Source organism: Saccopteryx bilineata, chromosome 3 (assembly GCF_036850765.1).
Source record: "Saccopteryx bilineata isolate mSacBil1 chromosome 3, mSacBil1_pri_phased_curated, whole genome shotgun sequence".
NCBI lineage: Eukaryota > Metazoa > Chordata > Mammalia > Chiroptera > Emballonuridae > Saccopteryx > Saccopteryx bilineata.
This window is the reverse complement of record NC_089492.1, coordinates 248,489,063-248,774,531: the sequence shown is the minus strand read 5'-3', so window position 1 is coordinate 248,774,531 and position 285,469 is coordinate 248,489,063. Positions and strand designations below refer to the sequence as shown.

The window sequence follows — 285,469 nt, the reverse complement described above, 5'->3', positions numbered from 1 at the left end:
AGAGATGACACCAAACCCAGATTTTAAAGCATTCCAAGGGGAGTGGGAAGTGCAAATCCCAGAAAAGGAACCAAAAGTGGTTTCTGGCTTGAGTGTGGGGAGAACGATCTGTCACTAGTGGGATATGCAGGGGAGATGACACTGTCCGTGGACCCATGTATGAGCTCCCAGAATATGGGACACACACATGCCTCTACCACCCAGATCCTGGCGTGGCCCAGAGCCAGCACCCAGGGTCTGTGTACCATGGGGGAGAATCCCGACGGAGGTGCCACACAGAGGGACTGGCTCCTGAGCCTGGGGCTGAGGATGGGTTTGGGCCTCCCTCTCAGTCTGCCTTCTCACTCTCCCCAACTCCCCAGAACAACCAGCTGGAGAAGATCTACCCCGAGGAGCTCTCCCGGCTGCATCAGCTGGAGACTCTGAACCTTCAGAACAACCGCCTGACTTCCCGAGGTGAGGGATCGCCCATGGCCTGGGGCAGGGTCACCAGGCAGGGGATTGAGTGTCTTCAGGGAAAAGGCCCCTCCTGCAGACCCTGGGATGTGGAGAAGAGCAGTCTGGGCTGGGCTGGCGATGGGTCCTGGATATTGCCTAAAAGCCACCCCTGGTGTCCCTGAGACCTGGGAGTTGACTCAGGGAAGAGGCTCCAAAGGCCTTCGTCATAGACTCTTCAGGTCACCTAAGGTCTTTAGAATCAAAGAGTTGTAGAGTCTGCAAATCTTAAAAAGTGATTTTTTTTTTCTGATGATGAAAACAATTTTGATTATAGTAGAAAACTTTAAAATACAGAAAATAAAGAACCCAGTCATAATTCTACCACTTGGAGTTCATCACTATGGACCTTTTGGTATAAATCTTTCCATTTTTAAAAAGCAGCTTTATTGAAGTAAAGCTTGTATGCCATAAGATTTACCCAATTAAAAGGTATAATTTGATGAGTTTTAGTAATTTATACAGTTGTATAACCATCCTCAGAACCCAGTGTAGTCTTTTCCTTTGTGCTTCTCCACCCCTAGCCGACTCTATAGAACAGGCACCACAGCCATGCCCAGTGCACTGCTCCGCTCAGCAGTTAGCGCAGCAGCATTTCTCCTGTTGCTAAGACTCTCCACGGCCAGCATTTGCATGGCAGCAGCAGAGGGTTCCGTAGAGGGACGCTGCACAGTTTATGTAACTGTTCCCTCTCATTAGATAACTGGGTGAGTCCCAGCATCTGGGGTCTGGGAGCCTGGAACTGAGTGTCATGGGCTGACCACAAGACTAGAGAAGGGCTAGGCTGGCTGGGATCTCCCAGGGACAGCTGAGTTCTGACACTAGATGGAGCAAGGGGCAGGCCAGGTGGTGGGGAGGCTCAAAGGTTGACAAGTGCCATGGGGCTGGGTGTGGAGAAGGTCTTTGATCCTCTGGGGCTGCCCCAGGCAAGCACTCCTTCCTTGCAGAGAAAATGTCAGCCTGGGTCCTCTATCATATGGCTGTCCTTAGGGGGACCCGTTCCCACCCAGATGGCCCTGAGCAGGTGAAGGATTAGCCATTCCCTAGTGAGTATTTCCCACCTGGTCGTCTGAGCTTGGGCCTCTGTGAGCAAGGACCTGGGAAGGCCTGTCGGGACTGGCTGGGAAGAGAGCAGAGCCTCACCTGCCTCGGAGAATCCTCCCCAGTTCTGGCGAATGGGGTGGGCTTGGGGAGGGAGGGGGTCGGTGCTGGCGTGCTCCCTGTAGCGTCTCCTTCATCCAGGGCTCTGACCGATGCCTGTCCTTTGAAGGGCTCCCGGAGGAGGCATTTGAGCATCTGACCAACCTCAATTACCTGTACCTGGCCAATAACAAGGTGAGGGTCCGCAGCGGGGAGGAAGTGAGGAAGTGTGCTGCCCACGCCCCTGGTGTCAGTAGCTGCTTTCAGGGAATTTTCACCAGGGCCTCTTCTGGGCTGGCCACCGGGTCCCCAATGCTGCTCAGACATGGCCCAGACCTCATACCTTCAGCCGAGGCATCAGAGTGGTCAGTTAATGAAGACAGATCAAGGCTTACAAGAGTGTAGGGGGCTGAAAGCTCGTCTTCATGGGGTGCGGGCACTTTCTAGGCTTCGTGGAGGAGATAGCATTTAAAAGTCCATAAAGGGTAATAGGATTTCACGCAGGGGTACTGAGGCAGAGGACACTGCAGTAGAAGGGACAGTATGAGAAAAGGCACAACCACATTCAACCTCAAAATATGTGGTGTGCCCCCGAGCTCTGTCCCGGCCCTTCCCCCTGAGCTCTCGCCCTAATGGCCTGGCTCAGTGGCAGTCTCCTGTCCCCCCACTCCTCCCGCTGGAGACTCAAAGACCCTTCCACCTCCTGGGCATCTCCCCTAGATGGCTAATGGAAGTAGGACTGCTCCCTGCCTACAGCCCCGTCCTCTGGCTGTCTTGCCATCTCTGTAAAGGGCATCTCCGACCACATGCAGTATGCTGGTCTGCGCGAAGCTGGAGTGCTTCTCTCACCGCGTCCAGCAGCAATGCAAGCCCCCGCCTCCCGTGCCACTCCCACAGCTGGGCAGTCCTGCCTCCTTGTTTGCTGCCCCTTCTCAGAGCAGCCAGAGTGACCTTTAAAAATCATGCTCTGCTTTCCCCCCACATCTACCATCCCTGCTTACAACCCTCCAGCGGCTTTGCCTTCCCCCCAGAGTGAAAGCCGCACTTCCCCTCCTTCTCTTAACTCATGGCCCCACTCCCTCCCTCTTGCTCCTCTCCATTCCCGAACCTGGCCACCTCACCCTCCTGTGCTGGCTTTGCACCCTTCTGCCCTGGATGCTCTCCTCTCAGTGGTGCTGTCCTTCCATAAATGTCTGTCACCTGTTCCCTGAGCACCCAACCCAGTCTGTCTTCAGCCTGTTTGAATTCCCTGCATAGCAGTGATCATTATCAGATACTTTTATTCCTTGCTTGTGGTCTTCTCCACTAGGACGTAAGCTTGTGTGTGTGTGTTGGGGTGGAGCAGAGGTACTTCTGTCTTGTTGTCCAGTACATGGCCAGTGAGCTCCTGGAACCGTGCCCGGGCTGAACTATTGAATAAATGAAGGGCGGACACTGTGGGCCGTGTCTGGGAGAGTGTGAGTGCTCACTGTGACTGGACAGAGAGCCGGTGTTGGGGACCAGTGAGGGAGAGAACAGAATAGGCAGGGCAGGGGACAGGCCTGGTGGGCTTCGAATGCCAAGTTCAGGGCTGTGGGAGCTGTAGAGGTTCTGATTTTGTGTTAGCAGAGGGAGGAGATGGGTATCTATTTTAGAAAGATGACTGTCGCTGCTGGGAGGAGACAAATGAAGGGGCCTAGGTGAGCAGCAGGCAGTGGGACCCAGAGCCGACCTCATCCCCTCCATTGGTCTTTCTGCTCCAACTCTTCCCTTTCCAGCTGACCTTGGCACCCCGATTCCTGCCAAACACCCTGATCAGTGTGGACTTCGCTGCCAACTATCTCACCAAGATCTATGGGCTGACCTTTGGCCAGAAGCCAAACTTGAGGTCAGAGGTCAGAGGGGGGCCCTGGGCTCAGGCTGGGGAAGGGGGAGGAGCTGAGCAGAGGCTGCTACCCTGAGTGAGGCAGAAAGAACTCAGACAGACCCTGGAGGAGGACCATGTTTGCCGTGCAAGCATGTTGCCCCATGCTCAGGGCCCATGCTCCAAAAGTTGAGACCTAAAGGATGAGGAGGAATCGGTCCAGGAGGCAAGAAGGAGGGTGATATCAGTGGAATTGTGGGAGCTGGGTGAGGGTGCTTTCCTCCTTCCTCAGCCGGGCCTGGGAGAAAAGCATCTTCCAACAGGCAGAGCCGGGCCTCGCTGAGAGCTGCTTTGGGAGGAGTGAGCAGGGCGGGTGGTACTGGTGGGGCTGGCCACTCCTGGTGCTGCTTCTGAACCTGAATCTATCCCCTCGCTCGATTCTCTCCACCCCCTGAGGAGCCAGGGTCGTGGTGCATGGTTCCATCCCACAGAGAGAAGGCTGAGGCCCAAGAGAGGCACACAGCAAGAATGAACTATATCTTCTATGTATTTCTTTTGTTCCTGGTCTTCTGGTCCTCTAGTATGTTAGTTCCATGAGGGCAGGTCTTGTTGGTTGTTTCCACTGGTACATCTTCAGAGTCTAGAATATTCCTGGCATGTAGGGGCATTCACTGTATACTTGTTGAATGAATGAGGCATCACCTCTTCTGAGCCAGGCCCTGTGCTGGGCATCAGGGACAAAGGTGTCAGGAACACTTCCATCTTTAGAAGGCCCCATGGAACTCAGAGCCAGCTGTGAGGGATTGACAGGCAGGGGCTCCAGGGCTGTGACAGTTGGAGAACAATGGAGAACCTTGAAGGGTATGGAGCAGCATGGTCTGGGGGTCAGGAAATCCTATTTCTGCCTCTAACGTGTTGGGTAAGCTTTGGTGGGTCCTTGGTTCCCTCAGCTGTATAGGGAGACTACATTAGGTAGAGTCTGAGGTTCCTCAGATGGGAAGAGGGTGCCCTAGGCCCCAGGCCCAACCTGAGCATGGTTGGGAGGCTCACCAGGTGAGCAAGCACTGGGAGCCAGGATGAGCCCAGCAGGGTGAGGACCTGCACCTTGCCCCCCAGGTCTGTGTACCTGCACAACAACAAGCTGGCGGATGCCGGGCTGCCGGACAACATGTTCAACGGCTCCAGCAATGTCGAGATCCTTATTCTGTCCAGCAACTTTCTGCGCCACGTGCCCAAACACCTGCCGCCCGCCCTCTACAAACTGCACCTTAAGGTAGGAGGGAGAGGGCTGATGGGGCACCCCCGCAGCAAGGACGCACAGCAGGGGAAGAGCCCAGGCCCACATAGTCACAATGGCAAGGCTTAGCCACATGCCAGAGTCTTGGGGACATGCCAGAGGGCACGGCATCCACTACAGAGAAGCAGGCGGAAGCCTGGGCACCTGGCTGTCAGCCTCGCATCCAGAGTGCTCCAGGCCCAGGCCTGCTTCTCATGGCTCATGGCTCCTTCACACCCCTCTCCATAGCCCTCTCCAGGGCTCTGCCCTTACCCCTTGGCTGTCTCTCATGCTCCCCTTCCCACTGCCCCCCCTCCCCCAGAGCAACAAGCTGGAGAAGATCCCACCAGGTGCCTTCAGTGAACTGACTAACCTGCGGGAACTGTACCTGCAGAACAACTACCTGACAGATGAGGGCCTGGACAACGAGACCTTCTGGTAAGCCCCTGCCTGGGCCCTCAGGAGGGCCAGGCACCGGGGAGACTCCTCCCAGGGCCCACTCGGCCAGGCCTGCACACACATCTCTCACCCACGTGCTCTGGCCAGCTTCCCTGGAGAAGGAACTTTGAGGCCTGTGCCTCTGCCGACATTTCTGTCCCCAAGAACAAGTGATATGTATGGGTAAGGCCCGCCAAAACTCCAGTGAGGCAGGGAAGTGGTTGCAGAGGCTGGCTTCTTGGTACAAAATAGAAACTCATACATTCTTGTTGAAGACAAATATATTTTCATTTTTTTAGGGCACAGAGTAGCCAAAAAAGGTCTTAAACAATTGGTCTTCAAATAAACCCCCATGACCTGACTAGGCGGTGGCGCAGTGGATACAGCATTGGACTGGGATGCGGAGGACCCAGGTTCAAGACCCCAAAGTCACCAGCTTCAGCGCGGGCTCATCTGGTTTGAGCAAGGCTCACCAGCTTGAGCCCAAGGTTGCTGGCTTGAGCAAGGGGTCACTCAGTCCGCTGTAGCCCCCCAGTCAAGGCACATATGAGAAAGCAATCAATGAACAACTAAAGTGCCGCAACAAAGAATTGATGCTTCTCATCTCTCCCTTCCTATCTGTCTATCCCCATCTCTGGATCTCTCCGTCTCTGTCACAAAAAAAGCCCCACAAAACAAACAAAAAACCCTATGTGTCAGAAACCATGCTAGAGCCTTTCTACACCAATGTCATTGACTAACCCAATGAGAGGCTTGGAGAGGATTGAGGTCCCCCAGCAAGTGGCAGAGCTGGGATGAATTAGAGGCAGTTTCCCTGCCTCCTCCCTTGGGAAAATGGTGGAAACAAGAGAGTGGGCTCCTGCTATGTGGCTCCTGCCAATTTTCCTAATTACCCCCTTCCCAGGAAGCTCTCCAGCCTGGAGTACTTGGATCTGTCCAGCAACAACCTGTCGAGGGTCCCCGCAGGGCTGCCACGCAGCCTGGTGCTGCTGCATCTGGAGAAAAACGCCATCCGGAGTGTGGACGCGGATGTGCTGACCCCCATCCGCAGCCTTGAGTACCTGCTGCTGCACAGCAACCAGCTGCGCGCGCATGGCATCCACCCGCGGGCCTTCCAGGGCCTCAAGCGGCTGCACACCGTGCACCTGTACAACAACGCGCTGGAGCGCGTGCCCAGCGGCCTGCCCCGCCGTGTGCGCACCCTCATGATCCTGCACAACCAGATCACGGGCATCGGGCGCGACGACTTTGCCACCACCTACTTCCTGGAGGAGCTGAACCTCAGCTACAACCGCATCACCAGCCCGCAGGTGCACCGCGACGCCTTCCGCAAGCTGCGCCTGCTGCGCTCACTGGACCTATCTGGCAACCGGCTGCACACACTGCCGCCTGGGCTGCCCCGCAACGTGCACGTGTTGAAGGTCAAGCGCAATGAGCTGGCCGCCCTGGCACGCGGGGCGCTGGCCGGCATGGCTCAGCTGCGTGAGCTCTACCTCACCGGCAACCGGCTGCGCAGCCGGGCCCTGGGCCCCCGCGCCTGGGCTGATCTCGCTCATCTGCAGGTAAAGGAGAGGACAGGAGGCTGAACCATGAGGGAGATACCCACTGGGGAGGTCAGACCTTAGGGTAAGGGGGCTGAGCCATGCAGAGGGTATGGCTGGCGTGCCGGTACTGAGTGAAGGGCAGAGTACAGCTGGTATGGCCTGGCAGAACTCACTACTTGCAGGTACAGGCTTGAGAAGGGCTGTGGGGTAAGGTGAGGTTGTGGCTACAGCTCATGGTTCAAGAGGACTGGGGCAGGGGCAGTTGAGGTGGCAGGGGAGTCAAACTCATCCACCCACGGGCACAGGAATATGTGCCTAGAGAAGGCTGGGCATGGGGAAGGGTGGCAGCAAGACCTGTGAGGTGGTCTGTAGAGGGTTAGGGGAGTCTGCTTGAGGTGTTCTGGGCGGTGGATATGGCTGCTGTGGCCATGATCAGAGTCAGGCAGAATGTCTGGCTATAGAATTGAGCTTCTTATAATGAAACCTTCTAATGCAATGAAGGGTGGAAGGGGAGCTTCATTTGAGAAACCGGGGAGGCAGGACCAAGGTGCTGCCAGGCCCACCAAGGAGTTTGGGGGCTTGTGCCATGCTGTCTTCTGTGCCCCAGATGTCCTCAGGGCTTCCTCCTCTGTCTTTCTTAAGGATCTGCTTAAATGTCACCTCCTTGAGAGGTCTTCCCTAACCGCCTACCACCTTCCTCCCCTTTGTTTTTCTTCATAATCCTCATCTCTCTCTGGTATTAGGTCAGCTATTTGCTTGTTTGTTGCCTACTCTTTCCTCTAGAATAAGGGCAGGCATTTTTTATTTTTATTTTTTAATTTTTTTGTATTTTTCTGGAGTTAGAAGCTGGGATACAATCAGGCAGACTCCCACATGTATCTACCTGGCATGCCCACCAGGGTGCAATGCTCTGTCCATCCTGGGCGTTGCTTCATTGCTGCTGGAGTCATTCTAGTGCCTGAGGCGGAGACCATGGAGCTGTCCTCAGTGCCCGGGCCAACTTTGCTCCAATGGATCCTTGGCTGCAGGAGGGGAAGAGAGAGATAGAGAGGAAGGAGAGGGGAAAGGGTGGAGAAGCAGATGGGAACTTCTCCTGTGTGTCCTGGCTGGGAATCAAACCCTGGACTTCCACACACCAGGCCGACACTCTACTGCTGAGCCAACCAGCCAGGCCAGGGCAGGCATTTTAATCTGTTTTGTTCACTGCTGGACCCAGAGCTCTGGCCTGGTAGGCTCATAGTCAGAGGCAGATTCCATGGCGGGCATACCGGGTGTGCGCCCTGGGCCCTGACTTCTGAAGGGTCCCGCAAAACCTGAACTTTACACTTTTTTCTAATGACAAGGGGCTCAATATTTTCTTCTGCAGGGCCCAGGGCTTCAACTGACCTTAATCTGCCTCTGCTCATCGTCCATGCTTGTTGGGGGAGCTGTCAGGATAGGGATGTCTGAGTGGGGGGCAAGGAGGTGAGGCAGAGCCTTGCAAATGGAGCAGGCTGGGAATTAGAGGAGGCAGCTGGTTCTGCTGGAGCAGCATTAGCCAGATCTCTCCTCACCCAGACTGCCATGCTGATTACCAGCCACCAGGATCCAGCCATCTGTGCCAATCAATTCCTCTTAGGAACCCTGATCTTAAGGATCCCAAACCCCGTTGCCTCCTCCTTCACACCTGCTCCTCCTGCTGCATTTTCTAACTCACTGAAGGAGGCCACATCCTCCCTGGTGCCCCTGGCGGAACCTGGAAGCTGCCCTTGACATCCCCTGTTCACACCGTCTGCCTGCAATGCCCCTGTTACTGTCCTCTGCCAGTTCTGCCATCACTTCTCAGTCTGTCCACTTCTCTCCATCCGGCTGCCCACATCCCTAGCCAATTTGCTCTCATTTTTTGCCTATATTCAACCTTCCTAGGAACTTTCTACTCCTGTATTCCATATGTAATCAGGGTATCTTGGTAAACGTAAGGTCAGCTAACACTCCTGCCCAGAACCCTTCTGTGGGTCCCCACTGCCCTTAGAAACTAGATCAGAATCCTTGCCATGGCCTTCAAAGCCTGCTCTGCCCCTGTTCTCAGCCGAGTAGCTTCTCTTCCCAGGTGCTCTGGGCTTGGCTCGTACAGGGGAAGAGAGTTCTCTTGGCTCTGCTGAGAGCACCATTTCCGCCCTGCTGACACCTACTCACTCATTCATTCCACAAGCTGGTTTCGAGCCCCCACCATGTGCAGACACAGTTCCAGAGCTGAGGATCCAGCAGGGAATAAGACAGATGGAGGATCACTACCCTCCTGGAGTCCTTGATATACCTAGGACACAGATTTCACTTCCTCAGGAAGCCACCAATGATGGGCAGGTTAAATACCTCGCTGGGCCTGGATGAATTCAGTCAGGGATGGAGTGTCTGTTGAGGGGATTCTTCCCCTCACTGTTGGATCTTCCTACGAGCAGCAGCTGTTCCCACTACCTCAGGGCACCTACCTGTGCTAGCTGCTGTCAGTGCCCCCAACCTGAGGCTGAGTCAGCCTCCTCCCCCAGCCCCCCTTATCATGGCCCCCTTCTCCTGCTGTCATTGTCAGAGTCCGCATCCTCCTGCCAGTCTAGCTTCCTGAGGCTGGAGGCAGTGTCTCGGTAGATTCCATGTCCCCAGCACCCGTGGGCACAGAGGATATATATGGAATGAATGAGAAAGTGCTGGAGCTGTGTGAAGGGAACAGTGGGGAGCAGGGAGCCCTGTGCATAGTGGAAGTGTCAGGGAGGCTCCCTATGGTGCATGAAGCTCGTGCTCCTCTTGAATGTTGACTCTTTTCTTTTTTCCTGGGTTCCTGCTTTCTGGACTATAGGCATGTGGTGACCGTGAGACTGACCAGCCTAAAGACATTGTCAGCCTTGCATTCTCGCTCCTGATCCCTGCCCATATGGCCCCCAAGGTCCACAGTGAGCAGCCCCACTCATGTGGCCCCCAACACCACCGTTCTCTGAGATTCAAGACTGGAGGATTCCTGGCCCCTGCCTTCTGGGGCCTTCAGTTTGATGAGGGTGTCTTGTGTTAATGTGGAAGGACTGTGATGTCCTGGCTCTGAATCCATGTGGGAAGGCAGAAGGAGCTGTATGAACAAGGGTTTGGAGTCAGGTGCACTACTCAATAGCCTTGTATAGGCTATTTGGCTTTGGACAGATCTTTTAACCTCTTTGAGCCTCTGTTTCCCCATCTGGAAAATGTTAATATTGATAGTTATAGATCCCACCTCATAAGGTTATGGTGAGATTTGGGTATGCTGTGGGGGATTATTGGGGGGCCTTTGCAAGTTGTTAAGTGCTTTTACTTCTCTGGTCACCCTGCAGCTGCTGGACATCGCCGGGAACCAGTTGACGGAGATCCCTGAGGGGCTTCCTGAGTCGCTGGAGTATCTGTACCTGCAGAACAACAAGATTAGCACCGTGCCCGCCAATGCCTTTGACTCAACACCCAACCTCAAGGGAATCTTTCTCAGGTAGGAGGTCCCCTGGGGCCCACCCTGGCTCTAGCAGGATAGCCAAGGCACATGGGCACAGCCTGCAGGTAGAGGTCACTGCTCAGAGCCAAGTGGTGCACATGGGCATTATTGATGTTCCTGTGGCAAGAAAGGATCTTGAGAGCATCTTCCCAATCTAAAGCTGGGAAAACTGAGGTCCAGAGAACATAGGTGAAGCTGCATCCACAGCTGGCCAGGCTGTGCCTGGGCCTTAGACCCAGGACAGCGGGTGTTCAGGTTCTCACTGCACTCTGGGGGTTCAGCATGATACTGGGGACCCAGCTCCCCAAGGATATGAGGAGTTTTTATACAGCAGAGCCAGGACGGTTCTTCCCAACATCCCCACCTTTGACCCCCTCCAATCAGAGAGAAGGAGATGCATTAGACAATGGCGTTCCCAGGGGCTTTGTGGCTCAGATGAGTGACGTTGGGGTGGAGTGTGACTACTGCTCTGGCTCCTACGGGAGACTGAGGCAGGGGGAGATCAGAGCCCACCTTCTTACCTTCCCACAGCCTGTGTGTCCCTGGTCCAGCATGGCTCTGGCCTTGCCTGTGTGCCACCTCACACCAGGCACTGGGTGACCCAGGCTGGCAGCCCAGGAGTCTCAGGCCTCAGGGTTAATTCCAGAGGGCAGGAGAGAGGAGCTTCCCATGTCTGCCACTCCCAAATCGTAGTGAGACCTTATCCACAAGCCTTTCCCTCACTTTGTGGATGAGTGGCCCGGGTCAGCCCCTGTCCCTCCAAGCTGTAGCCACACTGGACAGCTTGGACTCCCCTTGATACATAGTACATCCCAGTCCCCAGCCTTTTGTGTTTGCTTTGCCATCTTCCTAAAGGGTCAGCTCCTTGCCCTTTACCTTCTGAGGTGGGGGTAAGTGTGGGGACTCCGCAGGTGGGGCTCCTAGCACTGACCCCACGCGGGTGGCCGGACAGGTTTAACAAGCTGGCCGTGGGCTCTGTGGTGGAAAGCGCCTTCCGGAGGCTGAAGCACCTGCAGGTCCTGGACATAGAAGGCAACTTTGAGTTTGGTGACGTTTCCAAGGACCGGGGCCAGTTGGAGGAGGAAGAGGAAGAAGATGAGGAGGACGAAGAGGACGAGGAGGAAGAGGAAAGGCGATAGTGACTAGGTGGAACAGATCTGACATAGGTGGGTGGACTGTGTGGGGGCACACTCACCTCTCCTTGCCAGTTTCCCGCCCCTAACCCAATCTAGGGTCTTTGTGTCCATTCTCCACCCTCTGCCCCCTGCTTCAGCATTCATTTTGTAAACCTATAAGAGCATTTGGTGTGCGTCAGGCCCTGGGTGGAGGCTGGATACAATAGCAAGCCCATGGGAGGCTGGCTTGTGCCGGGGGATTCTCTGCAGGGTGATGGGTGCCCTGACAGGTCACAGGGCCTGGGGCAGTGGAAGCAGGGAGTGGATGTGGGGGCACAGGCAGAGGCCACTGCTGTAACCCAAGCCAGAGATACGGGGCAGGAGGTGAGGATGCAGACAAGCGGATGGGCCTGAAAGGAATCAGGGGAGGCAGACTGGAGTAGTCCTTCTGACACGGGGTGAGGGAGAGACAAGGCGCAGGTTCGAGCTTGGAATTCAGGGTGAATGAGAGGAAAAACAGGTTTGTTTAGGGGAATTCTGAATTTGGGGGCCCCAAAGGCACTAGGGGAGTTGCCCAGGGACCGGTTGGATATATGGGTCTGGGGTTCAGCAGTGAGGTCTGCGATGGAGGTGGGGCTGCAGGCATCCTGGCCGGAAGCAGTCACTGAGGCTGCGGGAGGCTGCGGGAGGCTGCAGGAGGCTGCAGGAGCTCACCCAGGGGGGTGAGGACCGCCAGGGGAGGGGAACCTGCAGAGGGGCCGGAAGGAGCAGCTAGGGAAGGAGGTAGGAAAGCTACAGACAGCCCAGACAGAGGGTGCTTACACATACATGTAACACAAGCACCCAGATGTGTACACAGTGCACCGACACACGTACTCATGCTCACACACACATTTCAAAACATGCATACTCACCCACAAAGCACACATTTGTGGGACACACACGGCACATATGTATACACATTTATAGAAGTAGAACATGTGCACACATGTGTCCCCGTGCACACTGGCCCTTATGTGCATGCATGTGTACACATATTTATATACACGCACGCTACGTTTACATACATGTTATGCATATGTGCGCAGTGGGGAGAATCAGCTGTGTCAGTGCTGCTGGGGCTGGTGGAGCCGAGCACCGCCAAGGGCCCACTGCGTTTATCCACAAGACAGTTACCCATGACCTTGTGGGGAGCACCCTCAGGGCAATGGGATGGAAAGGAGTGGATCCAGGGAGTGTAGACAACTCTGTCAAGAAGTGTGGCTGTGACGAGATGCGAGAGGGTGGTAGTGGGCAGGTGTGAGAAAGTCAGGCAGGGCCCAGTTCATGTTGGGTGTTTTTAAGAAATGGAGCTGATCTGAATGCTGATGGCACGGCCCGTATGGAGGGAGGAGTTGAAGATATAAGAGCAGAGAGCAGGGTGGTGTGGTGATTCCTGTGGAAACAGTAGGAGGGACTGGCTCTTGTAGGAGGGTCAGTGCCTCTTCCACTGTGGCAGGAGGGACAGAAGACTGAGTAGCTGCAGTCATAAATTAGTGACTTGGTGGCTGGACATAAAGTCACATCAGCCAGATGCCTTCAGTGCTGTGGTTTCTCTGTGCAGCTGGAGGTGCTCAACAGAAGGGAGAGGGGTGGGGAGGTGGGGGGGTGAAGATGGATCATTGGATCCATCCATGGCTGGGTTTTTGGCCTGGTGCATGAGACAGGAGGGCAAGGAACAAGGAAATTGAGTGTATTGGCAAGAGACTGTTGGCAGTGGTGGATCCGGGGGTTAGGCTGGGAGAGGAAGGAGGCGCAGACAGAAGGGATCGGTAGGCAGGGCTGCTGGAGAGGGATGCTGGAGAGCGGCATGGTGATGTGGGCGAGCAGCCAGGTAGGCAGGTTTGGTAAGAGGGATATCAGGGTGAGCCAAGCTGGGGGTCACAGGGTCAGGGGGCAGTGGTGGGAGGCCACTGGGGTGTTAGGAAGTTGAGTTGAAGTAGGGCGGGGTGAGCCTGAGAGGTGTGAGGACCCTGTGGGTGGGTGGCAGAGTGGGGAGAGGAACGCCTCAGGGCAGCTGTGTGAGTGGGAGGGCAGGCCCAGGGGCAGCGCCCAGGAATCATTACCCTTTACAGCAGGGGTCCAGGGCTGTGAAGGCGAGCCACCTCTCTCCATGGAGGCAGGGGTCAGCAACAGGGCGCGACTGGCCATTCAGTGAGGATGCCAGGGACCTCACAAGGGGGGCTGTGGAGTCCTGGGATGGGAGTCCAAGGGGATGTCCTTCTGGAGGACATTGGCCATGGTCAGGTCAGTTGAGTGGAGCCCTGGGTGAGGCCCCAAGAGTGTACAGTGGGACCCAAAGTCCCTCTAGCCCATACACCAAGCCTGGCCACGGCAACAGGATCACCTCCCAGCAGGTGCCCACTGGCTCTGGGCTCCTGGGGGCAATGCCCCTCCTGCCTGCAGTAACCTGGTCCTCCCACACCATCAAGTGGGATCTGCAGCTCCGATCTACCTCCACCGGCACGTTGTGGATGGTGGGTCTGCTCTGGCCTCCCTGACTCTCCCACATGTTCTGCAGGATGATGGACATCTGGACTCCGTTCTGCAGCACGTGTCCGCGCCTTGTGAGGCCCAACTCTGCCACTCCAGACACACCCAGCACTGCGCCCCCTCCCCAACACAAGCTGAGCACTGTCTTCCTATCCCCACCACTTTCTGTAGTTTGGTCCACAGCCAGACACACAGGTGCCATGAGACACCGCCACACAGACACCTGCACATCGCCTTCCAGAGGCTCCCACTCTGCCCCACACCCACCACCGCCATCGCTCCCTCGGAACCATGCAGACCCCGGGAAGGGTCTGACCCCACCCTGGCATGCATGGGCTCCCACTTCTCCCACTTCGTCCTCCATGCACACACACACACACACACACACACGCACGCACATGAGTGAGCGCGTGCATACACACACACACACACACACACGAGTCATGTGCAAACAGCCCTCTTTGGCCTGTGCCACCAAGAACTCTTGCCCCAGCCAGAAGTGGCCAGAATGGCTTGCTGTCTGCCTATTCATCTGTCCGTCCATCCTCTGGAGAAGACACAGAGTTATCTCCGAACTCTCTGCGGCCAGGTGCCTGCTGCCCTCTGGGACTCACAAAAGCTGGCTTTTGTTCCTTTTCCTTTCCTGTGGGGACAGGAACCTCAGGACTGCTGCCCTGGGCCCACCTGCCCTGTGTCCCCGCTGCTGGGGAAGTCACTCCCTGCCATGTCCTGGCTGGCTACAGGCACGTCTTGAATGGGCAAGGTCAGAGGGAAATTCTCCTGGGAGGACTTCCAGGGGCCTTGGGCAGGGGTGAGATGGAGGGTGTGGGGCTGGGCTGATCAGGAGGAAGGGCCCGGCCCCAATGATGAGACCCCATTTTTTTCTTTGGGCCTACAGGGAGTTCTGGATGCCTTTTTAATTTGTTTTCTTTTTCTTTTTTTTAAAGAAAAGAATGATAAAAACTTCAAAGCTGATTTTTCTTATTATAGAAAAACTAATATAAAAGCATTAGCCCTGTCTGGCAGCCCGTGGCCGTGTCTGTGTGCGCTTCCTGCCATGTGCTGAGCTGGCACAAGCATCTCAGCACCTGTCGAGACCAGCAGGGTTCAGCGCAAAGTTCAGTTTTGGGGGTCTGTGAAGCAGCGCCACAGGCAGAGGTGGAGGGACACAGGGTGTAGTCACAGGTAAGGAGCCTGAAGGCAGGCGCTGTCGATCAACAGCACGGTAGGTAGGCGTCAGCAGGCTGGGTAGGGCCACACACTGGGCTTCTGAGCACACTGTGTACTCCCAGAGGCTGCACATCCAAGCGAAGGACCTGCCGGCTTTGGGATGCTCAGGGCTCAGCCGGAGGGCTGCTTGAGCACTGAGCGGGCATTAACGATGGGGTCTGTTCCATAGAAAATGATTGACGTGGAAAGGGGACAGGAGGCAGGCCTGGGAGCTGGCACAGAGTCTTGGGAAGAGCTGCAGAAATGCCCGATGTACCCATCACTCCCAACAGAGTCAGATCTGGGAGAGAGGTGTGGTGAGGACAGCACCTTGCTCAGAGCAAAGAGGAGCCTCTGACAGGCAGAGCTGCCCCTGGGTGAGATGCCCAGGAAGCAGTTACCCCGCTACTGGAGGTGTGTAAGCACGTTTCTGCTGAGCCCAATCAAGGGCAGATGCTTGCCTTGTGGTAGGGCAGGCTCCACTGCTCAAAGGGCCTTCCAGATGTGACACAGAGAAGGGGCAAAGAAACCCTCATGGGATGATGGGAGTGACAGTAGCTTGACATTTTACCTCCCCAGCTGCTTAGGCTGCAGCCCCAGCCCCACAGTGGGAGCAGGACTCCTGGGATTGGAGACAGGACTCCTCAGACCATGGCTCTGGGAGCAGGAGGAGAAGTAGTTCAGGAACTGGTGACTGGGAGGCAGGTGCCCTCCCGATTCTCTGAGTGACCTTGGGAGGCCTGTTCCCTGCCCCAGCTTCAATGTCTTTATGGCTCCACTCCTCAAAGTGCATCCAGAGCAGGCTGTGTGGCCAGGCTTCACCTCTGCCCCCTGTGAGCCCTTTTGAGTCCCAGCACTCAGGAGAATAAAGGAGACAGTCTGGAACTGTTCCTGGGTGCGTCCCTTCCTTAAATCAAAGCATGTGCCCAAGGGAGCCTGACTGGCTGAGGAAATTTGTTCCTTTTGTGGGGTCTGACCTCAGGGCCTTGCCTGCACACCCCAGGCTAGGGGCAGAGTGGCCTGTCCACACTGTGGCTGTCGAGACAGGCTCCTGGGCAGGCCGGTTTGCACTCTGCCTCCTGCATCTGACAGCTCAGACGGACCCGTGCTCACTTTGGCCAGCCAGGCAGGGTCAGCTGCACTCCGGCTGCTCAGGCAAGCCCAGCCACACAGTCACAGCCCAGCAGACCTGTCTGTGGTCTGGCTCCATGAACAAGCCTGATCATTTTCTGGCCACCTGGACAGGCCTGTCCATACTCTGGCTGTCCAGGTTGGCTAGTCTGCGTTGTGACGGCCTATATTAGCTCAATAAAGAGATGCTGACCAGAGTATGCTAAGCCCACAAGACTTGAAAAACAAAACACCTTTATTTAGTTAGCACTGAATTTGCAAACACAGAAAGGAATATAAAAACTAACTTGACTTTATCCCACAGGCTTTTGGGGCATCCTGACCCCAGTACTACTTGGGCAGCTTGATCAAAGCACCCCAGGTGAGCCTGCTTCTGGCAACCCCCCCCCCCATGGGGAGGCTGGCCAGGATGTTGCTAAGGGCCCCTGCAGCTCCAGTAAAGACACCTCCCTCTCCGTGTCAGATGATCTTTGTGGGAGATAACTGGTGGGATGTGAGATGAGACAGACTGCGTGCGGCACAGGGAAGGCAGGAGGCCTTGGTCTTGGGCTGCCTCCCCCCCACTTGGGGAGAGCTGTGTTGAGGCCACGTGTTATGGGGTGGGTGGAGGGCTGGCCTGGGCCAGGACACAGAGGGGCAGAACCAGGGCACTGTTGTTATGTCTTCAGAAGTGGAAAGCAGTGGTGGCTGCAGGCTGGGACAGGGGCCGAGCCTGGAGCCTCCCTCGGCATCTGGCTCTGGATGGCTCTGTCATCCAGGAGAGAGTGGCCAGGGCTTGAAAGACCTGAGTCGGAGTCCTGGCCCTGACTTGCTCTGAGACCTGGGATACACGATTCCAGCCTTAATGCTGTCATCCAGAAAGTGCGGACTATAACCCTTGCCTGCTGTCCCTATGGGCCATAACAGTGCAAAGTCACAGCCGAGGCTGGGCTATGCCAGCTCATCAACTCTCCTGCTGGGATTTCCTCTCTGAGACTCCATTTTCTGTCAAGTGGAGCTAATTCCGACCCCCGAGGGTGGAAGATGTGTGAGACTGGCCTCTATGGGCTGCTCAGGAAGGTAGTAAGTTGAGACCCAACCCTTTGCCCTGACCTTTGCCTTGCCCTTGGAGGCCTCCCCTGGCCTCTACAACGGCGCAGGCTCAGACATTGGTCTCAAGCTCGCTGATTTCAATGGTGCAGTGGTCCAGGCTGGCAGCAGCCGGCTCCTCGTCCTGCTCCACCTGGACGGGGACGTGGTGGGGACAGGCAGGGCCCAGGGTCAGCTCTGAAGCCTCAGCCACACTTTTAACGCAGCCGTTCTGCTGTATCGCCACGATCTCCTGCAGGCTTACTGGCTTGGTCTCGCAGGGCAGCAACTTCTGGGGAGGGGAGACAGGTAGAAGCAGGAGGGCTGAAGGTAGGCACCAGGGAGGACTGAACAAGCAAGGGCTGGGAACCACGTGATTGGTTTTCCTATAGATGCACTGTGGGACCTCGGTAGGTCACAGGGCGTCTCTTGGCTGTCCTGCCTCCTCCTGGGTCTGTCTTAGTAGAGGAGAGGACCTGACACACAGTGTCCAGTGAGGGAACTGGGTCCCCGCTTGGGCCTCAGCATCCTTCCCGTGGAGTGAGGCAGCCTGCTACTTGTGGTTATGGAAGGAGCCCGAAAACTATGAAGCCCGTGCAGATGTACAAGCACTCATCTTGCTGTTGGCAGGACCAGCACCACCCCTTCACTAGGGCACAGTACCCCGAGGGCAGGGCTCTGGCTTCCTTTGCTCCTCCTGTGTCTGGAGCAATGCTGGCCATGGTGGGTGCTCAACAAGTAGCTGCAAGAGGAGTTAGTCACCTCCAGTACCAGATGAGAAGGGATTGGCTGAAGGCTCTCCAGCTGATGAGTGGAAGATTAGTGCCCAGCCCAGCTCCCCCCACCGGGGGCCTCTGTGTGGCCAGGCTGGGAGGGGGCACTGCTCTCACCTCAGCACCCTGAGCAAAGTCCTTCCGGCAGATGTGGGCCATGATCCCTGCAGCCAGTGCGTCACCCAGCACATTAATCATGGTGCGGAAGCGGTCCCTGGTGAGCCAAGGTGGGTGGTGAGCAGTGGGCACTTGTCAGGAGAGCTGGGGGAGGACAATGCTCACCCCAGCAGCCCCTGTGGGCACCAGCTGCCAGGCCAGAGCCCAAAGCAAGGCACTTTCCCGCCCTCTCCAGCCCCCTACTCCCTCAGTGACGTTGACGTGGGTCGATGCAGGGTCAGCTTCATGGTGTGTGACTGTATAGTCACACAGGGCCTGTGCTTAGAAGAGTCCATGCTGGGATTAATGGTTTGCTCTCATCCTCTTGAAATTCTATAGAATTTGTAACAAGGGACCCCATATTTTCATTTTTGAAAACTGGGCTCCACAGCCAGGCCAGGGTCCATGCGTAAGGCACCCCCACTGTGCCAGACCAAAGTATGTCCGTTCCCACCCCAAATCCTGCTGCCTGAGGGCAGGGGGCAGGTAGTGGCAAGTCCTACTCACAAGGCCCAGTCCACAGCAATGATGAGGGTGATGTCATCAGTGGGTAGTCCCACGGAGGTAAGCACGATGACCATGGTGACGAGTCCTGCCTGGGGAATGCCAGCTGCCCCAATGCTGGCTGCGGTGGCTGTGATGCTGCAGAAGGGGGCAGGGGGGAGGGAGCGGAGAGGCAGGAGGGGCAGGGTGCTTTGTTGGGGCCCTGGCTCCAAGGAAGAGGCCAGGATGCCAGAGCCTCTGGAGACAGCCATACGGGGCAGGGGTTGTAGGAAGGACAAATCAAGGAGTTTGGGGGAGGGGGCATGTTCCTGCTTGAGGTCCTATAGCCCCATGGGCTCCCATCCCTGGCTCAGCAGAACCTCTTGAGTAGTTTGTGAAAAACCCTGCATCTGGAGCCATTGCCCCTAGCTTTATAGGAGCTTCCCAGAGATTCTGATCGTCCACCTGCTCGGCTCTGGCCAGCCTCCCTCCGGGGCCTGGTCCCCAGGGTCAGACTTGTGTTCTTGGGCTGGCATATGAGGACTTCCCCTCAGCCTCTGCCTGTCACCTCAGCACCCTTCCCTCAGCTCCAGCCACACTGCACCCCCTAGTTATCCCCCAATCCTGCCGCTGGCCCCTGCTCCCTCTGTGTCCGCCTTCGGTGCCCTCCCTGCCCTGCGTGTCCAGACTGCAGGCCCTCCTCTGGGTCTCAGCTTCCCAGCCACTTGGAGCTCCCCACGCTGCAGGGCAGTGCTGGGGAAGGAGCCCTCTGTCGCCAGTCAGAGTCAGGCCAAGTCCCCACCCTAGCATTGAATTGCTGTGTGGCCTAGAATGAGCCCCTCACCTTCTCTGGGCCTCAGAGACCCTGTCAGATCTGGGGGCTTGAGAATCCTAAAGGCCCTTCTTACAGCCACCCTTCTACCTCAACCCACCCTGGTGTGGGGTGTCAGGAGTCCACCTGATGGTGATGATCTGGCCAAAGTCCAGCTCATAGTTGTTGACCTGGGCAATGAAGATGGCGGCCACAGCCTCATAGAGCGCAGTGCCATCCATGTTGATGGTGGCGCCCACGGGCAGCACAAAGCGGGCAATGCGCCGGTCGATGTGGTTGTTCTCCAGCAGGCACTTGAAGGTGATGGGCAGTGTGGCTGAGCTGTGGGTGGAAGGGTCCGTGTCTGCCCACCATCCTCCTCCAGGATGCTCAGGGCCTCTGGGTCGCCCCCTGCCAGTGACAGGGAGCTCGCTTCACCCAGGCAGCAGCCCCGTCGTGGGAGAGAGCAGGCTGAAGGGGCTTTGAAAATTGTCAAGAGTGACACCCTTTGGGAGTGTGCAACAGCAGCCAAGCCAGGCCTGCCCAGGCTGCCATAACACAGGTCAGGAGGGGACTTAGCGCCAGTAGGATGCTTACTATGCACCAGGCACCGTGCTTTACACAGTCTCGGTTGATCCTCACAGCTTCCTGTGAGGAAGGGAAATGAATCCATTTTACAGATGAACAGACTGAAGCCCAGAGGGGAGGAAGGGCTGACCCAAAGTCTCACTGCTGTGCTAAGCGTAGACGAAGGGGTTTACAGGACTCTGGGGCCGGACTCGCTGGGTTCAGATTCCAGCCTCCTCCTAGGCAAGTGGCCCTAGCAGTTTCCATAACCGGTGTAGGCCTTTGTTTCCTTGTCCCAGGAAGGGAAAATACCTGGATTACAGAGCTAGTAGGATGATTTCATGAGTAAGCACTGAGAATAGTGTCTGCCTCATCACAAGTACTCAGGCAAGGGGAGCCGCTATTAGTCCTGTTACTGTTTTGTAACTAGAGCTCCTGGTGGCAGTGCTGGGGCCAACACTCAGGTTGGCATGGCCCCAGGTTGCTGCCTGGGTACCCCGCTTCTACTTGCCAGAACCTCAAATGAGCCCGACATGCTCGGCCCAAAGTTGTGGTTCCTGTCAAGCAGGAAGTGGCCAGGAGCACAGGGCAGCCGCTTGGGACTTCATCTTTCCTTTTCACCTTGGCCTCTGCGCTGGGGGGAGGTTCCTGGGTACAGAGCATCTGGGGTTCTCCTCCAGGGGCTCTGCTCCCCCTGAGTCCTGTGTGAGGTGCTCTGCTGCCAAGGGTGGGTCATGTGGCCTCCAGGAAGGGGGTTGGTCACCTCCTGTCCGTCCTACGGACTGGGAAGCTGAGGCCCAGAGAAGGGATGACACTAGGGCTGGAGGGGAGAGTCAGGCTGTGGTGCCTGAGAAATGTGGGCCCGAGCTCGGACACTTCTTCCATGTGGGAGACACTCGCTGCGGGGAGAACCATCATTTCTTTACCAGGTTAGAGCATCTAACCCCATGAAAATGACCATTTCCTCCTCGTTGATCCACAGCTGGGTTCGCCTGACTCTTCACTCCCTGGCTCTTTACACTGTGCTGTAACAGTCCCTGAGGGCAGGTGCTGCTTCCTCCAGCCCAGACTGGCCTTGCCCCGTGGGTAATCTCCATTAACCCCCAGCAGCCCTCTGGGGAGGCTACAGTGATCCACAGCCTGTAGATGAGGAACTTGATGCCCAGGAGGTCAGGTGACTTGCCCCGAGACACACAGCTAGGGGGTGAGGGAACCATGATTGAAGTCCCCATGAGCTAGTAACACTGCCACAGTTGTGAAAGGGTATCTAACCAGGATGTCCTCGTGACAGTAGACAGGAAAGTCCCTAAACAACACTGGGCCTGACTCCACAGAAGTAACCCAGGGCAGCAAAAGGCAACAGCAATCATAGATTCATCACTCCTTAGCTCTCCCTGCCCCCTGGTGCACGGAAGCCGACCCCATGTGGACTGAGTGAGCCCTGCGGGTGTGGGCAGGAGGAGGAGAGGAAGGTCTCAGAAGGCCATAAAGTCTTTCTGCCATTTGGGCAGGTGGGGACTCAAGCATTACATTTCCAAAGTTGGTCTTGTTACCATAGCAATCCTCAGATTTGTACAGCAGGCCTTACACGTTTTATCAGTCTATGGCTATGGAGAATGGCTGAACAGATGGACAGAGTTGAGCCCCCACCACCTCCCCTGTTCTGCCGGGCTGCCCAGGGCTACCTGGAGGAGGTGGCCAGTGCGATGAGCAGGGCCTGGAGGACACCACGGATGAAGACGATGGGGTTCTTTCTGGTGATGAAGAAGTAGAGCAGGGGCAGGATGAAGAGGCCATGGACCACCAGCCCGCACACTATGGTGACTGCGTAGAAGCCTAGCTTTTTCCCAACAGCTGTGGGGTCATCCATCTCCAGGATCTTGCCGGCGATGAGGAACACAATACCAAAGGGGAAGTACCTGTTGTGGGGACAGGGCAGTCAGCTCAGTGCCAGGCAAGTGAGGTCCCAGGCAGCCCCGACACTGTACCGCTGCCTAGCCTGGTCCCCCTGCGCCTCCTGGGGCTCCTGTGAGGACTGAACAAGACTGAGTGCCAAGGTGCCCGGCACATGGCATTGTTGATTCCACCACCCTCAACCAGCCGAGCCCTGCACAGCCTCTCCCCCTCCGCTCTCTTGTCCAGGCCCCTGTGGGTATGCCGACCCTCTGCACACCCAGCAATGCAACACTCTTCGTGTTTGACCTTGGGCAGACCACTGCATGTCCCCATCTAAACTGCAAGGTTGGACTAGAAGATTTCTAAGGTCTGAACCCTGAATCAAGGAGTGGCAGCTAGTTCTCACTTCCAGAATTTCCTTCTTCCAAAAGCTGGGCTGATGAGCTCCATGTGATGGAGAAACTGGTCAGGAGAGCAGTGCCAGGCTTGGCTCTTAGCTCCCCTCCAGTGGGTCAGACTGGGCCAGACGTGGCAGGCCCAGGGCTGGAGTAGGCCCGATCAAGGCTGGGGATCCAGGACAGCACGTGTGACTCTGGAGGCCCCAGGCCAGGGCTCAGCCTCTGGGGTTGCTCACTCCTACGAACAGGGGACAGGGCCACGGGTTCTCTCTGTCTGCCCAAGGCAGGAGTGGAAGGGGTTGGGGTAAGAGAGGCACCCCCATCCCAAAGAGGCTTACCACACAGCCACTGCCACGATCTTCATGACAGACTCATTGAGGCACTGGCAGAAGCTGACCAGGGGGGCCCCGCTGTCCCCCATGCGGCCCAGCATGATGCCTGTAGGGGCAGGGATACACAGCTTATCACAGATTTCACAGACCAAGATGAAGACATGTACAGGCAAGGCAGGGACAGACCCCCACGCACACATGGATTGCACTGTGGGCTGACTTCCCAGCAGCCTCCATGAGCCAGTGTCCCCTTCTACTCTCTCCTCTCCTCCTTGGCCTCCACCCCTGGACCAACACAGTGATCTTGCAACAGGGCTATCATCTCTTCCTACTCTCTAATCCATTTTCTACACAACAACAAGTGTCATCTTCTTAAGATAAAAATGCTCCCTGCCAAATACCCCTGCCACGAGCTTCCTTGATGACCTAGACCATAGTAACCAAGCCCCCCACTGCTCCAGGCTCCACTTGATCTGACCCCTGTCTACCTTCCACCGCCATCTGGCCCTGCTCTTGCCTTCCTCACTCTGCTGGCATCACTGGCCTTCTTTCCATTTCTAGAATACATCAAGCTCTTCACTGCCTCATGGCCTTTGCCCATATAGTTCCCAATGCCTGAAACATGGCTGCCCAGCACTCCACATGCCTTGGACATCCATGCCCTCTCCTTTTTGAATCTCCCAATTTGTTTTCATCTGCCTCATCTCTTTCTGATCCCTTCATATCATTTATCACAACTTTTAACTGTTATTTTTTAGTATTCTGTTGTTTTTCTGTCTCTTCCAATAGAACGTTAGCTCCATAAGAGCAAGAACTGTATCTCAGCTGGCACATAGTAGACACTAAACAGTGACGAATGAATGAATGAATGAATGAATGGTGAAGCCTTTCACAAAGGCCTTGTTATTCTCCCGTTGGGGTTCTGGACTCTTCTCCACTTGGGAAGCACTCATATGTATACTAGTCCATGGGTGAGTACCATGCAAGTGAGCACTGAGATCGCTCTTGCAACAGTGACAAATGACTGCTTTTCCTTCTGTTGACATAAAAATGAAGAGCAAAACACACTCTGTGGCTGCCCTCATGAAGCTTACTGTCACTGTGCTCAGAGAGGCTCATGGGATGACTCAGCCAGGGAGGGACAGGGCAGGGATGTGACCCTGGCCTATGGGACTCCAGAGCGGGCTCTTTCCCTTCCCCAGGAAACCCTGAACCCACACCAGCCTTGGAACAGCTACCACTGGGACGAGGTGGGGGCACTGCTGGGTGGGAGAGGCTCGAGCTGGAGGTGGCACTGGCCTAGCCCTGCCCATCTGGCCTGTGGAAGCCTAAGTAAGCTCAGAGCCAGGTCTCCCCAAAGTACTCCTGTGTCTCATCAGTCTCCACATAGATTTCCCTGGGGGTACCCAAGGGCTCTGGCTGGCTGGGTGCTAGTGTGCATAGGGTCCAGGGTGGGCATGGCTCCCTCCAACAATGAAGGCCAATGAGACCTTAGCATCAGCCACATCCTAACAGCTGGGGGAAGCTGGGAGGGAGGCCGGGTTGAGGAGAGAAAGTGAGCCCCATTTGGAGCAGCTAAGTGTGCTCGCTCACACTCAGACTTGGGCCCACGTTGATGTAAACACTAGAGATGTAGGCACACACAGGCACGGGTATACACAGACTCAGGCACACGTGACTTGGGTACACATACACAAATATACACTTATCCACAGACAGTTACACACGGTCAGTAAACACTTTGTGAATTGAGTCAAAAGGGTCCCAAGGGTTTCTTTTGCCTTGCCAATAGATGTCCTTTTTATATCTTTCCACCGCTAAGAGAGGTGGTGGCTGAGAGGAGGAAGAATGTTCAGGAACTAATTGCCGGATATGCTGAGGGCACTTCCAAACACCATCTTGTCACATGCTTGGGTCACTAGCTCCTGGCCCCTCTGCATGCCTGGCATTTTGGCCAAGATGATAAGAGCTCCATTATCCATCATTGCCCGTACATTCATCCACCCATCTCTCCACCTCTCCAACAGGCTGTACTGAGTGCCTCTCCTGCTGGTCACTGTGGTGGGCTGTGGGGGTAAGTGGGGAACGAGTCAGGCCCATTCCTGCCTGCGTGGCGCTTACATCAGCTGCTGTGCAGACAGTGGACAATTACACCAGTGTGCAAGAGGGTCACTCCCACACTCAGGATGGGAAGTGAAAGTGGGAAGGTCCTCAGGGAGGTGTCTTTCAGGAGCTGAAAGGCAGTGGAGCTGGGGGAGGGGAGCGGGGATGGAGGGGCCCGGAGTTAGGCTGGGCTGGACCCTCAGAGCTCCTCAGGCCCTGTCCGCTGCTGGTGCCCCTATCCAGGTGGAGCAGAGAGCCACTGAGGCCTGAATTAGGGACTTGTGACCCTGTGAGGAGGACACATCAGGACAGAGGGCTCTTTAGACAATTTTTGCTGAAACCAGGTGAGAGATGATAATGGCCTCGGACCAGGGTGGTGGCAGTGGCAGAGGGAAACACAGGGACAAGAGACAGGTTTTGGGAGGCTGACCGGACAGGACTTGGATGTGGGCTAAGGCAGAGGGCCAGGTGCAAAATGACCCCTGGATTCTTGCTGTGAGCAACCAGAGGATGGTTGAAGCTCTTTACTTGAAAAGAAAACCCTGTGGAGAATTCACAGAAGCGGGAGAGAACCTCCCAGGGCCATGGCTGAGGTGATGGGGAAGGTTGTTAGAAAAAGACCCATGATGCCCCCTGGCATGGTCTGGGAGAGCTAGATTGTTCTAGACAGGTTAGGAGGTGTCACCCAAAAGGAAAAGTGTGTATGTTTGTGTGTCAGTGGTGGGGGGTGGGGGGACACTGCAGGCAGAGACATATTCATGGGTTTAGGGCAGGGGTTCCCAAACTACGGCCCCCTGAGGCCATTTATCCGGCCCCCGCTGCATGTCCGGAAGGGGCACCTCTTTCATTGGTGGTCAGACGCAAAGCGCGGCATCAGTCACGTACAGTACTACTTCCGGTGACACTGGACGCACGCATCACGGCTCCGGAAGCACGTCATATCACTTGTTACGGCTAGCAGTGACAAATATGGAACTGGACATTGACCATCTCATTAGCCAAAAGCAGGCCCATAGTTCCCATTGAAATACTGGTCAGTTTGTTGATTTAAATTTACTTGTTCTTTACTTTAAATATTGTATTTGTTCCTGTTTTGTTTTTTTACTTTAAAATAAGATATGTGCAGTGTGCATAGGGATTTGTTTATAGTTTTTTTTATAGTCCGGCCCTCCAACAGTCTGAGGGACAGTGAAGTGGCCCCCTGTGTAAAAAGTTTGGGGACCCCTGGTTTAGGGGATCTGAAGCTTATACAGTTTGGGTCCTCTTTAAGAGAAAGAATACGAAAAAGAAAAAGAATAAAAGGTACAGGCCTCAAAAGGGGTCTGCACAAGGTATACTTCGCCAAGTTTCAAGGTAAGTCGCCTGTGGTTGGGGCCCTTGGAGACTCGGAGAGGAGAAGCAAAGGGAAGGAAGTGTTTGGTAGGCCAACTGTGGACCCTGAGAAAAGGCACAGATGTGTCTCAGGAGAGAGGCCACCAGGGAGAAGCCCTGTGGTTGGGGCTGGCGGGAAGAATAATAGCTTTGAAAAAACAATGATGGCTTAGTTTTTAGACTTTTCTTGTTTCGTACTGTAACTCCACTTCTCCCTCCCCCCAGTGTTACCAGACCTTAGTATAAAGTTCAGGAATAGGAGGGATCTTCCTTGAGGAAGGGCCCACACCTCTGGCGGCAAACTAGCACCCAGGGATGAGGGGCTCCAGGTGAGAAACACTGACTCTGCCGGGGATTCCTGGGGCCATTCCACTGACTGGGAGACCGAGGAACCGCCTGGAAGATGGGAAACTCCAGGCCATTCGGGTTGTGGGATGCAGGGTTTTGGGATGCAGGGCTGCAGGGATACAGGGAGAGGTGCAGGGAGGAGTAGGTGTGAGGAAGGACCGGCTCCCCGAGGTTGCGAGGTGAGGTGGGCAGCACGTACCCATGGTGGCAGAGAACATGACGATGCCCAGCACATTCATGCCTTCGCTGGTGCCAGGCTCTGACTTGTAAAAGACTTCGGGTGGCGGGGTCAGGTCCAGGGCGAAGTTCTGAATGTGAGAACCATTCTCTTCCTGGACCCCGTAGATGAGAATCTGCCGAGATGGCGCCTCCTCCGATGCCACTTTGGGGGACTTGACAATGGGCGTGGTCTTGGTGCGGTACTGGTGGGTGACACCCCAACCAGGAAGGAGTCAGGGTCAATGTTGTTATTAATACCAACAACAACAACAATAATAACATCTTGGAAGTGCATTTGCATCCACTCATGAACTATTTGATTGACAATTACCCTGTGAGGTAGGCAGGACAGGGATTATTATCAATATTTTACCAAAAAGAAAACCAATTCCTTCATCTATACACTACCTAGGCATGCGTCTCTCTGCCCTTCTTCCTTCTTCTTCCTTCTAAGCATTATTACACCCTTCTGGGCCCCTCTCTAACCAGCTGTTTCTCTCTTTCTTCATCTACCCAGGTAATTCTCCATTCACCTGCTATACCTTCCAACCAATTCATTATTCATCTAACAGCCAGCCAGCCCTGCCTTCACTGACGGACACTTGGACCTTCCATAAGCACAATTTGCTTTATTGCGCTTCGCTGACGTTGTTGTTATAAACTGAAAACAAGACCCTCCACCAATCAAAAGATTACTACTTGTTTTATTGCTATATTCATTTTATTGTGGTAGCCTGGGACAAAACCTGCAGTAGCTCTATGTAAGCCTGGATTTGGAAAGCTCAGCTTGTCCCAAGCCTTCTTGGGGAGATAAGCTCCCAGCTGGGAAGAATTCAGTCGCTGAGCTGCCTACCTTTCCCCCTCTACCCCAGGGCATTTCTGGGTCTTCCCCTCTCATTCCTCAGGCACTGGGACCCCAAACAAGAGAGTCTCCTGTCCTCCCAACACCACGGTATCAACAAGATAAGCCTTGAGCAAGGGGGAGGAGCCACTCGGGAAATACATGGGATATTAAGTTTTTGTGCTTCAGTTTCCTTAACTGTAAAATGCAGGTCATAAGTGAGATAATGCAGGGTGGGCAAAAGTAAGTTTAGGGTTGTTCGTATGGAAAAATATGTAACACAAGAATGAATAACAATACAAGAATAAACTTTGTTCCATGTTCTCAAAACTGTAAACCTACGTTTGCCCAGCCCTTTCTATGTCAAGTGCTTACAACAGTGCCTGGCATATGGTAAGCCTTAAGTAACCATTATTGCTATCATCACCATTATCATCTTCATTCCACTATTGAACACTCTGTGCCAGGTTCTGGGGATACAAAAATGATCCAAAAATGATCTCAAGGAATTCTTCCTTGAGAACCTTGGAGAAGGAGGGATTTACTCTACCTGAAAGAGTCACTTAGCTTCACAAAGAAGGTGACATTTGATTTGGGTCTTGAAGAATAGGTAGGAGTTTGCCAAAAGAAGAAAGGGCATTCTGGGTAGGTATGAAGTATAGAAACAAATATTCCTCCTCCTCTCCCACACCATCAGTGATTCCCCATCACCGCTGGAATAAATTCCAGACCACATAGTCTAGCATTTAGAGTCCTGCCCTATCTTGCTCATTTCATAGTTGAAGACACAAGAATTTAGCTCAAAGTTTCACAATTCCGTATTCGGGAGCCTCCTCTACCAACCCTCAGCCACCTCCTTTATGTCCTCAGACCTAAGGCAGGGCCCAGCATAGGGAAGGGGTCAGGAAATGCCTGTGGAATTACGTCAACCAACCACTCAACATCTTAGAAACTATTAGCAGTGCAGACAATGATTGGTACACAAAGATGTTTACCAAAAATTTTAGAAAGGCAAAACTTTGAAAATCACCTGCAGGACCACCAAAAGGGGGATGGGTAAATTATCACCACAAATATTGTATTAAAAAAAGAAACAATCACTGGGAAAATGCTAACGATATAAAGGGAGCGGGGAAATAAGAAAGCAAGATGCACAGTGTGCATGCACTACGAGCCTAATTTCAGTCTAAGAAACATTTGTTTAGAGGAAAACAGACTAAAAGCATACCAACTACTACCACCATGGCTAGGGGCTGAAACTAACGATAATTTCTATTTTCTGTTTTATATTTTTTAGCATTTTTCTCATATTTTATAGTGAACATTACTACTATTCTTATTGAGGGGAAATGATTGTTTTAAAGAGAGAAAACAAGCTTAGAAGCTGATAGGCCTAGTTTACCTACTAACTAGGCTATCATTTACTAGAGGTATAACCTTGGGCAAATCCTTTAATCCTCCGAGCTTCAGTTTCCTCATCAGGAAAGGGGTTGACCTGACCTAAGGGCAGGTTATTTTGAGGATAGGAGCGAGGGCAATGTCAGCCCTGCTGTGGACCTAGAGTGAGCAGCGAGCTGTACTGTGGAGCTTCACCTGCATAGCTTTTCTTCCTGCAGAGCTGGAGCCCAGAGCAGGGCTATGGCCTCAGGAAGCTCTGAGGATCTCTGTGCCCCCTCTTCCCTCCCCTCTAGCTAGCATCCTGCCCCCAGAAGATGGGAGACTTGCTGGTAAACCTGTCAGTTTTCAGTTAGGCCCAGGCTGGCCCTGCCTGACACCCCTCCATCCCTTAGGGACCTACTCACCTGTTTGAATGTGGCTTCTACCAGGTTGGCTGGAAACATATTCCTGGAAAGAGAGTCAGGATTTATGGGTTTCCAGAGCCTGGGACAGGAGGGCCCTTGGGATCATTTGAACATCTCCCTTGGCAGTAGGGCCCTCCATTACCCAGCACCACCTCCCTTTGCAGCCTCACCTCCTCCCACCAAAGCCATCCCCAGTCCTTAAAGCTCCAACACCAATTGCATACACTCTCCTAAACATGCTGCATACTTTTCTGCTCCAGTCTTCTGTTCACACTGTTCCTTCTACCTGAAATGCCCTTCCTGCTTCTCTAACTCCCACTCCAATCAGAGGGCAAGCCTTTTCTGACTGTTCTAGGTCGACACTGTGGTCCCTTCTCGAATCACCTACTCTCTGGCGTGCAGCGTGGCACTGGCTCACACGTCTGCCTCCCCCCAGACTGGCTTCCTTGAAGGTGGCACGTGGTTGTTCATATCTTATCTGTGGCGCCAAACCCAGGACCTGGCACATCAGTGGGATCATTCTTACTGTTATTTTCATAAAGCTAATGGAGGAGGGTTTCCAGTTCTACCAGATATAAAAACATAGCATAAAGACATAAATCAAAACAGTGAAAAACTGCCTGACCAGTGGTGGCGCAGTGGATAGAGCATCGAACTGGGATGGGGAAGACCCAGGTTCGAGACCCCGAGGTTGCCAGCTTGAGCGTGGGCTTCTCTGGTTTGAGCCAAAGCTCACCAGCTTGAGTCCAAGGTCGCTGGCTCGAGCAAAGGGTCACTCGGTCTGCTGTAGCCCCCTGGTCAAGGCACATATGAAAAATCAATCAATGAACAACTAAGATGCTGCAATGAAGAATTGATGCTTCGCATCTCTCTCCCTTCCTGTTTGTTTGTCCTGTCCCTCTCTCTGACTCTTTCTCTCTGTCAAAAACAAAACAAAACAAAACAAAAAAACAGAAACTGACCCAACCATCAATAGAAAAATAAATGTAGTGGAACCTGTAGCTTGGAACAGAACCTACACCACCTAAATATTTTATTTTATTTTTGAGGAAAGAGAGAGAGAGAAGAAAGGAGAGAGACGAGAAGCATCAACTCATGCGTGTGACACATTAGTTGTTCATTGATTTCTTCTCATGCGTGCCTTGACCGGATGGGGAGTGGAAGGGGCAGCTCAAGCCAAGCTAGTGACCCCTTGCCCAAGCCAATGACCTTGGGCTCAAGCCAGTGACCTTGGGATATATTGATGAGACTGTGCTCAAGCTGGTGACTTCAAGGTTTCAAACCTGGGGCCTCAGTATCCCAGGTCAACACTCTAGCCACTGCACCACAACTGATCAGGCCCACCTAAGTACAGTACAGTATCTTATAGTTGACAAAAGTTGCTTCACAAAGCAGTGAAGAAAAGAAGAATTCATCATACAGAACTGTACAGCTGACCAACTATTCAGAAAAATCAAAATCAGATCCTCATTTACACTGTGTACCCAAATAAATCCCAGGTGGTTTAAAGGAATAAATAATTTTTAAAATGCAACCAAAAAAAGCTAAAACAAAATATAGATTAATATTTTATCAGATCTCAGGATATGGAAGGACTTTCTAAGAACAAAATGAGCAATAAAAATTAACAAATGTTGCCCTGGCCAGATAGCTTGATTGGTTAGAACAGGGATTGGGAAACTTTTTGGCTGAGAGAGCCATGAAAGCCACATATTTTAAAATGTAATTCCGTGAGAGCCATACAACGACCCGTGTACGTTAAGCATTATCCAATAAAAATTTGGTGTTGTCCCGGAGGACAGCTGTGTTTGGCTCCAGCCACCCACAACCATGAACATGAACGGTAGGAAATGAATGGGTTGTAATACATGAGAATGTTTTATATTTTTAACGTTATTATTTTTTTATTAAAGATTTGTCTGCAAGCCAGATGCAGCCATCAAAAGAGCCACATCTGGCTTATGAGCCATAGGTTCCCGACCCCTGGTAGAACATTGTCCCAAAGTGCAGAAGTTGCCGGTTCAATCCCCAGTCAGGGCACATACAGGAACAGATCGATGTTCCTGTCTCTCTCTCACTCTTTCCCTCCCTTTCTCTAAAATCAATAAAATTAACATTTAAAGAGTTAACAAATATTTCTACATTAAAATTAAGAATTTTGTAAGTGCACTATGGTATCCTGGATTGGGTTCTGGGATGGAAAAAAGAACATTAGAGGAAAAACTGGTGAAATCCAAATAAGGCCTGACCAGGTGATAGCACAGTGGATAGAGCTTCGACCTGGGACACTGAGGACCCAGGTTCAAAACCCCAAGGGATCGTCAACATATCCCAAGGTCGCTGGCTTGAGCCGAAGGTCACTGGCTTGAGCAAGGGGTCATTGATTTGGCTTGAGCCACCCCTCCTTGCCCCCCATCAAGGCACGCATGAGAAGCAATCAATGAACAACTATAGTGCTGCAACTACAAGTTGATGCATCTCATCTCTCTCCCTTTCTGTTTTTCTCTCTCTCTTGCAAAAAAAAAAAAAAAAGAAAGAAAAAAAAATCCAAATAAGTTTTGTAGTTCAGTTAATAATTCTACTAATTTAATTTTAGTTTTAACAAATGTGCCACTTTTGTAAATGGCTAACCTCAGGAAGATGGGTGAACGGTACGTGAGAACTCTGTACTATCTTCACAACTTTTCTGTAAACCAAAATTATGTCACAATAAAAAGCTAATAAACTAAGAAACTCTGTAGGACACATTACAATACAAATAAAATTCTAATGCAAACTGCAAACTGGGGGAACTGTATGACAAAGTGTTATCATGCTACATCTATAAAGAGTTTTACAAATCTTGTCCTTGTCTCCGGGCTCACTGTCTGTCTGCTCTCACCAGAACATCAGCTTCCCGGAGGGCAGGGATCTGTGTTTTGTTCATTGCAGGTTCCTAGATCCTGGAAGGGTATACCCGACATGTAACAGGCACTCGTTAAATATTTGCTGCTGCATAAATAAATGACCACAGAGACATTAATATCCCAATAGAAAAGCAATTGAAAATCATAACCAGGCAATTCACTTTACCAAAGAAGAAACATAAGTAGCTCCAAAAGCTTTTTAAAAATGTTTGGCTTCATCAGTAAATTAAAGGCATTCCTACCCTCAAACTGGTAAAGGGTGTTTCCAATGATAGTACAGCCCTGGTCAGGTAGCTCAGTTGTTTAGAGTATCATCCCGACACACCAAGATTGCTGGTCCAGTCTCCAGTCAGCGTGATGTCTCTCTCACACACATAAATGGAGTTATATATGTGTATGTGAGTGAGCATTATTTCTTAACTTTGCACCCCAGCAGCCACTGTTGGGAAGCAGCAACTATCACTTTTTTCAGTGGTGCTAAAATAAGGTTCAGTGTAAGCATGTGGTCAGAAGAAAAGGGCTTAGAATGAGCTACCAAGGCAGAAAGCTGGGGAAGGATTGGCCCTGCTTTTCCCACTAATTTTGGCTTTGTTACAAAGGAGAAAAGAAGCGGAATGAAGAACTGAGCTTCCAGAGGCTCAAGTGAGGCTTTAAATCTGCAAGTTATGAGCAGATTTCTGCCACAAGACTAGCAGCTGCCTGCAAGGGTTTTTGACATCAAGCGGACCCCACAGCACACGCCAGGCGCACAGCCTGCCAGAGTGCATGGCCCACCAGCCCAGTGCTCACAACCAGAGTGGAGGATGCCCGCGCTGAACTGACTGATCATGGTCTGAAAACATCTCCTGGGTACATCTCCAGGACGTTCCAGAGACTTATAAGGAAGTTTTCTTATGTAACTTAGTGGAAAGGTTGCTTCAGCCTGAGGAGAAACTAAGAACATTCAAAAGCTCGTAAGAAACCTAATGGAACATACCTAGTATGTACAACTTCCTTTAAAAGTTTATACTGTGTGTGTTGGCAGGGATGGCTAGCTGCCTAACCAGTCTCCAGTCCCTCTCCTTCTGTACTAGCAAAGCCCTGGGACATTATGGAGACCAACAGGGCCATGCCATCAAATCCTGTTTCCCAGCCTCTCTTGCCAAGGAGTGGTCAATTAGATGTAGGTGGGATTCACTGGGTGGTTTTCTGGAAAACTCTTGAAAAGGTGTCACTCAGCCAAGACTCTTTGGTCATTTCCTCCAACTTTCCTCTCTCTGCCTGGAACACAGACATAAACCAGAGCTTCAGGAGTCTTGTTGGACCATGGGACACACAGCCCAGTACTAAGCACAGTAAAGCACACAGGCGGAGGAAGCACCTGATGACCACGAGCAGCCCACCTCTGGACTGCTTATTTGGGAAGAAACACAAGGCTTTACCTTACTTAAGCCTCTGCTGGTTCAAGTTTTTCTTAACTAGCAGCCAAAAGCATTTTTTTTTTTTTTTGTGACAGAGACAGACAGAGAGAGGGACAGACAGGGATCAACAGGCAGTAATGGAGAGAGAAGGGAAGCATCAATTCTTCATTGTGGTTCCTTTAGTTGTTCATTGACTGCTTTCTCATATGTGCCTTGATGGGGGGGGGGGCCTACAGCAGAGCGAGTGATCCCTTGCTCAAGCCAGTGACCGTGGGCTTCAAGCCAGTGACCTTTGGGCTCAAACCAGCAACCATGGGATCATGTCTATGATCTCACTCTCAAGCTGGAGACCTCGCACTCAAGCCAGATGAGCCCACACTCAAGCTGGCGACCTCAGAGTTTCAAACCTGGGTCCACAACGTCCTAGTATGATGCTCTATCCACTGTACCACTGCCTGGTCAGGCCAAAAACAATTCTTCCTTTTTGTGTATTTTTTCTGAAGTTAGAAGCAGGGAGGCAGACAAACTACTGCATGTGCCCTACCGAGATCCACCCGGCATGCCCACCAGGGGGTGATGTTCTGCTCATCTGGGGCGTTGCTGTGTTGGGGCCAGAGCCATTCTAGCGCCTGAGGCAGAGGCCATGGAGCCATCCTCAGTGCCGGGGGCTAACTTTGCTCCAATGGAGCCTTGGTTGCAGGAGGGTAAGAGAGAGATAGAGAGGAAGGGGAGTAGGAAGGGTGGAGAAGCAGATGGGCGCTTCTCCTATGTGCCCTGAACAGAAATTGAATACATAACTTCCACATGCTGGGCCAACGCTCTACTGCTGAGCCAATCGGCCAGGGCCCAAAAGCAATTCTTAACTAATGCACATGCTAATACTAATTATGGATGGACTTATTCTGCAAATTTTAATAAAGAATTTACTTTTTATTATTAAATGGGAAAATGTATATTGGGTAAACAAGTGTGTTTAGGTTTGCTCGCTTGTATTTTGCATTGGCTCAGGGCAGCCTCTGTGTGTGGCCTGTGAAAGGCAGCAGGTGCTTGCCCTCAGCATCGCATATTACAAATTGCGGATTCCCTTCCTGCTTGGGTGGAGCCATTGTTTGCTATTGTTTGCTAGAGAAGGGGTTATTTCCCCCAGCCTGTTTTGCTGGTGAGTCCAGAGAGAGAGAGAGGGAGAGAGAGAGAGAGAGAGAGAGAGAAAGAGAAAGAGAGAGAGAGCTGAGGGGCTTGGTAGAGCCCTGCTGAGGCTGGTGGGGGTCTGTGAGTCCGGAGGGAGTTCAGAGAATGAGTTGTGGCTTGGGAGCCATGAGAGAAAAGGAAGCAGTTTTTCCTGTTTGTTTGTTTGTTCACCATTACGACACTTCAGTAAACTAAATGGCTCACCATTTTCTGGCTCCACAATTCTTTTACTGTCTACCTGAATCCAACGAGAACCTGCATCTGAATGGCCACGGCTATGGCCACTGGCCTTATAATGTACTTTTTTTTTTTGCCCTTAGGAAACCTTCCTGCTGCCCTATGAGGCCCGTGCTCCTGAAGGCAGTTACAGAATGCAGACCTCATGGGCCTTAGAGATGTTAATAGCTGAGGCCACTTAATACAGACCTACTCTGTCCTGGCACTGCCTGCTGGTCTCAGGGCAAGGCTTCCTCTCCTCACTTACTGTTTATAAGCTCCCACTGTGTGAGCTCCAAACTCACCCAACCCCATGTCCCCAACCTAGGCCCCGAAGGTGGAAATCGTTCCTTTCTAAGCACAGCTCCCAGGGGCTTCTTCCAATCCCTGAGAGCTCTAAACAGAGCCAAACCATTACTCAGTGTCTCTGGTGTTTTGATAAGATAAGATGAAGAAGAAGAAGAAGAAGAAGAAGAAGAAGAAGAAGAAGGAGGAGGAGGAGGAGGAGGAGGAGGAGGAGGAGGAGGAGGAGAAGGGAAGAGAGGGGAGGGGGAGGGGGAGGGGAGGAGGAGGAGGAAGAGGAAGAGGAAGAGGAGGAAGAAAAAAAAGAAGCTTTGATTAGTGTTTTGCTTGGTTTTTTTCTGTGAGGCTGCTCTGTCAACAGACATCAGTTTTCTGGAGCCCTGGGAAATGAATTCACGTTATGCGAGTCACCCAGGGGCACAGGCTGTTGTGTTCTTCCAGAATAATCTTTGAGAGACAGATGCATCTTCCCACCGCCAATGTGTGCTATGGACCTTATTTCTCTGTTTAGTTGGCCCCCTTATCTTCTTGACTTTTCACTTGTCACATCTGCCCCAGTTCCCAGTTCCCTGCCCTGGTCATTGTGTTCTTGTTCAGTTTCAACACATGGTGGGCATCTGCTCTGGACCAGACCAAGAGTGAGGGGGCCTCAGTGCTGTCACTGTTGGTGTCCATTGTAGGCACAGCCTCTCAGAATGTCAGAGCTAGAAGGGTCTCAGAGAATGGTTGTCCAGTCACTGTTCTCATCTGTCTGTCCCAAGATGGTGGACAGCCTGATGCATGGACTTGTATTTGCCTACCCTACCTGGTAGCTTTCAGCACAGTGTCTTCCCCCAGGGCAGGTACTTAATAAAAGTGGGCTGAGCCTGACCAGGCGGTGGCGCAGTGGATAGAGCGTTGGACTGGGATGCCAAAGACCCAGGTTCGAGACCTCGAGGTCGCCAGCTTGAGCACGGGCTCATCTGGTTTGAGCAAAAGCTCACCAGCTTGGACCCAAGGTCACTGGCTCAAGCAAGGGGTTACTCGGTCTGCTGAAGGCCCCCAATCAAGGCACATATGAGAAAGCAATCAATGAACAACTAAGGTGTCACAACACGCAATGAAAAACTAATGATTGATGCTTCTCATCTCTCTGTTCCTGTCTGTCTGTCCCTGTCTATCTCTCTCTCTGACTCTCTCTCTGTCTCTGTAAAAAAAAAAAAAATGTGGGCTGAGTGGAATGGCTTGACTGCACCCTCTCCCAGGGCAACCCCTGCCTCCAGTCACATCCTGTCCCCTCAACCCTGCTCCAATCCATTCTTCCCAAACCCAACCAGCTTCTTGTTTCTAAAGCCTAACAGCCAACCCCTTGGCCTGGAGTCAGGTTCTTCAAGGCTGAATTCTGCACTGTGCTAACCTCATCTCCCAGAATGTGCTTCCAGAAACTTCTGCTCATACTCTGCAGCCCCCTACTCACTGGATTCCTCTGTTTCAGAACCAGAGAGCTAGAAGGCTCCTTGAAAACTACTGGGGAAACTGAGACCCAGAGAGTTGGACTGGACTGCCCAGAACCACACAGAGAATTATTGGCAGAGCTGAGACAAGATCTCACATCTCCAAGGATCTGGTTCCTCGCCCCAGGAAGCATGCATCTCCCCCTGCAGCCCATTCTCTGCCTAAGAAACAATGACAATCACCCAGCTTTGCAAAAACAACTTGCCAGGGGCTGAGAGCAACTGGGGAAAATGCCTCAAACCAGAAGATCAACTTTCAGCATGTGAAAAGGCACCAAGGGCAGGAACGGCTCCTGGAACATTTGACTCTGACACGTGCACCCCATCCAGAGCCCTCAGCCTCTGAGCAGGGGAGGCAGTGGTGGGAGGGTGGGGCTCCCTGAGCAACAACAACTCCTTCCACCATGAGGGAAGGCTGTTTCGAATCATAGAATCCAAGAAATGATGAATCATAGTCACCAAATCTTAGAAATAACAGCTCTTAGAAACGAAACTTCTCAAAAATTCTCTTCCTTTGGCTCCCAGGACATCTGTCTGCTCTTGTGGTTCTCCTGGCCCTCAGCACACTCCTACCATCAGCCCTGCAGCCCTCCAGTGTGGCCAGGGACCACGGCTTGCCCGGCTTCAGTCCCACGAGCTCAGCACCGTTCCCCCAGCTCCGGGCTGGTCCCTCTTCTCCCGTGGATTCAAACCCCAACTCCATTGATGACCCCACAGACCAGTGTGCATTCATTCCACAAACACTTCACTCCACTGTGTTAGCTGCTGTTCTAGGCTCCAGGAAACTGCAGCCTAGCCCTCCTGGAGCCAGAGAAATAAAGAAGTACCTAGGCATGACAATGTCAGGGAATAGTAAAGGCTATGAGGAGAAAGTGCCAGGGGCTGGTGGCCCCTCTGAAGAGGTGACACAGAGCAGAAGTGTACATGGAGTGAGAGAAGGAGCCACGTGCCTTCTGCAGGAAAGGCCACCCGGGCAGAGGCCGCGGTGAGGACAAGGCATGCCCATGGAGCCCTGACGCCACCTGGAGGGATGGCACGATTGCAGCGTGGCCGGAGCAAGGGGAGGGAGAGTTGGAGCAGAGGTCAGAGGCCGACCTGTGTGTGGCGGGAGGATCACGAAGGGCCTGTAGGTCAGAGAGAACAATGGATTTTGTTGACATGTGATGAGTTGGGAACAGGTTTTTTAAATGGTCCCTCTGGCTGCTGTGCCAACAGACTCAGGAAGTAGAGAGAAAGCAGGGTAACGTTGGTGGACACTGGAGTGAGAGGTGCTGGAGGTCTGGGTGATGGTGAAGTGGTAGAGAGGGACAGAAGGGACAAAGCTTGAGGTATTATATTGAAGGTAGAGCTGACAGAATTTGCAGACAAATTGGATACAAGACATGAGAGACTCAGAGACATCAGGCTAAGATGGGCAGGACTGAACAAAGGGCAGATGTATGGGGAAAATCAAGAGTTTAGCTTTGTTGATGTGTTAATTTTGAGATGCCTTTAGACATTCATATGTAAAAATCTGAAGTATAGGGGACAGGTGTCCAGGCTGGAAAAAAAATTTGTCAGCATCGGTGTACAGAAGGTATCCATTGCCAGGGTCCCGGGTGAAATCACCCGGCAAGTGCATGTGAATACAACACACCTGCCCGGGGCTCTGCCTGGCTCCGGACCCTGCGGCTGAGAGCCGCACAACAGGAACAAAATTGCAAGTACCTTTGTGATCCTTAGTTCATCACACACCTCGTAGGATAAAAGAGAACCCAAAGAACAGAGAAGTGGAGGGAGTTCGGTAGATTGCATTGATGGCCCCCGTTAATGACGCCCTGTGCCTCGTAACGTTGTGGTCCCCTCCCACCCTGAGTCTGGGCATGCCCACATGACTGGCTTTGGTCAATAAGATGTTAATCAACTTGACAGAAGCAGAGACTAGGAAAAACACTTGCATGTTTCTATTTCCTCTCCCATTCCTCTACCTTCATCGTAAGAATATGCCCAGGCTAGCTCTCTCTTGGAGACCTGTCACCACCATGAAATAAATCCAGGCTGGCTGCTGGAGGATGTGAGACCACGGGAGCACAGTTGAGTTATCTCCGCCAAGGTCATCCTAGATGAGTGGCTCTCCGGTTGAGTGACCAGCTGCCTGTGGACACACACCCTTCCAGCTGCCTTACAGACTCAAAGTTGTTGTTTTAAGCCACTAAGTCTTGGGTTGGTTTGTTACCCAGGAATCAATAGTTGATAGAGAGGGTGACGAGGGAGTAAAGGGGGTGGGAGGGATGGAGGAAGGAAGAAAGAATTGTGTGCTGGGCATCTATCCCCATAGGGGAGGAGAGGAGTGTCCCTTAGGATTTGAGGAGCATCCGGCTGGTGCCTGACTCATGTCCCAAGGCCCTGGGAAAGGCCTGAACTTCCAACAAAGACATGTATGTTTCCCATGGGCCAGATGTGGACCTTGCAGAAGAGATCCTGCCTAAGATGATCACCCAGGTGACCTCAACAGAGGAGTGGACCAGAGGTCAGGCCTGAGGAAGGCGTTAGAATCAGCCAGATGGAGCAGGGATCACCCAAGTCAAGGGAATAAGAGAGACACCTCTGCAAGAGAGGCTCCAAAGAACCCACAAAAGCACCCCTGAAGAAAAACAACTTGAGAGTGCCTATCCTAGCTCACTCTACCATCAGTGGAGGAGGACCTTCTAGCCTACTTTCTCTCCTCTCTCCACTGGCCCAGCCCCAGTGCTAGCAACAGGGGGTAGGTGGAGCAAGAAGGAGAAGAACCTACTATGATCTTTCCACTCCAAGTTTCCAAGTTTGAATCAGTTGGAAGGGGCTTAGATAGGATTCATTTTAAATTGGATGAGTCTGAACTTTTCATTTTCTCTGGACTGGATTTTTTTTTTTTTTTTGTGGCAGAGACAGAGAGAGTCAGAGAGAAGGACAGATAGGGACAAACAGACAGGAAGGGAGAGAGATGAGAAACATCAATTCTTCATTGTGGTTCCTTAGTTGTTCATTGATTGATTTTTCATGTGTGCCTTGACTGTGGGGCTACAGCAGACCAAGTGACCCCTTGCTCGAGCCAGCAACCTTGGGCTCAAGCCTTGCTCAAAGCAGATGAGCCCGCGCTCAAGCTGGCAACCTCGGGGGTCTCAAACCTGGGTCCTCGGCATCCCAGTCTGATGCTCTATCCACTGCGCCACCGCCTGGTCAGGCTTGACTGGATTTCTTATATCTGAGATTGGCAAGAAAATAAAAGGGATTGGAAGGAGTCCACAGAGCAATTTGATGGGGCTTCCTCTTGAGCCCAATAAACTACTTCCAATGTGTTGCTTCCTCGGGCTCTGTCCCGGTCCTGCCTTCCTCACTCACACTGTGCCAGGAGACAGCTGCAGCACCAGGGTCTACCCGACACCCTTACTCTGCTGATTTTCCAACCACCTTCTCCAGGACAGACTCTCCCATGAGATTTGGATGCACTAGCCAACCATCAGCTGACACCTCCTCCAGATGTCCTGCTCTGGCAGGACACCTCTGGCATGATGACCACGCTGCCATCCACTCAGGTGCTCCCACCAGAAGCCTTCATGCCATCAGCACCGCCCTCTCCTCTACTCTCCCCTCCATTTCCCCGGCTCCTGCTGACTTTCCCTCCTGAGCAGGCTGGCAGTCTGCCCTCTTCCCTGTGCCTGCGCCACCACCCTGGCCTGTCCTTGCCTCTGTCTTCCCTTCCTAGCCTGCCCCGCCCCTCGGTCAGGCAGAGTGAGCCTTCTGAATTGGATCATGCCACTCCTGTGTTTGAAACCCATTTCAGGACAAAACACAATTTTTGGCCTGGTTCACATGCTCTCTATGGTCCAGCCCCACCGACTTCCCCAGCGATTGTTTACTCCCCCCCCCCCCCCACCTCATGCCAGTCATGTTGAATGGGCTGTGAGTTCTCCCCACAACACTGCTTCTCCACTCAGGACCTGTACACAGCTGTTGCTGTGCCCCTCTCCCCACTCCTCCCATCCTTCACAGCAGCAGCTTTGCCTCCTCTGACCCTGCTCTCCACCCAACCCCCACGTCCTCTGTGTCTATTCATGGGCTTTTTTTCTCCTCCCAAGGTAGGGCCAACATTGGTGAGGGAGCCAGAGAGGGGAGAGACGGTCTGTAGGGAGTCCGGGAAAGGGGAGCCAGACGTGGATATATTGCAGGATCTGCGGCACTTTCCTGGGAGGGGAGTGTGTGAAATAAATGATTAGCAGAGCCCATGTGGCTCAAGCAGGGGTGGCGCAGGGAGGAGAGCATTGCTCCTGGCATCAGAAGCCTGGGTTGAGTCCTGGCTCCACGATCTACCTGCTGGATGACCCTGGAACAGTCACCTCATCTCTTTGAGTCTCGCTCTCATCTGTAAAAAGCAAACCAAAAAGGAAAAGGGCCGTGGAGCGGGGAGGGGAACATGACTGCTGGCCTTCCACCTGGGAGGCTAGGTGTGCACAAGCAAGCTCAGTCAGTCAGCAAGCGCACACTGGTGACTGCTCTGTGCCAGGCCGTGTCCTGGGGCTGGGCTCCGGGAGGAGGCCCCCGTCCTGCCCTGGAGGTGCTCTCAGCCAGATTGGGACAGACAGCGCAGTGTGAGCCCAGAGGCTGAAGGAGCACAGAGTGGCCTCTGTGGCTGCCTTTCTGTTACCGTGAGTAATCAAGAGCAGACACTGAGCATCCTCTCCCCACACCCGATCCTGCCCTCTAGTAGGCATGGGGCTGGGCCTGTGGAGCCAGCTGCCCCAGCCCGGGCCTGGCATTCCCAAGCAAGCTGCTGGTGGCAAGGGTTACCGGATGAGGTCCAGTAGGGCGTCGGCTGAGCTCATGATGGGCTTCCCACTCTGCTCCGTTGTCTCTTTCTGCGCCGCCCCACCTGGGTGGATGATGGAGACCATCACGATGCCCACGATGACTGCCATGAAGGTGGTCCACAGATAGTATGCCACAGTGAGGATGCCCAGGCGGCTGGAGGTCTTGGCATCCAGGGAGGCGAGGCCAGATATCAAGCTGAGAGGGTGATGTGGGTCAGGGTCTGTGAGTGGGGCAGGCCCTGGGCGTACCCACTCTTGCTCCCCTTCTGGCTCTTCCCAGGACCCTCACAGTGCCTAACTCCTACCTACTCGGTAAGACCAAGTTCAGTGGCACCTCTTTGGTAAAATCTTTTTGGACTACCTGCATTTCCCCCAAAGTGAGGAGCCCATTGGGTTTCCCATAGCCTCTAGCGTCCTCTGTCATGACCTAGTTGTCACTGTCTGTTTACCTGTCTGTCTCTCTTATCAGATTGAAGACATGTGAGAAGAGGGATACATCTGACTTCTCTGTGGGTCCCCAGTGCCCAGCATGATCTCTTGATGCAGTAGGTATTTACTCAGGCTCGCTGAGTAAACTAATGAATGAGTGAGTGAATGAATGAGTTAGAGCAGTGGTCCCCAAACCCCGGGCCGCGGACCAGTACCGGTCCATGGGCCATTTGGTACCGGTCCACAGAGAAAGAATAAATAACTTACATTGTTTCCATTTTATTTATATTTAAGTCTGAACAATGTTTCTTTTAAAAAAAAATGACCAGATTCCCCCTGTTACATCTGTCGAAGCCTCACTCTTGACACTTGTCTTGGTCACATGATACATTTATCCGTCCCACCCTACAGGCCGGTCCGTGAAAATATTTTCTGACATTAAACCGGTCCGTGGCCCAAAAAAAGTTGGAGACCAATGAGTTAGAGCCCTGGTCTGGGAGTTGGTACTTAGTCCTAGCTCTGTCCATTGGCTATATGGCCTAAGGCAAGCAAGTCACTCCCTCATCCTTGGGCTTCAGGATCCCTGTCTATAAAATGGGACCATGGTTAAATTTTCCCTGAAAGGTGCCACCCTGTGGCCATCTTGGGTTAATGCCCAGGCACAGAGAGCCCTCATGACTGTGTTGAGGGGGATTATTGGTCTCTCTCTTCTTGGGTCCTTCTCACCCCTGCCCTCCCTGACCTGGTCTCTGGCCCTAGTGCAGGTCAGCCGGGAGCTACTCTCCTCATGGCTGTGGGTGGGGCAGGAAGTGAGAGATTAGTTAAGGAGATGCTCGCACTTTGCTTTGCTGCCAAAAGGATTTTTCCCCAAAGCCCTTTCATTCTTTCATATAAAGGAAGTATTTGTCTGGTTTTAATAATATAAACAAGAATGGATAATCCTTCCTGTTCCACGCTCCTCTTATCATTAGGCTACATGCAGGCAGCATCCAACATCAGGATGAGCATAGCTAGCCTTCCCCCTACCCCCCAGCTGTAACTGCTGTCGTGAGCAACCTGCTTGCTCTTCCCTGCTCACTTTAGCAAAGGCTCACTCTTTGTGAAGACACAGTTTTAGAGTCTCGTATTCCGGGAAGCCTTTCCTGATTACCAGGCAGGGTGAAGGCCCCTTCTCTGGGCTCCCACAGCCCCTGAGTTGTCCTCTGTCCCAGGCCCACCTTGCTAAGTTGCTGATTGTTTCCTGGGCCTAGGTCTGATTCAATGCTGGGTCTGCAAAACTGGGCACAGGACCCTGCTAGTGTACAGCTTGGCAGCAGTTTGCTGAAGCAAGGAGTGAGTGAATAACTGAATGAATGAACGAGTCAATGTTTACAATCTCTGTTCATCCCTGTTTGCCAAGATGGCATATGCTAGTGATGGGCTTAGGGTGGGTCTCAGACATAAATCCTGAAGGGCTTATAATGAGATTGCGTGGCCAAGGGAAATGGGGGGCCACCCTGCAATCATTATCCATAAGAGATTATCCCCAGACCAGGGCCAGCACACCAGCCCAGGGCCAAACTGTCCCCTGACCACAACAGAATCCCTCACAGCAATGTCTAACTACTTCAGGCCACAGGGAAGCCATGGCCCATGTCACACAGAACATTAGTGGCCAGCTGGACCAGAACTCAGGCCCCAGCTCCAGGTCTATCCTCCTTCATTCATGCCCACTGTTTGCTGTGCCCTGTGCCCACAGAAAGGAATCAGAATCAATCCCTGACCTCAAGTAGCTCCTGGTCTGACAAGTGCAGGGGTCCCTACACTAGGGACCCCTGCTGCACTTCTGGACGGGCACCTCTTTCACTGGTGGTCAGTGAGAGGAGCATAGTTCCTATTGAAATACTGGTCAGTTTGTTGCTTTAAATTTAGTTGTTCTTTATTTCAAATATTGTATTTGTTCCCGTTTTGTTTTTTTACTTTAAAATATGTGCAGTGTGCATAGGGATTTGTTCATAGTTTTTTTTATAGTCCGGCCCTCCAACGGTCTGAGGGACAGGGAACTGGCCCCCTGTGTAAAAGTTTGGGGATCCCTGGACAAGTGGATAGGGAAGGAGACAGACATAGGCACTAGGAACACAAGTGGACTCAAGTAACCAGTGGACAAGGTTAACAGATGCATCGGTGCCATAAGGGAGAGGACCAGGATGTGCTATCTTTATGCAGAGGAGGGAGGGATCACTTCTAGCTTGGAGGGTCAGGAAGGGCTTCCTGGAGGAGGGGTCATTTGGGTTAGTTCTTGGAGGATGAGAATTTGTAGATGTGGCAGTTGGCCAGCAGGAGCCAACAGGGAGGCTGAGAGGATGGCAAATACGGGAACACTGTAATGATTAATGTGGTCAGAGCTCGGGTCGTATTTGAGGCCTGGTGATACGTGAGGCAGAGAAGATAGACTAAACTCAGACATGTGGCGGCCTGGTGTGCCGGCAAAGGGAGACACGGGGAGGGTGGGATCTGGCACAACTCGTCTAACAGAATTGGCTGGATGTCTGAGAACGGAGAACTGAGAATTCCCTGGATTTGAGAATATCAGAGTAAACCAAAGTGTGCAGGTATTTCTAAGAGCAAAAGCTTGGGACCAACTTAAGAAATCATCAATGTAGATGAGATGAAAAGTTACAGGTATTCCTGCAGTGGAGATCTAAGCAGCCATTAGAGGTGGTGTCATCAGAAAGACTTTCGTACTTGAAGTGGCGAGAGCAGGGTACAGGACAGCTCCCAGTTCTGCAGGGAGCCCTGTGGCTCCTGGGACGGATCCCTCTCCAGGCTGGCGCTCCAGACACCCATACAGATGTGCCCGAAGGGCTGCTCAGGAGACGGATGCAGGTGAAAGTCAGGTTTTAGACAGGGGCCAAGGGTCACCCTGAGGAAGCAGAGGTCTAACACGGGGATGGTGCAACTCTGGGACAGACCTGGAGGGGGAATGGGAGGGAGTGTGGGCTCCAGATATAGTAAGAGGGGACCCCTGACTCAGGGGCTCTGGAAAGCAGGGGGCTGATGAATGAAATGGAAAGAATTCCACCACCTGGGACCCAAGCAGTTCCACCTGGAACTTCTCTCTGTCCCCATGGAATAGAAAGGGTTTCCGCACTGGCTGGAGAGAGGTTATCGACAGAGATAGGAGCAGATAGAGAGGGAATTTCTGGCCACAGCCAACAGAGCAGCCCCTGCCCTCCCCAGACTGGTGCCCACTCCAGAACCCAGCGATAAGGAAGAAAATTCAAAATCCTGCCCTTAGCTGATGGCGCTTCCTTGAGGTCCCAGACTTTTGGGCCAAGCTGTTAAAGGGATCTTTCTGAGAACCTAAAGCTGGCTAGGATAGTTTGCAAGGAGTATTAGGTCACTTGGACATGCATAGAAAAAAGCTCTAGAAAGAAAGTTTAATAATAGCTATTTTGAGGTGGTGGAATTATGGGTATTTTTTGTTTTTAATGTTTTCCCACATTCTCTATTACTAGAATGAGCATGTCTTGCTTGTATAATGGAAAACACACTCCTTGAGTACTCGGCAACCATAATTTGTCAGGGGCTTAACTGACTCTGAACACTTGAACACCCACCTAATATGATCTTCAATATCCTGAGTCAGCACTGCCCTGTCCAGTTACAACGTGAGTCACATTTGCAACTTTAAATGTTCTAGTAGTCAAATTAAAAAGAAATGGGTGAAATTCCTTTTTGCTGAAATTAATTTTAATAATACTTTAACCCAGTATATCCAAAATATTATTTCAATGTGAAATCAATATAAAAATGTCTATTAAAATGTTTATAAAACTGCTTCAGGCTTTTAAACTTAAATTTAAATTAATTTTTTTAAAGGTTCAGCTCCTCAGTTGAACTAGCCTCATTGCAAGTGTTCGACAGTCATTTACAATGATTGACAATCTTATTGGAGGGTGCCATTTCAGTTACAGATAAGGAAAATATAGCTCAGCAGGTAGAAATAACCGGCCAAGCCACCCAGCTGGTGAGTTGTTGAGTCCAGTCAAAACTGAAATGGGATTTCTGGTTTAGGAGCCCCATGGGCCTCACCCTCTCCCACAGTGCCTCTCTGTGGTCCAGACTTAGTGTAATTCCTGTGAAGAAAAAGGTCTCCTGGTTTGGCTGACCATGATTTTAATGTGACTCAGTTCACATAATGCCCTCTTTAGTACAACTCTCAGAGTTCATGACCTGCCCAATAGCCACAGCCCTCAGATTTGTGGCGGTGACCTCCCCAGCTTTGGAGGTATCCAAGTGGAGCCTGAATGGCCACCTGTTGGGATGCTTCCAGATTGAGTGGGCAGTTCCATGAGGATGACCTCAAGTGTCCCCCTGGCTCTGTGATTTACGGTGAGAAAAGAATAGACAACCTTGCTGCCCCAACTCCCAGCGTGGCTAGGTGCTCCTGGGAACCCACAAATCCCAAGGGCCCTGGGGAAGAGCCTCAGGAAGCCCAGAGGTCTGGGCTCCCTCCCAAGCCATCTCTCCACCACCCAGCGTCCAGGGATGGCAGTTCAAGAGATTGTGGTGACTGGAGAGTTGGAGCCCAGCCTATTTCAGTCTGGTAATTGCTCTACTTGCAGGGGTGGGGGAAGGGAGGCAGCAGCTGCCAGACTCCTTGTGGAGGGAGAAAAGGCACCCGTTTTCACACCATCTAACACCCTGTGGTACCCACTACTGCTTGCATACTTCACTTTGGAGGGCAGAAAGGCCACACAGACTGCTGGGGTACTCCCTGTTTGGAGTCCTCAGGAATTGTTCATACTCCTTCACGGCTCCGGGTCACTCGCCTTGTCCTCACTGGAGCTGCTGAGGATACCTCAGTTTCTCCACTACTCTTTGAATCACTGTTGTACTGGCTGTTCCTTCAGCCTGACTCTTATCTCCCTCTCCCCACACATCTTCTCAATTTTCTACTTGTCCTTTCCAAAATCAGTTTAGATATCACCTCCTTCAGGAAGCCTTCCCTGACAGCCCTCTCACCTTCCTCCCCAGGGCACCCTGTGCTTCCCAGTTCATTCCAGGGCACTCTGCCTTGTAAGCTTACCCCTGAGTCCCCAGGGCCTGGCTCTGGCACACCAGAGGCTGGCAGGAACAAGTGCTGAGGGAAGCCGTGAAGGAACCCAGTCCCCTTGCCCCTGCCCTCCCTGCTTTCCTTTCTGCTCCTCTCCTACTGCTGCTACTCATTTATCAAGTCTCCGCTTAGCACCACCTCCCTCTGGAGCCCACCAGGCTACGCCAGGCATCCCCTGTGTGCTCCTGCCTGCATCCCTCATAAATGGGAGCCCTTGGACAAGGTCCTGAGCCTCCATGTGCCTCAGTTTCCACAGGAAGATAAAATGGGGACAATGATGGTTTCGTGTGAAGGTTAATCTAGGTTTAGAATAGTGCCGGGTACATAATCAGTACGTGTACTCAATACACTTTAATTATTAGCACTCACTGTTCTGTGACCACCTGCTCCAGCAGGTGAGCCCCTCCAGGCAAAGGCCAAATCTGGCTCAGCTCTGGGTCCTCAGAGCCCAGGGCCTGGCCTACCCTGGGTGCAGGTTAGTTGATGGGTGTGATGTTAAGCCAGGGTGGAAGTCTGGATTGTTAAAATGACAACCTGTGAGCTCAGATGTCCGTAAGCACCCATTGTGGGTTCCCTGAAAACAAGTCACCTGGACCAGCTTCGGTTTCCTTGCCAGGTTTAGAGGAATGCCCCTGGCACCCTGTGTCTATGTGACGTTGAGGCATTTGGCACTAGAACTCTTGGGAACAGATGGAAACTTTTAGGAGTGACAATTGAAGACGATGTCCTCGTCTGAGTGAAGGGAACCCAACAGGGTCCCCAAAGGTGTGCTTCCAGGCTCTGCTTTTAGCCCTCCCTGTCCTGCTTGTTTTTATCAATGGCTTGGCCAAGCCCACTGACAGCATGTGGATCGGATCTGTAGAGGACAGGGAGCTGGGAGGAACAGCTAATGTGTTGGATGAGGGAGTTGGGACTAAGCAGACCCCAGCAGGCTGGGACCACGGGCCAATTCTGACATGATGAAACTGAACACGGACACGTTGGGCCATATGCATGTTGGCTTCAATTGCTGGGCGAGCACAGGCTCTCGGTTGGAAGGGGAGGGAGGCTGAGCCTCAGCAGCAGCACATGGGAAGGGGCCTCTGGGGTCTGTTTGCTTCTACCTTGGCGAGTCACCTGGGGAATGGGGCTGCAGAAGCACTGGTGGTCCTTCCCCCTGTGGGGCCAGAAGCCTGGGCAACTTGTTGAAGGGGACCTGGACCTTCCCTGACATTGAGGTCCACTGGGAAAGGACCAGAGGAGGGAGGTGTGTGTCCCACAGAGGGCGGCTGGGTAGGTGGCAGGTGACAGTGACGCAGGCCTGGAGGAGGCAGCTGAGGGGACAGGGCTGTGGAACCTGGGGAAGGGCAGACCTGGGGGATGCTGGGATTGCTGGGGAAAGCCACAGGGAAGCAGATCTCAGCTCAGCACCAGGAATAACTTTTAACAAACAGAGCTGTCCCACCTTGAAGGGAACCACCTTGAGAAGTAGTGAATTCCCAGTCACTGAAGTGTGCAGGCAACTTGCTAAAGTCACACAGTGTGTAAGTAGATTTGAACCCTGGTCTACTAGCCTGACAACATCCATATTCACAATATCCTGGAGGATGGAGCTCTGAGCCCCATGGCCAAGTCCTTGGGCTCTGGCCTCAGCTGACCTAGTCAGGGAGGCTCTCCCAAGCTGGCCTCTGGGATGCAGCTGCAGGGATTCCACTGGACAGGCAACCAGAAGGAGGCATCTGGGGTCTGTGGGAGTCCCCTCAGCTCTTACAAGCATTCTGCTTACTCCCCACCCCACCCCGGCAGATGACAGGCCCAGCAGCTGACAGCAAGTGCCACGTTAGTGCAGAATTATGCTTCCCAGATGGTCTGCTATACTCCCACCCTCAAGCCAGCTCCTTCTAAGACCTGAGGCAGGATGCCCAGACTCCCACTTGGCTGAAGTCTGGGTTATCTGGTCCCAGCCCCCCATGTCGAGAGCAGAGCAGAAATTCCTCTACTGCCTCTGTTTGCACACCTCAGAGGATAGAGAATGCTCTACCTTTATCATGGGCTAGTTATGCTTATTAGAAAGTCCTTCCTGGTGCCAGAACAAAATCTGCCTCCTGGGAAGAGGACTCCCCGTGCTGGGCCCAGCCCTGCCCTCTGGAGTCGCACAGACCCAACCTCTTTGGTTTCACTTTAGATTCCATGGTGTGTGGGGGGAGGAGCGGGGTGGGAGTGCCCGCTCAGAGTGTAGGAGGTGGGGAGGGAGAGACAGGAATAGAGGGTGGCACACAGACCACAGTTGGACATGGGCCTGGTGGGACACTCCTTCCCTGGCCCCTGGGCACCAAGATGGTGCTTGACTAGGGCTTACAAATAATAAGCTTGAACTGAATCAGAAGCAAAAGCGGGAGGAAGCACAGCTGCAGCCCTTGGAGAGCTCAGCACAGTCTGACCATCGATCATTCTCCACCACTTTCCACTGGGAAGGCTGCGTTCCCAAGGGCGATAGGGCCAAGTGCAGTTCCCAACTCCACATGAGCTGAATCCCTACCCCTCTCTTTCTCCTGAGTCAAAGAGTGTCAGGTGTGAGGGAGCCAGAGTGTCCATTCCTTTGCTCTACAGTTGTAGGTTGTCGCCTCTACTGTGAGGAACAGTTTCCTTGGGATGCTTGTCATGGCTGGTTATGACAAGTGCCAACAAGCCACGGTTAGGAGCCCAGCTCCATGAGGAAGGAAAGACACCAGCAGAGCCTATGGGTGCCCCAGTCTCCTGCTCCTCCTCCCCAGCCGGGCTCCTGGTGTCTACAGCCCCAAGGCTCTGGCTGGGCCAACCCCAGCCAGGCTCTCCCATGTCACGTGAAGCCCTCTCCAGTGAGGGTCTTGCATTCCCCACAGAGAAGAGTACAGGAGCTTTTTTAAAACCTCACCCACCTTCCCAGACTCAGAGATGTTCCTAGCCCACCCCATGTTGGACATTTACTCGGGGTGCTGTGAGGTTCCAGAGCTGAATGAGGGGGGTTTGTTGTCCTCAAAGATCTCTGCCTAGCCTGACCAGGTGGTGGCACAGTGGATAGAGCATCGAACTGGGACACAGAGGACCCACGTTTGAAACCCTGAGGTTGCCAGGTTGAGTGCGGGCTCACCAGCTTGAGCATGGGGTCACTGGCTTGAGCGTGGGATCATAGACATGACCCCATGGTCGCTGGCTTGAATTTAAAGGTCACTGGCTTGAAGCCCAAGGTCGCTGGCTTGAGCAAGGGGCCACTTGCTCTGCTGGAGCCCCCCAGTCAGGGCACATATGAGAAAGCAATCAATGAACAACTAAGGAGCCACAAAGAAAACTTGACGCTTCTCATCTCTTTCCCATCCTGTCTGTCTGTCTCTATCTGTCCCTCTCTCTGTCTCTCTCTCTCTCTCTGTCTCTGTCAAACACAAAAAAGAGCTCTGTCCAGCAGCTTAAGAGACCTGTGGCTGGACAACACAAAACCCTGGGTTGTGGCTAGGACTGAGAGAGACCAAGGGCAAGTATAGCCCAGCCTGGGCATCAGGCTAGGCTTCCCAGAGAAGGTGACTGATGAGTTGGTCCTTGAAGGATGAGTAGGAACTCTAACTGGGAGGAGGAAAGAACATGGAAGCCTGTGATGGGTGAATCGATACAGTCTGGGAGTTTTGGGTAGTCACCAGGCTAATGGTCTGACCCCACCCGCAGCCCACAGCTAGGCCATGTTTCCCCACTTGATGAGTAAGGCAGTCAGCTGACTGGGCAACAAGGCCAAAGACAGATCCCAGGGCTCCCGTCAGCGAGGTCAGCAGAGTTCTGCTAAGAATAGTTGCCCAGGGCTTGAGGGGAAGAGTCCACAAGCACAGGCCGCCCACCCTCCAAACTCCCTCTCAATCCCTGTTGGTCCTGGGCAGCCCGGAGAAGCTGCCCCCTGCACACTGGTTCCCAAACCAGACTGTGATGGCTGCTTGGCCCAGGACCATTTCCAATAAGTTAGGACGTGGGTGTTTGGGAGTTTTCTGCCAAACTAGAGTTCCTTAGGAAGGGGGAGAAGGGAGTGTTGGGTTTCTTTGGCCAAACACAATTTCCTGATTCTAAGAAAAATCAGTTTAACATTCCTACAAGAAATAGAAAGGAAAGTAGTACATACAGAGGAACACACATGCACACGACACACATGTGAAGACGCAGCACACATCCACACACAAACCCACACATGCATCTGGATTTCTTTGTTAAGATATGGAGCTTATAAAACATTCTGCCATGTTCAGCCTCAGTGAATCACAAACACATGGATTCAGTTTTCCTTGAATGATGCATGGTTTAAGAGAGTGAAGAATGAGGGGAGAGGAGGGTTTGGCAAAAAGCAAGTGGAGAACTGGAGGCCCTCGCTGGATCCAGATGCTGGTTTGACCCACCCCTGGTTCCCCGTGTTGTTTGGTCTGGGGATGTGTGAAAACAGGGCTCAGTTGACTTCTCAGGGTTAGAGGCGAACTCTGGTTTCAGTGGGGCTATAATAGAACACACACACACACACGCACGCACACACACACACAAGCACCTGCTGGAGACTGGTTTGTAAATATGCAGGTGATGTTGTGTCTGTTGTTTTTTTTTTTTTAATTTTTTAAAGTGTTTATTTTATTGACTTACAGAGAGGAAGGGAGAGAGAGAGAGAGAGAGAGAGAGAGAGAGATAGGAACACTGATTGATTTGTTCCCAAATGTGCCCTGACCAGAAATTGAACCTGGTCACAGAGCAAACCTCAGTGCTCCAGGACAATGCTCTAACCAACTGAGGTATCCGGCCAGGGTGTGTTGTGTCTGTTTTATGGCTGAGGCTAAGGATGTGCTAAATAAAAGACTCAGGTAAATGTAGAGTTCTGGGGGTAGTGATGCCCTAACAGCATATCCAGTAGCTTCCTAGATGTCTAGTGAAGGCAAAGGGCTTTGCAAACTCTGCTCCAGCCCTAAGTGGAAGAGTAAAACAGGTTATGAAGACGAGAGTGGAGCATGACAATTCCTATAACATCATGTTAAATGAAAAAGAAAAAAGCAGATGTATGCTTGCAGAAGTAACAGTAAGTATCCCCCAAGAACTTAAAAAACAGAAGTTGCCAGTATTCTTTAGGTTAAACTATAAATTAACAAAAGGATCAGAGTGGTGACAAGTGTCATTACTGGGAGAAAACAGGAAATGAAGGCTCCCAAGGCCCAAAAGGCTCAAATTTTTTAATGAGAGAAGATGTAGTTAGCATGGGACCAGTCAGCAGAAGAGCACAGAGCAGACAGCTAAGGGTGGCGAACCACTCAGCACCCATCCAAACGCCACCCACGGGGGAGGGACCCTAGTTCAAGGCATGACAATGCTGCTGAAGTACGAGCCATCAGACTATTAGTTCCTAGGCCAATGTAATGAGAGGCAGAATCTTCTAAATTTTGTCTGAGGCCTCTATGTTCATAGGTAGAGACAGCAAATCTCCTTGCAGCTGATCTTGTTTTTGGAAGAATTTTTCAAATGGAAAATGTAAGGTAAGAAGGCACACATTGTCCAGGGAAAGAGAGAGAATTGAGTGATTTTATGGAAGTGCCCCTCCTTGGGACCTTAAGATCTGCAGAGTTATGAAAAAGTACACCAATTTGCATAAGAGGCTCAGGGGCCTTCTGAGAGAAGAGACTAAGATCACAACCCTTGCAACCTATGACATGAAGTTAGGGTCCAGGTATACTTAGGGTGCCCATGATCAAGGTCTGTTGGCACTAAAGGCCCCTAGGGCTAACCAACCAGGAAGTAAAAGGGATTCAGGGCTTGACCCCAGGGAATTAAGCTCAGGGTATGACTAAGGCTTTGAGGAACAATGATTGAGCGCTTTGCTGGGATATAGGAGTCAAAGCAGGGCATCCCTGTGGCTTGAACAGGAATATGCCCCTGCAGGGGTAGTGTGCAGCCTTGAACCTGACCACGCAGGACCTGTGTTCAACAGCGACCTCGTGTGGAAGGAACCAGAGCAACAGCGCTAGTGGCAGGATGTTCCCGTTCTCTTTTTACCTACTGTAGTTGGCCTGAAGCTTTCAGTGAATGTGGTAAGCTGGCCTTGGCCTGTGGGGTGCGGGCTCGAGAGGAAGACACTGGGATTCCTGCTTGTACAGAGGAGTAGGGTCATTCAGGGCACTCAGTTCTCAAGTCAGTACATCAGGTTGCTTCTAGAGCTCAGGAAGTGTAGTTTCACATAACTCACTCAAACCACTTTCCTCCCAATTTTGGAATGGGCTGATGTTTCATTAGGTGAACACCAGCAGAAGCAGTCTCCATACACTTAGAGGCCACGATGTCAAAACACCCCAGACAACCCCATTTCGTGGCCTAGAATCACAATGGCTGTAGGGAAATACCCTGTGAGAGGCGTGTAAGAACTGAGACTGGCTTCGCGACCAGCAGACCCGCCGCCCATGGTACGTTCACTTGGGAGCATGGCTCTGAATGGAAGAGCTCCTGTCTCCTTCAAACTAGTTTTCTCACTTTTCACAGCATATGTACCTAAAGTCACTTCGGTTACATGAACATACGGTGGAACTCTACCAGGTGGGACCCCAGAAATTAACTAAAAATGGCAAACCTGGATCCACATCGGTTATACAATTGAATAAGTTTTCCTGCCAACAAACAGATTTAACCAGTGGGTTCCCCGAGCGGTGATCCTTAGGGAGAAACGCTCTGGCCGGAAACTGTGTGCATCTGCCCTCTTAGAATTTATTTATTTATCTCTGTGAATAAATAAATTGGCATTTGGGTGTTTTTAAAAGTATTTTTCAAAAGTATTTACTTTTATTGATTTTAGTGAGAGAGGAAGGGAGAGAAACAGAGAGAGAGAGAGAGAGAGAGAGAGAGAGGAACACTAATCGGGAGAGAAACAGAGAGAGAGAGAGAGAGAGAGGAACACTAATCGGGAGAGAAACAGAGAGAGAGAGAGAGAGAGAGGAACACTAATCGGGAGAGAAACAGAGAGAGAGAGAGAGAGAGAGGAACACTAATCGAGAGAGAAACAGAGAGAGAGAGAGAGAGAGAGAGAGAGAGAGAGAGGAACACTGATCTGTTCCTGCATGGGCCTGCCCTGGGGATCAAACCTCTGTGCTTTGGAACGATGCTCTAACCAACTGAGCTACCTGGCCAGGGCAGCATTTGGTTTATCTGGTCTTGTCTTGTCAGTGTCAGAGGACAAGCCTGACCAGCTCTGGAGCTCAGTCAGACAAGGTAGAGCTTGTGAACCAGTCAGCCGAGGACCACACCCAGGCCTGGTGGACTCACTACTAAGAATGGCAAAAACAAACAGGAAAAAGGAGAACAGTGACAGAATTGTGTGATGGTAGGAGGATTCCCTCCCACCCCGTTCGTAATTTGTTTATATAATTTTTTAAAGTACAAAACATCTTTAAAAGATAACTCTTGCCTGACCTGTGGTGGCGCAGTGAATAAAGTGTTGACCTGGAATGCTGAGGTCTCCTGTTTGAAACCCTGTACTTGTCCAGTAAAGGCACATATAAGAAGCAACTACAATGAGTTGATGCTTCCCACTCTTCCCTTCAATTCCTCTCTCTCTCTAAAATCAATAAATAAAATCTTAAAAAAGACAACTCCTAACATCCTTAGTTCAAATGCTATCCTGAAACTTCCCTGAATTCTGCTTCAATGGCCTTTCTATTGCTCTTATCACTTAAAAAGCACTTATTAGGCACCTACTATGTACTAGACCCCAAGATGTCCCTGTGAAAGAGAGAAATTAATATTATTTATAATTTTTTTATGGCAAGGGAGTTATCCTTCCACTTGAACCAGAAGCTGAGCAGCACCTCTACCCCACCCCACTCCGGGAACAGAGCACAAGTGGAGGTGACTTTTGAAAGACAAGGAGGATAGGGTTTCTGGCTGTTCTTGGAATAGAGGTAGACAGAAAAAGGTGCAGGGAGAGAGACAGGTGGACACACTCTAAGACAGGGGTCCCCAAACTACGGCCCCCTGTGGCCATTTATCCAGCCCCCACCGTACTTCCAGAAGGGGCACCTCATTCATTGGTGGTCAGTGAGAGGAGCATAGTTCCCATTGAAATACTGGTCAGTTTGTTGATTTAAATTTACTTGTTCTTTATTTTAAATATTGTATTTGTTCCTGTTTTGTTTTTTTACTTTAAAATAAGATATGTGCAGTGTGCATAGGGATTTGTTCATAGTTTTTTTTATAGTCCGGCCCTCCAACAGTCTGAGGGACAGTGAACTGGCCCCCTGTGTAGAAAGTTTGGGGACCCCTTGCTCTAAGGTGACCCCTGATGATCCACGCCCTTGTATAATCTTCCTCCGTGAGTGTGAGGGTAACCTGTGACTTGCTTTTAATAGAATATGGCAAAGGTGATGTGATGACACTCCTATGATTATGCTAGGTGAGATTTTGTCTTAGAAGACTGCAGAGTGAGGGATCATACTCCTGGCCTTGACAAAGCAAAGAGCCATGCTGGGAACTATCTTTGGAGAGGGCAGAAGGCAGGGAATTGCCTTGAGGAACAGAGGGGGCCTCTAGCTGATAGCCATTAAGAAGCTGGGCCCTCAGACAAACAGCCACAAGGAAATGATTTCTTCCCTGGCCAGCTCTGCAGTTGACAACACAGTCTAGTCCAGCTGACACTTTGATTGCAGCCTTGTGAGACCCCACCCACCCACCAAAGCCTGGCCATGGAAACCGGTAGGTCACTGTTTGTGGTCATTTGTTAGCCAGCAATAGATAACTAATATACGGAGAAAGAGAGAAAGAGAACCAGGAGATGGCTGAGGGGCTTACATTCCTCAGTGTGATCCTTATTTGTGATCTTGCTCCCAACTGTCAGTGAAGTTGCAAAACTTACAAACCTACTTGAAACAAGGGGTATGTGTGTGGACAGGATACTGGCGAAGGTTGTGCCTCATGCCTGGTTGTAGGAATGTGAAGGCAGAGGAAAGCAAGAGGCAGTAAGCCTAGGAATTCACGGTCAATGAGGCGGCTTCTCCAGTCTGGGCGTGGGGGACGGCTCCGCGCACAGGTGATGGTGTGTTACGTGCGGATGCATGGAACCTGGCCCACGCCCCATGAAGGCTGCAGTCCACACAGCTGTGCAGGACTCATGCAGGTTTGGACCGATGTTGAGGGAGCACCCAAGTGTGCCTGAGTCAAGGCTGACTTTGCAGAGGAAGTGCCAAGCTGTGGAGTTAAGTAAAAGAAGCAGGAGGAATGGCCCAAAGGGAGTGCCTGCTGAGAGCAGGTGCAGAGCGACAGGGCTCGGTGAAGCATCTCACCGGCCTCGGAAAAGCCTTGTGAAGCTTTAATAAGTTAGAAAAACATGTGACATCCAAAATGTATCAGGATCCATGCTGGGTGTTCATTATCATATTTCATTCTCAGAAAAACCCCGTGAGGCAAGGAGGTGTTCTTCCCATTTTGACAGAGAAGGTCATTCATTACTCAGATGCTAAGAGACCTGGTTAAGTTCACATATCTAGTGCGTGACCCCAAAGCTCCTGTTCTTCCCCTGGAGCCTCTTGCAGACTCTCAGCCACCCCCGCCTGTGCTGTCTGCTCACTGCCCTCATTGTGACCGAGGGGGCCACTACTGGCCAGGGGTAGTTTGCACTCAGCTGGGCTATGGCATGCCTACCTGAGGCAGGGCTCAAGCTAGGTGCTGGTTTGCAGTAGATCGTAGTGAAAAGAGGCCCAAGCTGGAAGGTGCCAGACTGTGAGAAGAGTGACTGAATTGGGCTCCAGCCCAAGCCAGCTGGACTCAGCGCCCTCCCCCTGGGCCTCCTTTCTCTGGAACAAAGTGTCTCTGTGACTGTCTCCCTGCCAGATGGTGATGGTGACACCTTCCAAGGCAAGCCCAGGGTCTTTTCATCCCTTGCATCAGTCTCCACTATTGCTGCCCATACTTCTTTACATCTCTTCATCCGCCTTTGCTTGTCTATTACATTTCCGTCTCTTGCAAAAATCTGTTACACTGACTACCCAGTAGAGATAAGTGTGAATGACAAAGGGGGACATGAACCTGACCCCCACAGTAGCACATAAAAATACAGTGATGTACACGGAGGAGTTGAGATGGGTCCTACGCCTTGGAAGGGGCACTTCTTGTTTAGCCTCATGAGTGGCTAGTCCAGGTAGGAGTACTGACTTATTTCTGTGTCACTACTGTACAAAACAGGGCACGGGTACCCCATAATGTGGCATGCCAGCTGTGACTGCAAATTCATTTAACTAACAATGCTGAGTACCTCCAGGGCTACAAGCAGCGTCAGCAGTGGAGACAGGTCATCACCAATCTTTATCAGTAAATGAAGAACTGGGGGGCAGAAACTTGAGCTGTGTCTTGAACATAGAATGGGACTTGACTAATTAAGAGGAAAAGAAGGCATTGTGAAAGGGGGAACAACATGGGCTAACGTGTGGAGGTAGAAGAGTTGTGGCATGCTTAGGGACTAATGAGGTGACCAGCGTGCCTCCAGAGGTGGCAGGTTCTCCTGGAAAAGGGGCTAGAGCATTTAGAGTCGTGAGTGCCAGGATTTGGGGCCCGGACTTGCAGGTTATTGGAACTAGAAGTAAATGTATGTCCTCCCAGGGCCTTGAAGCAATTACACTACAGAAGAGCCTTGTCTCCAGGGGTTACAGCTTGGAGCCCCTGGGGCCCGAAGGGCTGCAGCCCTCATGCCAGGCTCTGTAGCTCCAGCCAGAAGGCCTGATCCCAGACATCAGGGTTTGTTTTTTACTTAGCTATTAGAACACTTCTGGAACTTTTAAAACAAACACCTGCTTGGACCCCTCGGAAGTCTGGTTCTGTAAGCCCAGCATGAGGCCTGACATCTGCATTTTCAAAGCAGCTTTGGTGACTTTGTTCAGTCCTGAAGGACAATTCCCACACCAAAGTCGTTGTTCCTCAAGGACCAGGATGCCCCGTCCTGGGCCAGCCAGAGCAAGAGCTCAGGGAGCTGTGGGAGGTGGAATGATGGATGGATGGGTGGATGGGTGGATGGATGGATGGATGGATGGATGGATTATAGACCAGCTGAAGGTAAAGAAAGCAGAGTTCAGGGACATGGGGGATTGGGGCTCAGAAATGTGTCATTCCTCTCAAGAAGGTTGAACTCTCCCATAGTAGGAACATTTGAAAGCGCTGCTTTTCTTTCAATGACGCAGTTGCCCAGACTGTATAATAAACAAACAAAATGTATGAGCGCACACTGGCTTTTCTCAAGTTAGACCACATTCCATTTCCAGCCAAGAGAAAGCGCTCTGGACTGGTGGAGAGAGATCAGGCCTTGGAGAGTCCAGACTGGAACAGCTGAACAGGTCCTTAGTCACTAGATAAACTGGGTAAATTGTGGCCCAGGATGAGGAGTGCCTTAGCCAAGATCACATGAAAATCTGTGCTGCCAGTAGATCTAGGACCTAGACCTCTGACTCGCTGACTTAAGGATTTCTTTTAAGTTAAATGACTTGCCCCAGGTCACACAGCTAAATAATGGCAGAGACAGGATGGGAACCTAATTCTATTTGACTATAGGGTCCACACAGGAAGTAAGAGGCAGGAAGGATGGTGAGCAGTAAAGGATGATAAAGCCACCTAACAAGAGTCTTGTGCTCTATTTTGCAATAAAACTGGAAAGAAAGGTAGCAGGGGAGTCCTGTGCTTCCTCCATTGACTTATTTAGCTATTATGTAACTGTCCATTTTCTCATGTCTCCTTAGGGACTGAGCCTCACCCAACACTGTCTGCAGCGCCCAGTACAGGGCCCAGTAACCAGGAAGCGCAATGCATGACTATTAAATTCATTCATTAATTCACTTGCCAAGTATTAACGAGCACCTACTGTGTGCCAGGCATTTGGCTAGGTCCAGAGTAGAACTTCACCAGAATGTTGTCTCTGCCTTTTACAGAGTTTATGGTACCATGGAAGATAAAAAAAAGGGCCGAGGCAGAGAGCAGTCGGCCCTGGTGGGTGGCTCAGGGGACAGAACATTGGCCTAACATATGGACGTCCCAGGTTTGATCCCTGGTCAGAGCACACAGAAGAAGCAGCCATTTACTTCTCTTCCTCTTCCTGTCTCCCTTATCTCCCTCTTCCTCTCCCACAGCCAGTAGCTCGATTGGTTCAAGTGTCAGCTCCAGGCTGCCACAGCCTCAAGCACTAAAAATAACTTGGAACTCGAGCATGGGCCCACATGGGGTTGCTGGGTGAATCCCCATCAGGGTGCATGCAGGAGTCTGCCTTGCTATCTCCCCTCCTCTCACCAAAAAAAAAAAAAAAAAAAAGAAACTAGTCAACAATTGAATATATATATATATACACACACACACACACACACACACACACACACACACACAATGTGTGATAGTGTTGTGTGGAGTGGAGAGTCTGGAAGGAATATCAATATTGATATTAAGGAGTGTTAGACTTTATAGATGGGATATTAAAGCCTAAGAAATTTCAACATTTACAGGGTGGGTAGAGGGAGAGAACCTGAGATGGAGGCACAGAGAGCAAGCGAAGAACCAGGAGAGTGTAAGGCCGTGGGAAAGAGGATTCCAGGAGGGAAGAGATGATCAGGGGCTGAATCAAGTGTATTCGTCACTGTGGAGAGGTTATGTGAGCAGGAACTGAGAGTGGCCTCTGGCTTAGCAACATGGAGGCCACTGGTAACTTTGACAGATTCACTGGCTCAGTGAATGATCAGAAGATGCATGAGGATGAATGAGGCAACCACTAGAGTGTGTTGAGGAGTCAGGGGAAGCTTCCAGAGGGAGGGGGCATTTCAGCAGCAGCAGAGCCTTGAAGAATGTCTTGAGAGAGCTAAATATTGCCATCAAGAAGTTGACCTATGCTGGACAAGGCCTCCTTGGTGGGAGCAGAAAGTACCATTAAGTGGCCTCTGGGCCTGGGGAGCATTGTGTCCATGACACTACAGGGAAAGGAGGGAGGAACTGTCTTATTCCTCAAGAGCAGGGAGGCTGATGACCCTGCTGCAGGGCACGGAGCCTCCTACGCCCTCCAGGACTCAGAGGTTTGTCCACTTCCCTCCCTGCAGAGAAGTCCTGGGAAGTGAGGGTTCCAAACCCATGGCCTCAGAGCAAAGGGTTTTCAGATACCACCTGGAGCAGCTAGCTCATTACACATCTAGAAAAGAAAGGAGCCTTGCCCAAGGTCACCCAGCACATCAGAGGTAGAGACCAGGTGTTCCTCAGTGATTTCCTGTGGCTCTTGCTCTTGTGGGTAAAGTCTGAGTTCTGTAGCCTGGCTGGCATTTAGGGTCTTTCATGACTGAGCAAGAAACCCCTCCCAATTTATCTCCCACCCTCCCTCCCTCACACCCTGTGGTCCAGCCCATCGGAACATTTAGCATATGCAAATATACAGCCTCATCTAGTCCTCACAATAACCCTTGGGAGTAAGTGTTAATTTTCATTTTATAGATAAGGAAAGTGAGGCTCAGAGAAGTTTGATAATCTGTCCAAAGTTGCACAGCCAGTACGGTAAGCAGCTGAACCAAGATACCATCTCATGAGTGTTTCCAAAGTTATCTTTTCCAAACACCTTCCTACATTCACTGTAAAGAGATCGTCCTCTGGGAAGCAATCCATGAACCCCCTGACCCCAAGCTACCTTGAAGTCAGGTCTCATACTATAACTCTAAGTCACTTGTTTGACTCACTAAAGAGTCCATTGAATGAGACTGAAATAACTGGTGCCACTGAACGGCTCAGACTCCAGCAGTCTGTGCCACAGGCTACTGCCCATAAAGGCCCCACAGGTGCAGTCCAGCCCCTCAGCAGGCATAGGGTACCGACAGAACCTGTACAGAATCCTCTCTCCTCCTCACCCCAGCCCTCCCAGCCAACACCCTGCCCCTCACCTGGAAACCACCAGCGGTAGGATCAACATCTTCAACATCCTCATCAAGAGCTCTCCAGGAAACTGGAAGTAACTAATTTCCTGAAAACACATCAAGAGCTAAGGTTATAGCAGGCAGTGCAGACTTCTCACAGTTGCTCAGCTCTTTATAATCCTCAAAGCACTGTTTCATGCGCACTCTCCTGTCTAGAACGTGGATGGCAGAGTCTGGGGAGAAAGCATGGACTTTGGAGCCCAACAGATTTGGGTCCTAATATTGCTCCCCGCCACCACCACCAATCTCATAACTAGCCGTGTGGCCCTAAAGAAGCTACTCAACCTCTTTGAGATTTTCTCATCTGTAACATGAGGGCGATCACCACTCCACAGGCTCACTGGCAGGCTTAAATGAGAGGATGCACATGAAACACTTTGCAGAGTTCTTGGGTGAGAGTAAACGTTCAGTAATCACAATACATAACAGCTCTTTCCACCCTGCACCATTCATTGTCTATCCTCATAAAAAACTGTCTTGGGCAGCACATGGTAAGAGGAATGAGGGCAGGGCTGCATATGTTCACACATTCATTTGACACTTCCTGCGCCAGGCATCACATTGGGTGCCCCAAAATGAATTAGGCAGTTTTTGCCTTGAAGTTCTCAGTCTACTTTATGAGGAGACTGACTCATAAACAGCCCATGGCATTCTTGAGTCAGTTTCTCCTTCTGTGTTGGGTTTGTTGTTTGTCTCCCCAGCCCTTCTCACAGCAGGTCTCTCACATTTAAAACGCTGAAAAAGAATTGGTTTGGGTTGGTGAGACCCCCTCAGTATAAAGAGCCCCTTCTGGACAGAATTCTTATGTTGGGCTTCCTCGTGGGCTGCTGGTTCCAGCCTATCCACGGGACTTGGATTAGGGGCTAAATTCTCGCCCAATCAACTGTCTCCTGAGTAACCGTCACATGACAAGAAGCTAACATGTGAATGGGAAGGGACTATTAAGTTCAGTAAAATTTGAACTTCTGATAAACAACAAATATTTGTTCTTTATTTATACTAAAAATTATTTGTTGTTTATCTGAAATGCAAACTTAGCTGCGGGTGCTGTTTTAAAATTTAATTTAGTTCGGTTTTGCTATTTCTGGCAACCCAAGTTTGAGGCCGCTTTCATCAAATGGTAAGGCTGTGGTAAGACTGGTACACGGATTTTTAAACACCGTCCAAGTTAAAATTTTGTATTTGCAGCTATTTTTTTAAACCAAAGCCAAACATAACACTTAGTTAATGGTCTGATGATTTGAAAAACTCCAAATCATAGAACTTTGGGTCTGAGAAGGGATTTTTAGAGGTCTTTTAGCCCAACTGACTCATTTTGTAGAGGAGGAAGTTGAGCCAGGAGAAGGAGGTGACTTGCCCCACAGAGTGAGTTAGCAACAGTGAGGACCAGAAACCAGGCTCCTATCCTGTTCTGCTACAATTTCCAATGCGCTAGAAATTCTACTTTAAAAATATACCAATCGTGGCTATGTATTTTTAATTAATTTTAACCCGTGTGTATATTCTTTTTTTTTAAAGATTTCATTTATTGATTTTATTTATTTTTTATTTATTCATTTTTTAGAGAGGAGAGGGAGAGACAGAGAGAGAGAGAGAGAGAGAGAAGAGACAGAGAGAGAGAAGGAGGGAGGAGCTGGAAGCATCAACTCCCATATGTGCCTTGACCAGGCAAGCCCAGGGTTTCGAACCGGCAACCTCAGCATTTCCAGGTCGACGCTTTATCCACTGCGCCACCACAGGTCAGGCCCGTGTGTATATTCTTTAATTTAAATAGTACTATAATGATAAAAAGGTAACCCCTTTCTCCCCCATCTCTGTCTCAATCTCAACTTTCCAGGAGTAAACACCCTCAGCTCCTTTAACTATTTTCCTTAGTATTGTTATTTCTAAATAACGTGGTTATAATACTATTTCTATTTTTTTTTAACAGAGACAGAGAGAGAGAGTCAGAGAAAGGGATAGATAGGGACAGACAGACAGAAACGGAGAGAGATGAGAAGCATCAATCATTAGTTTTTCGTTGCAACACCTTAGTTGTTCATTGATTGCTTTCTCATATGTGCCTTGACCGTGGGCCTTCAGCAGACCAAGTAACCCCTTGCTCGAGCCAACGACCTTGGGTCCAAGCTGGTGAGCTTTTTTGCTCAAACCAGATGAGCCCATGCTCAAGCTGGCGACCTTGGGGTCTCGAACCTGGGTCCTCCGCATCCCAGTCTGACGCTCTATCCACTGCACCACCACCTGGTCAGGCTATAATACTATTTCTAGATATAGCTTTTTGATATGTTACCTTCCCTTTTTGACATCTGCCATTACAGCTGAAGACTTAGTTCCTTTTTCCATTTTCTTCCTACAATTTCACCATTATATCATTAAATTAATAGTCAAGGTTTACAATATTCTGAGGATAAAATATTGTTCACTGTTGAACCTAGTAATATGCTACAACCTTTTTTGTACAACCTCATTTTTTGTACAACCTAAGTTTCCTGCAGTTAATAATTGAGTGATTTTTCATTTGTCTTTTTTTTTCTGTGAACCACCCGCTAATTTCATCCAAATGCTTTAACATCTCTTTAAAAAGGCCTAAAGAGAGTATTTTCTATATACTCAACCACATCAGTTCCTTTTTATGCTCCTTGAGACCTCAGTGAAAGAGCTCTCCATGTTCCCATTCCAGTTTGGACAGATTGCTCTCTGGGCCCAGTGGTTGTCCTGACACTGCTTTACTGTCATTCTGGAACTTTCTCCTGTATAGAATCCCCTTTTTCTTGGATCCCTTGTCTTCTTGGTGTACTGCCTTTTTTTGCTGGAACATCTCCTTAGGTTCCTTTCTCAGTAACAGTGAATGGGAGAGATATTTCTTTTTTTTTTTTTTTTTTTTTTTTGCATTTTTCTGAAGCTGGAAACAGGAGACAGTCAGACAGACTCCCGCATGCGCCCGACCGGGATCCACCCGGCACGCCCACCAGGGGCGGACGCTCTGCCCATCCTGGGCGTCGCCATGTTGCGACCCTCCTGGGTGTCGCCATGTTGCGACCAGAGCCACTCTAGCGCCTGGGGCAGAGGCCACAGAGCCATCCCCAGCGCCCGGGCCATCTTTGCTCCAATGGAGCCTTGGCTGCGGGAGGGGAAGAGAGAGACAGAGAGGAAGGCGCGGCGGAGGGGTGGAGAAGCAAATGGGCGCTTCTCCTGTGTGCCCTGGCCGGGAATCGAACCCGGGTCCTCCGCACGCTAGGCCGACGCTCTACCGCTGAGCCAACCGGCCAGGGCCTGGGAGAGATATTTCTGAGTTATTATATGAGTAAAAATGCCTTTATTTTACCTTTACCTCTGATAGTAGTCTAGCCACATATGATTCTTAGTTTGAAAGAATTTCCCCTCCAAATTTTAAACACACGTACCCTTTGTCCCTAGATTCCAGGGTTGCTTAAAATGTTTGGAGCTAAACTCACTTCCTATTTTTTACAGACTTGTTCTATTCCCTCAGATCCATTTAATGATTATCTATTTGTCTCCAATTTTCTGTAATTTCTATGGTGATGTACCATGGTATAAGATTTTCTTCTTCCTTTTTAAAAAATTCATCATGCTCTGCATACCCTTCATTTCTGAAGAACTTTCTTGTATTCTCTGTGAATTTTTGTCTTCCTTTTTCTGTTAGTGCTCTCTAAAACTCTGATTAAAGAGTTGGATGTTAGACATTCTAATTTTCTTTTCCTGTTTTCATCTCTGTTTTACTTTTTGGGAGATTTCTGCAACTTTGTCCCAGCTATTGTTTTTATTATTATTATTATTATTCATTTTATAGAGGAAAGAGAGTGAGTGAGAGAGAGAGAGAGAGAGGGAGACAAAGGGGGAGGAGCAGGAAGCGTCAACTCCCATATGTGCCCTGACCAGACAAGCCCAGGGTTCCAAACCAGCGACCTCAGCATTTCCAGGTCGATGCTTGACCCACAGGTCAGGCCCAGCTATTGATATTTTAATCTTGGCTCATCTATTTTTTTTAGAAATTTTAATTGAATTTATTGGGGTGACATTGGTTAATAAAATTACACGGGTTTCAGGTGCACAATTCTACAAGATATCATCTGTATGTTGTATTGTGTGTTCATCACCCAAATCAAGTGTCCTCCCATCACCATCTACCCCCTCTTCCCTCTCCACCTCCCCGGCCCCTCTTTCCCTCCTGCCATCCCCATACTGTTGTCTGTGTCCATAGTGGTTTTTGTTTGTTTGTTTGTTTTTGCCAGAGGGGATGGGAGTTAAGAGCCTTGGTGGAAAAGGTGAAGGGATTAAGCAATAAAAACAAGTTATAGACATTGGCTCATCTATTTTTAATTTCCAAAAGCTCTTTCTTGTTCTTGGATTGTGCCTTCTTTTTGTATCCCTTTCTGTTTTATGGTCACTGTATTTTCTATCTTCAAAGAATTTAAGATTTAAAAAGTGTTCTTCTACTCCCTACATCGTCTCTGCTTCATTAGAGACCTCCTTTGTTGTTGTTTGTTTAGTCTCTGTCATTCATGTTAGAAACTTTGACTTCGGCTTTCTGCTCATATATGAGTGTGAGGCACTAAACTTCTGTATACATGGGCTGGACTTGTCAACTTAAGGAAGGGTGGTGGATAATGATCTGACTCTTTTGCTGGGGACAGAGTGGAATGGGGGAGGAATCTCCTTTATAGCAGAATGTGGAGAGCTTTTCTCTGAGGTTTCATGGAGAGAAGTCTTTCCTACCTTTGACTGGGATGGGAGGGTTGTGCCTAAGCCCAGCTGACATCAGTCTTATGGGGATCCCACACTCAGAATGCAGATGTCCACTAATCTGTTTGCAGCATGCACCTCACCACCTCCTTTCCCTTAACACAAATGGGTGGGTCCAATATCCCTAAGTCAAGCTCCTCTGGTTTTTTGGGACAGTCAGGGGGTAGAGATGGTTGGATAAGGGGTTCCCTGATTACATGAACTGGAAGTGACCTAGGGGTCTGACTGTTCCAATCGCAAAGTTCCAACCAAAGTCCCTGATCTCAGCTCCGCGCTTCACCCCTGCCTCCTGCGACACCTTGCTCGTTCAGGTCCAGAGCCCCTCTGGAGTTCTCCAAGATAAACTGGTGTGGTATCTGCTTCTACAGACAAGACTTTAGCCTCCAGTGAGCTCCTAAATGAGATCATTTAACTCCATCCATTTCCCAATTGCCTCATTTATTATAGTCAGTTGACTTTTCTCAACTGTCTCCTTTTACATTCTCTTAGTTCTTCAGAGTTTATATTTTTTAAACATTCTATTACTATAATTTTGGTAGAATTCCAAGAAGGAAAGGAAAATGGGTGCAATTGTAAATCCGCCGTGGTTTAACCGGAGCTCTCAAAATGATCTATGTTTTTAAATGAATTACTCATTTCAAAAAAAGTTCTAAATTACAAATCTTGTGATTGTGTAAGTTCTTTTCTCAAATAGGACTTTCTACCATTTTGCAAATTGTTTATGATTTTTTCCTGTTGCATAAGCTTACAAAATAAGAAGGGTTTGATTTCTGAGTCACAGGCAGAGATCAAACAAACAACTCCTGGGTTTCAAAGTAAGATGCTGAGAAAGTCAATTCTTGCCAAATAATTGTTCTAAGACTCCACATCCTTCCTTCAGTTTATCTGGCAGGTTAATCCAGACTGGAATATATTTGCATTTCCAAACAGATGGGGAAGGCAGCTTTGGCAAAGGAGGTCCCAGAAGAGTTTGGCTTTTAATAATAGGCATTCCAACTTGTTTTCACAAAATAATCTTCCTGCAGAAAATATATTTTTGTTGTTGAGGAAAAATTAAAGAAAGTAGAGAGCAGATTGTTTGTGCCATTGCCAGTTTCATTCAGCGGATAGTTGATGCTTCTCTCTGTGATAAGCACTGAGCTAAGCTCACATTTTGGTTCAAGAAAGCCCATGTGATAGTCAGCAAGTGTAAGACTGAAGGGAGAAATAGACTCCTACACAAATGGCCCTGAAGCAAGAGCAGCTGGGTCCCAATGGAGGGGTGAGCATGGGCTGAGTGTGGGAGGACAGCATTACTTTAGATATGGGCAGGTCTAGAAGAATTTTTAGAAGAGATGGAATAGGAAGTGGTCTTGCTGTAGGTAGGACTTGGACAGGTAGATAAGGGAGGGAGGATGGAAGTCACCTTCACTAAGCACCCATGATATGCCAGGCACTGATGAATCCTTGTCTACCTCTCAATAGTTCTAGTGGACATACAGTGCCCCCACTCCATTTTACAGATACGAAAACTGAGGCCCAGAAAGGAGATAGGATTCTGCCTGGGCCCACACAGCCACTTACTAGTACAGTCAAAGTTCAGGGTTTCTCTGCCTCCAGAGTCCATGCTTCTCCCTAAATAACTGATAGCAGGTTAGCAGTATCACTATAAGAAGAGTGGCTCAATTGCCAAGGAAGGGGTATTTCCCCTTTAAAGGAAGACATATGTGATGGCTTGAGCCCCAGTTGTAGAGTTTATATTATCTATCAGTGAACTATCAGGAAGAAGAATTTTATGAAATTTGGAATTTTTGCCCCACGTCCACGCTTGCTGATGGGATTCTGGAGGCCTCACAGAGTTCGTTCCAGCTGCCATGAAGAGCTTGTGGCACCCCCCCCCCCAAATCCCTCATGCCTCTGTGCCTCGCTCCTGCTGTCCCCTCTGCCTACCTCCCCCCACCTTCTAGGTCTCTATTCAGAGGAGCTGCTGCAGGAGGTGTTCTCTGATGCCTGCTTCACACTCACGGGACTCTACCTTCCCTCCCCTACAGCTCTCGGCCCTGTGCTGTTCTAACGAGGCACCCCTGCCTTTCTCACCTGGTCATGTCTGCTTGTAACCACGTGCTCAGCCGTTTTATTGGGTGTCACTCTAGTCCTGTAATGTATTTTTCACACCCATGTTACAGATGCGAAAACTGGGACCCAGAAAAACAAAGTGACTTACCCACTGTCAAGTACTCAGAGAGTCATGGAAGGGAATGTGACCCTTAGATCCCTCAGGCCCACACATCCTTCCTAAAGGGGGACCCTGTGGTGCCGGGTGGCTGACCTGTGGTGAGAGGCGCCGGGTCCTCAGGAAGAAGCCGAGGAGGCAGCCCACGGTGACAGAAAGCACAGACAGGATGAGCAGTCCATTCCGCTTGCAAACATCCCTCCCTCGTGCCAGGATGGCACCTGGCACCATGGTGAGCCCAGCCTGCTGGCACCAGGCACAGCACCATTCCATGTATGTGAGGCCAGCCGGGGGCACAGGGTCCCGGCTGGGGGCTGTGGCTCCTCAGCAGAAGGTGATCAGGGTTGCTAAGCACCAGTTGCCAGCCGCACGGCCATGGCCTGCATGGCTGCCCAGAGGGAAGCCACAATCCTATTACCAGCTGCATCATTAGGAGCTGGGAGCAGATTAGGGCCTGGGAAATTAGAGCAGGCCACGTGGTCTGGGGGCTCTGGATCTCAAAGTCAAGTGCTTTTTGAAACAGGGGAGGGGACCAGGGGCTGGTGTGACAGAAGGAACATTTGCTTGGTTGCTTTGATGTTTAATCCCACTTCATTCCAGAAAGAATCGAAGGCAAAGCAATAAGATGCTAGCTAATTGCCAATTAACTATTATTAACATTAATTAAGCATTTATTATGTACCAGGTATTGCTCTAAAAGCATATTATTTGTATTAGAGCATTTAATCTTAACGCCAGTCCCAGTAAGTACAGTAAGTATCACTTTACAGATGAAGGAACTGAGGCAGAGAGAGGCCGAGTCACGAGCATGTGCTGTGTGTTGGACTGGCTCTCGCTGCCTCCCCTTTGTGAACCGCAGGAAGTCATTCCGACAACCAAGGGTTCCAACCTTAATATACTGAAAGCCAGAATGAGACCCCAGGAGCCAGGGTTCCTGGGCCAAGGTCACAGAGCCAGCAAGTAGCAGAGTAGAATTCAGGCTTACATGGGTTTCATTTCCATTATATGAACAGGCAGATGAGTTCAAAGGTGCTTAGCCTTTGAACTGTGGAGAATATAGGATTTGAGTCCAGCAGACTTGAGTTCAAACTGGAGCTTCCACTTGCTGTGATGTGGTTCCTTCAGGGCTGCTTTACGCCTAAAGCTAAGATCTCTGTAGGTTCTCAGGGCCTATTATTTGTAAAGATGACAAGGCCCAAGGGACTTATATTCAAGTCCCAGCTCTGCCACTTACTAGCTGTGTGACCCTGGAGAAGCCATTTAAGTTCACTGTGCCTCAGTTTTCCCATCCATAAAGTAGACAAAAATAATACAGCATCTACTTCATTAGGGCTGGTGCAACATCCCATCCAGAGACTATTCTGAAAGCAGTGGTGAGCTATATAACGTGTTGCACAGGGGTTATCATCTACATTTAGCATTTTTAGAGAATGACTTCCTTTTTGCTGTTTTCTATGGCCTGGCCTGCCCTTTAAAGCCAAAGGGAATTAACTCCAGTCTATTCCACCAGGAATCTGTAATCTCATTAGGGGCAGTCAGGCGGCAGCAGGGAGCACAGTCTGCGGTAGGGGAAGGGTGTGCACAAGGGCTGCATCCCCTGCCGGAGTGGGGGTGGGTGGGATGGAGAGGATGAGGTAGGGGTGAGGGACGCAAGGAACTGCTGGGGCATGGGTGCAGGGGGTTAGGGTGCAGGCCCTGAAGCCCTGGGCAGAGCTCTTGTCTCAGAGGGGACCCTCAGATTCTATTCCCAACTTAACCGGCTCTGTGACAGTGTCTTCTCTGGGCCTCAGTCTTGCCCTCCTTAGACTGAAAGAAATTGGCCAGTGCTTTCTGAGAACCCCTCAGTTCAACAAGCCAAACTTCCAAAGCCCCTGTTGTTTGCCAGTAGCTTTGGGGGTGTGACGGTAGGGTAAATACAAGCCTGAGAGTTTTATTTTTTTCCTCCGACTCCAACTCTTAAAACCAAGAGTTTTCTGATACAGCCTCAACTCAAACAAATGCCCCATTTTCCAATTAACCAAGTGGTTTAGTTACTATTTAGAAGAGAAAACATTCTGAATAGATACTAGATTTGCATTTAGATCAGCGTTCAGGCCTGGCCTTTAGCCTTGCCATGAAGTCCTGCTTCAGCTCCAAGACTGATTCTCATGGTGTCCCCACAACTATTCCTGCTCCTGCCCCACCCACTCTGACACTACCACCACTGCCTCCCAGACTGCAGGCCTTTCTTTCTATTGCTCCTACTGTCTTCAACAGGGGGAATTACAACTCATTTAAGCAAATGTTCTTACAGGGAGGAAGGACGTCAGAGTAATGGCGGAGTAGGAAGCGATACCGATAAATCTCCCCCAAAACTCAACAAGATCTTCAACCAGAAACAGAAAAACCTATACTTGGAGCCTCCAGATGCTTCACAATACACCCGAAGGTATGGTCGAGTGAAAAATTGGCTAAATATATAACCAAATCCTGAAGGAAATAGGGAGTAAGAAATGCTCCGCCTTCCTCACTAACCTAAACAGGGCGGCTTTCTCTGGTAATTGTGAATATAGAAACTGAGGCGGGCAAAGGGGGTGAATACATCCAGGCCGCGCACAAAAGGCCGAACCAGGCTGTGGCACGGAGATCCTAGCGGAGGAAAAACTGTTCCTGTGGCAAGCCGGGCAATACAAGCTAACACTCGCGCCAAACCCAAACAAAGAAAGACAAGCGGGGCAGCCATTTTACCCGTTCTCCTGGTTGGTGCGCAGTTAGTGGGCGAGAGATCTCTTCCTAAGCCCCAGAAGTGGGTGTCCGTGTTGCCACACAGAGAGGCAGGGTCAGAGGCCTTTCTGTGGGCCGAAAGCAGAATCTCTGGGCAGCCCCAGTGCCCTGGGAAAGCCGCGCACGGGAGGGAGCGAGAACTAATTCCAATGGTGGAAATTTTCCGTGCTGGTGAGGGTTTCACTCAGGGAAACACGGCCGGCCTCATATCCTGGTGTGCGCACGCAGATAGGTAGTGAGCGATTCCTCCGAGTGCCTCGGCAGGGCGCGCCCGTGTTATCGCACAGAGGGGCAGAGTCAGGGGCCTTTGTGTGGGCAAAAGCGGAATCTCGGGCCGCCCCAGCGCCTTGCAAAAGCCGCGCACGGGGACTGAGCGAAAGCGAATTCCAGTGCTGCAAATTTCCATGCGGTTGGGGGTTTCACTCAGAGCATGAGACTACTGGCCGGATATCCTGGTCTGCGCGCGCAGATAGTGAATGAGAGTTACCTCCAAGCACCCCGGAAGTGGGTGCCCGCCTGTGTTACCGGACAGAGTGGCAGAGCCAGAGGTCTTTGAGTGGGCGGAAAGCCTGCCTGATTATGCTAGCAGCTCTGACTGACTGAGCCTTACCCAGAGCCCTGTGCTGAGTGGAAATAGAGTGGGGAGTTGCCAGCTCTTTGAACCTCTTACTATCCAGGCAGAGGCAGCAACAACCCCATAGCTGGATTATCAGGCTACTAATTGAGGAAGGAAAGACTAGGAGAAAGGCTCCAGGAACACGGACTCTCTCACTGTCGGAGCCTATGAAAGCTAATGAGCCTTGACTCCCAACGAGACTAAAGCACAATACATGACATTGCCATAGAGACTTATCAACTGCAAACCTCTACCTGAGCGTGCCAAAGGGGCAGAACCTGGGGTACAGAGTCACCGACCAGGAAGAGGGAGAGAAAAGAAAAAACAAGAAGATAACCTCTCAAAATCAAGAATAATCTGCAGACTTTATAACCTATCCCATTTTATTATATTTGTTCGTTTGTTTCTCTTATCTTCATTCTTGATACTTTTTTTCCTCCTCCAATTTGGCCGATTAACTCTCTGCCGGTCTTACTCTCTCCTCTCCTTGAACTACACTACCCATAAGTGTTACATCTCCCATTATCTTTTTTCTCCTCTTCCTTTCTCTCTATGAGGGTTGCACTCCAAAACCCTTAACTCTCTCTCTCTCCTTTCTTTTTTCTTCTTTTACTGGTTCCCTCTTTTTTTCTCTCTCTCTCTTTCTTTTCTCCCTCTAAATTAGTTTCTTCCTTTCTCCTTTACATCTCCTCTCATTCAAACCTCAATAACAAACAAATTATCTTATCTGGGACTCAAACTTATGTTTGTGGCATTTTGGGGGGTTTTTACTTCACCTTTTTAACTCACTAGCAGTGCTCCCATCCCTGGCTCTCCATTTTATCTAGTTCTTGTTCCACTAAATACAATAGTATTTTTTTAATTTGTCCCCCCATTTTTCTGTTCTCTTATTCCTCTCATCATAACTCTTAGACAACACCAACACCTAAAAGCAAATCATTTTATTCTTGACCCAAATTTTTTCCTTATTTGCTTTTTGTGGGTCCATACCGCCCCCCCCTTTTTTTTTCCTTTTTTTTTTCTTTCTTTTTTTTTTGCCCCTTTATTACTTTTCTCCAATTCAGGACCTCCATCACAGGCATTGTTTGTTATAATTCACAGTTCACCACAAGATTTTCTCAAGAAAAAGGGGAGAGGAGAGGAAAAAAGGAGGGGGGGAATAATTTCCTTTTTTTAAAAATTATTATTTTATTTTTCTTTATTTCATTATTAAATTTTTTTAAAAAAAACAACTCTTTTTTATTTTTTATTTTTTTTAACTTTTTATTCTTTATTAAATCTCATTAATACTATCAACAAAACCACCCTCAGATGCCATTAAGGAAGAGAAAATCGAATATCATGGATACAAAAGAAAGAGAGGTAACACAGATAGATGAGGAAAAATCTATGGAGAAAAAATTTAATATATTGGAAACCTTGGAGCTAAATGACAGAGAATTCAAGATAGAAATCCTAAAAATCCTCCGAGATATACAAGAAAACACAGAAAGGCAATTTAGGGAGCTCAGAAAACAACTCAATGAACACAAAGAATATATGTCCAAAGAAATTGAAACTATAAAAACAAATCAAACAGAGATGAAAAACTCAATTCACGAGCTGAAAAATGAAGTAACAAGCTTAGCTAATAGAACAGGTCAGATAGAAGAGAGGATTAGTGAAATAGAAGACAAGCAACTTGAGGCACAACAGAGAGAAGAAGAAAGAGACTCAAAAATTTAAAAAAATGAGATAGCCCTACAAGAATTATCTGACTCCATCAAAAAGAATAACATAAGAATAATAGGTATATCAGAGGGAGAAGAGAGAGAAAATGGAATGGAGAACATACTCAAACAAATAATAGATGAGAACTTCCCAAGCCTGTGGAAAGAACTAAAGCCTCAAATTCAAGAAGCAAACAGAACACTGAGTTTTCTTAACCCCAACAAACCTACTCCAAGGCATATCATAATGAAATTGACACAAACCAACAGCAAAGAAAAAATTCTCCAGGCAGCCAGGGAAAAGAAGAATACAACATATAAAGGAAGGCCCATTAGATTATCATCAGATTTCTCAGCAGAAACTCTATAAGCTAGAAGAGAGTGGACCACAATATTTAAAGTCCTGAAAGAGAGAAACTTTCAGCCATGAATACTATACCCATCAAAGCTATCCTTCAAATATGAAGGAGAAATAAAAACATTCACAGATACAGAAAAGATGAGGGAATTTATCATCAGAAAACCCCCACTCCAGGAATTACTAAAGGGGGTTCTCCAATCAGATACAAAGAACAAAAAAAAAAACAGAGCCACAAGTAAAAGCTCCAAGAAGAACACAATAAAACCAAATTTAAACTGTGACAACAACAAAAAGAAAGAGGGGGAGAAGATGGAGATTAACAGTAGCAAAGGACGATGGAGTGCAAAAGTACTCACAAAATAGTTTGCTACAATGAACAGGGTAGGGACCCTTTTCATTACTCAAAGGTAACCACCATTGAAAAAACCACCACAGAAGCACATGAGATAAAAGAGATAGCAACAGAGGAAAGATGTATGGAATACAACCAAATAAAAACAAAAGATAGAAAAACGAAAGAGAAGGATCAAACAAGACACAAAACTCACAGAAAGCAAGATATAAAATGGCAATAGGGAACTCACAAGTATCAATAATTACACTAAATGTAAACGGATTAAACTCACCAATAAAAAGGCACAGAGTAGCAGAATGGATTAAAAAAGAAAATCCAACTATATGCTGCCTACAGGAAACTCATCTAAGTAACAAGGATAAAAACAAATTCAAAGTGAAAGGCTGGAAAACAATACTCCAAGCAAATAACATCCAAAAAAAAGCAGGAGTAGCAATACTCATATCGGATAATGCTGACTACAAGACAGGAAAAGTACTCAGAGATAAAAATGGCCATTTCATAATGGCTAAGGGGACACTGAATCAAGAAGACATAACAATTCTTAATATATATGCACCAAACCAAGGAGCACCAAAATATATAAGACAGCTACTTATTGACCTTAAAACAAAAACTGACAAAAATACAATCATACTTGGAGACCTCAATACACCGCTGACGGCTCTAGATCGGTCATCCAAACAGAGAATCAACAAAGACATAGTGGCCTTAAACAAAACACTAGAGCACCTGGATATGATAGACATCTACAGGACATTTCATCCCAAAGTGACTGAGTATACATTTTTCTCCAGTGTACATGGATCATTCTCAAGAATTGACCATATGTTGGGCCACAAAAACAACATCAGCAAATTCAGAAAAATTGAAGTTGTACCAAGCATATTTTCTGATCATAAAGCCTTAAAACTAGAATTCAACTGCAAAAAAGAGAAAAAAAATCCCACAAAAATGTGGAAACTAAACAACATACTTTTAAAAAATGAATGGGTCAAAGAAGAAATAAGTGCAGAGATCAAAAGATTTATACAGACTAATGAAAATGACAATACAACATATCAGAATCTATGGGATGCAGCAAAAGCAGTGATAAGAGGGAAGTTCATATCACTTCAGGCATATATGAACAAACAAGAGAGAGCCCAAGTGAACCACTTAACTTCCCACCTTAAGGAACTAGAAAAAGAAGAACAAAGACAACCCAAAAGCAGCCGAAGAAAGGAGATAATAAAAATCAGAGCAGAAATAAATGAATTAGAGAACAGAAAAACTATAGAAAAAATTAATAGAACAAGGAGCTGGTTCTTTGAAAAGATCAACAAAATTGACAAACCCTTGGCAAGACTTACCAAGGAAAAAAGAGAAAGAACTCATATAAACAAAATCCAAAATGAAAGAGGAGAAATCACCACGGACACTGTAGATATACAAAGAATTATTGTAGAATACTATGAAAAACTTTATGCCACTAAATTCAACAACCTAGAAGAAATGGATAAATTCCTAGAACAATACAACCTTCCTAGACTGAGTCAAGAAGAAGCAGAAAGCCTAAACAGACCTATCAGTAGAGAAGAAATAGAAAAAACCATTAAAAACCTCCCCAAAAATAAAAGTCCAGGCCCTGACGGCTATACCAGTGAATTTTATCAAACATTCAAAGAAGACTTGGTTCCTATTCTACTCAAAGTCTTCCAAAAAATTGAAGAAGAAGCAATACTTCCAAACACATTTTATGAGGCCAACATAACCCTCATACCAAAACCAGGCAAGGATGGCACAAAAAAAGAAAACTACAGACCAATATCTCTAATGAATACAGATGCTAAAATATTAAACAAAATACTAGCAAATCGAATACAACAACATATTAAAAAAATAATACATCATGATCAAGTGGGATTCATCCCAGAATCTCAAGGATGGTTCAACATACGTAAAACGGTTAACGTAATACACCATATCAACAAAACAAAGAACAAAAACCACATGATCTTATCAATAGATGCAGAAAAGGCTTTCGATAAAATACAACACAATTTTATGTTTAAGACTCTCAACAAAATGGGTATAGAAGGAAAATATCTCAACATGATAAAGGCCATATATGATAAACCATCAGCTAACATCATATTAAATGGCACTAAACTGAAGGCTTTCCCCCTTAAATCAGGAACAAGACAGGGTTGTCCACTCTCTCCACTCTTATTTAATGTGGTACTAGAGGTTCTCGCCACAGCAATCAGACAAGACAAAGAAATAAAAGGCATCCATATCGGAAAAGAAGAAGTAAAGGTATCACTTTTTGCAGATGATATGATCCTATACATCGAAAACCCCAAAGAATCCACAAAAAGACTACTAGAAACAATAAGCCAATACAGTAAGGTCGCAGGATACAAAATTAACATTCAGAAGTCAATAGCCTTTCTATATGCCAACAATGAAACAACTGAGAAGGAACTCAAAAGAATAATCCCCTTCACGATTGCAACAAAAAAAATAAAATACTTAGGAATAAACATAACAAAGAATGTAAAGGACTTATATAATGAAAACTATAAACCATTGTTAAGGGAAATTGAAAAAGATATAATGAGATGGAAGAATATACCTTGTTCTTGGCTAGGAAGAATAAATATAATCAAGATGGCTATATTACCCAAAGCAATATACAAATTCAATGCAATTCCCATCAAACTTCCAATGACGTTTTTTAAAGAAATAGAGCAAAAAATCATCAGATTTATATGGAACTATAAAAAACCCCGAATAGCCAAAGCAATCCTAAAGAAAAAGAATGAAGCTGGGGGCACTATAATACCTGACTTCAAACTCTATTGTAGGGCCACGACAATCAAAACAGCATGGTATTGGCAGAAAAATAGACACTCAGACCAATGGAACAGAATAGAAAGTCCAGAAATAAAACCACATATATATAGTCAAATAATTTTTGATAAAGGGGCCAACAACACACAATGGAGAAAAGAAAGCCTCTTCAATAAATGGTGCTGGGAAAACTGGAAAGCCACATGCAAAAGAATGAAACTGGACTACAGTTTGTCCCCCTGTACTAAAATTAACTCAAAATGGATCAAAGATCTAAACATAAGACCTGAAACAATTAAGTACATAGAAGAAGACATAGGTACTCAACTCATGGACCTGGGTTTTAAAGAGCATTTTATGAATTTGACTCCAATGGCAAGAGAAGTGAAGGCAAAAATTAATGAATGGGACTACATCAGACTAAGAAGTTTTTGCTCAGCAAGAGAAACTGATAACAAAATAAACAGAAAGCCAACTAAATGGGAAATGATATTTTCAAACAACAGCTCAGATAAGGGCCTAATATCCAAAATATACAAAGAACTCATAAAACTCAACAACAAACAAACAAACAATCCCATAAAAAAATGGGAAGAGGATATGAACAGACACTTCTCCCAGGAAGAAATACAAATGGCCAACAGATATATGAAAAGATGCTCATCTTCTTTAGCTATTAGAGAAATGCAAATCAAAACAGCAATGAGATACCACCTCACACCTGTTCGATTAGCTATTATTAGCAAGACAGGTAATAGCAAATGTTGGAGAGGCTGTGGAGAAAAAGGAACCCTCATACACTGTTGGTGGGAATGTAAAGTAGTACAACCATTATGGAAGAAAGTATGGTGGTTCCTCAAAAAACTGAAAATAGAACTACTTTATGACCCAGCAATCCCTCTACTGGGTATATACCCCAAAAACTCAGAAACATTGATACGTAAAGACACATGCAGCCCCATGTTTATTGCAGCATTGTTCACAGTGGCCAAGACATGGAAACAACCAAAAAGCCCATCAATAGATGACTGGATAAAGAAGATGTGGCACATATACACTATGGAATACTACTCAGCCATAAGAAATGACATCGGAACATTTACAGCAAAATGGTGGGATCTAGATAACATGATACGAAGCGAAATAAGTAAATCAGAAAAAACCAGGAACTGCATTATTCCATACGTAGGTGGGACATAAAAGTGAAACTAAGAGACATTGATAAGAGTGTGGTGGTTACGGGGGGGAGGGGGGAATGGGAGAGGGAAAGGGGGAGGGGGAGGGGCACAAAGAAAACAAGATAGAAGGTGACAGGACAATCTGACTTTGGGTGACGGGTATGCATCATAATTGAACGACAAGATACCCTGGTCTTGTTATCTTTGAATATATGTATCCTGATTTATTGATGTCACCCCATTAAAAAAATAAAATTATTTAATTAAAAAAAAAATGTTCTTACAGCATCTCATGTCACCTCTTCTGGGTACTGGGGACACAGCAATGAGTTGACACAGTATCTGCCTTCGGAGAGCTTAGAAGAATATTGAGGGGCTCTTAGAAAGGACTAACTAATTCTCACTAAAGTGTAAGTGACTGATTACCAGTTTACTAACAATACTTGCAAACCAAACCAAAAGTTCTCCTAGATAAGAGCCCTTTAATAGTTCCCAATTTTCTACAGAGTCAGTTGCCTTACAGTGTTACAAAACATATAAAATCTTCCCATAATTAAAGACAAGTTGAGAAGTGCTGGATGAAAAAAAGTTAAGCGGGATCTTTATTCCAGACAGCTCAAAGTCAGACTACTCAAGTTCAAATCTTAGCTTTACCACTTACTAGCTGTACGTCCTTGGGCAAATTTCCTAACTCTCTGTAAAACAGAAATACGACAATACCTTGTTTGAAGGGTTGCTATGTGGGTTAAATATGACGATGCATGCTGAGTGCTAAGAGCATTGCCTGGTGCCCTGCAGACACTCACATATTGTTACTATTTACTTCAGCAGAGCCTCTACATTACTGACACATTTTGGAGGAAGTCTCCTAGTGAGGGACACAGAATCCCAGCCCTCTTCCGGATCAGAGAATTCCATGGGTCTGATATTTGGAGAACTTGCTTTGGAATACTCCAGCCTCCAAGATAAAGTCCTACTCCTTAGTAAGCACTTGAGGTCCTCAGGGACTTGCATTTGCTCACCTCTCCAGCATGCCACCTTCTCCCTCTCATTGTACCACAAGCTTCTACAATACCAAACGACTTTGAGTTCCTTCAGCCCTGCACCCTCTCTCTGGCCTCCACACCTGTGCCTATGCTACTTCCTCTACCTGGAATGTTCTTCCCTCTGTCTCTAAAGTCACAGGTCAAATGCCCCATCTCCCCTTAAGCCTTCCCTGACTACCCTGGATACAACACCCACTCTTCTTCTCCAACTAACTCGGGCCCTTGCACCATCGCTGCCTGGGGTTAACCCTAGTTCCCTTATGTGTGACTCTGATAAGGAAATAAAAATCTATGAGAATAAATGTAAGGCTCTGTCTATTCCTGTGTCTTCTGAAACCACCTAGATGGATCATCCTCAGAGTTGGAGGGTATATTGGGGGTCCTGAGGATCACCCCAAGGATCAAGGGGTTGCTCGCAAGAGCAGCTGAAACTGATGAGCAGCAGGAATGGGCAGAAAAGAGAAAAACTGTTGTCAAAAATGAGCCCCAAGCTCAGCTCACGAGTGCAGCCGCACCACTCAGCAGAAGCGAGTTGGCAGTTGTGCTGTTTCTCACCACGGCAACTCTGTGTGGGGTGTGCCAGGGTGGAGAGCAGCAGGGCCCGTTTCTTTGCTAAGGATGAGTGATTCTCCAGGGCCAGCAGAGGGGCCAACTCAGATCCGGAGGGGATAGAAGAAGGCTTCCCAAAAGTGGGGCCGTTTCAGCAGAGACCCGAATAAGCAAGGAGTTAATCCAGCACAGTGGGTGCTGGGCACCGGGGAGGCAAGAGGAGAGCCTGTTCCCAGAAAGGGGCCCAGGCTGGTGGTGCCAAAGCTGGTCTGGGAACCCGCAATGGATCAGTGGGCAGGAGTGGCGGTGGGCCTGGGCCTCAGCCCCTCCACCGTGTATCAGAATGAGCTTAGGTTGAGCTGTCTGAGCTCCCAGCTGGGTTTATGGTGATGACAGCTCTGGGTTTGTTGGCTGCTTTCCAGAGACATACCAGAGGCGCCTCAATATTCCCCCTGACACATCTCTGAGCTCAGTACAGCTGGGCCCTTCCGGGAAGGTTTTCTGTGGACAACGACCCAGCGGGTGTGGATTCCTTCGAGTGTTAGTCACCATGGGGCTGTCCTGACCTCCGCTAAGGCTGGCCTCCCCCACATTTATCTCAAAGGATGAGGTAAAGCGACTCTTGTGTGGTCACCTTTCCCCCCTTTCCCAGCCCCTCTCTAGATTTTTCATTTATAGAAATTGGGCCTGAGCACTCATGAAACCACAGAGCTGCTGTTTGCTGAGCACCTACTATGTGCCAGACTCTGTTGAAGAGCCATGCACCAGATGGAGCCAGTGAGCGATCAGCCTCTCCATGAGCACTCACAAAATCAGCCATGTCCAGGGTGCAGAGTAAGGTCACAAGTCTGGCTCCGTGCAGTCCAATACAGTAGCACTAGTCACACTATCTACATGAAAATGAATGAAAACGAAATGTTTAAAATGCAGCTCTTCTGTTGTACTTGCCACATTTCAAGGGCTCATTAGCCACATATGGCTAGTGGTTACCGAACTGAGCGGTGCCGTAACAGGACATTCTCAGAATGTTCTAGCAAAGTTTCTAGAGTCACAATGAGCCAGAATCAAATCTCAGATCCTGTCGTTGGAAGCTGTGTGACATTGTCCAAATCCGTGAGCTTCTCTGAGCCTCTTCTCTGCATCTATAAAAGCCTGTGTTCTTCTAGGGGCGCATGCAAGAGTCTGTCTGCCTCCCTGTCTCTCACTTAATTAAAAAAAAAAGTCCATGTTCTTTACACTGCATCACACGTCCAGTCATTTGAATATAATAGTTGGAGCAAGTATAAAGTTAGCCCCCCTCCAAGTTCAAATTACATTTCCAAATTAGTTCGGATGCTTGTTAGCAAGTAACAGGAAATTAGATCAAGCTGGTTTAACTAAATAGGGAATTTATAAGCAAGGCTGACTATATAATTTGTGGGGGCCAGAACAAAATGAATGTGGGGCTCTTTGTTCGAAAAGCAGGAAAAATAGTGCATTAAAGGTACTAAAATGTGAAGCTTTTTTCTTACTTCCACAGTCTTTTTCTCAATTTATTATGGTGGTTTTTATTTGCTATTTCATGTCATTCTTTAGTAAATAAAAATAAAGCATTTAAACTACTAGTATGAATTGTCCAATTCATTGTTATGTCTTTCATGCTTGTTTTAAAGGCAAATATAAAAGCATTTAACTTGTATGCAGAGTCACCAAAATTACACAATTTGTTTAGTAGCTCATACATGTATACGTAATTTGTTCTTAACCAGAACAGTAGAAATGCTGTCCGAATTAATTCAACTGTTTTTATTTTACTTTGTGAACATACACCAGTACATTCTGCACCTTAGGCTTCCTGGTAAGGAAGGAAGGAGGACTGGAAAGAAAAGAAACTCTGGAGAGGCCTGTCTTTCCTGTTTCTTCTGTATCGTTTTCAGTGTAAGCGGTTGGCTAAAATAGGGAAGTTACAGCAGTAAGAAAGGATATAAGATTCCTTGGTTACTTGTGTTTCTTAGAATGCCATTGTCTCTTTTCTGTGTTTGAAGCAAGTTCTGGTTTGAGGGAAGCGTGGTTTCTTCGTGGCTGTCAGCACCCTTGGCTACTCAGTTGCAGTCACAACATGCTTGCCTTGCACTTGCTTTGAGTCTTGCTGAATTCCCAGGCATCTCCAGTTTGCCTAAATTCTGAGTTCGTAAGGCATCGCATATACTATATGCGAAATGAGTGGCAAGGAAGAGTAATTGACATTTATAATGTACATATCTTGTTTATTCACATGCATACTCCATTGTCTTGTCAGACTTTGCTTATAAAACACAAGTTCAAAGATAGAGTTAATAAGACTTTAGAGATGGTGAAAGCACAGCATTAAAACAAGCATGGGGCTTTTTTAAAAAAAATTAAATTTAATGGGGTGACATTGATAAACAAGAGTACACAGGCTTCAGGTGAACGTCTCTATAGCATTTGAACTGTTGATTGTGATGTGTGCCCATGACCCAGAGACAAATAATTTATTGTCACTATATATTTGTCCCTCTTTACTCCCCTCCTGCCACCCTCTTCCCCGAGTAACCATTTCACTTTTATCTAGTTCATGGGACCCTTCTGATGCCCGTGAAACCAGTCCTATTTATAAGACTGGATGGTGACGCTTTCACAGAACTCAAGGACAAGCTTAGGATTGAGCTGCAAAGACTATCTGAACTAGGTGCTCGATTATTAACACAATTCCTCTCACCAGCTCTCCTTTTCTCGTGTCTGCCGTTCATTCCCTCTTCATCCAACACATGTTTATGATAGTAATTAAGAGCACAGACTCTGAAACCAGATGACTTGTGTTTGAATTCTGGCTCCTAGACCAACTATTTGTGTGAATTGAGGTAAGTTACCCGCTGTCTCAGTTTTCTCATATGAAAAATAGAGATAATAATGTTCTAACTTATAGGGTTGTTATGCGGGTTAAATGAATTACATGTGTGAAGCACTTAGGACAGGTGTCTGATCATGGTAAGCACTATATACATGTCATTATTGATATCATTATCACTACCTGCCAGGCATATTCTGGGGATACAGCAATAAACAGAAATAGAGAACAGTCTCTTGCTCTCACAGAGCTTACATTTTTGGTGGTGACATTTGTGCTACCTTATTCTTTCTAAAATGGAGAAATCGAGCATTTCCATTACTGCTCTTGTCCACGTGAAGGAACCATGGTTACCAGCAGCTGTGTTTCACTCCGAGTCCAAAATTCCCAGCAAAGATTGTGACTGGCCCAGCTTAGATCAATCATCTTTGGCCATTAAGGAAAGGGGGTAGGATCAGCACTGTTTAAAATTGCTGCTTCTATGGTAACCATGTAAATGTGTGTGGTAGCAGTTAGAAAAGTGAATCCAGTGGGCAGACACAGAAAAAAGTCTAGTTTATCATCCTAGGCATTCAACTCTTGGCAAGGCGAGATTATACCTTGGCTTTCTGTTCTTCCTTGTGTAAAATGGCCAACATTGTATCTCCTCTCAGGTTGCTCTAGAATTTAGGATCCGCTATTGGAGGTTCCTTGTCGTCTGCCTTCTCTGATGTCTACTCTCCCCTTTATGGCAGCAGGTATCTGAGGGCTCACCCACAGTGGGCACAGAGCAGACTGCAGACCCCTGTCTGTCTGATCCAGGTGATTTCTCATGACTTGGTTAGCCCACAGCTTCTCTCTTGTTTAAAGCCAGGGTCCAAAACCCAGGTATAAAGCCCACAGGGAGCCCTAGAGACATTCTCATCCACTCTCAGGGGCTAGAAGAGGAAAAAGAACTGGGGCAAGGCCAACTGGAAACCAGGGGCCAAGTTAGGAACCAAACTGGGGTCTTTCGCTCCCTACTCAGTCCTCCCTAAACCGGCAAACATTCCTCAAAAAAAGAAAAATCATTCTACCATTGGCCATTATTTTGCAAACTCTATTTCCTTCATGATGCAAAATTTGCCTTTATTTATTAACCTCATGGCAATAACTGCGTGGACCCTCTTCTGGAACAACCCCCACCCACCACCTTCACCACTTCCTGTACAACCTGTGTCCAGGCTCTTGCCACTTACTGCCTCTGGCTGCCAGACAGTCATTTCGTTTGGGAAGGTGCTGAGGTCAGTGATGACTAAACGGAGGAGGAAGGATGAGGGACACAGGACAGTTGTCTGCAGATCCACAATGGCCAGTCACTGGGGAAAGACTAATCTTGGACAGCTGGGGCCACAGATATTAAGGAGTAAGATTAAGGAATTGAACAGGAATAAGCTCAGTCTTGGTTTCTGGAAAAAGTTGAGATGAGAATGGATTTTTTTTTTTTTTTTTTACAGGGGCAGAGAGAGAGTCAGAAAGAGGGATAGACAGGAACAGACAGACAGGAATGGAGAGAGATGAGAAGCATCAATCATCAGTTTTTCGTTGCAACACCGTAGTTGTTCATTGATTGCTTTCTCATATGTGCCTTGACCACGAGCCTTCAGTAGACCGAGTAACCCCTTGCTCAAGCCAGCAACCTTGGGTCCAAGCTGATGAGCTTTTGCTCAAACCAGATGAACCCATGCTCAAGCTGGCGACCTCGGGGTCTCGAACCTAGGTCCTCTTCATTCCAGTCATACACTCTATCCACTGCGCCACTGCCTGGTCAGGCAGAGAGTGGATTTATTTTTGAACTTATGTAAATTGAATCACATTGAATTTTTTTCACTTAACATTATTCTCTTGAGAGTCAATGTCATTGAGTGTAGCTATAATTTTTTCTGTACTATATATAGCATTCCATGGTGTAGATGAAATATTTATTTATGATATATATATTATTAATGAATGTTTATGTTTTATTCCAGTTTCTGACTATTATGAACAACATCAATCTAAACATTCTTACATACAAGTGCACATGTGCAAGACTTTCTTTAGGTTATAGTCACAGCAATGGAACTATCAGGTCATAGGTTATGAAGACATTCAACTTTACTTGGTAATGCCACCTGTTTTCCAAATTACTTTTACCAGTTTATCCACAATGTATGAAACTTCCCATTGCTCTACATGCTCACCAACATTTGGTATTGATTAATTTTTAATCCTTATCAATCTGTTAGATGTAAAATAGTATTACATTATGGGGTAGATTTGCATTTTTCCAATTTCTGAAATAAAATATATTTTCATGTGCTGTGAACCATCTGTATTTCCTCTTAAGTGAAATTCCTGTTCGTTTAATTGGCCCAATTTTAATTAGGTTGTTTGTCTTTTCTAATGGATTCATAGACCTTCTTTATATAATCTAGCTATTAACTTTTTATGTGTGTTTACGGTTTGTCTATAGTATCTTTTGTGTGTGTGTGTGTGTGTGTGTGACACACAGAGACAGTGAGAGGGACAGATAGGGACAGACAGACAGGAAGGGAGAAAGATGAGAAGCATAAACTCATAGTTGTGTCACTTCAGTTGTTCATTGATTGCTTCTCATATGTGCCTTGACTGGGGGGCAGGGGTGGAGTGGGGGGAAGGTTACAGCAGAGAGAGTGGCCCCTTGCTCAAGCCAGCGACCTTGGGCTTCAAGCCAGTGATCTTTGGGCTTAAGCCAGCGACCATGGGGTCATGTCTATTATCCCACACTCAAGCCAGTGACCCCACACTTAAGCTGTTGAGCCTGCGCTCAAGCTGGCAACCTCTAGGCTTTGAACCTGGGTCCTCCGCGTCCCAGTCCGATGCTCTATCCACTGCACCACCACCTGGTCAGGCTTGTCTATAATATCTTTAGAGAAATAGAAGGTGCAACTGTTACTGTAATTGAATCAATTGAATCAATCTTTTTCTTTATGATTTGTTTGTGTCTTATTTTTAGAAAATATGTCTTATCCTAAAGAAGTCTATCTTCTATGTAAATTTCTGAGAGTTGTGTACTTTTACTTTTCTCATACATGTCTAACCAACATGGTTAAAGACTGATGTAAGAAACTAATATTATGTTTTTCTTAAGGTTAGCTCATTGTCCCAGTACCACTGGGACTGAAAAAAAATCTATCCTTTTACTTTGATCTAAAGTGCCCGCTCTGTAGTAAAATCAAATTCTGCGTATGTTTGGGTCTGTAATACCTTTGTCAATACTACTCTGTCTTAATTACTATAACTTTATGATAATTCTTGATACTTTGCCAGATAAATCTCTTTTTTTTTCTCCCTATTCAGGAATGTATAGGTCCTCAATAAAGGCAAAAAAAAAAAAAAAGAAAAGAAAAGAAAAGAAAGGAAATATCCTGTCGAGTTCTAGAAAAAAATTGTGATTTTTTTATTTTAATTGCATAGGAATTATTCATGAATTTTATAGATTTGACATCTTTATGATATTGAATCTTTTAACTCATAAACATATATATCTTTCCATTTATTTAGACCCTGTTTCAGTAATTTTATCATTTTTTCCCTAAGAGTTGAATATCTTTTTTTAAGTCTATTCATTTATACTTTTTTTAATGAAGTAACTTTTTCTTTTTAAATATTTTATTTATTAATTTTTTAGAGAGAGAGGAGTGAGAGAGAGACAGAGAGAGAGAGAGAAGGGGTAGGAGCAGGAAGCATCAACTCTCATATGTGCCTTGACCAGGCAAGCCCAAGGTTTCAAACCGGCGACCTCAGTGTTCCAGGTCAACGCTTCATCCCACTGTGCCACCACAGGTCAGTCATTTATACTTTTGATGCTGCTGTAAATACTATCCTGTTTAATTGTATTTTCTGTTTGTTTCTGGTGTGTAGAAATAAAATTGATTTTTATACATAGATTTTGTATTGTGTTGACTTACTAAATTCCCTTATACTTTTGAAGTGTTCTATGTAGACAAGCATATAATTAGAAAATAATGATAGCTTTGTTTCTTCCATTTTAATCCTTACACGTTTTATATACTTTTCCCCACCCCCTCTTACTGCTGTGCTTAAGACCTCCAGTTCAAAGCTGAGTGTAAAATTATGACTTGGGACGTCTATATCTTATTCCTGATCTTAAAGAGAATGCTCTCAACATTTTACCATTAGGTATTGTTATTGTTATTGTTATGGGTTTATTTTTTTGTAAATACTTTTTATGATATTAAGGAGTTATTTTTTATTCCTAATTTGCTAAAAGGATTTTTGCTTTTAAAATATGTATGTTTCTAACTTTCCAGCATAAGGTTTTTCTACTTATCCTTTTGTTATTTTTTTAAAGCTTTATTTATCTATAATTTACACCATATGATTCACCCATTTTAAGCACACAATTCCGTGGTTTTTAGTAAATGTACTGAGTTTTGCAATCACCAGCACAACCCAATTTTAGAACATTTTATCTTCCAAAAAAGCCGCTGCACACCAATTTTTAGTCAATCCAATTCTCACCTCCGTTCCTGGGCAAACACCAATCTGTGTCCTGTCTCTATAGATTTGCCTTTTCTAGACATTTTACATAAATGAAATCATACAATATGTGGCCTCTTTTTCTTTATTTGGCTTCTTTCACTTAGCATAATAGTTTTGAAGTTCATACATGTTTGTAGCATGTATTAGTAGTTCATTCCTCCTACTGATGAATATTACTGCACTATATGGATATACTACATTTTGTTTTTCCCACTCACAAGTTAATAGACATTTGTACTATTTCTACTTTTTGACTTTCATGAATAATGTTGCTATGAACTTTCATGTACAAGTCTCTTTATGGACACATGTTTTCATTTATCTTAATTAGGTATCTATGAATCAAATGACCAGGTTGTTAAACAGAAATTTTTGTTTAACTTTTTAAGAAACTGTCAAGCTGTTGTCCAAAATGGATGCATCATTTTCCATTTCTGACAGCAATGTATGAGAGTTCCAATTACTCTGCATCCTTTCTCATAGTTATCGTCTTTTGGATTAAAGCCAAACTCATAGGTATGAAGTGGCATCTCCTTGTGGTTTTAGTTTGTATTTTCCTAATGACTAATGATGTTGAATGTCTTTTAATGTTCTTATTACGTAGTTATTCATAAGTAGTAGTCTCCCCTTAACAGCAGGGGATATATTCCAAGACCCCCAGTGGATCCCTAAAAACGTGGATAGCACCTAATCTTATATATATCATGTTTTTTTCCGTATACATACATATCTGTGATAAAGTTTAATATATAAATTGGGAAATTTCACAGATAGACGTTTCATTCTTACCATAGATTTTTAGCAATCTCAGCCTATAATTTTTTTCTTTCTTTATTAAGTCAAGAACTTTCACCTTTTCACTTAAAGGAAGCACCATACAACTTCTTTGGCATACCCTAATTATACATCACTACTCATGTCTTTGGGGCCACTTTTCAATAAAATGAAGTTGCTTGAACACAAACACTGTAATATGATACCGTGACAGCAGATCTGATAACCTAGATGACAACTAAGTGAGTAGAGCAAGTAGTGTATACAGCATGGGTACACTGGATAAAGAAATAATTCCTGTCCCACATGGGACAGAGCAGGACAGCAAGAGATTTCATCATGCTATTTAGAATGGCATGTAATTCAAAACTATGAATTGTTTATTTTTATTTATTTCTGCAAGTTTCTGTTTAATATTTTCAAACATAGGTTGACCATAAGTAAATGAGACCACAGAAAGTGAAACCATGGATAAAGGAGGATTACTACATCTTTGGTGATATGTCTGTTCAAATCTTTTGCCTATTAAAAAGATTGGATTGTTTGTCTTCTTTTTCAGTTGTAAAACTTCTATGTACTATAAGAACAAGACCTTTATCAAAATTATTATACTGCTCACAAAAATTAGGGGATATTTCAAAATGAATAAGAAGCTATAAAATATCTCCTAATTTTTGTGATCAGGATATTTGCAAATATTTTCTCCAAGTGTGTGGATTATCATTTCATTTTCTTAATAATGGCTTTTAAAGTACAGTATTTTTTAAGTGAGAGGAAGGGAGGTAGTGAGACAGACTGCTGCATGTGCCCTAACCGTGATCTACCCGGCAACCCCCACCTGGGGCCAATGCTCGAATCAACTGATATATTTTTAGCACCTGAGGCATCATTCAGACCAACCAAGCTATCCTCAGTGCCTGGTGCTGACATGTGAATCAATTGAGCCACTGGCTGCAGGAAGGGAAGAGGGATAGAAGGGGAGAGGGAAGGGGAAAGAAACAGATGGTTGCTTCACTTTTGTGCCCTGACTGGGACTTAAATCTGGGACGTCCATACACTGGGTTGATATTCTATCCTATCCACTGAGCCAAGTAAAATTCTTAAATTAAGTTAAATTTATCAGTTTTTTTCCCTTATGGATCATGCTTATAGCGTCATATCTGAGAACTCTGCCTAATCCAAGATTAAGAAGATTTTCTCCTATGTTTTCGTCTAAATTTTTTTATAGCTTCAGCTCTTAATTTTGGTCCATGATCCATTTAGAATTAACTTCTGTCTGTGGAATGAATTAAGGATCTAAATTAATCTTTTTGCATGTGGATATCCAATTGTTTTTAGCACCAATTGTTGAAAAAATTTATCATTGATTTCTAACAACTCTACTGTGGACAGAGAATGAGGACATATGTAATAACCCTGTGAGTTTTGTGGAGGTTTGCTTGATGACCCAGTAAATGTCCAGTTTTCATAAATGTTCCACATGTGCTTGGAAAGGATGCGTATTCTACAGATGATGAGCACAGTGTTATCTGCACATCCATTAAATCAAACTTGAGAATACATTAGTTCAACTCTTCTCTAGCTGTACTCATTCTTGTGTCTTTCATCAAGTACCAATTGAAGTATGTTAAAGTCTACTGATAAGATAATGAATTGGTTTTTTTCTTCCTGTCATCCTTTTCATTTGTAATTGATATATTTTAAGGTTGTGTTATTAAGTTGGCATACAAGTTTTTTATGATTTGATTATTTTATCATTAAATAGTAACCCTCCTTATCTCTATCAATATTATTTTTTGCCTCTTTAGCCTGATGTAGATACCTTTTGAGGAGACAGTCTGTGGACTACATACTTGGAATATTTGCACAGCACCTTTTCCTCCTCTTCTCCCCCCTCCGCCAGGCTTACATCCCTTTATTAATCTAAGGACTTCCTGAGTTGTCAGCAGCATTTCCTTGGGATCCCAGAAAACACGAACAATTTTTAGCAGCTTATTCAAATCACTTGTTGTTTGCTATACTAAAGCAAAAAACAAAGAAGGATCTGCCTTTCGAAGCCAGCTAGACCTAGGAAACTTCAGCCTGCAAATGGAAGCAGAGGTATGTACTAGCGGAATGCAAAATGTTTTGGGTTCTAGATTTCTTTTCCAAGGTTCTAGATTTCTTTTCTTCTCTACATATGTGGAATGTAAAGCACAGAAATTGATGCCATTGCCAGCTTCTCCTGCAATTGGACCTGGACTCAGTGGAAAGGCATACCCAGCCATAGATTAACAGACTCTGAAGCAGTCAGACCCGCCAGATAAATAAGGGTGAGACTTTCTGCCTACCCAGACATCCCCTGCACAACTAAAGAGAGAGCCATTTCTCCTCCCCACTGGTTGATGCTGAATATCTTTCTCGGGCTAGGAGAGGAGATATCTGCACCCTGAGAAAAATAACCACCCCTAATATGACTGTAGGCTTTGGTCTCAGCCAACTCACCGAGAGAAAACCTATGTTTTGCCGTGAAATTTCATCCAATCTATACAATAACCCCATAAAGAAGATATGACTATTATTTTACAAATGAAAACACTTAAACCAAAATAAATGAACTTTCCAATGGACACTCAGCTAGTAAGTAGCAGAGCCAGGATTTGGACGCTAGTACTTCTGACTTTCTTGTTTGAAGGTGAAACTGGAGAGTCTGACTTTTGCAGAGGATAGTTTTCAATTCAAACGGAGCAGCCAGGAAAGAAGAGAGGGGGCACTTTTCCTCCCACTCCCTTCCGAGCCCTGGTACTTGGTATAGTGGGACATCACAGTGGCATGATGGGCCTGGAAGTGACAGGAACCTCGGTGTAAATCCTGCTTCACCACCTGACAAGCTAGATGACATCGGGCAAGTCACTTACCTGCTCAGGAGTCCAGTTTCCTCATCAGTAACTAGTGGGGCTAATAACAGTTCCTTGTTCAGAGGACAATTATGAGCATTAAATAGTATTTCAAATTAAAAAAACCTTATGTTCTATGCTTTCTTAGATTCTGTACTTGTTTTTATGGCATCCATTCATCACAGGGCCAATTAAATGAACTCTGTTTTCTTGTTTTCTTGATGCTCTGGCTTTCCAGACCCAGGAAGAGCCTGCCCTTCTCAGGGCTACCTAATTCCTAAAGGTACTAACAACCTGCTCATGAGCACAACTTTCATATGCAAACCGGCCAATCTTGGGTCTATAACCCCTTAACCACCTCCGCATCTAACTCACACATACCAAGCCAATATTTTCCCTTGCCCTAAATCATCCCAGGATCAGGTACCAAGCAACTAGAGACCACCCCCATAGCCCGAAGCCTGCCAGAATTACTCACTGCTCCCTGCCCCCATGAACGCTCTGGCTGGACTGTTCCCTTGCCCCTTTCTGTCTCCTGACTGACACTAGTGCCTTCCCCCGTGGCCCTGCTTTGTGGCATGCAGTGACCTCCTCTCTAGAATCTGGGAGCATAATCATTTTCTTCTTTTCAAGTTTCCTCCTGTGGCCATACTGACTTACCATACCACATCCAACAAATAAATTCCTAGAACAGCTTAACAGTTTCTGGCCTATAATAAACTTTCAATAATTGTTACTACTATTGCTATTATTCTAGACTAGCTTTCTATTAATTATGTGACCAGACACAAGTTTTTTCCCCCCTTTAATCACCTCAGTTTCCTCAGGCTACCAATGGGGATACATGATAACCAACCTCAATGGGCTGTTCCTAAAGATCCAATATGTAAAATGTAAATATTAATTTATTTTCTTCCTTCTAGGAGCTTCAAAGAGAGAAAGATTATTTTGAGCTCATAGGAAGTTTTGGGGTCAGAGGGGTCTTCCTAGACATAGAAGTGGAGCTGGCTCAGGTCGGGATGAACTCAGGACTCTAAGGCTAGTTCTCAGGCTATGGCCATGGCTGACAAATGTCTACTTTTCATCTGCCTGGTAAGGTCCAAGGTCATACCCTCCCAAGACCAACAGTGCAGGGAGCTGGGAGCCAGAAATAACAAGGCTCCCAGCTCGGGGCCCTGCCCCAGGGAGCTGGCTAAGGCTCAGGTTTTGGAAAATGGGTATACAAGGAGCACTCTGGACCGAGGGAACAACATGTCCACGGATGTGGACACCTTCTGCACGACTGACCCATTAGTAAGGTCTCAGAGGTATTTAGTGAGTGTAGCTTGTGGGGGACCTAGTTTCTGCCCCCACAGAGCAGAGCATTGAGCTGCAGACAGAATTTACCGTACCACTTCTGAGCCTGCAAATGGGCTGCATCCCAGAATTTCACTTGGGAATCAGTGCTTAGTTTTCACAATAATTTCTTCTTTGGGAGATAAAAAAGATATACACTGCACTACTGTATTTTATATTCCTCCCCCTTCAATGAAAAAATATTTAATACATAATTATATATAGTGATATATATTCATAATGAAAAATTATAGGAAAAAATAAACAGACTCAAAAGAATAAATAAACCACTTTGTTCCTGACACATAGTAGATACTATATAAATGTTGATGTACAAATATTGCAGACAAAAAAAGCTAACTTTTTTTTTTTTATCTCAGTTGCCTACCTCAGAACTTGATCACTTACTTCTGATAGGCCCTGGTGAACCTTATAATTTATTTTGGATAGGTTACTAAGTTCAGATGTTCAAGAACTAAAATTTAGGTAGAAAGCAATTTTAAGGATTAAAAATGAAAGTAAGACAAAAAAAGAACTTCATAAAGTCCAAAGACAAGGAACAAACTGGAAAAAATTATTTGTAACTCATATCACAAAGGATTAATCCCTAATATATAAAAAGCTTCTAGAAATAGAAGAGAAAAGGATGGGCCAAAGTCAAGAATGGGAGGTTCACAGTTAAATACACACGGTCCAATATAGGCAAAGGTAGTCAACTTTATTCAAAATAAGAGAAATAAAGATTAAAACTACACAAGGCTAAAAATTCTTTCCCTAACAGATTGCCAAAGATCTAATACATTCTGTCAGTGAATTTGCAGACAAGAAAGCAAAAACCTTTATGAGCTGCCAACACTATCTTAGAAATTTTCAAATTCATATACTCTTTGATCCTACATCCCACTTCTAGGAATTCATCCTCTGACTTGCTTAAATGTGAAATGCGCATGCACAAGGTTATTAACTGCAGTAACACCAAATGGAAAAATCAAAAGATGGAAATCATCTACAGTACTATCACTAGGTGGGAGTTGGTTAAATATTCTATGGTACATCCACACCATGAAGTGATAGGAATGTATAGAAAAGAATGAACATTGTACTTAAATGGAAAGATGTCTAGCATATATTAAGTAATAAAACTAAGGTGCAAAATAGTATTTGTGTAAGAAGGGAGAAAACAAGAATGAACATTGGTGTTGTTATTTACAAAGAGACACTGGAAGGATACATACGAAATGAAGAGAAATGTTTATTAGACAAGAGCAGTGGTTCTCAAACTTCAGCATGGATCGGAATCACCAGGGAAGGCTTGTTAAAACACAAGATTACTGGCTCCCACTCCCAGACTTTCTGATTCAATAGGTCTGGGGTGGAGCCTGAAACTGCATTTTTAACAAGTTCCCAGGTTGCCAGATAGAGGATCATATTTCAAAATTGGGCCAGAAAATGGGATAGACAGGGTCAGAGACTAGATCAAGTTTCCTCGGGATATATCTTTCTTATTATTTTGGTTTTTAAAAAACATTGCCTACTCAAAATTAAACCTTAATTTTTTTTTATAGAGACAGAGAGAGAGTCAGAGATAGGGATAGATAAGGACAGACAGACAGGAATGGAGAGAGATGAGAAGCATCAATCATTAGTTTTTCATTGCGACACCTTAGTTGTTCATTGATTGCTTTCTCATATGTGCCTTGAACGTGGAGCCACAGCAGACCAAGTAACCCCTTGCTCAAGCCAGCGACCTTGGGCTCAAGCTGGTGAGCCTTGCTCAAATCAGATGAGCCTGCACTCAAGCTGGCGACCTCGGAGTCTTGAACCTGGTTCCTCCGCATCCCAGTCCAACACTCTATCCACTGCGCCACCGCCTGGTCAGGCTAAATCTTAATTTTTTAAAAATGTGTTCAGCCTGACCAGGCTGTGGTGCAGTGGATAGAGCTGAGGTCATCAGCTTGAGCAAAGGCTCATCAACCTGAGCGTGGAATCGCCAGCTTGAGATCATATACATAACCCCATGGTCGCTGGCTTGAGCCCAAGGTTGCTGGTTTGGGCAAGGAATCACTGGCTTGGCTGTAGCCCCCCAGTCAAAGCACATATGAGAAGCAATCAATGGACAACTAAAGTGCTGTAACAAAGAATTAATTGATGTTTTTCATCTCTCTCCCTTCCTGTCTGTTTTTCTCTAGTACATGCACATGCTAAAAATAAAAAACTGTGTTCAATTAAATAACCTGCTCCTGAAGTACTCTCTACCCTTAATCTGTTTCATTTTTCTTGATAACTTATTGTTATACCTAAAATGATTTATTTATTTTATTTGCTTTTCTTTCTTGCCTCACTGAACAAGGGTGAACACATTGTATTTTTATTGCCCACTATATTCTCAACACTAATATTGAGTCTGGCATATAGTAGGTGCTTAAGAAATAGCTGTTGAGCCTGACCAGGTGTGGCGCAGTGGATAGAGCGTCAGACTGGGATGCCGAGGACCCAGGTTCGAGACTTCGAGGTCGCCAGCTTGAGCGTGGGCTCATCTGGCTTGAGCAAAAGCTCACCAGCTTGGACCCAAGGTCGCTGGCTCGAGCAAGGGGTTACTCAGTCTGCTGAAGGCCCGCGGTCAAGGCACATATGAGAAAGCAATCAATGAACAACTAAGGTGTCTCAATGCACAACAAAAAACTAATGATTGATGCTTTTCATCTCTTTGTCCCTGTCTGTCTGTCCCTGTCTATCCCTTTCTCTGACTCTCTCTCTGTTTCTGTAAAAAAAAAAAAAAAAAAAAAAAAGCTGTTGATTAAATAAAGTACCTGCTGAATTTGTTGTATTGGAACAGCAAGAAACAGACGTCTTGACACACAATCAAGAAGCCAAATTAAGAAATTAAAGAGTCTTTATTAGCCGGCTGCGTGACTGCATGGAGACAGAAGCCTTCAAATCATGTGGTCCTGAACACAGTTTGGGGATAGCTTTTAAAGACAAAATTACATACTGATTGAAGAATGGGGAGGAGAGGAAGCATAGCAGTAAAACAAAGCAGTGAAACAAGCTTTCCTTTTTTTTAAAAAAAAACATTCTTATTTATTTATTTATTTACAGGGACAGAGAGAGAGTCAGAGAGAGGGATAGATAGGGACAGACAGACAGGAAGAGAGAGAGATGAGAAGCATCAATCATCAGTTTTTTTGTTGTGACACCTTAGTTGTTCATTGATTGCTTTCTCATATGTGCCTTGACCGCGGGCCTTCAGCAGACTGAGTAACCCCTTGCTCTAGCCAGTGACCTTGGGTCCAAGCTGGTGAGCTTTTTGCTCAAGCCAGATGAGCCTGCGCTCAAGCTGGCGACCTCGGGGTCTCAAACCTGGGTCTTCTGCATCGCAATCTGATGCCCTATCCACTGTGCCATCCCCTGGTCAAGCAACAAGCTTTCTTACAATGTTTATCTATAGGGTTAATTCAGGGAAAAACATTCTGAGAACACAAGCTTGCCAAACTAGCCCAAGGCCACAGTCTGGGAAACCAGCCTCAAAGTCAGGAATAGGGAGTCTTTTTAGAAAAATTAAGTCCTGCCAAAAGTCTCTTTGTTTTAGAGAAAGCAAGTTCTGCAGAGTTATTCATGCTAAGAACCTTTCTTTTCTATATTTCAAATTCTCTTAGTATACACTATATCAGTGATATAGGTAATCACCTGGGGAGCTTTAAAAACCAACCAATGTCTCCCATCAATTCCCCAGGCTTGATGTAATTGTTTGGGGGCAGTGGGACCCAGCATGGGTTCAGGATGATGGGGGCCACTGGTCTAAACCACAGCACTATGGCTTGCATTATTCTTTCTTTCTTTTTTAACTTTTTATTTATTCATTTTAGAGAGGAGAGGGAGAGACAGAGAGAGGAGAGACAGAGAGAGAGAAGGGGGGAGGAGCTGGAAGCATCAACTCCCGTATGTGCCTTGAGCAGGCAAGCCCAGGGTTTCGAACCCGCAACCTCAGCATTTCCAGGTCGACGCTTTATCCACTGCACCACCACAGGTCAGGCTATGGCTTGCATTATTAACATAAAGTGTATTAGTATATAGACCTTGCTGCATTTTCGTACACTGCTTTTAGAACTGGTTCCTAGACTCTTTTTGATTTGGAGAGTGCTGTCCTCTCTCTCCTTTCTCTTTAGGCTGTCTATTCCAGATTTGGAGACCTTACTGAAAAGATACTCTAATGCCAAAGACACCCTTTTAAGCAAAGACTAAATCAGGCGTCGACAGTTGGGACACAGTTAACATTAATGGCCTTCATGTAGGTTTCCATACTTGTGGAGCAGGGCAGGACAACGAATCTGAACGCTGAGCCTGCTGCCTCTGACCATGGCTTGGCATTTTAGTCCTGCAGTGAAGTCCTGAGGCCTGCGGGCACAGGATGACGGCACGCTGCAGCCCTGCCACACTATCGAGGTGAGAAGAGACACGGCATCTACTCCTTCAGATCTCACCAGTTCTGTCACCTTAGGCATCCTTGGGCTTCAGTTTTCTGGTTTGTAGAATGGTGATACTAATGCTTAGCTCTTGGGAGCACTGGGAGACTCAAATGCTATAATGTGTACAATACACAGCACCCAATTACTGTTCTGTTTCTTGGCTTTTCAGTTTAGTTATTGCATCAGCTGTTTTCATAGTCCCCCTCCCCACTTGGTTTATTGAGTAACAGTTGTAAAAGTTTATAACAAGTCACAGATTGGCGACCTGACTCTCTATTTTGATTGGCTTTCAAAGTGTTTTACAAGAATCCAACTCAATTGCTAGCATTTAAAAACTAGAGATCTTACATAAAAGTCTGGATTTGTGGCTTCATTGAAAACATCTGTGTGACCATAATCGCTGGAGCTAAGTGTTGGCTTCTCACCCTGCTCAGTCCCCATGACTCTCTGCCACCTTTTACCTCATTATCCCTCATCTCCCTGGGTTCCCCACACAGCTGGCCACTAAAGCCTTTGAGTCACAAGTTTGAATCCCGAGTTTATAAAGTGCTTTCACTTACTTCATCTCACTTGAACTTTACCCACAAGGGAGATGTTACTACTACCCCGTTTTACAAGAGAGGAAACTGAAGCTGAGCTGTTATGTGTCCTACTCAGGTTGCGAATATCAGCAATAATCATAAATAGCTAATGTTTATTGGGCATTCAACACGGACCAGGCATTATTCGAAATACTTTACATCTAAATTAATTAAATTCTCACAACAATTTTATTCGATATTTTTGTTATCCTCATTTTACAGATGAGAAAATTGAAGCAGAAAGAGGTCAGGTGTTTTTCCCTAGATCAGATAGCTAGAAAGCTAAAAATAAATCCAATACTCCTGAGAACTAACATGCACTTATTCCACTGTCCTGCAACAAAGACTTTCCTTCCTGCCTCGCTTTCTTTTTTTAAAATAAGCAAATCTATGGGTGTCCTTACCTAAATGAGGCATTCACCTGTGGAAAGAGAACAGGGTCCCCTGAGAGCCCAACCCACTCCTCACACAGATGTCACAGCTGGAGGACTGGACAGGAAGCTTCAGGAAGGTCTATATATGAAGGGATCCTGGCCACTCTTGCTTCAACTTCCAGATCTTGGGTCTTGATGGAATCATTCACGGCCATGAAAGCTTGTGACTAGTACAAACACTCTGCAGGACGGAGATGGTGTCCTCAGAAGACTAGCTCAAGGGAGAGAATGGGGGTGTTTAGGGAAGAATGGGCAGAGTTAAGGGAGTCAGCAGAGAGGGTGAAGCACTCTGGGACCAGCAACAGGGGGATCAGTCCACCTGTACGCAATCCTGAAGGGGGGGAGTGGGAAGGAGCTGTCGCCGAAACCAGAGAGGACTGAAGCCAGCACCCATGGGTCAGAGGGGGCGGGTCACAACCACAGTCCAAACTGCAGGCTGAGTAGAGGAGTCAGAGCAAGAAATATGCCTGCTTTCTCCTCCTGCCCAGCCCAAAGCCAGGGTACAAGGCACTTGGAACCTGGGTGCGCAGTTAGGTCTCCCGGGTCACAGAGCCGGGCACAGGAGGATGGAAAGGGGATGCAGTTGGATCAGTACTATGGGAAATAAACTGCCCAGGTGTTATGATGGTATGTTTATAGGACTCTAGGCATTTAATCACTAACTTTGTCATCTCACTCCTGGGGACATAGTTTGAAGATATGATGCAAATTAAATTTTTATTTGTACTAACTTTTGGGAAGCAGTATGGCTTGATGACAAAGAGCAGGTTTTGAAGTTGGACAGATGAAACTGCAATCCAGGCTCCTCTGCTTCCTGGCTTTCTTGGCTTTGGGGACATTTTGATTTACCTTTCAGAGCCCCATTTTCTTCATCTGTAACACCGGTATCCCCCCCTCAAACAAACACTTTTTTGTTTCAAAGAATCCTTGATTGAGAGACTTAAATAAAACCACATAAAGTGAAGTGTCTGAGCACAGCCTATCACAGGCGCAGTACAAATGGGGGTTATTATTGTTATGATTTTTCATTGCAACATTGTCTGCAACAAAACCTTTGAAAATAGCCTAGGTACCTAACAACTGAGGAATGGTTAAGTAATTAATGCTTGCAGTTTCACTCTATAAAATGTAACCATGAATACCATGGGCCACACACATACGGCCAGTGTCTCCATTCCAGAGCCAAATGGATATAGAGAACTGCAAATACTAGTGTTACAATCCGTACTCATAAATATAATGAATGGAAGAGCATGTGAAAAAAATAGAAATAATCAATGTGCCTGGTGAGGACCTGGGTATTTTTGTTTGTTTGTTTTAAAAGAAATATTTAGGTGGTTTGATGACATTTACATAAACATATTATTCAAAATCACATAATTATTTGACCTGAACAAAATAATTTCTTTCTATGGGTGACTATATTCGTTTCCTGTGGCTGCCATAATAAATTACTACAATTTTGGTGGCTTAAAAGAGCAGATATTTACTCTTTAACAGCTCTGGAAGCCAGAAGTCCTATATCAAGGTGTCCGCAGGGCCACATACCGCCAGAGGCTCTGGGGAGAACCTGTTTCAGGCCTCGGTCCGAGCTTCTGAAGACCCCAGCAATCCTTGGCATTTGTGGCTGCATCACTCCAGTCTCCGCCTCGGTCTTCACATTGCCTTCTCCTCTGTGTTTGTGTGGTCGCCCTGAGACTCGCTCTTCAAAGGACACTAGTCACTGGGTTAAGGGCCCAACCACATAAGGGAGGGTAATCTCCTCATTTTAATATCCATAACTTAATTACATCTGCAAAGACCCTTTTACCAAATAAGGTCATATTTACAGATTCCAGGGATTAGGAGGATGTGGACATAGCTTTTGGGTGGGGGCAGGGCACCATTCAACCCATTACAACATATAAGAGAATTCAGAAACTGGGTGGGGGGAGAGCAAGCTAAAAACTTCAGAACAGATGATGGTTATTGGGGGAAGAACTAATGGAGGAGAGAAAAGACAACTTTAACACAACAACAACAAGTGAAAATATTTGTTGAATGAATGGAATGAATTGAAAGGAATTGAGGACGAGCTGTATTAGAAGTCTGAAGTGCTAGACTTGTCTCCCAGCCCTCAGTTTGCTGTGTGCCCATCACTGTGCTAAACTCACCTCTTCACTTCTTAACCTGGTTTTGCCTCTAGCTTATGTCCTATTTTATAAAGGTACCCAACAGTTTGAAAATGAGTGTGGAAATCAGGGATGTGTGTTTACTGAGAGACTGAATATATACACAGACAATGGCCAGATATATATGACAATTGACTTCTGAACCACAGCCTCAGCAGCCAGCAGCCTGGGAAGCAAAACCACAGCCTCTGCAGTCATCAGCCAGAACAGTCAGCACCTGGTCAGTGACCATCAGCTTTCCTGGTCTTTGCTCCCTCTTCAAACTCAGGGTTGCCAGAGGAAGACAGATGATAAAGATGCTGGTATCCACTCAGCTGTTTCCAGCTTCCCTTTACCAACAACTTCCAATCAGAGCAGCCCTGAAACCTCCCCAGCCTTTGTTTTTAAAGACTTTATTAATTTTTTAAATTTATTTTTATTTTTTAGAGAGGGAGAGAGAGAGAGAAGGGAAGGAGGAGCAGGAAGCATCAACTCCCATATGTGCCTTGACCAGGCAAGTCCAGGGTTTTGAATCGGCGACCTCAGTATTCTAGGTCGAAGCTTTATCCACTGCGCCACCACAGGTCAGGTCGCCTTTTTTTTTTTTTTTTATTTTAGTTATTCATTTTAGAGAGGAGAGAGAAAGGGAAAGAGAGAGACAGAGAGAGAAGGTGGGGAGGAGCTGGAAGCATCAACTCCCATATGTGCCTTGACCAGGCAAGCCCAGGGTTTTGAACCGGCAACCTCAGCATTTCCAGGTCAACACTTTATCTACTGCGCCACCACAGGTCAGGCCAGGTCGCCTTTTTTTTTTTACTGTAAAGCTTTTCTGCTTTCCCACCTCTCTTTGAGTCTTTGCCAAGTGCAAATGATAATGGCTGACTCCCTTGCTATAGCAACCTCTGAATCAGTAGCCCTTGTTTGTTATCATTTGGGTGGTCTGTGTTTGTTTCCACAGTGGAGTCTCTCCATTCTGCTCAGCTGAGTGCACTTAGGCTCCTACCCCTGGGTTATGACCATTGCCTATGAAGTTGAACCACAACAAGCAGTACAGTGCCTGGAACATATTAGATGCTAAAGAAATGACTGTCAAGTGAATGAACAGCCCTCCGGGTTAAAGTGAAATGTGTTGCTGTAGCTCCAAGTTCTTAGATTAAGTTCAGGGGAGTAAGTCTAGAAGATTCCAGTAAATTCTTGGTTATTCTGAATTCTTTGGAAAGGGTCTGCATGCCCTCAAATATGTCCCTCACTAAACAGACCTTAATGGTTTTATTTAAATTTTTTTATTTTTTTTCCAAGTAGGAGAAGGGGAGATAGAGAGACAGATTCCCTCATGCGCCCCAACTGGGATCCATCCAGCAACCCCCATCTGGAGCCGATGCTCTGCCCATCTGAGGCCATGCTCACAACCGAGCTAATTTTAGGGCCTGAGGCAGAGGCTCCACGGAGCCATCCTCAGTGCCTGGGGCTGATGCGCTCATACCAATTGAGCTATGGCTGTGGGAGGTGAAAAGAGAGAGAGAGAGGGAGAGAGAAAGAAGGGGAGAGAGAGGGATGGAGAAGCAGATGGTCACTTCTCCTGTGTGCCCTGACCGAGAATCAAACCTGGGACATCCACATACCAGGCCAATGCTCTTCCACTGAACCAACCAGCGAGGACCAGACCTTAGTGCTTTTAAAAGATGCAGATGGTGTGTTATGCTTTCAAGAATATTGTTGTGAAAAGTCTAGAGTGCCACACAAAATGGGCAGAAGTCGGGTGGTGCTGGCTGTGTGGCATCCATTCACCAGGGGCTATTGTTGAACTAGATACCAGCAGGAGCTTATTTTCCTATCATTTATTGCTCATGAAATTGAATGCATACTACTCTCCTACCAGCCCTTCTCCAAGTGGTTCCTTGATTCTCTTGGTTGTTTAGATTGTGGATAAATAGTCTAGGCTGTTGGGTGGTTACTGGAGGGGCTGGAGGCAGCAGAGATGACGAAGCCGAGGGCCTGCAGGAAGGAGCCTCAGAAGAGGCCCCTAAGAGTCTGCTGTGCGCATGAGATGCTGGGACCTCAGGACCCTCCACTTCTGTTAACCATGCAAGGTGGCAGGCACTGTTCCCAAAACATGGAGAAGACAATTTCCCTAAAAACAGCAAACATTTTTTCTGGCTCTGCTTTTTTTTTTTTTTTTTGGATTCAAAACATCTTTTTCAAACTCTGCGTAGGTCCTTTTCTAGCTGTGTTTAGACAAGATGAACAAATGAAATTTACTTAACACTTCAATTGCAGGGCCTTTGGTTGATCGCTATATAATCTATTGTGAATAAAATTTTGAATTTGCACATCAGCAAGAATTCTGCCATGATATTGTTCTTGTCTCCCTCTCTCTTTACTTTCCCTCCCCTTCTCCCTCTTTCCCTTGCCCCATCCATACTAAAATGCTCGCCGTTTCCCCGGCCTCTCACCCCTTTCTGTCTGAGTCCTTGCACGTTATTCCCACTACCCGAAATGCCCTCTCCACTCAATCCATCCAGTGAACCAAACAACCCTTTAAGACTAAATGCAAGAGAGGGGTTCTGGGAAGATGATATAATAGGAAGCCCCAGGAATCTGTTTCCCCACCTAGACATACACCGGCAGAATCTATCCAATGTAACCACGGTTGAACCTTAAACAACACAGGCCCTGGCCGGTTGGCTCAGTGGTAGAGCATCGGCCTGGCGTGCAGAAGTCCCGGGTTCGATTCCCAGCCAGGGTACACAGGAGAGGCACCCATCTGCCTCTCCACCCCTCCCCCTCTCCTTCCTCTCTGTCTCTCTTCCCCTCCCACAGCCGAGGCTCCATTGGAGCAAAAGATGGCCCGGACGCTGGGGATGGCTCCTTGGCCTCTGCCCCAGGCGCTGGAGTGGCTCTGGTCGCAACAGAGCTACACCCCGGAGGGGCAGAGCATCGCCCCCTGGTAGGCAGAGCGTTGCCCCCTGGTGGGCGTGCCGGGTGGATCCCGGTCGGGCGCATGCGGGAGTCTGACTGTCTCTCCCCGTTTCCAGCTTCAGAAAAATACAAAAAAAACCCCAAACAAACAAAAAAAAACAACACAAGTGTGAACTGCAGGGGTCTACTTATATGTGGATTTTTTTCCACTAACTGTTCAATCAGTCCTCTATATCCCTGGGTTTTGCATCTATGGATTCAACCAACCACAGGTCAAAAACTATCGGGAATTCGCAAATGCGGAGGGTCAACTGTATACATTGTTCTGTGCTGTTTTATATAAGAGACTTGAGCATCTGTGGACTTTGGTATCCATGATAGGGGGTCAACTACCGGGGATGGCTGTAGTTAAGTTTGGGGGGAATCAAAAGTTACATGTGAATTTTTGACTGCACAGGGGTTGGAGGTTGTCACCCCTATACCTTGTGTTGTTCAAGAGTCAACTTTATTTTGGAATTCTGGAGTCTGTTCAAGGCTTGCAACTTCCAGGGGAAGGAGTGAATGGTAAACTGCAGTTTATTTTAGCCAATTCCAGCTCTTAGCACAGTAGCAGCTGCCTGTGCACCGTCCACAGCCACATGGCAGGCAGCTGTGCGTGGATTCCTAGAGCAGCTTGCACACAGCTTGCAGGATCCTTTTTCAGGGCAAAAAGGATCCTGTCCTCCAAATATGTGGGATCTTCTCTGATCACCAATTGCTTCTTCTGATCATAGAGGTGCGGCAAAGAGATGGGCTGCCGTTTTTGTTGCACCCAACCCATCCAGGTGAAGTGACTTCCAGTGGATTTAAAGGACTGATTCCCTCTCCTCCCTCACACACCCTTCTTTATTTTTATTTTTTTCTTTTCTTTTGGTAGACAGACACCAAAGACTAGGACACTCAAAGACAACTGCATAGCCTCGCAAGTGGTGGGCTTGATAGTGAAGATAGGAGGGCAGCATGCTGGTTCAAGTTGTGTTAGGAAAATGGCTGTGTTAGGCTTGCTCGCTGGTGTACCGGCTGCAAGCACTTTGCTTGATTAGTGAGTGAGCATGTGGCAGAGGTACGTGTGCCTAGCCTATGTAAGGCTAGGGTGCTCACGCTCAGTGGGGTTGCTGATGGTGGATTGCCTGCTCTCCACTGTGAGGGGCCATTTTGCTGTTTCTTTGCCTGAGAGGCAGTTTCCCCTGCCAGTGTGCTTGTCCACTGTTGTGAGACTCTATTAAATAGAATGGCCCAACGCTTTCTGGCTCCCCTGTTTCTCTACCGTCTGCCCGAATCCAATGTGGACCTGCCTGGCCTCGTCCACTGGCATTACAAGTAATAGTTGTTGGGGTTGTTCTGTTGTGCCATGGGGGCTCTACGAGTTTGGGACCCAGTCACTGCCTTGTCAGCAGGTGCAGCGGAGCTTCTTTGACGTGTGTGGGATGTGCTGAGTGCCCTGGAAGAGTTCGAGCGGATATCTGCACAGGCTGTGGGAGTCAACTGTGCTTTCCCTTCAGTCTCGCGCATGTACCGAGATAGTTTTCACCCACCTTAAATTGTTATTCAAAGAAGCCTGTGACTTCATACATTCGACTTTTTAAAGAACAGTTACCCATATTTAAAGCTCAAAACTCTGATGTGAAAAATTCAGAACTAATTTAGAAAAACCGCTGAGTTGTGGAGAGAAATTCCTGATCAAAGAAAAAAATATATGAAGATAGCCTGACCAGGCGGTGGCGCAGTGGATAGAGCATCGGACTGGGATGCAGAGGACCCAGGTTTGAGACCTTAAGGTCACCAGTTTGAGCACAGGCTCATCTGGTTTGAGCAAAAAAGCTCACCATCTTGAGCCCAAGGTCGCTGGCTTGAGCAAGGGGTCACTCAGTCTGCTGTAGCCCCATGGTCAAGGCACATATGAGAAAACAATCAATGAAAAACTAAGGTGTTGCAACAAAAAACTAATGATTGATGCTTCTCATCTCTCTCCGTTCCTGTCTGTCTGTCTGTCCCTCTCTCTGTCTCTCCCACAAGAAAGAAAGAATACATAAAGATATTTACAAGGCAGACTGGCAGGCATACAGAGGAGAGATAAACAGAATTCAAGAACAGCTAACTCCAAGTCAGATGATGTCCTTGGAAAAAGAAATCATACCAAAACGTTTAATAAAGAAAGCTATAATTTAAAAAGTTATATTGTACATATTGTTTGATTAAAAAAGAGAGAGTTAACAATGCTTAAAAAAGCAAAAAGACCTCACTGAGCTTATAACATTTTTACATTTGAATCTTCCAGGAAGCTAAGAATGGTACATCACAGTTAAAGCTTAAGACTGTTAATGAAAACTGAAAAAATCTCTCTAGTCCTCAAAAGCAAAATAATAAAATTTGTTTTTAGAATAAAATGAAATCTTCTGAAGAACAAATAGATGAAGTTGGGCAAAGTGATCTTCTCCATCACAAAATGCGGCCCCGAGAAGTGTTAAAGAGAAGATTCAGCTATGTTTATAATGGATAAACACAAGAAACCAACTAGAATTCAATACCTGAAGCTGTTGTAAGATCGGAAAGAACAAAGTTGGTAAACAGTCTAGACTTAATTCCTTTTTCTTTAGCCCAGGGACTTCTGCTAGTTCAATACATTTTGTCATAGTATCTTGTTTTGGAAAATCCAACCAGATAAAAGTTCAGGTGTGATTTATGTTGTGTTTTGGAACTACTGAGGGTCAAAATAATCCATGAAATGTAGCAGTAGTCACTTTACCCTTCATAAAGGTAAATCAGACTGTGACAATTTCTAATGACTGTGGAAAGAGTGTTCTTGTTCCTCTATATAATAGAGGCAGAATTTTCCTATTCAAAATGTCTCATATTGTAGAGCCATAGTGTTCTGTGACATAACTGCATTTGTAAAAGAGCACCCAAAATTCATGCAGGTAAATTCCAATTCCTATATGTAGTTCATATAATAGAGTTGATGGTGGTGCATGCAAGGGATTGCTGGTTTCAGTAGTAACTTTTTTATATAAGGGATGGAGAGATTTATGGACCTTTTCCTCACTGTCTTTTTTTCCCTAAAGTAAAAACTAAGAAATTATGTACCAAATCTATGCGTACTGTTTTTATGTTGCATAGAATAAAAATTTTGCAACAGGGGGCAATGCTCTGCCCCTCCGGGGCGTCGCTCTGCCGTGACCAGAGCCACTCTAACGCCTGGGGCAGAGGCCAAGGAGCCATCCCCAGCGCCCGGGCCATCTTTGCTCCAATGGAGCCTTGGCTGCAGGAGGGGAAGAGAGAGACAGAGAGTAAGGGGGGGGGTGGAGAAGCAAATGGGCGCTTCTCCTATGTGCCCTGGCCGGGAATCGAACCCGGGTCCCCCGCACGCCAGGCCAACGCTCCACCGCTGAGCCAACCGGCCAGGGCCAAAATATTTTATATAACATATAAAAGTCTGTATAAGGGACAGACAACTATGGCCTGTGGGCCAAATTTAGCGCATTGCCTGCTGTGGATGGCCAGTGAGCTAACAATTGTGTTTACAACTTAAAATGATTTTCAAAGAAAGAATATTTCAAGATACATGAAAATTAATATGAATCTCAGTGTCCATATATAAAGTCTTATTAAAACACACCTAGACTCATTCATTTATTTGTTATTTATGGCTGCTTTTGTGCAAACAAATGACAGTGTTCAGTAGTTGCTACAGAGACTATGTAGCCTGCAAAGCCTAAAGTATTTGCTATCTGACCCTTTACACAAAGAGTGTGACTACCCATTGTCTATAGTCGAGTGTATATGACAACTATTTAAACATATTAATATGCTGGGATCGTTTTTAAAAACTATTTCAAAGGTTCTTGGTTTAGAACCTTTGTCACTATGGTCTTAAGAGGAAAGAGGTCAAATCACTAAAGAAGCTAAACAAATTGTTGCCCCACAGTGTTAACAAGGATTATATTTCAAATTATGTTGCAGTATAATAAAAACAATACATCTAATGTGAAAAAAAAAACCTGCATATACAGAGAAAATTAGAATGTGATTAAACATGCCCAGGGAAAGGCTCTGAAAAGACCTGAGAAGACCTTTAATTTATGCCTCTTCAGCACAATGACAGACTCCAACAACAACAAAGTAAACAAAAACAATAGCAAAGAACAGCAAACCCTGAGGAAGGGGGAAATCTGATTTCCAGAGTGACCATATTATTAGATTCAAATGTCCAGAGTTTAACAACAACATCAACAAAAACACAAGGCATACAAAGAAACAGAAAAATATGTCTTATTCAAAGGAAAAAATAAATCAATAGAACTTGTTCCTGAAAAAGACCTAATGGCAGATACACTAAACAAAGACTTTAGAACAACTATCTTAGAGATGCTCAAAAAACTAAAGAAAAATGTGAAGAAAGTTAAAAAAAAATTATGTGTGAGGCCCTGACCAGTTGGCTCTGTGGTAAAGCATTAGCCTGGTGTGTGGAGATCCTGGGTTCGATTCCCAGTCAGGGCACACAGGAGAAGTGCCCATCTGCTTCTCTACCCATCCCCCCCTTGCTTCTCTCTCTCTCTTCCCTTACTGCAGCCAAGGCTTGATTGGAGTGAGTTGGCCCCAGGTGCTGAGGATGGCTCCATGGCCTCTGCCAGAGGTGCTAAAAGCTCAGTTGCTGAGCAATGGAGCAATACCCCAGATGGGCAGAGCATTGCCTGCCAGTGAGCTTGCTGGGTGGATCCCAGTCAGGGTGCACACGAGAGTCTGTTTTTCTGCCTCCCCTCTTCTCACTGAATAAAAACAAAATGAAAATTATGTGTGAAATTAAAATATCAATAAAGAAAGAGAACATCCTAAACAGAAATAAAAAGGAAATTCTGGAGCTGAAAAGTACAATAACTGAAATGAAAAATTCACTAGAAAGATTCAAAGGCAGATTTGAGGAGTCAGAAGAAAAAGTCAGTGAACTTAAAGATAGAACAATGGAAAATGCTTTCTTACAAAATGTCCTGGCTACTGGGATAAGAGGAAAACAATAGCTAGGGTGGCGTGGTTTATGTGGGCAAAACAGGGCTGGAGATGACTCGGAAATTTCCTCCTAAGTGACCCTGTTGGAGTGTGAAAATAACTGGGGAAGAGAGAGAGAAAGAGAGAGAGAGAGTCAGGAATGTGGATGACTTTTTATAGTACCCTGATGGTTAATTTAATGGCTCAAGTCTGGGGGCCGTGATGCCCGGATATTTGGTCTAACGTTATGTTGATGTTTCTGTGAGGGTGTTTTTGGATGAGATCAACATTTAAATTGGTGGACTTTGAGTAGAGCAGATTGCCCTCCACAGTGCAAGGCTTCATTATCTAATAAGTTGAATACCTTAAGAGAACAAAGACTGAGCTCCTTTGGGCAGGAAGGAATTTTACCAGCAGACACCTTTTGGACTTAAACTACAACTCTTGCCTGAGTCTCCAACCTGCTGGCCTATCCTGCAGAGGTTGGGCTTGTACCTCCATAATCGCATGAGCCAGTTCTTTCTCTCTTTCTCCCTCCCTTAACCCTCTTCCTCTCCCTGCCCCTCCCACTCCTGCACACACACACATACACACGCACACACACATCCTGTTGGTTCTGTTTCTCTGGAGAACCCTGAATATACAAGTACCTTCAGTGCCAAGGAGTCAGAATGGGAACCAGTCAGCCAGAGCAGAATGATGGAGCCCCTTTTGAATGAATATTTGTGGCATTCTGGCAGACATGGCAAATTACCCAGGAGCAAGAAGCCAGTTCACAGTGCCTCAGAGTGCCACCCCTGACTTCTTCCACTAACCCCATCAATTCATCCAATGACTGTTTTATATGTTTTACTGTTCCCACCCTAGTCTGAGCCATCCAGAGAAATCCCCAGCCAGCCACTACACACGGCCCTTGACAGCCCAGCTGTTGCTAACTCCCCGCTTTGATCCCTGCGTTCCCAACATTTGCTCAACACGCCGCTGTGCAGAGCTCTTTGCCACCACACGTGGAGTCCATGCTTTTTTATGCCTCGGTGTTTTTCATTCACCCAACAAATCTCTAATGAGGACTGACCTTGTGCACTACCTGTGCTAAGGGCTGACCACATAGTTCCAGGCCTCTGGAGCTCAGAGTTCAGAGGAAAGACAGGCCTGGAAGCAGGTGAGTGCAACCATGGTTGGCAATGCCCCAAGGGGTTTGTACAGGCTGCAGAGGGAGCAAGGTAGCAGGTGGTAAAAGCACTTCTCGGAGGGCAGGAAGACCAGGATTTCACACATGTTCTTCCCTCTGTTGTCTGTGCCTCTTCCCCATTGAACTTACCCCACAGCTCAGTATCCTCTCAGCCCAGTTAAATACCATCTCTCTACTGAGTAGGGCCTACTGCAGCCTCCACCGTTCTCTCCAGAGGCCATTCACTGCTTCCTCTCCAGGACTCCCTGACATTTCATACTTACCACTTTCCTCACTTATCACACTGAGTAGTACCACCAATACCTCTCCAAGTGTCTGCTCTGGGCTGAGCCTGTGCTCGCCCTGCTCCCACCCTGTGCAGGGTACTGTGGCATTGCCACTGACTCAGAGGGGTCAAGTTCCTTGCTCAGCACCTTGTTGATCATGAACTTAAATCACTTACAACCTCAGTGCTGAGCACCCTGCCTGGCCCAAAGTAGACAGATGTTTGTCTAGTGGAACTACATTTTGTTTCAAAGGGCATGACTTTGCAAGCTGAATGGACTGGAATAAACTAGAGCTATTTGTCAGGAAAAGCTTCAAAAGCAGAGGGGGCTTCTTTCTCTTTTGCCGTCGCTGACGTGTCTCACTGTCTGGGAGAGGCCCAGGAGAGGGAAGCCAGGCTGTCCCATCGTTGGTACGGGTTGCGGCACCTTGCTGCCACTAGTCGACACAATGTGGAACCCGGCAGCTCTGTAGTCACCCCTGTGAGAGGCTTTCCCTGGTGCTCTGTCCCTGTCCCTTCTGTGTACCTGCTGGGGTCTCTCCTGGCTGGAGCTGGCCCTGCTGAATGCCAAACATCTGCAGACAGGATTTTCAAACAACTGGCTCAAAGTTCTGAGCTTTTGTGGTCTCATCCAAGGGCCCAGCTGTGGTGGGAAGGTTTCTTTTCCTCAGCTACCAGCTCCAGGGTGGTGTAAAGCACACTAGGCTTGGGCTCAGAGGCTGGGATTGGGTCTCATCCCTGCCACTTCACAGCTAAATGACGCCAGACCTCAGTTTCCTTCCTGTGAAACAGAAATGAAGAGTGTTCCTACCTTATAGAATTGTTAAGAGAAAATGATAGATGTGGGACATAATTTTTAAAATTATTTTGAGAGAAAAGAAGGGAGAGAGAGAGAAAGAGAGAGAGAAGGATCAACTTGTTGTTCCACTTAATTGTGCACTCATTGATTGCTTCTCATATGTGACCTGACGGGGGCTTGAGCCAGTGACCTCAGCGCTCCAGAGCAACACTCTATCCACTGTGCCACTGGCCAGGCAGGGGACATGCTTTCAACTGCTTTTTGTTATAATATGTGAGAGACTGTTGATAATTCAAAGAAGCAATATTTCCTCGAGTTGCAGTCTCAGGGTGATGTTCCCAGCATGGCAAGTATGCCTTTTTTTTTTTTTGGTATTTTTCTGAAGTTGGAAACGGGGAGGCAGTCAGACAGACTCCTGCATGCGCCCGACCAGGATCCACCTGGCATGCCCACCAGGGGGCGATGCTCTGCCCCTCTGGGGCATCGCTCTGCCACAACCAGAGCCATTCTAGCGCCTGAGGCAGAAGCTACAGAGCCATCCCCAGCGCCAGGGCAAACTTTTGCTCCAATGGAGCCTCGGCTGCGGGAGGGGAAGAGAGAGACAGAGAGGAAAGAGAGGGGGAGGGGTGGAGAAGCAGATGGGCACTTCTCCTGTGTGCCCTGGCCGGGAATCGAACCCGGGACTCCTGCACGCCAGGCCAATGCTCTACCACTAAGCCAACTGGCCAGAGCCGAGTATGCCCTTAAAATAGCAAATGCCAAGATGTCTAGACAACCCAGTCAGCTATCTGAGTTCATTATTGAAATGCACATAACAGAAAAACTTCTTGTTGAGCTGTTTGGACTAGATGGAGTAATTTGTAGAGTCACCTTGGAACTAGCCCAGGATCTGGAGGCAAAAATTCTGGAAATAAATTCTGGATCCCCAGTTTCTGTGTGTGTAACCTAAGCATTATTGTTCAGCTCTGAAATTGGGACTATACTCTTTATCTTGCATGTACCCTGTGACCCAACAATCTGCTTTGGGATTATATCCCAGAGAATTTCTCTTATAGGTGTGCCCGGGGTCTTGTAGGAGGGTGTGCATTGCAGTGGTGTCTGTGGTAGCAGACGGCAGAGGTACTGAAGGTTTTCACCACCAGAGGAATGGATAAGTACATGGTGGTGGATGTAACTATGGAATTCTGACACCAAGCAGAGGCAAGAGGCAAGGACTAGATGTACAGTGGTACCTTGAGATATGAACAGACCAACATACTTTTTTTTAAAATACGAGCTGCGACTTGCCCTGTATTTTTGTTCGAGATCCGAGGGAAATTCCGAGATACAAGTCATGATTTGGGAAGCTGCCGCTAGTTGGCGCATTGGCGCACGGGTCCAGTATCAGCAGTTTGATATGCGAGTTGACTGTCTTATGAACTCGGTTACAGATGAATTAAATTCGTATCTCAAGGTACCACTGTATATGCAGCAATATGGATGAGTCATCAAAATGTGTTGGGTAAAAACAGAAGAGCCTGACCTGTGGTGGCGCAGTGGATAAAGTATCAACCTGGAAATGCTGAGGTTGCCGGTTCGAAACCCTGGGCTTGCCTGGTCAAGGCACATATGGGAGTTGATGCTTCCAGCTCCTCCCCCCTGACTCTCTCTCCTCTCTCTCTCTCTCCCTCTCTCTCCTCTATAAAATAAATAAATAAAATTAAAAACAAAAACAAAAACAAAAAAAAACCTGTCTGGTGATTCTTTGATTAAATCCCGTCTCCTCACTGGACTTTAAAAAAAAAAAAAAAAAAAAAACAGAAGAGACAGAACCCATAATCACAACACCACGGACATAAATAGAAAACACAAGCACACACAAAACAAGAGGACAGTCTACAAGGATACATGCATACTTATGGACCTATATCAAACGCATTAGAATGGATGCCTATGAGAGGAGATGAAGAGGAGTGAAGATTAGTGGTGAGGGGGGGAAAACAAAGCCAGAAAAAAAGCATTGCACAGACCGATGACAGTCATAGGCTATTAACCAAGAGGTGTAATCAACTTGTTTTCTGCATCAGGAATTAAAAAAAAAAAATCCCTGCCTCAAAGTATTGTTGAAATTATACATAACATTCACAAAGGTCCCTGGTACAGCACTTGGCACATGGTAGCTGCTCCAGAAGTGACAGCTCTTTTTGTATTTTACTCGTCGAACACAAAATGTACCAAGTAGCTAGTTTGTGCTGGGTGCTGTGTAAGGAATTCCAGAAAGACAGAGCCTGGGTGTCTCCCAGGGACTGCGCATGGCAGAGGGGATGTAATATCAGCAGGGAGAGGGAACCCTCATCCAGATCCAGACATCATGCTGTCAGACTCCCTCACTATCCACACTGAGGCTGAAAGAAGTGACTTGCTCAAGGTCACACAGCAAATCAGTACCTGGTTTAAGGACAATTGTCCAGGTCTCCAGGACCCTTTTCAGAGCATTATCCAAGTCAGTACAAATGTATCCTAGACCAGTGGGAAGCTTCTATCTCCCGCCCTGTTTCTCACCCCAGCAATCTTCCCTGAGGCCCCTCCTTTGTTTATACTCCCAAACGTGTGTGTGTGTGTGTGTGTGTGTGTGTGTGTGTGTGTTTAATGGAGAAGTGAATTAATTTATTGTTTTTAAAATGACCTGGCCTGTGGTGGTGCAATGGATGGAACATTGACCTGGAACACTGAGGTCACTGGTTCAAGACCCTGGGCTTGCCCGGTCAAGGCACATATGACAAGCAAGCAATGAACAACTAAAGTGAAGTAACTATGAGTTGATACTTCTCAGTCCCCAATCTCCTCTCTTCTCTCTGTAAATTCAATAAATAAAATCTTAAAAAAAAAGAAGTTTGGTAGCTAAGACCTTTCAGGACAGGAGGCCGACGCGGAGAGGCGGACAGGTCTGGACCCTGGCAGAGGGGCGCTGTGGAGTCGCTCCGCTGCTCTCCCTCTGCGCAGCTGCCCAGCCGCTTTAGTGATCCCAGAGTCTCCCCATCAGAAGCAACCTCACCCCCAGCCCTCAAAATTGCTCCGCCAAATCTTACCACCCAAATGCTACTCCAAGGAGAGAGAGAAGTGTCCCTATAACCCCTTTTTAGCCCTGGTTGTCCTTTTCCTCAGCCCAAAAGAGGCCAAAGGGTCCACCAGAGCAGGAGTAAAGAAGTCTCTAACACAGCTCAGCTCTCCGAGATCAGATGGAGGGGGAGCGGGAGAACTCTGGGCCTGGCTCAGCGGTGCCGTGTCTGGGGCAGCAGGTCCTTGTAATGGCTCCAGCAATATGAGGAGGTGTCACACAAGTTCAGAAGAACAGAGGGACAGGTTTCTGAAGACTCCACCAGCATCTTGCCAGCCTTGATCCATAGGCTATTCAGGAAACCCCAAATGTTTTCCCATAGATTTCAAAACAAGATTGACAAAGAACTGAGTAACATAGAGGTTTTCCAGGATGAGCACAGTCAGTTATGCATCAGATATGAAGGCAAATGAAGGGAAAAGATTTCTTTTGGTGATGGAAACTCTTCACCTCCTGGGGGTTCGATAATGCGATGCTGAGGAGAAGAATGGCTGAGATTTAATGAGCACTTCCTCTGTCCGCTACTAGAGTGTTTCCATTTAGCTCTCACACAGCAACGCTATGGGCTGGGTGCTGTCAGGTGCCCATTTTACAGATGAGGAAATAGGACACAGAGAGTTAATGACTCACCCAAGATCACACTACTGTAGGAGATTTGAATCTAGATTGGTTCCATCCATAGTCCATCGGCCTAATTGCTGAAAGAAACAGCAGCTAAGCCTTAGTCTGATCATCAGGAATCTTCCAGCATGTGCCTGATTATGCAAGATCAACAAACAATTTCCACTCCGACAGGAATCCAAAGCACCCATCATTCAGTGCTCATTTTCTCTTAAGAATACTTCTTAGGGAAATGCGTTCCAGAAAGACATCAATCTACAGCCTTTGTAGCCTACTTTTGTTTTCCACATTCTCAGTAGTATCCTAATATTTTATGGCATGCTCTCTGCCAGTTAAACAACAGAACATATCATGGGGTTTTATTGCGTCTAACCTCCCTTCCAGTGCTTTTCAGCATTTTCAGTAGCACCACCGCTAATGGAATGTTTGGATAACATTATTATAAAACACAATAGCTAAATAAAAGCCACCACAATAATCGATGAAATTCTGCTGCGTGCAAACCACAGCCTGGTTCACACAATACTGACAGAACCGGGTTTCTGTTCACCCGCGAAAGTGGCGCCACCGTGCGACAAGAATGTAAACACCGTTCACAATTTAACTTGGATAACCTGCTTTGAAATTGTGTGTCCTGATTAATTTTTTTAAATAAGAGAGTTTGCATTATTTTAAAGTGGTACACATAAAATCAGGATTTATTATCTCATTTTACACTATTTCAAGATTTCAAGGAACCTCTAAAGCCACCTTCAATTGAACAAAGAAGCCATGTAAGGTAGAGAGAAATTCTGATAACCTGGGATTAGATGTATCACAGAAGGGCCTTGGTTACACCCCATCAGGCAAGTCCTTAAAAATATGGTAACAGTTTGACTTTAAGTGGCACTCTGAGGCCATAGCCAGTTGGCTCAGTGGTTGAGCGTTGGCCCAGTGTGTGGACGTCCTGGGTTTGATTCCTGGTCAGGACACACAGGAGAAGTGACCATCTGTTTCTCCACCCCTCCCCCTCCCTCTTCTCTCTCTCTTCCCCTCTCGCAGCCATGGCTCGATTGGTTCAAGGGCATTGCCTGGGTCCTGAGGATAGCTCCTGGAGCTTCCACCTTAGGCGCATGGCCCCAGATGGGCAGAGCGTTGGCCCCAGATGGGAGTTGCAGGGTGGATCCCAGTTAGGCAATAGGCGAGAGTCTGTCACTCTATCTCTCCTCCTCTCACTTGGAAAAGAAGAAAAATAGTAATAAATGGCACTCTGAAAATGAACCAAAGAACCTTGGGATCCCTGGGCTAAAAAGCAGGTGAAAGACAATATGGTGACCCTTCAGGAAGGTACATGTTTGTTCTCCCATCCAAGTACTAATCAGGTCTGACCGTGCCTGGCTTCTGAGATTAGACTAGATCTGGAGCATTGAGGGTGGTATGGCCTTAGACCATGTTTGTTAATCATATGAATTTAGTCATAGTCACAAAGGTGCTCTGGTTGGGTAAGGTGTCTTTATGTATATCTGACTTGAGAATCCATATGGATAGATTTCACTGGTCAAACAGAGTTCTGGGAATACCTACTGTTACCCAAGCCTACCTCAAAGGATTGTTGTGAGGATTAAATTAGATAAGATAGGTCCATGCCTGACCTGTGGTGGCTCAGTGGATAAAGCGTCAACCTGAAACACTGAGGTTGCCGGTTCGAAACCTTAGGCTTGCCTGGTCAAGGCACATATGGGAGTTGATGCTTCCTGCTCCTCCCCCTTCTCTCTCTCTCTCTCTCTCCCTCTCTCTCTCTCTCTCTCTCTCTCTCTCTCTCCTTTCTCTCTAAAAATTAATAAATAAAATATTTTAAAAAAAAGATAGGTCCAACCCATAGTAGAGGGTTGCAGCAATTTTTTATTGCTTTTCTTTTTACTATTTGAAATGTGCTTTGTAAATGACAAATTGACAGATGTACAAATGTCCTTGACAAATGTCCATTGTTAGAGTGTGTTAGATGGTACTAGTCCAATGGAAGACACCAGTGTTTCCCAGAAGCTCGTGTACCTAGGAATCACCTGGGGGTCTTGTTAAAATGCAGCCTCCGTTTCAGTCGACCCCGGGTGATACCTGAGGTCCTGCATTTCTAACAAGCTCTCAGGTGATTCCAGTCCACCAACTGCACTTTGGGTTTTTTGTTTTTTAAGATTTTATTTCATTGATTTTAAGGAGAGGAGAGAGAGAAGGAGGGAGGAAGCAGGAAACATCAGCTTGTAGCAGTAGTTCTTGTATGTGCCTTGACCCGGCAAGCCCAGGGTTTAAACCAGCAACTACAGCAGCATTCCATGTTGGTGCTTGATCCACTGAGCCACCACAGGCCAGGTCAAAAAAAAATTTTTTTTTGAGAGAGGCAGAAACATGGAGCGGCTCTTGTATGCACCCTGACCGGGGGCCTGTATGCGCCCTGACCGGGGAATTGAACCGGTAACCTCCGTGCCCTGGGATAATGCTCCACCTGGCTGAGCTATCCAGCCAGAGCTTTCTACCAACTGCACTCTGAATAGCAAAGGTATAGAACAGTGATTTTAACCAGAGTGTACATTAAAATTACATAATAAGATTTGTAAAGTGTGGACTCTCGGCCCCTACACTAAATTTACTGAATCAGAATTTCCAAGGGTGGGGCTCAGGCATTTACAGTTTTAATAAGCAACCCAAATGATTCTGGTACTCAGCCAGGGCTAGTATTCTTAAATCTGCTCTCCAGCTAATTCTGATTCATTCAATCAACTGATATTTGTTAAAATTCTACTCTGAGCCAGGCTTTGGATTTGGTGAGGAGGACGAACAAAAGACCCAGCAATAACAAAGCATATGCTAAATGCTGGGCAAGGAGTGCTCTGTGTGGAAGACCAAGATAGTGGGGTGCGGATTCAGCAAGATTGTTCAGTCAAGCCTGACCAGGCGGTGGCGCAGTGGATAGAGCATTGGACTGGCATGCAGAGGACCCAGGTTCGAGACCGCGAGGTCTCCAGGTTGAGCGCAGGCTCATCTGGTTTGAGCAAAAGCTCACCAGCTTGTACCCAAGGTCTCTGGCTTGAGCAAGGGGTTACTCAGTCTGCTGTAGCCCCCCACCCCTGGGTCAAGGCACATATGAGAAAGCAATCAATGAACAACTAAGGTGTCACAATGTGCAACGAAAAACTAATGATTGATGCTTCTCATCTCTCTCCGTTCCTGTCAGCCCCTGTCTATCCCTCTCTCTGATTTTCTCTCTGTCTCTGTAAAAAACAAAACAAAACCCGATTGTTCAGTCAAGGGCCAGGAAGGCTTCACCGTGGAAGGTGAAGTTAGGACCAAGTTAAAAAGATGAATAGGATGTCACTGCAATAAAGTCAATTTTTTTAAAAAGATGAATAGTACTAAGAATAAAGAGAGGTATAAAATAACATACCACATTTGGAAAGACCTGGGTTCACCCATGGGAGGGGTAAGTAGCTAGGTTAGGGAAGAAGGTAGGAATGAGACCACGAAGGGATGCTAAGCTGAGGAGTTCAACCTTAATTCTGAATCCCAGGATTTTGAGAAGACTCAAAGAACCTGGCAAATATCAAATAGAGGGCAAATGTTAGCCCTCATCATTATCATTGTTCTAATATTATTATTCATACTGTTATTGCCTGATCTGTGTTATAGAAAGCTGAGACTGACAACAGATAGAGAGGACTGGAGAGAACTGAGACTGGAAACAAGTGGTCACAGACTATTATGTAATCTAGTTAAGGAATAGGAAAGATATGAAGGAAGTAGATTTTACAGGACTTGGAAGACTTGGTTCCTGCAATAATTTAAAAGTTCACACTGAACTGATGGAATCTGCAAATTCCTTTCACATACAAATTTGAGGAATCAGTGTAAGGATTAGTCCAATTTTGCTAGTAAAGGAAACTGAGGTTCAGATAGAAACTGACTTGTTAAAGTCATGACAAGTTTGGGGGAGAACTTGGTCTATCGGACTTCACACCAGGTACTCTTGCTGCTGCCGCCAACAATGTGCAGACGGTAGAAACCATATATGAACGCTGGGAAGTTTGGGGACATTCCTCTTAGTGGGTGTGTGAAGTGGATTGGCATGACCTTGAAGGGACCCAGAGATCAGACCTTGCTCCATTAGCTCCCTATTCCCGGATACGAAAATTGTGGGGAGCTCAAGTCCTCATATGGGGATGCTCTGACACTTTTGAGAATTACCCGGATGTGGCTTTTCAATCTGGTCTTGGAGCTGATGGGATAAAGACAGCAAAACAGCAACAGCAGAAGTACAGCTATGGAGCAGGTGGCAGAGGGGAGTGGTGAAGTGATCTTGATCCATCCTTGCATTCTGTCTTTCAGACATGCCCCTTCCTCAACCCATTCCCTCATTTCCTCCAGGACTTCCTCTATTAATTAATTTCCACCTCTCTTTTCATCTCTGCCTTCTTACTGCTCTTTCCTCTCAGTCTTCAGTTTGCTCTATCTCATGCAGTTTTAGAGGGTCACCCCATCTCAGTGCTACCATATTCTCAAACTACTGCCCTATAGAGTTAACAACTCCACTCATGCTGTACAGAAGAATGAGGTTGCAATTTGGCTTTTACCTTTTATTTGGGTAAGTTCTCTGATTATCTTGAGTTCAAAGTTGGCCTTCTGACTATCCTGGCTCCTCTTTAGAACAGAGAAGTAGCTTACAAATTGGTCCCTATAGCCACACTTTTGTTCATTTGGTGTCTTGTGAATTATATCTACTATATGGACACTTAGTGATGCAAGGCCTCATATTCTAAGAAACAGTGCATCAGTTAGGAGTCATTTTGGCTGCTATTAATCCAGTTCCTCTGGCTTAAACAAATGATATGATGTAGACAGATACCCTAACAGCTGTTTGTATCCATCCCTCCTACCTCTCCAGGGGTCTGTAGTTTTAACCTTTCTCAGATAACTCTGTTAACTATAAATAATTAGACCAGCCACTTCTTTTATTTCGAACCTAAATTGTTCTACAGGACATAACTTTATTGGTCTGTCTACAGATGCTCATCATCTTTGATGGGAATCTTTGCATCGCTTCTGGGTCACCATTAAGCAGCACTCACCAAGCTGGAACTTGTGTATGATTTTAAAATACTACCAAATTTTTTATATTGGTTCCTTTTAAAAAAAAACTTGATTTGGGGGTAGGGGGGAGTTGAAAGTATCAATACAGAGAAGTTGCTTTTCATATGTGCCTTGACCAGGCAAGCCCAGGGTTGAACCAGCGACCTCAGAATTCCAGGTTGATGTTCTATCCACTGTGCCACCATAAGTCAGGCTATATCAGTACTTTTTTTTTTTTTTTTTTGTATTTTTCTGAAGCTGGAAACAGGGAGAGACAGTCAGACAGACTCCCGCATGCGCCCGACTGGGATCCACCCGGCACGCCCACCAGGGGCGACACTGCCCACCAGGGGGCGATGCTCTGCCCCTCCGGGGCATCGCTCTGCCGTGACCAGAGCCACTCTAGCGCCTGGGGCAGAGGCCAAGGAGCCATCCCCAGCGCCCGGGCCATCTTTGCTCCAATGGAGCCTTGGCTGCGGGAGGGGAAGAGAGAGACAGAGAGGAAGGAGGGGGGGGAGGGTGGAGAAGCAAATGGGCGCTTCTCCTATGTGCCCTGGCCAGGAATCGAACCCGGGTCCTCCGCACGCCAGGCCGACGCTCTACCGCTGAGCCAACCGGCCAGGGCTATATCAGTACTTCTGACATCATTTGTTCTTTTCCTGTACAATCTTACACACACACACACACACACACACACACACACACATTCCTATTTAAGGTCTTTGCCCACTGAAATTGGCAGAGGCACAAAGAGAACTGAAGCCTAAGGACCCAGTGAAGAAACAAAGATTTCCATTGGAAAATGATCTTTCATAATAATCTGCCACACCTTGGAAGTTGGACCAGGCCATTTTTTTTTAAATGATGAGAAGTGGTTCTTTTTTATTATTAATTTTTTTTACAGAGACAGAGAGAGAGTCAGAAAGACAGATAGACAGGGACAGACAGACAGGAATGGAGAGATGAGAAGCATCAATCGTTAGTTTTTTGTTGCGCGTTGCGACACTTTAGTTGTTCATTGATTGCTTTCTCATATGTGCCTTGACCGTGGGCTTTTAGCAGACCAAGTAACCCCTTGCTTGAGCCAGTGAACTTGGGTCCAAACTGGTGAGCTTTACTCAAACCAGATGAGCCCGCGCTCAAGCTGGCAACCTCGGGGTCTCGAACCTGGGTCCTTGGCATCCCAGTCCGAAGCTCTATCCATGGCGCCACTGCCTGGTCAGGTGAGGCCATTGTTTTTGTGTCTTGAGAATTGGCCTCCATCTGCCCAGTGCTGACTTTAGGCTGTAGGTGGAGAGGCCTACCTCTACCAGAGAAGTCCACAGTGAAAATGGTGACAGTTGGAGGATGCTGGAGTTGAGGTTAACCTTGATCACTTGGAAGAGCTGAGTACATACAGGACTATGGCAGAGGTCAGGAATCTATTGCCAGAGAGGAGCCAGTGCCTCCCCCAAGAGGCATTCTGAGTTGTGGGTAAAGTCTGAATCTCCTCTCTCCCCACTACATGGCCCCATTCTCTACTGCATCATTGTAACTAGCCAGTGGTGGGATTCAAATAGTTTAACAACTAGTTCTCTGCCCTAATGACCGTTTTAAGTATTAAAAAAATGATATACCAAAAGGTAGTTTATTATTTCATGCATTCAATACTTTCATGGCTTCCAAAATGGGCCATAAGATAACCCTTGAAATCTATACTTCTATTGGTTCATTGTGTCCTAGTTTCCTATTCATGTCACCGTCCGGGGAACACCAGTGCACTCATAATATCTTGGGGGAATTTTGGGCATAACACAAAGCTGAAACAAATGACAGTTTGTCACCCTCTGGCTGTTTGGCACTTTTTCTCTTTATGTTATATGTTTGTTTACTGAAGTAACAAACACAAGGGAATTAAAATGTAGTATGTCTTCAAAGGTATAATGAGTTTTATAAAATGAATAAATAAATATTACAAGCATAGTTCTGTCTATTCTTTTTTCACCTATGGACGAAATGAACATTACTAGAGTGCTTAGAATACGCTGTTGTGCAGATGAACATTAAAAAAGAGTAAGGAATGTAAACTTGTGATTTCCACATAAGGTGGCTGCCCAGGTGCCCGCCTTATGGAGAACCCTGATTACAGGTGCCATTTTAACAACCGGTTTGCTGAACTCAACAAAAAATTAGGCATTGGTTCTGCCGAACTGGTGCCAACTGGCTGAATCCCACCACTACCAGGGATTCAGAGGCCTGCCAGCTCAGATGGCCAGAACCCATATCTGAAATGTATGAACTTGGTCCTTCAGACCCCTCAAAAGGTGCACCTTCTACACCTGTAGACTTTCATGCAGTGAGCCTGTAGCAGGAAAGTGACACCCAAATGGAGGATAATAGACGTCCAACAACTTAATAGAGGAAGAGAAATTTATTAGTAACCAGCGGAGCATGTGAGGATAGTAGCACCAAAGTGTAAGCTCCTCGAAGTTAGTTTTTCTGAGTCTTATATACCTTTACAGCTTTAGTTTTCATGTGACAAGTGCCTGCTTTCTTTGACTTCTTTGTCTGCAGACCTATATGACTTTGTGTCTCTGGGAGGCGAGGGGATAAGAGGGAAGGTTTGGACGGTCTGTCCTTGACTATTAACATATCCCATTTTCCTTGCTGGTGCTGCAAGTTTATTTCAGGGAGCTGGTAAAGGGGCTACAGCTGTGGTTTGTTACTTTTCAAACTTTCTCAGTTAGCCTTCTGAGCCCTTCCTCCCTCAGTTTGAAACCCTGAGGTCACTGGCCTGAGCGTAGGATTACAGACATTGCAGGCCCCTTTCCCTGCATTCTTCTGGTTTCTCTCCTCTCAAGCCCTCTGTGCTCTGGCCATCAGTTCTTTTTCTTCAATAGTTCTGAGTAATGCTTCAAAAAGTGAATTCTGGTTAGCTGTAAGTTAAAACGAACAGATTTTTTCCCCCATATATCATGAATTCCTCATTGGTTGATTTAGTCAAACATCTAGTGTATCTATAAATGAATTTTAAAGTACTTTAAAATTGTGTATTAGTCAATGTTCTCTAGAGAAACAGATCCAATAGGAGATAGATAGATAGATAGATAGATAATTTATTATGAGGAAATGGCTCAAAAGATTATAGAGGCTGACAAGTCCTTCTGCTGGCTAGAGGCCCAGGAAAGCCTTGAGTTTCATGTTGAGGTCTTAAGGATTTGTAGTCACCACTGAATGAGTGACAGAGCTGGCTAGTGATCTTTCTGTTCAACTAGGGGTTACCTGACTACATAAGGACAGAGCTGGAGGCTCAGGAAAGCTCTAGTCCAAATCCAAAGGCCTGAGAATAAGGAGCATCGATGTCCTTGGGCAGAAGATAAATGTCCCAGCTTAAGCGGAGAGCAAATTCGCTTTTCCCCCACAATTTTTGTTCTTTTCAGACCCTCATGGATTGGATAATGCCCTCTTGTGGGGGAAGGCAATCTTCTTTATTCAGTCTACCAATTCAAATGTTAATCTCTTCCAGAAACACCCTCACAAACACATCCAGAAATAATGTTTAATCAGCTGTCTGAGCATCCCTTAGCTCAGTCAAGTTGACACATAAAATCAACCATCACAATCGGGCGGGGAAAGAGCATTTTTACACTGTTTCATTGTTTTGTATTTAAATATTTTCTCACTTAGTTTTTCTTTAAAAGTCTGGAGTGCACTACAACAAATCTCATTAAATCAGGCAGCACTTTTTAAGGCCTGGCCCATATGTTTCTTTATTTCAAGCAATATTTGGTCCAGATAGAAGAAGACAACTTGAAACTGCCAGGCCAGTTCTCAGTACTAGTTTTTGTCATTTTTCTGAATATTTGTTTGTTCACATTTGTTGTCTCTTTGTTCATCCTTAACCAAGTGGGTTTCTTTTTTCATTGAAATGTTTATTGTTTTTAAGAGCTTTGGTTTTGAATAAGGATATTACTTTAACCTGGCCACCATGTTCTGCTTTTTCAGAGTTGATTAGAAATAGAGCAGGAATTTTTCTTTACTACAAACAATTTATTCTTCAGAATTTTTCTCTAAGTAGAGGAACATTCTTGACCCTTCCACAGCAAAATATGGTGTTTCCAGTCTTCCAGGCTATGGTTATCCTCAGTGTGATACAGGCACCAGGACCATCCCAGGAAAAAGAAGGAAAGCACCTACCCACAATAGGCCCTGTGCTAGACACCTGGGTACATAAATGAAAAAAAGATTCCTGCCTTGGAAGGCCTCATCGTTTATTGTGAGAGGTGAACTGATAATTAAATAAATCATAATACTGTTATGTTTTACATTTATAACAGTGATATGAAAAGTGCTGTGGAATCACAGAGGGAGGAATTTGTTCTTGTGGGAAGGAGAAAGGATGAGAATTAAGGAAGACTTCACAGAGGTTGTGAGTTTTGAAATGGCGCCTGAAGGATGTCGGAGTGTATTAGACAGAGATGAATGAAAAGAACATTCTAGACAGAGGTACAGCTGGGGGGAGGGGGGGGAAGGAATGGTATAGGAATAAATTATGGGAATTGTGAATAGTTCAAGTATTACTATGGCATAGGTTATGTGAGGTGACATGATGGGAAGTGAAGCATGTGGGAGCCAGAATAAGAAGACCTTGGACACCAGCCTGAGGGGTTAGATTTGTTCCCATTAGCCATGTTCCCACAGAAGGCTTTTGAGCCCCTCTTTTAGCTGTTATATCGGATGGGCACTATTTCTTGGTCCTTAGTCTCTAAAATTGAGCCACTGCTCTTCTACTGTGTGCACTGTCTCCCAGGTCCTCTGATTCCCTTAGCGCTATACAGCTCCTGGTGTTTGCCTCAGGTTTCGAGGCCTTCACACTGTCTGGATTTGGTGGAGTGATCTTTTTTTTAAAAAAAAAGATTTGATATTCTCCTTCTGGCCCTGCAGGCAATTGGCATTGATAGTTTAGACTTGAGTCAGCTCTGCCTTCTCTCAAGGCAATATTAGATATTCAGTATTTTTAAGTTTCATGTTCAGATCTTAAAATTTTGTAGTCACCACTGAATGAGTGTTAGGACTAATTATCTTCCTGTTGAGCCAGGGCTTATCTAACTAGATAAGGACAGAACTGAGACCAAAACTCAGATCTCCTGAGCCCAGTCCAGTGCTTTTCCCAGTGTGCTTCACCTTTGGTACTGCTTAGCCAGTTATGGGTCAGACCAAATGTTCTGGGTACCTCAAACCCAAAGGACCATTGTTGGTCAAATAAGTCTGTAAGTATGATATATATGTTTGCTCGCTTATAGTTTGCATTGGATGTGAGGGACAGGCTGTAAGCAGGCAGCATCCTTATAGCCTAAGGCTTAGTTTTAAGTCTAAGCCTTTCTCACTCTTTTTTTTTTTTTTTTTGCACTTTTCCGAAGCTGGAAACAGGGAGACAGTCAGACAGACTCCCACATGCGCCCGACTGGGATCCACCCGGCATGCCCACCAGGGGGTGATGCTCTGCCCCTCTGGGGCATCGCTCTGTTGCATCCAGAGCCATTCCAGCACCTGAGGCAGAGGCCACAGAGCCATCCTCAGCGCCCGGGCCATCTTTGCTCCAGTGGAGCCTTGGCTGCGGGGGGGGGGGGGGGGGGGAAGAGAGAGACAGAGAGGGAGGAGAGGGGGAGGGGTGGAGAAGCAGATGGGCGCTTCTCCTGTGTGCCCTGGCCAGGAATCGAACCCGGGACTCCTTTACGCCAGGCCGACGCTCTACCACTGAGCCAACCGGCTAGGATATTTTCCATTCTTTTTGATGTGGGGTGGTGCACTCTCATGAGGAATTCCATTATGCCTCAGATAAGTGACTTTGTATCTGAGACTTCCTTATTTGTATACTGGATTAAAGGTTTTGATTTCTACACTATAAAATGGGGACAGACCGAGGGCTCTCTCTCTCTCAGTTACTGAGATTAGCATTAGAGGCGAGAGCAGAGAAAGGAGAGCAGAGAAAGGCCACGTGGAGGAGAGGAGAGGCAGCCAAGATGGCAGAGTGCTGAGGGAGAAGCCAGTTTGTGCAGAGTTTGTGCACAGAGAAGGAGATGGGGAACAGAGGTGAATAGTCTGGTGAGCTAGAAACCTTTGATTCTAGGAAACTCAGATAAATCAGTAGCTTTGTGGGTTTTGGAGCCCAGTGTGTGTTTTTACTTGCCTGCTGGGTGCAAACTAGGATTAAAGGTAATGGCCCACCAGGTCTTGGCTCCATTGTTTCATTACCATCTGTCCGAATCTAATGCAAACCTGCACAGGCCTGGTGGCTGTGATGGCGGCTGTGGCTACTGGCTTTACAACCATGATAGAGAGCTGGAGCTAAGGGAAGGCTGTTTCCAGGATGGAATTCTATACCTCAGGCCAGACATCATGAATTTAAGTCTTTTGGTACCTACCTTTCTTTTTCTGTAAAATGGGAACAGCTTATTTAATCCTTCAGTTGCCCCTGACAGCAGGGACTAGTATGTGGTGGGTGAGGGATGATAGATCTTTGTTCAAGTTGTATAATCTTAGAGTCAGAGTTGGAAGGAAGCTTGGAGGTGATGTGTGCTGGTGACAGGTAGCTTCAGGTGGTCCACTGAGCATGGAAGACACAGCCAGAGGCAGAAGAACTTCCTGTCTTTGGAAATGTTCAAGCTGAGAAAGGTGTTCAAGCAAAGGGAATCGTGTTCTAAACAGCCTTTCTGCACAGAAGAGGTGGCTGGATGGGAGCCTACATGGTTTCTGGCTTCTGCAAACATTTTCTCTGAGACCAGCTTTGGTGAGCTTGCTCACAGGGCTGCATTGTGGCCTTCACCCTGTCAGACATCTTCCGCTGGGTAAACGTAACGGTTCGGCCACTGTTGGGCAGATAAAATATATTACGCTCACTTTGTTAAAGATGGTGCTGCCCACGTGGAAGTCCGTCGCCTAGGTGATATTAATGCGTGTTGGGGCTGGGCTGTGGGCAGGCAGGATCCTTTTAGCCTGGGGCTTGGTTTTAGGACTAAGCCTTTCCCACCCTTTTTAATTTGGGGTGGTGCAATTCCATCATGCCTCAGATAAGTGACTTTATATTAGAGACTTCCCTATTTTGTATATTGGATTAAAGGTTTTGATTTCTACACTATAAAGTGGGGCAGACCGGGAGCTTGCTCTCTCGGTGGTTCCTGAGATTAGCATTAAAGAGCAGAGAGGAGAGCAGAGAAAGGCCACATGAAGGAGAGGAGAAGCAGCCAAGATGGCCGAGTGTTGAAGGAGAAGCCAGTTTGTGCAGTTTGTATATAGAGAAGGAAGGAGATAGAGAACAGAGAATAAAGCTGGTGAGGTAGACACCTTTGATTCTAGGAAACTCGGATAAGTCAGTAGCTTTGTGAGCACTTAATGAGTGGGTTTTGGAGCCCAGTGTGTGTTTTTACTTGTCACCGGGTGCAAGCTAGGATTAAAGATGATGGCCCACCAGTTTGTGGCTCTGTTGTTTCATTACCCTCTGTCCGAAGCCAATGAGAACCTGCATGGGCCAGGCTGCTGTGATGGTGGCCTTGGTTACTGGCTTCACCGCCACCGATTACTGCCTACAGCCTCAGTTCACATCTAGGATTGTGGGTGGGACGCTGAACAATCATGATCTCTATTTCTCAGATGAGGAAATAGAGGTTTAACATTTTGCCCGCGATATCTCAGGGGCAGAGCTCAGATCACACTTTATCAGATTCCAAAAGCTATTTTCGGCTTTTCTTCTCCTTCAGCTCCAGTTTCTATCTTTTTCCAAACAAAGAGAAGCGAGGGCTTTCGGAGTTTGCTTTCCCGCCGCCTGAAGGACGGAACCGGCGCCAGGATAACCGGAAAGGGACAGCCCTCCCAGCCCGGCAGTGAGTAGGCTGGATCCTCAGAGCCCTGCGGGTGGTGGGCGGGGCGGCTGCGGCGGAGCCTCCCATGGGCGGGGCCGGAAGTGGCTCTCGGGGCGGGGCGGCGGGGGCTGGAGTCCCTGGCGCAGCGTCCCGGTCCTGAGGCCGGGAGGGGCGCTAGTCTCTGAACTACAAAACTCGGCGTACTCCACCTTCTGCTGCCGCAGCCTCCCGGACTATGGCGGCCCGCCTGCTGCTACGCGCCTGGCCCCGGGGCCCTGCCGTGGGCTCAGGAGCCCCGCGTCGGCCCCTGAGCGCAGACTCCGGGCCGGGCCAGTACCTGCAGCGCAGCGTCGTGCCCACTATGCACTACCAGGACAGCCTGCCCAGGTGAGCCCGGCCTCCCGGTCCCAGCCGCCCACTATCCGCCCAGGATCGGCCCCAACCTCACTTCAGTCACTCACGACTCTTCTGCTGAACCCGCTGCTGCCACATCCCCCAATCTGGAAATCCTGTGACTTTCAGAATCTCTTGGCACAGGAACCTCACAACGCGCAAATTTTGTTCTAGGATGGCCCATTGCCCTTTCAAATTCTCCATCTTGAACCCTTCTCAAACTCTCTGTCCAGTAACCCACCTTCCAACCAGATATCCTCAGAGTGCCTCACATATTTTCTTGAAAAATACCAACCTGAATATCTCCAAAACCATTCTAACGCTTCCACTTTCAGGTATTCCCTGGAGTACTTTCATGACAGTCCCACATTTCTGCCCAGAATCTAGATGGGCCAATTCCTGAGACATAATAGTTATCCTCCCTCAACTTCTCCCAGCACCCCATCTTCTTCATCACTGTTACCCAGAACCCTCAGCCCACCCCCATGCCAACAATACTCTGCTCATTTAGCACCTCCATCAGTCCCCTAAGCACATTCAAGCGTTCATCTTACTTTCCCCCAAGTCCTCAACATTCTAAGACCAGTCTTCACCTGAAAACCTTTTACCACTATTAAACCTTCCTCAACACTCCCCCTACAGGCGTCCCCAAACTAGCCCCCTGAGGCCATTTATCCCGGCCCCCGCTGCACTTCCGGAAGGGGCACCTCTTTCATTGGTGGTCAGTGAGAGGAGCACTGTATGTGGTGGCCCTCCAGCCATCTGAGGGACAGTGAACTGGCCCCCTGTGTAAAAAGTTTGGGGACCCCTGCTAGAATATCCTCCTTAACAACCACAGTACCCCCTGCAACCTCAGCCCACCCTTACAGACATCTAGGCACCACCCTCAATACTTATCCCAGACAGACTTTTTTTTTTTTAATGCTTATTTTATTGATTAGAGAGAGAGAGAGATAGGAACATTCATTTGTTTCTGTATGTGTCGTGACCAGGGATTGAACTGTGAACTGCGCTTCTGGATGATGCTCTAACCAACTGAGCTCTCCAGCCACTCCCAAACTCTTACTCAGATTAGATTCAGAGCCCACCCAAATCCTGTCTATTCTCACCATAGGCCACCATCCACATACACCTTCTAAAACATTTCCCCTGGAGTCTCCTTCCCCTATGAAAGCAGTCCCAATAAATCTTTCTTGCCCCCTTTCCTTCACCCGGTATTTTCTTTAATGCAGTTTCCAGTTTCCCCAGCCTCCTAACTCCCAACTTTCATCAGAGCTGCCAGATCTCCAATATTAAAAATTTACCCAATTTCCTTCACCTTCTTTACTCGCCAGTTAAGTTCCTGGTGAAACATTCCAAATTTGTCTTAAAGATTCTTCTCTCTTTCTCTCCAAACTGCCATCAGGAATCTCCCAGTCCAGTGGCTGGAGGCCAGCACTCCCCACCCCATGAATAGAACAAAGATTATATCACAGCATCACTCCCAACTACTAGGTTGCTATGTTTCTTCACATCCAGGAACCCCTGAACTCATTGTCATTTCTCCTTTTCCCCGTGCTCTCACTAAAACCAATCAAGGTGATTCTTGTGAAATGACAGAGTGAAGACATCAAAACAAATTAAAAAGGCCCTGGCCGGTTGGCTCAGTGGTAGAGCGTTGGCCTGGCTTGCAGGAGTCCCGGGTTCGATTCCCGGCCAGGGCACACAGGAGAAGCGCCCATCTGCTTCTCTACCCCTCCCCTCTCCTTCCTCTCTGTCTCTCTCTTCCCCTCCCGCAGCCAAGGCTCCATTGGAGCAAAGATGGCCCGGGCACTGGGGATGGCTCTGTGGCCTCTGCCTCAGGTGCTAGAGTGGCTCTGGATGCAACAGAGCGATGCCCCAGATGGGCAGAGCATCGCCCCCTGGTGGGCATGCCGGGTGGATCCCGGTCGGGCGCATGCGGGAGTCTATCTGACTGCCTCCCCGTTTCCAGCTTTGGGGGGAAAAAAAATTAAAAAGAATATTCAGCCCCAAGCTCATCGTTTAAATTTGGCAGGAGGTAAAGGACAAGCCTGCCTCCTCCTTGATTGCCTGTGTGTGAGCTGAGCCTGTATGTGGGGGAAAGGTGAAGAATGACAGAAACTGTCTGTATTTGCCAAGCCCAGCTGCACAAAGCCCTGGACTTTCGTGCACGACTGGGCTCCACCTAGGTTTAAGATCAGAGGGATTTTCTCCATATTAGAATTGGAAAGCTGGGAAGAATATTCACTATGATTTCCTCCAACCCATAGTACAAAAATCTGTGGGAATTTGAACCTACAAACAGTAGCACTTAGTCATCACACATGTGTAACTTCAGACAGGGATTCCCCCCAAGGCCTTCATTACTTCAGCTGTAAAGTGGAGTTTAGATATATTGAGATTCCTTTTATTTCTGAGCTTCTAGACTGGTAAAATGTGTTATCTTTGACACTGATTTTGTTGCTTCACTTGGTGGAGAGCCCTGGCTTTCAAGTCTGGTAGAACTTGGCTTCAGAGTCTGGATCTTACACTGTATAACCTCAGGCAGTTCAGTTAACTTCTTTGAGCCACAGCTCTTACAGGTAAGGTAGGAATGGAACACACACTTTATCGGGCTATTGTGGCAATAGAGTGAGATTAGATGCCTATAATAGGGAACTATTCTGATTAGTTGGTAAGGTTGATCCCGTTGTGTTAGGTGCTCCAACGATCTCCCTCCCTCCTCTTATTCTTTTATCACTGCTGCCTATTGACCAAGTGGCATTGGACCTATTTTTTTCTAGGAATCTTTGTGCTATCATTTACTTGTTTTTTAGATTTCTTTTTTTGGCTATTTTTTTTTTAGTGTGGTGAAATACACATAATACTAAATTTACCATTTTTAGATGTACAATTCAGTTAGGTGTTATCTTTTAAGGGCTATGTTTATATATACTGAACAGTTAATTTCACAATACAAAACTAAGTTCTGAGGAGACAAAGGGTGGATCAGCCTGATCTACTCATTCACATAATTAATCTGATGAAAATTGATATGGATTTGGAGACCAAAGTCATGGTGAGGAGCTTACCATGTAGTAGGGGAGATTTGATGATAAACAGGTAGTTCGGTTGTAGTGTATAAGTAGAAAAGCATCATTTTAAGATGGTTAAGGTCATGAGACAGGAATCAGACAGATCTGGTTTTTAGTCCAGCTCCACCTGCATGATTGTGAACAAGTCCTCTATCCATAAATTGGGATTGATAATATAATCTTTGTTTTAGGATTGTTTGAATTAAATACTCTGATATAAAGCACTTACTACAAAGTCTGGTACATAGAAAGTACTCAGTAGATAAAAATTCTTTCTGCAAGAATACAGTTAGCCCTGGCCGGGTAGCACAGTTGGTTAGAGTGTCGTGCTGATACACAAAGGTTGTGGGTTTGATCCCTAGTCAGAGCACGTATGGGAATCAACCAATGGCTTCATTAGTGGTGGTGCAGCGGATAGAGTGTCAACCTGGGATGCTGAGGTCCCAGATTCAAAGCCCCAAAGTCACCAGCTTGAGCACGGGCTCAACAGCTTGAGCGTGGGGTTGCTGGCTTGGCGTGGGATCATCAACATAATCCCAAAGTTGCTGGATTGATTGAGCAAGGGGTTACTGACTCAGCTTGAGCTTCCTGGTCAAGGCACATATGAAAAGCAATTAATGAGCAACTTAAGTGATGCAACTATGAGTTATTGCTTCTCATCTCTTGCCTTTCCTCTCTTTCTTACTCTCTCTCTCTCTCTCTCTCATAAATAAATAAAATAAAATAAAATAAAATAAAATAAAATAAAAAAATCAACCAATGTCCTGACCAGTGGTGGCACAGTGGATAGAGCATTAACCTGAAATGCTAAGGTTGCCAGTTGGAAGCCCGAGGTCACCAGCTCAACCCTGGGGCCACTCACACTATCCCAAGGTCTCCACCTTGAGCCTGTGGTTGTCTTTACCCCTAGGTTGCTGGTTCAATTTCCAGTCAAGGCACAGAGAAGAAGCAGTCAATGTACAACTAAGGGAAACATTGAGTTGATGTTACTCGCTCTCTCCCTTCTCACTCTCTCCCTTTCTCACTCTCTTTCCTTTCTCCTCTCTTCTCCCTCTCCCTCTCTTACTCTCTGTCTCTCTCTAAAAAAAAACAATGAATGCATAAATAAGTGGAACAACAAATCAGTTTCTCTCTACTCTCCCTTTCTCTAAAATCAAATTTTTAAAAAGCACAGCTAAAAATTCTTTTGTATTTTTACACAATATTGTTACTGTGATCAAGTCATCATAGATGTTAAATTAAGACAGTCTATCTGAAGGGCAAACCTTTGGGGCCCAGAACATTACTGTTACTACATGTTATCCTTCACACCTTGGTAACTCTGGCTTCACCTTTGAATTCTAGAGAACTTGTTCATCATATTTGTAACAAAAGTTACCATATAAAGCAGCAATTTTTAACCTTTTTCATTTCATGCACACATAAACTAATTAGTAAAATTCTGTGGCACACCAAAAAAAAAAAAATATATATATATATATATGTATATATACATATACTTTGCCGATCTGACAGAAAAAAAGTAGGTATAGTTTTGATTCATTCACACTTGAAAGCTGGAAACGGGGAGAGACAGTCAGACAGACTCCGGCATGCGCCCGACTGGGATCCACCCAGCATGCCCACCAGGGGCGATGCTCTGCCCCTCCGGGGCGTCGCTCTGCTGAGACCAGAGCCACTCTAGTGCCTGGGGCAGAGGCCAAAGAGCCATCCCCAGCGCCCGGGCCATCTTTGCTCCAATGGAGCCTTGGCTGCGGGAGGGGAAGAGAGAGACAGAGAGGAAGGGGGGGGTGGAGAAGCAAATGGGCGCTTCTCCTATGTGCCCTGGCCGGGAATCGAACCCGGGTCCCCCGCACGCCAGGCCGACGCTCTACAGCTGAGCCAACCGGCCAGGGCCGGTTTTCACTTTTTTGACAGTGTAAGGGAAAAGAGGTCAGTGTCCCTGACTAAATAGTCAGATATTGCATGTTTTAAAAATATTTGCGGCCTGACCAGGCAGTAGTATAGTGGATAGAGCATCGGCCTGGGACACTGAGCACCCAGGTTCAAAACCCCGAAGTCATTGGCTTGAGCGCAGGCTCATCTGGTTTGCATAAAGCTCACCAGCTTGAGCCCAAGGTCGCTGGCTTGAGCAAGGGGTCACTGGCTCTGCTGGAGCCCCCTGGTCAAGGCACATATGAGAAAGCAGTCAATGAACAACTAAGGTGCCACTACGAAGAATTGATGCTTCTCATCTCTCTCCCTGTCTCTCCCTTCTCATCTGTCTCTTTGTCTCTGTCACACAAAAAAATAAAAATAAATAAAAAATTCTTGCGGCACACCAGTTGAAAATGGTTGATAAAAAGTAATTAGTCAGAAGAGAGCAGAGGCCCCAGTTTTGCGAAAATGTGCACTTTTAGGGCAAGAGGACATAAAAGTGACTCAGATGTTGAAACCAGCAGGGTGGGAGGAGAGAATTTCTAACTCATCTTCTACCTCGTCTTCTACATCCTTTAAGGATATCACAACCTATAGTCAGATGGGGGAAAAGGACATAAATACACAAATACCACTAAGTGTGATACAGAGGAATTTAGGGTCCTAGGATGGGTAGTGGGTTAAAGGAAGGAGTAATCAACTAATTCATTTGACATACATTTATTAAGTACCTATTCAGTGCTGGCCTGTGTGTCAGTGGAGGTCAGAGAAGAGGTTTCAGAAGAAGACTCCTAATAAGTGAATTCCCCTCTACTCATTAGCACAACCATGAGAGCCAACTCTGCAGTTCTTTCCCGCTCCATCTTCAGTGGCATGTTAGTAGCTTGAAACTGGCCTGGTGGGAGTTTTACAGTAATTGTTAAATGCTACAACTTATGGCTTCACCCCCTGCCAGCAGAGAGCTGGTTTACTAAACCCACTACCCTTGGAGTGAATAACGGATGAGGATGCGGAGAAGGTGGTAGTTGGTTTTGAGAGGAAAGAAACCTGTTTAATGTTGTTTGTCAGGTGGTGGGGGTAGGGAGGATGCTAGCCCATTCTAGAATTTGCAGAGTGGCTTTCTTTGGAGAGAAATTTGAAAGCAGTGGTATTTTCAGAATACAGTTGTCTCTTGGCATCCAGAGGAGATTAGTACCAGGACTCCCCACAAATACCAAAATCCACAGATGTGCAAGTCCTTTATGTAAAATGGCATAGTGTTTGTGCATAACCTATACACATCCTCCTGTATACTTTAAATGATCTCTAGATTACTTATAATACCTAATACAATGTAAGTGATATGTAAATATTTGTTATACTGGATGGTTTAGGGAATAAAGACAAGAAAAAAATGTCTGTACATGTTCAGTACAGATGTGCAACCATTGTAGGGCTAACTACATAGTACACGTCAGCAACAACGTGACTTTTTTTCCCCCAAATATTTTCACTCTGCAATTGGTTGAATCCACAGATGTGCAACCCGCAGATACAGAAGGCTGACTGTAGTCAGATTTTAAGAGAGGTAAGGAGGTAGGCAAAGTACCAGAGAAGTTATAGAGCAAAACTTTCAGAACAGAATGGGGATTCTAAGGTATGGTGGAAGTGGCTAGTGAAGAATAATAGTTACATGAGGCCAAACTGGATGTTGTTGAGCAGATGAAGGGAAATAGTAGTGGATAAGCTTTGTGCATGAGGTGTAAGGTGTTGAAATAGGGAAGCAGGAAACTAGGAGGGAAATGGAAGGAGATAGAATGAGCTATGTATAGATATGGATAGTTATCTGGAGGTCTATAAATATACATTTAGCGTTTTTAATGCTTACTATATGTCAGATACCTTTCTAAGTTTATATATATATGGTATATAAAAATACATATTTTTATATATACAGGTATAAATAAAATTTCATTTAATTCTCATAATAGTCTGGTGAACTATTGTTTAAAAAATGGAGAAAAGGGGACCAGAGAGAAGAAATTTTCCTAGGATCACTTGGATAGTGACAGAATCTAGGATGTAAACCCAGATCTGTGAAATTCCGAAGGCTGTGAACTTTACCTCTGTGTATACTAGTATACTAGATACGTTAGTGATTAACTTGTGCTAGGTGGGGCTGGAACTTGACAGATAGGATTTCATATCTCTCTGTGGGGAAGTTTTCTCCAACTCATAGATCAGAAAGGGAGTCTGAGGAACATCAAGTAATTTGCTGCCTCTAACCATATAATTAGAAATTAAATAGCAGAGCTGGGACTTAAGCCCAGGTCTGATTCTAAATGTCATTCTTTCTACTGTGTCAGTAGTCCTTATACCTTTAGACTTCAGAGATCATTAAAGTTATGGGGGGAAATAGTTATCAACATTCTTTCTTACTTTGTATGTGTGTGACAGAGAAAGGGACAGATAGGGACAGATAGACAGGAAAGGAGAGAGATGAGAAGCATCAGTTCTTTGTTGCAGCATCTTAGTGGTTCATTGATTGCTTTCTCATGTGCCTTGACAGCAGAGTGAGTGACCCCTTGCTCAAACCAGTGACCTTGTGCTTCAAGCCAGCAACCTTTCGGCTCAAGCCAGCGACTGTAAGGTCATGTCTATGATCCCATGCTCAAGCCAGCGACCCTGCACTCAAGCTGATGAGTTCGTGTTGTCTGTGTTCAAGCTGGTGACCTTGAGGTTTCGAACCTGGCTCCTCTGTGTCCCAGTCTGATGCTCTATCTGCTGTTTCACCGCCTGGTTAGGCAACACTATTTCTTAATGACTCACCCCCCCCCCCCACCTCCGTCATTAAAAAAAAAAAAAGACAATCTTGGCCTTAAGGACAGACTTCTAAACTAAGCAAATTTAGCTTTGTGAAAAGCTCACTGTTCTGTTCCTGGGTTTAGGGTTTTTGTTTTTTTTCATTTCACTGTGAACTGGTAACTTCTTAACCATGGCCATTGTCTGCCAAGTATTAGATAATCTGGTCATGTGTACTGTATTGCTATTTGGCATTTACATTGAAGATATTTTATATAAGGCAAAAATATAGACCTGGTAAGTTTGGCATACTCATTATGTTATCGTTAATATTTTTTATAGAAAACAGATGGTTTTTGTATCCATGAAAAAAATTCTTATACAGTTATGAATGGTTACTCAGTGCAGCCCAAGTTTATAATGGCTATAAATAATTCAGATTTACATTTTACATCATTTTTTGGATAAACATACTTTAAAAATAAACTGAAAAACTACAGTATATCTTATAGTAATGTTTAAATTATATTTTATGGATAGCTTTCCAATTTTCCTAAATGGCTGCCATATTTAGATCATTTGAATGCATCAGCGTTCATTTGAGTTAGCAGAGGTAACTTAACTAATTCTGATTAAGTTTTGGTACTAGGGGATAGATCTTTCAGTAAAATCATTGACATGAAAGCACACCTCGCCATACTGTCCATGTGTTTTAGTCTCAGTATGGACCAGTAACTTCATCACAACAGTTGTCATTGGGGAGCTACTGGTAGAGCATGGTGAATAAGTAGCACATAGGAAGATCTGGTTCTTCCTCAGGACTCCTGGTGGCTGGGCCTGGCTTGATGGCTGACCCCATATTTGGCTGGCCCTTGGACAGATTTGTGTTTCACTTCTGTATGAATCTCTGTTGTCCAGTCCACAGAAAATTTTAAAATAGAACTTATTTTTTAATCTCAGGGGAGGAAAATGCAGTTTTTCAAAAGAGTAGAATTCAAATCAGTGCCAGTATAGGGCTAGCACAGGTATTATAATTGTGATCAGGAATCAAGAAGACTTTGGGCAGCTTCCACTTTATCATTTTGAATCTATTATATATTTACTAATTTAGCTTATGAAATTCATAATTTAAAAAATTATTTTAATTAAAAATAATTTACTATTAATATTTATATTAGTAAATCCATTGATTTGTCTGTGGTTTCCCATTGTTGGTATTTTTGGGAAGGAAATTATCCAGTAATTAGTTTATTAGTCTGGGTTGGGTAGCTAATTAACCTGTTTCACATATTGTCACCCTGACATTGACTTTGCTTTCTCCTCAGGCTACCGGTTCCCAAACTAGAAGACACTATTAGGAGATACCTCAGTGCACAGAAGCCTCTCTTGGATGATGGGAAGTTCAGGTAAAATGCTGAGAACCCTGTATGACCAGGGTTGGTTGGGTCAAGAGAAACTGACAAGTAATGGTAGACTGAGCTTCAAGAAGTTTCTGTGATTTGATTGGGTCTCTAGGAACTTGGGACTTTTTTATTTTATTTTATTTTTATTTTATTTTTATTTTTTTGTATTTTTCTGAAGCTAGAAACAGGGAGAGACAGTCAGACAGACTCCCGCATGCGCCCAACCGGGATCCACCCGGCACGCCCACCAGGGGCAACGCTCTGCCCACCAGGGGGCGATGCTCTGCCCCTCCGGGGTGTCGCTCTGCTGCGACCAGAGCCACTCTAGCTCCTGGGGCAGAAGCCAAGGAGCCATCCCCAGCGCCCGGGCCATCTTTGCTCCAATGGAGCCTCGGCTGCGGGAGGGGAAGAGAGAGACAGAGAAGAAGGAGGGGGGGTGGTGGAGAAGCAAATGGGCACTTCTCCTATGTGCCCTGGCCGGGAATCGAACCCGGGTCCCCCGCACGCCAGGCTGACGCTCTACCGCTGAGCCAACCGGCCAGGGCTTAGGAACTTGGGACTTAGTCTGTACATTTACAGATTCAGGAAATAAGATTTTTTACTCAAAAGGGCTGATCAGATCTCTCTAACCAGACTCAACAGGTGATGGTTTTTAAGCCAGAATGCCAGATTTGCACTGTATCTTGGCAGGCGTACCTGGGAGGCCAGCTGGTACTGGTCATTTGCAGAAGACTTGTGCTCCTAGTGTGGGGGATTCATTGAGGAGAGTACATCGCAGACCAGAGTGTGCTTGGTGTGCATGTCTACTGGGGGGCTTGTGTGCCCCCAAATTTGTGCTCTTTTTGGAACCTCAGTATGTGACCTTATTTAGAAGTAAGGTCGTTACAGATGTAATTAGTGAAAATGAGATCATATTGGTCCTTAATCCAATGTGATTGGTATCCTTATAAGAAGAAGAGACACAGAAATAACCATTATATTGGAGTGCCTCAGTAAGCCAAGGAATGTCGAGCATAGCTGTTAACACCAAAAGCTAAGAGGAAGGGATAGAATAGATTCTCCCCTGGAGTCTTCAGAGAGAATATGGTCCTGTCAGTACCTTGATTTTGTACTTCTAGCCTCCTGTTGTTTTAAGCTACCCAGTTTGTGATACTTTGTTATGGTAGTTCTAGGGAACTGATACAGCATGGAATTGGAAAATATTATAATACTGGATATTGTCAAAAGTGGGTTGCATTAAATTCATACATCCTCGTGTAGTACTCTTTTTCTATGATGGGAATTTTTTGTGCAGATAACTGGCATTGTCATTAAAATCACAGAATCCTTCACTGGACAGTGATAGAAAAACATTGATGAACTATTCATAGTCCTCTACTTTTAAATATTTCTTAATAGTCACTTGTTGCTTCTCTCTCTTCTTCTTTTTTTTTTTAAGTGAAAGAGAGAGAGACAGGGAGAGGGATGAGAAGGATCAACTTGTTGCAGCACCTTAGTTGTTCATTGATTGCTTTCTCATATGTGCCTTGACTGTGGGGTTACAGCCAAGCCAGTGACCCCTTGCTCAAACCAGCGAACATGGGCTCAACCCAGCTACCATGAGGTCATGTCTGTGATCCCACACTCAAGCCGGTGACCACGTGCTCAAGCTGGTGAGCCCAGGGTTTCAAACCTCGGTCCTGAGCATCTCAGGTCGACGCTCTATCCACTATGCCGCCCCCTGGTCAGGCACTTGTTGCTTCTCTTGATGTGGTAGTAATTTAATAGCTGTTTCAAACTATCTTAAATTCTTAGCTTTGTAAATATTTTTTAATCTTATAAGGTGGTATATTATCTCTATTTTACACATGAAGAAACTGAAACTCAGATCAAGTAACTTGTTTAAGGTCATACAGTTTGAAAGTTACAGAGCTCCTTTTGAGCCCAAAGCTTATGCCCTTTTCTCCATGCCAGTCTGCCTGCCTCCTAGATTATAGATAGTTTTATGAGATAGTTATTGATCTTCCCAATCATTTAAAAAAGATATCCTAGATTTATTCACTAGATTTATTCTTGTTCTTCTGATCAGAGGTACTTTCTGATCTTAGTCCTAGGTTCTAGGGATGTACTATTGGGGACTCAAAGCTCTATGTATGAATTTTTGTCCATGAATCTAAAAATCACGTATTTTCTGCCATTATTTGACTCTGTCTTTTCTTGAGCATTTCAGGAAAACAGAAGAATTTTGCAAGAGTTTTGAAAATGGTATTGGAAAAGAACTGCACACGCAACTGGTTGCTCAGGACAAGCAGAATAAACATACGAGCTACATTTCAGGTAGGTGGGCTGGTTCTGGGTATAATGTTTCGCAGAGCCCTCCATAATTAAAAGTAAGGCAGCTCTCTCCTGTTTTCATCTCAAAAATATTTTTGGTGGGACAGCATTGAAGGAATGTGTCACCCGCTCTTCCTGAGGTAAACATTAAGTTTGAGTGAGTTCCTCCTCCACTAATTTGTTGACTGGAGCTCATGCTCAAGAGCAGTGGCTTTCTTCCTTTATGGGATCAGGACAGAACCTAACCATTGTTTCTGTCTGAAAAGGATGCACGATTCTAGATCCTTCACAGTCTGGCCTAACTGCCCTCTTCAGCCTTTTCTCTCCCCATTCTCTCTGACACACTTCATGCTTCAACAAAACTGAACAGCTCATTCAATCAATCTGTTCATCTCTTACTTCTGTGCCTTTTTTCCATGTTGTTTCCACTGCCATTTTTTTACCTGGAAAATTCTTCAAGACTCAGGTTATTGTGCATCTGAAAACCTTTATAATTTTGTTAACCAGTGTCACCCCAATAAATTCAATAAAAAGTTAAAAAAAAAAGGCCCTGGCCGGTTGGCTCAGTGGTAGAGCGTCGGCCTGGTGTTCAGGGGTCCCGGGTTCGATTCCCGGCCAGGGCACACAGGAGAAGCGCCCATCTGCTTCTCCACCCCTCCCCCTCTCCTTCCTCTCTGTCTCTCTCTTCCCCTCCCGCAGCCAAGGCTCCATTGGAGCAAAGATGGCCCGGGCACTGGGGATGGCTCCTTGGCCTCTGCCCCAGGCGCTAGAGTGGCTCTGGTCGCAACAGAGCGACGCCCCGGAGGGGCAGAGCATTGCCCCCTGGTAGGCAGAGCGTCGCCCCCTGGTGGGCGTGCCGGGTGGATCCCGGTTGGGCGCATGCGGGAGTCTGTCTTGACTGTCTCTCTCCGTTTCCAGCTTCAGAAAAAATGCAAAAAAAAAAAAAAAGTTAAAAAAAAAAAGGACTCAGGTAGGGTGATTGCCAGAGGTGGGGTTTGGGGGTTGATGAAATGGCTGAAGGGGGTCAAAAGGTACAAACTCTCAGTTATAAAATAAGTTAAGTCATGGGGATGTAAGGTGCAATAGTATCATATGAAAAAGAAATTTTGTAACTGTGTGGTGGTGATGTTCACTAGACTTATTGTGGTGATAATTTCACAATATCCCAAACAAATATGGAAGTATTACATTGTACACCTGAAACTAGTATAATATTTTATTCCAATTATATGCTCTAAGGGGAAAAAAAAAGAAAAAAGACCCAGGTAGGAGGATTTTTTTGTATAAAAGCTTTCGGTCCTTCCCCCTCTCCATTCAGAATTGGTTGCTTCTACTTCTGTTTCCACAGCACTTCATTTAATTTATATTTTTTATAAAGCTATACATGCACATAGTTTAAAATCAAATAGTTATATCAGGTTTGTCAGGAAAAACAGCAATTTCCTGACTTCTAATTTCTCACTTCTCACTTTCTGCTACTATCTGATTCTTTTGATCTATATCTTGTTCTCAAATTATGTACTTATATTACTGCATTTTAACTTTTTTTAGGCATTATGTATTGACCCCTCACTGTAGAAGATGAGAATTTAGCAGTCTCTGACATCTCCACCACATATATAAGTGTACTTGCCCGTTTCCTATCCCCTCTTTCTCACAGTATAGTTGTTTGTAATTTCGGTTAGCTTAGTGTTTAGCATTTACACTATTAAGAGCATGTAAATGCAGTTCTCAACTGAGTCATGTAGCACATTGGGATGGTTTGTTTTTTTCCCCTTACAAACTTTTGCTATTCTGTGATGTTATTTTATACTTTCTTATGTTTAACTTTTTATGTCCTTAATAGTTTATCTGGGAATTTTTTTTAAGTATTCATCTTTTTTTTGTAGTTTGTCTCCAGGTTGCTTTTTTCTTGTTTATTTTGCCCTTTTTTTCAGCTGCTTCATAATCCTCTGTTGTTGTAGAAATGAATGAGATACTAAAGAGCTGTTGGAAACTGTGGGTGTGGGTGTGGCTTGCCAGTCACAGCTTCACTGTAATGTGATCTGGCTAAACCATTTCCTTGGTGTCCCTAATGTTAGTCTTTGTGGGGTAGGCTACCAGAGAAGGCTCTTCCAGAAGACTGCCAGAAGGTGTAGGTGTTTTCCTGGTCACTAGTTTTGTAGAAGTGGGATAAGGAAGAAAGCTTGAGATCTCAACTAAGATTCATGCCCCACATTATATTCTTTCCGGAGAATAAAACAAGTCTTCTATTGGAGTGGGGAGGGTATCTCTGTGTGTGTGTGTGTGTGTGGGGGGGATGTAGGAATGTGAGTCTAATTAAATAGCTTTTCAATCAGATATGTCTAAGCTGCCAATTCCTGAGCCCTCTGGGGTTCATATTATTTCTTGGTTTTCTCTGCTGTCAGTTTAGGGTTGGCTTTCTTGAGTCTGCTGTAGTCATTACCAGTTGCCTAAATGCTTTTCAACTACTAATATTTGCTCTTTACTCTTCTTTCATTCTCTTCGCCTTATTGGTTTATGTCTCTTTAAATTATGTTACTTAAGGGATCAGAATCATACATTCATATTTTTTTCCATCAAATATATTTCACACACTCCCTCCCCCCCGAATTTGTCTTTTCTCTTACAATTTTAGTATATTACATTATGTTCTAATTCTGTTTGTCTCCATAGTTCAACCAAATCAAAGTCTATGTCCTATTCCTTTCTGTATTTCTGGACAGGGGCCTGATTCTCAGCACTGATTCTGAAGGAATGAAATGAAATAAATGGACAAATGAATAATAGATAAATTTGTGTTCATTAATCCTGTTCCCATTGCTTTACATGTGAAAATTATTTCCTTCAATGCAGAATGGTCCTTGTTAGTAGAGTTCATCCATGCTTGCTAATCTTGTAGGAACTTCCCTTTGAAGACACATTTTCTGATAAAATACTACTTTTGGCATTTTTACAATCAAAACATCCACTGGAATGCAGAAAGCTAGTTTGAATGGTCCACATACACTCATAGTTATTTCTCATTGCTTTTTGAGCATTTCCTAAAAGAAGGAGCACACAAATGTACTTACACAGAATGATGGTGAAGACTTTCCCCCATGTTAGGGAGATAGTCAAGTGTGAATGTTGTCCCTGAAGGGAGCCAAAGCAAGGGAAACCTAAGGAGATGGGATGAAAATGAACAGCTATTCTGTTCCAGCATGAATGTGAGGTGTTACTGTATTTTATTCCTTTAATTATAAAGAAAGGAAGCAGAATGAGGAAGAAAAGGCAGTAAATATCAATGGTTACCCACCAAACTGGCTCCAATCAAAAAGACAAACAATAACAGATGTTGCCGAGGATGTGGGGCAGCTGGAACGCTTGCACACTGCTGGTGGTAATGGCATCCACTTTGGAAGATATCCTAACAGTTCCTCAAAAGGTTAAAATAATAGACTCACCACATGACCTAGCATTTCCACTCCTAGCTATGTACCCAAGAGAACTGAGAATATACATCCACACAAAATTTGTACATACCAGCATTATTCATAATAACCAAAAAAGTGGAAACAACCCAAATGTCCATCAACTGATGAATGAATAAGCAAAAACTGCTCTGTATCTATATAATGGAACGTTCTTCAGCAATAAAAAGATATGAAGAACTGATACATGCTACAGCATGAATGAACCTCAGAAACATTGTTGTGAGTGACAGAAGTCAGATGTAAAAGACCATTTAGTGTACAATCCTAATCATATAGCATGAATTCTTACAGAGCAAAAAAATAAGCAGGAAATTTTTACCTCTGGAGGTTGATGTCATTTCTTTTGCATATGCTTGATTTTTTTCTTAAATTTTATTTTTATATTGTTCTTTTTTATTTTTATATTTTAGGCCCCTGGTTTGATATGTACTTAACTGCTCGAGACTCCATTGTCCTGAACTTTAATCCATTTATAGCATTCAGCCCTGACCCACAGTCTGAGTATAATGACCAGCTCACCCGGGCAACCAACATGACAGTTTCTGCCATCCGGTTTCTGAAGACATTCCGGGCTAACCTTTTAGAGCCAGAAGTATTCCACTTGAACCCTGCCAAAAGTGACACTGATACCTTCAAGAGACTTATACGCTTTGTGCCTTCCTCCCTGTCTTGGTATGGTGCCTACTTGGTCAATGCATATCCACTGGATATGTCCCAGTATTTTCGGCTTTTCAATTCAACTCGTTTACCCAGACCCAATCAGGATGAACTCTTCACTGATGACAAGGCCAGACATCTCCTGGTCCTAAGAAAAGGACATTTCTATGTGTTTGATGTCCTGGATCGAGATGGAAACATTGTGAGCGCCTCTGAAATCCAGGCTCATCTGAAGTACATTCTCTCAGACAGTAGCCCTGCCCCTGAGTTTCCACTGGCGTATCTGACCAGTGAGAACCGCGATGTCTGGGCAGAGCTCAGGCAGAAGCTGGTGAGCAGCGGCAATGAAGAGAGCCTGAGAAAAGTAGACTCTGCTGTGTTCTGTCTCTGCCTGGATGACTTCCCCATTAAAGACCTTGGGCACTTGTCCCACAGCATGCTGCATGGTGATGGCACAAACCGCTGGTTTGACAAATCCTTTAACCTCATTATAGCCAAGGATGGCACTGCCGCGGTCCACTTTGAGCATGCTTGGGGTGATGGTGTTGCCATACTCAGGTTTATCAATGAAGTGTTTAAAGACAGCACTCAGGCCCCTGCCATCACTCCGCGGAGCCAGCCAGCCAGCACTGACTCTTCTGTTGCTGTACAGAAACTCAACTTCAAGCTGAATGATGCCATAAAGACTGGCATTAGTGCTGCTAAGGGAAAGTTTGATGCCACCATGAAAACCCTCACCATTGACTTCATCCAGTTTCATAGAGGAGGCAAAGAATTCTTGAAGACGCGGAAGATGAGCCCTGACTCGGTAGCCCAGCTGGCCTTCCAGATGGCCTTTCTGCGGCAGTACGGGCAGACAGTGGCCACCTACGAGTCCTGCAGCACTGCAGCGTTCAAGCACGGCCGCACCGAGACCATCCGCCCTGCCTCCATCTTCACAAAGAGGTGCTCTGAGGCCTTTGTCAGGGAGCCCTCCAAGCACAGTGTTGGAGAACTTCAGCAGATGATGGTCGAGTGCTCCAAATACCATGGCCAGCTGACCAAAGAAGCAGCAATGGGTGAGACAGGGTGGGAGCATGCCCTTGGGTCTTGTTGCCCTCAGTGCTGGGGTAGGCCTCAGTAATATTCTACCCCACATCTGATTTCTACCCCTTTACTAAGGTTAATTCATCTGCCAGCTCCCACATGATTATATTTTTTCTATCCGAATAGTCTGAACAGCCAAACAAACCGCTAGGGATCAGAATGTTTTCTCTTCCTAGGCAGTGATTGGGAAATGCATCTGACTTGATCCTCATTGAAGGTCACTTTCAACTGTTACATGATCTCTATTATTTATTGGTCATTAGACTCAGTTTTGACAATTTAGGATTTCTAAGCCCACAGCCCCTCTTAACCTCACCTCAGGTATAGCATGCAGGATCCCTATAAATAGGTCATCTCAGAAGAAACTCTTCCCAAATCTAAGTGTCATACTTATTTGCCTCTTAGTGGCAAAACTCAAGACCTAGAGCCCTGGCCAGTTGGCTCAGTGGTAGAGCGTTGGCCTGGTGTGCAGGAGTCCCAGGTTCGATTCCCTGCCAGGGCACACAGGAGAAGCGCCCATCTGCTTCTCCACCCCTCCCCCTCTCCTTCCTCTCTCTCTCTTCCCCTCCCGCAGCCAAGGCTCCATTGGAGCAAAAGTTGGCCCGGGTGCTGAGGATGGCTTCTTGGCCTCTGCCCCAGGCACTAGAGTGGCTCTGGTTGCAACGGAGTGACGCCCCAGATGGGCAGAGCATTGCCCCCTGGTGGGCATGCCGGGTGGATCCCAGTTGGGCGCATGCGGGAGTCTGTCTGACTGCCTCCCCGTTTCTAACTTCAGAAAAATACCAAAAAAAAAAAAAAAAAAAAAAAGACCTAGAAAGGGCCTGCCAGATTACAGAGTCCAGTTCCTTCATGCAGCCAGCAGTCCTGGAACTAAAAGGGACCTCCAAGGCATTCTGGTGTTATCTTGACTTATTTTATAGGTAGGCAACCACTGGCCCAGGTACACAGCAAGTGAATGGTAAAGATGAAAAGAACCTTTCCGTTTTGTTCCACTGACTCCTCTTTTACACTTGACTTGGACTTTGGGTTTTATCTTAGTTTTTGAATCCAGAACTCTTCATGTACATTTTTTGACTGTTTGACTAAATTGATTTAGATTCAGACTTTTTAAAACCATGCTTTTATTTTAGGATCATTTTTAACTCAGCTGTTGACAGCTTTTTCTTGAAAAATATTCTAGAAGGGCCTGACCTGTGGTGGCGCAGTGGATAAAGCATCAACCTGGAACACTGAGGTCGCCAGTTTGAAACCCTGGGTTTGCCTGGTCAGGGCACATATGAGAGTTGATGCTTCTTGCTCCTCCGCCCTTTCTCTCTAAATAAAATCTAAAAAAAAAAAAGTCCATCAAAAAATATTCTAGAAGGTACTACTCCAGAGGTTAGTGAGCTAGAGTTGTAAGGCAGAGATAGACATACTTTCCTTCCACTCTCCAGGATGCTGTGAAGGGGACTCCTACATGGGTGGGAGGTTTTACTAAGGTTGCTTTTGGCTCTGAGATTCTGAGACTAGTTTTTTGTTTTGTCTCTTGACAGGCCAGGGCTTTGACCGACACTTATTTGCTCTACGGTACCTAGCAACAGCCAAAGGGATTGTCCTGCCTGAGCTGTACCTGGACCCTGCATATGGGCAAATAAACCACAACGTCCTGTCCACAAGCACGCTTACCAGCCCAGCAGTGAACATCGGTGGCTTTGCCCCTGTGGTCCCTGATGGCTTTGGCATTGCCTATCGTGTTCATGACAACTGGATAGGCTGCAATGTCTCCTCCTACCCAGGCCGCAACGTCCGGGAGTTTCTCCAATGTGTGCAGAAGGCCTTAGAAGACATGTTTGATGTCATGGAAGGCAAATCCATCAAAACTTAGCTTCTGGGCAGGTTATAAGCCTCCATCGCTTCACTTACATGAAAATTGAGGCCTGTGTAGCCAATAGGTGCTATTCTGTGACTAATGGAACTAATCATGAGGTACCTGAGCAGCTAGTGCTGTAAAGCTGGAATTTTTAAGCTGGAGTTTTAAAGCTAACCATATAATTTCCAAGTAGAATCAGATCACATTAAAGATAATGTGAGATTCCAATGTTAAGGATATTTGATCAGGAGGTAGGATTTGGAAAAATAACTCAGGTATATTTATTGTTGAAGCAGAAATAAAATTTGATTATTGGTTGGATATGGCTCCTCTTGAGTTTTTACCTAATTTCCTAATCTCTAGAAACAACTTTCCAACAGTAAATTCAGGTTAAGTTCCTGCTGGCTCCTGGCTCGTCTGGTGATGGTGGAAAATGCTGATTCATTCTCCTTATAAAGGTGCCTTTCTTCTAGGACAGCCTCTCTATAAATCCTCTTTATTTTTCTAAGTGAATTGCTGACGCTTGATTCTTATAGTCAAGTTACTGCCATGAACTTAGGGATTTCTATTTTACTATTCTTCTAGCCAAATCAAGATTTATAATTGGTATGTATTTATTTTAACCAGTTGAATCTTGTGTGCTAATTATGTCCTAATGTAGAAGTGATCGCTTTGTACATTTTGCACTTGAAATTCTGAGTGACATGGACACAGAATTTTAACAATTTACTGTTAGAATGCTGCTGTAACAGGAAAGGATGTTCTGTTATTTTTCGTAAAGGAAAGGTTTTGTTTGCATTTCATCTACATTCCCAGTGGCTTGCCCCTCAAGTTAACTGGACAGTTGGGATTTGAATTCTGGTATGAGCCAGTCACCAAGCATTTCCAGTGCATCATCTCATTTAATCTTCCTTGCAGCTGCCTGACCTGTGGTGGCTCAGTGGATAAAGCACTGACTGACATGACATGACCTTGCAGTTCATGTGAACATGTCTGCATGTCTTCTTAGTTGACTCCACCCATCCTTCACTAATTTTTAAATGAATAACAGGTACCAGGTCCTGTCTATTCTGTGGCTTTATCAGAGACATCTGATGGCTCACAGAAACAATGCTGCTCTCACTCATGAACCATGGTCAGGAATACTTGAATTCCTGGTATCCTGGTTGTACCATGTCCTTACTTTACAACCACAGGCAAGTCATTTTGCCTTCTGGTCTGTGAGTTCCTCTGTAAAATGAGGATAATAATTTCTATAACATGAGGATGTGATGAAGATTAGCTGTAGCCATAGAGGCAAAGCACGCTCATCCACTCTTATCTTCCATGGTCCCCAATTCTAGTAGCTGTAACTTCTGCTACTACCTGGGCAGTAGACTGCTGTCCTGGAGTGTGGGGGAGGGGACTAACTTTCCTGGTTATGAGGGGCAGGGCTCAAGATATGCCACCACCATTTTGACTAATCTTATTGAGGAACAATGTCAGAGCTAAAGCATTCATTTTTAGATGGAGAAAATGATGTCCTGACAGGAAAGGTACTTGCCTAGGGGTTTACAGTGAGTCGGACACTAAGCCAAGGCTCTACTGCCCAAACACACTGCTATACCAAAGCACTCAAGGTAGCTAACCTTGGAGTAGACTTTTGTATATGGCGTGAAGAGAGGCCTAATTTTATTCTATTGCAGAAAGTTAAAACAATTGGCCCTGGCCAGAGAGCTCAGTTGGCTACAGCATCGTACAAAAGCGAAGACGTTGCCAGTTCGATCCCTGTTCAGGGCACACACAGGAACTGATCAATGTTCCTGTGTTTCTCCCTCTGTCCCTTCTCTCTAAAATCAATAAAATAAACATTAAAAAGAAAACAGCTGCCCCAGTACCACTGGATGAGTTAATCATTGCTCTATTCATCTGCAACACCGCCTATCATTGACCAGTTTTCATACATATGTGGGCCTGTTTGTCTATTGTTCCATTGGTTGATTTGTATCCCAGAGCCAAAACCATGCTGAGTTAATTGCCACGGCTTTATGAACACATCACAATATCCAGTAGAGGAAGTCTCCCACCTTGTTTATATTTCAGAATCAAGTTATTTAAAAAGTTAAGATTTTGACAAGAATTTATAAATTCATGTTGAAAATGGTCTTTATAATATCAAGTCTTCCTATCCGTTACTAATAGTATAGGTCTCCATTTAATTAGGCTTTAATACCTTTTAATAAAGTTTAATAATTGTCTGTTAAGAACATGACCCTCTTAAGCAGATTTAATTCCTACATTTAGGAGTATTTTTTGTTGCTGTTTTTTAAAGTTTTTATCATCTGACCAGGTGGTGGCACAGTGGATAGAGCATCGGACTGGGATGCAGAGGACTCAGGTTCGAAACCCCAAGGTCACCAGCTTGAGCACAGGCTCATCAGACTTGGGCACGGGGTTGCTGGCTTGCGCATACGATCATAGACGTGACCCCCATGGTCACTGGCTGGAGTCCAACGGTTGCTGGCTTGAGCAAAGGTTCATGAAGAATTGATGCTTCTCATCTCCCTTCCTGTCTGTCCGTCTCTGTCACACACACAATAAGTCTTATTCATTTAAGTGAGAGGGGAGATAGTGAGACAGACTCCTGCATGTGCCCCAACAGGGATCCACCCACCAACCCTTCTGGGGCTGATGCTCTAATTAACTGACATATCCTCAGCACCTGAGGCTGACACTCAAACCAATTGAGCCACTGGCTGTGAGAGGAGAGAGAGAAGAAGGGAAGAGAAGCAGATGGTCAGTTCTCATGTGTGCCCTGGCTGGGAATTGAACCCAGGACGTCCACATGCCGGGCCGAAACTCTACCCACTGAGCAAACTGGCCAGGGCCTTTGTTGCTATTTTAAACAGTACTTTCTTGAATTATATTTTGCATGTTGCCAACATACAGAAATGCATTTCATTTCTGTATATTAATCTTAAATCCAGAACTTATTAATGCTTTTGGATTTTTAAAGTAGAAAATCAGAATCTGGCCTGACCAGGTGATGGCGCAGTGGATAGAGCGTCGGACTGGGATGCGGAGGACCCAGGTTTGAGACCCCGAGGTCGCTAGCTTGAGTGCGGGCTCATCTGGTTTGAGCAAAAGCTCACCAGCTTGGACCCAAGGTCGCTGGCTCGAGCAAGGGGTTACTCGGTCTGCTGAAGGCCCGCGGTCAAGGCACATATGAGAAAGCAATCAATGAACAACTAAGGTGTCGCAATGCATAATGAAAAACTAATGATTGATGCTTCTCATCTCTCCGTTCCAGTCTGTCTGTCCTTGTCTACCCTTCTCTCTGACTCTGTCTCTGGGGAAAGAAAATCAGAATTTGTGAGAAACAAATTTTTTCCTTTCACTTTATCACACCGGGTGGGATCCTCAAGTACAATGAATAGCAGTGATTAGGGGTATACTCATTTTATTTTTATTTTTAAAGAGGCAGGGAGAGACAGGAACATCAAGCTGCTCCTGTACGTGCCGTGACTGGGGAATTGAACTGGCAACCTCTGCACTCTGGGGCTACACTCCACAACCAACTGAACTATCTGGTCGGGTCTTAAATTACTTATTAATTTAGAGGCAGAGAAAGGAAAGAGAGGGGAGGAGGAAGGGAAGCGTTTGTAGTTCCACTCAGTCATGTGTTGTTTCCCAGGCACACTTGTGCCTGCAACCTTGTCGTCTTGGGACTCCACTCTTAACCGGCTGAGCTTGCCGGTCAGGGCCACTCACCCTTACCTTGAATAGAATACTTCAAATACCTCACCTGGTAGGTTTTCTGTCGATTTCCTTAGTGAGGTGATGGTAGTTCCTTTCTATTTCTAATTTGGTAAGAGTTTTTATGGTTTGCTGTTTTTTTGAATGAGTAATAAATTTTACTGAATACTTTTTTCTGTAGACATCATCTTTTTTCCTTTCAGTGATTTTCTGGGTTCTTTTATCTCCTGAGAGAAAATTTAACATATAGGCAAAACCTTCAGATTCTTTTAGTATTTGTCTTTGAGCTAAACACACACCAACTCTTAGAGACTGAAAACTAGAAAGGCTGCTTAACCAGCCCATTGCTGCACTTACTTGCTTTCAAGCTGGCAGGGGACTGGACTCTGGATAGAGTGCTAGAAGGCCTGCTGACTAAAGGCAGGCTGCATTAGGCTGTTGTTATTACAGAGAAGAGCAGGCCCACAGGGAACCACTCTTCACACCTCTTAGACACAGCCACCGACACCTGAAATCAGAGGATCCCCTTCCTAGCACCCAACCAGCCCAGTAGTTGTCAGACTCATCTCCAGTGGGCCATTCAGAAAATGAAGCTACTAATTTTACTTCCAAATAATTAGAGGCTCCAGAATACTGGAGAAATAAGGTCTCATGTAACAGGTTTTCTGGTGGACCCATCTGAGGCAGCGATAGAAAAAACACATTAACAACTCTGTCCACTGTGTAGCGGTTCTTCAGACCCAGGAAACCAGGTCCATGACTGCTGTCTTCACACCTCCACAGGGCTGTCTGGGGCAGCACACAGAAGTGTGACCACAAAGGGGTCAAACCAGGACCAGGAGCTACTGGGGCATAGAGGCTGATTTGGCATAAGAACTTTCATACTGATCTCCATGATAGGAGATAGCCCCAACACAGCAAATGAGCAAAGACATGACTTCCTGGCTGGAATCTTGGAGCAGATTCATGTCAGGACTGGATAGCTGATCTTTATAGTCTCTTCTGTCCCTAAAATGTGAGATGACACCAGCTAACAGATGCCTGCATTTACTTAAAAGCCAAGCCAATCAATGCAGAGTTTTGGGCCCACTGCATCATTCCACAGGCTCAGCTACACTTTGTTCCTTTGTACTTGGGTCTTGAAACCTTTGGTTCTCTGGGTTGACCTGCCCACTCCCCATGAGCTGGAGAGTCCTTAGAAGCTTTGTGCTCCTGCATATTTCACAAACTAGATCAGGTGTAAGACTCTATATTGTGGGAAGGTATCAGGAAGCAGTAAAAGACCTCCAACATGAATTCTTACTTGTGGAGGAAGTGGCTGCTACCTGACTCTACCTTCACGCATGAATATAGCACAAATATGGGCTTTATTGCTGGGGCTTGGGAATCTGTGACAAAGCCCAGCATGCAGATTGTGACGACTTGGACAGATGCCAGGAGACAAGGAACGAGGGGACCAGCCTCAGTGGGCTCTGCTGCTTGGGACACACTGTCTTTTCTCAGTTCTTAGAGGTAAGTTGTACAGGAAGAGGGTTCAGCACTTCACAAACTGGTGGGTGACCTCGTAAATTCCCACAGACTCCTGAGCCTTTTCGTCATAGTCAGTCCAGTCCTGTGGAAGAAAAAAGAGTTGGCAGTGGTAGCCTCACGAGGCAGCCTCGTACAACGTGGAATGGAGAACAGGGACTTAAAAGGCCTCGCTCGGGCTCTGATTCAGATATTCATGAGCAAGTATGAGCTAGAACAGAGCCAGACTGTTCAGGCCTGAATTCCAGCTCTTCTAGCTTTGCAATTTTGGGCAAGTCACTTGACCCTTCTGATCCTCAGTGCTGTTCTCTATTTTTAAAAGGGACAATAGACATCATGTTGAAAGAATCAAATGAGGTAAAGTGTAAAAGTGCTTAGCATACTGCCAGGCACATGTAAGAGCTCAATAAATTCCAGTTACTGTTATTATTATGAGCTATGCAAATTGAATGCTTTTGTCCTTCCTTCAAGGCCTGAACACAAGGTTTCCTTGTCTATAAGGTAGTGCCATGTCCAGGAATACAGTCGATTCCGTTATTTGTGGTAGTTATGTTCTACAGTCACCACAAACACGGAATTAGTGAATGAACCAATGCTCCCAGGGAAAATACAGGGTTAGGTTCCTGGGAGCATCTTATCATAATGTTTTTTTTTAACTAATCATACATAACCTCATTTATGTTTGATTCTTTATATATGATCCTGTTTAAAAACACCTTTTAAAATATATTGTTGAGTCATTAAAATTGAACTCAACCAGTCAACAGCATTGTAACTCCTGCCTAAACAAAGCTTATCTAATATATACTTTCTACTGTAGGCACTCCTCAGCCTTCTTGCATGTGAACCACTAGACAGAACTTCAGCATTACACTTGGTGCCATCATAAACACCAAAATCACCAATGAAATGCACAAAGATGAGCAGTCAGCTTCCCACTGAGGAGCCTTGTTCAGTAGGAAAGGTAACTTCCCCCAGGTGCCCTACAGCACCCAACAAGGCCCCTAAGTCCTGTACCTTCTCCTGCAGATTAATGTCACTGAAAATTGTTCCTGACTCCACACCTTCAGCAGCAAACCCAGCCTGCAAGTGAAAGGAAGGCAGCAGTTAGTCTGGGAGAAAGGAGGCACTGGTCTGGCATGTGAGCCTGGATGGGGAACTGGCTTTTCTCACATCACCTGCAGGAAAGGGTACAGAGATGAAGTGTTGTCAGCTGTTCTGGAATAACTACTGAGCTTCTAGGGCCTGGCAGCTGCCCCGGGACTAGAGTGATTCCTCCAATTAGGGTCCTGGACCGGAAGGCAGGCGGTGTGGGGTAAGCCCTTCCACTACCTGAGTGTCTGAAAGACAGTCATAAGCTACAAAGTCTACCAATCATCCAAATGGTCCCAGTACACTTAGCCTCAGCCTTTTGCTAACCATCTGACATCTGGGCATGTCACTTCCCTCTCTGGACCTTAGTTTTCTTATTTATGGAATGGGGATGACAATACTGTCTCTTCTGCCTACTTCAAAGATGTGTTGTAAGTGAAGATCCTGCACCAATAAAGTGGTATGAGCACTGGCTCTGGAGTCAGACAGACATGGTTTCAAATTACAGCTCTATTGTTTATTAACGGTATCACCCTGGGCAAGTAGCAAAATCTCAAGTTCTTAACTCACCTGAGAAACAGTATGAATAACTTCAGAGGGTCACTGTGAGGATTAAAGAACATGTACAAGTGACCAGCAATTGTGCCCAACATATAGCAGGCACTTAATAACAGTAACAATAACAGTTATTATTCCTAGAGAAGAGAAGTCCTAGGCCATGGTCTCTACAGGAAGCAAAGTTCTACTCTCACTTGCTGTATGCCCTCCACAAAGGTATAGGCTCCCCAGGAAGACACACACACCTGGGGCTGGAAGTCAACTGGTTCAAGGCCGCGGCACTCAAACTCGACTATCGTCTTGAACTTCTCATTGTCTTCAGCCTAGAAAGAAAGTATGTTGAGGAGGTAGGCCAAATGGGCCCCAGGACAACCCCAGTGCCCCTACCCTTCCTGCTAAGCAGGTCTTTACTGCCCCTGTGAGCCCAGAACAGGACCTGGGACCAACTCAACCCCTTTTGAACAAAGTCTGCCTTAGCCACCTGCACGCCATGAGACCTTGGACACAGCTGTTAGGCACAGCTCTGCCTTTCTTCCCCTCTGGGCCTGAGACTATCAAATAGAGCTGAGGAAACCACAAGTTTATTTTGAGAACTTGAAATACGTGTAACGTGCCCAGCAGAGTACCCAACACTATGCTCAGTAATGGTAGATAAAATCACCAAAATCATAATTATGAATAAGAATGTTAAGCTACAAAGTCTCCAGATCATCCAAACCCCAACACACTTAGCCTTTGTAATCATCTGCCATGCTGTGAAGGCAGGGGGCTGACTTAGTCTTTGAAATGTGATTTGCTTGTAGAGGGAACATCTACGAGCTAGGTGGTGTAGGCAGGAAATTCATGCCTACCTGACCCACGGGCCCACACACACCAAGTGCCATGCCTAGACATTTACTCTCATTCTGTCATTCACCCTGAAATCATTTCCTGTACACCAACCATGTGCCTGACACCTCTGTTGACCCTGGCTTGTTTTTTTGTTTGCTAGTTTGTCTCTTCCACTAGGTTATGATTTCCTTGAGGGCAAGTCCTCATCTGATTTTTCTTGTAACTTGAGGACAAACCTGAGAATTTGCCATATATAGAAATTTGTCAAAAATACCAAATAAGGAAGGGATAAAAATATAAGTTAAATGCCCTTCTTTAAACACACAGACCCAAAGCACACACACCCTCCTTCACCTTTGGATAATTTGTTATACATAATGTAAAACTACCTAATAACATGGATATTACCAAGGATAGGATGTATACGTCAAAGGACTGTTCCACCCATGGTTTCAGAGAAAGCTCACTGGACCCCCTAAGACCCAGACAAGGCAGTGCTCCCAATGAGGGAACCTCAGTGACCAGGTTGGCTCAGAGGTCCGCTGAGCTCCCACAGCCCAGCACTTATAACTCTAGAACCGAGGTCCCCTAGCTCTGATCTTAGATTTAATCCTGCCATGCCTGACGGCACAGCAGGCAACTTACATTGTAAGATTTGATGGTGCTGCTCAAAATCTCTGAAACAAAACAGAGGACAAAGTCGACTTGAGGCCATACCCTGGCCCCAGCCCAGGCCCCCAGATGTGGCTCTGGGAAAGTCTGCTGCAGAAGCTTGGGCCCCCAGGTAACATGAGCCTGCTATTGGTCTGGTATCAGGAAGCTAGGGGCTAACCTGGCAGAGATCAGTATTCACGGCCTGACCTACCTATGGAGTTTTCCCTCGCACACAGCTTGCACTTCTGGACCATGGAGGCGCTGCCACGGCCTCCCTTCAGTGCCACACTGTCCTAGCAAGGAGTAAATAGAACCTCTAGTCATGTATCTATTAGAGCAGGGGTCGGGAACCTTTTTGGCTGAGATAGCCATGAACGCCACATATTTTAAAATGTAATTCTGTGAGAGCCACACAACGACCCGTGTACATTACGCATTACCCAATAAAAATTTGGTGTTGTCCCGGAGGACAGCTGTGATTGGCTCCAGCCACCCGCAACCATGAACATGAGCGGTAGGAAATGAATGGATTGTAATACATGAGAATGTTTTATATTTTTAACGTTATTATTATTTTTTATTAAAGATTTGCCTGCAAGCCAAATGCAGCCATCAAAAGAGCCACATCTGGCTCGCGAGCCATAGGTTCCCGACCCCTGTATTAGAGGGTCCTGAAGAGACCCAGTCTACCACTATTACCCATTTGAAGAGACCAAGAAAGACCCAGAGAGGGTCAGCAACTTCCTAGGCCAATAATCCTGGGGAGGATTCTTGAGTCCAAGGAAAGAGCTTCCCCTTGATTTTGAACTCTGCCTCACATCCCAAAGAAGCCTGTTGTTCCCACTGTTGCCTGCCCTCCCAAACCACAAGAAGCAAAGTCCAAAGACCAGAGAGAGTTGGGTCACAGATTCCCCAAATCCCTGCCTAGCGATGTCCATGTAGTATTTGTATGCGAGTAGGGTGGTGGTGGGGAGCAGTTACCATCAGCCGAATGTATTGCCACTTCTCTGAAATCTCACCACAGTTGCCACATTTCATCTTGGGGGAAAAAAGAATATTAGTAAAGTAGTTAGCTCAGCTGGACAGACACACCAAGGGAAGGGTGAGAAGGCGCTCATAATCTATCTTCCTGTCAGCAATATCACCTCATCCAACAGCCAGCTATACCAAGGACATAAGCAGACCTACCTCTGGGTAAAGAACAGGACAAGGTGCTTCTCCTGCCGGTGTCCCCACCTTCCTCTAAGAAGTGCTCATTCTAGCTGGGGATTCAAGGCTCATGTGGTACAGAAATGGTCTCAACAAGCCCCAAACCCACTCTGCTAGGTTAGGGCTTACTCTGTGTTCCTACAAGCCCTGACTTGTAGGTCTCTGTTGTTACTCTATTTCTCTGTGCTTTCTGAAACCAAAGAACGTCAATTCCCCAAATAAGCCCCAGCACTTAGGGCTTCAAAATACATGGAATTAAAGGTGGTCAGAGGCTTCCTGAAAGGGAAAAGGGTTTTGCAGCTACAGAAGGATGCTGGGATTTAGACAAAAAGGAAAACAGAGTCAAAGCTCTGGGGTCTGGGAATATGAAAGGCCTCACACTGCTTGGGTATGAGGGGGGGCCTCTGTAGTACCTGATTTACCAGTGTGGGGTAGGGAAGTAAGGGTGGAGCCATGCACAAAATTCAATGATTTCACAATAAAACCAATCAACAAATAAAACTGGTGAAATTATTCTCCTTACTAACTAATCACAATTTCCCTTCAAGTAGCCTTTTGTTTAGCATTTGTTCACATACCATAAAATATTGAATGGAGAAAAAAATTACAGAAGGAATTCCAAGACAGTGTCAATTAAGGATTAACCAATAAACGTTAAAAAGCAAACGTAGAATTCTACCCAGAAAGAAAAAAAAAAAAGAACACTTAATGGTTAACCATATTTTTAAATAAATAAAAAAATATTATGTACTGTTAATGTTAAAACTGCACATATGAAACCAAACTTGGTGTGATTAGAAAAAGTATAAAGTTGGGGTTTTGCGGAGCCCTTCAGAGGTTTAAATCCACCTCTGGCCCCCGGCGCCCCCTCCCGGAACTTCCAAGTGCCCACAGCCTCTCGGCGCTCCTCCCCCTTCCCCGCACGGCACCGCCCCTCAGCCGCACCCTTAGGTACCACCGGAAGTCCTCCCCCACTGGCCGGAGGTTAGTGACGTTCTCCAGCGTGGCTTTAAGCTGCAGCGCAATTTTCTGAGGAGAGAGAGGGCGAGAGCGCCGCCATTAAACGCGCCTGCGCGTCCCTACTCCTAGCCCCAACCCCGCCATCCCGCCAGGAGCGCAGCCTCTCCACTCTTGTTCAGCGCGAACCCACTGCCCTCAATCACTCCTGGCCCGAGCACCCACGTCCAGATGCACGCCACCGCCCGGTCCCAGCAAGCGGCGCGTCCCCACCTCACCCCCATGGTGGCCCAGCTCAGCCCGTCGCTGGCTGCGGTCCCTACTTTCCGGCCCGTCGTAAACAGTGAGCGCCGCCTGCACACCCTTGGCGGGCTAGCGTCGGGAGGGGCGAGGGGCGGGTCTCTGCGCGCCGCTCCTTCCGGCGCACGCAAGGCTTCTCTCTCTTCTCCCCCTCTCCCCCTCTCCCCTTCTCTCTCCCTTCTCCCCCTCTCCCCTTCTCTCTCCCTTCTCCCCCTCTCCCCTCTCCCCTTCTCTCTCCCTTCTCCCCTCTCCCCCTCTCTCTCCCTTCTCCCCCTCTCCCCTTCTCTCTCCCTTTTCCCCCTCTCCCCTCTCCCCTTCTCTCTCCCTTCTCCCCTCTCCCCTTCTCTCTCCCTTCTCCCCCTCTCCCCTTCTCTCTCCCTTCTCCCCCTCTCCCCTTCTCTCTCCCTTCTCCCCCTCTCCCCTCTCCCCCTCTCTCTCCCTTCTCCCCCTCTCCCCTTCTCTCTCCCTTTTCCCCCTCTCCCCTCTCCCCTTCTCTCTCCCTTCTCCCCTCTCCCCCTCTCTCTCCCTTCTCCCCCTCTCCCCTTCTCTCTCCCTTTTCCCCCTCTCCCCTCTCCCCTTCTCTCTCCCTTCTCCCCCTCTCCCCTTCTCTCTCCCTTCTCCCCCTCTCCCCTTCTCTCTCCCTTCTCCCCCTCTCCCCTCTCCCCCCCTTCTCCCCCTCTCCCCTTCTCTCTCCCTTCTCCCCCTCTCCCCTCTCCCCCTCTCCCCTTCTCTCTCCCTTCTCCCCCTCTCCCCTCTCCCCCTCTCCCCTTCTCCCCCTCTCCCCTTCTCTCTCCCTTCTCCCCCTCTCCCCTTCTCTCTCCCTTCTCCCCCTCCCCTTCTCTCTCCCTTCTCCCCCTCTCCCCTTCTCCCCCTCTCCCCTCTCCCCTTCTCTCTCCCTTCTCCCCCTCTCCCCTTCTCTCTCCCTTCTCCCCCTCTCTTTTTCTCCCTCTCTCTCTCCCTCTCCCCGCCCCTCTCTCTCTGTTTTTTTTTCCCCATTAGGTGAAGGAAATGGAGATACTTGAGTTCGCAGTTGGCCTGTCTCCGGTAATCAGTAATTCCTAGTGAACGCGGCTCCCGAGCCGGCTTTAAGCTAGTCTGAGCGTTACCGCAGCAAACTCCTTCCTGCCCCCTCAGTCCTCTTTCCTGGCTCTTCACTGCTCTGCCGTCCCTTACCCAACTCCCCGCTTGGTCCCTGCCTGCCCTCCGAGGCTCCTTGGATCACATCGGTTCTCCTTGCCCAGGGCCAGCTTCACAGATTTGGGGAATGGGGCCTTTTTCTTCTCAAAACTGCTTCTTCCTCTTTACCCCTTGAGATTGGTTTTCAGAGAGTTGCCCCGTGCACTCGTCCTCATGGAGGTCCCCAAGACTGGACACTCCCCCTTAGCTGGCTCTTCTCTGGGCTCCCATCTCCTTTATCCTTATACATGTACTGAGCCTTGTTTTACCTGCCATCTTACACCCGAGACCATACAGGCGCAGTGAACATTACAAGGAGAGCCCGTCTAAGATTCCTAGAGCCCCCAGACTTAAAGCCGCCTGAGCACCTCACTGTCAATTAAAATTTGGAATGACCAGCCCTGGCTGCTTTGCTCAATGGATAGAGCATCAGCCAGGCGTGCAGACGTCTGGGCTTCCATCCCCAGTCAGGGACACATGAAAAGTGACCATTTGCTTTTCTTCCCTTCCCCCAGGCGCTGAGGATAGCTGCGTTGATCTGCATCAGCCCCAGATGGTTTGCCAGGTGGATCCTGATGGGGTGCATGTGGGAGTCTGTCTCTCCCTTCCTCTCACTTAAAATTTTTGGAATGACTATTTTTTGTCTGCTTTTTTTCTGCTTGGAGTGAGTTTTTAATATTTACCAGCTTGCTTCATTGCCTCAAATACCCTTGTGTAGTCAGGAACCCTGACATCTCCAGATCTACACCTAACCTGCTTGCCTTCCTTATTTTTGAAGGAGGCAGAGTAGGGTATGTTTGTGTTGGGAATAGTGGGAGCACTAGCTTGAGTCAGAAGACTGGAGACCTTGTTGGAAGTTGGCCTGTCTTGAAGGATGGAGCTTTGGCCAATCACTTCTCCACAAATGACTTATTAAGCCGTGATTCTTTTCAGTGTCCACAATCTGTTCAAACAGCGGTTTGCCTAAGGCAGGGGTCCCCAAACTTTTTACACAGGGGGCCAGTTCACTGTCCCTCAGACCGTTGGAGGGCCGGACTATAAAAAAAACTATGAACAAATCCCTATGCACACTGCACATATCTTATTTTAAAGTAAAAAAACAAAACGGGAACAAATACAATATTTAAAATAAAGAACAAGTAAATTTAAATCAACAAACTGACCAGTATTTCAATGGGAACTATGGGTTTGCTTTTGGCTAATGAGATGGTCAATGTGCTTCTCTCAATGACCACCAATGAAAGAGGTGCTTCTTCCAGAAGTGCGGCGGGGGCTGGATAAATGGCCTCAGGGGGCCGCATGCGGCCCGCTGGCCGTAGTTTGGGGACCCCTGGCCTAAGGGATTTAGCAACAAGAAAAAGTTCCTACAGATCTACTTGCATAGTATTTTCATACTGTCTGTACCCATTAGGGCTCAGTTCTTTTTTTTTTTTTTTTTTTACAGAGGCAGAGATAGACAGGGACAGACAGACAGGAACAGAGAGAGATGAGAAGCATCAATCATCAGTTTCTCGTTGTGCGTTGCGACTTCTTAGTTGTTCATTGATTGCTTTCTCACATGTGCCTTGACCGTGGGCCTTCAGCAGACCGAGTAACCCCCTGCTGGAGCCAGCGACCTTGGGTCCAAGCTGGCGAGCTCTTTGCTCAAGCCAGATGAGCCCGCGCGGGACCTCGGAGTCTCGAACCTGGGTACTTCCGCATCCCAGTCCGACGCTCTATCCACTGCGCCACCGCCTGGTCAGGCAGGGCTCAGTTCTTAATAGATGTTGGTATTATGATTTTTAAATGTATTGGAAAACTTGACTGAGACTAAGCATTTTATCCCATAAAAGTTTTCTCATACTAAAAAAGCTATAGCTATATCTATAAAAGATGATTTTTAAAACCCAATCTATTATATCAATAAAGCTGGAGAAAAATCCAACAATACCATTTTACACCTACAAAATTAATATTTCATTAATATCAAATATCCAGTTTAAATTTCCACGATTTCAATGAAAAAAATTTGACTATCCAAATGGAATCCATACATTGTATTGTGTCTCTTAAATTTCCTTTAATCTATAGGTTCCTGCTCCATTTTTGTTTGATTTTTATTGTATTTACATAGATTCTAGTGTTGCCCCGAATGCATCCCCCCTCCTCCATATTCCCAACATGTTTGCATTTTTTAATTCTAATTTTTTAATTACGTGAGAGGCAGGGAGGCAGAGACAGATTCCTGCATCTGCCCAGATTGGGATCCACTTGGCAAGCCCCCTACAGGGTGATGCTCTATCTGGGGCAGCTGCTCTGTTGCTTGCAATAAGCTATTTCAGTGCCTGAGGCAAGGCCATGGTCAGCATAAAGGGGCTAAATTGGTTGCCCATTCCAAACATGGCTGCAGGAGGGGAGGGGAGAGAGGGATGGGGGAGGGGTAGAGAAGCACATGTTTGCTTCTCCTGTGTGCCTTGGCTAGGAATCAAACCCGGGATATCCACACCAGGCCAATGCTCTACCGCTGAGCCAACTGGCCAGGGCTGTTTGCAATTTCTTTATTGAAGAAACCAGACCCTTTGCCCTGGAGTTTTCTCTGGATATTGCTAATTGAACTCCAACTGTAGTTTTTAATGTGTTTCATTCATTCATTCATTTATTGTGAGAGGGACAGACAGGAAGGGAGAGAGATGAGAAGCATCAATTCTTCATTGCAGCATCTTAGTTCAATTGCTTTCTCCTATGTGCCTTGACCAGGGGCCTCCAGCCAAACCATTAACCCCTTGCTCAAGCCAGTGATCTTGGGCTCAAAGCTAGCAACCTTTGCGCTCAAGTCAGTGACCTAGCACTCAAGCTGGATGAGCTTGCACTCAAGCTGGTGACTTCAGGGTTTCAAACCTGGGTTCTCTGCATCCCAGGCTGATGATGCTCTATCCACTGTGCCAGTGCCTAATCAGGATTTAATGTGTTTCCTTATTTTCTTATTTCCTGTGAATTGGTAGTTACACCTAGAGTTGACTCAATTAGATTTTGGGGCAATATATCAAACAAGATGCTAAGTGTTTTAAAAAGTAACTGAGAAGAGTTCACACATTTAGATCTTTATATAAAACAATAAAAATTGCATTTTGTTATGTATTTATTAAACACAATCATTTTATAGTTTATAAAAAAAAATTGCCCTCATATACACAAAAATTTCTTGATAATGGTACTTAAAAATAGCTACTCCTATCTCCCCTTGTGTCCATACCAATATTCAACCTAGATTGGTTTAATCTTGAAGTGTAATCCAATAAGACTGAAGACCAAACACTTCAGGTCCTGGACAAGATAATAAAATACTCGTAAGCCTTCTGGGTCCCTAAAATGAAAAGGAAAACAAATGTTTAAAAAACTGAGGAAAAATGACACGATAATACTATTTTTTTTTTCTAAAATTTTTTTATTTATTCATTTTTTAGAAAGGAGAGAGGGGGGAGAGAGAGAGAGGAGAGAGAAGGGGGAGGGAGGAGCAGGAAGCATCAACTCCCATATGTGCCTTGACCAGGCAAGCCCAGGGTTTCGAACCTGTGACCTCAGCATTTCCAGGTCGACACTTTATCCACTGCACCACCACAGGTCAGGCACGATAATACTATTTAATAACCCAGATTAAATAACAAAATATTACTCATGAAGTATTTACAGAATTAAAACTCGGAAAACAACAAAGTATCCAAAAAAGGAGGAAAAGGCTCTATGCTCCATATTAAAATAGAATATGATGAGGTAATTTAAAATGATATGGTATTTTTTAAATGGGGAAATGCTTTAGAAGATCATTGCCTGACCAGTGGTTGTGTAGTGGATCAAGTGTCAATCTGGAATATTGAGGTTGGCAGTTCAATACCCCAAGGTCGATGGCTCTCAGCCATGTCTTTAAAATAAAATACTGTTGATCTAAATGTTATCTGTGGTTTTAAAAAAACTACATATTCTTTTTTTTTTTTTTTTTTGTATTTTTCTGAAGTGAGAAGCAGGGAGGGAGGCAGAGAGACAGACTCCCGCATGCACTGGACCGGGATCCACCCAGCATGCCCACCAGGGGGCGATGCTCTGCCCATCTGGGGCGTTGCTCCATTGCAACTGGAGCCATTATAGCGCCTGAGGCGGAAGCCATGGAGTCATCCTCACCACCTGGGCCAACTTTGCTCCAATGGAGCCTTGGCTGTGGGAGGGGAAGAGAGAGAGAGAAAGAGAGAGGGAGAGAGGGAAAGAGAGAAAGGAGAGGGGGAAGGGTGGAGAAGCAGATAGGCACTTCTCCTGTGTGCCCTGGCCAGGAATCGAACCCAGGACTTCCACATGCCAGGCCGACACTCTACCACTGAGCCAACCGGCCAGGGCCCATATTCTTTTTTTTATTCAAGATTTTATTTATTCATTTTAGAGAGAGGAGGGGTTTAACACACAGAAAAAGGAATAAGATACATCCCTTTTAATAGCATGCATGAGAGAGATAAAGAGAAAGGGAGAGATGAGAAGCATCAATTTGTAGTTATAGTTCTTTAGTTGTTCATTGATTGTGTCTCAAACGTGCCTTGACTAGGGAGCTCTAGCTGAGCCAGTGACCCCTTGCTCAAGCCAGCACCCTTGGGCTTCAAGCTAGCGACCACAGGATCACATTGATGATCCCACACTCAAGTTGGTGACCGCATGCTCAAACTGGTGAGCCTTGGGGTTTCAAACCTGGACCTCAATGTCCCAGGATGATGTTCTATCCACTGTGCCACCATTGGTCAGGCTTTTTTCCTCTTACTTTTCTATATTTCCTTTATAGTCTATAATGAGTATGTATTAGTTTCAGAATTAGGGAAACTTTTTTTTTAAGTGGTACTAGTCAGGACCAAGAGGATGAAGGTTACTATGGCATAACTGGCTAAGAACAAAGAAACTATCCAAAGGAAGACAATTATGCCCACCATGTACTAAAAGTGAGCCCTATCTAATCCCAAATCCTCAAAACACAACAGCCAAAGAGGTTTTCAATTCTGAGGACTCTGCAGCATACAGATTTATGTCTCAACTTTATAATTTGCCCTACTGACAACACAAATTTTTAAATTTATATTCCAAGTAATTTCAAGTTTCACCCAAGCCAGACTTTAAGATGTGCCAGTCTGAATAACTAACACTGAGGAAGTGACACTATAGTTGATCTCAAGCACTTATTTTGGCATATTTCATTTTTCTGCTCTGGACAGATTCTTACCCACTTTGGCTGCTCCTGTTGCATTACTCTGTGTGTCACTGAGAAGCTACTATTAGTAATAATTGGATAAAACACTAAAAGCAATAGGAGCAAGTCCTTGAAAATAACTTAGTCTCTCTCCCCATGGAGAGGGACAAAGCTGATCCCTTGTTTTGCATCTGTACCAGATCTTACCATAATGGTCCCAATTAAGTTAAGGGTTTCATATCAAACTGCTGCAAAATAGACACATCTGGATATAAGGATCATGTACACTTACTTGGACTGATTGACATCAATAAGTGAACCAATTTTTGATGTTGTGAAAGAAATGTGTTCATCTCCAATGACAATTTCAAGCTCCTAGAAACATTAAAAAAATAATAATTAAGTCTAGCCGAACTAGATTTTTTCATTAAGCACATGGGGGAGGGATCATCTACTACAGTGGTCCCCAACCCCGGGGCCACGGACTGGTACCAGTTTATGGGCCATTTGGTACCAGTCCGCAGAGAAAGAATAAATAACTTACATTATTTCTGTTTTATTTATATTTAAGTCTGAACGATGTTTTATTTTTTAAAAATGACCAGATTCCCTCTGTTACATCTGTCTAAGACTCACTCTTGACCCTTGTCTCGGTCACATCATACACCACCCTATAGGCCGGTCCGTGAAAATATTTTCTGACATTAAACCAGTCTGTGGCCCAAAAAAGGTTGGGGACCACTGATCTACTACACATAAACAAGACCACTTCACTCTGAGCACTGCTGTGCTAGGTACTAGAAACAAAGAGATAAATCAAATTTTGGTTTAGACCTAGGCTCCCCTATCTGAGATTTGGAAGAAACTGCATAATTGTTTTGTGAGTTTTGGTAGTTAACAGTCTATGTTTCACAAATACTTTCTGAGCAACATGGACAAGTTCAGATAATAAATGGTATGAAGACAATAAAACAAAATTTTTTTTAAATGATGGGGAGGGGCATTTTAGATTTGATGGACAGATAAGACATCCCTTAAAAAGTTACATATGAAGACCTCAATAATAAAGACAGTCTCGGGTAGAATATTCCGGCAGCATGTAGCAAATACAAAGGTCCTAAACTAAGAACAAATATGTGTGAAGAAAAGAAATAAGGCCAGTGAGGTCTGAACACAGCCAGAGATTGTGAGAGTAGAAGATAAAGTAGGAGTTTGGATTTCATTCTAAATGCCATAGGAAGCTACTGAGGAGTTTAAAAATCAGTGTTGATTGATTCTGTGACTTTAAGTCAAATGACATAGCATAACAAAACCAATATTATCACAGGCTAATTGAGAGAAACAACAGTTAAGTTTGTATGGCATCTCATCAAAGTCGTAAGGAAACCATATTGAATGAAATGTTATTTGAAGACCTCTGTACATAAACAAATTTACATTTTAAAAGATTACTCTATGCCTGACCTGTGGTGGTGCAGTGGATAAAGCGTTGACTGGGAATGCTGAGGTTGCCGGTTCCAAACCCTAGGCTTGCCCGGTCAAGGAACATACGAGAAGCAACTACTACAAGTTGATGCTTCCCCCTCCTCTCTTTCCTCTCTCTAAAATCAATAAATAAAATCTTAAAACAAAAACGATTACTCTGGCTTTAGGATGGAAAAATGGGCTCATCAAAACAAGAGTCAAAACAAGGAAATCAATCAGAACTCTGGATCAGGAAGGAAGCAGGTGAGGCCAAGAACAATCTCTCATATATTTAGTTGCTTGCATAATTTTCCTCCCATTAGACTGCTGAAATAACTACGTCCTATTTATCTTTGTAGCCTCACAATACTTTGTCTATAGTAGTTAGTAAGTAAGGTAGACAGCAAAAACTGAGACGAGGAGGACGGGAGTCACAAGAAAAAATTCAGGGCTGGGCTCTATGTGGTCAGCAGCACTTTTTGCCTTCTCTGTTCCTCCCTGTGGGATTACTGCTTCCTTAGATCAAGCTGGTAAACTGCTTTGTGCAGGGCTCCACAATGCACATGGGAATTTGCACCACAAGTGGAGGATTGATTCCATGTCATACGCAGAGCAATCAACTTATCTTATTTGTAAGATTTCTGCACTGTGGACAGTTGCTAAAACACTCACCTGCCGGCCCACTCGGTCAGGAGGAGGCCATAAGGCATCATCCTCTTTGGTTATTTCACTGTCATCAATTATTCTCTTCAGTTCCTCCATCACACTTTTATGTACGTAAGCCTGAAAGCAATTTAAAACACAGAATTTCAGTTGTATTCCTAAGCAGTGTTTTGCCTCAGATAGTGATTAAAACTAGAGACTACTCCTGAAAACTTATTTCTGGAACCTCAGCAAATGGGAAGACATTTAGGCTTGACCTGCACGCTAAAGAGGGCAGGGTCAGAAGTGCCCAATGACTCAGTCCCCCATATATCTGTTTCTACTTCTTGGCACATCTTGTTCACATGGACCTTCACTCTGCCTACACTCAACTCACACCTAAACCCAAAACGAAAGATTTGTGAGTAACCCTGGTTATTCTTAACTACATGACATACTTCTAAAGAGCAGAGACATGTCTTTTAAATACACTTTACGTATTAGTTTATGTAAAAAAAAAAAAAGTGGATGCTGACGTGTGTGTAAACATTAAACTGACTGCTAAATAGCCTGACTGGGCGGTGGCACAGTGGATAGAGCGTCGGACTGGGATGCGGAAGACCCAGGTTCAAGACCCCGAGGTCGCCAGCTTGAGTGCAGGCTCATATAGTTTGAGCAAAAGCTCACCAGCTTGAGCCCAAGGTTGCTGGCTCGAGCAAGGGTTTACTCCAGGGGTCCCCAAACTTTTTACACAGGGGGCCAGTTCACTGTCCCTCAGACCATTGGAGGGCCGGACTATAAAAAAAAACTATGAACAAATCCGCTATGCACACTGCACATATCTTATTTTAAAGTAAAAAAAACAAAACAGGAACAAATACAATATTTAAAATAAAGAACAAGGAAATTTAAATCAACAAACTGACCAGTATTTCAATGGGAACTATGCTCCTCTCACTGACCACCAATGAAAGAGGTGCCCCTTCCGGAAGTGCGGCGGGGGCCGTATAAATGGCCTCAGGGGGCCGCAGTTTGGGGACCCCTGGTTTACTCGGTCTGCTGAAGGCCCGTGGTCAAGGCACGTATGAAAAGGCAATCAATGAACAATTAAGGTGTTGCATGCGCAACGAAAAACTAATGATTGATTCTTCTCATCTCTCTGTTCCTGTCTGCCTGTCCCTGTCTATCCCTCTCTCTGACTCTGTCTCTGTAAAAAATAAAAAATAAGAAACCAAAAAAACACACAAAAACCTGACTGCTAAATATAAAAGCATGAAAATATATTGACAAGATATTTTCAAATGTGACAAAGTGGTTAAAAGGAAAGAGTAGCTTTGATGAAGACTGGTAGAAATCACACCAAAATAAAGCACATGGATTTGACAGAGGTAGGCTTGACTTCCTGCTCTATCTCTTTCTAGCAGGCTGACTTTAAACAAGTCCCAGAATTAATTAATATCTCAGCCTTCAAGGTCTTATCTGTAAAGAATATCTAATACTACCCATCACCCAGACTTATAATCAAGGTTAAATAAGATCATGTATATAAAATATTCAGTGGCATGACTGGCATCTAACATGCATTCAATAATGTTAAACTGTTTTCCATGCTCCCTTTCCATTCAAATGCAAATGACAGAGCTCTAATGAATGCTATGCACCAGGGACAATAACAAACACTCTGAATGGGGGATAGCCCTTATTATTTGTTTTTGCTGATGAAACTCAATTTATCAAGTTCATCCAGGGAATTTGTCCAAGGTCATATGGTTAGTAAGCATCATATTCAGGTTTCAAATCAAGATATACAAGACTTCAAATAATTACCAGTAAGTGATTAAGTTTTGTAAAAAAACAAAACAAACAAAAAAATCTATAAAAATATCTGAGAAAAACTTTAGGCCCTGGATGGACAGCTCAGTTGGTTAGAGCATCGTCCTAAAGCACAGAGGTTGCCGGTTCAATCCCCAGTCTGGGCACATACAGGAACAGATCAATGTTCCTGTCTCTGTCTCTCTCTTTCCCCCTTCTTCTCTCTCAATAAAATAAACATTAAAAAAAGGAAATAAAACTTTAGAAGCTGCTATAGACATGTCTGTTCTATCATATTCTTTATCTTTCAATACTACTCCCAGAAAGAACAGCAAAAAAGGCTAAACTATAATGAATGAAAGGCTCTCAGAAGGCTCATTACCTCTTTTCTGATCATGACATCATTTTTGTAATTGCTGTTGTTGGCATATCTCAATTTCCCTGTTGAGGAGCAAAAAACAAATTCAATATATAATAATAACATGAATAAACCATCATTAACTTACTAAGACTATCAACTGTTGCTTAAAATGTATTCTAACTTTCCCTCAAGTGTCTAACATTTTAATATTTACACTTTTAGTGCTTCAACAATACATTTTTTCAATTTATTTTAGGCTACTAAATAGCCTCGGCCAAAAATACAGCTGAAGCTGAATTAGTTCTTGCAAAAGGTAGCTGAGGTGTGAGAAAAAACACAGGCAGATTCTTTTGTGACTCTGGCAAATCATATCTCTGCAGGTTAATATCCTTGGCTAAAAACAGGTATAGTAACTGGTAACTTACTTGCACACACAGCATCCTGAATCTAAATGAGTTCTGAAAGCCTTTTGAAAACTGTAAAATGCTGTTTACATATAAATATATTATCTTGTCATTGCAACATTCTGACCTATTTCTGTTATGGAAAAGTTGTGGTTTTATTACTTAGTACATTTGGTAAACAAGGCCCTTTGCACATATGTGTATTCAACAGGCTAAACTGCGTAAATGGTGGGTAGGAGAAGATAAAATCACCTAATTAATTGATGCTTCACTGCACTCTCTGCCTCAAGACTCTTTCCTTTCAGTTCATTTGCCACACACTGGACAAAGTGATGTAGTAACAGATGGCTCTGCTTAGGTTACTCTAGTATGTTGATACTGACAATGACTTCTCACTGCCTTCCTGATAAAATCCAAATCAACATGGCATACTGCAAAGCAGAGCCCCTGCCTGCTTTTTCATGCACACTCCTGCAACAGAAGCATCCCATGTACTTTTTGGTTTTCAGCCTCTTTGCCGTTAATGCTGTCCAAAATGTTCCTAACTCTTATCTGCCTGAACAACTCCTACAGTTACTAAAAACTCACATCCCCCTCGTTTTAATAAGGAAGCCTCTGAACCCTTAGGCTAGATTAGGTGCCTTCTTTCTGCTCCCAGGGTCCCTTCTGTTTCTACCAGAGCACCTAATATACTGTGTCACTGTTTACAAGTCTATTTCCTTCACAAATGCGGCTTGTCAGATTCATCTTTGTGACCTTATTTTGATTCCTTTTCCTTCACCACTGTTCCTCCTCCCTAAATCCTATAACTGACAAAGTCATATTGGTTCTGCCCTTAACAGTATCCTAAATCCTTCTCTCCACTTTTACTCTCACCCTAGTCCCAACCAATATCCCTTCTGTCTGAACAATTGTTAACTGTCTCCTATACATAGTCCTGTTTCCACTTCTGCTCATTCCGTACCTGATAATTAGAATATATTTTCAAGAACGGATCACATCTTTTCTCTGCTTAAAACTGTTCAATTGCTTCCTGCTGCACTTAGAACAAAACACAAACTCTTTAACATGGCTACAAAGACCTACAGGTGTGACCACTGCCTACTTATCCCACATCTCCTACTATTCTCCCCAGAGCTCACTGCTCTACAGCCACATTAGCCACCTGAAATTTGCCTAGCTCACCCTGCCCTATGGCCCTGACTCTGATACTCCCTCTGGCTAGGATTCTTTTTGAGCTTCTCACAAAAAGGCTGGCTCCTTCTTGTCAATCAGGCTCATTCAAATATCCCCTTTTCAAGAGAACTTTCGGCCACCCTATTTAAAACCAGCCCACCAGCAATTATTCCATCATTTTGTCGTATTTTCTAACCATTCATCACTATTTGGAATCGTTTTTATTTATGATTTTTCTCCAAGCCCTAGAATACAAATTCCACGAATGAGGAAGTTTGTCTATCATCGTTCACCTCTGTATCCAAGACTGTGGAACAGAGCCTAATACAAGCTGGGCGTTCAATCGATGTTTACTGAATGAAGCACTCTGGTAAAAAAAATGTCACTAAACATAAGCCCCTGCACACGGACAAAAAGAACCAGTGGGGCGGACACAGAGTGTTCACTCCAGGCCCGTTTCTTCCTCTTCTACTTCCCCGCACATTCCGGACCCCCGGCCGCCCTGCGCTCGCCCCCAGGCCTAGTCCTCGCTCTAGGGGGGCGGGAGACAGTTCTTACCATCGGGTCGGAACTCAAATTCCAGGAATTCGTGGCCGAACTTGCCCTTGTGACCCACGTAGTAACGCAGATAAAAGTCACTCTCCATGTCTCGCAAAAGGCCACGGAGACCGAACTTTAATAGCAAAACGAGCCGCCGCTGTACGCGCCCGATAGACACGTTAGGGCGGCGCACGGAAGTGACGTAAAAGAAGCGCCCTCTCGTAGCGAAGAAGCTCCTCTCGCGCCCCCTCCCGGCTGTAAGGGCAAGGCTGCCCCGCCCCTCTCGCCTGAAAGGCGGCCTCTTACACTCGGAGGCGGGGTCAGAGCAGCCACGCCCCCTCAGCACGAGGCTGGAAAGTAGTCACACCCCCTCAGTCTGCAGCTGAAACATGACTGAGGTTTATTTGTAGGCATTCTCCTAGCGGTGAGGTCGGAGTTCACAGGACTTCAGGGCCTGGGCGAGGGGGTCTGTAGACCTCGCTTTAAGATTTTAGACTGGATCCTAAGACTTTAGGCTAGACCTGTGGTGGCGCAGTGGATAAAGCGTCGACCTGGAGTGCTGAGGTCACTGGTTAGGTTCGAAACCCTGCACTTGTCTGCTCAAGGCACATACGGGAGTTGATGCTTCCTGCTCCTACCTCCTTTCTTTCTCTCTCCCTCTCTCTATCTTTCTCTCCTCTCTAAAAAAATGAATGAATAAATAAATAAATAAAAGATTTTAGGCTGAACATCCTGAACCCTGCCGTCCCTCCAGGTTCAAACTCCATTTCAAAGATACCCCTCTTGTGTGAGTCAGACAAAATCTCTCACTGCTTCTAGACCTAGGTTGTCTCAACAACAGTAAAATGGGGTTAAATGACCAGACCTCTCAAAACCAGTGCATGACAGCATATGTGTCAAAAGTTGGCTCCGACCTGACTTTGCTGGTTAGGTGTGAGTTTTCAGTGATGCATTTTCTGAATCCACAGTGGAGATTGCTTTGTCCCTGAAATTAACTTGCCCACATTTATTCCCAATTTTCTCTCTTTCTACCCTTGATTTCTACCTTTCCCTTTCTACCTCACCAGTCTCTGGAGTAGGTGCCATGAGTGCAAGTTAAGTTGAATATTTGCTCTCCCACTCCCCAGACATCAGCTTATGCAGCAGTGATTTCTCAGCCCTGGCTACATAGTGGAATCACCTTGGAGCATCTATAAAATACTGATACTTGGGTTCCCACCCCAAATCAATTAAATCAAAAACCAAAATCTCTCTCTGACCCTGGCCAGTTTGCTCAGTGGTAGAGAGTCTGCCTGGAAGTCCTGAGTTCAATTCCCGGCCAGGGCACACAGGAGAAGCACCCATCTACTTCTCCACCCTTCCCCCTCTTCTTTCTCTCTTTCTCTCTCTTCCCCTCCTGCAGCCAAGGCTCCATTGGAGCAAAGTTGGCCCGGGCATTGAGGATGGTGTGTGGCCTCCACCTCAGGCGCTAGAATGGCTCCAGTTGCAATGGAGCAATGCCCCAGATGGGCAGAGCATCACCCCCTGGTGGGCATGCTGGGTGGATCTCCGTGGGGCACATGCGGGAATCTCTCTGCCTCCCTGCTTCTCACTTCAGAAAAATACACACACACACAAAAAATCACGAGGAACCTAGGCATCAGTTTTGTTGTTTTTTTGGGGAGGTGGGGGTAGGATGGGAGGGGCAAAGCTCCCCGGATGAGTCAGGGTTGAGAATTACCCAGGAAGCTCTTGTCTTTTCAGGCCAAAGCCGCTGACCTCTGTGAAGGCTTTCCAGCTGTCAGGGAAAAAAAATTTCTCCTTGACTAGATCAAAGACAATCAAAATCCTAATTATTAGAAACCTGCGTTAGCACATCTAAGTTTCAGCCAGAGGGGAAATGGAATTGGTTCTAGAGACAGTGTTGAGATGGCATCATTCTTGGGGCCTGATAACTATAAATATATATACTAGGTATTCTGTATTCAGACCAGTGATCTCTGACTCTCATTCTTTGTCATTATTCCTTTCTCCCTGAAAAAACATTGGTAGCAGAGTGTAGGGTCAGTGTGATGGGGGAAAATTACTGGCAATGTGTTAAAATAATCCTTTGTGTGACAGTGATTCACTGTGATCAAAGGTGAACTGAATGAATTTTTTGGACCTCAGGTTTCTTATCTTTAAAATGAGCATAATAATGTATACACATGGCAGAACTGTTTTAAGGATAAAAAACAATGTTTTGGAATTTGGAAAATACTTTGCAAACTGTAAATTACCATAAAACCATAGGACATTTTATTAAAAACCAAAACATGGGAAATGGGTGGTAACAAAGGAACTGTATAAAAAAAGAGAATGGAACCACTAGGTATTAAGCACCTAATAAATGTCAGTCTCAAGGCTGAGCCCATTTACAAGTGTTTGTTCTTTGAATCCTCACAATAGGTGGTAATGGGAATTAAGTATATAGAGACTTAACTCCAGCTATTTTCCAAGAGTGAAATTATAAAAATTATAATGTAACTAGTGAATCTGGGTATCTGCAGATGTGACAAATAGCAAAAGCACTGAGAAAATTTAAAGGACACCTGACTCCATGCAGGCTGTCAAAGTGATCCAGGCTTGGTGGTATGAGACAACATGGTATAGCTGGAAGAGTGTGGTCTGTGTGGCTGATGCATGAATTCAGCATAATATATGAGCATCTGCAGTGTGTCATGTGCTGGGAATACAATGGTGAACAAGACAGATCTTTCTTTATAGAGCTTGCAGAGGAGGCAATTAAGAAGCACAGAGCAATTATAAAGCAGGGTTAAGGGTTACAAATAGGGGGAACACAGAATACAATGGAAGCACATAGAGTGGCTCCTAATCCAGTCCAGGGGCTTAAGAGAAGTCTTCTGAAGGAAATGTCCCAGAGAGAGGGACAGATTGGTGAGGTTAGAATTCAGAATGAGGCTGGAGAAGAGGCAGAAGCTAAATCATGAAGGGTTTTTCAAGACATATTAAGGAGCGTTGGCTAAAACCCAAGGGTACTGGATTTTAATGCAAGGGAAAGGGATGAAGGGTATGTGTGTGTGTGTGTGTGTGTGTGTGTGTGTGTGTGTTTAAGTGAGAGAAAGAGAGAGACAGGCATACAGATAGAAAGGGAGAGAGATAAGAAGCATCAACTTGTAGTTGCAGCACTTTGTTCATTAATTGCTCAGATGAAAGGTTTTAAGCAGGAAAATAGGAAGGGGTAGTGGTGACATAACCTATTGCATTCTAGAAAGATCACTCTGGCCACAATGTTGTACATTGGATTGGAAAATGGGAAGATCAGAACTATGAAATTCAGATAAGTAGTTTGTGATAGTCCAAGATGATAGTAAAATATACTCTGGTAGTGGCAATGGAGATATAAAAAAAATGAATGGAATTGAGATGGAATGCCATACTTTAAAGGGTGGGCAAAGGAGATTAAGATGTAGCCAGAGAAGTAAGGGGAAAACCAGGAGTATGGGGTCATGTAAACCCAGATAAGAGTATCCCAAGAAAGGAGTGTCAGCAATGTTAAACACTTCTCCCAAGGTCAAAATAAGACTAAATATATTTACAAGATTTATAATCAAGGAGATCCTGGGTGACCTTGGTAAAAAAAACCTCAGTAGCATGGGAATGAGAAGCAGGGCAGAAATATTGGGGTACAAGTCAGCCAAATTTGTTCTGGAGGCATAGATTTACCTAACCCTATGAGTTAGGTCTGGGTCTGAGAGACTAGCGAATGCTTCCTGGAGTATTCAAGGACAATAGGAGTTAGCCAGATGAAAAGGCAGAGAAGGAAAATCTAGGCAAAGAATGCCACGTGGACATGAGCACTAGATGTGGTACTAAACATAACTGTATGACTTCAGGCAGTTCCTTCACCCATTTCCTCATCTATGCAATGGGGAGTATAATATTGATAGTATTTATCTCATAGGATTGTTGATGAAAATTAAGGTAATTTATGTCAAATACTAGGTATACAGTAGGGACTCAATCAATGTCATTCATTCTCCCCTCATTAAAGCATCACAATAAAACAATACTTTCATATTTTAAAAAATGAATTTAATCTTTCTCTAGAAACAGTGCACTGATTTTACAAATGTCCACATTTGGTTTTTAGTTCACCAAGATGATGTCAGTACAGCTAGTGGGATGTAACACACCGCCTTTTGCTCTGGAGTAGAAACCAGACTACAAAGGGACCGAGTACAGAAGCTAACAGAAGTCGGAATGACAAGACAAGAAGAGCAGAGACGGTTAGTATGACCCAACATTCTAACATGCCTGTTACATCAAACATAAAGTATGGTAATTTGGGGGCATGTGTGTATGTGTGGGGACAAACAAGGATGATTTATCTGGGTACAATATGATGGAGTTTGCAAACCAGTACTTCACCCCCAAATTAACAACAGCTTGTATAGAACAAAAAGCTATTTTTAAACATGGTTTGTACAGGTATTTGTTTTCTCTTGTAATTTTTGTAAAAAAGTATCAAAACCTTCATGTATTTAAATATATATATATACATATACAGGTGGCTCTTTTAAAATTACTTTTTATAGCACAAAGTGTTTGCAAATACAGAGGGTTTCTGCTGATTCTTAACTATGCACATGGTGCATAGTCTGAATGAATAGAGCATCCTGATTTATTTTATTAACTGAAAATTTGAAGCCATAATTCCCCTACCTCTAAGTTCTCCATACTTGAAAGTCCCCAATACCCTAAAAACACAGTGTGAAAAGACTCCAATACTCTATCTTCATGCATTGATGGGAAAAGAAATAATTTACTCTGCAACATTTACCTGCTAACCACTTATACTCTGTGAAGTGATGAGTGTATGGCTGGAGTTAGGGAGTGAGGTGGGGAGGCTCACATTCCTGTCTTCTTCCCATTCCCACCAGCACCCGTCTGGACAGTGCTTGGAGTCCCCTCTGCAGACTCCACATCTTCAACATTTCCAGTTCTCTTTCTCACTGTTGAGAAAATCTCAGAGGCTCTGGACAACATGGAATGCTTCTGTAAAAATCCCATTGCCCTTATATTATTTTTCATTGACAATATCAAAAACCTGCAGCTCAAATAAATGAAAAGCAGACACTGTTTCCCTTTTGGCCACTGGAAAGTTTGAGGCTGAAGACTTTCACGTCTGCAAGTGCTGGCCATGCATCCTGGTGAATTCCCCATGCACTTGGTGCCTTGTACACAAAATGACCAAGAAGTGTTAGTTTAATTGAACCAGAAGTTAAATAGAAGTATTCTATAAAGTGCTTATATTGAACCTGTCTTTCCATCCAGCCTCATTTCTTGCTAAGTCCCCCTTAAGCGTTTTGCTCATTATAATGAGTTACATGCAGTTCCTGAAAGTCCCTGTGCTGTTTCATGTCTGTGTCTTAGTTCAGTGTTTCCTCTGCCTGAAGCAGTCTGGACATCCCTATTTAATTTTTAAGACTTAGCTTAAGGTCACCTCTCCTGCGATGGTTTTCTTGACCCCATTTCTTATCTCCTTCGGTATTAATTTTCTCTTTGTACCCTAACTGTACTCTGAAAAGAATCTATTCCTTTTTAGTTTACACATATGTCTTCCTCTACTGCTACTGAGAGCTCCATAAGGACAGAAAACACTTGACTGACCTGTCCATCTGCAGTGCCTGACAGCTGGTACCTAGCAAATGGTCTCAGTGAATGGATATATTGCAACTGCAAAGACAGACTTGGAGCGATCAATAGTGCTTATTGCCATACATTTAAATCCAGTCTCCTTCTGAGGCTATGGGTTATCTCAATCTGTTTTATAAATAATCATGCTATCAAAAGTAAGTGAATGAAATTTTAGTTTTCCCTGTTTCTGCCAGTGCCTTCATAATTCCATTGGAAAGATAGGTCGAAGTTTGGGGTACAATGTTCAGGCAGTGCAAAATAGTCAACTGGAGAAGGGAGAAAAAGGACCAGGACCAGTTTCTTTTAAATAGAAAAAAAATTTCTGATATATTTTCTGCCCTTCTGGCATTATCTCTAAGCTTCCTTCCAGCTCTATAGTCCAATGTCTCGCTGATCTGTTCTTGACTGTTCATACATGATGGCATGGGGCCAAGGGCAACAGAAATGTAACTAAACCTCCGAATGAGGTTTAAGAGCTTTCAGGGCTACAAGATGGACCTAACTCTTCAGATTTCATCTTTTTTACAGCCATCCAACACGTTTTCCACAATTTTGTTTTTTCGTGGGTTGCTCCCATCCCTGCCTCCTTCAAATTGCACTTGTAGCGTATTCAGAAAACACGGATGTCTCTGAGAATGTTGTTTCATCATCATTTTGAGATCTCAGGCTGAATCACCCCAACCCCATTCATTATTTTTTCTGTGAAGGCCAGGATCTGACTGTAAGTTTAGATAGTATGCATTAGTCAATGTTATCTTTTCCCCAAGAAATTCTATTTCTTCGGAGGCAGGTTACAGAAAAAGTTGCTGGTTTTGTGTAAATTTCAATGATTTTTCACCTTCATCGTTTTTCTTCAGTCAAAATTTTTCTACTTGCCATTCTTGAAAGAATAGTAAGAAGTAATTAAGCACCATAAGAGTTGGCCACCTGTTTTTAAAATTCTACTTGGTAACAGTCATTTTAGGCCGATTACATTTACCCTCTTAATGGATATTTCAGGATTATCAACACATACATATCATGAGGAAATTGCTTGTTTATGCAAAGCATAGTGCCCAGGCTCCAGAATCCAGTTGTTTTCTCAGAATTTAGAAGGCCATGGGTGACATAGAGAAAGGTCCTAGGAACAGGGTGATAGAACTTTGGAACGTCTGCTGGAAATTCAAAGGGTACCAAGCTGGTAAGACACCCAAGCTTCATGGAATCGGGGCAGCTGGGAAGCAGGTGAGAGCGTGTGTCACGTTCTAGGTACATCAAGGTTATACACATGTCCTCTGTTCCTACTTAAGCCACTTCTGTAGCGCACCTCGTCCCTGGCTGTCCAGTGGGAGTGAGGTGGTAAACCAGCAGAGTTCAGAAAGACCTTGGACGAGAGAGCCAGCGGAGACTAAATTCCTTCTGGGACTGTAGAATTATGTTTTCAATGGTGGCCCCATAAAGAGAAAAGAGCACTTTCCCCCGCCTCCCCCAAGGCCCAGGAGAAGCAAAGAAAGTGTCCATAGTGAAACAAAAATCTGTACATATACCTAGAGCTTTTCCTTTTATTTACAAAGCAGTAAACCAAGTCCCTGTGTGAACATACATATCCAGTGTACTATAATATTGCCTCTGCCATTTCCCCCTCAAATAGGACTTTAGGTTTGGCCATTTTTTCTGATTTAAGCCCCAAATTAGTTTCATTTATATGAACACATGGTGGCAACAAACCTATGTGTTACACCACCCCACCTGAAGGCAAGGGCAGAGTAAGAGGAGGGAGAGATGGAGGTGTAACAAAACCTACCCTACCACCCTATCCTCGTCCACAGCGCATCTCAGAGGCTGTGTCTCAGCCAGGTCCGAGAGCAGACGTGGGCTGTTCCGGAAACACCTTCACTTAGCTCTCTCTGAGTAAGCAAGGTACTCTCAGGGTGCTTCAGAGGAGCTTCAATGAATTCAACCCAAGTGCCCTGAAGGAAAATGCAGTTACTCGAAATGCTGAACTTTAAAACAAGGAGCAACCAAGGTACAGGCGTGTTCTCTCCTGTGCTCACAGAACTTCCAGCACTGTGTAAAGTCCATACACTGGCCTTTCCCACACAAGGGGAGGCGCCAGTAGGAGACACAGCAGCCATGGGTGAGCTGAGGGGACTTTCCTGACTGACTTGGGGTCCTGGGAGTAGCCGGAGTGGAAAGATTCTGCCTCTTCCACTGCGTATTTGTACAAACCATGGTATCTGTTTTCTGAGCCAAATTTCCAAAGGCTTCTCTGAAAACCACAGATGCCCTCCTGTGGACTGTTGTTAAACGCTTTTACTTTTATGGACTTGAACCACAGCCATGGACGCGCCTCTCCTCCAGATTTTCCTCTTGCACACACACACAGACAGACAAACGCACACAGAGTCTGCGTGGCAGGCCAATCATACCAAAAATAAATACTCTCATGTCTCTAAATTATTCATAGAACTAATCTTACTTTTGAAGTTTGTTAATAAATAATCTAAATTGGGGAGGGAGTTGAAGTGTTTTTTTTTTCTTTCTTTCTTTTTTTTATGTTGATGGATAGCCACAAAGCATAATCATTTTATTTACAAAAAAATCCCCAAACTCCAAAACCTAAAAAAGCCCCCCCCAAATCAAATACTCTCTCTGTAAATATAGTTTTTAAATGATGAGTAAGCTACTGTACCATCGGCCCCATTTGGTTATGTACATCATGTTAGTCACTCAGCAGTAGCCAGTCCATGAATTCCTCATGGGTAGTGCAACCAGTTAAAAAGTGTATAAAACATTATACATATAAAAACTCTCACATCCTTTGGATGTTTGCAGTTCATCATAACTTTGTGGTTACCTTTCCGCAACATAAATTGAAAAAAATAATCATACACACACACACACACACACACACACACTCACACACACACACACTCACACAGACCCAGATACTGCAACCCTTTCATCCAGGCATACACCATCCAGAGAGTGTAGTGTATGCAATCGATTCCGTGAGGCACGAAGGGAGGGTCCCATCCTCAGGGCAGTCCATCATCTTCAAGGCTTAATGCCACTCGCTGGGGAGACACAGTAAAGAAATCATCGTTAGACCCATAGGAGTTATTTACTAGCGTGCATAAAGTACATTCTGTTACTCTCCAGGCATTAACTCATATGATCTTCAAACTACCCCAAGAGACAGGTTTGTCATATTTATTTTACACATGAGAAAATTGAGACTCAATGGGCTTAAACATTTGTCCTGGATCACGTAGCAAGTGGGTAAACTAAAATTTGAACCTGTATCTACATGGATTCAGAGCTTTCGCTTTTCCCAAGATTCTGTTCTGCCTCTTTGTAAAGGAGGGCTGCAGAGACCTAGACTTTCTCAGTCCTTTCTTACAGGATTTTAGGTTTGCTCAACTTCCATGGGTTGGTTTTGGGATACGTTTAATCCCAGGTTATTAGCTACTTGTCTCTAATGTGCTAGTTGCAGTGAGGAAGGTAATCAGCTGCAACCCTCCCAAATATACAGAATTAGAAGGCAATGCAGGTCAATGAAAGTCAGTACCTCTTTCCTTCACCCCTACTTTCTACTCATTAGATGCTAGATTTCCCTCTGTGACAAATGGCTGGCCACTGGACAGTGAACCCACTAATCCCTGAGCCAGTCTCTTCCATTGTGGACAGTGGACTTAAATTCTCTCCTATATTGGCATGAAATCCATTTCTTTGTATACTTTGACCTTTCCTAATTCTATCTCTTAGACTCAGAGAGTTTCTACGCAGACATGAAATTTGCAGAATGTCTGAGTTCCCTTCCTTTGGAGTGTTCTATTCTCTAGGCTACACATGTAGCTTCCCTCAGCGGGTCCTACTGTAATCCTATTTCTCACGCATCTATTTCCTGGGTACCCTCCTTTGGACAGACCCATGTTTCAATATCTTCTCACAGCTATGTGAATTTGGGCTAACCACTTCACCTCTCTGAGCCTTGGTTTCATCATCTGTTAAATGGGAATAATAATAGGACCTACCTTCTAGGGTTGTTGGGAAATCAAATGAGATAATATATGTAGAGTACTTAATATAGTAAGTACCTAACACACACAGCATCCAGAATATTCTAAATCAACCTAACCAGCATGGAGTACAACCAGACTAGCATTTTTCATCTTTGGACAGTCTACATACAGTAGGAGGTAACTCCACTGCCTTTCAAATCATCTTTCGGTTATTTGTGGTATTGTGCACATGCCATGGCCTTGCTCCACTAGCAGAGATATTTGAGAGTATCTTTTCCTAGTCTGGTTACCCTCTCCCTCTCTCCAAAACAGTTATCTAGGCCAAGGGCAGGTCCCAGAAGTGCTAGCGGAGCCACCTGAGAAAAGGACAGAGAGAGAACAGGTTGTTGAGAATACTGGTTTCCAGAGCTTCAAGGCTGTTTACCCCATGATAGAGTGGAAAGAGCATGGGTTTTTGTGTGTATACAGTCTGGAGTTTGAACCCTGGTTCTACCATTTCCTAGTTGTGATCCTAGCTATTATTTAATTTCTGAGTCTCAGTTTCCTCATCTGCAAAATGGGGCTAATATCAGCTTTATAAGTTTACTGTAAAGACCAAACGAGAAAATGTATATAAAACACTGAGTGGTATCGATACATAGTAGGTGCTCACTAAATTTTGATTTCCTCACTCTCCTACTCTATTTCTCTGCACCTGGCAGGAGCTTATTCCTTGGTTCTAGATTCAGCAGGAAGAGCTCTTCCTGAATGGCTATTTCCTTCTCTGGAAACAATGCCACTTCCCATGTGCAGAGTATTTTATAATTCACAAAGCAATCTCACCAGTGCTGTCTCGCTTGGACTTTATAAACTTAGGAGACAGATAGAGGGGAGTATTATTTTCATTTTACAAATAAAAGTGAACAGAGAAGTGATTAAGATCACAGAGCTGTGGAATAGTGAAAGTGGGAGTCATCTCCTTACTCCAAGCTCAACATTTCTTCCACGGTGCCCTCTATGGTCTTTAAAAATTGGTTAAGCAGCTGTTTGCTAGGACTGGCCCAGGCCAAGGCTCCTCAAGGCCACCTGTTAGCCCTCCTCACTTGCTCAACCTCACTTCCCATGACTCCCCTTCGTGAGCAATTTGCTTCCGCAGCACTGCTGTCTGCACTGCCCATACTCAGTCATCTCTTCCATATGCCGTTTCTTCAGCCTGCAACTGACCCATCTTTTCTCTTTGCCCCACTACCCAGCTTACAGGTTGCAGCCTTCCAGAACCAGAAAGCCTTCTAGGATTGGCTGTACCTGCCTGGGTTCACACCCTTACTCGTCAGCCCCTCGGACTCGGAGTGGCACTGCCCTACCTTGCACTTGACGACAGGCAGCTCGGAAAGAGGGTTCTTCGGGAGTTGGTGCAGCTGTGACCTTGGTTCTCCCGGCAAGACAAAAAGCTCCTTGAGGGCAGGGGCTGTGTCTTCCAGTTCTCTGGTCTCCCCAAGACTGGACTCTGCCCACAGTGGGCGATCAAAGCTGCTGATTGCCTGACGGGGGATGGACTGGATGACCTATGAGGTTACACTCAGCCCCCTGACTCTGCTATTCAACCATGACACCTGCTTCAGGCACTTTGTGCGTAGTCCTTGCTGCCCAAATAAGCCACGCCCTGTGTGCCTCTCAGCCTCTGCACATGCTTCTTTCTAGAATGCCATTTTCCTTCTTCTCTACCTGAAAAACTGCTATTACTCTTTCAAGGATGCAGTTTCTGTCATCTCCTCTGTGAGGCATTCCCTGCCAAATTTCCCATGCAGAATTCACGCTCCCTCAGTGATTTGTTCAACAACTATTTACTGGGAGCCACCTATGCTGTGCCAGGCATCAGGGAAACAGATTAATCAGATAGTCCTGCCCTCAAGGAGCTCACGGCCTAGTGGGAAGACCAAAGAGTAACAAGACAAGTTGACTAGAGTGTGTCAGGTGCTGTGATGGAGAGAGGCTGTGGGAGAATGAAGAAAGCCAGGAAAGCTTCCTAAAAAAGGGGCCTCCTGAGCTTCCACCATGGCACTTGGCACACGGTTGTACAATAGTAAGTGACTATTTCGAACTCCCGCCAGCTCCTTGGGAGCAAGTACATGCCTTCATTCCTCTTGAACACTTCAATATCTAAGTTGGTGCTTGGTTCATAACCGGCATACAGCCTTTATTGAAATGAAGACTTTTGAATCGAATGGCCACGGTTGCCCTTCCAGGTCAAAGGTTCTGAAAACTTACTTAGCAGAAGGAAAGACATTTGGTGTCTTTACTTCCAGGAAGGGCCTCCAGTTACAAGATGGTCCTGATACCCTCCTACTCCAACTACCAGCCCCGAAATTTATGTGTCCCCAGAGCCTAGAACAGTGCCTGGCACATGGTAGGTTCTTGATAAATGTTTGAAGGAAGGAAGGAAGGAAGGAAGGAAGGAAGGAAGGAAGGAAGGAAGGAAGGAAGGAATTCTTCCAGGAAGGAATACTTACTGCAGGATAGACATGGCCAATCTGAGCAGTCCTCCCTATGTGCAGCTCATCTTCATCCTCTTCTTCTGTTGTTTTTCTGTATACCGGGTTGTCAAAATTCATGCTTTTGGTGTTCTTCCGCTTCCAGTTTCTCCAAATCAGGTAGCCGCTTGTGCACAGGAGGGCTATTACCGCTGGGGAAAGAGACACGTCACACGGGACCGTCAGCAGGCTCTAGCCCATTGCTCAGATGCATCTCTTGCCACCTCTCTAATTTTACGGCCCTCTTCCTTAGGCTCTGTTTCTGTATGTTCTTTTCTGCTGTTTGGAAACCCTTTGCCCATCTCTTCTTTCATTAACTACTAACCCTTCAAATCCAGCTCAAATGGGAAGTCTTGCTCAAGGTAGATTCAGTAGCTCCCTCACATCTGTTCCTAGACCATGGCATTGTATGTTAGGTTAGTGTGCTCCCTAGTAGACTGAGCACTTTGAGGACAGGGACTGTGCTTTCATTCTCTCTCTATGCCCACTGCCTTACAGTGAGGAGGTGCTCAGTGACACGTGCTAAATGAATGAGTGAGTTGAGTGAATTTCTTCACCAAACCTTTTCCCTAGTGCTGCTGCTTCCTTGGGTTTCTCTAAGAAAACCATTCTTTCCCCAAATCAGAGGGGCTCTGCAAGAAAAGCAGCATCTCTAGAAAAAGTCAAAGCAGGGAAACACTGGCTCTGAGTTAGAATAAATGAATCTATTAATGCATAAAGGAGAAAGTTCTCAAACAGAGCTGGGCAAAAATGGGGCAAACCACTTCATAAGATAGCATGCAATCACCCTGAGCATTTACGTGGAAGCTGGATAACAGTTACCCCGGATGCTACCCAGGGTTTCCACTTTGGTAAGATTATAATAATTGGAACCCATTAAAGATAGGAACAAGGCAAGGATGCCTGTTATCACTGTTACCAGTTATTGCCCCATTTGGAAAAATTTTAGAAAAGCAGATGAAAAACGTTTAGACATAATTTTAGCTAATCAAGAATTCACATAAAAAATCAATAATTTTTCATATTAATCAGTGGTATCTAATTAGAAAGTGGAATGGAATAATACATTTATAGTAGCCCAACAAAAACTATAAAATACCTGGGATAACCTAGTTAGATATGTGCAAGTCCTGTATGATCTACAAAACTCTACTGAAGGATGTAAAAGAGATATGTCATGGTCCTTGATGGAAGCCTCAATATTGTAAAAAATGTAAATTCTCTCCACATCAATTTATATATCCAAAGAATAAGATTCCATCATAGTTTTTATATATTAACAAGAGGATTCTAAAGTTCATCTGAAAGAGAAATTTAATAAAATAGCTGGAAAAGTATTGCAAGAATGATAAGGCCCGATTAGGTATTAAGACATACCAAAAAGTTGTGCCTCTAGTATATAGGAATAGACAGATAACTGGTGGAGAAGAATAAATAGCTTAGAATCAGATCAAAGTATATATAGTCATGCAGTTCATAATAGATATGACAATAGAAGGAAAGGACAAACTATTCAGTAATGGTCTTGGGAAAACTAGCCAGGCATGTAGGAAGAAAAAAAAAAGAAGAAAAGTTAAATCTCTACACAACACCATACTCTAAAATAAATTCCAAATGTATTAATATCTAAATACTAAAAAAAATGTTTAAAGTTGCAGAAAATATCTAGTGAGCTATTTTTTTATTCATTTTAGAGAGGAGAGGGAGAGACAGAGAGACAGAGAGAGAGAAAGGGGGGAGGAGCTAGAAGCATCAACTTCCATATGTGCCTTGACCAGGCAAGCCCAGGGTTTCGAACCAGCGACCTCAGCACTTCCAGGTCGACGCTTTATCCCACTGCGCCACCACAGGTCAGGCCTCTAGTGAGCTATTTTAATAATTTAGAATGAGGCAAACCTTCCTAAGCAAGACCCAGAAATCATAACACAAAAGATTAACATAGCTGATACGTAAAAAATTTTAATTTATTGCCCTGTCTGGATAGCTTAGTTGGTTGGAGCATTGTACTGAAGCACAGAGGTTGCCGTTTGATCCCTGGTCAGGACACATAAAGAAATAGTTTGATGTTCCTGACTCTCTCTCTCTCTCTCTCTCTCTCTTTCTCTCTCACTAAAATCAATAAATAAAAATTAAGAAAAAAAAAGAATTATAAAAAATTTCTAAATTTATGCATGACAAAAGATACCATAAACAAATTTCAAATGGCATTATGGAAGAAAATATTTGTAACAGGTTTAACATTCATTATATATAAACACTTTTATAAATAAGTAAGAATAAAAGAACCAATAGAAAAATTTTAAAAAGATGGAATAGGCAAGTCTTTAAGGATGAAATATAAATGGCCAATAAGTTTATGAGACAGGAAAATATCAAGGAAAGAGTACTCCTTTTTCACCCCTCAGATTAGCAGAAATTTAAAAAAGCAATTATATCCGAGTAGATTCTGTCAAGGAAATGGCACACGCAGGCCCTTCCACAGGGCAGAGGATGCCAGGAAGGGAGTGGACTTCTTCCCTAAACAGTGCTCAGAGTATTTCCCACTCCACTCAATATAAGGGAGCAGTCCTCCCTATGTGCAGCTCATCTTCATCCTCTTCTTCTGTTGTTTTTCTGTGTACCGGGTTGTCAAAATTCATGCTTTTGGAATTCATGTTTTGGAGCATTGTTTAGGGAAGAAGTCCACTCCCTTCCTGGCATCCTCTGCCCTGTAGAAGGGCCTGCGTGCGCCATTTCCTTGACAGAATCTACTCAAATATATTTGATATTTTAAATTTCTGCTAATCTGAGGGGTGAAAAAGGAGTACTCTTTTCCTGATATTTTCCTGTCTCATAAACTTATTGGCCATTTATATTTCAACCTTAAAGACTTGCCTATTCCATCTTTTTAATGGAATAGCCTCACCATCATCTTTCCTGTTGAAGCCTTTTAAGGCCAATTCTTTTTTTTTTTTTTTTTTTCAGAGAGAGAGAGAGTCAGAGAGAGGGATAGATAGGGACGGACAGGAACGGAGAGAGATGAGAAGCATCAAACATCAGTTTTTCGTTGTGACACCTTAGTTCATTGATTGCTTTCTCATATGTGCCTTGACTGTGGGCCTTCAGCAGACTGAGTGACCCCTTGCTCAAGCCAGTGACCTTGGGTCCAAGCTGGTGAGCTTTGCTCAAACCAGATGAGCTCGCGCTCAAGCTGGCGACCTTGGGGTCTTGAACCTGGGTCCTCTGCGTCCCAGTCCGATGCTCTATGCACTGCGCCACTGCCTGGGCAGGCTTTCAAGGCCAATTCAAATGCCATATTGTCCAGAAGTACCATTCCCCTCCTCTACAGAACATCATGCCTCGACTACAGCATGTAATATGTATTAACACCTCTTGTGTAATCACTTTTTATGACTAAGTCTGGTTAAGGACTGAAAGCTATTAACTGAAAGAATCTTCCCTGGATACTCGGCACTTGGCACAGTCCCTTGTACAGTGTAGAATTCACTCTCTCTTTTATTTTTAGTGACAGACAGAGAGAGAGACAGATAGGGACATACAGGAGGGGAAAGAGATGAGAAGCATCAATTCTTCATTGCAGCTTCTTAGTTGTTCATTGATTGCTTTCTCATATGTGTCTTGACCAGGGGGCTCCAGCTGAGCCAGTGACCTTGGGCTCAAGCCAGAAACCATGGGGTCTGGTCTATAATCTCATACTCAAGCCGGTGACCCTGCGCTTTAACCTGTGAGCCTGCGCACAAGCCTGTGACCTTGGGGTTTTGATCCTGGGCCCTCATTGACCTAGGTTGATGCTCTATCTACTGCACCACCACCTGGTCAGGTGTGTAGAATTTTTTAAAACATTAACTCACTAACTCACTACCATACTGGAGATTCCCAGGATAAGTGTGCGGCAAAGTCCTTGTCCTCGAGGTACTACTTAGGGGCAAGTAAGGGAGATAAAACTATGAATGGGCAATTGCAATTCAAAGATCCCACCAAGAGAGGACACAGGTATGAGAGACAGGATGTATAGGATACTATGTGAACACTGGAGTAGGAGAGAATGAATCAGACCCTGTGGTTCTTTGTGAGATTCAACCAAATGATATATTCTGGCCATACGAAATTCTTTCTAGTTCAAACCCCACCTTGCCTCCACGCCATTTCCCCTTCCTGGCTTTGCTCATACTATCTTCCCTGCCTGGGTTGCTCTCGATCCTTCTTCACTTGGTTGACTCAGCACAGATATAATTTCTACTCGGAAACCATCCTTGCCTGCTTCCTCTCTCCCAATTCTAAGTTAAGTGCTTCCTTGGCACTGCCACTGAACTACATACAGCTTAATTTTAGGACTTACCATCTCATAATCAAATTATCTGTGCTAAGTGTGTCTCCGAGGAGACTATAAATTTGGAGGACAGGAACCACTTCTTATCCATTTTTAATAACCTTCCTTCCCCTTATTGCAGAGTCTGGTACATTGAACTACTTGATAAATGTTTGTTGAAAACCAAACAGAAAGCAAGCAAGATGGCATGATTAAAGCAATGGTAAGAAGCTCTACTCATTAATTCAACAAATATTTTATTTCCTACCATGTGCCAGACGCTGCTGGGAACTGGGGAGGGGGCAGGGATGGGAGCCGCCAAGCCATCCCACTGAGCCTACAGTTCAGCTTTGCTGGGCTGGCATGCAGAGTGTAGATGAGGGGGGTGGGGATGCATCTGAATGTTGCCTGGGGCCAGGTCCTAAAGGGCCTCGTGTGCCAAGCTAAGAAACCAGATTAAATCAGGACTGGGACGTGGCCAGGGCAGAAAATGGTCAATGGGACAGGTCATCCTGCTAAGTGCTCTATCCTTCCTGCTTTTCCTCAGACCCTGAGCAGGGTCCCTCTTTTCTCCCCAGGAACTTGGGATCACACTCACCCATGGGCACAATGATTCCAAGGACAGCAGCAGTGACTGTTGAGCCCATCTTGCCACCTTCATTCCCATCTGCAAATTACAAACATTTGAAGATGATGTCTCTCTTGTTTCTGGTGGTTTGTCCATCTGCATTATCAGTTTATTTTTAGAAGTAATTAAAATGGGACAGAGCAGTGCAATCAGGAACACAGGTTTCTGGTTCAAGTCCAACTCTACCACTCACTACTTGTGTGATCTTGGGCAAGTTATTATATATTAAAAATATAGCTCTTTATCTTTAAAATGGGGATGATGATATTACCTACCTCCTAGAGATACTGTAAAGATTAAATAAGCTGATTCATGTAAAGTGCTTAGCACAGTGCCTGGCACAACCTTGCCTAGTTCAAAGAGGACAGGCAGAAGGGCAGGGGTTGTAGTGAAGCTTAAATAAAATAGGGTGTGTATATAAAAGCGCATTCTAAACTGAAAAGTGCTTGGAAAGTGAACTGTAGTTTTTTAAAAGTATGTTGTGTTATCTTTTTCACTCTTACAATCATCTTCACTGTGACATCTGTACAGCACTTTGTGGTCTAGATCAGTGCTCCCCAACCTTTTTTGGGCCATGGACTGGTTTAATGTCAGAAAATATTTTCACAGACCGGCCTTTAGGGTGGGACGGATAAATGTATCGCGTGACCGAGACAAGCGTCAAGAGTGAGTCTTAGACGGATGTAACAGAGGGAATCTGGTCATTTAAAAAAAATAAAACATCGTTCAAACTTAAATATAAACAAAACGGAAATAATGTAACTTATTTATTCTTTCTCTGAGGACCGGTATTGGTCTGCGGTCCAGGGGTTGGGGACCACTGGTTTAGAGGGCATCTTTCCCTTGGGTCTTCATGAGAGCCCTCTGAGGCATGAAGAGAAACTATCGTCTACTTCTTACTTCCAAGAGAGGAGATGACTGCCCCTGGCAGTGGCCGATGACATCCTCTCAGTGAATCTGCTTCTCCAAGTTACTCTAAGGGAGCCTGATTATTAAGGGGAGAAAAGAGCTGCACTGCTTGCAAAGCTTCCGGTGGCAATGCCACTGTCCTTTCCCTCCGGGGCTGAGCAAACACTGGACAGCAATACTGAAGCCTAGAGCATGATGAAGCCAGTGGGGGAGCTGCTGGCCAGAGGCTTGGCCCTGGATGACAGCAACTGGACTTCACACACGTTCCACCTCGCCACCTCGCCAAACTTGCCGGTAAGTGCTCAACTCTGAAAATCCAGCTTCCGCGGGGGAGGGCAGACCCAGAGGGAGGTGCTGCAGAGCTGCTGGGTTTCTGGGCCGTGTGTGTAAGGGAAACTTTATCTGCTTGGAAACTGGCAGATAACTCAATTAAAAAAGGTATTTGCTGTTTAGTGAGACAGAACTTTTCTAGCAGTGAAACTACTGCTCCTGATGATTTATAAGCAGTGAACTTAATTACTTGGAAAGAGGCACGAGCAGATTAGTTATGTATAGTACTATCTGAAAACCTACTGAGGATGCTGAGAACTGAGACCAGAGCTTCTAAAGTGTCCACATCTGAGGGTCACTCCCTCATATACATGTCAGTAACACGTGACACACAGATGCAAACCCAGCCAGCAGAGGTGCTACGTGTGAGCACTTCCATTGACACCGTCTCCTTTGCCTCTCATGGCGATCTTGTGAAGCAGGTATGAGAAGGGTTATTATTACTCCATTTTGTAGGTAAGGAGACTGAGGCTCAAAGACAGGAAGTAGCTTCCTTCACGATCATTTATAAATTTGGTGCACCTGGGACTCTTATATCGCAGGTGGGCACTCCTCCTCCCTCGGCTTCCTCCTCAGAGGTATCCACATTCAGTTCTGGTATGATCCCTCCTTCCCACACATTCTCCCCTCCTGGATTCCCATATCATAAAAGAAGGCAGAACTCATTTTCTTACAGTGCTGGGAGTGGTTGCTGGTTGCAGGGCTTGGGGTAGACGGGCTGATGCTGGAAGCCCTGGGCACATTAACCAAGCTTGGGACTGCAGCTGCCAGGCTTGGCGTCTCTGTGCTGTGGTTCTGGGAGGTGGGGCTGTGGATGGTGGTCCCAGGGGCTCCTGTGGAGTCGGCTACTGTCCTTGTCGTGGTAGAGGCTAACGTCGTGGTTGAGGTAGATTGAGGTGCTGGAGGGGAGATACCATGGAGGTCACTTGGACAGAGAATTGTGTTGCTTTAGTGTCTAAATTACTGCCTCTATGGATTATACTTATGAACTTATTTATCCTTGTGGCTCAGCTCAAGTGCTAACTTCTTTGAAGCCTTCCCTAATTTCCCTGAATGGGTGATGATCGTTAGCTCAATCCCAAGCACTGTGCCTGTGTTTATATTACATGTTGATTCAATAAAGATGAGGTATTAAAACAATGCTATAGAATTAGGCGTGGGCAAGACCACTGTAAGTTTGGGAGGAGGGAAAAATCATATAAATCTAGAAGGGTTTTACATGCATCCTGTTAAACCATTAGGTTTAAATTCTTACTTCATTTTATACATTTAAATCTAGGAATCATAAATGATACAGCAGACTTATGCTCAAACAAAAGGCCTTGGCCCTGTATCCAGACTAGGGAATGAGCCCTGGCCAGAGAGGATAGCTCAGTTGGTTAGAACATTGTCCCGAAGCGCAGAGGTTGCTAGTTCGATCCCCAGCCAGGGCACATACAGGAACAGCTCGATGTTTGTGTCTCTCTTTCTCTCTCCCTTCCTCTCTCGCTAAAATCAATAAATAAAAATGTTTTAAAAAAAAAGGACTGGGGAATGAATACAAATTCATATGGTTGAAGTATTAACTATTAGTCCCAATCATGTCACAAAAGTTCTGGGCAAGAAATAGGCAACCTCATAGTCCCTTGCATGTAAATAGTAACTAAAGCCATGAGGATCAAGGCTTCTTAATTTGAAGTCTTCAAAGGATTCCAGAAAGCCCCTGAAAATTATTAAAGTGTTGTCTGTATGTGTGCACTTTGGGGGACAGTGGGTGGAGGAAAGCCTTGGGAGGATGCGGGGGACCCCAACACACAGGGATGTAAAGGAGAGGGGCCTGCAAAGGCAACAGGCGGCCAGAGCAGACGGAGGAAACCCTGGAGCACGCGGCGTCCCAGAAGCCTAGGGAGGCTTTCAGCAGGCTGGGGGCCGGCATGGCCAGGTGCCACCCCTCCCGGTAGGTCCACTTACCCCGGTAACACCTCTTCATGTCTGGGCCCAGCCACATTGTGTCAGGACAGGCACACGTGTACTTGGGAGCGTGGCTGGAGATCTGAGGAGCGGGAAGGCACAGGTACTCACAGCCTCCATTGGGCTGGGCACTCAGCTCGCAGGCATCTGCCGCTGATGGGAGGGAGGGAGAGAGACGGACGCAGAGATGGGGCCCAGACAGGACGTGCCAGGCCTTCCCGCCTCCTGGGGGTGAGCCCCTTCCCACTCAGCCTGCTTGGAAAGCTTTCTCTGCTTCTTTCATTGGGCACCTTTCAGCACTGTCCCCGGTGTTTCAACCCCACGCTTTCATTTACTCCTGACAACAACTCTGGGAGGTGGGTATTATGCCCCAGATTGACAGATAAAGACACCTAGGCTCACAAAGAGAATGCACTTGTCAAAGTTGTATCTCTAGTAATTTTGGAGACAGCGTTTAAATTGAGGTCTGCTGGACTCCAAAGCTACATGCCATTTCTCTTTCTTATTTAAATTTCTAGATCTAAAATCAGACCCTAGACTTATCTCATTACCCCCCCTATGCTTTCTCCCCTTCACCCTGGCAGCCAAGCCCTCGGTTACAGTTAGACTTAGTGCATCCTAGTGATAGAGGAGACAACGCATAGTGGGATTCTGGCTTCCATTCCCAACTGACAAGCTGAATTACCATCTGGCCCGAGGATACATTAGTTTATACTACTGTCGAATGGGTACAAATAGTAGATGAGAAGCAGCATGCTCCTCATGGCAGAAGGAGCTCAGGATTCTGAGTTAGATTTTAGTTCTGCCACCTCCTCACAATATTTTACCTCTCTGAGCTACAGTGTCCTCAGTTGTTAAATGAGAACAGTAATACCTAAACTTTGTAGGATTGGAAAAAATAGGGTATTTATATATTTATTTCCTTACAACCAGGCTTCCTTACACCAAGAGCTTGCTTGAGACAAAACGAGATAAATACATGGCAGCAAAGCACTCTGCCAACGAGAGAGATTGCTGCCATCGTTCCCGGGGCTGCTGAGACGTTGCGTTACACGAACGCGGACGCAGCCTGCCTCGTGGAGGGAGAGGACATGGGTAGGGGACCAGGGACAAGGGAAGGCTCACCTCTTGGCTGCTTCAGCTCATGGAAGATGACAATATCATGTGGGTTATTGAGGTTCTCAGCTAGGACGGAGATTTCCAGGCCATTGAGCCGATTTGCACTGAAAATGGCCTCATTCTCCAAGTCTGTCCAGAATACCTTGTCCTATGGGGTACAGATGCAGAGGATAGGAGGGCTAGAGCCTAAACCCCTGATCTCAGTCTGAGGGCCCAGCCTCAAACTGGGCATCAGAACTGCCCTGCCATCTCCCCTGAGCAATCCTGCCCACAGATTCACAGTGGGACTCTCGGCCTCCGATCTGTGGCGTGTGCTCTGGCTCCCTCCTGTCTCAGAGGGCTAGTCAGTGATTTTGCGCCCTTGCCTGGGGACTGCTCATTAATGCTTAGCTGGGCCTGCTTCCTGGAGCCCAGCAAAGCCGAATTTGGGTCTCTATTAGTTGTTACCATTACTGGGGCCCAGGACCATGACTGGAGGGGATGTGTGAACACCTGAGAACTATTCCCTGCTGGGCTTCCTACAGCCTCTGGGTATAACATATATGCATCCAATGGTTAGTCCATACAAGCCCAATGGTTAGTCCATACAAGCCCAGATGTGTATCTGCAGACATATCCACATTGACAGGTACAAGCAAGCAGTCTCATGTATAGATCTGGACACATACCCACATGCTCATCTACACATACAAAGGCACACTTATACCTAAATAAGCACTAGTCTATGTATTGGTACACAGATTTATACACATAGGCACCAGCATATACAGGAATGCACTCTTTTAAATGCATTTACCTACACACATGCACATACATATATTTTACATATACATGCCACAGATATGCACAAGCACATACACATGTCCGAACACACCTGTGTTTTGAAGCAGGGGCTAGCTTGCCCATAAATTCAGAGCATTGCTTGGTGGTGTCACTCCAAGCAATATTGCCAATGCCCACCACAGACCACTGTCCCTTTGCCTTCCCTCCTCTGGTGGCAGACTTAGTTTTGGGGAAGAGGTAGGTGTTTGAGACCATGGTTGGGTCTCACTTCCTTGTTCTCCAGGGAGAAGGGTTGATAGGGTAAAAAATCATGAGGGTCTTAACTGTCCCCCTCCTGGGAGATTCTTGAAGACTAGGATGATGCCTGAGTCACTTCTATGATCTCACAGTCCAGAAAAGGTCAGTAAAAGTGTGCTGAGTGAATAGCATCTCAGGCCATTTCCAACAATAAATGATTGTAAGGAAATACAGATTGCTCCTCCCCTCCCTCCCTTTATTGGGTATGTTCTGTATACGTGGCCAAGTGTGGGTGCTGCGAGTTCTGAAACAGTCTAACAACTTACCCCTGAGCAGTGCTCTGAGACAGCGGCCTTGGGAAGGGCGCACGGGAAAGGCTGACAGGTGGGCCACGGGCCACAGAGCCTTTGCACGGAGCCAGCTCATAAAGTGCACAAACATGGCAGTGGCCTTCCTGCCCCTTTGTTTCTATTTGGACAACTCTCAGGGAGTCATCCCATCTGAATATACCTCTTCTAGGCTTTAGCTTCCTCATGGGGCCATGTCTCTCCTCACGGGGCTCACCTCAAACACAGCTATCCCAAAAGGGTGGCTCAGGAAGTCAGGGGAAGAAATCAGCATCTTTCTGTTGCCTCCGCTGAAGTCAATGCTAGACAGCTGGTGCAGCTTGGAGTCTACCCAGTATAAGCGCTGGTTCAGCAAATCTTGTGGAAGAAAAAGGCGACAGGGGATCAGGTCACAAGCCTGAGACCACAGCCTGGGACTCTGCTCCTCGTGCCCCCTCCCTACCCATATTTCTGGGCCAAGCCTCGACTGAGGCCATCCTGGGACACCCATCAGGAAACACAGGCACCGGCACTATAAGGGTATGCAGAACAACCTGTGGGGCTGAGGACGTGGTCAGGACCAGGTGCTGGAACAGCCCCCTAGCTAGGGAAGGCAGGGCTCACCCAGGGTGATTCCATTGGGCCACTCAATATTGTCTGACACCAGTGTTTGCCGGTCCACACCATTGAGCCCAGACTTCTCAATCTTGGCTTGGTACCCCCAGTCAGACCAATACATGAACCTAAAAGAGAGAAGAACCCAATAGGGCTTCTTGTCAGGGACATGAGTGGGGTGGTCTGGATCACAAGGGCTCAATGGCCCCACCGAATGTTGAAGATTATGCTTAGTAGGAACTGGGAAAACCTCTGAAATCCACTGGGACCATCAAATCTTAGTTAGCAGGTGCTTTAGCCTTCACCTCATGAGTCCCGGGAAGCCTGTATTCCTCAAGTGTCCACCCGCCCCTGCTGGATAGCCCAGGAGCCCGCCTCTCCCTTCGGGCAGCTTTAACTAGAGCCCTGGCATGCCAGAGTGGGAAGGCCCTGGTCAATCCTCCCTGATGACTCCGGTCCACAGAGGAGAAAGTGGATGATGTAGCACGGCCACACAGCTAGAACTGTCCAAGTCTTCTCTCTCTTTTTTTTGAACATTTATTGAGTACTTACTATGTGCCAGGCTCTGGGCTGAGTACTTTCACCTCATGTATTTACATCAGGACTATGGAGGAAGTCAAAGGGAAGCAGATTTGGGAATATGAGAAAACAAAACAAAAAATACTTTCTAATGGGGTAGAACAGTCCCAGGGGAAGGAATGAGCTCCTGTCTCCGGCAGTGGGTGAGCAGCCACCAGCTGCCTGTTGGCAGCATGCAGCAGCCTGAGGACAGCCCTCCTGCCCCAGGACCTTCTCCTAGACAACCTCTAGAGACCTGCTCTGCTCTGAGATGCTCTGGTTCTATAGTACGATGAGCGAGCAGTAGAGTCTCAAGAGAGCCCTGGCAACTAATGCCCAAAGGAGCCTTTGGTCTGCAGTTGATAGGCTGAGGGGCCTGCAAGGACTTTCTTCCCATAGGCTGTGTCTGAGTAGTCTAGGGCCTTCCAAAGCCCTCAAGATAGCTCTTATGACAGACACTCAATGAAGACTGAGTGCCTATGGTGGGAGAATGGGAAGGTCTAGGTGACGACACTCACCCTCGCAGGGGGTCAACGGCGATGGCCCGGGGTTCACTGATGTCATGGCTGAAAAGAGTGCACCGGCGGCCACCATCGACTGTGGCCACTGAGATGGTCTTGTTGCCTGAGTCCGTCCAATAGATGTGCTTGTGGACCCAGTCTACTGCCAGGCCCTCTGGAGAGTGCAGCTGCTCGTCAATGAGGACCTCCTGCTCAGCCGGGTTGCTGGCCTTGTCCATGTAGGCACTAGGAGCAACCAGAGCTGGCTGTGGGGCTGCTGGTCTACCCACGCATAGCTCAGGGCTGCCTGCGCACCCCTCTCCTCTCTCTCTGCCCTCTGGGCCATGGCAGTGATTTTAGAGGAGCTTGGCTAATTTCTATTCAACACATTCCCAGGCCACCAGAGTAGGCATGTCAGCTTGAATCAGCCACAGCCTCTGGCCCGGAGAAGCTCAGTTTAGTGGGGGACAGAAATTTACAGCCAGATAATTATAGTATAATGTGATTAAGGAAAGTATCTGGGGCTATAGCAGCAGAGAAATGGAGACGACATCATCCTGGAGGGTGGCAGAAGGCTTTGCAGTCCTGAAGGACTAGTTTGTTAGGAATACAAAGAACAGAAAGCAGAGGGAATAACATGTGCAAATGCCCAGAGGAGTATATTGTGGAATATTGAATAAGGAGAGCTATTTAGTGGGGGAAGAGCTGGGCAGGTGGGATGTCAGGCTGGTAGTAAGTATCAGAAGGGGCCACATCCAGAGGGGCTCTGCATGCCATACTAGGGAGTTGGGATTTTATTTTGGAGCCGGTAACTGAACAGGTAAGAGGACAGGGCCAGTTAGGCATGTTAGATTACTGTGGCACCTATGGACTAATAGATGGACTGGAAGGGGAGGGAATGAAGGCAGGGAGTCTGGTGAGAAGGCTGTTCACTGCATCCAGGTGAGAGATAAAGAGGGTCAGCAGGAGGGTTGTGCCAGTGGGAATGGAGAGAGGGGGCTGAAAAGACAGTAGACACTCAGGAGGCAACATTAGCAGGACTTTCTGTCTCCCAGACGCTGTTTTCCCCAAGGTTTTCTTCTCCCTCATAACCTGTCTCTGGGAAGGTAGATCCATAGTACCCACTGCCATCCATAACTGACTCTCCCATCCCAACAACTCTCTTAAGCACCAGACTGTAAAGCCAACTGGCTCCCCTTAGGTGTCCCATGGACACCTTAAACTCAATACATCCAAAACTCCGTATCGCCATTCCCCTCCCCTCAGCCAGTGGCTAGACTGCCCAACCCTCCCCCTACTGGATTCTCCTCCAGAGTTCCCACATCAGAGAACAGCACCACCATCCACAAAACCTCCCAAGTCAGAACCTAAAACTCCCAAAATGAACCTGGGAGTTCATTTGGACGCTTCCTCCTTAGCCCCATATCCAATCTGTTATAATACCCTGCCTCTTTCAGTAACCACTGTTGGACATGCACTGCTCTAGCTGTTTCTGTGTGAGTGCAAACTGAGTGTGTGTCTCTGTGTGGTGGTGGTGGTGGGGTAAGCATTGAGTTGTGAGTAGCACTTGGTACTGTATATTTGTTTCTATCTACCCATCTGTCTGTCCATCCACCCATCTATCCCATCATTCTTTCAACAGTCTCCCCAGGGGCTGGTCATTGGCAGATCTGCTAAGTGGATGGATCTCAGGACAAAGAAAGGCTATGACTGCCAGATGGGGTCCTGGACATGCCAGGAGGTAGGCGGGTGGGATCTGAGAACCCAGGAGAGAAGTTCATGTGTGAGGAGGGAGTCTCCCTGAGAGCCACCATCCATTGACTGCGGTGTCCCAGACACAGTGAAGGGCTGGGCTGGGGTAACTGCCTCCAGGAAGACTTCCCTGACCTCCCAGATTGAGTCAGAGGCCTCCTCTGTACTTGTTCGTCATGCTCATCACCATTGATATCACTATATTATGAGTGGAATCCTCCAGGTAGTCTGAGTCATCTTTGAGTCTTCAGGATCCAACACATATATGTAAGCTGCTGTGAAAATCCTCACTAAGCCAGGGATTTCTTCCTTTCTGCCCTGACTGAACATTTCTTATGTCTTGCACTGTTCCACTAGGCCGCCAGGGGTCAGTCAAAGCCCAGGCATGTGGAGCTCAAAGCCGCTTTCTCAACAGAGCCCAACCTACTGGGTGAAGTCCCGGCAGTTCCATAGCCACTGTGGCTCTGTGTCCCTTCCTAAGCCCCAGCTCTGTTCGGGAGAATTCTTCTTCCCTTCTTGTTTTCCTGCTGACACTTCTGTAGGCCACCTGGCTCCTGCCACTGTGCACCTGTGCCAGGCTACTGTGTTCCCCAGGGGCAAGTGGGACCAGCACAGAGCCATGTGGGGTCTGGGGCTGGGTGTGTGACCTGTGTGTAATGACCTGTGGGGCAGAGAGGCCACCCTCTTTCTCTTCTGTCAGCTTCTATCCCCTAAGGCCTTACTGACTGACACCTGCCACTGCTTACCTGTAGATCTTGCGGTAAGAGAGGTCACACCAGTAGATGCGATTGGTGGCAACTTCAACGTCTAGCGCCACGACATTCTTGAGCATGGGGATGAGGCGTGAGTAGTCTCGCTTCACCAGGTCTATCCTCCGCACTTCGTGCCGGTTGGTGAAGATTAGGGACGGGCTTCTGCCAGCTGCCAGCGGGAGGTTGAGAAAGAAAGGGTCAGTGCAAGAGGCAGGGAAGGGGAAACCAAGGCTCTGCCACTGGTTTGCTGGGTGATGCCTCATTCTTCTGTAGAACAGAGGTGACAATTTCTACATCACAGGTTAGAGAAGGAGATAAAATAATGGGTACAGAAAGCATGTGATGCAAAAGCACCATGCATAACAGGATTTTTGGTCTTTTTATTAGATATAAACTACCCCCAAATCTTCTGACTCCCTTTTCTTCCTTAGGCTTGCACTGAAGGCCTTCTGCAGCGTGACCCCCCAGCTCCCTATCCAACTTCATCCCTCACCTCTCTAACACACACCTGAGTCCAGCCACCAGACTACCTGCGTTACCCAGCCACAGCAGAACTATGCTGCCTAGGGGCCTTTGCTCAAGTTGTCCCTGCTACCTAGAATGCATTTCTTTTTTTTTTTTTTTTTTTTTTTTAGAGAGGGGAGAGAGAGACAGAGAGAGAGAGAAGGGGGAGGAGCTGGAAGCATCAACTCCCATATGTGCCTTGACCAGGCAAGCCCAGGGTTTTGAACCGGCGACCCCAGCATTTCCAGGTCAACGCTTTATCCACTGCGCCACCACAGGTCTAGAATGCATTTCTTCACAGAAACTACCACCTCCTGCTTAAGAGCCCCACTGTAACAGTTCAAGAAGGGCAATGTGAGCATTAAGTGTTTTAGAAAGATGACTAAGGCTCAGCATGGAAGGCAGACATCAGAGCTGGGGGTGAGACTCAAGGGAGGAGATTTCAGGGCGGTCACTGTGAGTCTTTAGTTAATGCAGACTGTATTTGGGGACATGGCAAGAGATAAGGCTGCAGAGGTTGGCAGGGGCCAGACCATGAAGAGATCTGTGAGCTGGGTGAAGAATTTGCACTTTATTTTGAACCAATGGCAGGGGTGGGATGTGTGAGATATATGACACAGATTATATATGTGCAATGGGACAACACACAACTGCCAATGTAGAAACAAAGCCCATTTAAAGACTTAAGATTAGATTTCAGGAAGATCATCAGTGACCTAGACGTTCCTGGCTCTTGCAGAGGTCTGAGGTCCCAGCACTCAGCACAGGCTGCGAGTCCCCAGTCCATTTTCAGATGTCTTGGGTCATGAGGCACCCACACTGTCCGAGGGGCAACCATGTACCTGGAGCTGCCTGTGCCTTCTTCCCTTCCTGTTTTCCTGCTGACACTCTGTAGGCCACCTGGCTCCTGCCACTGTGCACCTGTGCCAGGCTACTGTGTTCCCCAGGGGCAGGTGGGACCAGCACAGAACCATGTGGGGCCTGGGGCTGGGTGTGTGACCTGTGTGTAATGACGGAGACTCTTTTAAAGCAGGGCAGGGTGAGAGGGCAGGTGTGGTACAAACAGAGAGCACAGAAAACCGGGCTCTGAGTGCAGGGAGGAGAAGGCAGAAAGCTAGCTTCACAGCCTCGCTCTGCCAGTGATAAACTGTGTGGTTTTCCTGATACCAAAGTGAGAGTGATGACACTTTATCTTCCTAAGGCAGCGGCTGGGTTACAGGATATCTTGAGGTGGTTTTCTCCTGAGAGCTGCGACTGTGACAGGAACCAACATGCTTAGAATCCAGTTTTTGTTTAACTGCATTTGTTGTCCCACTTACTTATGCATTCATTGGTTGATTCTTATACATTCCCTGTGGGGATCAAACCTGCAACCTTGGCATATGGGGACAACGTTCCAACGAACTGACTCTCCTGGCCAGGGTCTAGATGTGTATTTTTCTTAAACGTAACATGTCCAAATCAATCTAATTTTCCCTAAACCTGCTTTTCTCACCATCTTTCCCAACTCTATAAATAGCAATCCTATTTTTCCAGTTGCTCAGCCAAAAACCTTGGATTCACCCCCCCCCTTATATCTCACATTTAATTCATAAGTAAATCCTGTTGTTGTTCCAAAATAAATTCTGACTTTCAAAATCTACCTAGTCTTTCTACTTCTTACATTTTCACTGTAATACCCTGGTCCACGCCACCATCACCTCTCTTCCAGATTACTGTCAAAACCTCTACATGGCTTCCCTGCTTCCTCCCTTGTCCCCTACAGTCTATTCTCAACACAGCAGCCAGAGGTAGCCAGCTAAAATGTGAGACACACCTGTCCCTCCTCCGCTCAAAACCCTCAGAGCTTTCCCCTGAATGAGAGTGAAATTGAGCGTCAGTCCTCATAGTGGTCTAGAACAGTGGTCCCCAACCTTTTTTGGGCCACGGACTAGTTTAATGTCAGAAAATATTTTCACGGACCAGCCTTTAGGGTGGGACGGATAAATGTATCACGTGACCGAGACAGCGTCAAGAGTGAATCTTAGAGGGATGTAACAGAGGGAATCTGGACATTTTAAAAAAATAAAACATTGTTCAGACTTAAATATAAACAAAACGAAAATAATGTAAGTTATTTATTCTTTCTCTGCAGACCGGTACCAAATGGCCCACGGACCGGTTTTGGTCTGCAGCCCGGGGGTTGGGGACCACTGGTCTAGAAGACCTTAGTGATCTGCCCGAGTCACCTCTCTGACTTATCGTCTGTCCTCCGTGTGTGTGTGTGTGTGTGTGTGTGTGTGTGTGTGTGTGTGTGACAGAGACAGAGAGAGAGACAGAGAGAGGGACAGATAGGGACAGACAGACAGGAGGGGAGAGAGATGAGAAGCATCAATTCTTCGTTGCGGCACTTTAGTTGTTCATTGATTGCTTTCTCATATGTGCCTTGACCGGGGGGCTATAGCAGACCAAGTGACCCCTTGCTCAAGCCAGTGACCTTGGGTTCAAGCTGGTGAGCCTTGCTCAAACCAGATGAGCCCATGCTCAAGCCAGCGACCTTGGGGTTTTGAACCTGGGTCCTCCGCATCCCAGTCCGACGCTCTATCCACTGCGCCACCGCCTGGTCAGGCTATCGTCTGTCCTCCTTGCTCCTGCTGCACTAGTCCTCACTTATCTGAAACCATGCATGCTCCTACCTTAGGGCCTTAGCACTTCTGTTCCTTAGCCTCATGATCTTCTTGCAGAAAAATGCCAGCTCACTCCTTCACCTCAAATGTCACCTTCTCATGAAGGTGAGGGCTTCCCTGATCGATCTATCTAAAAATGTAACCCACGGCCCTCCTGGACTTTCTTCTCCCTTCCCAGCTTGTATTTCTCCTTAACCCTTATTACTATTGGCCATGCACTGCATTTTATTTATTTATCTGATTTCTTGTCTGTCTCACCCACTAGGATATAAGTCCCATGAGGGCAATAAGGATTTATGTCTGTTTTGCTTACTGCTGAACCCGGTGCCTACAACAGTGTTCTGTGTCCAGGATAAAGAACTGAAATAAGCGAATGAGTTCAGTTGGCTGAACTGATCAATGTTAGATCTGCACATGTCATGCTCTTTGTGTGGGCTGCCTATGCTGTGTGTGTAGTCCGCGTGGCTTGTCTATATTTGGGTTTTGTGTGAGTGTGGTCTCTGTGGGCTGTTCTGGGTGCCTCTGTGTAGTGTCCGTGTGGGTGTCCGTGCGCAGTGCAGTGTGCACGATGTGTATGTACACTCTGAGCAATGGGTGTGCACATCCACTCCTCACATATATGGAAGCATGCTGCCTTCTGTACCCCTCAGGGTTTCCCCCTTCCCCCCCACACCTTAGGGTGTCCATACCGACAGCCTTGCAGTTCTTGGTCAGTGTGTCCATCTCGTAGCCAGGGTGGCACTCGCACTTAAAGTAGCCCTTGTAATTGACACAGATCTGGCTGCAGGCATCTGGGTCCTTGCACTCATCAATGTCTGTAGGGAGGAGCAGAGGTCAGAACTGGCAGGAGGATCTTCCCCTACTTGGGAGTGTGAGGGGAGGATCTCACCGCCACAGGTCTTCTGGTCCAGGAGCCGATAGCCTGCTGGGCAGGTGCACTCAAAGCCGATCTTGAGGTCAGTGCAGATGTGGGAGCAGCCACCATTGTTGTGCAGACACTCGTTCAGCCCTGGAAAAGGACACGGGCTCCTGAGGGTCCAGGACCCCAGCCCGGGGTGGGGGCCAGACAGGGATGGGCCCAGAGCTGAAGCAGAGTCTCGGGGCAGCAGGACTCCCATAGATGCTCTTAGCCTCGGCCTCATTAACCAGGTGACAGGGCAAGAGGTGGGTCAGAGAGGGGCGGGTCCTTGCTCAAGGCCAGATACACAAACAGGGACAGAGTAGAAACCAGAACTCAGGTCCTTTGCATCTCAGGCCAGGGCTCTGTCCACTGCCAGGCCAAAGACAGTGAGGCTGCCTAAGATTTGTCCTTTCACAAACAAGTTTCTTCCAGCTCCTCCTTCCCCGTGACCTCAGAGTCCAAGGGGCCTGCATGGACGTCATCTAACCCTCAGGATACCCCAGTAATCCTTTCTGAAACATCCTCGCTTCAACATCTGCAGCCTCAGATGCCCACTTCCCTCCTGAGGCAGCTGCCTCCATCTGGACCAAAGTTCTTCCTCACAGGGTCAGCCCCCTCGTAGTTTCTGCTCCTGCTCCCAGATCTGCTGAGTGGGCTTGACCAGAGTCTAATGGCTCCCTCAGAATCTCTGTAAAGCACTGGTTTCTAATCCCCTACTGATCAAGATGCCTTTCTCTGGATATACTCCAGACCTGGCCCACCATGCCGGAGTCTGAACAGTCTTCCCCATATTAATCTAAGACTGCCAGGCCTTTTTCTACACTGAGATGTTGCTAAGTCAATTCTCTCCTACGATAAACTATGATGGATTATTTCACCTCTCCTCTCCACACCTGTTTATTCCTACTCTTAGTCACAGGTCTGGCCCTAGGATTACCAACTGCTGCAAGGGTGGGAGGGATGCCAGGAGGTCGTCTGGTTCCCCCATCACCCACTCCCTCATCACCTTCTGGCAGGGTCCTAGAGGAGGTCAGAGAGGCCAGGACCAAGGCTCACCAAGTTTTCACAGCATCTTCTGAGCTTTAGAGTCACAGAAGGTTAATTCAGCAAGCCGAGGGAAGGAGCCACACCACCCCTCTGCCCTCCAGGCTCATGCACCGCCACTCCAGCCAAGCCAAGCAGAGCTAAGCTGAGCCAGCCATGGCCATGCAAACAGCTGGCTTGAGGTGCCTACCCCAGGCCATGCACAGCTGTGGGCGCCCCACCTCCAGCCTGAGCCATGCTTAGGGAATGTTCCCCTTTACCCCTAGGCCTCCTTCTGTTTCCCCGAGATGTTGGCAGAACTGAAAGAACAAGACCACAGCAAACTCATGACTGGGAGGCGTGGGGCTAACTCAACCAGGCCCGGCCCTGAGCCCCAGCCCCTTGGCGTGGGCTGAGCCATGGTACCTTTGGGGTGATCTTTGTGGGGCACCACCTCCAGGAATCTTTCTGTCCCTCCGCGCCCTCTCTAACCTCTCCTGTACCGTGTCATTCCCTCGGCGCCATCCGCTCCTTTGTTCGCCCTCTCACTCCTTGCCTCGTTCATGCACCCGCTCACGTCCCCCCTCTCCTTGGCAGGCAGCAGCAACTCAACACTGTGTTTACTGAATGCTGATGGAATGGCATGTGTAGGATGGCTCAGAAAGGGGACAAGGGAGAGCATGGTGTCTCTAGACCTGAGGTGGCAAGGGCGAGAATGGGTAGTGGGTCTGGACCTGTCTATCCCTGTCAACCCTTCTCTGGAAGCCTAGCACCAAGGAAGAGGCTGAAGGGGAATCTCTGGGCCCCTCCCAATTCCATCTAGCCTGGAGATGATTCTTCTGGGATACCTGCAGGGGAGGAGAAGGACGGGTGATCCAGAGAGGCCTGAGCAGCATGAGGTCCCCCACGGAAGGAAGGGGCAGTGTCACTTTACCAGCCCATGCACACACCTGCATGCACACACACACCCACTTACATGCAGAGGCACAGACAGGCCCATGGACTCCACAGACACATTCGCACAGATGTGAGAACACACACAGAGATACGTGATACAATTCCCTTGCCTGACTCAGAGAAGGAGCCATGGATACAGATACTGGCCTCTCACCAGCACAGAGACACAAACACATGCGTACATACTTCTCTTTGGCGTGTCATGCAAAAGATGAGAGAGAAGAGAGTTTAGTAGGTGAGTAGTCCCTGATCAACTCCAAGTCTGGGAGGGGTGGGGTTGGGTGGTGCTGGGCTCAGTTGTTCCTGCTTCCCTGTCCTTTTTCCATAGGTTCCTTCTTCTGGGACTTTTCTTGGCAGGGTTTTGAGGTGAGGGGGTGGGAGCCTGTCACCTATAAGTTCAGGTGCTGGCTGAGTGACCTTCACCTAGCTACTCTTTTTTTCATAATCAGTTTAAAAATCTTCCATAGGGCCAGACACATGCTGTTCCTGTGGAGCTCCAGACAGCAAGGCGCCTCTGAGTGCCGGGCGGGGAGGTGCTGGGTAACCGTGTCTGCCAGGATGGTGGGGGAGGATCTGACCCGGCTCTGCCCTCCCAGGAATTATCTGTCAAAACCTTGACCTCAGAAATGAACATTCTTGGAGCCCACACCGGGTTTTCTGCATGTTCCCTGGGATGCCCACCCCAGCCAGAGTCTAGACTCTCCTGTCCTTCTCAGCCTGGAACCCACCCTGGTAGCTCTAGCCATCAGGACAGCCATCTCCTTCTGCTCCTCACTCATGTCCAGCCTGTAAGTCTAGGTCCCAGAAAGTCCAAGCTCCTCAGGGCTCAGGATGATGCCACCCTATGCTGCTGGTTCTGTCCTCCCCTCACTCAGGCCTGGCTGGAGCCAGGTGGCCATGGCATGTACCTTAGTTGGCCACCTGCCTGCTATCCACCTCCCCCTCCTGTAGGGGGCGGTGACCTCAGAGGCCAGGGCTTGGCTAGGTCAGCAGGGCAGAAACACTGAGTACGAGAGGCTCCAGAGTGGGGCACACAGAGGTCCGAATGAGGAAGGAGTGAGGGGTAGAGGCTGGGTTTGTGAAAGGAAGCATAACTTTTGAGCATCTGGGCTGGAAAGGAAAGGCCCTTATATTTGTAGAGATGTAGAATAAGAGGCTCCGAGGCCAAGAGCTCCATCAGAGGCCACAGGACAGGGCAAGAGTCCAGAGAGAGGGTCAGAGCAGAATGTGTGCTGAGGGGCAGGTAAGGGCCTTGGCTTGGTGCCAGCAGGATGGAGGGGGTTAGTCCAGCGGTGGCATGTAGACAGGTACTGTACCACACTCTTTCAGAGGCTCATCCGACCAGTCCCGGCAGTCCCTCTGAGAATCACACACTTTCCCGCCGTCCACGCACTCGCCACTCTTACACTGAAATCTGCGGGGACCCTCACATGTTGACTCTGTCGGGCCAGACAAGAGAGTGGACAGCACCGGTGAGACCTTCAGCAGGGAGGGCTGGGCTGTGCCCATGGGAAGTGAGCAGAGCTCCAGCCCCAGAGGTTGGCCCAGGACAGACAGCAGAATGCAGAGCTGGTGGGAGCTCTGCTCACAGAACAGGACCTGAGGGATAGTCAGGATGCCCAAGCATCATGCAGCTGAGCAGGGCTGGGGGTCTGTATCTGAAATGGTAGTACCGGGGCCCAGGAAGGGAAAAGCAGCTCCACAGAGAGCCTGGGGGTTGGAGTGACCATGGCTTGAGGAACCCATGTCCCAGGGACCCTGCTGTGATGACCAGAAGAGCCATCTGAGAATTAAGGGGGCTCCCTGGGTATTAGGATTCAGTCTCTACTCAGTCTAGTGAGTAAAAACTAGTGAGGAAAGCCACTTGGAGACTTGGATGTGGATAAATGGTGGGCGCTAGGCTTCCTGTAATGCCCTTTCATGTCCTTTTAGACTTCTTTCAGCTTTTGTGAAGTCCTTAAAAACCCAGTTCTGGTGTCACTAGAACCCCAGCGAGGGGATCCAGGTGGTTTAAGGACAAGTGATACTCTGGGAATGATGCATCTCAGGGACCAAGGGGTGGCAGCTTCCAACTCTGCTCTCCCCGCTGGAGTTAGGGGAGAGGTCGGGTTTCTCACGGAGGATGCTGCCCCTCTGCGTCTGACCACACGCACCCTTTAGGCAGCCAGCTTCATCACTCCCATCCGGACAGTCCTGTTCCTGGTTGCAGCGTTTGATTGCAGGGACACAGGTCCCATCCCCACACTGGAATTCATCTCCACGGCAGGTCCCCAATGCTGCCAGGAGAGGGAAAGGAGAGGGTCAAAATCAACATGGTGGTCGACAGCTCTCCTGCCCCACCCATATCCACCCTGGCAAGGACAGAACCAGTGGCTGAACTTGCCACTGGACTTGGGAGTCCTCGAAGGACACCTGACCAAGGCACTTCCGGTATACAGATGGGGAGACTGAAGCTCAGAGAGGGGGAAGGCCTCACCCAGGGTCACACAGCACTCTGGCTGGCAGAGCCAGGACTAAAACTCAGGTCTCCTGTTTCTTCATCCACTGCCTCTCCTCATGGCTACCCCTCTATTGTGGACACATGGCCTTCTTTTTAGTCTTGGTGCTCATCTCTTAATGAGTTCCTCCCTTCAGCAACGCTTCCTGAGCATCCACTGGGTGCCGGGTGCTGTGCCAGGCACCAGGACCCAGACACTACCCAGAGCTTCTCCATCCTCTAGGAGATCAAGGGTGCAGACGTGGCTTGAGGAATGCAGAGAGTGACGGAACAGTGGGGTATGTGCTGCAACGGAAGGCAGCTCGGGGACCTGCATGAGCCCAGGGGAAAGACCAAGCTCAGCTGGGAAGGTCGGAGGATTCTGGGCGAGGCCTTGAAGGATGAGCAGGCCCAGTAGGTAGGAGGGTGGCAGGAGTTCCTCAGTATACCAAGGTTTCCCCTCGTGGGAACCAGAGGGCGACTGCCCGGGACTGAAAAGGGCAGGAGTGGGAGGTATGACAGGGAGGAAGGACATCATCCAAGGACCCAGGTACCGCAGAAGACTCTTGACCTCTGGAGTTAAACCTGAGCTCTGCAGCTTAGTAGCCACGTGACCGCAAACAAATCACTCCACTTTCCCCAAGCTGGGTCTCCGCCACAGTAAAACAGGGCAATACTGACAGATAAATAAAGGAAGGCACGCTTGGCCTGGCGACCTGGGCGCACCCGCAGCCGCGCTGGGCGCTACGAGGGGCGGGGCTTACGGCAGTCGGCTTCGTCCGACTTGTCCTTGCAGTCGCGGTCGCCGTCGCAGCGCCAGCCCAGGTGCACGCACTCGCCGCTGCGGCAGGCGAACTGGGCGGCGGCGGCGCAGGCGGCGGGCGTGGACGTGGCCCCGGGGCCGGCGCGGCCGCAGAGCTCGGCCGCCTCGTCCGAGCGGTCCTCGCAGTCGAACTGGCGGTCGCAGACCCAGCGCTGGGGGATGCAGGCGCCGCCGTCGCCGCCGCAGCGGAACTCGCGGGGCCCGCAGGCCGGGTCAGCACAGCCGCGCTCGTCGCTGCCGTCGCCACAGTCGTCGTCGCCGTCGCAGACGAACACGGTGGCCAGGCATGAGCGGTTGCTGCACTGGAACTCGTGCGGGGCGCACACTGCGCGGGACAGAGATCCGGTCGGCCAGCCGGAACCCCTCCCCAGCGACCCGGCCCGCTGGTCCTGCTACAGGGGCCCGAACCCTCACCTCTGGGCCAGGATGAGCCCTGCTATGGGACTGAGTAGTGGACATGCCATCAGGGACAGCAAAGGGGGCTTCCATCCAGGTCCTGCCAGGGTCATGGAGGGGGGCGGTGACCTTGGGCAACGCACTTGCCTTCCCTGAGCCTCCCCAGCCTCGCTGGTGAGTAGGAATTCCTGTCCTACTGCCCACAGGATGGTGGCAGGATAGTCTCTAAAGCTGTAGAGTGCCACCTGTCTTAAAGGACTTTGTGATGTTCCTAGGAAATGATATGTGACATGACACTGACCCTTCCAGGGAACAAGCTCTGAGGCTGTTTCCTCACAGTACTGCTGGGGTCCCTGCTCACCCCCTTGCCCCCATCTGCCTGCATTATACCACCGAAGTCCCCCAGCCTGGCATCCAAGACCACTGGCATAGAGCCACTGCTCTCTATCCCATTACCTATCTCATTCCCACACACACCCTGGTTTCAGTCACACCAGGCCATTTGTACACGTTATACCTCTGGGCCTTGGCTCAAGCTCGTCCAACTGCTGGGTACGTACCTCTTTCCCACTACTGTCTCTACAGTTTACAGTGATGAGTTCTCATCCATCAAGAGCCCAAATTCCACTTCCTGCATACGCACTTCATGCGCCCCTTCTTGGGAAGCCTCTCTCCACCTCTACTGGCTTGTAGGGTGCCTTTCACATCATGCTCAGATGTCTGGGTCTCATATCCTTTTCCATCTGCCCATGACCACAGATTGCATGGGGACTGGCTCTGAGATGAACCCAGCATTGTCCTGAGGGCCTGGCACGGAGCTCCCTGCAGAGTGGGTGTGTTGTGAATGGGTGCTGGACCAGCACCGGGATGATGACTAATTTAGGGACGTGCAGTAAATACTGGCCCTGCCTGGGGTCCTTAGCTTCCCTTCCGGTGGGCTGCTCTGAGCTCAGAGGCTGGGAGGGCTTTAGAAACAGCAACCCAACTTCTAGTTTATAGATGAGGAAACTGAGGCCCAGAGAAGGGAGCAGTTTTCCCAGGGTCACACAGTCCAGAGTGACAAGGGAAAAAGAACTCAGGTTTGGCTTCTTCCTTCCTACTCTGACTCCTCTCAGCTTTCTGGTTTTTGGGTATTTTTCCTGGAGTATAAGCTGTTTCTGGAGCAGCAACCTCCTTGCCTCCTTCCTTCCTTCATTCCTTACACAGAAGCCAAAAACAAGCGTGGGGGCTAAGGTGGGGCATGGCTATGGCCACAAGAAATGTGGAAGTGGCAGCACAAGATTTCTCCACATGGAGGTGCCAAGAGTCAGTGTTTTTATTTTGTGGTGGAAAAAGTGTCATTTTTCATTGTTACTGAACATAAAATAGAATGATGCTTTCAGTTTCACAATGTAGGCAGCTCATGTCATGTACTGCTGACAGTTCTATCAAGTTTTTGACATGCATTATTTTCTCCTTCTGGGCTTTTGGGATGTTAGAGCATTGGTGGGAAAAGCACACACTACACTGTGATGTCTGGCCCTCAGATGATGCTGATGCAAAATTAGCTCCTCTCCTTCCTGTCCAGCTTCAGCTTGTCCATGTTCAGAGTTCTAGGAGGAAGTGCTTCTTCATACTGAGTTCTCTCTAAGATTTTGAAACTGACAGCAATGTTAAGATCCATATTCTCAGGGTTATGCACAGAGACCCCACTCACAGCATTCACGGATGGAAGAAACTCTAAGGGACAAGAGAGGGAGAATTCTTTTTCTTTTGCCCAAGTGGCTGTGAGCTGTAGCAGAGAAGCCCACTAACACCCCTAACGGTTATAATTAACAGGGAACTTTCCTGCTACAACATGCCCTAGTTAGAGCTATCCTCACCCCTGCCATAGTTACTGATGCCCTTTATGACTGAGAAACACCTGATTATGGGGGGAGCAGAGAGGGGAGAATTCTCAATGGTGGCGAGGCCCCACAAAATTATCCAGCTGAAGAAAAGAGCCAGTGCCATCCCTGGGCTTGGGCACTGCTGGCCCCAGTCAGGATCTTCCCCCATCCCGAGATGCTTCCCCCTTCAGAAACATCCAAACTCCAGATTTAGACTCTTAGAATGCTGTGACTCAGAAGCCTCCAGAGGAGATGGCATTTCCCCTGGGCCAGGAAGGATGGATAAGATGCAAATACATAGGCTGGTGGAGGGAGTGGGGTGGAAGACAGTGGTGGGCAAGTGCCTGGCAAAAGCTCCCGAGTAACCTCTTAGATCTCAGCCTGTCCTCACAGCCTAGTTATTGACAGCCAGTCTGCCTCCCATTAATCATAGTTCCCAGAGGGAAGACTGTGTTGGACTCACCTCTTGTCCCCTCCAGAGCCTAGCTCAGGCCTTGTACACAGTAGGTGCCCATTGAATTGGCACGAGCATGGCCCAGCCACACTCCCCACTGGCCCAGGACCTGCTGGCCTGCTCCCTGGGATGGAGATAATCTTGTGTTTGAAGCTCAGTGATGTGGAACTGTCCCAGTGACTACTTCCATCTGTCCCTGCCGAGGCTGCTAGGAATGTCTTTTCCGCCCTGCAATGTTTGTGCTCAAATCTGAGATTTCCGCAACAGTCCTTCACACTTTAGGAATCTGTCCTCTTCCCCTCCACCCTATCTCCTGCCATGCCCCCAACACTGCCAGTGCCCTGGCCCAGGCCACCACCAATTCTTGCTACGGCCCCGTCTGTTCTCCCTGCCCTTGCTCGGAGATCGTATGGAATGGATGAGCAAATGTCAGGCATGGTAAAAGAAACTCATGGGCTTTGCTGTTCAGACCTGAATTTGAATCTCAGTTCCATCACTCAGCCTTGAGTACTTTTCCTCGCTTGTCTGAGCCTCAGTTTCCTCACCCATAAAATGGGGATGATAATGGCTGCTTGTGAGGTGGTTGTGAGGATGAAAGAAGAAAATGTCTCCAAAGTGCCTGGCCATTACTAGTGTCCTGGTATCACTCTTTTCTCTCTACCGACCCACCCCCGGGGCTGCCTGACCATGCTGGGCAGGCCCTAGGGTTTGGCCCCGACTCACAGGCGGCACAGCCGGCCTCGTCCTCTCCGCTCTCGCAGTCCTTCTCCCCATCGCAGCGCCACGAGGCCGGCACACACTTGTGGCTGGTGGGTCCACAGCTCAGCTTCTCTGCAGGACACACCTGCTTGGCTGTGGAAACAGACACATGTGCAAGGCTTATCCAAGGAGGACACAGGGCATGGTGCCAACTGGTCCCACTGCCTGGCCCCAGCCATTTGGCCTGAGGCCCTGGGAATCCATCAAAGTCTTCCTGTTCTGTGTGTCTAGTTTCTTCATCATAGAAGCCTCTGTCTACCCCTAAGACTTTCTGAATCTATATCTGACTCCACCGCTGCCCTGCTTTAACTCCCTTTTGTGGACCCCTGGTCCCTGGCACTCTAGCCTCCTTGATCTGGCCAGCCCCCAACAGCCTCACCGGTCCCATCTCCTACCCCTTCAAACCTCCCCTTTAAGCTCCAGCAACATAGAGCTGCCATGCCCTGCGTGCATCCCTGTCACTTCCCAGCTAGATGTCCTTGGGCAAGACATGCCTGATTTGGGCCTTAGTTTGCCTTCAGATCAGTGACTCCATGATCTGAACCTATAGATCTGAAGGGTTCACCCAGGCCTCAGCTACTCTCCTGGTACTAGGTACTACCCACCCCCACCAAGTTCCTCTGCTAGTGGTGGTGCGAGCCTGCTGCTGAGAGCAGCCACTGCATGGCAGGGCCCAGCGGGACCACACAGCTATAATTACTGCAGTTGCAATCAGAGACTGACTCAATCAGGGGCCCAAAGCCCCGGGGTTGATTCTCAATTTGGAAGAAAAAAATGAGAACCCTGATCAGGGCTGGGGATGGCATTCACTCTAAGCATCTCAGGATAACCCATGTGACAGGGCCAGCCAAGGCAGACCTGGAGGCTGGCTTGTGAGTGTCTTCCAGGGTACACAGGAGGCCTGAAAGTGTTGGTCTCTGGGATGTGTCAGGCACAGTCTTAGTCTTCATAATAACTCAGCAGGGTGAAGATTATCTTGTGGCCTTCAGCACAGAGATCAAGTAAATAGACTTTGGAGTCTGGCTGCCTGGGTTCAAATCCTAGCTTGGTCACTCTCTGGCTACCTACCTTAGCCAACAATCCTTATTTCTGTGCTAATAAATTGGGGGTAATACTATTACTTAACTCATAGGATTGTTATGATGACTAAGTTAATGACTGCAAAGAACTTAGAACTAGGATGCCTGGCCCAGAGTGCACTAATGATACCTAATACACAGTAACCGATGAGAATTGATTTATTCTCAGTGAGTATCTATTGAGCACTGCTGTACACGGTGGTAAGTCACACAGCTGGTTAAGAACAGAGTCAGCTGCGTCTGATGCCAGCGACTTTGTCATAGCCCATTGCACCCGAAAGCAGTGTATTACTGTTGCCTGATGCTCAGCTCTTCTCTCTGATCTCAGACCAGTTTGCTTTCTTCTTATTTCCACTGCTGGGATGAGAGGCCACAGGGATGAGAAAAGGGCATAGACAAGATGGGGTGGGGGCAGGTGTCTGAGTTGAGACCTCAAAACATTACTATGCCAGGAGAGAGGAGTTCCTTAGACCCCAGTATGGACCCCAAAGTTATTCCTAGGAATACATTTTATGAAATAGAAGGCAAGACTTTGGGAATACAGGATTCATTTTCTAGAAATTTCTCCTAACAAATAATTAATGGGTTGAGCCTGGGGCAACCATGGGGCTGCAGTGCAGGGCGGTGAAGGGCCTGTGGAAGGTGGGGCTCTGTCACCAACACACTGCAGGGCCTCAGGGAGCACTTTCCCTTCTGGGCCCGCCAGGACACCAGGGAGCTGAAGCTGACCAGCATTTCCCAGAGTCCTGACTAAGGGGTGAGGGTGTGGAAGCTGTTGGAAATGTAGGTTCCTGGGCCCCAACCCATACGAGACTGAATCCAGACTTCAAGGGCAGACCCCAGGAATCTGTACTGTAGCAACCCCCCCCCACTCTGCTGATTCCCAGGCCCCCCCTTTAATTATCCCTACATTATCATTCTTCAAGTCCAAAAGACATAGGATATTTCATCTCTTTTAAATTCACTTCCAGAAACATGGTAGTGCTGTTCTATATGTTTTCAAGCCCCCAAGAGAACAATGGGATTGGGGGGCAAGGTGACTATATAGCCCTGAGCCAGGCCTCGAGAAACAAGCTCACGGCAGTTGGAAGGAAGTCACACTCACTGAGCACCTTCAGTGTGTCAGGCCGCTCCACACTAAGAATTTGATGTTTTCCTGTTTCACTCTTACCCTCACCCTGCCAGGTAAACAGGCCTTGCAGGCTGTGAGCGCAGACTCCAGACTCCAGGGGCCCCATTCATAAAGATTATCATGTCAGTGTTGCCCGTGGAGTGGAGCAGAGCAGCGGTCCCTCATCCATTTTGCAGGTGAGGAAACTGAGGCTCAGAGAGACCAAGCAATGGTCTAAAGATGCACAGCAATGAGAAGCACACAGTCCAGGTTCCCCTGAGTAGAGCATTGCCCTTTCCAACAAACCCCACGTGCTCTTGTGGGTGGAGTGGCTCAGAACTAGCTCCAAACTCTGACCCAAAGCTCAGGTGACTGGAATGTCCCTTGACCATCCACACCACCTCCAGGGGCATGGTCTGCAGACCTCAGTGCAGCAGGCAGCCACTTGAACTTTTAATGAATATTTATACAGTTAATTGCATAACCTTTCAGCAAGGACAATGATTAAACAATCCATCTGCTTCCTTTCTTTTATAATTAATAAGACATTTGCTGTGTCCCTAAATAGACAGCTCTAATTATAGGTTCTTGAGGATTCAGTAGAGCCTAACAGCAGCCCTCCTGCCCTCAAAGAGCCAAGACACCATCTTGGAATACCAGGACTCAAGAGGCCCTGGAGGTCACATTGAAGAGCAGCCATTAGAGTGACAGGAGACAGAGGCCTAGAGAAAGGAAGGGACCTGCTAAGGCTACTGGATGCTGGCTGTTCCAACTGCCTATCTTTCCTGGAACCTCCCTGTCCCTGTTGTGATATAGTTCTTCCCCAAAGCCAGGATGTGAACCTCCTTCTCTGGGCTTCTGGGCCAGGCCTCTCATTGCCTAGCCCTGGGAAATGCAGTATCTCCTGATGAAGTGGGTACTATCATTAACTTCATTTTATGAACGAGTAGAGCAAAGCCCAGAGAGAGTAAGTCTTGCAGTGAGGGGGCAGAGTGGACAGACCTGGGTCCAAATCTCATTTACTAACACGAAGGTCCTTCTGCAAGTCACTTAAATTCTCTGCACCCTGGCTTCCCTCATCTGAAAACAGGGTCACATAATCTTCTAGCGTTGGTGGGTGGTTTAAAATGGGGAAATGTATGCAAATCCCTACACTCAGAGCCTGGAACACACTCTAAGCTCAGAAGATAACTGCCCTTGTTTTATTTCCTAAAATGCAAATGCAAAGGGCTAGGAGGGCCCTGGCCCACCCCTGGGGCTGTACATTATCAGCCTCCACATGGCCCACCACGATCAGCCCCCACCCTGGAATGCTCATGTCTGTCTGTCTCTGTGTCTCTGATCTCTCTCTGCCTTTCTCTCTGAGACAGACGCCTGAGGGAAGCCTTTGGCCTGCGGTCCAAGTGTGCCCAGGTTCTGAGAGGCAGGAAGCCCGCGCCGCTGGCCAGTGCCAAGTGCATGCTGGAGTCGCTGTAGACACTGATGCATTCCCAGAGATACTGCCCTAGAAATCCAAACCCACGGGTACTTCCTCTAATTCATAAATTCACAAATTCATAAAACAGGAAATGTCTGTTGGATAAAAGAATAAAATAAAAGAACGTTGACAGCTGCTTACTGAGCAAGCACAGCCACAGTGTCAGGTCACATGAGGCTTAGGGTCAGACAACCTCCAAATGGGGGCTGCCAGCTCCAAGGGGACCAGAGCTCAGGTGGTGGGACCTGTCAGTGTCCAGCTGCTGCCCCAGGAAGTATGGCATGGGACCATCCGTTGTGCAGAAGGGGCAGGTACACCAGCTCCTTCACCTGGGGTCAAAGTACCTGTAGCTGGGTCAGCCCCCTACTTGCTGGCTGATCTCAGAAAATCTCTAGGCTCCCTCTTCTTATCTATAATAGGAAGGTGCACTTGCTTAATCAGTGAGGTCCTCTTCCAGGTGGAAAGGCTCTAAGATTTATGAATAAAACCTCATTTTCAATAAGCAGCACCAGAATGGTAATTCATTCCCCTTGAACCAAACTCCCCTCCTATCCCCTCCACACAGATGCCTGAAGGTGAGTCAGAAGCCGTCCCCAATAAGTGAGCTATAATTAGAGCTGAAATGCTAGTTTCATTAGGCAAATGTCCCAGGCTTTCCTACTGTGACTCCTGGCTATATTCGATAGACACAGAATCCAGAACCAGAAGGAAACAGAGCTAGGAGAAACCCTAGCCAGCTAGGGGTAGATAACATAGCAGAGGAACACAAGAATCGGAAGCTACTCCCAAATTCCTTTCCCTCTCGACGCAATCCCCCTCACTTATACTATTCTATGATTTTTAAACTGGTGTATGTGAGGGGGAGGGCTGACGTCAAAATATAATAATAAAAACGACCCTGCCAATTACTGCAGCATTGATCCTTTGCATACATATTTTTTCATTTGATCCTCACATCCTCTGTGAGGCAGGTACCATTACCTCCATTTTAAAGATGAGTAAGCTGTGGCACAGGGAGATTGGGCAATTTGCCTGAGGACTCACGGGTTAAGAGGACCTGAACCCAAATGTACCAAACACCACACCCACTACACTTTACTACTTACTGCCTATAATCTTTCTTTGAGGGTGGGAGGGGGCTCAATCCTGGGAGCTGGCACAGACCCCAGAAACCTGGTAGGCTGTGAAGGTTGCTATGACAACACCAATTAAATGGGCAGTGGGTTCGCGGCAGGGTTCCTGTTCAGTCAGAAAGCTGTGAGCAAGCCTGCTATCAAGTCCTGCTGCCCCAAAGTCTGCCTGAGCCTCAAGGTCCCACCCTGGCCAGCCTCCTCCAGGCAGCCCTCCCTACCCATAGGCCTTGTCCGCTTCAGACCATGCAATTCTGCATGGGAAGTGGGATCCGGAGCCTTGTATCCCAGCTGGGCACAGGCGAGGGAGAAAGAGAGTCTCAGAATTCTAAGAGTCCAGGAACCTTAGAATCATGGTCTTTGGAATTCTGGAATGTTAGAAACTGGGACCCAGGAAAGTATGCAGAGCCTCACAGCAAGTCACTGGAAGACCCTGGAGAGTGGGGTCTCCTGGCTCCCTGGTTGCAGCCTTGGCTGCACTCTATGGGGTGCTGTCTCCTGCCGCAGAGAGCCTGGGAGCCAGCCATGAACAACCTGTGTGTCTCGGAAGCAAGGCCCTCAGCTTCTCCAGGCCTCCAGTTACTCAGCTGTCAAATACCAGTGCCTCAGAGCTGGGTGCAAAGCAGGCCTGGGAGGTGGGAGGGGTGAGACCCGGGGCCCCTGCACAGCCACAAGGATGGGAGGGCAGCAAGTGCTAAACTGGCAAAAGGGACAAAGACAGGGAAACATGGGGCAGGACAGAATGAGGGAGAGGGACAGGCAGTGAAGGGAGGCAGCTCAAGAGAGCAGGGGTGAGGGGCAGGAGGAAAAAAAGGGACATCAACACAAACAGAGATGTGGGGAGAAGGGGGAGCACAGCTCACAGGCAGCAAGACAGATCAGGATAGTACCAGGGATGAGGCTCCCCTTCCTTCCACACCCCTGCCTTCCCCGTCCCCTCCTTCCCTCCACCATGCCCAGGGTGACTGCTGCAGTGGGGGCTGGACGGCCTAGCTGGCTGACTGCAATGGTGGCAAAGCCCCTGTGGCCACAGCGCCCTCCCCAGACACACCCGCTGCACACGGCTCTGCCCCTTGTTAGCTGGGTAGCCTTGGGCAAGTGGGTGAACCTGTCCCAGCCTGTTTCCTTCTCTCTTAACGGAGTTCCAACTCCCTTTCAAGGGTGTTGTGAGAGTCACAGTGGGTGTGGCTGGGCTTTGTTCCTTTTGAAGCTCCAGGCAATGCGGGCAGCCCCCTGCCCGGGCACCTCCGCCACAGCCCTGGGCTTGGCCTCCGAGTGGGGGAAGGAAAGGGTAGGGCCTGGGCGAGGCAGGCAAGGCAGGGGCTGCAGTGCAACATGAGGGGCCCCTGTCTTGGGCAGGGTCGCTCTTGCTCTCTCTCTCTCTCTCTCTTTTTCTCACTTGGAGACTGGTAGCTCTGTTGCTAGGAGACAAGGAAACCCAGTTATCACTAGCTGTAGCCCTAGATGGGACTAGATGGGATGTTAGCCTCCATTGTCCCTGCCTCTGCCTCTGGGGCAGTGGTGACTCCTAACAAGAACCTGGGGCTGTGACTTGTGGAGTCCCCCCCCCCCAGCTCTACCATCTTCCACGTGCTCCCCCCACCCCAGCCTTTCGTTTCAGGCCCACTCTGCTGAAGCTGCGCCTCCAGGACCACTGGGTCCTTCCCCGCCCCCTTCTCATCTCTTTTTTAATTTAACAAATGTCACAGGATGGCCTGCCTGGTGTAAATTTGCTTTGAGGATTAGGGTCTGGAAAAGAAATCACAAAGAGACAAAGCCCTGAGTGTGAGAGGCAGGCTGGGGCTCAGCTCCGGCCTTCACCTCACCCCTGGCTGCCTTGCGGCTACCCAGCCTGCCAGGGAGACAGAGGAAAGACCCGAGGCCTCAAAGTCCTGGCTGGGTAGCCTTGGGCCAGACACTCAACCTCTCTGAGCCTCGGTGTCCTCCTCTGCAGAATTCAGAAAGTGATAGTACCTGTGCCTTGCGAGGGTGCCGTGGGGATAAGATGAATTAATAATGTATACAAAGAGCTCAGCAGGGGACTTGGCACACGATGCCTGCTTCACATGCACCATCTGTCATTAGTACTATTAGAATTATGACCAGAGTCCTCAAAGAGATAGTGGGGAGGGCAGAGGGGGCGGTTTGGAGGATGTGCTATGGCTGCTTCTGGGCTATTTCCAGCTCCTGGTACTATAGCAGGGCCCAACGCGCAAGAGGGCTGTGAAGAAAGCCAAAAACAGGTCACCAGACACCAGCTACTAGATCCCCCTGCTGTTTGCCAGGAACCTCGAGGGCACAGCACAAAGTGCGTCTTGGCAGATCACCTCACTTGAGCCTCCCAACCTCCCAAGGAAGATCTGTTGAGAAAACCAAAGCCCAGAGCAAGCCCCCCACCCCAAGGGACAAGACTCACTGCAAGTGGCCTCAAACTCATCGGAGCCATCAGGGCACTCCTCTTCGCCATCACACTTCCACCGCTCGGGGATGCAGTGGCCGTTGTCACAGGTGAAGTCACTGTCCATACAGGTCTTCTTGGCTGTGGGGCAAGGAGAAGAGTGTGAGGGGGCTGGTGGGTACAGGAACCTTTTCTAGGACAAGTGACCATGGGGTGACCAGAATGTGCTATACCACATGGCCTTCCACGGCCTCATAGGTCACGTGGTGCCCCATCGACCAAGAGAAGAGGATGAGAGAGAAAGGTTTTTCTTGAGCACCAGATGGAGACAGGTGCCCTCCAAGTTCAGAGGTCAAGTCCAAGAAGGGGAACCAGAGCCATTCACCAACAGGAATGCCTATTTCCTTATCACATCTCTTTCCCCCCAAAGTCCAGTTCCACTGTCATGGCCTCCAGGACGCCTTCCTTGATCACTTATGGCAGCTGCTTTAGCTCCTTTCGCCAGTTCTCAGTCCCTTTACCTGCCTGTCCTGCTGCCCCTAACCAGATCAAAGCCAAAGCCTCTTCCATAAGCACCAGAAAGCTGGTGATAATAAATCATAAAGGCAAATGATTACCCTGTGACAAGATTATTAGAATTATGGTGGAAAGAAAATCTATCTACTGGGCAAGACACCCAAATCAGTCTCTGCCTGCAGGGTGCTTCCAATCTGCAGGGGGAGGCCCCCACGTGGGGGACAGTGGTCTGAATCTCAGCTCTGCTTCTTTCTATCTGTCTGACCTTGGGGTGGCTACTTAATCTTTGAGCGCACGGGCGCAAGTGCGTGCATGCGTGTGTGTGTGTGTGTGTGTGTGTGTGTGTGTTTTCAATCTATATAATGGGAAAAAGGAAACAAAGGGCTCTGAGGGGGACTAATAAGAAGTTAGAATGAATGAAGAACACGCAGCAGAGATCTTGGCATATAGCAGATGCTTGGTGAGTAGCAGCTATTACTGTTTTTATGGTTTGAAGTCGTAATTAGAAGCAAAAGAAATGAGGTGTTCTGTGGCCTCCCAGGGGATGTATGTAGCAGGCTGAGATCTCGCAGCCAGTAGCAGAACTGGGACAAGGATGCAGGGTCCAATATGGTTTGCTCTTCTCCCTGTCCCTCCACTGGCCTGATGCTCCTCCAGTGTAGGTATTATGCTACATTCAGCACAGGACCTAACTGGGCTGGCCTGTCAGCGGGGGCACTGAATGCAGTGGAAACAGAGCTGCCGCCTCTGCTCACACCCGTGGAGCCGGGCTCCCCTTCTCCACAGAAGGTCCTTCCCAGTGACCAGCATCAGATGATATACACCCTCCCACAGGCCCTCTGGCTGCCTCTGGAGCCACACCACTGCTGTCCCCTCCCCCTCCCCCCACCCCAGCAGCCTGGTAGGGTCTTGGGGACAGATACTGGGTTTCCTGAATCCATTCTATTTCTGCCTTTTTTTTTCAATGGAATCCTTGCTGCATATCTGCATTCTTCACACTTTCCATAGAAGAACGCCTTTGTCTGCTCAGGGCTAGAAGAAACCAGAGGAATCAGAATCCACCTACAGATGGAGAGCCTGAGGCTCAGAGAGGGAAAGGGGCTGGCCCACGGACACAGCAAGGCAGGGATCAGGCTCAGTTCTCCTGACTCCCAGGTCCAGGTCCTGAGCAGCCTTGAGCCCTGCACAAAGGGGTCGTGGTAGGTAATAGGTACTGCCTTCTGGTAAATCATGGCCCATAATCATCTGAAAGTGAGTACAGTTATGACCCACAGCACGTGGGACATTTCCTAACATGGTGAGCGGAGTGTTTCCTCCACCAAAACTTCAGCATCCAAAAATGAAATGTATATTCTAGTGTTTCCTTTTTTCCCTGTCCTGACACTGAGCGAATCCTGTGCACCAGTCTCTATGCTAGGTACCTTACCAAGAAACCCCACCACTAAGGGCTCCCCTGTCTCACCTGACACACTGGAAAACCCAGGGGTGCTAAGTTACATGCCCAAAGTCATATATGGGTGAAAACCAGGGCCATAATTTGACCTCACAGATGCCCCTGGTAACTGCTGTTACTCCCATTTTACACAAGAGGAAATTGAGGCTCAAAGAGGTAAGGGTAGCAGGTGGCAGAAGTTGGATTTCAATTCCCTGTGGCCATTGTCAACGCTTAGGCTTCTTCCACTAAGGCCCCCAGCCACCTCATGCAAAACCAGACTAAGAATAAGGACGTAAGGACTCCAGAGGCAAACGCAAGGTGACTAGGTCCCAGGAGCCAGAGGCCAATCAGGTCAACCAGAGCCTACAGGAGCCTGCCTGAGCTGTTCCCCTGGGGTGTGCCCAGAGTGTTCAGTGGGACAAACTGGGGCTTTCGACAACTTGTGCTCTGCTACTGGATTGCGCCGGAGAAACTGAGGCGGGAAGCATGCCACTCTCAGGTTGGGGGACTAGATTAAGCCACCCTGATGGGCCTGTCTGAAGGGTAACCACGTGGAAGGATTTGGAGTTAGAGCTAAGACTGAATCCTGGCACAGCCACCTCTTCTCTTGGGGACTCTGGGCAAGTTCCTTCCCTTTCTGGGCAAGTTGGGCTGGTGGCTTTCCCATGTGGCACTGACATAGAACAAAAGGCAAAAAGTCTTTCCTGGGGGATTTGAGCAAGCATCCCAGTGCCAGGTTGTTCCGACAGTCCCTTGTCAAGAGGCTACATCAGCACTGCCAAGAGATGAGGGCTGGGCAGTCTTTCGAGGCTGTCAGAGCGAGCCATGCCAGCCCCCACTCTCCTGGCCTTGGCAAGCTTGGCTCCAGCTCCCAGGGTGATTCCCCAGCTGGGCTGGAGGCCATGGCTCCCTGTTTCCAGGGATTCATGTACCCCCATGCCAGCCGCCCCTTGGACAATGCCCACCTCTGTGGGTCCCTGTACTCCACAGCCCAGGAGCAGTACATAGTCATCCAGGGTCTGCGACATCATAATCTGGTGCCATGGCAACAGATGAGCTGCCACAAAGGGCTTGGGCTTCCAGAGGGCGGTGGGGTGGGGCCGATACCAGGCAGAAGGGGGAGAATGGGAAGTCCAGGACAAAGGAAGTGAGGAGTTGCTATTTATAACAAGAATGCCAGCCAGAGAAAGTGTCAGGCGGTCCATGGTCAATCGAACTCTGCTCTGCCACTATGTGGGCTGTGTGACCCTTGCAATTTATATAACTTCTCTAGGCCTCACTTTCTTCATCTGCATTCAAGGATAATATCCCTGCTTCATTGCAGTGGGCTACGGATGGTGCCAGTCCATAAACTGAAAAGCATAAAGGTGCAAGTGTGAGGGGTGTGAAGTCAGCAATCCCAGCTGCTGTGTGTGATATTGGGCCCATCAGTCACATTGGGCCTGCGTCCTCATATGGAAACGGAGGTGTGGTGCTGACTGAATGTTAAGCCCCTCCCTGCAGCTAGAGTCTATGATCTGGTGAAATTATTATTACTCAGCACCTCCCAGCTTCCAGCCCTCAGAGGTGTCCCTCCCCGAGACAATATGCATCCTGCACACTGTTGTTCCCCACCCATGCTCTTTGCACAGCCCAGTGCAGACAGGGGCTGAAAAACAAAGATTAGTCGGGGCTGTCAGGTGGAACTGCTCGCTGTGGCTTCCTCTCGGCAGTCACAGTGCTCCATCACGCCCGAGCCTCGAAGGCTTCCTTCCACACAGCTCTCTCATTCTGCAAGCCAGACAACCAGCGACAGAAGTGGCTGCTCAGTCACAGCACAGGTCCATGAGAGGGCTGCACTGGGCCCACGGATTCTCTCCCGGTCCCACAGCGTGGCCAGGAAGCCAGGGGAGGGCCACCTGACTTGGTCTAGGGTCAGGTGCAGGGAAGGCTTCCTGGAGGAGGGGACCATATTCAAGGAAGAGGAATCAGCCCAGCTGGGGGAGTGAGGAGAGAGAGGAAGGGCATTCCAGGGTGAGGGATGATAACAGGGCCTACGACGTGGAACAGAGTGACCATGCAGGGTTGACGACCTAGGAACTCCACTAGGCCAGGGGCCAACTCACCCCGCCTGGCACACATCCACTCCTCAGAGGCCCAGTGCAGAGGCCCAGCTCTTCCTGAGCTCACCCAGAGACTCACCCAGCCTCTGCTAAGCACAGGGCTGCTTTGTAACAAAACCCATGGCTCTAAGCTGTTGGGGCTTCCTTCAGAGTTTCCTAGCAGAGGAAGAGAAAGGCAGAGGGCAGGACAGAGAGCAGGCGGCCATCCTCCAGATGTTTGGGATAAGACACTCATGCTTCGCCTTGGAGATGCACGATGCCCACTGGCTTTCTTTCTTTCTTTTTTTTTTTTTTTTTTACAGAGGCAGAGATAGACAGGGACAGACAGACAGGAACAGAGAGAGATGAGAAGCATCAATCATCAGTTTCTCGTTGCGCGTTGCGACTTCTTAGTTGTTCATTGATTGCTTTCTCACATGTGCCTTGACCGTGGGCCTTCAGCAGACCGAGTAACCCCTTGCTGGAGCCAGCGACCTCGGGTCCAAGCTGGCGAGCTCTTTGCTCAAGCCAGATGAGCCCGCGCGCGACCTCGGAGTCTCGAACCTGGGTACTTCCGCATCCCAGTCCGACGCTCTATCCACTGCGCCACCGCCTGGTCAGGCTGCCCACTGGCTTTCTAAAGGCCCCAGGAAAGCCTGCAGTAAAGATAGCGAATTGCCTTTGTTTCCTCCAGCACTTCCCAAACTTGTTTAGCCAAGGAACTTCTTTTTTGGTGCTGTGTGTGTTAATTTCCCAAGAAATGAGTGGTCTAATGAACCACACCTGAGTGCAAGCCCCTCATTCTACAGATTAGACGAGGCCCGGAGGGGGGAAGGACTGTGGTCGCACAGTAGAGGCTGGTACCGTTTTCTGTCTCTGAACCGGCTCCACCAAGCAGTGAGAAATAGGAGATTGTGTTTGTAGAGCACTTGGCCCAAAGTGAAGCTGAGGGGACACCCCTGTCCTCAGAGCAGGGACATGTCTAGAGGAGAGCCCAGGGAGGGGGATAGATGCCAGGCCACCTGTGACGGGGAGATAAGAGAGTCAGGGATGCAGGTTCTGTCTGCCTTCAGGATTCTGCAGACAGGCTATGGGCCCCAGGGAATATTCCGAGGGCAGAGACCCGTAGGCAAGGTGGATTCCAGCTCAGCATTGTTGCTGAGCCAGCTGGGGCATGCTCCTTCCCGTCCCCGGGCAGGGGAGAGTCTGAGAACAAAGATGTGAAGCCCCACCTTGGAGGTCAGTGCACAGAAGGGATTCAGCGGCTCCCACTTCCTCTCCCAGCCTGGACCAGCACTGGGTAGCCTGGCTCCGAGTGGCCTGGCTCCGGCCCTGCAGCTCAGCCCTAAGACAGCTGGGCCACTTGTCCCCAAATCGGGGAGATGAAAGGGCTGCTCCCCCCATGGCTACCCTTCTGCAGAGCTCACCAGGCCCTGGCGTTGCCAAGACAACCGCTGCCAGCAGAAGGAAGATCCGGGGTGGGGGCAGGGGGCGTGCCAGCCCGCCTCTGGCCTACTAACCTGGCAGGCAGATTTAAATGACAGCCCAGGAAGCTACTATTAAACTGTCACCCCAGTCAACAGACGACAGACCCGAGTGTTCTCTGGCTCCAGCAACAACACAGCAGGAGTGAGAGGGGGAGGAGCCGGTGGCCTCCCGGGAGCCCTCCCTCCCCGTGCCGTGCCGTTCACCCACCACCACAGCCAGAAGCCCTGGCATAAAGCTGCAGCACAGCTCAGGGCCTGCAAAACTTACTCTCCATTTTTAAGCAGAAGAACCCTGTTTCAAGTGAAACTCCAACATAAAAGTGAAGCTGTACTGCTGTTTCTCCATTACCACCCTCCCCCCACAACGGGCCTGGTGGGGCCATGAAACCTGGGCTCACAGTCTATTACCGGCAGCTCTGGGTTCAAACTCTGACCCTGATGCCTCCCCAGTTGTGCGATGGTCCTGAGAACCTAGGGTTAAAAGATCCCGTGGGTCTGATATGACATTTAGAAGAGCTGCCTTGGGTTTAAGGCTCTCACTCTGTAATAAACACCCTGATCAGATCATCCTCGGCCCTGGATGGGACTCCAGGACAGCCACTGCATGAGTCAGACATGTCAGTGAGTTATGGATGCCCCCTGCCGCCCCTGCCCCATCCCTGTAAGGGACTGTGTCTCTGAGTCCACACGCTGACAGTCAGACTCAAGGCTCGTGGTAGTGCCAAAGAGACGAACAGTTCCCACAGTGTCCTGACACCCACGGAGCGTGGTGGGCGGGGCTCAACTCTCAGTGGTTTTGTGGGGCCCTGCAGGCCCCGGGCTCAGGCCACCACCATCCATCAGCAGATGACGTCTGAGTCCAAGTCCACTTCCACCCCCACTCTCTCATCTCACCTAAGGAGACAAGAAACAAAACAGCGGCAGGTGCTGGGGTGGGGAGGGTGGGCACGTGAAAGGTTGGAGGAGAAGATGGGAGAATGAAGGGGAGAGTGTGAGAGGACCACCCTGGGGAGGGCATCTTTGCTTTTAAATTGGGCAGGGTCCTTGGCCTGGGTGTCCACCTGGCACCACAACAGTGCCTCCCCATCATTTCCATCTCTGTTCCCCTCACACGGCCCCACCCAGGATCTGACACCAAGCGAGTGCTCAAAGAATACCTCTGGCCCTACCTCTCTGACAGACCATGTGACCTCTTCCCACTTGGAGCCTCAGATTCCTCATGTGAACAAATCTCTAAGGACCCCTGCCTGCTGACATTCTGGGCCTGTGAATTTAAGACACAGATGGGTTGTGGTTCACGGTGCTGCCTGAGGCCCCTAGAGAAAGGTCACTTGGGGCTTCCCACAGCCAAGTCCCTCCTCCAGGCCCCAGCACATCCCAGTTGCCCAACCCCAGCCCTGCTGTCACCAAGGGAGGTCCAAGCCCTCACTGGGGTATGTGGGACTCCCTGTAGCCACGGGGAAGAGGAGCGTCTCCGGGGTACACACGACAAAGGCGTCTTCCTGTCACAGTGATTTGTGGATGCAGGAGGTATTGAGCCAGTGACAGCTGTGAGGGTGGGGGGGGGGGAGATGGGCGTGGGGGAGAGGTGGATGGATCAGCAGGCATCCCCGGCTGGTGCCTGCAGAAGGACCAAGCACCATACAGGGTGCTGCTTAGAGGAGCAGGCTGCATGCAGAAAAGATGGCCATGGCTCTGCCCATCTTTTAGGCTAGGACTGCCCACCCTGGGTTTGGTTCACTCATTTGATGTTAGGATTTTAGGTCCCAAGGAAACATCTAGAGGGAAACTTATAGTATCCTCAAAGTGGAAGCTTCCAGAAGACAGGAAGTATAGCTGGAAACCCACTCAGTCTCCAGCCAGAGTCCTGCCTGGCTCAGCCACACACTGGCTGTCCCCTTGGGTGGGAGCACTTGCTGGCCCCAGGAGGACCCAGCCTCCTCTGATCAGGGGACCTTCCTATCTAACCCCAGGCAAGCCATGTGGGCCTGGGGAGGGGGGGCTTCTTGGCTCCGCCTTCCTTGGGCAGAGGGAGAGCTTGCTGAAAGCTTGCCAAGGGCCCCCGCCTTCCAGGCCCTGTTCTCCTGGTACCAGCTCCTGGTCGGAGGAGAGGCAGCTCTTCTGCCTCCCTTTTGCATCAGAGGAAAGGCTCCAGGTCTCATTCCGGCCCAGCTCTGCCACCAGCATTCTGGGTGACACTGGGCAGGCCTCTCTGGGCTCTGCTACCTCCCCCCACCCCCCACTGACCTCAAGTAGGAAACTCGGGGCTCCCGGGGCAGAACTCTGCAGCCAGGAGTGAGGAGGCTCGGCCAGAGGGGCCTGAGAACCCACGCAGGGCAGATACTGTGTCAATCAACAGCCTGAATCGGGTTTGCTGAGGAGTGGGAGACAGGTCAGTCATTCCTGCCCCCCAGCCAGGAAGCATGAGGGAGAGAATGATGGACAGATGACCCCCAGCTGTCTGGGGGAGTCCCTCCTCCCATTCCACAGGCAGTAAGGGCACTGACCCCTGCAGAAATGTCCATGCAATACCCTGTGGCCAAGAGGCAGTGGCTGAACATTGCTGGGAAGCAGCCTTGGCTAAGTGGAAAATGCAAATGACTTCACCAATTAGGCTGGACGAAAAGCGTTTCCGGGAGGAGCCCCACTGGGCCATCCTGGGTGATAAATGGACAATGACACCCTATTATTGGGAAATCCATCTCCTGGGACTGGGTGGGTCTCTCAGGGCACTCTCTCTGTGCTGGCCCTGAGCTCCTTGCCCAGGAGGTTGGTGTGAGCTCTCCGCCACCCCCAGCTCCTTGCAGCCAGCAGGGAGCCTCGCCACCGTGCCCAGCAGGAGACCTGAAGGTTAGGCCCTGACTCTGTGAAGCTAGTTAGGCCTGTGCCAGAAAGGCTGTTGGCTTTTTTTTTTTTTTTTTTTTTTGTAGAAAAGTCAAGGTTATTTTCCTGTGACTGGGATTAGGATTGGGCTCTCCTGCCCCTGGCCAGGGGCCCTGGCTCTACAGTGTGACCTTGTGTAAATCCTCTGTCTTCTCTGTGCCTTGCCCTCGTGCTCCATGACAATAACTGAATTGGACAAGATTATCTCTAAATTCATTTCCTTTTGAGTTATGGTTCTACCCACCACAGGGTCCAGGGTGAGGCTGACAGAGGGAGGGAACCATGGCTCGGTCCTCAGGCCCTCCCCACTCACTCCTGTGGCTCTAGGTGGGGGGCTGTAAGTCTAGAGTCAGTAGCTACTGTCCTGCTGAAGGCATCTCCATAATAATTTTTTTAAAAAGCCATCTTTCCTTACTCTTCTGGATTCCCACCTCCCCTAGAATGTGACCAAGTGTCTTAGTAGGTACTCAGGCACACGTCAAGCTTCCCTGCTTCCCGTACCTGCTCTGGCCCATCCCTGGCTACCACCACCTCCCATATCCACTCAGCAGTCACAGACAAACCGTGGGCTTTCCTGCCAAGTGCCTTGACTTGTGTAACTTCACCAGACAGGAGACATCTTCCATCTCCACCTGGAAGAACTCTCCCCACTCCTCCAGGAGAGTTCAAGCATCAACTGTTGATGATGTCTAACCATGCCCTCCACCTCCAACAAGGCCAAAAAGAGTGGAGCCCCCGCCCGGGTCTGCTGGAGCCCAGAGCACCGAGGGCAGAACGTTAGCAAGCTCAATTCTCCACGAGGTGTTTATCCTGTCGCCATAGTTTTGGCAGGGCAGACCTGGGCAGTGCCTGCAGTGGGCCCTTCCGGGCTGCGCCCACCCTGCTGGCAGTGCTGAGGTGAAGACCTACAGCCCTGCTGGACAGCACTCATCACCCTGTTGACAGCCTGAGGAGCCCTGGAGTCCCTTCACCAGCCTGGTGCTGGCTCATAAGTCATCCCAACAGTCCCAAAAGCCAGGACACCCAGCTCAGCTACCGCCAGGAAGCCAGCCTCAGGAGATGCAAACCTTCCCTTTCATTGTAGATGGGCTCTGGGCGCGGGAAAGCCCTTCACAGGGATCCTCTGAGGGAGTGCTACAAACCCAGGCCACGGCTGCCCTTGACCTCTGGGCCGACCTTGGACAAGTCCCTTACCCTCCCTGTACCTCAGTCTAGCTTTCTCATTTGAACAAGGGAGAAGAGAGTCAGGTTTTCCATGTGCACAGTTCACAAGCCTGCTGTGGGCAACTGCCCTGGTTGAAAGTGGAAGGGACAGATGGAACACACTCCAGGTGTGTGGGCAGGGCTGAGTGCTGCCAGCCTGTGTGGTTGGCACCCACTTCTGGGGGGTGGAAGCAGGTGTGCTACTACGTATGAGGACATTAGTGCACATGCGAGCCTCAGGACAGGCGCTCCATGGAGGCAGGGGAAGGGTCCTGACATCAGGGCCACAGAGGAGCAGGGGCTCAGAGGTGGGGAACCGTGGGGGTGTTTTGGGGGGATAAAGAGACTGGATGGAAACTTAGCAGAAAAAAAAATCTGCAGAACTGGAATCCTGAGTGAATGGAGTGCCGAGTGACAGGCTTGAGGCCCCAGATCCCAGCCCCTAGCCTGGCTATCTGCAGCAGCTCCGCGTGGTGGGTGAGAGGTGGGAGGCATCACCCTCTTTGAGAGATGAGGAGGAAAAGCCCTTGAGAGGCAATGGACTATCCCATGGTCATAAGGCTCAAGGCAGAACCAGAATCCTGGTCACCTTCTTCCTAATACTCTACAAGAAAATAAAAAGATGAGAGGTGGACTTTCCCTCTCAGTTTACAGCCAAGATGAGGAGCCAAGAATTCAGATATAGCAGCCACAATGCAGAACCAGATAAGAGGGTCCCAATTAGAACTGAAGGTGGTGAGGTCATTGTGTGACCTCAGACAGTCATCTCCCCTCCCCGGGCCTCAGTGCCCCCATCCTGAAAACAAGGATGGCGAACTTGGGTCTCTGAACCCTTACCAGCACCTCCACTCGCTGTGAGTGAGGGCTGCTGAGGGGGTGGGCAGAGTTGAGGCCTTTAAATTGACCCTCAAAGAAGGGGTGCCTTTGGCTTGCAGCAGGGGGAGCTGGGGAAGCCCGCCTTGAAAAATCCTGCTTGACACAGAAGTAGATTCTAAAAGCAGATGGGGAAGGTGGTTCCTTTTTTTTATTTCTTTGTGCATTTGTAAGGAAATGGGATCCATACTCCAAAGTCCTTTAATATCGCAGGGGTCGGTTCCAGCAGGAAAGTGTATGTGTGTGGGACCCAACCCTGCCAGGAAGCAGATTTCTAGGAGAGATGGCCTCAGGGCCCCTGCACTCTGTCATCCCATTCATCACTGTCATCCCATTCGTCACTTCAGTCTGCTAGGTCAGCTCAGGTGGCCTGTGTGGTGCAGGGTCCTGGCATCACCATTAAGAATACAGGTGAGTTGACCTCCCAGAGCCTCAGTTTCCTCATCTATAACATGGGGTTACACCTCAGGGGGGGTGAGAATTAAAGGGTACAGAATTATAAATGTTGAAATTATATGGTGAACTGTCCGGTACACAAAGGCAATAAGCTCTTGCCAATGATCTGGTTTCTTTTTCACCATTACCCCCAGGCTTCCTGCTGGGACTCTGGAGGAAGAGCAGGGCTACCTTCCTGCTGGAGTGGGAGAGGGCTGGGGGCAAGTGGACAGGGGTTTGGCTCAGATGAGAAAAGCTCTGACTTAGGCCGCCTGAGGGGCTGGGGGTGGCCAGTGCAGATGGGGTCCTGTTGGGGGGAGGCTCAGAAGGTGCCAACAGGGCCGCAGGCAGAACACACCTGGAAGTCAGGCCCTGGAGGCCATCTGGTCCAAACCTTGCATTTCATAAATGGGGAGAAACTGAGGCCAGGGAAGGCCTGGGCTGGCCTGAGGACACACTCCCAAAGCAGCCTTGGCAAAGCAATCACACTCCCTCCCAAGACCTAGTCATGGAGCAGAGCTGCAGCCCAAGAGGCTCGTGGAATCGTAACACAGCCTTAGAATCACAGGACAGAATCTCCGATTCCGAGAAAGGATCTTGGAATCTTAAAACGCACAATTTAGAAGTACTTAAACCTCAATGTCCCAATGTTAGGACCATGAATTCACAGAATCTTTCCAACTTTGAAATCACAGAAAGAATTATAAACTCACAGACACAAAAGAGAACCCTAGAAGCTTCGAGTCACAGGCTCTTGTCCCGGCTCCAGGAGTGGCAAAGGCCTGCTCCTTCCTCCCACCAGTGCAGGAATCCTCTGTTCCCACCGCTGACATATGGCCATTCCGCCTTCTTGAGTGCTCTCAGCGACAGGGGACTCAGTCAGCTGTGCTGGCTGGAGGCTGGACGCGTTCCTTCCTCTTGAACAGGGAGGGAAATAAGTTCTCAACAGGAGATCCCCACTTCGTACAAATGGATTTTTCACCCCTCCTTGTTCTTTGGCTCTGATCAGAAAGATTCCCAGGGAAGTGGAAAGGAGCCAAGAGCTGCCACAAAATGACTTTAACCAGCAGACAGGCTGGTAATAGGTTTCGGTGGGAAAGGATGGAGAGGGGTGATTAATTCCAACTTGCTATGCGATAAAGGAAATTAAGGCATAATACCGAGGAGGCAGCAGTCCTGTGAACCTGTGTGGAATACCAATTACTTCAGTTTTCCCCAAATCGCTGGAAATGAAGAGAAAATCCAAAAAGAGATGGTAATTGTGGCCCCGGGCTCATCTGGATTAGGCTGTTTGTTTGCCCTGGCACCCTAATGACGGGAATGAGGGACCCTAATGACGGGAATGCCTCTTCTTGGGAGCAGCTATGCCAGAGCTGGGGAGGAAAGGCAGGCCCACACGTTGCCCCTGGACTGCTTGGCAAGTGCTCAAGGCAGAAGAGGTCCCCAGGCCCCCTTCAGGGAGTACTCAGTGTAAGGGCCATTGCTTGAGGCCTCCTCTTGCCCAGCTCACACCCTTAAGTCCTGTGTCCTGGGACGGTGGAGTTTCTGATGACCCTTCTTCTAACTGGAAAGTCTCAGGTCTCTGCTGCTGGAAACCAAAAGAATCAAGGAGGGGGCCTACGGTGTGCCAGGTGCCCTATTAGGTGCTAGCAAGCCCTGAAGTTAGGTAAGACCTTAAAAGGTGGCCATATCCTGCAGGGCTGGGGCTCAGTGCTCTGGCAGAGACCACCCGCCCATGAGCAGGCAGCGTGGGCACAGTTAATGGCTGTAGGCCACAGCTCAGCGCCTCCGGCTAGGGGCCCAGGAGGATGGCTCTGAGGCTCTGGGCCAGAGCTGGGCACAAGGAGACAGACATGGCTGGGGGAGGTGAGCAGAGGGAGGGAACGGGGCAGGTGCCAGCAGATCCTCACTTCCTCACATCCTGGCCCAGACCTCAGCCACCCCTGCCACTTCTTGGAGCTCCTCAGAGACCTCTGTGCCATCATCCTGAGGTTTTGAGCCAGCATGGTTCCCCCAATAAGATACTGTATTTCTCCATGTATAAGATGCTCCAATGTATACGACACATCTTAATTTTGGGGCCCAAAATTTGAAAAAAAAAATATATATATAAAGTGATTGAACTCAAGTTTTATTCATCATAAAATTCATATAATTCCGCATCATAAAATTCATACTCCTCATCACTCACATCCATTAGCTTGTCCTCATCTGTGTCTGATGACGAATCACTGTCTTCAACAATGAGCATAAAAACAAGCATGAAAAAGGTGGGAAATGCAAGTAAAAAAATCTCCAGCCACTGTATAAGACACACCCAGTTTTAAAACCCCTAGTTTTTTGGGAAAGGGCGTGTCTTATATATTGGGAGATACGGTACATCCCACGACAGCTCGGATAAAGAGGCCACTTCTGAAACAGCGTCTCGCTGTACACAGGCCTGCTGCCCCGTGCTGAACTCATCCACCTCGATCTTTTCTTCCAGTGGACATTTTCTCCCAGCGCAGAGGTTTGGAAGATGCAAATCTGCTTCCTGCTGTGGCCCTCCTCCCACCAGGAGCCTTCTAGGAAACCAGGGCTCAAATCCTGGCTTTGCCCCCTACTGGTTGTGTGACCTCAGACAGGTTACTTGACCACTCGGATCCTATGTTTTCCTCTTCTAAAATTGTGATGATGAATTCTGACTTGTAGGGTAGTTGGTTGTGGAGAGAATATGTATCTGTACCCAACATAAGGCCTTGTTCTTAGAGAATAGTCAGTGATAGAAGCTCTTCCCAACTTTTCTCAGTTGCTCCCCTGCCCCCAGGCTTTGCACATAGCATGCCTTCCAGAAATTTTTTGTAAAAATTGTTAGAGGACATAGGGAGGCCCGAGGGCCTGGTTCTTCCCGACTTGGTTTCTCCATGAATAAAGTAGAAAGGCTGTTCCTCGGAGGAAAGGTCCAGGTGGAGTTGTTACTGACAGCCAGCTGGGCTCACTCGACAGGCTGTTTCAGAAGCGATGTCCCCAGCTAATCCCACAGTAATTATAAACCTGGGCAGAGCCAAGACTGGCCCACCTAGTCGTACAATTGGTGAGTAGAAATCACAATGAGGTCCAGCCACCAACATTCCCTGCCACCCCTACGCCTGCTCCCATTCTGGTGCGTGGGCCCACGCCCAGCAGAGCTGCGCAACGGAGTGAAGAGGGAGTGAAGCTGGAAGGTACCAAGGTCAAGCCCATGTGAAGTTGGGAGGCCAGGGTGTCTGTGAGTATACCTTCCTCATTCTTTGGTAGTTGAGAGTTGAGGACTCCTGGCCCCATTCCACTGGGAAGCCTTCAGTGACCCCATGTGGGATCCGAGGCCTCTTCTGGCTATAGCCTCATCACCTGTGTTGCTGCCACTCAACTTCCTTTCCCCACTAGACTAGCAGCTCATTGAAGGCAGGATGAGGTCTGCAAGGGAATGCTTAGGGAGTGTGTGATGAATGAGTGAATGAATGAATGAATGCAATCTTGAGGCTTGGGTCTTTTCTATCTATACAGAATTTACTGCTCAAGATATAAACCATATTCACTATCCTGCGTTCTATACAGACAGTAAAAACAATAACCATCAAAGCATTGCTTTAAAAATCCTCATTTCATGCATAATGACCTGGGGCCTCAGGGGATCCTAAGTTCTCTAAAGTTGGTTGGCATTCCCACATCCTTTCCTGCAGGTACAGGAACCAACTGTGTCCTCTTTCTCCCTTTCCCAAAACACAGCAATGTAGTACCGAGGAGAAGAGAGCTGGGGGCCGGCTGGTTCCAACTGTACCCTGAGCTGCCGTGTAGTCTTTTTTTTTTTTTAATTTTATTTATTCATTTTAGAGAGGAGAGACAGAGAGGAGAGAGAGACAGAGAGAGAGAAGGGGGAGAGGAGCAGGAAGCATCAACTCCCATATGTGCCTTGACCAGGCAAGCCCAGGGTTTCGAACCAGCGACCTCAGCATTTCCAGGTCGATGCTTTATCCACTGCACCACCACAGGTCAGGCCCTGCTGTGTAGTCTTGAGCAAGCTATTCACCTGTTGGATAAGGTGGGTCCCACTGCTCTCTGAGCCCCATTCTTCCTCTAGTTCATCATCAAGAGCCACACTGGGGAGACTGGAGCTGGAGGATAGCACCAGCACCCAGGCAGATGGTTCTGGGGAAGGTTTACAGGGTTGGGGAGGGCACCAGACTTTGTCTGGAACCCCACGTCCTGGCCTGTTCCTCAAGGAACCTTGGGGACATGTGGCCCTGATTATAGCGTAACAGTCGCCTCCGGGCCAGGCCCTCATCTGCCCACTGATCTGGAGGTTTACAAAGCCCTTTGCATACACCTCCTCATTTAGTTCTCACAACCACCCTCTGAGGCTCAGAAAGGGAGAGGATGGACTCAGGCCTTGACACCACAACTCTGGCCAGGCCAGCGGCCCCGCTGCCTCCTCCGCAAAATGGGAAGGATCTGCAGCGCAAGTCCTGACCTTGCCCTCTGAGCAACCCTGAGAAAGGCGGGTGGTACCCTCTCAAGAACCTCTCTGAGACTCCATGAAAACCCAACATCAAAAAGGTGGCAAAGGCGTGAAGTGCTGGCCAGGACACCGGCCCACTGGAGCAGAACGAGCGCTTACTGCACAGGGAGCCCCGGAGCCTGCACTCCAGCCCTGGCCCCTTCACACGCTGGCTCAGTGCCTGGGAGCCTGAGTTTCGCCATTTGTCATACAAGGGACAAGAATCCCATCCTGCCTGCCCCTTGCAGGCTACTCATGCACTTGCTAAGTTTACCCCTGCCCCACCACGGTGTGGCTTGTTCGTTTGGGACCACTACTTCAGCCAGGAGGGGATAAGAGGCTGTCCCCTCTCTGCACATGGCCCAGGCTGACTCACTGCACTGAAGAGCCAGGCCTGGGCACAGAGTGTGCTCAGGCAGATGTGCAGACCCTCAGGCCCAGGTGCACAGCACACATTTATGCAGAGAGACACACATTTTGCACACTCAGATGTATACTACACACCAAACATACTCAGACACACATGCCACATTGTACACACATCAGAGCACACAGACCACACATCCACACACGCACAGGTGGCTTCATATGATGCTCACTCACTACAAATAATCATAGATTTTCCTGCCTCTCCCGTGTCAGCCAGATGGTGGGATTCTCCCAGAGGGCTACCATTTAATGCTCTAATTAATTTTTTAAAAATTCTAGGAACCCAGAGCATGGGTTTGTTCCAAATGTCCCAGGCATGGCCCAGGCTGAGGCTAAGGAAGGAGGCAGGTCATGGGGGAGAGGAAAGGGAGGGGGGAGGGCCAGAAAGGGAGAGGGGCTCTCATTGCACTCAGGAGAGGCTGAGCACTCACCTGGAAGGTTGCTGCCTAGCCTAGCAAGGGAGGCTAGACTCAAGACATGAGCCCAATACTGATTCCAAGAGTGCCCACGACCTCAGACAGGGAGAGAGCCCTTCGCAGCATCCCTGGCAGGGCAGTCTGACCCAGCCTGCACATCTCAGCAGACAGGCAGCTCAGTCCCTGCAAGGCAACCAGGGCTCCCATCAGACAGCACTGCAGTTCTGGGCCCACAACCAGATCCAACCTTGGCCTTTGTGTGAATCCTACTGTGTGACTTCAAGGCACTGTGAGAGCAAATAAAGTATAGAGCCACTGCAGTCTGCTGTGTGAGATGGATGAGCTGGGCAGATGATGGGCTGGTCCAGAGGGATTTGCAATGCTCACTGCCCTCCGGCTTACACACCTCGAGGAACAGGGAGCTCACTATGTCTCCAGGAAGCCTGTTCTGACTGGACCAAGGTCCACCCTCACCCAGGTCTCCGGGCCAGCCCTAGCCCATTCTCTGGGTACAAGGGTACGGTGTTTCGGGTTGGCAGCACTGGTCCTCCAGGCCTTGCCTCTGCCTTCTCTGGGGGTGTGTTCTCTGCTGCCGAGTGTTTGGGAAATGCAGCAATAAATTTACAGCCTCACTTATGAGTAATTTGCTGTCAGGAGCTCTGCGTAAGCAGAGCGCTCAATTAACAAGACTTAATTAACATTAATGTTGTGACAGATCTCAACCGGAGTCGGGAAACCCCCCATCTTTGCAGTCCAGGCCTCGCCTGCCGCTTCTCTGCTCATGTGGGAGGTGAGAGGCCCAGGGGGGCTCTCAGAGCCGCTGAAAGACATGACCACGGGGGCTGCCTCTCTCCCAGGATTAGGAGGGATTTGGGATCTGGGGGCTGGAGGCTTGAAGATCAGCACAGGGAACCAGGAGCCTCTGCAACTCCAACTACAAAAGAGCTTTCAGGCTGAGCACTTTGCCCCTGCCTGGAGCAGTGGCACACGTACAGGTCTGAGAGTGAGAGACCAGGGTTTGAATATGCCACTCTTGGTGACCTACCATCCCCATCAGCAAAGGGGACAGGACAAATCCCTCCTCACAGGGCTTTTAGTGGATTCATGAGTCATGCATGGAGCACATAGGTGCTCTGAGACCTTCATTTCTTCCGCTCGATCCTAAGCATTGATGGCTATGGTCCCTGTGCTCATCATCTCACTTAATTCTCCCAATAGGCCTTTGGGGTAAGGACTTTTATAACCTCACAGTATAGATGAGGAAACCAAGGAACCAAGAGAGGAGGTGACTTGCCCATCATACAGATAGTCAACAGCAGAGAGGGGACCACAGCACCCACTACATCCACTGAAGAGCCTCTGGAAGGATCCATAGAGCCAAGGGGAGGACAAAGGTCAGGCCATGGGGGCCATGCCAGGATGGGCACATGTTTGTGGAATCCACCTGTGAATGATGGAGGAAAGGGAGAACTGTGCTCATTGTCAGTGGGTATTCCACCACAGAGGTCCAGGTACCTGATTTTCAACCACTGAGACTTTATTAAGCTGTCCCCCAGAGCCAGCCTCTGCCAGGCTCTGAGAAAGAGGTGATGCAGGGGCAGGTGCCCTGCCCCCAGGATCAGAACCACCTCTTACTCCTCTCAGCTTTCCCCAGGGCACCTAGCCCAGCCTTGGCCCAGGCAGGCACACTATAACTTATCATTAATGGTTGCCATTATTCATATTAATGGAGAAGATGCCTCCAACCAGAGTCAACTTCAAGCACCAGCAAGAGGCCCAGCCCTCCCCCACCCATCCCAACACATCAGGCCATTACCCTGCACACCGGTTGGGTCACTGGACAGTACAGATTGTTAAAGTGTCCAGGGAACAGGAGGGGCTCGCCTGAGGGACTACCCAGCTGGAGTCTTGGTATCAAGAATCTGCCTGGGAATAGTGTGGGGAAGAAGGAGGGGCTGGGGGCTGGGGCAGGTCTACCTCCATAGTGTGACTGCTTTTCAGCCTGGCAAGCCCCATGTACTCCCAAGCCCTACCAAAATGCCTGGTTCCAGGAGGCCTTCCTGGACCCTCTGCCAACCTCCCACCTCCTGACTAGCCATGACCTTGAGGGAGCCACTCATTACCTCACCTCATTTCTCGCCTCTGTAAGATGGGAGACAAAACTGCCCATCATATGGGGCTGATGTGAGGATCAAATGAATTATCTACCACCTGGCACTGAGTGAGGGCTCAGTGAGTGACAACTGTGGTGACTGACAATGTGGAAATTAGTGCAGTAAAGACCAGCCCTTGCAGGGGCCCCTGAGGGGCTCAGGGGTGTTTCCAGTCTCTATAAGGCTGCTCTAAGGCAGAAGTGGGCCAGGGGGTCTTTGTATGGCCCTAGTGACAAGCCTGGGACCCATGGGGCCTCTCAGGACAGAATCAGATGATCTTTGTTTCTGGAAATAGAAAAAAAGTGAAGTCTCTGTCCCGGGAGGTACGTAAGCAAGGGGTCCATCCACTCACTCAACAAGCATTCACTGACCCCTCCTCTGTGCCGAGTCCTGTGTTGGGTGCTGGGGGTGGGGTGGGGAAAGAGAGCATGAGACCCGATTTTACATGGAGAAACCCACACCCTAAAAAGACAGGAGATGCCGAAGGTGCCTAACAGACCCCAGGTCAGGCTTGCTACTCCCTGCACGTGTGTCAGAGCCTGGAGAAAACAGAAGAGGCACTTTGCCATGAAGGAGACCTGGGAAACCGCTGGGGCAGCTCAGCGAGGGGCTGAGCTCTGGCCCCACAGACATGAGGCTGGGTTCCACTCTGCTCTGAGCCTCCCATGGTCCTGTGATGCCAAAGGCTTCCCAGTGCCTCCCAGTGCCCATGCTCTCCCCGCCCTGGTCCACCTTGACCACAGATCAGGGCCAGCCCCCAGAGCCCCTGGCTACCCCCGATGGGAGGGAGGGGCCAGCCGGCACACAGTGTGGAAGAGGAAGGGGTGGCTGTCTCGGCAAGGGCAGGGCCAGTCCAGGCAGGTGGTGGGCTCACCCCTTGCCCACTCTCATGCACTATAGCATCCATGCCCCCCCAACCACGGTTCCCGGGGAGCTGGCTCCAAGGAGGCCCAGCAGCCAGACCACCAGCTGCTGTCCCCTCCCCATACAAAACCTGGTCACAAAGCACCCTCCCCCCAAATCTGCCCGCCTGCGGTGACAGCCTCTTGGCACCAGCTTCCCCTACCCTCCATCTGTCAGGAATTGGTGCAGACAGACTGTGAGAACCACAAGAGTAAGTAGAGACTCTGCTTGGACCCCTCCCCCCTGCCTCTCTCGTGCTCTCCCCCCACCCCTCCTCCCCTCTCTCCCTGCCCCCTGGGTCTTTCTTTCCTTTCTGACTAACTGCATCTTTCCTGCTGATAAAGACATTGACAAAGTGGGAGTAGGGAGGGGAAGAGGACAAGCCAGCCAGTGACCCCCACTTACTTGTAACCTCCACACACCACAGCCACAGCAAGCAAACCATCTGTCTTCATCCCTTACCTTCTTCCTGCCCATTAAGGAGTCGAAATCCTGTGGGACTGTGGGCTCAGTGTCCCCAGCTGTACAACTGCGCAGTCAATCCTGCCGGGCCCGCCTTGCAAGGGTTACTAGGAGCCTAGAGGCAATGTGTGGAAGGGAGCCTCGAGCGGTGTTTGGTGTCCCCGCTTCTTCCTATCTAATGTGGGAATGAACATCCGGCCTGCCCTCCTCTTGGAAGTCGAGAGATCAAAATAGTGCAAGGACAGAAAAATGTCTCGAAGGATACAAATTGCAGCAAAAATGCAAAGCAAGGCGGTCAAGGTAAAGATTCTCATACTAATGTGAGGTGCGCAAGTCGGTGCAGGAAAAACTGAGGCCCAGAGAGCAGTCGACTGGCAGTGTTAGAGGCAGGATTGGGACGATGGCCAGGCCTCCTGGGCCTGTCCACAGCAGCACCCCAAACGAATGCTCGGCCCTGGCTCCTCCTTTCAAGGGGCTCTGTTTCTTCTTCAATTCCTCTAACACATGAGGAAGAAATCAACTTTTTACTTTTTTTAAAAAAAATTTTTTAATTTTATTTTATTTATTCATTTTAGAGAGGAGTGAGAGAGGGAGACAGAGAGAGAGAGAGAGAGAGAGAGAGAGGAGAGAGAGAGAGGAGAGAGAGGGGAGGAGCTGGAAGCATCAACTCCCATATGTGCCTTGACCAGGCAAGCCCAGGGTTTCGAACCGGCGACCTCAGCATTTCCAGGTTGACACTTTTATCCACTGCGCCACCACAGGTCAGGCCACTTTTTACTTTTTTTAAAGTGATCGGTGACCAACAGGCAGCAGAGCACACAAATAATGGGGAAACCCTACTGCAGACCTGGGGGGAGGCAGCCGCCAGGGTTCATGGGATATGGTGAGACTGCCGTAATGTCCCATTGGGCAGGGGACTTTTAGTTTAAAAACCAGGACAGTTCTGAGCATGCCAGGACAAGTTGGTCCTAGACCCTGTGTGGGAGTACACACTTACCCTGTTTCCCCAAAAATAAGACATCCTCCGAAAATAAGACCTAGTACAATTTTTTTTTCAAGCTTAGAAATATAAGGCCTCCCCTGCAAATAAGACCTAGCATGTCTTTAGGAGCAAAAATTAATATAAGACACTGTCTTATTTTCAGAGAAACAGGGTAACAACACCAAAGGGCTGGGCAAATGTGGTGGTGAGTATTTCACAGAAAAGAGAGCAAAACTCCTGCTTGCTCCCTACCCCTGTGAAGCTTGGCCCAAGGCCCCAGAGACCAGATGGAAAGGAAGTTCTGGCCCAGCTGCAGTCCGGTGGGGCCATGTCTCACCCCAACCCAAGGAAAAGGGGGAGGGGCCTTGGAGTCTCCAGCCCTTTCATAGTCAACAAAGCTTGAGGTTTAGAGAAGGGAAACCAGTTGCCCAAGGTCAGACATTGAATTAGGTGGCCACCGTTTAGAAGACAGGGCCTACTTTTCCATCTGTAGATACTCCCCAGGTCCTGGCAGGGCACTGGCACAGACAGGCCTTCAGTGAATTCTGGAGCTCAGACTCAAGACTCCAGTCCACACCAGATGCTTCCATAGGACTCACAGAAACACCCATGTCTGGGTACATGCAGCGTGAAGAATGGAAACACAGCATAGGGTGGATGGGAGGGGCACTGGGCATCCGCAAACCAGAGAGAACCCACCCCTCCTCCTTCCCCTCCCTCTCCTTCACAAGTCCTGGCCAGGACCCCATGAGGCCTGTGGTCTGGTGTTCACGCCAGACTAAACCAGCCCGTCCCGGTGCAGAGTGGTGAGGATGGAGATGGAGGGAAGCACAGGGCCGAAGCCCAGCGGAGGCCCTGGAGGAAGGTTTCCGGATGGCGACTCTCAAGATAAAGCAGGGTCAGACAAGCAGAGGAAGGCCTTCAGGCAGAGGGGGAAGTGCAGGTGAGAAAGTGATGCATCTGTGACATTTCTCCCTGTTGAGGTGTGGCTGGATCGTAGAATTGTGAGGTTTGGGGGACAAGTGGATGGTGAGGTCTGGGGCTGGAGAGATAGATGCCAGATGCATGTTAGGACTTGAAGGGCCCTGAATGTCAGTTAAGCAGACTTGATCCTGAGAGTGGCGGACGTCACTGTAGGATGCTGAGCAAGGGCAGGACAAAACTGTGTGTGCTTAAGAGCACTCGGCTGCAGCAGGGAACGCTCTGTGCTGATGCAGCAGGCCAGCGGGCCACAGTGGGAGGGGAAAGGATTGGGACCGGCAGGTTGAGGGGAGGGAATCTAAGGACTGTGGCTGTCTTAAGTGAGGGAGAGTGGGGCTGTGACAATTCCCAGGTTCCTGACCAAGGCCCGGGCGGTGTCCATGCTGTGGACTGGTAAGGGATAGAAGAGGTCCACCTCAGCCTCCAGTGTCTGTGTGCTGGTCATCATAGGGGCTGGGCACTGCCACCCTGCTGACCAGGAGACCAACCTGTCTGTACAGATGGCACCTTCACCTCCGGCACAGCACAACTTCACCCTCTGCTTCCCAGGGAGGTAGGTTACAGGCAGCCAGGGTTTACGGAGCCCAAGGCTGTGTACAGCCCGCCGGGCCCTGAGAAGCAATGGCTGAGAGAAGATAGGCCTTACTCAGGCCACATACTATGTTAGCTGTCACAGCTGGGAAGGAACCCTGAGAAGGCTCAGGGTGAAGGTGCGAGGGAGTCTCTGTGAGCAGAGACCTCAAAACAGAGCTGGGACCAGAGGGGACAGGACAGCCACAGAAGGCAGATCTGGGACTGAAAGGAAGACAGATTTTCTAACAGGGAAGAGCTGTCCAGGGATAGAAGAGGATGTCTGGTCTCTTAGTGAGTTCCTTGTCCTTGGAGGTATTCCAGCAGAAGGTGGAAACCCCTCCATACACCCCCATCGTGGGCTGCGGAGGGAATTCCCACACTAGAATGCAAGCAGGAGGTTGCTTTGGCCAAATGAGGATGCTGCTCCAGCCCTAAGAGCCACAGCTCACTCATTCATTCAGTCAACACACGTGCACCAAGGCCTGCTCTGCCATGCTGGAGACAATGGGCACGGGGGTGTGTGGGGCAGAACCAGAGAAGCCTCTGCTCTCACCCCCCCGCCCTCATCCCGGGGGCAAGGCTGGAGCAGGGCAGGGACAGAGGATGGAGGCACTGGTTGCCCATGTCCGAGTCACAGGTCTGTATCCTCTCCTCTGTAGGAGCGAGCTGCCTTATCTTCTGTGGCACATTTGGGGCACAGGGCCAAGGGCTGGGCAGGGTCAGCATGATGCAACCTCCTCCTGCACCCCACCCCTCCCAGAGGTCCCTGAGGCTCTGGGCTCATTTCTAAATGAGGTCCCTGGAAGGACTCTTCCTAATTAAACTAGGACAGTAAGTTATGGCCTGGGACCCGCTGGGAAGAAGGAGGGGAGACAAAGGAGCCTTTAGGGGGGCCCTAGGCCCTCCCATTCTGCCCAGCAGTGAAGAAGCATGGCACGGGAGGGAATTCCTGAAGTACAGACAGGAAATGAAGGTCATAGACACCTGACTGTTATCTGTGCCACAGGGGGGCCTCTCAGGGATGAGGTGACACGTCCAGGAGCAATCAAGGCAGGGGACCTGGGGTAGGGGGAGGGTGGGTCTTCCCATCTACGGCTCCCACTGGCTGCACAGCAGAGGTTTGGAACCAGGCCTGGACGGAGCCAGGGAATCTGAAATTCAAAAGCTGTCCAAAGTGACAAACTCCTGATCCAGTCCTAACTGCTTCCTAGTACAGGTGGGGACAGCTCAGGCCACTCAGCAAATCAGTGACCAGGTGAGGCTACCCAGTTCCTGGTGGGGCTGAGAGCCAAGGGGTGGGTGGGAGCAGCAGCAGGGTTGTTACCGGCACAGATAAGGGAGGGAGAACTCCGCACAGTATCTGTGAGTGTGGGAGGGGCCAAGGCCATGGAAACTCAGGGCCAGGGTCTCCAAGAGGAGGTGGCCCAGGGAACAGGTCCATGGCCACACAGGCCAGCAGACTTCTGTGCCCTGGTGTGGCCCAATTCCTGAGGTAGGAGGGACTGACTGGCTTCACAGGACCCAACAAGGTTTTAGGTACTTTATATAGGCCAGAAATTACTTGGTACCCACATTTAGGGTTCAGGTTCAAGGGACTTGCCCCCATACCCCCCAACTAGGACATGGAAGACTTGCAGGGGAACCTGGGTCTGGCTGACACTGGGAGGCCACATTGTCCCTGCTCCCTCCGCCCCTTTGAGAAGCAGAGAGCTGTGGCCTGAGAAGGGGTGGGGGTGGGGGGACGAGGAGAGGGAGACAAAAGAGTGTCACATACACAGCTCACATAAAGTCTGCTCTGCTGACTTACAGGTATTAAAGTATCAACCTGGTCAGACTCAGCAAAAATAAATAAATAAACAGGCAGAAACTCGGGAGTGGATGCAGGTTCAGGTCATCCAGCTGGTCCTGGCTTTGTGTGCACGTTTAGACCGTGTCCCCTGTGTAAGGCGCTGGATTTCCCAGTCCTGCCCTGGGCCTCCTGGCCTCAGAGAACAGAGCAGCAGCTCCTTAGACCACCCCCATCCCCACCTGAGGCCTGGCTGTGGTGGACTCCTGTGAATACCCTGGCTCTTGGCAGGGCAAGTAGGGGTAAAAGAATCCCAGAGAATTAGGCCAAAATGGGCCTGGAGATGTCTGGCACCCCACAAGCAGAGACCCCAAGAGGGGTAGGGGCGGAGCAGAGGTGGGCCTGTCTTCTGGGTCACAGCGTTTACATCAACTTCAGCCCTCTAGGTGGGGGCTGGATGGTGGGCTCGGGCTGAGGATCGGCGGGAGAGGCTGCCGTGGCGGGGGGCAGGCTGGGAACAGAGATTGCTGGCGCCTCTCCAGCTACAAATAATTCCTCACCACAAACAGCCAGTGGGGGGCTTTGGTTCGGCTTGGCTGAGCCGCCTTGGCCAGCGTGGGAGGGGGAAGAACGTCACCATGGCCCTGCAGCCTCTGTGTGTGCATAAGAGTCACCTCCCTCTCGGTGCACCCCTCCTTAAGCACACGCAGAGCATAGGCACGTGCGCTGAGAGAGGGCTCCGAGGTGATGTCGGCAGCAGATGGCAGCTCGGGGTCCCGGAAGTGGAGAGGGAGAGAGGAGCACTGGCCTGAATGTCCCTGCTATTCGCTCAAGCAGCTTAACCTGGGCCTGACGGGGCCTTCCTGCCTCTTCTCAGCTGCCAACTCTGATGTTAATTTGGACCCACTGTTGAACCAAGGCCCCTCCTGCATAACTAACTGTGCCAGGCCTGCCTGGTTAACCAGTTCTCCTTGGCTCCCTCTGCTTAGCCTGCTCTCTCATGTCATGTGGGGAAGCAGCCACCTCGGGGCCCCCAATGCAGATGAGATGATTCCTACAGTCCCTTCTCACCGGAGAAGCTGCTGTTGTCCCAACTGGCCAGTTGACCTACATCTCTCCTGCTGCTATTTCAGCAGCTGCCCTCTTGTTGTGTCCTTGGTGGAGGAGGAGGAAAGCGGCCGCAGTCCCTTCTAGTCGGCCGTTCCTGGCAGGGTTCACAGGCTTGGGAAGGGGAACGAGGATCTCGTTTTCAGGAGCTGGCTCTGGGCAGAATGCTCTACTCCAGCCCGCACACCTCCGTGAGCTGGGCTCATCATCCCATTTCACAGACCAAGAACCTAAGGCTCAGAACCTAAGACCCACACCAGGGTCCCCCTGGCTAGTGGGTCATGAGGCTGGAGGGCCTGACTCTGTTTTTCTTCATCACTCCCTTGCATCCAACCCAATCACAGGCACAAGAAAAAGTAGAAGGGAAAGTGGCCCAAGGAATCTGGAAGTGAACTGTAACAAGTCCAGCTACCCTCTCTATCTGTCTGCCCAGAATCCACCCACCAAGCCAGCCAAGCTCCAGCTAATAATCCTCACCAGGCAGTAAGGAGCTTGAGGCCAGAGGTTTCCCATGCCCAGGTCAGCACTGGCCCTGAGCCCCCAGCACCAGGGAGAAGGAGTCTGCTCAGAGTGCTGGCTGCAGTGTAGGTAGAGCAAGGTCCAATGGGTAAAAGGGAAATGAAGTGCAGAGAGTAAGACCCACTCACACAGGGTCACACGGCCAGTTGAAGGTGGAGACAGAACAAATTGAATGCTGTGGAGGAGATGGCTCTACAAATAGCATCAGGATGAAGACCAATTCTGTACCCTTTTGTTTTTGTTTTCTATGTGGGAGTGGGGAATCCTTGGGCCAGAACACAAGGATCCTTTCTCTTTGCTTTGTGTGATGAGATCTGGTTACTTTGTCTGTCCTGTGAACCAACCCAGGACAAGGTGGCCCTGTGCTCAAGGAAGAAGGAAGTCCTGTGGCCGCCACCCAACTGGGAAGGGCCATGGGGCACTGGGTGTGTGCGACGCAAAACACTCTCCTCGGGAGAGAACAACGAGGCTTTCCCAGGAAAATGCACACCTTCAGCAATCCCTTCGGTAAGAATTTGTCTTAAGGAAAGAATCAGACAAACACATTAAGATGTAGTTCAAGGATGTTTGTCCCAGCGCTGTGTGCAACAGGAAACACATAGAATCAACTAAACATATGTCTATCAACAGGAGACGGTTTCATTAAACTAGAATGATTCATGCTACAGAATATTATCTAGTCCTCTAAAACAATGATATGAACCTACTGTTATTGACATGGAGAGATGTAAGGCCAGTAGCCACGGCCACCATCACAGCTGCCTGGCCCGTGCAGGTTCACACTGGATTCAGACAGACGGTAATGAAACAATGGAGCCAAGAACTGGTGGGCCATTATCTTTAATCCTAGCTTGCACCCGGCGGGAAAGTAAAAACACACACTGGGCTCCAAAACCCACTCATTCAGTGCTCACAAAGCTACTGACTTATCCGAGTTTCCTAGAATCAAAGGTTTCTAACCTCACCAGTCTATTCACCTCTGTTCCCCATCTCCTTCTCTCTACACAAACTCTGCACAAACTGGCTTCTCCTTCAGCACTCCGCCATCTTGGCTGCCTCTCCTCTCCTCCACGTGGCCTTTCTCTGCTCTCCTTTCTCTGCTCTCTCCTCTAATGCTAATCTCAGGAACTGAGAGAGCAAGCTCCCGGTCTGCCCCCATTTTATAGTGTAGAAGTCAAAACCTTTAATCCAATATACAAACAAGGAAGTCTCTGATACAAAGTCACTTATCTGAAGCATAATGGGATTCCTCATAAGATTGCACCACCCACATCATGCAACAGTCAAGGGTGTGGGAAAGGCTTAGTTTTAAAACTATAATGACCCTGCCTGCTTACAGCCTTTCCTCCACACCCAATACAAACTGTAAGCGAGCAAACATATATATCATATTTATAAACTTATTTGACCAAGAAGGGACGTGTATGATGTGGGGAGAAAAGAATTGGCATAATATATACTCATTTTTTTTTAATATGTATGTGTTTATAACACACCAGCTCACACACAGAGGAAAAGCTCTGGGAGGATACACTGCTTCCACAGTAGTGTAGCCAACAGTGATTGTCACCATCGTCTTTTTGCTTTTCTAATTGTCTACTTGTTTTATTATTATTATTATTATTATTATTATTACTATTACAAGTATAAAATTAGTCTTATATAATCAGAGAAGTTACTTCCACTGGAAAAATTAATCAAATGAAGCCAGTCTCAGTTTCAGCATGACTGATGATTAGCTGTGTGGCACTGGGTGACAGCCATGCCTCCCTGAGCTTCAATTTCCTCATCGGGAAAATGGGGGGGGGGGAGGCACCCCCTGCCTCCCAGGTGGCTGTGAGGCACAAACTGGAAAAGGCCATACTGTGGCCTCACAGACTGAGAGGGTGAGAAACTGTGACAGTCTTCAGAGTGACTGGCATAAAGTCCCTTGTGGCAACTCAAATGGCCACATGACCACTCGCATGGACTCCCAGATTCCAGAGAAGCTTTGGGCTGTCTGTCCTGCCATGCTCCAAGGGGTAGGTGTGTGGAGGCAATGAGGGGTCATAGGATCTGCGTGGATCTGGCAGCCCCAAAGCTCAGACTTGCTGGGTGACTGTCAGTCACCAGAGGGCATTCTAAGGGACCTGATAATTGGGTTCCACACCCCTAAAGCAGCCAGCCTGTGGGCATCTGGGCTAGGCCCCACTAGGGACACAGAGGGTGCAGTGGATGGGGAGTTTCCAGTCCGGGCCCCTGCTGAGCCACTCTGGCTGAGCGGCTATTGCTGAGGTCTGTGACACACAGCAGCTTGTGAGAGGAGCCAGGGTGAGCATGGCTGGGGATTAAAAATGCTTGAGGGCATGCAGGGACCAGGGCTGCTCAGGAGGGAGCCAGTGTACCCAGTGGCAGGGCAAGCTAAGGGTGACACCTGGAGTGCCTGGAGAGGCAGGGAGGCCGCAGCTCACCCTGTACACTGTTGTGACTTGGATGTGTGAATAAGGAATGTGTAGCAATTCCTTTCACCTGCACCAGACTTTACAACCAGATAGGCTTGGCCCAGTCCTACCACTGACCAACCAGGCCACTGGGGCAAGTGAGCTTTGGCTCCCTCTTGGCGCTGGCTAAAGGCGGTCTTGTATGAGAAAGCCTCTCGAAGCAAACATGCTCATTAATTCTTATACAATCAACATTATTATTTTAGGTGAATTTCCAGCAATCCAGGGCTGGGCAGGTAGGGCCTAGCCAGGGGTGGTAGTGCAGCCGAACACCCCAAAGCCCTTTGTGTGTGCAGAAGTGTGTGCCCAGCACTTAGCCTGGGAACACCTTGTTCCCTGATCCAGCAGGGGGGAGGACGGGGTGGCAGGCGGGTGCTGCAGCAGGTCGGAAGTGGGAGCATACTGTTCTGACTCGAGTCCTGCCCAGGAACTGAAGACTAGTTCTGAGACTGGTTTTCTCTGCTGACACTTGGAGCCAATCCAGCCACCAGGGCCTTGTTTCACCTTCTGAAGCCTGGGGCTGCAGAAGCCCCCAACTTTGCAGGGTGAATGCTAAGAAGCCGCATGCAAGGAGGCAGCCAGGCCCTACGTGACTGCCAATAAGTCGCTGTGCTCTCTGGGCTTCAGGTGACCCAGCTCATACAAGGGGGCCTGACTATGATCCCTAAGACACCCAAAGCCCTTTTCCAGCCTCAAAAGCCCTCAGGGCCTTCTCAGAAGCTCCTGGCCCCCACATCTGACCAATATCAGCTTCTCACCCTCAAAAGTGAGTGACAATTCTTCAGTCCCATTTATTCATGCATATGCCATCCCCCAAATGCCACCTCTGTGCCAGGCCTGGTGGTCCTATGGTCCTCCACCTCAAATTGCTCACAGACACTCCCAATCATAGGAGCTCCTATGATAGGCTAAGAGAAGGGTGCACAAAGCCACGGGCATCCAGACACAGGAGAGTTGGATAACACCAGGAAGATGAGGAAAGCCTCATGGAGGTGGCGATGAACTGATTTTGAAGGAAGCAGGGAAGGACACCCCAGCAGAGGGAAAGGTATGTGCAAAGACCTAGAGCCAGGAAATTGCATGGGCGGTTCAGAGAAATGAAGACTACATTTTTTTTTTTTTTTAACAGAGACAGAGAGTCAGAGAGAGGGATAGATAGGGACAGACAGACAGGAACGGAGAGAGATGAGAAGCATCAATCATCAGTTTTTCGTTGTGGCACTTTAGTTGTTCATTGATTGTGTAGGGCTACAGCAGACCGAGTGACCCCTTGCTCAAGCCAGCGACCTTGGGTCCAAACTGGTGAGCTTTTTGCTCAAACCAGATGAGCCCGCGCTCAAGCTGGTGGACTCGGGGTCTCGAACCTGGGTCCTCCACATCCCAGTCTGACGCTCTATCCACTGCGTCACCGCCTGGACAGGCAAGACTACACTTTGAATAATCTTGTTGACTTGGGCTCTTGTACTTCTCTGGAGGCAGGATGGTAAATGGGGAATGATACTCCTAGAGCAGCTGGGGCTGGCCCTCCTTGAGGTCACCTGCATCAGTGATATATCATTGGGTCCCCAGTTTCCCTCTCTGTACAAGTGGAAGTGTTATCACCATCTCCCAGGCAATGGCCAAGAGAAGCCTTCAGAAATGGTGGAGTCATGCCCTGGAAGGCTAGGAAAGGGGGCTTTATGTTGGGGCTCTGTGGAGTCTCCAGAGATAAGAGTTCTTCCTGACCACCGCCCCATGCCCCCAGGCTGGAAACCTGTAGGCCAGCGAGGCACAGCTGGACATTGTGGCCACCTACCCACTTCCTTCATACCCGCTGCACCCCAGGTCTCTGATCCCAGCAGTGTAGACAGAGAGCTTGCAGAGGAAGAGCCTGTTTCCAGAGCAGAAAGACCTGGGTCAAATCCTGGCTCCAACACTTAAGAGTCCTGACATTGGCCAAGTCACTTCTCCTGTTTGAGCCTCATCTTTAAAGTGGGAATAGTAATAAAGCATCCTCATAGGGTTGTGAGGAGCAAAGCTAGCAAATGCACATTGCCCAACATTGTGCCAGGCATGGGATAAACAGCCAATATTTTATATCAGTAATTTCTTGGAAGGAATTATTTATTTTGGAACCCAATGCCCAGCACAAGGCTGGCAGAACAAACAATGTGAAGAAGAAGAAGAAGGATCTGAGACTCAGGGAAGAACAGGGACATGATCTGGGAACTCAAGGACTAGGAGACTAGAGGATAAGGGATTAGGGAAGGCCACCTGGGGGAGGTGGCATCTCTACCAGGCCTTTAAAGACTGGGTGCTCTGGATGTAAGGCACCTGTGGGGCAGGTGGCATCAGTGCTGCTTAGACCTGGGGTCCCAGGGCCTGGCCCCACACCCTCCCATAGGCCCAGGACTGGCTTCTTGGGGGCGGCCTGGGGGTATGACTTCTCACCCTGGGGCCAAGAAAGCTTCCACTTGCTTATATCCTTGGACAGGGACAAAACACAAATGAATCCACACACTCCTGCTGCATCAATCCTCGGGGTTCTCCCCTCACCCTCTCTCTCCCTGCGGCATCTCTCGGGCTTCACCTGCTGCTCACATTTCCCCTAGGAGGGAAAACTGCCAGGTCAGTCACCCACAGACAACTGGCCGGGAGGAGGCCAACCGGCCCCGAGGCTTCTTGTACTTAGGGTCCTCAGCAGGCCGGAGAAAGCCAAGGAGCCCTGGAAGGGAATGAGGTCGCAGGAGGGCCCGTGGGAAGGGCTGTGGGAGAGCCTTCAGCAAACACTCCCAAGGCCTGCCAGGGCTTGCCCCTGGGGAACAGACCTGGGCCTAGAAGAGAGGGAACTTGGGGCCTGCGAGGCAGAGCCTTAGAGGCTATTGGGCTTCCCCATTCCTAGGCCCAACTAGAGAGGACAGAAAACCAGCCTGGGACAAGCACAGGCCTGAGAGAAGCCATCCTCTGCCCCTCCTAGGGCCCTATTCATCAAAATCAACCAGACCTATTTGACACATTTCTTCCCATGGCCCCTCCCTGGGCACCAGTTCCCCTTTCAGGCCCCAGGCTGAATGGCCTTGGGGCGATCTCCACTGTGGCTGAATCAAGCCCCAGCTGCAGAAGCCTTCAGACATCCAGGAAGCAGGGGTGTCTTAGTAGTTAGGTACCTAGAACAATCACACTCACTGCTATTCATTGAGCATCTACCTACCAGGCACATTATCTCACTGAATCCTCACATCATCTCTGGGAGAGAGAGACTATTATCATTCTCCAGGCCATTCTGCCAGAGGTGGCAGAAGCTTCGAAACCAAGTGTGTCTGACTCAGGTCCCCATTGAGTTGCAATTTCAACACAGGTCCCTAAGTCCCTCTCTCAACTCCTGTATCTCAGCCTTGGAGAGAAAGGGCAACAGGGAGTCATATGTCAGGAACATATGACTCGCGAGCCCGATGTGGCTCTTTTGATGGCTGCATCTGGCTCGCAGACAAATCTTTAATAAAAAATAATAATAATGTTAAAAATATAAAACATTCTCATGTATTAACAATCCATTCATTTCCTACCGCTCATGTTCATGGTTGTGGGTGGCTGGAGCCAATCACAGCTGTCCTCTGGGACAACACCAAATTTTTATTGGATAATACCTAACGTACATGGGTCGTTGTATGGCTCTCACAGAATTACATTTTAGAATATGTGGCGTTCATGGCTCTCTCAGCCAAAAAGGTTCCCGACCCCTGTTCTAAGGTGACAAAAAGAAGGTAGTCAGGTAAGGGAGCAGAAAGAGTACTCCAGGCAGATAGAATTGGATGTGTAGAGACCTGGAGGTGAGAAGCAGTAGGAAAGCAAGAGTAAGACAAAAGCTACAGTGTGGTGTCATAGGCTCAGAGGAAGAGACAGGAGTGGGCTGGAGGGGAGAAGGCATCAGGAGCTGGTCACAGAGTCTCAGGACTCTAAATGGTGGAGTTGCCTGGTCAGATGAGGAAACTGAGGTTCAGAGAGGAGCATCACTGCAGGTGACTCCATTCAAAAAGGAGACGAAGCTGGACCTGGTGTCAGGGGTGTGAGAACGGGGCCAAGGCCAGCCACACACTGACGGGCATATGCAGCCGCAGCCCCAGCTGGGAGCCATGGCAGAGTTTTAATTATTTACAAGGCTGCTTCCCAGAAGGCCTCAGTGCTCCTACAGCCTGGCCTTGCCCGGATAATGGACTCTCAGCCATGGGAGACTTCATTGCGGCCATTCTTTATTAAACCTAGGATGGAAGGGTGACGGGGGCTGGGAGAACAAGGCAGCCTAAAGAAGCCAGAACAAAGTAGGGGAATCTGAGCACAAAACCAGTCCACTGTATGCCCAGCCCCTCGGCCCATCCACAGAAACAGAGTTTTTCCCAGAGCTGGAGGAACAGGGGTGGGGTTGATGTCATCTCAAGATGGGGAAACAGGCCTGGAGGGAGTTTCCCAAGGTCACCAGCTAGTGCCTGAGAAGCACAGTTTGGTGCCTGCATTCACACCCTAGCAATTTTGCTTAAAAATCATATACCCTTGAGCTGGTTACTTAACTCTCTTGTGCCTTTGTAAACTGGGAATAATGCAGGTACTTCATAAAATTGCCCCATTGTGCCCTGGCCGGTTGGCTCAGTGGTAGAGCATCGGCCTGGTGTGCAGGAGTCTCGGGTTCGATTCCCAGCCAGGGCACACAGGAGAAGCACCCATCTGCTTCTCCACCCTTCCCCCGTTCCTTCCTCTCTGTCTCTCTCTTCCCCTCCTGCAGCCAAGGCTCCATTGGAGCAAAGTTGGTCCAGGCACTGAGGATGGCTCCATAGCCTCTGCGTCAGGCGCTAGAATGGCTCTGGTTGCAACAGAGCAACGCCCCAGATGGGCAGAGCATAGCCCCCTGGTGGGCATGCTGGGTGGATCCTGGTCGGGCTCATGCAAGAGTCTATCAGACTGCCTCCTCGTTTCCAACTTCAAAAAAATACAAAAAAAAAATTGGCCCATTTTACAGAATCGAGAAGCATGAGGTGATGCTCATAGAATCTCAGCATAACAAGCACTCAGTAAGTGTTGACTGTTGTTGTTACTCTCAGAGCAAAGGGCTGGCCAGAGACCAGAGCCCCCATCTGTGCCCTCAGACAGTAAGGAGCAACAGGAAACTTAGGCCAAGGGGCCAGCTGGCCTACGTGAGCCAGGTCCACAGCCAGGGACCGATTCAACTTCCTCTGGCTGGGCCAGAGCTGGACTTCCTTGAGCCTGGCCTTCCAGCTTATACCCCCTTCCTATACTTTGAAGGTCCTTTGAACTGGGAACTGAAGCCCCATGAGCTTTTCCCTTCCCCATCCTGTCAACTCCATCCAGTATTACCACAGTGCCAAGTCCCACCTGCCATGGCTGAAGATCAGGATTTTGAAGGCCTTAGTTGGAGTGCTGGCTCCAACCCGAAGCAACTGTGTGACTTTGGGGACATTATTTCACCTCTCTGAACCCCAGTTTCCTTCTCTATAATATGGGGACTATACTGCCTATTTTTAAATGGTAAGCCCTGATGGGAATAGTATTAGTTATCATCTTTCAAGGCCTGGTATAGCTGTCTGCTCCTCCAGGAAGGCTTCCTGTGCTTTCTCAACACAGCACCTAAAGCCCCTACACTTCTTCAAGATTTCTCTTTGTGTCTCCTACGGGCCCTTTCTCAAGACCTTGGAGGTATGAACATTCATCTGTTCCCTTATCTTTGCCAGTCCTGTGTGAAGACTTTCTATAGGTATAAACTGTGACAGAGAAACAGCTACCCCCATTTGGCAGATGAGGAGGAAACAAGCTCAGAGAAGACAAGCCTATGGAACAAGCCTGTGGAACTGATATTTAGCATTAACAGCAAAGCCCCCAACCCCTTACACTCAAAGTTGTCAATGTTATTTGGTTTTGTTCACTTCCTGCCCATGACTCCATCCCATCTATCTCAGAATGTAAATAGGAAACCAGATTGGCCATCAGAGCTCCCCGGTCCCATCTGGGTAGCCCAGCCACCCACTACTTCACACCTTCATCTTGCCCAGAGCCTCACATGAAGATAAAAAGTGGCAGGCCCAACATTCAGAGTATGACTTTCCAAATCATAAATCATCCTCCTAGATCTTTCCACACTACACTCCCCACAGCAGCAAATAGTGGCCCTGAGCTGGGAGGCAGGTAGACATCCTGACCAAGTTCTGTACTTCTCTGCTGTGTGACCTTGGACAAATCACTCAACTTCTCTGAGCCAGAACACTCATCTACAAACAGGATGATAATAAAAATATCTGCTCTTCACTATCACTCTTGCAAGACTGCTGTTATAAAGAATCAGGGAGATAAGGTAAAACTAGCCCAGAAATTCAGTGTTTATTTCTCTTGCTATCCTTGGCACTCCTGCTGTAAGGAGACCCCAGAGAATAACTCCCTGTGATGAGACTCATAATATTTTTACCTCAGCTCAGCCATATTCATAATTTCAATAGTGCTAGGAAGTGGTTGAGTCATGATTAGGCTAAGAAATGTGGAGTCAGATGAATTCAAGCTCCAACTTAGCAACTCCATAGCTGTGGGGCAAGTAACTTCCTCTCATGCCTTAGTTTATTTAGCCTGTAAAATATAACTATTCTGAAGATTAAAGGGGTTTATATAAGATGAGCAAAACTACACAGTTGGCACACAGTTCAGTCAGCACGTGTTTGTCTCATTATTTCCAACATTTCTAAAACTGTTCTTCCAGGTGGTCAGGTGAGGAAACTGAGGCAGGAGGAAAAGATGTGACCCAGCCACAGAGCCAACTCTGGGCTGGGTTTGGGCTGGGTCTGAGAAAATGAGCTTGGAGACTGACTGGCAAACCCAGTTTAAAACAACAACAACAAACAAAACAAAACAAAAACTTGGAGGACTCAACAGTGTCAGCCCAGGCATTTCCTCTAACCCACCCCTACCCTTGCCAACTGCGTGGAGCTATGGATCTGTCCACCCATCGCTCTCTCCAACAAGCCTTGTTCTCCTTGGCCAGAAGGGTGGGCCTATTCTCCAAGTGCCCAGTACCTGCACACAACCGGCGCCCAATAACTGAGAATGAATGACCGCCTAAGTCTATGTTTTTTAAAATTTTGTTTTTCTGTTCCTGCAACTACACTCTACAGTAGCAACTAACTGACTGCTAACTCGCTTCCGGTGCTACAGACATCCGAAACCACGCGCACCTCAAGACGGAACTTCCAAAGCAGTCGCCCATAGGTATATAAACAGCACACTCAGAAAATATCGCCCGCAACCAACACATTGTCGGGGGTTCACGCGTGGCCTTGGGATCCGCGGATCCCTTCCAGGAAACAAATTCTTCCTCCTGGCTCCCTCTTTTCTGGTCTGCCCCAAGATTCATGCCCGAGTTGGTCTGGCTGGAGATCGATGTCGGCTAACCAGGGTGGCACAAAAGAGCTTCACCCTGACTAGGCAGGAAAACAGCGGGAGTCACTCCAGGGCTCCGCTTGCACCTACAGCCCGCGGGACTCGCGTGGGGGTGTGGCCGGGGCGGGGCCAGGACAAGGCCCCTGATCCCTTTGCGCCCGAAAACTACATACCCGCCAGCATCACGATTGGCCGCTCCGGCCACGGGGGCCTATGGGGTGGTCCTTGCCCAGCCAATCAGGGGCCCCGGGGAGCCCATTCATTCACAAAAACCTAGCAGAAAAAGGAGCGCGGCTAGGCCTGGAGCTGCGTGGAACTTTGAAACACCCGCGCGGTCCGTGGAGCGGAGTCTGGAGTCCGCGAGGGCCGGATCGTAGGAAGTTAGATGTGTGCAAGGACAGCTGCGTTCCCGTCCACAGTGCTGGCCCAGCAACCCGGTATGGCGTGCCCTCCTCCTGGGCCACAGTGCCCCCGCTCCGCCCCCAACCGCATTAAGACTCGCCTGCAGCCCCCCTCCCACCTGATCGCTAAGAGCCACCCAGCCCCAAGGAAGGTGACGCCCGGGCTGCTTCTCGGCTGCCCCGCTGCTGGGGTGAGGTCCACGCAGGTGGCCCGGCGGCAGCTGTTGCCACGTGCGCGCTAAGCATGGCGTCCCCCACAGTTCCCTCCCTCCCCCGCTGGCCACTCACGGCAGTCGTCCTCGTCGCTGTTGTCCGAGCAGTCATCGTCCTCGTCGCATCTCCACACAGAGGGGATGCAGCGCTCGTTCTGGCACCGGAACTGGTCCTCTTCGCATACCTTGACCAGCCCTGAATAGGGGACAGGGGGGCGTGAGCCGGATTCGTGTACTATGCAGTCCTGGCAGCGGGAAGGGGTTTCCTGGGGTGAAGGAATGGGGGCTATACAACGACCCGGGGACCTCGGGCACCCTCGATCCAGAGGAGGGGAGGAGGGTTCCTGGGATAGCGGGCAGCTCCGTGGCATGACGAGGCCAGACACTTACAGTCAGTGTCACAGGACTTAGGTATACCCCCCCCCCCCATTCAATCACACTCGTCCACACACTCGGCCTATAGAGATCCACGCAGACACAGTCCACAGGGAGTCCCAAAACACGCCTCGACATATGCCCTGGGCGCTGCGGGCACATCCCCCTCTTGCACGCAGCCCCTCTTTCTCCGCAGCGCGCAGGGGTCCCCGGAAACGCATTGTCAGGCTGGGAAGTCGCCTGGCTCTGCTCACCGCCGCCACGGAGCGCGCGTGTCAACGAGAATCACACAGTCCACCTGAAATCATCAATGACTAGCCCCCAACCCCCGCAAAGTTGCCGTCCTGCCGGGCCCCCACTGCGCCCATCCCCCCGGAGCAGGTGCCGGACTGTAGAGCCCACAACACAGGGAGCCGCGTGGGCGGGGGCAAATTAAAAGATAGATGTGTCGGTAGGAGCCAACCCACAGGGCGCCTCTGCCAGTCCCGGGCTGGGGGGCCCTGGTGCAACCGGCTCCCCGGCCACCGGGCCGCGCTTTGTTGGCGGCTACGGCGGCTCAGATTGGCCGGGAACCCGCCTCACGCACCTTGGCTACCGTGCAGTGGATCAGCCGCCGCCGCCGCCGCCGCAAGATGCTGGAGTCGCAGCAGCAGCAGCAGCAGCAGCGCCAGCGGCCGGAGCGCGCCCCGCTCGGGGCGGCCCATGGCGGGCCCCGGGCTCCGGCCGCCGCGCCCTGCGCACCCCGTGTCGCTGCCGCCGCCGCGCTTCAGCCCGCAGAGTCCTTGCCACGGCGCCGGGGCTGCCGCTGCCCCAGCCACCACCGCCGCCGCCGCCGCCGCCCGCCCCGGCTCCTCCGCTGCATTTCAAGCAGGTTCCGTGACGCTCGGCGGCGGGGCGGGCTCAGGCTGGGCGCGCGGCCCCGGCCCTGGGCTGCTGCCGCCGGCGCGCGCACCCCCTCCCGCTGCCGCCTCCGCCCTATGTCCCTCGCGTTGCTGCTACCTCTCCCTCCTCCCTCATGTCCTTGGTCCACTCCTCCTTCAGCAGGCTCTCAGTGATCCTGCCCAGGCAGCATGCTGGGCACTGCAGACTCTGGAGTGAGCCAGGCGAGGCCACTGTCCCCAGAGGTAGCAGATGGTCCAGGGGAAGCAATACAGGCTGCCTGGAGGAGGTGACCGACTGATGGGAGACTGAGGGAAGCCTAAGAGCGAACCTAGGCGGTAGGGGAGACGATGTTCCTGGGTGCACAGGTCTGTGCAGTGCATACTGCACAAGGTATGTAGTGGATAGTGTGGGTACCAAGATATGCATGATCAGCAAGAAGGCAGGGGAGCAGGACTGGATCTCTGCACCCTTCATCAGCTCCAGCCCGGATATGTGCAGGTAACCTGCTATTGTGACCATGATAGAGGATGTGAGGCAGGTGGCTTGGGCCTGGCGCACAGACTTTATTCAGTCATCTTCATTCCACACTCTCCAGGGAGTGGGGCAGAGGGCAGACAATCAGAAGGGACAACATGGTAGTCCTTGATATGATGGAGAAGGACAAGGACTGTGGAGCACTACCTACAGAAGGGATATGTCATTCCTGCCCTTAGGAGACACACACCCAGAGCCTCTGCTACTGCTGGCATCTGCTGAATGAAAAGACCCCTCCTCTGGAAAGTCACAGCCCCCCCCCCCAACACACACACACACACCAGGGAACAGGGTGCAGAGAATAGACCCAGGATTAGATTTTAGGTAACTGCTGATAAGCGAGGCCCAACCTGCACAACCTTCTTTGGATGATGAGGTTTGAGAACATTGGCCACTGAAAGAGATAGACTCACAGGTGCCTAAGCCAGGTGTAGGTCCACCATCCTTCCCTTTCATTTCTATTGCAGAGGTGTAGAAGAAGAGGCTTCAGGAGCTGTTAGTCCCAGGCCTGGGAGCCACTCTGTTTCATCAACGGCCTCTTGAGCCCTTTACTTTCCACAAAGGAGAGCCCCTTGACAATGGCTGTGGCTACCCCACGGGGAGCCCAGCAGCCACTCCTGCCATTACCCCTTCTATCCTTGTTCATTCAGTCATACAACAAAGATATTCCAGCCCTGTTCTGTGCCAACTCTGTCTTGGGCCTAGAGGTGGTGCCTAGGTGAATCAGACATGGTACCAGCCACTGCGAGGTCTCTAACTGCTGGAAAGACAGACCATCAACAAACAATGAAATACAGGCATGCTTTCAACAAAACATTATGGAGCACCTACTATGTGTCAGGCATTGTCTGAGGCCTGGAGATACAGTGTAGAAATAGATGAGGACCAACCTTTCTCTCTCCTATAGCTGACATTTCAGTTGGGTGGGGAAGACACAAAAGTAAATAAACAAAAATAAGATCATTTCAGATCAAAATTGCTGTGGAAAAAATAAAGCATGGTTATGTGAGACTGATGGCAAGTAACTTTAGAAAGGTGATCAGGAAAGACCTCTTTGAGGAGATGACATTTTACTGAATGGCAAGGAGGAGCTTGCTCTAGGCTGAATGATTGTGTCCACCCAAAATTCATATGTTGAAACCTAATTCTTAGTGTGAGAGTATTTGGAGGTGGGACCTTTGGGTGGCAATTAGGACACGAATGGGATTAGTGCTTTTATAAAAGAGATGACAGAGAGATCTCTGGCCCCTTCGCAAATATGAGAACACAGCAAGAAGGCTGTCTATGAACAAGGAATTGGGCTCTCTCACCAGACACCAAACCTGCAGGCAACTTGATCTTGGATATCCCAGGTTCCAGAACTGTAAGAATGAAATTTCGGTTGTTTATAAGCCACCCAGTCTATGGTATTTTGTTATGGCAGCTCACACAGACTAAGAGCCCAACCACATGAAAATCAGGTGCAAAGGCATTCCTGTCAGAGGGAACAGCAGTGCAGAGGGCTTGAAGTGGCCTGGAGCCTAGTGACCAAGGGAGGTCAGAGGGAGTCAGCAAGGCTCTGATCATATAAAACCTTTTTAGTGCCCAGTAAGGAGCTTGGATTTTGTTCTAAGCACAACGATGCCTACTCTGACAGCAGGGTGTCTGGGACTGTGTATCCTAGGATGGAGCCCCTCCTGCAGACCAGACTGACCTCCTCAGTTTAGCCCCTCCTTCTTCACTCTGTGGTTTTAGGAAAGTTAGTCTCCATTTCTGAACCTCAGTTTCTCATCTGCAAAATGAGGGAGATGGGGTATTTCCAAATTTTGTTCTATTTTTTTTTTTTTTTTTCCTGACGCTGGAAACGGGGAGAGACAGTCAGACAGACTCCTGCATGCGCCCGACCGGGATCCACCCGGCACACCCACCAGGGACAACACTCTGCCCCTGGGGGGGGGGGTCGCTCTGTCGCGACCAGAGCCGCTCTAGCGCCTGGGGCAGAGGCCAAGAAACCATCCCCAGCGCCCGGGCCATCTTTGCTCCAATGGAGCCTCGGCTGCGGGAGGGGAAGAGAGAGACAGAGAGGAAGGAGAGGGGGAGGGGTGGAGAAGCAGATGGGTGCTTCTCCTGTGTGCCCTGGCCGGGAATCGAACCCAGGGCTTCTGCACGCCAGGCAGACGCTCTACCACTGAGCCAACTGGCCAGGGCATCCCCTTGTCTCTTGACAGCTCCCTGGGCAGAGGTCCTTTGAGCATCTCACAGCCAACTTGGGCCCTTCCCTCTCTCCCTGGTCAGCCTATGATCTCTCTGAGGACAAGAATCAGCTTTCCTGCATTTCTGGGTCCCTGACACAAGCCACATTTTACCAATGTCTGTTCCTGCCTTTACTGAAGGTTTCTGTATACCTAGGAGAACTATGCCTTATCGTCCTTATATTCAGAGGATAAATACAAAGCTTGACATATAACAAGCATTAGGTAAATACTTGAAAAAGTAGCCCTGGCTGTTTGGCTCAGTGGTAGATTGTCAGCCCAGAGTATGGATGTCCCGGATTCAATTCCTGATCAGGGCACACAGAAGAAGCGACCATCTGCTTCCCCCCCCCCCCCCACTCTCTTCCTCTCTGCAGCCATGGCTTAATTGTTTTGAGTGCATTGGCGCCAGGCACTGAGGATGGCTCCATGAAGCCTCTGCCTCAGGTGCTAAAAATAGCTGGTTTGTGAGCATGGCCCTAGATAGGCATAGCATCGGCCTCATACAGGGGGCTGATGGGTGGATCTTGGTCAGAGTGCATGTGGGAGTCTGTCTCACTATCTCCCCTCCTTTCACTTGGAAAAGAAGAAGAAGAAAAAAAAGTTAAGAGGAAAACTGTATCAAGTCCCAATAATAATAAATACTTACTGTACACTTGCTGGTCATCAGGCACCATCTAAATGCTTATTTAGTTCCTACAACAGCCCTATGAGGCAGATTTTATGTTTATTCAATTTTACAGAGGTCCGGGTATAACTTCAGCTGCTCAGGGGACTTCTTGTACTCACCTGTCCTCCCCTCGCTCTCCGTCAGGGCTGACTTAAGCATATGGGTCTTGCCCACTCCTGGGTTTCCAAAGGAAACCTTCAAACCTAATCCCAAGTACAATGAATTCCCCATAGAACAGAAAGAGGTGACATTCCACCTGCTGTCAGCATTACACCCTATGCTACATAAGCCTCCATATCCTTCCTCCAGAGCCACCAGAGGCCCAGCAACCCACCCCATGCACACTCTACTCCCTGACCTGCTCCCCAAGAGCTGAAGCTTTAGGCCTTTGCCAGGCTGTACCCTCTGCCTCGAATACTCTTGCACTGGCTGACTTCTAGTCATCTTATGGGCCTCAATTCAAATGTCTCCTCCTCTGGAAAGCCTTCCAGCCTCTTGAGGTCCTGCTTGCTCCTCTAGGCTCCCACACCACTGCATATCCCAATCTTGCTGATCACAGTGGGCTGTCGTTGTTGAATCCTCCATGCAATGCAGAACTTCTCAAGCCAGAAACTGGGTCATCCTGGTTCTTGCTGTGTCCCCAGTGATGACTTGTTAAAGGGAAGTGTGACCATATGAATTCTCACCAAAGCCAGGTCAAGGGCTAGAGAGCCTTCTGCATACACCTTCCCCAGCCTGCTCTTGCTGGTCTTGTGCTAAGCGAGGGGCACAGATGAACAAGATCCCAACGTGGCCCTTGAGATCTCTGATCTGAGGACACACTGTGACAGTACAGTGTGATAAGAGCCCCAGAGAGGGGGCTGCTTAGGGGCATCAGAGTCTTGCCACCAACAGTCCTGAGCTAATCACAGCTGAGCTTCAAGGGCAACAGAACTCCCCCCCTGTTCACTACCTTCACTTTATAGAAGTCCAGCCCAAGTTCTTCATGCTGTACTGTGAGCCAGTTGCCAATTTCTCTTTGTCACTGCCTCCCTGTATTTCATTCTCTCTCTCTCTCTCTCTCTCTCTCTCTCTCTCTCTCTCTCTCTCCCTCCCTCCCTCCCTCCCTCCCTCCAGAGTGTCTTCATTCCTGTAGAAGAGAGATTTCAATTCATTACATGAACTTAGTGGGAAACTGCCAGGATTTAAATTACTCGCTGTGTGACCTGAGACAAGTTACTTGCACTCTCTGTGTCTCACTGTCCTAATCTATAAAACAGGGATGACAATGTTACCTAATACCAACCTCCAAACTTAGCACCTTCAAACAACAATTTGTTATCTCTCACAGTGTCTGTGGGTCAGGAACTTGGGAACAGCTTAGTTGCACCACAATGTTGGCTGGGCTGCAAACTTCTGAAGGTTTAACTGGGGCTAGAGGGTCTGGGTTGGCTCACTCAGTAGCTGGTAAATTTATGTTGGCTGTTGGCAGAACAACTCAGTTTTTTACGGCACAGATTTCTCCATGGGACTGCTTGAGTGTCCTCATTCATGGCAGCCATCTTTCCCCATAGTGACTGATCCAACAGAGAGAAAGAGAAAGCAAGGAAGAAGTGACAATGTCTTTTATGATCTAGCTATGAAAGTCACATTCCATCATTTCTGCAATGTCTTATAGGTTACACAGGTCAGCCCTATTCCACGTGGAATACACACGTGGGACTGTACAAGAGTGTAGTTTCAGAGGCAAAAATCATTGTGGTTGTCTTGGAGCCTGGATGCCACATTATCTTATAGTATCAAGTGAGAATGAAATAAATTAATATATATAAAGTTCTCAGAAGAGTTTTCTATATGTAGCAAACCTTATATGAGTGTTTGCTTATTATATTATTAATGTTTTTTCTGGTACATAGTAAGCACTCCTTAATTATCATGAACATTATTTTTGTTAGCTGCAGAACATTAACAGAGGGAGACACCAGGAACCGAGAGTGTGAAGGTGTTTCAGAGCAGACGAGCGGCAGAGCATGACAAACTTTCCCTTGGTTTCCTGCTTGCTGGCCATGAGCTCTCGGGAGAGCTGACATCACATCTGCCTCTTCACTGCCTTGCTGTAAGACACTGGGCAGTTTTCTTTCCCCCTCTGGGCGTGGGGTTTCCATCTCTAACACAAGGGATTGGACTAGGTCAGTATTTTCTCCTGAATCTGCCATGCTATTTTCTTATCTCCATTTCTACGTACCCTCCCCCCTGCTGTCATCCTAGTATTTTCCTTTAAATCCTTTTGCTTAATAGACTTACTTTACCCTAAGCAATCATCTCCATGAAATCATGTTTGTTATGCTAATCATATTTTTTTTCCAATACACATTAAACTAAATGTGTGCTTATTCAAGTAAACAATGCTTCATGTCCATCCAGATGTGTCTCACTTCTCACAGGGTCCCCAGCTCTGTGTCTCTCAATCTGGAGGGAATGATAGTGAGTAGGAGCTCTGACCACTCTGCCCATAATGACAGGTTCCTCAAGGTGAATTGGAGGCCACCAGGCCCTGGGTGCCCACTGCCTGGGTCACAGGGCCTTCTTGAGGGGGAGGCTCAGCAATTTTCCATTTGCTTTTGATTTGGTTTCATTTTTATTTTATATTTTCTTATCAAAGTTTTACTTCATAGAGCTTAAAGAATGAGATAGTTCTGCAAGGCCAGTAATGGAAAACTTAAGTCATTTACTCTCTACCTCTATTTCTTTCTCCCTAGAGGCAAACAGTTTCAACTCTTCTGTCAGATTCTTTTGGTATTTACCTCCTTATCATGAAATAACACACTTATTTCTGTTCCTTGATCTTTTGGTTTGGGGCACTATCTTTTGACTCCCACCATGCAAACAAAAGTTTAGCTCTCACACACACCCCAGCACCCACACACTTAACTCTGTGTGTGTCAACTTCTGCCCATCCTTCCAATATAGTTGTGATTATGTGATTTTAAAATGTTCTTTTTAAATTTTTAATTGTGGTATAAAACACATATAACATAAGAATTACCATCTCAATCATTTTTAAGTGTACAGGTCAGTGGCAGTAAGTACATTCACATTGTTGTGCTGACGTGACCACCATTCATCTCCAGAACTCTTTTCATCTTGTAAACTGACAACTCTATACCTTATTGTGATTGGCTTATTTCACTTAACATGTCCTCAATGTTCATTCATATTGTAGCACATGTCAGAATTTCCTTCCTCTTTAAGGATGACTAACATTCTATTGTATATATATTCTACATTTTATTTATCCATTCATCCATCTATGGGCACTTGGGTTGGTTGCTTCAATCTCTAGGCTATTGTGAATAATGCTGCTATGAAGATGAATGTACAAAAATCTCTTCTAGTGCTTGCTTTCAATTATTTTGGGTATGTATCCAGAAATGGAATTGCTGTGTCATATGCTAACTCTATTTTTAATTTTTTGAGAAACTGTCATACTATTTTCCATAGTAATTGTACCATTTTACATCCCCACCAACAGTGCACAAGGGTTCCATCTTCTCCACATTTTGCCAACACTTGTTATTTTCTCTTTTGTTTTGTTTTTGATAGAAGCTATCCTAATGGGGATGAGGTGGCATCTCATTGTAGACTTGATTTACATTTCCTTGATTAATGATGTCGAACATCATTTCATGTGCTTATTGGTCATTATATATCTTCTTAGGAGAAATGTCTATGTAAGTCTTTTGCCCATTTATTTATTTATTTTGTATTTTTCTGAAGTGAGAAGCAGGAAGGCAGAGAGACTCTTGCATGCGCCTGACCGGGATCCACCCGGCATGCCCACCAGGGGGCGATGCTCTGCCCACCTGGGGCGTTGCTTTCTTGCAATTGGAGTCATTCTAGCACCTGAGGCAGAGGCCATGAGCCATCCTCAGTGCCAGGGCCAACTTTGCTCCAATGGAGCCTTGGCTGCGGTAGGGGAAGAGAGAGATAGAGAGAAAGTAGAGAGGGAAGGGTGGAGAAACAGATGGGCGCTTCTCCTGTGTGCCCTCACCGGGAATCGAACCTGGGACTTCCACACGCTGGGCCAATGCTCTACCAGTGAGCTAGCCATCCAGGGCTAGTTTTGCCCATTTTTTAATCAAGTTGTTTTAGGTTTTTGTTGTTGTTGTTGAGTTGTAGGAATTCTTTATATATTTTGGGTATTAACCCCTTATTATATATATAATTTGCAGATATTTTTTCCCATTCTGTGGGTAGCCTTTTCACTCTGTTAATTGTGTTCTTTGATACACAGTTTTTATTTTGATGTAGTCCAATTTATATTCTTTTCTTTTATTATCTGTGCTTTGACAACATATCTTGAAATCAGAACAAAATAAATGCTATTCATAGTGTGCTATGATTAATATTTTTTCCTGCATAACTTTGTTTTTCTTAGAATTAATAATTGATATTTTTATTATATTTTTTGCTTAGTTTTCTATATATTTCTCTTACTTCCAAACTATTCTTCATTTGTGTAAATCTCCTCTTAATACAATCACTTATCTTAAGTATTCTACTGATTCACTTGTCTAGAAGTCCTTGCATATTTCTGGCTGCTCCATCCTGGCCTGATTGATGGCAAAGCCAGCTGCCCAGCTCTCATCCTGGCTCTCCCTTCACCATTATCCGGAGGCTGCTCTGTACTTTTCTTCTTTGTTGAATCTCTTGCTTCCTAGATTCCATGCCTTCCCTTTCTATACTCACTACCTTATTTGGGGGAATATATACCTATAGTTTTCTAAAAGTAAGTATTCGAGACAAAGTTTTGGTGACCTTGCATATCTAAAAGTGCCTCACATTTAATTGACAGTTTTGCTAGATATAGAATTCCAAGTTGGAAATAATTTTTCTTCTGAATTTTGAAGACTTGCTAGAAGATAATCTTCTAGTTTCTGTTGAAAAGTCTAATGCCATTTTGTTTCCTAGTTCTTTTTCTCTGAAAGCTTTTAGGCTCTTATGTCCTAAGTGTGTTTTAGAGTAAATCTATTTCTATTCATTGTGCTGGGCATGCAATGGATCTTTAATTCTGGAAATTCACCATCAGTTGGGAGAAATTTTTCTAAAACTACCTTTATAATGATTTCCTCACACTCATTTTATTTTTGTTTTTTATTTTTCCTTTCTGGATCTCCTTAATAATTCCAATGCTGGTTCTGCTGAACTGGTCTTGTACATTTCTTTTTTTTCCCCCTCACCTTTGTTTGTTCTCCATTCTGGAAAAGTTCTTCAGCCTTCTACAGTTTCCTTTCTTCTCTTATCATATTTCCAACTCTGTGTTTGTTTGCTGACTGTTCCTTTTTATGGTATCTTTCTTATTTTCCATGAGGCAATATTTTCTCATTTCTTTGAGAATGTTAATAACGTTTTGTCATTATTTCTGTTAAAATGTTTATCACCATGCATAGTCTCTGCTTTCTCCAACTTCATTTTTTCTGATTATTGAAAAGACTAGCCACAAATTGGGAGAATCCATTACAGCACAAATAATAAACAAAGCATTATTACCCAGAATATATAAAGAATTCTTACAAATCAATAAGAAGGCAAACAACTCAATTAAAAAATAACAAAAGACATGGACAAGCCTTTCACAGCAGAGGAAATATGAATGAAAAATAAATCTAAAGAAAAGATGCTTGGCCCAGGCCGGTTGGCTCAGTGGTAGAGCGTCGGCCTGGCGTGCAGAAGTCCCGGGTTCGATTCCCGGCCAGGGCACACAGGAGAAGCACCCATCTGCTTCTCCACCCCTCCCCCTCTCCTTCCTCTCTGTCTTTCTCTTCCCCTCCTGCAGCCGAGGCTCCATTGGAGCAAAGATGGCCCGGGCGCTGGGGATGGCTCCTTGGCCTCTGCCCCAGGTGCTGGAGTGGCTGTTGTCCCAACAGAGTGGCACCCTGGAGGGGCAGAGCATTGCCCCCTGGTGGGCTTGCCGGGTGGATCCCGGTCAGGCACATGCGGGAGTCTGTCTGACTGTCTCTCCCCATTTCCAGCCTCAGAAAAATACAAAAAAAAAAGAAAAAAAGAAAAGAAAAAAAGAAAAGAAAAGATGCTTAACCTTATAATAAGCAGTAAGATGCGAATTAATAGCACAATGAGTTTTTTTACAGAAAAGGACTCTGACAGTGACAAGTATAGATGAGGATGTGAAGCAACATGAATTCTTCTATGCTCCTAAAGCAGTGAAAATTGTTACACTTTGAAATTTGTGATTTCATTACTAAGTGAAAACCCTAGAGAAACTCTTGCATAAAAGCATCCCATACAAGGATGTTCATAGTAGCACCGTCTATTATGGCAAAAACTTGTAAACCAAGCTAATGTCCTTAGCAGGAAAATTAATTAATAAATCATGTCCTCTACATATAATAAAATCCTATACAGCAAATGGAAACGAATCAAATATAGCTGCATCGAACTATGAGGATGAATCTTAGAAATACAATGCTGAGTGAGAAAAGCTTGCTGCAGGAGACTACATACAATATAATCCAACATTTATAAGGCTCAAAAACAGTAAAATGACTAATATTGTTTAGGTTTTCATAAATATGTCATAAAAGTGTTTTTTCTTATTGAGGAAATGATTCACACAAAATTTGAAATAGTGGGTACTGTTGTAGGGAAAGGAGTGGGGAATTAGATAAGGAAGAAGCACACAGTCATACGCTCGTGTTTAAGTTGGGTTCAAAGGTGTCTATTATTATGCTTCATATCCAGGTGGCCATACATCCAGTGTTCCCAGGCCAGTCCTGATTTACACTTGTTGTCCCAACATAATTATTCATTGCAACCCCTTTCTTTCTCAGAAAGATCCTGATATATTTAGATAACAAATTATATGACTTGTCTTTATTTCTTATAAAAATGCAACATACAGTTTTGTGTATATTCATTATTACCTAATACATATTTTTTTTTCACAGAGAGAAAGAGGGACAGACAGGTACAGACAGACAAGAAGGGAGAGAGATGAGAAGCATCAACTCATAGTTGTGGCACCTTAGTTGTTCATTGATTGCTTTCTCATTTGTGCATTGACTGGGGTGGGGGCATCCACAGAGCCAGTGAATCTTTGCTCAAGCCAGTGACCTTGGGCTCAAGCCAGTGATCTTAAGCTTCAAGCCAGCAACCTTTGGGCTCAAGCGAGTGACCATGGGGTCATAACTATAATCCCATGCTCAAGCTGGAAATCTTGTACTCAAGCTTGTGAGTCTGTACTCAAGCCAGATGAGCCAGCATTTAAGTTGGCAACTGCAGGGTTTTAAACCTGGGTCCTCAGTGTCCTAGGCCGATGCTCTATCCACTGTGCCACTACCTGGTCAGGCTATATATAATTCTTAATGCCAGGGCCATGGCCTAGCCACTGTCAAAAAGGATGTGTGTGGTTTAGCCCTGGCATTCTTTTTTAAAAATTATTAGTTAATTAATTAAGTTTTGAGAGAGAGAGAGAAGCAACTCATAGTTGCTTCACCTTAGTTGTGCATTGATTGCTTCTCAGTGTGATGACCAGGGATTGGACCTTGGGCACAAGCTGAACCAGCAACCTCTTGTTCAAGGTGGTGACCATTTGGGCTCAAGTCAGCGACCTTTAGGCTCTAGGTGGCAACCTTGGGATTGTAGTGCTCAAGCTAGTGACCCCGTGCTCAAGCCAACAAGCCCATGCTCAAGTCAGCGACCTCGGGGTTTTGAACCTGGGCCCTCTGCATCCCAGGCCAATGCTCTATTCATTGTGCCACTGCCTGGTCAGGCATCTTTTTTTTTCATTTTTTGAGAGAGAGATAGAAAGGGAGAAAGTTGGGGGAGGGTGAAGAGAGATGAGAAGCATCAACTTGTAGTTGCTTCAATTCAGATTTTTTTTATTGATTGCTTCTCACATATGCCTTAACCAGAGGGCTCAAGTCAAGTCAATTATCTTTGAGTTCTAGCCAGTGACCTTGGGATTATGTTGATGACCCTGTGCTCTAGCTGGTGACTTCAGAGTTTCAAACTAGGGCGCTCAGTGTTCAGACCGATGCTCAATACACTGCACCACCACCAATCAGTAAACTCTTAATTAGTGTAAACCATCATTGTTATTGGGGCAGATACAACCTCTTCTTCTCCAAGACAGAGAGGTATTATGGCTGAGAAGGAATAGTTTAATTATATTGACTATATTTGTGGCCCAGGACCCACAAAGGGCAGGATGTGTTCTCCCACTAATGTATTATATAGACACCCTGATGCAAGGACTTTGGTCTGCTGCTGCTGGACCCTGTGGAACTGGAGCAATGACAATAAATATTTGCTTAAGGAATGAATGAACAAAATTTCATGACTTCCAGGCACCCCACCTAAGATATCTTTTCTGTCCTTGCCTGCAGTGCTGCCAGGGGTAGAGTGTGCACAATGATGTAATGTCAGTGCATCCCTGAAGCACAATCTTCCCTTTTACAGTCTGCAGTTGCTCGTTTGACCTCACAGCACCCCTGTAGGTGAAGAAACAATGCTGCCTCTCCTCTACAGTGAGGACAGTGAGGATCCTATATCACCTCTAGGATATACGGCTGAGCTCCAGACTCCTGGTTCCTACTGCCCCACAGCTAGCTGTCTGAATAGGGCGTCTTGGGACTGCAGGGCTGTGAGATCCTGAGAAAGGACCTCTTGGAGGTGGGATTTTAGTCACAGAGTTCTTTTTAAAATAAAATTCTATGTGAAACCGCATGATATAAAATCCACCACAGAGGAGTACATTAGCCATGGTAGTCGGGGCTCTGCTGAGGTAACAAATAAACCCTGTAACCCCACTGGGGCAACACAATAAAAGTTTATTTCTCGCTCAGGCAAATACAAAGTGGGTCAGTGGCTCTCCTGAGCATTTCTCCTCTTTGTGACGACTCAGGGTTTCAGGTTTCTTCCATCTTACAGTGCCACTACAAAATGTGACTTCAGCACTTTGTCACTGTGGGAAGCAAAGAAAAGAGCAGAGTGTCACATTAGGGGTTTTAAAGCTGGGCTTGGGAAATGTGTACATCACTTCTGCCTACTTCTTCCAAAGAAACAGTTAACAGCCTTTGTCACTTCTGTGTAGGTGAGAAATGCAGTCGTCCTGTGGGCTCGGGAAGAAGAATGACTGGTGAGCCCGGAGTCACACTAAGGGCTTCTGTTTAAGGTTGAAGAGGAATCCTAGAGTGTCTTATAGCTGGCGGCATCCCACCCAAGCCCCCTCCCCAAATGGGGAACATAGTTTGAAAATCTCCACTCGGGTTCAGTAGCCAGGGAAGCTGAAGCCCAGAGATGCTCAGGATTTGTCCAACGTCACTCAGAGTCCCAAGACAAGTGTTTCTCAGGACAAGTATTTCTCAGAGTGGGGGGAACCCAAGACCCAGGCCAGGGGCCAGGGTCAGGCCTGGAGCAGTTTCATGCTTTCTCTAAACCTGAGTTCCATCTGCTCTGGGTCGTCTTGCTGAATTCTTAAAGGCAATCAGCCTGGCCGAGAGGTTTCTTGGTTTTAAGCTTTTCCTGTCTTAATCTCTTAAATCCTTGATGCCAGCTCCAGCTGTTGTCCAGATGTGCCAGTATAGCCTGAGACACTCAGCTCCTTTAGGTCAAGGATTTCAGGAGCCTGGGGTCCCACTGGAGTGGGCAGGGGCTTGCTGGGCCCCAAAGGGTCTGAAAGCACAAGTGGCAAGAAGGAACCAGGAGCCAGGAATCAGCCTAAGAGTCCCCCCTCCTGCCCAGAACCCTCCACCCAAGAGTTCAATAGACACATCATTTATCTTTCCTTCCAGGGGTGAGCCCCAGCGGGAGGTCATGGCTTGGTTTCCCAGGGCCTGCAGTGGGGGTCGGGCCTGTCTCCAAGGAGACGAGGAGCTGTCCTCCCTCCTGCAGGCCAGAGCCAGCCAGCCGACCTGGGGGACTGACTCTAACTAGCATGTGTGCACTTCAGCACCTTTGTGTGTATCTCACTGTTGGGTGATGTGGCATGTTTCTGAGTGATTGTACATTTATGTGTGTTCAGGAGCATAGAAGGCTGACCGTGTCTGCAAGTATGTGGTTCTGTATGGGTAGCTGTGTCTCTGTGTGCTGAGATGTATGGTGTGCGCGTGTGTGTAAACTCACAGATATTACCTTGTTGCTTGCTTTAGTGTAAGCATGTACATGGGTGTCTTGGTTAAGGGGCTATATGTGTGTGAATGTTCCTCTGTGTAGTTTGGCCTTCGGGTGTCTAGGTCTGTCTAGGAGAAGAGAGTAGTGCTATATATGTGGGGTGGGGGGAGGTCAAACCACTTTATTGAGAGCCTCCGGGGAAGGGTCAAAGGGCTGGGAGGAGAATCAGAGCTGACGTCCTCGGCCAATCCAGAACCGCCCCAGCTTCACAGCCTTCAGCAGGAGAGAGTAGGACAGTCCATGTGGTTGCATGTTTCTGAGTGTGTCGCTCTGTGTTTGGCGGGGATTGTGTGCTTGTATAAAGCTGTACGTGCACAGGCCAGGGTTGAGACAGACACAATCACAACAATGTGTGACAGGGGTGTGACAAGGGCCTTGGGGGCAATGGAGGAAAGAGCAACAAACTCTACTTTCAGGGAAAAGAGAGTTTTTCCACAGAAGCTGGAGGGAGCATGTTGAAAAATGTTGTAAAAGTGACCTCACTTAAGGGGACTCAGAGAAACCAGATATAGGACAGGAGAAGGCAAAGAGTATGGTCATGGTCCCCGGGGGGACCTGCTGTAAGGACCCAGGTTTGGGCTCAGGGAACTGAGAGGAAGGGAGGTCTAAGTGAGCATAGAAAACAGGAGGCAAATGCCTCCTACATCGGATGGGCCAGCCCTGCCTTGGCTTTTGAAGGGATGGATGGTGTAGCTCCTGCACTGTTCTCAGCATGTTAATTCTCTGTCCTGGTGGTTATGTACCGTGTACCTGACCAGATCCTGGGGTGGTGCTGGAGCTATGTGGATGGGGAGCAGTCTGGGACAGGTATCCCTGGGAACTGTATCCTCACTGCTGCTCTGCCGTGGATGTACTCATAATGGAGATGAGCCATGTGGGTTTAGGGTCCAGCACCTGCCATCATGCACAGTGCTCTATGTTCATAGGGTAATGAGCAAGAGCAAGGACTCTGGAGCAAAAGCCTGAATTCCAATCCTGACTCGACCACTCACTAGTTTATGACCTTGGGTATGTCACTTAACCTCTCTGTGCTCTTCTGGGAAAGTGGGTGACAGGGAGTAGGTTATTATTATTAACTCATTCATTCATCCATCAACCCCCCCCCCACCCACCCATCCAATGACCAGGATTAGGTTAGGAGGTCTGGGGACCCTGAGGCAAGAAGCTGAGGGTTCCCAGCTTGACTCATGGACAGAAAACCCAGCAGCTTCCAAGGACCACATGGCCTGTAGGGTCCGGAGATTATGATTCATTCCAGTAGACTGTTACCTGGCAGAGGTGGGACCCAATGTGGCCAGATCTTCTGATTTTTCTAAGAAAAGATGAAAATCTAGATTTTTGTATGAAATTTCATGATCTTTTATCTTTTAAATGTTGACAACCTATTTGATTAAACTGAACAAACTATTGTACAGGCTGTGTCCTGCCCGTGGAGTATTTACACCCTTTGGGAAATTGAGGCCCAGAGATGTGGGAACCTGCCCAAGGTCATACAGCTGGAGGCACAGCTAGGACTCAGACCCAGGACTGTTGAGTCTGTGTCTCCTTCACCAGGTTTGAAATGTGTAGAATTGGTGGAGTTTGGTCATTAGCCCTCCAGTGGGGATCAGCCACCTGAGAGACACCACTGAGATTCAAAAGGATGCCACTTTAATGGCGGAACCCCAGGCAGCAGGAAGGGACAGCCAGTTTTCTAGTCACATTGAGAAATAAGAGGCTGTGGCCCCATCCACACTTCCGGCTGGCACACCTGTGCAGGAGTGTGCAAATTTTCCAAAGGCAGGACCAGGGACAGCGCCAACAGTCATACGAATTCCATCTTCCTAGTTCCCTGAGAAAGTCTGACCAGCAGGTGTATGCCCAGCAGATAGGCAACCATGGCGGCCAGGTCAGGGCTCAGCCCAGCTAATCAGACAACAGTCAAAGCCTTTGGACACCACCAAACAATGTGTTCCAGTCCTCTAATGGCCCAAATGTGACTTGGGCCAGTCCCAGTTACTTTCCGGGCCCATGTTGCAGGGTTGATGGTTCCAGGGCTATGTGCTAGAGAGAGCAAATGTGGTAGGCCCATGGCTCTGGAGAGTAGAAACCCTGCCTGAGGAAGAGGACTCTGCTCCTGGGAAGGGGGTTTTGGGGGACCAAGGACAGGGTAAGCCTGCCCTCAGCTCATGCCTTCCTACACTGTGAGACACCCAGCTGGAGGGGAACCCAGAAGACAGCTCACCATCCTCCCCTCCACAGAGATGCTGACAAGCATTCACCTGGCCTCTAGTTGCACATCCTGGGACAGGTCACTCACCCCCCCACCCCCAGCAGCCTTCCACTGCTGAGCTGCTGTGATGAGTATAAATGCCTTATCTGGGTGCCCACTGCCTGACTTCCTTTCAAAAGTCAGCCCAGTGGCCTGGCGTGTGGTTGCACAATGGATAAAGCATTGACTTGGAATGCTGAGGCCACAAGTTTGAAACCCTGGGCTTGCCCGGTCAAGGCATATATGAGAAGCAATCAATGAATAACTAAGTGAAGCAACTATAAGCTGATACTTCTCACTCCCCCCACTTATAAAATCAATCAATAAAATTTTTAAAGGTTTTTATTTATTAATTTTTTAGAGAGGAGAGAAAGAGGAGGAGAGAGAGAGAAAAAGGGAGAAGCAGGAAGCATCAACTCCCATATGTGGTTTGACCAGGCAAGTCCAGGGATTCAAACCAGTGACCTCAGTGTTCCAGGTCTACACTTTATCCACTGCGCCGCCACAGGTCAGGCATAAATAATTTTTTTTAAAAGAAGTCAGCATAGTGGAGTCAAAAGAGCTTTGCCACTGTGTGACCCCAGCAAGTTACTTGGTCCCTCTGAGTCTCAGTTTCCTTAATTGGGGTGATGATGCTGCCTTGCTATTTGTAATAATCAGATATATAAAAGATCCATCTCATGTCTGGTACATAGTAGGTGCTCAATCAGTGCCAGCTCCCTTCTGCCTTGGGGCTACACACCCTAAGTCTCCAGAAGCCAGGCACTTGGTGTCAGCTGATTGAATCTGTCTTCCCACAATCAACATGGTAGACTCTAGGTGTGCAGTGTTGGCTCATTTCTTGCCATTAATGGAAGACATTGTGCATCCCCAGAGATCTGAGAGCTAGAGCCAGGCTAGAGACTCCACTCCCTGTAGCGCAAGGTCAGGCTTGCCAGGCAGACCACGACTAGTGGCTGGCCAGTCAGTCCCCAGCCCAGCCCAGGCCTCTCGCTCACCCTCCTGATTCCGCCATAACTATCCCCCCTTCACTCTGGGCCAGGGCCCACCCTCCTTTGCATGGCCTCTTCACTGTTCTCTCTACTTCCACTCTTTTGTCCTGCGGTCCTTCCTCCCACCCAGCCAGAAGGGTCTTTCTAAACCCAGATATGAGCTTCTTGCTCACCCATCTAATACCCTGTCATGGCTGCCACCACCCTCTAACTCTTGGCCACATTCAAAACTGTTCTCAGTTTGGACCTTATTATGTTTCCCCTCCTTACTGCTTGAGGGTCTTCCTCTAGGAATCCTACATTCTGCAGCACCTTCTTCTACTCCCTTTCAACCTCTGAGCCTTTGCACTTGCTGTGTACCCTTTCTTTTATTCATTCTTTGTTTAAGTACTGTTGGAGGCTACTGTTCACAGGCACTGCTTAGGCACAGAGATATAAAGCAAACAAAAAGGTCAGACCTTCCCCTCATGGGGCTTACATTGGTAAGAGAGACAGGAAATAAATTTAAAGTATGTATATCAGGTGGTATTAAGGACTGCGCTAAAAAATAAAACAGGGATTGGGCCTGGGAAGTGCTGAGGCAAGGAGGATGCTGAGATTTTACACAGGATAGCACCTGTGTTCCTGAGAGTCAGGGGCTGAGTCTGGGCATTCCAGGAGGGATTCCTGGAGAAAGTGTCCTGATGCTGACCTTGAGGATGGGTGGTTACTGTGCAGGGTGTGTGAGTCCCAATAGGGGGATTCTTGATGGAGCTTGGAAGTTAATTCATTGGACACATTGGATGCCAGGCACGGGGCAACCCTCACTGTAAGACTGGGCCTGGAACCTAGACTACTGGTCCAGGTACCCCATTCCTAAGAGCTCCTTGATTGCCATAAGACTCAGTTCTTCTGGGTCAGAAAATGTGGGGCAGAGCCAGTTGGGGGAAGCATATCAGATTGAAGCATGGCTTAAGCCAGTAGTTCTCAAAGTGTGTGCCAGGGTGCACTGGTGCGCCCTAGAAGATTTCCAGGTGCACCCTATGGTATTTCAGAGAAATATATGCCTGTTGGGGACCAAAAAACCAACAGTTTTTGGAGTTTAGATTTTTTGGGGACACTTGTCTGATTAGGTTGCAAAAGGCTGTTAAGCTGTGGTGCTGGATTGCTTACACTACCCCCACCATGTTACCCGGAAAGACTGGAGGCAAGTTTCTTCTATCCTTTGTTTGGTATAAAGTTAAGATGAATGTATGATGGGGGTTTTGGATTGATGATTAAACATAAGAAATTTTCTCTTGAAGCCTTTTAGATTTCTACAATATAAAAGAAGAATTTGTGGCAATATCTTAAAAAGCTTTGAACATTTTACTACAATTTTCAACATCCTATTTATGTGAATTAGGATTTTCTACCCTCAACACAATTAAGAGTAAAAAGAGAGGAATTCTTCAATGTATTGATGAGGAATGAGAGTTTGCCTTTCAAATATAAATATATGCCCAAACATTGAAGAAATCGCTAGGACACATCAGGCTCATGTTTCTCATAAACACAAGAATGAAAAAACACATTTGCACCAGGACCGGCTGAATTTACTAAATCTTACTAAGAATGTATCTATATATAAAAAGATAACTTTTTTGTCATTTTTAAATTTTTTAACCCCTCTTTTTTATGAATTCTAAAAAGCATAACAAAAAATGTAACATAAAAATGTTTTATAATGTCAGAATACATTTAATTTTGTTGTATTTACTTTGTTTAATTACCATAAAAGCATGCTTGGACTTTATATTTTTCTTTAATATTTGACTTAATTATTATAACATATTTCTCAGAAATTTGTATATAATGTGCCTACAATTATGGCTTTTAAACACACTCCAACTTCAAAAAGTTTGAGAACCACTGGCTTAAGCAAAGGCTAGTGCCCAGACTCTGCATGGCCCGTGGGGAGGGGAGGCGGACATGGTGGACAGTAAGCTGGCCTTCCAGGGGGCACCCTGCCAGCCTCCAGCCAAAGTGGCAAGGAGCACGGTTTGAGGGCAAGTTACCACAGCCAACTCTGACTAATTTATAAGCTAGTTTTGTCTAATGCATTATGCTGACAGCTCAGAGTGAGGCTGCTGCAGGGTCCCTCACCTGGTTCCTCCTCCATGATTCTGCCTATGCTTGGGTTAGCTGGGCCCGGAGATATCTCTGTGCTGCTGATTTGTGCCTGAGGCCGCTGCAGGTGGGATGGTTCAGCTGCTATTTGCAGAAGGCTCCAGGGGCTTGGAAATCTGACCTAGCACAGTTTCTTATCCCTGGGCTCAGAACAAGTTCACGGTCCCCATTGTACAGTTATGGAAGACAAGGCTCGAGTTTACCCAGTGAGTCCATGGCGGAGAACCCAGTGCTGGTGCATCTCAGCCAGAACACTTGCCACTCCCTCACCCAGCTCAGGGTTTTGTCAACAAGACCCCCCAGCCAAGAGGAGGCTGTTCCCATCTCCCTACCAACAGGGTGAGGGAGGGAGGAGTAAACTGGAGAGGGATGCAGGAAGCAAGGATCCCATGGGCCCAGAGTCTGATGGAAAATTGGGCTTTTGCTCAGAAATATGTATAATGGGGTACAGAGAAAGCAGAGGGCCCTTGCCCTCCCTGAGCCCCCGGCAGGCACCCTGTGTTGGGCACAAACTACCTCTCATTTCCTTAAGGAATTATATTACTGTTGGAAATAAATATAAGATTCAGGTTTTGGAGGGACATAAAAAATCATATCTATGGAAAAATCTAGAAGCTCCTCTAATGTTGTCCTCTTTCTGTGTAATTGAGGAATGTCGAGTACAAAGCTGGTGAGGGGAAATAAAACTGAGAAGTTCTCCCGTGAATTTCCTTCTAAAGATAGTCATGTTACTTGACTGGTGGTGGCACAGAGGAGAGAGCATTGACCTGGGACGCTGAGGTCCCAGGTTTGAAACCCGGAGGTCTCCTGCTTGAGCGCAGGGTCACTGGCTTGAGTGTGGGATCACCAAAATGAGCCCCTGGTCACTGGCTTGAAACCCAAGGCCACTGGCTGGAGCAAAGGGTCACTGGCTTAGCTTGAGCCTCTCACTTAAGACACATGAGAAGCAATCAATGAATAACAAAAATAACGCAACTACAAGTTGATGCTTCTCATCTCTCTCCCTTCCTGTCTCTCTCTCTCTCTCTCTCTCTCTCTCTCTCTTAAAAGAGAAAAGGATAGTCATGTTTTTTTATGAAGCAGAATACAGTAGTTACAAGTGCAGGCATGGAAGCCCAACTGCTTCAACTGCTTTGGTGTGCCTCCAGGCTGCGGCCTTCAATTAGTAACTTAACCTGCCTCAGTTTCTCCATTGAAAAAGTGAGATGATACCAGGTACCTACTTCCTCGTCAGGTTGTCCTGAGGCTCCGATGAGTTAATAGGCTAAGTCACCAGAATGGTGCCGCACCAGAGATGGGTGCATCCCAAACACCGGCTGTGCTATGGTCTGTCCTCTCCTTGGAGAACTTCTGGCAGGGTCATTTACGTGGTGGTTTCTCATCATGACGCCAGGTGCCTGGTGATGTCCCTGCACTGTGAAGGGCTTCACATCCTGCCTCCTCTTTTGCCTATAGTCACACAAACACGCACACATCCCAGCTAATTCTGCACAGAATGTATTTTTATAAATCAAATCAGATTAGTTAGTTCTTCTATTGGGCTGTTAATTTTTTACTACAACTTTTAAACTTTAATAACATTGTTTTGTTTTCACTGTTCATTTTTAAGATTAAAGTCTGTCTGAGGCAAATCATGCTGGTTTTTCATTTGCAGAAATACTGGGGAGTTCTCCTTTTAAAATAAAGTTTAGTAAGTGAGTTGATCTCTGAATTACTTTTACAATATCTCTATAAATCTAAAACAGTTCTGAAATTTAAAATCTGAATTTAAAAATTCCAGATTCTATGTTTAAAAATGTTTTTACAGAAAAGAGAGTTAATTAAAGGAAAATATTGAATAATGTCTCTGGGGATTAGCAAGGACCCATTGGTGGGAAACACAGCTTTGCTGGGAGCCAGTTTGATTGGCCAGCTTTCCTGCCAATCCTGAGCCACTGTGGGGGTGAGAGAGGGGAGGTTTATGGGTGATAGAACACAGAGCTCTTTGGGACAGGAGCAGCCTTGGGATGGGTGTCTGCTGGAGTCCCTCTCAGAGTTGTGTCTAATGACAGGTTAAGGCAGTGGTTCTCAAACTTTTTGAAGTCAGGGCACATTTAAATCCTACAAATAATTGTAGGCGCACTATATACAAATTTCTGAGAAATATGTTATAATAATTAAGTCAAATATTAAAGAAAAAAGTATAAAGTCCAAGTGTGCTTTTATGATAAACAAAATAAATATGACAAAAATTAAATTTATTCTGACATTAAAAACATTTTTATGTTACATTTTTTGAGTTATACAATACTTTTTAGAATTTGTAAGAAAAGGGGGTTAAAAAATAAAAAAATGACAAAAAAGTTATCTTTTTATATATAGATACATTCTTAGTAAGATTTAGTAAATTCGGCAGGTCCTGGTGCAGATGTGTTATGGTTTTTCATTCTTTTCTTTTTTTCTTAATTTTTTATTTTATTTATTCATTTTTAGAGAGGGGAGAAGAGAGAGAGAGAGAGAGAGAGAGAGAGAGAAGGGGGAGGAGCTGGAAGCATCAACTCCCATATATGCCTTGACCAGGCAAGCCTAGGGTTTCGATCCGGCGACCTCAGCATTTCCAGGTCAACGCTTTATCCACTGCACCACCACAGGTCAGGCCAAGGTTTTTCATTCTTGTGTTTATGAGAAACATGAGCCTGATGTGTCCTAGCAATTTCTTCAATGTTTGGGCATATATTTATATTTGAAAGGCAAACTCTCATTTCCTCGTCAATACACTGAAGAATTCCTCTCCTTTTACTCTTGTGTTGAAGGTAGAAAATCCTAATTCACATAAATAGGATGTTGAAAATTGTAGTAAAATGTTCAAAGCTTTTTAAGATATTGCCACATAATCTTCTTTTATAGAAATCTAAAAGGCTTCAAGAGACAATTTCTTATGTTTAATCATCAATTCACAATCAGTGGATATAGCTGCCAGTTCTTCTTCTTCTGTTAATGTTAAACCAAAATCGCTTGAAGCTTCCATGAATGGGTTTCTAATCCAATCATATTGTTCAGTGTTAAGTGATGGAAAATGCTATAAATTAAACTCTGCCCGTCAGCCTTCAAGTCCTATTTATTTGCACTTAACTCTTGCTCACTTCCAGAATCGGATTCTTCAATATCACACTTCTTTTTGAGAAATCTATTCATTTTATTTGGGTGTATTTATCTAAAAATAATATAATGATGTGTTAATAATAAATATAATAATGATGTGTTAATAAAAAGAGCGGTATTTCCATAATGAAATGGTATAATAGAGTAACTATATTTATTTTTATATCTGGGCACATGCTGCAAACCAGCGCAGCTAGTAATTCCAGGTCCCGAGTGAGAACGGTACAGAATTAAGAAAATACGTGGAATTAAGAAAATACAGGGTTAGAAGGGGCCCTGAAATTGCTGCTGGCAAGAACAAAATGTGCTCAAAAACTGCATCTTGCTTTATTTATAGGGCAAAGTGGGCCATTAACAAATCAATAGTCTTTGATCATGTTTCCAAGGCAACCCAAGAATTTTACCAAGTGTAGAAAACCATACATACTATCTTAACTTTACACCAAACAAAGGATAGAAGAAACTTGCCTCCAGTCTTTCCAGGGAACGTGAGGGTAGTGTAAACAATCTAGCACCACAGCTTAACAGCCTTTTGCAACCTAATCAGGCAAGTGAGGTGGGGGTTGGGCAGACTGTCAGCCAATTCCCCACACCTCTGTCCCCCAAAAATCTAAACTCAAAACCCTGTTGTTTTTTTGGTCCCCAACAGGCACATATTTCTCTGGAATACCATAGGGCGCATCTGGAAATCTTCTGGGGTGCACCAGTGCGCCCTGGCGCACACTTTGAGAACCACTGGGTTAAGGGATGATGCACTACCGGGAGGCTAGCACAGTGGGAATCAGTTAGCATCGGAAGGGCTAGGCAGGCAGCCTTGCTGGAGTCCCCTGAAGGCAGAGGTTCCAGGAAAGGGCCACCTGACAGGAGCTGTGGCCTTCCCTGGAGGAGTGCAAGCAGGCCCACATGAGGGGAGCCAGGTAACACCCCCCCCAACCTGTCTCTCCTCACACTCCAAGCTGCTGCTTCCCACTGGCTGAAGCAACCAGAAGGCAAAGGGCCAGGGCAGCTCACACGATGCAGCCAGTGGCACAGAAAGAGCAGTGTGTCCCCACAGGGACAAACGGAGGATACTCAGTCCAGTCCTGGGAAGTTGGGGGTGGGAGGGCTGCTGCAGATATTCAGCAGATTTGTGGAAAGAGCCTGGAAGCCAAAGTCAGACTGCTCGTGTATCTCACCTACTGCTTCCTCCAGGACAGTCATGGCCCCCACCGGTCACGGAGGAGCACACACTTTCTCCAGGAGTGTGGGGAAGCTGAGCTTAGTCGGTGCAGACACCTACAACCAGGCCCAGTGAGGAGGCTTGCTGGTCAAACCAGAATGTCGCCTGCCCTTTCCCAGAGAGGACAGAACCCTTCCCTGCCCTCCCTGCTGCACGGACCCAGCTGGCCCGGCACAGCCACTTTGGGGGCAGTAGTGCCCTCGGCACAGCTCATGGTTGGTCCTGTTACCACCAGTTTGCTCACTCCAGGCCTCCTGGCTGCCTCAAACCCCACCACATGGCTTCCACCTGGCCCTCCCCTTCACTGTATAGACCAGGAGCAGAGGCTCAGAGAGGGAAGCAGATAGTCCAAAGCCACACAACAAGTTAGTGACAGGCCAGTGGACTTAAGATGGCCTGGTTGGCCAGCACATGAGCAGGGAGACCCTTCACTGGAACTGGCCTGATTTTCTGGCCTGCAGAGCCTCCCTGGGAGGCAGGGAATCCTGGTCAAGGCTTCTGCCTGTCTATAATTTTCCAGCCTAATTAAACACCTGCAAATTGATTTGCTACTAATGATATAGAGGGAGCTCCAGGGAATTTTTGAAGGAAAAAATCATTCAAGTAAAAGAATAAATAAGCGCAGTCCGGCATGAACGTAGGCATCAAGGGGAGTTTTAATGTTTTCAACACCCTCATCTCCATTAGGCCATCCTTCCCCATTCTTTTATGGATACTTGATGGCCTCTTGGTCTTAAGTAAAGAGATTGCAAAACTACCTTCAAGCTCCCCTTCCTCCCATGGCCTTCCTGGGCCCAGTGGAGAAAGCCCTGGTTTAATCCTCACCCATGCTGACTTGCTGTGTGGCCTTAGGCACAGGGTTGCCCTCTCTGGGCTCCAGTCTTTCTCACCTGTATAAGGGAATAATGGTCTCTCTCTTGCTGTCCTCATTCTGCCAGTCTAGGAGATAAGAAAATACTTAGACCCAGCCATTCTTATCTCTCTGCCCACTTTTGATAGCCCCATCATGCTCCAGCCACACTGAATTTCTTGCAACTCTCCAAATATACCCCATGAGCTAGGACAAGTATATCAGTTTGATTTTGCCATGTAATAACCTCCCAAATCCAGCAATTGGTTTAAAACAATAAGCATTGCCCTAGCCACATAGTTCAGTTGGTTAAAGCAGTGGTCCCCAACCGCGGGGTCCATGGGCCATTTGGTACCAGTCTGCAAAGAAAGAATAAATAACTTACATTATTTCCGTTTTATTTATATTTAAGTCTGAACGATGTTTTATTATTTTTAAATGACCAGATTCCCTCTGTTACATCTGTCTAAGACTCACTCTTGACGCTTGTCTCGGTCACGTGACACATTATCTGTCCCACCCTAAAGGCTGGTCCGTGAAAATATTTTCTGACATTAAACCGGTCTGTGGCCCAAAAAAAGGTTGGGGACCACTGGGTTAAAGCATCGTATCGAAGTGCAGAGGTTGCCGGTTCGATCCCCAGGCAGGGAGGGCATATACAGGAACAGATCCATGTTTCTGTCTCTATCCCTTCCTCTCCTGCTAAGATCAATAAATAAACATTAAAAAATAAATAAAACAATAAGCATTTACAGATCAGCTGGACTTACTGCTGTACCTGAGTCAGGACTTCCTTTCTGTGAAAGACTGATTACAAAATTGGCCCCAGTTCTTCACCCTTGTCCCTTGTATCCATGCCCCTTACAATGTGACTTTACAATTCCTCCCATCAAGAGGAGAGGCTATTTTCTTAGCCCATTAACCTGGCTTGGCTTTATGATTTGCTTTGATCAATAGAATCTGGCAGAAGTGATGATGGGCCAGTTCTGGGCCTCAGCCTCAAGATGTCTTGCATGCTTCTGCTCGCTCCTGGACCCGTCACTGCTGTGACGAGAACAGCCTGGGCTAGCCTGCCTGCTGGAGGGTGAAAGGCACCCTGGGGAGAGCTCCCCGCCATCCTAGCCCAGGCGGCTTGGACCTGACAGCCCCCGTCAACTAGGTTGGCCAAGTGTTTTGGTTTGCTCAGGACTGAGGGGTTTCCTGGGATGAGTGTCTTTCAGTGCGGTACCTGGAACAGTCCCCAGCAAACCAGGATGGTTAGTCGCCCAACAGCAGACTCGGCAGCTGAGCCAGGTGCAGGAATAGGCAACAGCTATTGTTCCTTCCCTGGGGTTCTAAGAATTTCTTTTCCCCAAAAAACAAAATCACCTCCTCACTGTCTTCCTGTCCTCTAAAGGGACTGTCCTTTCTGAATTTTTATTTTTAAAATTATTGTACAGTAAAATTTGCTTTTTTCTTTTGATGTACAGTTCTATGAATTTTAACACATGTACAGAATTTTAACACCTGTATAACCACCACCATAATCAGGACATAGAAGAGTTCCATCACACCAAAGGAACATTTTTCCAAATATATATTTCTTCATTTTAAATTTTTGGAATAGATAATACATATATCTTAAAAAAATATTTTAAAGTATAAAAGTTACTCATTGAGAATTGTCTTCCACTCCTGAGCACTCCTCAGATACAATCTCTAGTTTCTGGTGCCTCCTTCTAGTGATATTTTATGTATTTACAAACATAAATATGTAGGACTCTCCTGCACACCTTGTTTTATACAACTGGAATTGTATTTTGGGTTTTTTTTTGTACTTAATGTATTTTGGAGATTGCTTCAGGTCAGTAATAATGATAGTTTGCACATACATGGTACTAACCATGTGTCAGGCAATGGTTTAAATGTCTTAAGACCAGTTTTTGCCCTGGCCAGTTGGCTCAGTGGTAGAGCATCAGCCTGGCGTGCTGAAGTCCCGGGTTTGATTCCCGGCCAGGGCACACAGGAGAGGCACCCATCTGCTTCTCCACCCCTCCCCCTCTCCTTCCTCTCTGTCTCTCTCTTCCCCTCCCGCGGCCGCGGCTCCATTGGAGCAAAAGATGGCCCGGGCCCTGGGAATGGCTCATTGGCCTCTGCCCCAGGTGCTAGAGTGGCTCTGGTCGCAACAGAGCGATGCCCCGATGGGCAGAGCATCACCCCCTGGTGGGCATGCCGGGTGGATCCCGGTCGGGCGCATGCAGGAGTCTGTCTGACTGCCTCCCCGTTTCCAGCTTCAGAAAAATACAAAAAAAAAAAAAAAAGACCAGTTTTTTTTTTTTTTTACTCATTTACTTCTCAGCACATTTTAAGGTAAATGGCATTATTACTAAGCCATTTTAGAGATAAGAAAACTGAGGCTCAGAGAGGTTGGGTTAGGCAACTGGCCTAAGGTCACAGAGCCAGTAAGTGGCAGAGCTAGAATTAGGACCCAGTCATTCTGGCTCCAGAGTCCATGTGTGAGGGACCACATTAATCCATTTTGGTGCACTTCAGACAGTTTCATGGAATTCCATTATATCCAGACATGGTCATTTATTTAACTAGTCTCCTCTTAATGGCCATTATTTGCCACTGCGAACAAAGCAGCACTGGGTATCTCTGTCATTCATCTTTCTGGACATGTGAAAGTACTTCTGCTGAATTAACTCCTAGAAGTTGAATGCCTGGATCACAGGGCAGGTGCAGTTTTATATTTGATAGGTATCTCCAGATTGTCTTCACAAGAATTGTAACAATTTATACTCCTGTCAACAATGCATGAGAGAGCTGTGCCCTACATGGAATTTTATAAAGAATTCTGGTCTATGCCATCTAATAGGGGAAATGGTAACTTGATGTAGTTTTTATTGGCATTTTCCTTACTGTACTTGAGCATGGACATCTTTTTTTTTTTTTTTTTCTTTCAGCCCATTTATTTTATTTTATTTTTTTTTAATAAATTTTTATTAATGGTAATGGGATGACATTAATAAATCAGGGTACATATATTCAAAGAAAACATGTCTAGGTTATTTTGTCATCAAATTATGTTGCAAACCCCTCGCCCAAAGTCAGATTGTCCTCCGTCACCCTCTATCTAGTTCTCTGTGCCCCTCCCCCTCCCCCTAACTCTCCCTCCCTCCCTCCCATGTCCTCCCTCCCCCCCCACCCTTGGTAACCACCACACTCTTGTCCAGAGCATGGACATCTTTTTATAAGTTTAGAAGCCATTTGTATATACTTTCTGTTAACCATCTGTCCCTGTCTGTGCCCACTTTTCTTTTAGGTTATTAATCTTTAATTGACATGTGGTCTCCCATATCTATAGGATAGTTTGTATCTTTCTTTTAAGATTTCATTTGTGGTATTTTTTTCACTTGGACATGTTCAACGTTAGTGGTCATATTCATATTTCTTCTATGGTTTCTGGATTTGAGTCAATTTGAGAAAGTCTCTTCCTTCTCAGACTAAGAATCACAAAAGAATTATCCATGTTTGCTTCAATACTTTTGTGTTTTTATTTATTTATCTTTAAATTTTTGATCCATCCAAAATTAAGTTGGTGTAAGCAATAACAAGTGGTTCCAACTAACTTTTTCCAGTTACCTTACCATCATTTATAAAATAATCCATTTTTACCCACTCATTGAAATGACACCTTTATCAAATTAAAATCTTATATGTGCTCATGTCTAGTTCTCAATTCTTTTTTTTTTATCATCTTTCCAGCTTTTCTTTTCCTTTTCGTATAATTTACATGTAATAAAATACACACATTTTAAGTGTTCAGTTCAGTAAACTTTTAGCCATTGTATACATGTACAACCACCACTCAAGAAAGAAATTTCTGTCATCCTAGAAGACTCTCTTACGTACCTTTCCAGTCAGTCTCTACCCGCACCATCCCAGAGGCAACAAATTTAAGTTTTTCCATCATAGATTTATTTTTCTTGTTCTAGAATTTCATAGAAATGGAATCATAACAGTATGTACATGTATAAATATATATGTCAGGCTTTTAAAATTTTTTTTACTCAGCATGTTTTTGAAATTCATCCAAGTTGTGTGTATCAATAGTTTCTTTCTTTTTATTGCAGTACCATATTTTTTGGTATGAATATTCTAGTTTGTTTAGCCAGTCTTCTCTTAATGGGTACCTGGGCTGTTTCCTATTTAGGACTACTATGAATAAAACTGTTACAAAGATTCTAATACAGATCTCTGCATGAAAATATTTTTCAATCTCTCTTGGATGGGATTTGCTATGTTGAAGGTCAAGTGTATGGTTAGCAATGTAAGAAGCTATCAGACTTTTTTTTTCCCAAAAATAGTTGTACTATTTTACATTCCCACCAACAATATATAAGAATTCCAGTTGCTCCACAACCTTGCTAATGATTAGTGTCAGTTTTTTAAAATGACACTAAAATAGTCAGTTTTTTAAAAAGGTTAACTATTCTGGTGGGTACTTAGTTGTATCTTACTATCGTTTTCCATGATGACTTACAGTGTGAAACACTTTTTCATTTACTTATTAGCCCATTTGCATGTCTTTTATGAATTATATTTAAATCTTTTGCTTATTTTGAAAATTGGGTTGTCTTTTTTTATTATTGAGTTATAGAAGTTCTTTATATATCCTGGATACCAATCCTATGTTTTGCAAATATTTCCTACCAATCTGTGACTTGTCTGTTCATTTTCTCAATTGTATCTTTTGATGATAGAATCTTTTAGTTTCCAAGTCTAATTGATCAATTTTAATGGTTATTTTATGTTCTATTCAAGAAACCTTTGTTTACCTCTAAGACCCCCAAAATATTATATTTTTTCTACTAGTAGCTTTATGATTTTGACATTTTCATTTAGGTCTATGATCCATATCAAATTAATGATGGTGTTTGGAGTAAGATAAGGACTGAGTTCAATATTTTACCATATGGGTATCTAATTGTTCCAATACCTCTGTTAAAAAATGAAGTTTCTTCTCCAATGAGATTTAAAATTGTTTTGGTGCCTTGGTTAAAACTCAAATGATCATATAAGTGAGGTCTAGTACTGAATTTTCTATTCTGTTCCTCTGATCTATTTGTCTATGTTTACATTGATACCACATTGTCTTAATTATTATAACTTTAAAATAAGTCTTGAAGCCAGACCGTGTTAGTTCCTCAAACGTCAAGGTTGTTTTAGCTATTCTAGACTCGTAAATTCTCATATGAATTTTAGACTCAGCTTGTCAGCTTCAAAACAGCCTACTGTGATTATGATAGTGTCAACATAAGAAATGTCCAAACCTGTAAGAATTTCTATGATAATTGTTGGGAAGCAAAATCTCAACAGATCGAGAAAATGCTCTGAGAAATGGCGGTCTTACCACTTTTTTTTATCTGTCAGAATCAAAGGAAAAGATGTCAGGGGGTTACATGAAATCCATTAGTGATAGATTAGGGAGGTGGGAGAAAGCAAAGCAAGGAAATCTCTGGAATTGGACAAAAAGTGAATCAAACAGACACATACTACTTTCACATAGGTGGGGTATAGGGTAGTTAACAGTTAACAATCAACATAATAATAGCAATAACGGGTTTTTGGTCTCTGCTCTGGTGTAGTGGTTGTGCTTTGGGCAGGGGTCTGGGGAAAGGAAATTACCTTGATATGCCAAATACATGTTATCAGAGATGCAGAAAAACCCAGACAGGCTCAGTTAAGGAAAAGATGGACCTTTATCAGGGAAAAACACCAGCTTAAGACACAACTAGCTGTCACGAACTGCTTTTAGTCAGAAAATTTTAATTTCAGTCTTTTCTATGTAGTTACCGTAGGTCTCTGAGTTTGTCAGGTTTAGTAAGTGGCCCCCTTCTGTCCACACTAGGGATGTTAGTGTGGCCAGCTAAATATTAGTAAGGGAAGGAAGCAGAGGGAACCAGACATTGAGCACAAGAAACTAGGGAAGGGAGAATTAAATATTTAGCTTAATAAAATTGGGAAGCCTGCTTCAGAAGGAAGTTACAGCATTCCATTTACTAGGTCACTATAGAATTTACAGGTTTGTTCACACTCCAGGTGCCTGGACTATAGGGGTGAGGTGCTTCCACTTTAATGCAGGTTCGTTGGAAGCCAAAATGGTGGCCATAGAGGCCTGTCAATCTAGCCTACAGGAAGGGTCTGATTGGTTAGTGGGAGGAATGAATGCAAGCCCATGAAAGATTAAGAAGCTGACTGATTTGAAGAAGAGCTAGTCTTTCCTAGCCCAAGATAATATATACCCAAACTTCTCTCCCTTGGAAACCTGTGCTTGCCCGTTTGTTTTTGAGTTCTCCAAGCAGTCATTCGGCCCTCAGAGTTGTGGGGGCTGTTGGCACCTGTAGGCCAACAGCCACACAAACTCCCAAGTACAGGCTCTGAGCACAGGCCTGGACACTGCCAACTCCAGTGCAGCTGAGAACATAGACTGTGCTGAAGGACAAGGACAAAGACTGGACTGGACTAAATTCTGATATGGATTGGATCATGGCATGGAATTTCTGGATTCTGATCTTTATACTACTCTTGATAAAGACAAGATTGATTTTTCTCCCTTGGTGGAATGGATGGAGATGAGATACTGGGAACCTGGGGACAGTCTTTCATTTCAACCCTGAATAAATCTTACTGTGAAAGCCTCATCCCCTTCATACACGAGTCTTGTGGCATGCTTTCCTTGCGACTCCGTAAAAAGGACACCATTTTCACTGGCAACAGGTTTTGTGCTAAATCTGTGGTAGGCAGTAGACAAGAACAGAGCAAGAATAATGGGCCAGGTACAGAAGGCCGTCAGGTGGAAAGCCCCGGTGCCTGGGAATGGGGAAAACAAAGACCTCACTGCCCCCGCCCCCCCAACCTCTCCTCCCCTAGCATAACACTGGTCATGTGGTTTAGATGCCCTGACCTTTCCTATCACTGTTCATGAAGTTCAGATCCTCCCCTGACCTTTTCCCCCCAGCATTCAGATAGTCATGCGGGTTAGTGGCAGAAGCCGATCAACAGCTGCTGGTTGATACAGTCACAGCAAAGAAAATCAACAACTGCTGGTTGACAGAGTCACAGGAAAGAAAAGGCGCAATGATACTTTCCCCTTTAACTTTTTGAATTAATTTGGTTTTTTATCCCCCCTTTTCCGGGTGTGTGTGCTATCATTTATGGCACAGGGATAATAGCACTGTGCTTTCCCTACAGATTAGTAGTAATTTCTCTGGAAATCAGACAGAGGGGTGAGTTCCACAGAAAAGCCTATAAACTTCCTTGCCCGGGCCCATAGACATAGGAGGCTGGCTATGATATCCCCAGAAAAGGGCTAAGTCTGTGGGAAAATTCCCTCCTATAAATCATATTAGGAAAAAATAGATTGTGACTTATGAATAGGTAGAAAACAGTAACTATACACAAAAGCACCTTTCAGCCTTCACCTAATCCATTACTTTACCTCCCTAGCCTTTTCATATAATATAATAGAAAAACTTTCCTTTCCTCTTGCATACCTGACCTGCAGGTAGTGGAATGCTCTGAGAAAAATTAAAGTTAGAACTTAACTAGTATATGAATATAGTAGACAAATAAAATTTGACTAGACAATAGGCCATTAGGTAAGGTAGAGTTATTAATCAATACTGACCTTTTAGAAGCTTGCACAAAAATTGTTGTTGCTGTTTTCAAGTTATTGTATAACTGTACTTAGAATGACTTACCACCTGATTTATAGCTTATAGAAATGTACTAACAGTTGCCTAGAAATA

The 285,469-nt window shown here is 47.5% G+C and overlaps 6 protein-coding genes, 1 long non-coding RNA gene, 1 other non-coding gene and 1 pseudogene across 26 annotated transcripts in view; 4 read left to right on the top strand and 5 right to left on the bottom strand.

Moving 5' to 3' along the window:
- The window catches only part of PODN (podocan), a 22,610-nt gene extending 7,731 nt beyond the window's left edge, over positions 1-14,879 (top strand). For both annotated transcript variants that reach the window (XM_066269166.1, XM_066269168.1), the window contains exons 3-11: positions 363-456; positions 1,766-1,830; positions 3,393-3,502; positions 4,595-4,751; positions 5,077-5,192; positions 6,097-6,754; positions 10,069-10,217; positions 11,173-11,386; positions 13,896-14,879. In XM_066269166.1, coding sequence (XP_066125263.1) covers positions 363-456; positions 1,766-1,830; positions 3,393-3,502; positions 4,595-4,751; positions 5,077-5,192; positions 6,097-6,754; positions 10,069-10,217; positions 11,173-11,359 — 1,536 coding nt within the window. In that variant the 3' untranslated portion in view covers positions 11,360-11,386; positions 13,896-14,879. The remainder of the gene's footprint in view (positions 1-362; positions 457-1,765; positions 1,831-3,392; positions 3,503-4,594; positions 4,752-5,076; positions 5,193-6,096; positions 6,755-10,068; positions 10,218-11,172; positions 11,387-13,895) is intronic.
- Positions 14,880-16,424: 1,545 nt separating this feature from the next.
- SLC1A7 (solute carrier family 1 member 7) lies at positions 16,425-68,529 on the bottom strand. 2 transcript variants are annotated; one of them, XM_066269170.1, is made up of 11 exons: positions 68,229-68,529; positions 61,124-61,203; positions 41,688-41,903; positions 29,376-29,418; positions 26,713-26,935; positions 22,698-22,797; positions 21,751-21,984; positions 19,646-19,840; positions 18,712-18,945; positions 18,166-18,262; positions 16,425-17,567 (listed from the first exon to the last, which is right to left on the bottom strand). In XM_066269170.1, the coding sequence occupies exons 1-11, from the start codon at positions 68,403-68,405 to the stop codon at positions 17,349-17,351; spliced, it is 1,818 nt and encodes a 605-aa protein (XP_066125267.1). In that variant the 5' UTR covers positions 68,406-68,529; the 3' UTR covers positions 16,425-17,348. The 2 variants fall into 2 exon arrangements, with proteins under 2 accessions (XP_066125267.1, XP_066125268.1); XM_066269171.1 differs by having other exon boundaries at positions 18,712-18,846.
- A 35,034-nt stretch (positions 68,530-103,563) lies between these two features.
- On the top strand, positions 103,564-105,011 carry LOC136330024 (transcription factor A, mitochondrial-like; annotated as a pseudogene).
- Positions 105,012-126,512: 21,501 nt separating this feature from the next.
- Positions 126,513-145,673, top strand: CPT2 (carnitine palmitoyltransferase 2). Its single transcript, XM_066269157.1, has 5 exons — positions 126,513-126,790; positions 135,894-135,974; positions 138,181-138,287; positions 142,171-143,475; positions 145,036-145,673. The coding sequence occupies exons 1-5, from the start codon at positions 126,639-126,641 to the stop codon at positions 145,365-145,367; spliced, it is 1,977 nt and encodes a 658-aa protein (XP_066125254.1). The 5' UTR covers positions 126,513-126,638; the 3' UTR covers positions 145,368-145,673.
- A 4,762-nt stretch (positions 145,674-150,435) lies between these two features.
- Positions 150,436-238,650, bottom strand: CZIB (CXXC motif containing zinc binding protein). Of its 7 annotated transcripts, none has more exons than XM_066269163.1 (8): positions 238,646-238,650; positions 155,904-155,987; positions 154,731-154,787; positions 153,961-154,042; positions 153,741-153,772; positions 152,510-152,587; positions 151,632-151,697; positions 150,436-150,699 (listed from the first exon to the last, which is right to left on the bottom strand). In XM_066269163.1, exons 3-8 carry the CDS (start codon positions 154,785-154,787, stop codon positions 150,622-150,624), a joined length of 393 nt encoding a protein of 130 aa, XP_066125260.1. In that variant the 5' UTR covers positions 155,904-155,987; positions 238,646-238,650; the 3' UTR covers positions 150,436-150,621. The 7 variants fall into 7 exon arrangements, with proteins under 7 accessions (XP_066125260.1, XP_066125256.1, XP_066125261.1 ...); XM_066269159.1 differs by lacking the exon at positions 238,646-238,650 and adding an exon at positions 156,194-156,302; XM_066269164.1 differs by lacking the exon at positions 238,646-238,650 and adding an exon at positions 156,189-156,301 and having other exon boundaries at positions 155,914-155,987.
- LOC136331144 (uncharacterized) lies at positions 156,121-158,024 on the top strand. Its single transcript, XR_010730449.1, has 2 exons — positions 156,121-156,258; positions 157,907-158,024. It is a non-coding gene; the product is annotated as an uncharacterized lncRNA (long non-coding RNA).
- On the bottom strand, positions 160,492-169,194 carry MAGOH (mago homolog, exon junction complex subunit). The gene is made up of 5 exons (XM_066265008.1): positions 169,006-169,194; positions 166,889-166,947; positions 164,725-164,835; positions 162,881-162,963; positions 160,492-160,734 (listed from the first exon to the last, which is right to left on the bottom strand). Exons 1-5 carry the CDS (start codon positions 169,091-169,093, stop codon positions 160,635-160,637), a joined length of 441 nt encoding a protein of 146 aa, XP_066121105.1. The 5' UTR covers positions 169,094-169,194; the 3' UTR covers positions 160,492-160,634.
- On the bottom strand, positions 173,074-253,437 carry LRP8 (LDL receptor related protein 8). Of its 11 annotated transcripts, XM_066269145.1 has the most exons (21): positions 253,175-253,437; positions 252,290-252,409; positions 215,989-216,111; positions 208,740-208,868; positions 205,240-205,623; positions 204,153-204,275; positions 203,316-203,438; positions 201,324-201,362; positions 200,008-200,127; positions 199,808-199,933; positions 195,943-196,117; positions 193,463-193,690; positions 192,396-192,514; positions 192,010-192,149; positions 190,432-190,573; positions 189,307-189,459; positions 188,031-188,255; positions 186,088-186,156; positions 181,160-181,332; positions 180,014-180,190; positions 173,074-177,722 (listed from the first exon to the last, which is right to left on the bottom strand). In XM_066269145.1, the coding sequence occupies exons 1-21, from the start codon at positions 253,290-253,292 to the stop codon at positions 177,684-177,686; spliced, it is 3,045 nt and encodes a 1,014-aa protein (XP_066125242.1). In that variant the 5' UTR covers positions 253,293-253,437; the 3' UTR covers positions 173,074-177,683. The 11 variants fall into 11 exon arrangements, with proteins under 11 accessions (XP_066125242.1, XP_066125247.1, XP_066125243.1 ...); XM_066269150.1 differs by lacking the exon at positions 180,014-180,190; XM_066269146.1 differs by lacking the exon at positions 201,324-201,362.
- Positions 253,438-256,115: 2,678 nt separating this feature from the next.
- Positions 256,116-256,191, bottom strand: TRNAA-GGC (transfer RNA alanine (anticodon GGC)). The gene has a single exon. It is a non-coding gene; the product is annotated as a tRNA-Ala (tRNA).
- Positions 256,192-285,469: the final 29,278 nt, after the last annotated feature.

Excerpts from the sequence above, each read along its gene's own strand:
- SLC1A7 (XM_066269170.1), bottom strand. The coding sequence starts at position 68,405 with ATGGAATGGTGCTGTGCCTGGTGCCAGCAGGCTGGGCTCACCATGGTG. Across the intron at positions 21,985-22,697 it reads ATCGTGGCAGTGGCTGTGTG|GTACTTCCCCTTTGGTATTG; the intron begins GTAAGCCTCTTT and ends TCCCCACAACAG. Across the intron at positions 18,263-18,711 it reads ATTGCTGTGGACTGGGCCTT|GGACCGCTTCCGCACCATGA; the intron begins GTGAGTAGGACT and ends TTGGCTCACCAG.
- CPT2 (XM_066269157.1), top strand. The coding sequence starts at position 126,639 with ATGGCGGCCCGCCTGCTGCTACGCGCCTGGCCCCGGGGCCCTGCCGTG. Across the intron at positions 126,791-135,893 it reads TACCAGGACAGCCTGCCCAG|GCTACCGGTTCCCAAACTAG; the intron begins GTGAGCCCGGCC and ends CTTTCTCCTCAG. Across the intron at positions 135,975-138,180 it reads TTGGATGATGGGAAGTTCAG|GAAAACAGAAGAATTTTGCA; the intron begins GTAAAATGCTGA and ends TGAGCATTTCAG.
- CZIB (XM_066269159.1), bottom strand. Across the intron at positions 154,788-155,903 it reads ACTTCCGGTGGTACCTAAGG|ATGAAATGTGGCAACTGTGG; the intron begins GTGCGGCTGAGG and ends TTTTCCCCCAAG. Across the intron at positions 154,043-154,730 it reads GGCAATACATTCGGCTGATG|GACAGTGTGGCACTGAAGGG; the intron begins GTAACTGCTCCC and ends ACTCCTTGCTAG.
- MAGOH (XM_066265008.1), bottom strand. The coding sequence starts at position 169,093 with ATGGAGAGTGACTTTTATCTGCGTTACTACGTGGGTCACAAGGGCAAG. Across the intron at positions 166,948-169,005 it reads ATTTGAGTTCCGACCCGATG|GGAAATTGAGATATGCCAAC; the intron begins GTAAGAACTGTC and ends GCTCCTCAACAG. Across the intron at positions 162,964-164,724 it reads CTGACCGAGTGGGCCGGCAG|GAGCTTGAAATTGTCATTGG; the intron begins GTGAGTGTTTTA and ends TAATGTTTCTAG.
- LRP8 (XM_066269145.1), bottom strand. The coding sequence starts at position 253,292 with ATGGGCCGCCCCGAGCGGGGCGCGCTCCGGCCGCTGGCGCTGCTGCTG. Across the intron at positions 196,118-199,807 it reads CAAGAACTGCAAGGCTGTCG|CTGGCAGAAGCCCGTCCCTA; the intron begins GTATGGACACCC and ends TCCCGCTGGCAG. Across the intron at positions 186,157-188,030 it reads CAGCAACCACTCCCAGCACT|ATGGGAATGAAGGTGGCAAG; the intron begins GTAAGAAAATGA and ends TGTAATTTGCAG.